The 282,518-nt window shown below is 45.0% G+C and overlaps 13 protein-coding genes, 2 long non-coding RNA genes and 1 pseudogene across 31 annotated transcripts in view; 6 read left to right on the top strand and 10 right to left on the bottom strand.

Annotated features, from left to right (window-relative positions):
• Positions 1-25, top strand: part of C20H17orf50 (chromosome 20 C17orf50 homolog) — a 3,136-nt gene extending 3,111 nt beyond the window's left edge. Inside the window, exon 3 of the mRNA XM_073797969.1 lies at positions 1-25. This exon is cut by the window's left edge and continues 582 nt beyond it. The gene's annotated coding sequence lies outside the window, so the exon portion shown is untranslated.
• Positions 1-22,369, bottom strand: part of MMP28 (matrix metallopeptidase 28) — a 26,024-nt gene extending 3,655 nt beyond the window's left edge. For 4 of the 10 annotated variants that reach the window (XM_073797966.1, XM_073797965.1, XM_073797968.1 and 1 more), the window contains exons 1-7: positions 21,988-22,369; positions 13,811-13,890; positions 13,400-13,587; positions 7,462-7,686; positions 4,665-4,910; positions 3,159-3,308; positions 2,661-2,828 (exon numbers count right to left, since the gene is read on the bottom strand). In XM_073797966.1, coding sequence (XP_073654067.1) covers positions 2,661-2,828; positions 3,159-3,308; positions 4,665-4,910; positions 7,462-7,686; positions 13,400-13,587; positions 13,811-13,890; positions 21,988-22,098 — 1,168 coding nt within the window. In that variant the 5' untranslated portion in view covers positions 22,099-22,369. Of the gene's footprint in view, positions 1-1,091; positions 1,831-2,660; positions 2,829-3,158; positions 3,309-4,664; positions 4,911-7,461; positions 7,687-13,399; positions 13,588-13,810; positions 13,891-14,231; positions 14,379-21,987 lie in introns of those variants that run through there. The other 6 variants (XM_019945504.3, XM_019945505.3, XM_019945502.3 and 3 more) reach the window with 6 other exon arrangements.
• A 9,462-nt stretch (positions 22,370-31,831) lies between these two features.
• Positions 31,832-60,991, top strand: TAF15 (TATA-box binding protein associated factor 15). Of its 3 annotated transcripts, none has more exons than XM_019945473.3 (16): positions 31,832-31,941; positions 38,439-38,478; positions 39,976-40,027; positions 40,110-40,194; positions 40,277-40,379; positions 42,054-42,247; positions 43,658-43,778; positions 51,126-51,160; positions 51,774-51,806; positions 53,698-53,807; positions 54,860-54,989; positions 57,746-57,838; positions 58,534-58,615; positions 58,732-58,820; positions 58,928-59,306; positions 60,661-60,991. In XM_019945473.3, the coding sequence occupies exons 1-16, from the start codon at positions 31,935-31,937 to the stop codon at positions 60,698-60,700; spliced, it is 1,593 nt and encodes a 530-aa protein (XP_019801032.1). In that variant the 5' UTR covers positions 31,832-31,934; the 3' UTR covers positions 60,701-60,991. The 3 variants fall into 3 exon arrangements, with proteins under 3 accessions (XP_019801032.1, XP_073653829.1, XP_033702803.1); XM_073797728.1 differs by lacking the exon at positions 31,832-31,941 and adding an exon at positions 32,340-32,440; XM_033846912.2 differs by lacking the exon at positions 31,832-31,941 and adding an exon at positions 32,486-32,628.
• Positions 60,992-68,298: 7,307 nt separating this feature from the next.
• On the bottom strand, positions 68,299-81,028 carry HEATR9 (HEAT repeat containing 9). Its single transcript, XM_019945515.3, has 15 exons — positions 80,941-81,028; positions 79,757-79,806; positions 77,984-78,165; positions 77,594-77,720; positions 77,311-77,367; positions 77,060-77,116; positions 76,315-76,372; positions 75,796-75,926; positions 71,950-72,132; positions 71,464-71,556; positions 71,256-71,375; positions 70,119-70,192; positions 69,592-69,643; positions 69,064-69,150; positions 68,299-68,838 (listed from the first exon to the last, which is right to left on the bottom strand). The coding sequence occupies exons 1-15, from the start codon at positions 81,026-81,028 to the stop codon at positions 68,464-68,466; spliced, it is 1,734 nt and encodes a 577-aa protein (XP_019801074.1). The 3' UTR covers positions 68,299-68,463.
• A 2,550-nt stretch (positions 81,029-83,578) lies between these two features.
• LOC101338606 (C-C motif chemokine 5) lies at positions 83,579-89,680 on the bottom strand. Its single transcript, XM_004322856.4, has 3 exons — positions 89,482-89,680; positions 87,997-88,108; positions 83,579-84,049 (listed from the first exon to the last, which is right to left on the bottom strand). The coding sequence occupies exons 1-3, from the start codon at positions 89,555-89,557 to the stop codon at positions 83,962-83,964; spliced, it is 276 nt and encodes a 91-aa protein (XP_004322904.1). The 5' UTR covers positions 89,558-89,680; the 3' UTR covers positions 83,579-83,961.
• A 21,884-nt stretch (positions 89,681-111,564) lies between these two features.
• Positions 111,565-116,179, bottom strand: CCL16 (C-C motif chemokine ligand 16). The gene is given in 3 exon segments (XM_019945523.3): positions 111,565-112,399; positions 112,817-113,069; positions 115,226-116,179. Coding segments are annotated over 2 exon segments (441 nt in total). The 5' UTR covers positions 113,005-113,069; positions 115,226-116,179; the 3' UTR covers positions 111,565-112,146.
• Positions 116,180-117,532: 1,353 nt separating this feature from the next.
• On the bottom strand, positions 117,533-121,023 carry LOC101338296 (C-C motif chemokine 14). Its single transcript, XM_004322855.4, has 3 exons — positions 120,893-121,023; positions 118,216-118,330; positions 117,533-117,757 (listed from the first exon to the last, which is right to left on the bottom strand). Exons 1-3 carry the CDS (start codon positions 120,978-120,980, stop codon positions 117,613-117,615), a joined length of 348 nt encoding a protein of 115 aa, XP_004322903.3. The 5' UTR covers positions 120,981-121,023; the 3' UTR covers positions 117,533-117,612.
• Positions 121,024-127,102: 6,079 nt separating this feature from the next.
• On the bottom strand, positions 127,103-130,513 carry CCL15 (C-C motif chemokine ligand 15). Of its 2 annotated transcripts, none has more exons than XM_019945528.3 (4): positions 130,376-130,513; positions 128,300-128,347; positions 127,706-127,817; positions 127,103-127,308 (listed from the first exon to the last, which is right to left on the bottom strand). In XM_019945528.3, exons 1-4 carry the CDS (start codon positions 130,431-130,433, stop codon positions 127,170-127,172), a joined length of 357 nt encoding a protein of 118 aa, XP_019801087.1. In that variant the 5' UTR covers positions 130,434-130,513; the 3' UTR covers positions 127,103-127,169. The 2 variants fall into 2 exon arrangements, with proteins under 2 accessions (XP_019801087.1, XP_019801086.1); XM_019945527.3 differs by having other exon boundaries at positions 127,706-127,820; positions 130,376-130,511.
• An 8,128-nt stretch (positions 130,514-138,641) lies between these two features.
• Positions 138,642-139,801, bottom strand: LOC101338007 (RNA-binding protein 7). The gene has a single exon (XM_004322854.4). It carries the CDS (start codon positions 139,768-139,770, stop codon positions 138,970-138,972), a length of 801 nt encoding a protein of 266 aa, XP_004322902.2. The 5' UTR covers positions 139,771-139,801; the 3' UTR covers positions 138,642-138,969.
• Positions 139,802-160,912: 21,111 nt separating this feature from the next.
• On the top strand, positions 160,913-235,669 carry LOC101330472 (C-C motif chemokine 4). Its single transcript, XM_019945521.3, has 4 exons — positions 160,913-161,043; positions 233,901-234,096; positions 234,603-234,717; positions 235,293-235,669. The coding sequence occupies exons 2-4, from the start codon at positions 234,021-234,023 to the stop codon at positions 235,378-235,380; spliced, it is 279 nt and encodes a 92-aa protein (XP_019801080.2). The 5' UTR covers positions 160,913-161,043; positions 233,901-234,020; the 3' UTR covers positions 235,381-235,669.
• LOC101330755 (C-C motif chemokine 3-like) lies at positions 192,359-199,078 on the bottom strand. The gene is made up of 4 exons (XM_019945520.2): positions 198,926-199,078; positions 194,013-194,200; positions 193,250-193,364; positions 192,359-192,854 (listed from the first exon to the last, which is right to left on the bottom strand). The coding sequence occupies exons 1-4, from the start codon at positions 199,045-199,047 to the stop codon at positions 192,764-192,766; spliced, it is 516 nt and encodes a 171-aa protein (XP_019801079.1). The 5' UTR covers positions 199,048-199,078; the 3' UTR covers positions 192,359-192,763.
• Positions 199,215-201,076, top strand: LOC109551711 (C-C motif chemokine 3-like; annotated as a pseudogene).
• Positions 221,288-223,237, bottom strand: LOC101330180 (C-C motif chemokine 3-like). Its single transcript, XM_004328993.4, has 3 exons — positions 223,070-223,237; positions 222,302-222,416; positions 221,288-221,895 (listed from the first exon to the last, which is right to left on the bottom strand). The coding sequence occupies exons 1-3, from the start codon at positions 223,143-223,145 to the stop codon at positions 221,805-221,807; spliced, it is 282 nt and encodes a 93-aa protein (XP_004329041.3). The 5' UTR covers positions 223,146-223,237; the 3' UTR covers positions 221,288-221,804.
• Positions 235,670-246,679: 11,010 nt separating the features above from the next.
• Positions 246,680-266,703, top strand: LOC101339245 (WAP four-disulfide core domain protein 2-like). Of its 4 annotated transcripts, XR_002178417.3 has the most exons (7): positions 246,680-246,837; positions 248,802-248,903; positions 257,181-257,282; positions 262,661-262,856; positions 263,965-264,100; positions 266,139-266,287; positions 266,467-266,703. XR_002178417.3 is itself a non-coding variant. In XM_019945313.3 (6 exons), exons 1-6 carry the CDS (start codon positions 246,753-246,755, stop codon positions 266,500-266,502), a joined length of 573 nt encoding a protein of 190 aa, XP_019800872.1. In that variant the 5' UTR covers positions 246,681-246,752; the 3' UTR covers positions 266,503-266,703. The 4 variants fall into 4 exon arrangements, 3 of the variants coding, with proteins under 3 accessions (XP_019800872.1, XP_019800874.1, XP_019800873.1); XM_019945313.3 differs by lacking the exon at positions 262,661-262,856 and having other exon boundaries at positions 246,681-246,837; positions 264,002-264,100; XM_019945315.3 differs by lacking the exons at positions 257,181-257,282; positions 262,661-262,856 and having other exon boundaries at positions 246,681-246,837; positions 264,002-264,100.
• A 2,475-nt stretch (positions 266,704-269,178) lies between these two features.
• Positions 269,179-276,805, bottom strand: LOC141277289 (uncharacterized). Of its 2 annotated transcripts, none has more exons than XR_012328384.1 (3): positions 276,693-276,805; positions 272,499-272,575; positions 269,179-269,327 (listed from the first exon to the last, which is right to left on the bottom strand). It is a non-coding gene; the product is annotated as an uncharacterized lncRNA (long non-coding RNA). The 2 variants fall into 2 exon arrangements; XR_012328385.1 differs by lacking the exon at positions 276,693-276,805 and adding an exon at positions 275,511-275,713.
• Positions 276,722-281,468, top strand: LOC109551733 (uncharacterized). The gene is made up of 2 exons (XR_004523850.2): positions 276,722-277,072; positions 281,273-281,468. It is a non-coding gene; the product is annotated as an uncharacterized lncRNA (long non-coding RNA).
• Positions 281,469-282,518: the final 1,050 nt, after the last annotated feature.

The raw sequence follows: 282,518 nt of genomic DNA, 5'->3' as shown, positions 1-282,518 counted from the left end.
AATAACCCCTCTGGGAAACTTGCCCCTTCCCTCAAATCATTCAATAAAGCCCCTAATCAAAGTGTCAGTGCCTTGAGGTGGGGCGTGGGATAAAGATCGACCCTCCTCCTCTTCCCCTGGGTTCAAGCCAGAGGGAAAAGGGCAGGCGGAGAACCTCCTCCCTGCAACTCCCCCCGGAGAGGGCGGAACAAAGCACTTGCAGCCAAGGGCAGTCAAAGGCCATTCTCCCCACCGCGCAGAGAAGAAAATGAAGCTGCCGGGCCAGGAATGCCCACGGGCAGCTGAGGGCTGAAGCTGGCCGGACCTTCCTCCCCTCCCGCGGGAAGCCCGGTCTGGCTGAGGTCAGTGTGTGTGCAGAGGAGGCACTGGCAGGTGTGCAGGGGGCAGGACTAGAGAACCGGCCCCAGAAGCCGCTGAGACAGAAGACTGGGAGGCCGGAGAGCTGGGTCCTTCTCCAGGAATCCCAGCTATTCTCGGCCGGCCAGCGGGAGCTCCTGGAATGCTTCGTGTGTGGCCAGGAGAATGGGGCCATTGTGAGCACGAAGCTCTCCCGGCCTGCAGAGGCCCCAGCGACTGCAGCTGCGCAGACCTCCAGGGAGGCCCCTGTCCTCCTCCTGCCACACAGGGTCCTTCATCTGGCCTGGGGGATGAGGTGGACGAAGGATATTTTGATCTTTGAGGAGAGAGGCAGGGCCCCTCTCCCTATCACAACTACACACACGCACAACTCACTGGTCCCGGCTTTGACCGGAAGAACATGGTTGCAGCCTCCGTAGCATCCGCACCCACCTGCTCTCACTGGAAACGTGTCCAAGGAAGGCTGCTTCCCCCCTCCAGGCCCCCCAGCTGGGAGCACCTCTTTATTCCAGCCTTCCCCCCAACCCCTGAAAGAAACAGGGCCCGGCAGGCCTGCATCGGCCTCCTTCTTGTTCTGGGTCCTGAGACCCCTGAGGTTGGAGACCCTTGTACTCAATCCATTCAGTCTTCCTGGGGGTGGGGCCTCTGATTAAATAAGACACAATCCTCCAAGGACAGAGCCGGGAGGCCCTGAGGGGAAGGGACAGTCTTGCAAAGTGGTCCCAACTTCTCCATTGAGTTTTGCATCCTTCCTGGTTGCCCAGTGCTGTGGCCTCATGGACAGGAACTGCACCTTTAGGGGAAGAAACAAAATCCCCAAGGCCTGGGGAGGAATGAGTCTTTGGGGAAAGGGCCGTGGGGTCTGGGATCCTTTTCGGCTTCTCGTTGAATTGATCCCACAAAGATCAATGTCTTGACAGCACAAAGACATTCTCCAGGGAACAAATGCAGATGAACTTTCCTGCCTGGACTTCTGCAGGGAGGCTCAGAGGCTTCCAGACAGGGTCTGCCCTTGGGGCTGGGGATACACGTTGGCCACGAGAGCGCGCCAGCAATTCACTAAGAGGTGGGGGCATCTTCAGAACAGGGTGCCCCCCGAGTTGGCATGCCAGCAGCCCATCCAGGCCAGCTCTGTGGCCCAGCGGCCCGAGGGCGTTGCTCGAAGTTTGGCCTGGTCGAGGCGCCAGTAGCGGTCGTCTCTGAAGAAGATGATGGAGCCGTCGGGCCTGGGCAGAGCGCCGCTGACCTCCTCAGGGACACCGCCCCAGTCCTGCAGGCCTCGGGGGTAGTAGGGCTCCACCTGCAGCCCCCCTCGGGCCAGCACGTAGTAGCGGGCGCCCTTGAAGAGGATGAGGCGACTCAGAGGAGGGAAGTAGAGGGCAGCATCCGGGTGGGGGGGCAGGCCCCCTGCCCGGCACAGCTGTGGGGAGCCCCACACCGGCTTGGGGCCCTGGAACCTCCAGCATCGACTCCCTGTGGGACATCAGCAGAGCCAGCGTGAGTTGGTGCACTCGCCCTTTGGTCCTCTACCCCACCTCTGTCCCCCCATATTCCTACTCCCCTTCATGTTGGAGTCCAAGGTGGTCAGTATTTGTGATAATCAAAATAGATCAGTTGTAAACAGTAGAGGAGGGACTCTTGTGGCCTCCACTTCCAGCAGGTGTCCGCAGAGGGCAGGTTGCTCTGAAGGAACCTCCCCAACCAAGGCAGGAAGCATGCGCCCTCCCAGGGGAGTGGTAGACTTCAGGGAAGTCCAGGGGCTTTCTCCACGGCCATTACTACCAACAGTTCCGTGAGGGCAGGGAATTTTGTTTTGATCACTACTGTATCCCAACACCTCCAGCCGAGTTTGTAGAAGGCACTCAATATTTGTTGAATCAATGAATGAACACAATTTTCTCATACTGCACATTCCTCAGACATTATGTTCTTTTAATCCTCCTTCCCCAACAAGCCTGAGGGATTATTTTCCCCGTTCAACAAATTCAAGCTCCAAGAGTTAAGTGACAGGCCCAGACTCACACAGCCAGGAGTCCAAGGAAGGTTTTTCCTTCTGCTGCATTGCAGAGCTCAGAGCCACCCTCTGCTTCCCTCTAGACTCTTCTCTGAAACTCTCCCACCCGCGCTCTCTCTGGGACAACCGTGACACCTGTGCCTCCCAATCCATCACTAAAGGAATCTCCTGGGAGAGTTGCTGGGGCCACAGGTTCAGAATGGAATTGAGACTCCTCCCCTCTTTTGACCTTGGGCAGACTCCTCCCCTCTCTAGGCTTCAATTTTCTCATCTGCCCCAGGGCTGGTACCTTTGAAGAAGTAGAAGTCTCCATCCTCCAATGACACCGCGGCAGCCTCAATATGGGGGGGCAGCCCTGCCCACCTTTTCTGTAGTGGGTGGGGCTCTGAGACGTTGCCATCAGCTGTCACCTCCCAGAACTGGTTCCCTTGAAATATGTACAGTCGATGTTGCCCATCTGCCCAGAGACAAGAGAAAGTTGAGGAGTGACCATCGGCCTCCTGCCTTCTTTCCAGGGAAGGTGCTTCCCTAGAACCCAGCTTCCCAAACTGACGAGAGAGGATGCGGCAGGGAGGATACAGCAGGCACAGCTGGGGCAGAGGGGAAAGTGCAGCAGGAAGCAGCGTTTTGCTTGGCGTGGGCTTGCTGCCCTGCAGAATGCTTGTGACTTGGGATTTCTGGATTTTATAATTCATCCCCCAACCTTGTACTCCAGCTCCGGAGACCCCTGGAGATGTGGAGGAGGAGGAGGGAAGAAGGAAGCAAGGAACCAGCGGGACCATCTTACCTACAGTGATTGCATCGAAGGAAGAGTGGCAATATTTAGGACCTCGGGTTTCGGGGCGCCTTCCTTGGAGTCTGTGGGGGTCCCAGGCCTCAAAGTCCGTGAATAGCTTTCCAGGGAGCTGGATGGCCCCTGAGCCGCCCTGGGGCTTCCCTTCACAGGGAAGGAGGGAAGCGGGAGAGAACGCACACTGGTTGGGGGTGTGTTGAGTGCTCGAGACCTCCCCCTTGGTTCGTTTCATTATCTGACATGAGGGGCAGGGAAGGAGGGCAGGGGTGGGGGGTTAAGAGTTGTCCTTGGTTGTTGGTGTTATAACCATAGCACCAAACTCAGAAGTCCTCTTTCCTGCCGAACAGTCTGGAAAAGGGTAAAATCGGAGTGGGGGAACCAAACAAGGGTTTGGAACTAAAAAGGGCAGAGGGTCCTCTTCCCTGAGTCCTGGACAATGCAGATGGCGTGAGGGCAGAGTTCAGGGGCCTGGGCTGTGATAATTACAGCAGTTATAATAATGACGTCACTATACTTCACTTATGAGAATGAGGCAGAGTCCACCAAGCTTAGAATTCGGCACCAGCTCCTGAATCCTGGTCTGCACCTTCCTAGCTGGGTGACCTTGGACAAGTTATCTAATGTCTCTGAGCCCCATCCTCCTCATTTGTGGATAAAAAGATACCTCATGGGTGTGTTAAGTGTCTGGCCCATGGTAGACACTCGTGAAATAGCAGCTATTATTATTACCTTTGTGTAGGTCTCTTAGACTACAAAGCATGTTCATATCCACCAGAACAACAGCCCTGGGAGGTAAGCAGGGCCTCAATTATTATCCCCCCCACCTTTTATTTCCCCCAGAAGATAAAACCGACGACTCTAAAAGGGGAAGTGCTTTGCCCAAGAGCAACTGCTGACCCCGATGGAATGGTACTTGTTCCTAGGGATCCTGGCCCTGCCCACCACACCAGGTACTCAGGGTCACAGCCCCGGGCTGGGGTCCAGATAAATCTCTGGGAAGCACCAGTCGTTCATTCTGCGGGAGAAGACCTTGTCTAAGTCCACCGCCAGGCAGAGGCCCAGGCTTGGGGGAAAAGTGGGCATCAGCTCACGGAGAGGGAAATGTTGGGGGAGAGCCACTGGAGCTGGGAGCAGGAATGAGGGCTCTGGGGTCTGGGTGGGACCGAGGACTGGGTCTGGATGATGGGGCAGGGATATGCGAGGAATTGCGCAGCCCTGGTCGGGCAGGAATCAGCAACTGGAACGCAGAGGAGGGCTGTGCCCAGGAATTGGTTGGGATGATAGAGGCCAGGCATGCGGGTGAAGCACAGCAGGAGATGAGGTTTCTCAAGATTTGAGGGGAGCCCGAAGCTTCAGTATCGGGAAGGACCTGTGATGGGGAGGCCAGCTTCCTGCGCTTAGGATGGGGGATCCTATTTGAAAAGCCGGTGTCCGAGCCCTGGGGATCCCGGGGCGCAGGGGACAAGGGAGAGCGCAGTGGCGAGCGCGCCGGGGGCTCACCATACAGGCTCTGCACGGCCAGCACGTCGTCCCAGCTGAGCAGCGCGTCGCGGCCCAGCCTCTTGTAGTAGGGCGCCATGAGCGCGCGCGGCGCGGCCGAGTGGGTCAGGCCGAGCGTGTGGCCGATCTCATGCGCCAGCACCACGAACAGGTTGCGCCCGCGGCGGCGGCTCAGGGACCAGCGCTCGTCGCGGTCGAAGTGCGCTTCGCCGCGGCGGGGGAGGAAGGCGTGCGCCAGGGCGCCGCCTACAGGCGGCGAGGAGGTCAGGCGGAGCCGCAGCCCGCGACACCCCCCAACTTCCCACCGCCCGGCGCAAATGCCATTGGCGTGTGTATGGCTGCGTTTTTGATGAGTAATTTCCCTCCTAATTAAGTCTGGCAGAAGCTGAAGTGTGGAGCAATGAACAGATGACTAGGCTATGGGGCCTGGAAGCCTAAGAGGGAGCGTGGTGTACAAAGAGCACGGGGCCAAACTGCCTAGCTTCCAATCCCGGTTTTATCCCCTTACTAGCTGTGTGACCTTGGACAGATAGCTTAACCTCTCTGTGTCTTAGCTTTTAGATTTTAGATCTGAAAAATGGGCATGTTGATAAGGAAGTTGCTCCTCACGGGGTTGTTCTGAGTATTAAAAACGGATGTGTGTACTTGTGTATGTTACATGTAATACTTAGTGTCTACCGCAGGTACTAACCATTACTTACTTTCGAAGAGATCTAGGAGTAGGGACAGTGGTTACCCCCGAAGGGGGCTTAATGAGACTTCTGGGGTGTTGGTAATGTTGTTTCTTGATCTGGGTGCTGAGTGTATTTATGGGTAGGTATAGCTTATTTATTAGTAAGTACATATAGGGGGGACGTCCCTGGTGGCACAGTGGTTAAGAATCCGCCTGCCAATGCAGGGGACACGGGTTCGAGCCCTGGTCCAGGAAGATCCCACATGCCGCGGAGCAACTAAGCCCGTGCGCCACAACTACTGAGCCTGAGCTCTAGAGCCAGCGAGCCACAGCTACTGAGCCCGCACACCACAACTACTGAAGCCTGCGTGCCTAGAACCCATGCTCTGCAACAAGAGAAGCCACTGCGATAAGAAGCCCGCGCACGGCAACGAAGAGTAGCCCCCGCTCGCCGCAACTAGAGAAAACCTGCGTGCAGCAACGAAGACCCAACGCAGTCAAAAATAAATAAATTTATAAAAAAAAAAAAAAAAAAAGGAGAGAGAAGCGTATGTAGGGGACTTCCCTGGCGGTCCTGTGGTTAGGACTCTGCACTTCTACTGCAGGGGGCATGGGTTGGATTCCTGGTCAGGAAACTAAGATCCCGCATGCCACGCAGCGGGGCAAAAAAAAAAAAAAAAAAAAAAAGTCTATATATTCTTGCGTTCTTTTACTCTTGCTTTCCCTCTGCCAGGGTCCTGTGTGGGTCTCTACTTCCCTGCTTCCCTGCTTGTAATAGGAGTGAGCAGAGGGAGATGGGCTGGATCAGCGATTCTCAAGCTGGTAGTGGGCCCCAGATGCAATTCTGCAGTTTCTAGGGTCCTACCCCCTCACAATTCACTTTCTGCAGGAGTCGGGAGACAGCACTGCAATGATGCTGGCCTAGAAGCCCTGAAGTTCCTTCTGGCGTTGCCTTCTTGGAGCCCAGGCCAGAGGGGACTGACAAAAGTTGGGAGGCTGCCTTTAAAGGGAGCCTTCTGGGGCGTGGAGAGCTGGTCACTTGTAGGAGGAATACATGCTTCTAATTTTGAATATGCCCCAAGCTGTTTCGAGCCATGTAAGCCCTTTCTGTTTAACCCTCACAATAATCCTGGGAGACAGATGGGCAGGTTTCGAAGGGAGAAGACATGAACTCAGACAAAACACCTCTCTCAAATCAGAGAGCTGACTCCCAGTCCAGTGCCGTCTTAGTGACCAGACTCCACCTGGGGACCTGGGTATGGATATCAATGTCTCATGGAGATATTGTGGGTGAAGTGAGTTACAGGCAAGCACGTGTGGGTGCTACATGTGGATTCTTGAAGAGCCTAAATCTCTCCCAGTCCTACCCTGGGTCTCAGCAGCAGGGCTTGGAAGCGGGCTTTGCTCTGAGTGGGCTTGATGGAAAGCAGGAGACTGCAGGGGAGGTGGGCCCCAAGTACCCAGGGGACACAAGGGCTTAAGTCCCCACCCTGAAGGGGCCTGATCAGGTCTCCTCACCTCACTAGTGGGGAGGAGATGCACAGATGGCCTGCATTCAGGTTGTGAAGGCTAGTGTTGGGCAGAAGGGGAGGAGAGCGGTTTACATTGCAGCCGTAAGCCTTTAGGTCAGGGGCAGACAGTCTGGGCTGTGGGTGTGTGAAGCAGGTGGCAGGGAGAGGGTAGAAGGCCTCTTGCCCTGTGGCAGTGACTGTGCAGTGGGTGGTGGGAGGGCGGGAGTGGGGTTGTGGTGGCCTCTGGATATTTTTAGAGCCTTGGTCTGGAGAACATTCACTCCTGGAGAACAAGAGAGGCACAGGCCTGACTAGAGGCAGGGGATGGGTGACAAGACCCCAGAAGGTTCTCCCAAAAGAGATAATACTCTTTAGAGTTTGCAAAGCACTTTTCATGGAGAACCTCATGTGACCGTCCCTTCAGCCATGAGGCACCTAATAGGGCAGGGACCACTGTTCCCATTCTACAGATGGGAAGACTGAAGGTTCTTCAGAGGGGGCTGCAGCTTGGCCAAGGCCAAAGAGGGAGTGAAGGCTCTACTGCCCTCCCCAGACTGCCTCTCCTAGTTGGGTTTCCCTCCTGCCGTGTGGGAGAGAGGCTCTGTGTCAGCACCTGGGCCATCGAAGGCGTTGCTCAGCCCGTCGTTGTGGTCCCCTTGGAAGAAGGTGAGGCGGATGTCAGCGGGGCCTGTGGCCGGGGCCTCCCAGAACTCCAGCGCCGAGACGTTGCTCCACAGCTGGAAGGCGGCGCGCACGGCCCCCCGAACTGCCGGCTCAGGCAGGTGCTGGGGCCAGTTCACCAGGCGGTAGGAGAGATGCCGCTTGTACCATTTGTTGCCTGCCACCCAGAGAGGCCGCATCAGTCACACCTGCTGCAGAGCCTGGGGCTGCTCCCTGCGGACTCTTTTGATGGGGAGATAGGTCCTCCTCCAGGAAGTCCCTGATGTGACGGAGGAACCACAGCCCAAATGGGAAGTCCCCTGTTTGGCTGTGGAGACACTGCTCTCAGACTGACAAGACTACGCTTGTCCTGCACGGTCCCTACTCCAGTGGCTCGACCTGGCGAGGTCCCAGTATGACAGGGGATAAGCAGCCTCTACCCAGGAAGAATCCCCAGCCTGAAGGAGTCTCGGGTCTGGGGCCGTCCTCCCTACAATCTGGGCTGAGCTGGAAAACCGTGCTGCGTCTCTTGCTGGCAGCGAATCCCAGCCCCTGTCTACCGTGTCGGAGTGGAGCCACGGGGGCCACAGCCATGCCTGCCCTCTCCCCCTTCCTCCTCTCCACCCCTCACACGCTCCTGCCAGCTCCCTTTCCCGTGCCCTGGGCCTGCTGCTGACCAAAGACCACAAGGCCCATTTATTTGAGGTCCTTCTCTGACCTCTGGCCCTCCCCCTCACTTCCTCAGGGACTCTGCAGAGCTCTGAGGTGAAAACAAATAAGAACAAAGGGTGTGTCTGTCACTGACCGAGAGAGATTTTTCCATCTCCACTTAGTTAAGAGTTCCTATTCCTTTGCCTCAAACTGCAGTTCCTCCCTGAGGCCTGAGACTCTGGCCTCTTGCCCGAGCCCCAGGTCAGCCGTGTCCCTCTGCAGCTCGCCTTGCACCCAGGACCAGGGTGCTCAGAAGGTCCAGATCCCAGAGTTTTTCGTGGGCTATTTCTGAGCCCTGCAAGCTCAGGGGCTGAAACTGTGGAAGACTTACAGCTCTGGAGGCAGGACTCCCGTGAGCAGCCGAGAATCATGCTGCCTTTGGGTCTCAGTTTCCCAAATGGACCAGAGTCCCTGGAGCGTGGGTGATGAGTGGGCAGGGCAGGCCTGGCTGTGCTAGGAGGCCAGGCCAGAGGACAGGGCCCCCTCTCCCCTTGGGGGGCAGGTGAAGGTTCAGATCTCCTGCCTTTTTGTCCTGGGGGTACCCTTGCCTGAACCAGGCAGGAGGAGTGTCGTCACGGACGTTTGGCCACCGCCTTATCCGTCTCTCTGCTCTAGTTTGCTGAAATTGAGGCCAGGAGGAAGGGCCTCAGAACGAGTGAGTGGCGGGGCTAGGCCCTGAGCCCGGGCCCTGACACCAAATCCAGTGCGCCGGCCACTGTACCACACAGATAAGCAGGCCCGTTTGCTAAGACTCAAGCCTTATAAATTTGCCTAAACGTCCCTCCTCTGGGTCAAAGCAGGGGCTCTGCGCAAGCTGAAATTCTCCTGAATTCTCCAGCTGGCAGAAGAGCTCAGCACACTTTCCCTCCCCCTCCATCCTCCATGGAAGTGGGGTTGGGGGTGTCCCTTCTCTCACCCCTTTGGGCCTGGCAGCCACCCAACCCCTCCCAGCCAGTGACCAACCCTCAGGGAGGGAAAAGGGAAGGATTCTAAGGAAGGCAGAGGAGGAAAGCCTGGAGGAAGGCCAGAGGCGCCGCCTGAGGGTTCCCGAGGTACCAATAACACTTCTCATTGAATCGTAAGTTTCACCAGGCACAGGGCAGGCTGGCGCTGGGCTCTTTCACACCCTGCTATGGGTGACCAACTCTCAGACTCTCCCCCACCCCCCACAAAACCTTCAAGCTTCTAGAAAAGTGTGAGGCAGCTCCTTCTGCCTCTTTGCAGCTAGGGAGGCCCCTCACTCCATGGGCAAGAAGTGGGGAGGCTAGGGAGGACAGATAGGACTGGTATTGAGAGACTAATTTTCTTTGAGAGTAGAGCTGGATGGGGGGGGTCCTTGGTGGGGCTGCTGGTGAGAAAGGAACCGCCTGGCCAGCAGCCTGAGCCCTCATCCCTGTCTTCTTGTAGGTCTGTGTCCTTGGAGCAGGCTGGTCACTTCAGGCCCCCGTCCCAAACTCCCGACCAGGCAGGGCTGGTTTCCATGGCAACCCTCAGGCCACAGCAGCACCTGGCACTGCAGCCACCACACCCTTGCTCCAAAATTCAAAAGGGAAGAGGGAAGGAAAAGGAGATGGGGAAGGGTAGAGAGCTAGACTCTTGCCTGGGGTCGGGGGGCGTGACCCTGGGATCCTGACTCCCAAAAGGCAACTGATACTGTGGAGAGAACGTGGGTTGAAATCCCAGCCCCTTTGCTTACAACCTCGCGTATCAAATTACAGACTCTCTCCAAGCCTCAGTTTCCTTACTTGCAAAGTGGGGTTGGTAAGACTCACCTCCTGGTAAAAGTGAAACAGCAAATGAAAAGGCAGCACAAAGCTGCTTGGCATGTGGTGGGTGCTCAATAAATATCCCTGCTCCTTCGTTTTCCATCCAGATACACCCCCCCTCCCCGCCCCGGGGCTCCCGACCTCCACCAGCTGTGTGAGGGAGCAGGGACCTTGAAGATCAGCCCTGCAGGCAGAGTCCCGAGCTGGTGCTTGGAATGAGGCTGCCAGCTTTAGCAAATGAAAACGTAGACCGCCTAGCTCAATGTGAGTTTCAGATAAACAACAAATACTTTTTGTAGTATAAGTGTGTGAAAACAAAACAGTTACGTTGTTCATCTGAAATTCAAATTTAACTGGGCATCCTGTATTTTATCTGGCAAACCTGGAACCCAATTTCATCGGTATAGCATTGACCCACATAATGGAAAGTCACTGGCCTAGAAATCCACATCCCGTTTTAAGCCCCTACCCACGTTCTGGGTTTTTTCACATCCGGCAATCACACAGTCCTCCCAGTGAAAAGAAGGCTTGGCCACGCTCTGGCTATGTGGCCCTGGGAAAGTTGCTCGAGCCGTTTGTCCCTCATTTTCCCCATCTGTAAATGAGGATACTAATGGTACCCATCTCATTGGGTTGTTATTGGATTAAATGAGTTAATCCATTCAGAACCGTGCTTGGCACGATCATAAAGGCTCAGTATGTATTAAATGTTATTATTACATTTTCTTTCCTAAGGCATAGGAAGTGCTTGGTGCCTGCCAGGCTCGCAGCTCTTTTCTAGGGAATGTCTTCCCACCCAGGAGGGAAAGAATTCAAGCTGCTGTGGTTCATGTTGTGAATGAGAGAGAAATTCTCTGTCTAGTCTGGCCACTGCTGTCTGGACCAGGGGTCAGTGTCAGATAATGAGATGGAGAGGGAGGTGCCTTAGCATGAATTTCCGTCCAAAAGGGATGTTCCAAATTGGACAGTGACAAACGGACTCCATCAGTTCCTCCCTTAGGGCATGAGAAGAAGAGATGCTGCCTGGAGGAAACATCTCTCATGCTCAGGTCATGTCCTGAGTGCCCAGGAAGCATCGTCTCAATTCTCTGGGACACCGACTCTAGGCTGGAAGTGTCGCTATTGAGACTATCCGGGGCTGCCCCAGTTTCCACCATATTCTCACAACAAGCCCTTCCCCTTAGTAATCAGCGCCTCTCCTTTGCAACCTGAACGAGCTGTTTCCGATGAGGAAACAGAGCGAAGTGACATGGCCCGGGTCACACAGCTAAACTCAGAGCTCTGGATCCAGGGACACTGCTCCAGTTCACACCGCTCCCCCATTCTACCTTGTCCTTCCCCTCTGCCATCCAGAAACACTGGGGGATGCAGAACATGTTGACACCAAGGACATCTTGAGCCCAGAGTCTGGACCCCATCGCTCCTCCTTGTTTTATCAGAATGCGGTCATACAGTACTGGGGACCCAGAGTGGCTGGATGTGTAGACACAGTGGAACTGGATTGGCAAGTACCTGGAAACAGACATCCCCCAACAGCTGAGGGGAACAGGTCACAATTTCCTTACGATTTAGCTAAGAAATAAAAACAGTGTGCCACTTATTCTGTCCATAATGGGTATTGTCAGCCAGAGTAGTTAATGCAAATTAAAAGAGGCAATGGCCCTAAGCGCTCACAGTAAAATGAATGAGATGAGAACCTGACTGAGCAACCCTAACAATTCCTTGTTAGGAATCTTGAAAACTGTGAAAACTGAGCAGAGAAAACTAGACTTAGTACAAACAAGATGTTAAAATTACACACAGTTAGGGCTTCCCTGGTGGTGCAGTGGTTAAGAATCCACCTGCCAATGCAGGGGACACAGGTTCGATCCCTGGTCTGGAAAGATCCCACATGCCGCGGAGCAACTAAGCCCGTGGGCCACAACTACTGAGCCTGCGCTCTAGAGCCCGTGAGCCACAACTACTGAGCCCACGTGCTGCAACTACTGAAGCCCGCGTGCCTAGAGCCCATGCTCCACAGCAAGAGAAGCCACTGTAATGAGAAGCCCGTGCACCGCAACGAAGAGTAGCCCCTGCTGGCCGCAACTAGAGAAAGCCCGCGTGCAGCAACAAAGACCCAATGCAGCCAAAAATAAATAAAAATAAAATAAATAAATTAAAAAAAATCACACACAGTTAAACTTGTCATTGATGAAGAATTGACAGAAGAATCAAATCTCCTTCATAAATCGTAGATCTGTAACATCTGATCCTGGAAGATTGGATTTGGACAAAGAAGGAGGAAGTGGAGGAGGGGAAGGGAAGGAAAAACCCAAAACTACACAAGGAAAATCACAATGGCAGAAACTGTAGTGTGAAGATGTCTAGAATAAGCAAATCTGCAGAGTCAGAGAGGAGACTGATTAGCGGTTGCCTGGGACTGGGAAGAGGGAGAGTGGGAGTGACCGTTTCATTCGGGGCATGGGGTTTCTTCTTGAGGTGATGAAACCGTTCTGGAATTAGATTGTGCTGATGGTTGCCCAATGCCGTGAATATACTAAAAATCACTGAGTCGTACACTTTGAGTAAATTTTACGGTATGTGAATTGTATTTCCATAACGCTGTTAAAAAATGTGCTGTGGTCAAAATAAAACTGATCGATGAATCCCATCTTTGTTGAATAATGCTTTTGAAAAAAACATCGATTCTGATGAAAATGACTTCAGTCAAATATAAAGGAAAATGTTGGCAATGGTTTAACTGCCCTACATAGCAAATTGATCAAGGCATTAAGTGGGTTTGATGGGGTTTGCTCTGGAAAATACTTGCACCATGAAAATTTATCAATTTAGGGACTTCCCTGGTGGTGCAGTGGTTAGAAGTCCGCCTGCCAGTGCAGGGGATATGGGTTCGAGCCCTGGTCCGGGAAGATCCCACATGCCATGGCACAACTAAGCCCGTGCACCACAACTACTGAGCCTACGCTCTAGAGCCCACGAGACACAACTACTGAGCCCCCGTGCTGTAACTACTGAAGCCCGCAGGCCTAGAGCCCATGCTCCACAACAAGAGAAGCCACCACAATGAGAAGCCCGCGCACCACAACAAAGAGAGCTCCTGCTCGCCACAACTAGAGAAAGCCCATGCGCAGCAACGAAGACCCAACGCAGCCAAAAACTAAATAAATAAATATTTTTTTAAATGAAAAAATAAAGAAAAATTAAAAAAAAAGAAAATTCATCAATTCAGGCATAATTCTGACTTAAATATCTGTGTTCACAAAGATGGTCCTTGGGTTGAGAGGTCCTATTCACCCACCCTAGGGGAGCGAGGTTATTCACAGAGCCCAGTCCGAGGATGAGACGTATTTTTCTGGCCATGGGGCTTCAGGACGCTGGGGAATCCCAGACCAGCTAGATTTTAACAGTGCTCACCTTGCCTGGCAAAGCGTTTCTTTCGCCTCATTTTGGCCCGACGTCCAGTAAATAGGGCACTGACTCTCTTGGTCCAGGCCACCTGGCTGTCGGTATCTGCCACCCCACAGCGGGGCTGCCTCATCTGGCGCAGCGTGGCGGCATCCAGCATCCCGCTCATGGGCAGCTGGGACACCCACTGGAACTCCCTGTTAGGAGGTATTGAGATAAAGGACCACAGTGCAAGGCTGGCTGGTGGGGATGAATGCAGGGAGCTTCCCTGGAGACAGCAGGATGCTGGGGGCAAGGGAGGGAGCAATGGAGTGTGACCCCCTGGGCACACGTGGGAGACCAGCCTTCTAATAGGAGGGAGGAGGTGACCGGAGCTTTGCACTCCAGCACCACCAAGTCCTCCACATCCCTCTGTCTTACCTGATGGCATTGCTGAATCGCGTGGAGGCGGGACTACTGGGGACGGGTTCACTGAGATACCCGTACTTCTCCAGGAATGCCTGGGGGAGAGAGAAAGGTCAGCTTTCCCACGGTGTGGCACCCTTTCCCCTCCCTGGGTCTCCGAGGGCCCATGTCACATACATCACGCCCAGGCTCATCCCTTTTCCCAACAAGGTCTATGAGCTATAGCAGAAAGAGTCCTGGCATCAAAGTCAGAACCTGGACTCAGTTCCAGGCCAACAACAGATCAGCTGGATATAGTTCTTGGAAGCCAGTGGAAGGAAGTGTGTGACTCACTGCCCATCCCTATCAGCAGTCCTGCCCTTCAGGGGAATGATGCACTCAGCTCCCTGCTTGCACTTCTCACCCATAAACCCCACCAATGGATTAAAAAAATCACCTCGGCTGCTGAATTCTTATAGCGACACACATCGACTCTTCATTTTTACCCCTCCTTGCTGTGTTACCTATCCAGAAATAATTTTCTGTCTTCCTTGTTCTCTTCTTTGCTGTATTTCTTAACTCAGATCAACTCCAATCATAGCTGCTGCGTCAAGGAAAAGGCACAAGTTGGGAATGAAGCCAGACACTAAGAGCCAGGACCGGCAAGCCTCTAAACCTTTGCAAGTATCCCGCCTCCTTTTTGTGGATTTCGTTATATCTGTCTCCAGAGACCTCCACATCCTCTTCTCAATAAAGTCACTTTCCATAAGGAACGCTTATTCTAGACAAACTCTTTCCAAGTCCATTTTATTGTTTTCCTGCGCTGACTTATTAGTATTTCAGCACTATTGTTTTCTTCTTTCCCTTTGCATAGGTATACCATTTGGGGATGCAAAATGGATTAAAGGAGTTCTAGGGACTTAATCTGGAAGACTCTTTACTGCTCAACATAGTGTGGCATCATAGAATAGCCACAGGTCTTGGAATCAAGAATCTGTTCCCAACCATGACCCTGCTGGATGGCCAGAGACAAACTACTTAACCTCTCTGAGCCTCCATTTCTTCACTCACAATGTGAGAACAGAAATAACCCCACAGGATTCTCAGAAGGATTAAATATAGCAATGTACATCTAGCATAGTTGTCTGGTATATAGTAAATGCTCAATAAACAGTTGATCAGGTTGATTTACCTTAGTGGGGAAATTAACAAGAGGCTTTTGGAATGCACCCCATCTATAAGACGGGAAGTGCTTTGAACAAGGCAGTTACACCTCTGTTATTCTAGGTGCTTTATCTCAGACTTGCCTCACCCCAGCCAGGTGCCTGGTTCTCTTCCATGCCTCCTCCCTCTCCCTTGGTGACGATGGACAGAGTGGCTTTCTAAAGGAAGTCAGCGAATTGTTTCCTTAGAAGCAGTTTTGCTGAGTGAGTGACTTGGGAGAGACTGGGTCACAGGCTAACAGGCTGGCCCTCCCTGTGCCTCTCCCCCCAAACCCACCCAGCCCTTATCAGGGACTTGGCTCCCGTTCAGGAACTTGGAAGCCTTGGACAGAGGGGGGAGGACGGGGGAAACTGACTAGCGGCGTCTCCTGTTTCCTGGCTGGGCTGCCGTGCCTGGGACTTTGGCAGGCAAGGTAGGTGGAGGGCAGGATGGGGGTGGAGGCTTTTTTCAGGGGTCCATCAGAGGGGAAGTCCTGGGCTGACCTGTGGGTTTCAAGGCAGAGCTGAATTTCCAGAAGGCAGAGTAAGCAAGTATCCAGGACACCAGCCAAAAGACACCAAAAGAATGAGTAAAAGAAATGTTAAGAATTTGACACTTAATATTTCCATAAAAGAAACGAAGTGCTATAATGGGGGTTATCAGGACTTAAGAACTCCCTTATACTTATTCTATGTTTACTATGCACATATCTTAAAACATTTTTAATTACAGGAAGGGGGCCCTTAATACTGAGTGTCCTGAAGTTCTGTTGAGTGGAGGGAGACCCACATCCCGGGGTGACGAGGAGGCAGGGTTGAGATGCCCTCTGCTCCTGCAGGCCTCCCTAACCCTCTTCTGCTTGCCCATTTGCCGTGCCTGTTTTCCCCTGCGAAGGTTAGAGAAATGCTCGTCTGCCTGGGAGAAAGAGCAGGGGTGTAGGGCAGGTGACAGTGTGGCAGAGGGACCCCAGGAGAAGATGCAGGATCGGGAGGGTGTCCTGTGCTCTCTCGGGGGCTCTCCGAGCTCCACCTGGGATCGCCGCTGTCCCCCTTCATGGAAGCCGTGCCCAGGCTGCTCCTCTTTGCCTCACAGTTCAAACATCAGGTTTTCTCTCTGCCCTGTCCTCCACCCATCCTCTCTCCCACGGAGCCCAGGGCTGGAGCTGCATGGAGAGGAAGCTGGAGGGCTGTGCCCCCCAGTGATTCACCTCGCTCAGGTCTGAAAGCTTGCGCCAACCTGCCTCACCCACTCGGTCAGGGCTGGGGCTACTTCCCTGGGGAGTCGCCTCTGCAAAGCCCTGGGGGTGGCTGTGGTGTTTGGGGAAAATGAAGCCGGTTCTCCCCAGACCCAGAAAGCTGAGAGGCATCAGAATTCCAGGGGCTCTAGTCCTTCATCTGTCCTGACTTGTCCTGGGAGTGTGTGTAGAGCCCAGCCCGTTCAGTGCCTGAAGGAAGGGGAAATTCTGGCCATTACTGAGCAGGGCTAGACTAGCAGTGAGGTGTAGCAAAATGAACCCCGGAGCTCTGAGTCACTAACCCGGCAGGGCAAGAGCCCTGGACTGAGTGTCTTGAGTTTTATTCTTGGTGCTGCTGTGAACTGTGTGTCCTTAAGCAAGTCCTGTGCCTCTCTGGGCCTCAGTTTCCTCTTTTATAAAATGGGGGGGGGGTTGGATTAGAGCTAAGATCTACTCCAGCTCCTTCTCTTATTGTAGCCTTGTTTCTGCAACTGATTAGCTATGTGAACTATGGCAAAGCTATAATTATATATATATATAAAATTTTATATATATATAAAGCTGTGCCTCAAATATAAAATGGGGGCGGGACTACTGCTTTATGTTTCTCACAGGAGTGTCGTGACAATCCAGCAAGAAGCAGCTCTGGGAAAGCTTTATGATAGTTGCTCCATTAAAAACGTTATTTTTCCATTTACAGTCACGGAGCCTCATTGCTGGAAGGGACCTTTGGTAGATTAGTCTAGGAGGGGTCAGCTTCCAGTCTCCTGTCCACAGAGTGGCCGTGACATCCTCCATATCAAAGAATTGCAGCAGCAAAAAATGAAACCAAGAATGAAAGAATTGCAAGCTCATGCAGAAACCGTGTTGCTTCACCTACGATCTATTACTTCTCATGTTATGTTTCATTATGAGTCTACTCTCTCTGTAGTGACTCTGTGTGATCGTGTTTATCATCTGATACACCTGTGGCATTATTAGCCAAGTCAAGACGCAGGGGATAGCAGCTGATGTTCCACCTTGCCATGTCCCATAAATAAAAACGTTTTCCGGTAGTCAGGAGCACAGTGAGCTCTTGCCTATTGTAAAGCTTTTCGGGGTATCTCACCTTCTTTGAGCCTCACAATTACCTTGCAAGAACATAGGCAGGACACGTGTTGTTCTTCCCATTTTAAAGATGAGGAAGGTAAATCTCAAGGGAGTGTAGTGCTTCATACTTGAATCTAAATCCTCTGACACCTAATAAGCAAGTGACTCAGAGGCTTTCAAACCGAAGGAGCAGGGTCCAAGCTGCTCTCACCACTGGGAGATGGCCCTCAAATATAAAAAAGGTAAAACTGGGGGTGTTTCTAGCTGGATCCCTTCTGTCTCCTCCACGAGCAGGCCCAGGGGTAGAGCAGAGGGAAGAACCTGCTCAGGCAGGGGACTCCAAAGAGACTAGGATCACATCTCCCATGACAAGCCACAGGTATTCAACAGCACCCAAGTGTGTTCTTCACAAAGACAAACGTCTGCTTCCAGAAAGCATTGCTTTTGCTCTCTGACTTCTGAAACCTACTGAAGTTCTCAGGGCAGTGGGACAAGCTCCGCCCCTTTCCTTTATTTTGGGCAAAGACCTCCCCTTCCCTTCTGTCTGACTCCCTTCCTCTTCTCCTCCTTTCCCTTGTCCCTGGTCCCATATTCACAAAGTTCTGTCTAGGTATAACTTAGATACCTCTTACTGTAATCCCCGTGCCTTCTTTCATTTTCCATCCTTAAGGAAGTTGGAAAACATTAGCTGGCTAGTCTCCATCCAGATCCCATCTTGTATTTTTTTCTAATGCCAAATAACCAGACTGTATGGACCCATAGTCCTCACTGGGTGTGGGGCGAAGTTTAAGGCACAAAATAATGCCCTAACCAAGATTGTGTTTAGGAGGAGTTGTCCAACAATCTCTCCCTTCTATGTCCCTGCTTCCACCATCCAGCTTTTCCTATTAATAGATGTCTTGGTTTTCAGACTGGCTTGGCAATTGCTTTTCCATCAACTTGTGGTCCTCTGGGACACTTCAGAGCCTCGTCTGCCCCCTATGAATCACTGAGCTGAGCTCTTGGGAAAGGCTTCCATGCCCGGGCTTCTGGGTTTCTGACTCACACAAAATAAAATGAATGGATCTGTGGTATGAGAAACAGACACTGCACCTGGTGGTGGATACTCCACAGAAGCTCCAGTGTCTCCCTGGAGAAACAAACTACCCAGTTTCCTGTTGCACTGGCACACTGGGAATAGCCGTGCAGTTATGCATGATTACTGAGTGGAGGGCAGGTCCTGGACACATTGCCGGGTTGTGCTAAAGAAGGTCCAGGCAATGCATGGTAGATAGATCTCTCGGGACAGTCTGTGTTGCCCAAGAACAGGATAGGGCCTGGCTGGGAATGGGAGGGGGGCCAGGGTGATGATGTCATTCATTAACTCTCAATCTTGCAACTCAGTATTCACTAATGTTGTGAGCAGCTCTAGTCTTCCTAAGTGGGCAACAATGAACTTGTTCACAATGCAGCTTTGTAAGCAGTCAGTCCCCTGCAAGGCAAAGCCCACTCTGGAAAGCCCTCGATTTTATTTCTTTGTGTGCACACAGGGGACACATAGAGCCATGCATGCAGGGCACAGGAATACACACAGAGACATCCAGATAGATAGACACGGACATAGGTAGATGAAATGTGTACACATATACACACAGAGGCAAAGGCGTACAAACGTACCAAAGTTAAAGAATGTTAGTGCTGGAGAGAATCTTAAAAATCATTTAAGAAATTTAACTCCCTTATTTTACAGAAGAGGAATCTGCTGACTGGAGAAGGGAAAAGACAGGCTTAAGATCACACAGCTGTTTTACTATTTCTTTCTTTCCATCTCCTGAACTTTGACCTTTGTCTATGAGCTCAGCAGGACTGCTGTGCTTTGTTGGGGGTCTGGCTCCCTGCACTGCGGTCAGGGAAATGAACCGGAGCAAAGAGCCAGGGTGATCAGGGGGCTCACTTTGTGCAGGTTCCTTTCTGTGGATGGTTGTATTTCCCTAAATGATCCCAACATCTCTCATCCTCATGCTCTCCTTACGATGTGACGTCAGCACTCCTCCCACCAACTGTGGGGTCTGTGTTCCCACCCCTTGACCTGGAGTTTGTGACTCCAGACAGTGGAGTACAGCAGAAGTGAGGCTATGCAACTTCCTAGTCTAAGTCACAAAGAGATACAACTTCTGCATCTCTCACTCTCTTTTCTCTCTTTCTCAGCTCTCAGCTTGGAGACACAACCACCATGTTTGGAGGCAGGCCAAACTAGCCCACATGCAGACACCATGTGGATAGGCCCACATGGAGAAGAACTGAGGCCCCCAGCTGACAGCCAGTGTCAACTGCCAGAGAGGTGAGTAAACAGCCTTCAGATGGTTCCATCCCCAGACACTGCAGAGCAGAGACAAGCTGCCTTGCTGTGCCCTGTTTGAAATTCTAACCCACAATATCTATGGACATAATACGTGGTTCTTTTACTTCACTGCATTTTGAAGTAATTTTAATGTAGCCATAGTAACTGCAACACCATCTCTTAAGAATTATAGCCCTGTTGTCAAATGCTGAAAATTGTTGTCTTACATATTTTGTCCTGTATTATTGTTCTAGGAGAGCTAGTCACCAAGCCAGGACTTTAATTTGAAGGTCTGTTTTCTAAAATAACAAGAACAACATTGAGAGCAACTTCCTTTGTTAGACTGCTTTCTACATACTAGGTACCATGCTAAGCCTAGAATGTATTTCACATACGTTATCTCATGAAACCACACCCAAATCTTGTAAAATAGCATTACTAACCCCCATAGCACAGAGAAGAAAACTGAGGCTCAGAGAGGTTAAATAATTTACTGATGGTTTGCACACAGGTCTGCCTGACACTGAAGCCCATGCAATTGACCATCTACAGAAACACACATAGACATACCGACACAGACACAATTTGCATATATATATATGCATATAGGGACACACCCCCATTACACATTTCCAGAGTTCTTTATGCTTTTAAAATATTCCCTGCTCTCAGAGGTAAAAAAATCCCCTTCCCCCAGTTATGTTAAATAGATGGAAAGAGACTTAACCGGCTAGATATTACATTTCCCAAGCACACCCCAAGATGAAATTCTCTCCATCTGGGGCCACCGCAGGCATGGGCGGCAGAGATAGGGTCTCTGTTCTCTCGCCAAGGATTGCCTGGGACCCAGACCTGGGGGGAGGTGGGATGGAACTCTTAACAAGACTTGGCTTGGTACACAGAAGCCTTCTCCTGGGGCCAGGAGGACTCTGCACTTGATGTTGTAAGACTCTAAACTCAGAGAAACAAAGGGATTCCCGAATGTGCAAAAGCAGAGAGCACAGAGCAAGAGACTAGTGCTTGGATGGGAGGGAGTGAAGGAGTTGGAGAGAGGACCCCCTTGTGGAAGCAGGGTCATTTCCAAATATTCCAGGGCAGTAATGGGAAAGGGCTGGTGGAAGGAAGAGTGGTTCAGAGGCAGTCCTCCTCACTTTGCAGGGTTCTTAAATTCAGCATGTCTCCCTCTTCTAGGGGAGGGGAGTGGGGATACTGAGAAGCTCACAACTGGCAGTTTTACAGCAGGAAAGATGCTCTGTTAAGAGTCTCAGGGCAAAGTGCTGGGCTCAGTCATTTAAAACTTATTTGCCTCCCTTCTCCTTAAAATAGTGGTGACCCCAGTTTCTAATCCAGAGAAGAGATAAGAACACAGACAGTGATGTTCCTTTGGGGAAGAAAGAAATGAAACTGGTATATTATTACAATCACCTATATCTAGAAAGTAGACGTTCCAAGTTCACCTCTAACCCCACCTCACAAAAATTCCCCTTGTGCAACCTACACCAAGCAGTTGAGTCCAAAGGAGGAAAATGAAATGGGAAATCTTTAAGGTTCACCTCCACTTCCCCACCCCCTTTTCTCCAGTTCAGTCCTGAAGCACTCTTTAAAGCTCCTTAGAAGCAACTCTTAAGAGTATGCTACTCTTGGGAATTCCCTGGCGGTCCAGTGGTTAGGGCTTTGCGCTCTCACTGCAAGGGGGCATGGCTTCAAACCCTGGTCGGGGAAGTAAAACCCCACAAGCCGCACAGCACAGCCAAAAAAAAAAAAAAAAGGGAGAGAGAGAGTGTGTGTGCTACTCTCACCCATTTTACAGATGCAGAAAGTTCTGAGCTTGGGCGCTCACTAGCCCCAGCTGGTCAGGGGCAGCACCGCCCCAGGAAGCCAGAGCTGTTCCCTGTGTCCCCGGCCAGGGCCAGACAGCAGTACGCTCTCGCCAGCAATCTGGGAGTCTCCGCAGCGTCCGACACTTGGGGAGGGCGCGTGATGAATGAACTGCTAAGTCTCCCAGACTAGGCGTTGAGGGACAGAGGCTCCCCGCTAAACTGGGGTGTAGGGGTTCCCTCTCCCTCAGTTCTTGCATGTCTATCCTATCTTTTCGCTGCCCCTTCCCCTTGTCCTGGGAAATCAGTGCAGATCCGCCTGCCCGTGTGGTTCCAGCCCTGGCTTGGTGTTCGGGGGTGGGGTAGGGTGATGGGGTGGGAGGGGAGAGAATGCTGCCCCAGGCTCTTTGTGTGCAAGTGCGAAGGGTGAGGAGGACAAGGGAGGGTCACGCCGATGGTCAGCTCAGATGCGGCGGCTGGGTGGCCTGACTGCAAAGTTCGGGCGGGTCTCCAGCACGCGGACCCTCTCCGCCCCCCACACACCGCATACCTCCGCCTCCCTGCGCAGCTCCTGGCCTACGCGCTGGGCGAGCTGGGCGTCCAGGCCGCCCCACAGCAGCAGCGGCAGGGCGCGCAGCAGGAGGCCGACACGCGCGTACATGTCGCCGCCGCCCCTGCAGCTGGGCGCGGGGCACAGGGCGCGGGGCAGCCGGCCGTCGGTCCTCCGTGCCCGGGCCCCCGCGGATGCTCCAGCTCTGCGCCGGCCCAGCGCCGAGGGGAAGGCTGCAGGGGCTCGCCCGTACCCGGGCTCCGCGCCGGGCAGCTCCTCCGCGGCGCTTCGCCGGGAGCCGGGTCGAGGTCGTCCAGCCCGGTAGTGCCTGCCCGCGGGTCCGCCGGCCCAGGACCTAGAGGCGAGGGAGGGAGGGGAAAGAGAGAGGAGGAGGCGGGACCCCGGCACTCCGGCCCCACCCACACGCCTCGGCTCCTGGAACAAGCGGCGGTGCCAGAGCCTCTTCCGCAGGCTGTGTGGCCTCGCCCCGCGCCAGTCGTCTTGCGAACCCGTCCTCTAGTCCGCCACCTCCCGTCGATCCGGATCTCTGTGGGGAGGACAGGGGAGGAAACGTCTTCTCCTGGCGGTTGTGGCTACCTAAGGCTTCGATGAAGAGGGATTCTGGCCTACCCGAGGGTCATTGATGGTTTCAGCCGGGCTGGCAGGGACCGAGGCCCTGAGGTGTGAGAGAAGGAGCCCTGGGCTGGGGTCAGAAGAATTGAATTTGAGCTCCTGATCTGCTTCTTTGCTAGCCGTGTGAATCCTGTCTCAGCCACCTGCTGGCTGTGTGGTCTTGGGCAAGTCACTCACCCTCTCTGAACCTATTTTTCTCAGCAGTGAATGGGGATAATAGAATACCGACATCAAGTGATAATAGGGAATATTTAATGAGAGAATGCCTGTAAATAACTGAGCACCGTACCTGGCATCATGCACTCCGCATTTTATATCAGTAAAAGGTAGACAGCAGCTGTGTGACCTTTGGCAAAGAATTTACTTCGAGCGTCAATTTTCTCATCAATGAAATGATAGTGAATAATATTTAGTTTCCAGAGTTGCATGAAGATTGAGAAAATGAGTGTAAAGTGCCTGGCTTTATATATCCCACACAGTCCTAGTAAGGGTGGACAGATGATTTACGTGAAAAGCTTAGTCAAACTCGTACTGAGCAAAAGTAAACTGTTTTCATTATCCGCCTTAGTGACTGCAGACGGCTTGCTGTCTCTCTTCCAGGCTCAGTTTGCTAACCTGTAAAAGGCAAATGGCACAATGATACCCACCTGTGGGGGTCGATGTGGGGTTTCGATGAGTTAATGTGTGTAAAGGTAATCTGGAATCTATAAAGCGCTAAGCAAATGTAACGCAGTGTTCTTATCCGAAGTCTTAGGGCCTTAGTAGTGCACAAGATGTTTTTGTGTTGCTAGAGAAAGGCGCTACTTGGACAGAGGAATTTTAAAAAGGCGCCTCTTTGATTGGACTTCTCAGAAATAGGCGTTCCTGGGGCGGACTGTTTGGAAATAGGCCACGCTCACCTCACAACTAGCCAATGAAAAGGGGACACTCATTCTGGGCGAACCAATTAGAAACAGGCGCTCGTTTGGGCAGATCAATGAGAAAAAGGCGCCCTTCAAGGGCTCAGACACAATCCGGCAAGGGCTCCGCTGCGGGCAGAGTTGAGGGAGGGTTTCTTTGTAAATTCGTGCCCCCTCTCTGCCGGTGCCCTTGTGCACATCTATAGGGAGCATCTCTGCCTGGAATGGAGACGGTGGACAAGGCCTGGGTCTTACCCTCAGAGAGCTTTCAGTGTAGCGGCAGACTGTGACCAAGGTTCTCAGCTAAGGACAGAACAGATGGACACAGCTACAGATTCAGGCGAAGTCCTGCAGTGAGCCTGGGGGAGGGAGATGCTGAAGGGCTGAGCATCGAGAAGGGTTGCTAAATCTAGTACGGTAGCTTGAATATCAGATTGACAACAAATAATTTTTAAGTATAAGTATGTGTCAATGCAATCTTTGGGACATACTTATACTAAAAAGTTATTCATCGTTTATCTGAAATTCAGGTTTAACTGGTCATCCTCTGTTTTATCTGGCAATCCTAGAGAGTGCATGTATGTGTGTGGGGGACAGTGTCAGAAGGTTGCAGTTACGACATGGCACATGGTGCCCTTGACTAATAGATGGATTTTGATAGGTCAGATGTGGCTCTGCTTTGGGGCAGGAAGCTCTGAGGAGCACCAGTTGGTAAGGACACCGTGGGCCAAGTTGGAGTCAAACCCAGGTGTGCCAATTTGTTCTCCAGGGAGAATCTTGCCATCCCTTCCTCCAGCACATCCCTGGGGTTTCTCCATTTCAGCTGCACTGGGAGGACAGGGGAAGGCAGGAAGCAGGGGTCCTCTGGAGGGCTGAGTGTCTGGAAGGAGACAGGCTCAGCCACCCAGAGAACTGACCCTGCCTTTCTCTGCATCCGAGGTTAGCCCTGGTCCAGGAACCTGAAAACTAGCACCACTTTTGTGCTCGAAAGTTGACTTCCTCTGCTTTCCCTTTGTGTCCTTGGTTGGATTATTTCATCTCATCCTCACCTCTCCCCACTCCATTTCTGCTTGCGAGTGCCTGCAAGAGTTTATGCAGAACAGAGCTTTCTTTGCCCACACACCCACCCTGGGCTTCAACCATACCTCTGTACAGGATATGTCTATTTCCCAAAAAGACAGTGTGTATCCATGGTTAGAATGAGGGGAGCAGGGGGATTCAGTTCCCTGACCGCCTATGAAGCTTACTCATAAGTCCCAGAGCACCAAATTCTGTGATCTTCAGGAATCCTGGGGCCTACCTGCAGCTCCACAACTGACGTGCTGTATGTTTTTACTTTCCAGGACACATCCCGAGCCAAATCACTTTGGATGATGTGAAGGAGGGCTGTTTGCCATTGGCGGGGAGACTGAGCAGGAAAGAGAGATGAGAAAGGCAGGGTAGTTTGTTGGAAAGACATTATCCACAGCAAGGGTATCAGAAGAGTGATGGGAGGAGAACGGCTTTGGAGCAGGAATCCTCAAAGCAAGGTCCAAAGACTGCCCACAACCAAAACAATACTGTGGTGACAAGTCCCTATATTAATCCAATAGGGACTTGTATCTTCCTCTGGTGGGAGTGGGGGTGGAGGTGGGAAGGAGGAATTGGAACAAATAATAATGGTTAATACTTGCTGAGGAATTAACATGCACCATGTATGTGCTATGTGCTTCACATAAATCATGTTATTGTATCTTTGCAGTTTCCTTATGAGAAAGCTACTATTATAAGCATCCTTATTTTACAGATGAGGAAATTGAGGGGCATGGATTTGATCCCTAGTCAGAGAACTGAGATCCCGCATGACTCACGGCCAAAAAAAAGAAAAGAAAAGAAAAAGAAAAAGTTCTTACTTAGGGACGTACATTAAAGTCAATTGTAGATTTCATTTTTAAAAAATGTGATTCTTGGACACCTGCACTGAATCACCTGGAGACACTTGTTAAAAATTCAGATTCCGGAGTCCCACTCCAGACCTGCTGGATCACTAAATACTAGATACCAATGTTGAAGAGGAGGGACTTCCCTGGTGGTGCAGTGATTAAGAATCCGCCTGCCAATGCAGGGGACATGGGTTCGAGCCTTGGCCCGGGAAGATCCCACATACCGCGGAGCAACTAAGCCCGCAAGCCACAACTACTGAAGCCCGTGGGCCTAGAGCCGGTGCTCCGCAGCAAAGACAGGCAAGCCACCGCAATGAGAAGCCCGCAACAAAGAGTAGCTCCTGTTCGCTGCAACTAGAGAAAGCCCGCGGGCAGCAACGAAGACCCAAGCCAGCCAAAAATAAATAAATAAGAAGTAAATACATTTATGAAAAAAAGTTTAAGAGGAAAATAGGTCTAGGTTTTCCTTTAGGAAACTCTGGCTCTCTCCTTCTCTCCCTCCACATATTGGCTTAGCAGGTTCCTGACCCAACTAGCCCGCAGTCCTCTCCATAGCTCCTCTTCAAAGAGAGCTGCTTCCCCTCCCTCCCTCCTCCTGGACTGGGGCTCGGTTTAGATCCACAGTGCCTCCCAGCCCTCCCAGAGTGGACAGAACTTCTGAGGAACTCGTGCCAGGGGCTGGGCAAGTTGCCTGCCCAGGGGAATAGTTGGCAGCTGCCCAGTCATCCGTTCCTGCCTGATAGAAGGCAACAGCTGGCCGTTGAGTCCTCTTCCTGACCAGGACCCCTTGAATCAGTCAGGATGTGTGGACCTGGACAAGGCCCCTCTGGGCCTCAGTTTCTCTCTTCATAATATGAGAAACAATCAGCTTTGTTTCTGCCCCTTCCTTCACCCCAGGAAATGTGCAGAACACAAAGTAGATGTTATCAGAAGGAATTCTGAGCTCTGGAGAAAAGCACTAATGGAATGATCAACCTCTGAAAACCACAATGATAGGAATAATCAGAGGAATAATGAGGATGTGAGATTAGTTTGGGAGGGCTGACGAGGAGGCTTTCTCCAGAGATGCGAGGACTTTAGCTGTGATAATCTGGATTATTATTGACCATAACCTCTGTGCATTTTAAGCTGTGATTCAATTTTGGAAGCCCTAACTTTCTAGCAAACACCTCCACTTCTGGAAGAGAGATCTCCTCTCTCCAGAACAGGTGGATGTGGTCTCATCAGCCTGGGTCACACTCACAAGTATACCTCCCTTTCTACCACCCTGTACATACACACCTGCCACGTTCCTAGGGGACCGGAAGAAGCAAGAAATTTGGAGCAACACAGACCTGCGTTTGAATCTTGCCTTTTTCACACTCTGTTGACCCTTACAAGTCAACTAACCTCTCTGTGTCTGCCATCTAAAATGGGACAATAATAATTCCTGCCTTTTCTACGACCCCGATTTGCTATGGGGAGCAAGCTGGACAATTACTGTTCAGTCTTATCAAGTGCTGGGGATTGTGTGCACAGACATAAGCGACTTGCATGTATTCTTCACATGGGTTTCACACTCAAATGCACTCAGATCCACACGACATACACAAGCCTGTCCTGCCCCAGGACAATTGCATGAACACCTACCTCATCCCAAACAATGCTTTCTGGCTCAGAGCTGCCCCATCAACCCTAACCCTCATCACAGCTTGCAGGGCGTCAGCCTCTTCTGGTTTGTTTTTTACTCACACCAGGACCCAGGGGACTTGCCAGGAACACAATAAAAGGCTGGCCAATCTGGCCCTGTGCCCCACTTCCCTTCTACATAAAGGCCGTCTAACCTCCAGGCATCTGGCCTGAAAGGCCGGGCCAGGACCTGTTCAGCATCTGTGGCTTTGCTTAAAAGACCTGCTAACAGGAAAGTGTCTGGTTCCTTTCCACCCCAAACAGGAAGTGCCTGAGCAGGTCACTCACAAGGAGCCTCCTCCCGCCCTGCCGCAGCGGAGCGTCAGTCTCACCCCCGTGGGAGGCTTGCTCTCTACGAAGGCTGGAGGTGTGGGGCTCCAGGGACCCCTCTGTGGGGTGCGGGTGGGTGATGAGGGCACCTGGCACAGAGCAGGCCTACAGTGTTCAACAAATACTCACCAAACACTTACTCTGTGCCCCATGGGAGACATAGGGAAGTCCTGGACGAGGTTTTTGAGCTTGAGGAGTTTCTAGACAAGTCATGCCATTTTTTTCATCATTTATTTATTCATTCATTTAAGTCCCCCCCACCCCCTTTTTTCAGTGCCTACTGTATTTCAGGTGCTGTATGAGGCACTGGGGGGTTCAGAGATGAATGATGCAACCCAACTACAGAACAAATTGGTCTCTAAGCAGGTAGGCAAGCCCTGAATTATGTGGTCCAATTGTGAGTTCCACAGGATTTTGAAAGAGGCAAAAGATCACTGGGGGCTGGTTTCTACTGTGGTGGGAGTAATAACCTCTCCCTGCCCCCTACAATCTGTTCTCAAGCTAGCAGCCAGAGTAATCCTGGTAAAATAGCCCAGATCCTATTGGCGCTCTGCTAAATGGCTCCCTCTACTGGTTTCCCTTCTCATTCTGAGTAAATTCACAGTCCTTGCGGTGTCCTACAAGGCCCTACACCAGTGGTGGAAGAGTTGGGAAGCCAAACAGGGTGGAGGCAACTCAGAAATGATCAACAGCGAGAAGACTCTACCAACCATAGGCTGGAGGGATGAAGGGAGGGGTAGGGTTCTGGAGCCCAAGAACCAGGGTCACCAAGTGAAACTGGGTCTCTGGAGAAGACAGGTGCTGCCTGAGACACCTCCTGTGGCAGACAGAGGGCGGGGGTGGTGGGGGAGGAGAAATAACCCTTGATCCTCCCTTTCTTCTACCACCTAATTTCCCACTGAGATGCTCCCTGGCCATTCTAGCTGGAAGCTACCGCCTAAGGGAATCGATGAAATTGAAACCAGCTTGCAGGGGTCAGCTCCCCAAGTGAGGACCCGAGGAATGGATCAGGGGCAAACAGACCCACTACTAAGACCTTCCCAGATGCATTCTGCTAAAGCTGATGTATGAAAAGTACCTGCTGTCTTCCCTAAATACATAGAGTGAGGGTTAAAGTTTGTGGCAGATAATCATCCTCGCAAAAGCCTGGAAGGCAGGAGGGCACAGGAGTCAATCTGGAGTCAGTTTGTGGTAGAGAAGGACCCTTGGAAAGAAGCCCCAGAACAACGCAGACCTGGGAGTTCTCTGTTTCAAGTTTGGGAGACCACAGACACTGCAAAAAGAACACGGGGCTTGGCCCAAAGGCCTGGTTGTGAGCTCTGTTTCTGTCCCTAGTTGGCTGTGTGAACATGGTAAAGAATTTCACCTCCCCATGCTTCAGTGTTCAATCTACAAAATGTGGATAACAGCAATATCTATTTCACAGGGCTGTCCAGATTAAAAGAGATAATGGATATAAAAAACTAAATGTCACTCCTTTGATTAGATTCCTCAGAAGTTCTCTATTGTTTTAAATTTAACATCCAAACTCCTCCACAAGGCACACAAGGATTTTCAAAATGTGGCTTCTGCCTACTTCTTTCACTTCTCACCATTCCCCACCCCTGCAACTCCACAGACCAGCCAGACTGAATCACTAAAAACTCCCAGAACCCTCTTCTCTCCCGGTCTCTGCAAATACAGCCCTTGCTGCTTGGAGCATGCTGTTCCCGATATACACTCCCCCGGCTAACTCCTGTTCTTTCTTCAAAGCTCGGTTTAGGAGGCATCTCCTGCAGGAAGACTTCCTTAATAACCCTTCTACCCTTCATGTAGGCTACGTGCTCTTCCTCTGTGTTTTCAGACCACCCTCTGCACCCTCCAATTCTAGCATGTTCAGTAGTTTATTGGAATCATAGGTTTGTATTGTCCCTGTTATGAGAAGGCCCTTCCTGGAGGGCAGGAGCCATCCTGCTTTCTGTTTCTCTATTTCTAGGTCTTCCAGGGCCTGACACCTAGTAGACCTCAGGAGATGGCAGCTGAGTGAAGAATGCATGAATGAACGGTGGTACAAACTTAAGGGGTTGATGATGAGCAACACTTTTTGTATATCCATCTTTTAAAATAGTCTAATTTTAAAAAAATTCAAAAAGAGGAAAAGGGACTTCCCTGGTGGCACAGTGGTTGGGAGTCCGCCTGCTAATGCAGGGGACGTGGGTTCAATCCCTGGTCCAGGAAGATCCCACATGCTGAGGAGCAACTAAGCCCGCATGCCACAACTTCTGAGCCCACGCGCTCAGAGCCTGTGCTCTGCAACAAGAGAAGCCACCACAATGAGAAGCCGGCGATCGGCAACAAAGAGTAGCCCCCGCTGGCCTCAACTAGAGAAAGCCCGCGCGTGGCAACGAAGACCCAGCCCCACCAAAAATAATAGAATAAATAAACTAAAAAAAAAAAAATTTAAAAAAAAAAGAGGAAGAAAAACCTAGAAATCGTGTTCCCTGCTCCCCCCACTGGCAATAACCGAATTCTCTCCTGCCCATCTCCTCCTCTGGGGTTGCCTTCCTCAATATATACAGTGAATGGCTAAATTGTTTTTAGTCATGAAAGAATTTCTATTTCTTTAGCCTTGCTTATTTGGACCTGCCTAGAGAGCTCTGTGACCCTCTACCTCTAGAGCTGAGCTCTCATTTACTGCTAGTATAATGAAGAGAGATGACCTCATGCCTCTTTTTCTGACCTGAAGGCAGTAATTCTGAACTTACCACTCCACCTCCAGCCCAGCCTGCCCCTCCTCCTTTTCCCAGTCACAGTGAATGACACCACCACCTGCCCACTTGTCCAGGTGTGAAACTCAGAATTTACCCAGGACTTCTCGCTTCTTTTTTTTTGGACTTCTCACTTCTTTTCCCACCCAAATTGGTCACCAGATCTTGCTCAGTCTACTACCTAAGTATGTCAGGGATCTTCTCACTTACCTCCATCCCCGCAGCCACAACCTAAGTCCAGGCTACTATGATCCCTCACCAGAATTATTGCATTGGTCACCTAATCGGTCTCCCTGCTTTTAGGCACCTCTTATCTCCATACATTTTTCATATTGCAACCTGAAAATGCAAATCTGATCTTTCTTTAAAATCATCTGGCAGGAGTTACCCACTGCCTTCAATAAAGCACAAACTCTAATGTACTTTACAAGGTCTCAGCTCTTTAGCCCCCTAATTTTCTGGCTTCATCTCCTACCACACTCCCCTCCTGGGTAAACTCCAAACATACTGAATCACTTTTTTAAAAAAGTATTTGTTTATTTGGTTGGGCCCGGTCTTAGTTGCCTGCACAGCATCTTCTTTGTCACGTGTTTAGTTGCGGCATGCAGGATCTAATTTCCTGACCAGGAATCGAACCCAGGTCCCCTGCATTGGGAGCGTGGTGTCTTAATCGCTGGACCACCGTGGAAGTCACAAGTCATTGAAAACACTTTTCCCCACTTAAGAAGTGGTCAGCTTCTGCACATCACCTATGGTTTGTCTCATCAGATGTCACGTCACCCTTGGGGAAAATGTCCTTGTGTGCTCTCTCTGAGCTTTCATAGCCTCACCTCAGACTCGAGAGCTTGAGTCCCCTGTAGGCAGGGCAACAGAATAGTTAGACCCACAGGCAGTGGTGCCTGGTTACCAGGATTCCAATTCCACATTGGCCATTTACCAGTAGTGCGACCCAGGGCAAGTGAATTCTGCCTTCTCGTCTGTAACGTGGGAATAGTATTTCATCAGTCTGTTGTGAGAATTAAACAAGATGATGCAAGGTGCCTGACAATTAGAATTAGCTATTATCCTAGCACCGAAAACTAAAGCTCGACCCCCTACCCTGACACATCCTCAGGGTCCGGTTTGTGTGTGATTTCGTTTTAAGGCACACGTTTGTTCCAGTATCACCCTGTAGTCTATCTGTTACTCGGCAAGTTAGTTACAACAAACCGGGAGGCGACTTGGTCCCGCAGTTAGTCACGACTTTACGGCCCGGAGCTCAGCAACACCCCCAGGTGGCTCAAGCCTTCTGCAGCCCAAGCGGAGCGAACTAGGACATACCATTCGAAATTTCCTTTTCTAACCATATAATCTGCGTTTATAAGGCTCTCCTGTTTCGCTTCCTAACCTCGAATTCTATTAGATCCAATAAAGTGAAAAATAGGACTGTAATCAGGACGTACCGGGTAGGTTCAGTCCCCTCCCCCATCCCGATCGCGGCAGTGGTACGGCCTCTCCACAATTCCCTCTCAATAATGGTACCGTCCGAGGAGGGGGGAACGGGGATTCTGAAGTCCTCTGGGTTCTGGTCTAGCACAGAGCCACCCCTCGAGCCGTGGCGTTGTGGTACCGCCCGCTGCCCTCTGATTGGCTGCCGAAGTCCCGCATTCGGGGCCAGATCGCCGCGCCGCCTTCAGTACGGCCCCGCTTGGCTCTGGTATTCCTTGTTCTCTGCGGGTTGTGGGGGCTCTGCGCCGCGGCCGTTAGTCATGTCGGGTAGGTGACACTTTCAGCGAGCAGCGGCAGCGGCGAAAAGGGGCCTGGCGGGGTTGGGCCGTCTTCCCGCCCACCGGAGGGCCCCGCGGGAAAGTCTCCGGCCCTGAGGGAGGCTGGGGTGGAGGTGTTGGGGGGGGGGGGGGGCGGACGCTGCCGCCGCCATGTTGGACTGGAGGGACGCACGCTCCCAACGCTCTCCGTCTGCAAATCCCGGCGGGAGCGCCTCGAGCCCGGTCTCTTGGCCCTGTCCTTGGAACCCGAGGCGACGTGCTGCTCCCGGGGGAGGGTGTGTGAATCGGGGGGCGGAGGCCGCTACGCCATCGCAGGGGCGGGGGGAGCCCGTGATTAGAGCATCGGCCGGAGAGAATCGGTGCTTCTGGTTCTCCGCTCCGCCTCAGATCTTTCAGCGAGGCCTCCGGCCAGTCATCTCGCCGCCTCGTCCCTCAGTTTCCCCATCCGTGACGTGGAGCTGGGCCTTCCTGACTCACCCATTCATCAGGTGGGGGCCTTGACGCTCTGGGAGCCCTTTTAAACGACGTTGCCTGACACGAAATCCTACATACATGTCGTCATTCCCTCCGCACCAGCCTCCCGGATTCGAGATGGGGGTGCTTGCGTATGATTCCTCTTCACCCTTCTCTGTCATCTTCACCTCTTCAGTTGTTTATCTCCTGCACGCGCTTGAAAGTGAGCCCTGTTTATTATTGATGGGCTCTTTTAGGTCCCTGTGGCGTTTACGTTGAAACATACAGACCAAAGGAAAGGCAGTCTTCCATCAAGCACTTTAAATTGACAGAGGCACCCCCGTTGTGTGAAAGAGAAAAAGAGGCCTTGGTCTTATCAGGACAGCCCGTTTAGGTCTTGCGAAAGTAGAATATAAAGTCCGGGACGTGGGTCTGCTCTTGACTTAGCAGTCCAAGCTGCCGCACAAGGCCCTCTGTTGTTGGGCACATCGCAGGCTGCAAAGAAAGACCCGGCTCCCCACTTGCTAGGAACCATCCTGAGAATTACATGTTACTTTTCAGGTGGAAAAGCAGAACACGTCCCTGAAAGCCATATGGTTGGGATGAAAATGACTGCTGGCAGAGTATTTTACATTTTTTTAAGGGAGAACTTGTTGATATTAAAAAAAACAAAAACACCCCCCCCCACCCCAGGTAATCCAGTTTTGCAGAATAGTGGAAATATGTGACAAAAAGGAAGGAGCAGGCTGAGAGGAGACCAAATTAGCAAGAATGGTTGGACAGGGAAATGATAAACATTCTTTAGATTAACATTGATGTTAAGGCAGAAGTTTGATCTTTAAGGGGAAGGGGCATCTACCTGATGTAAGAGGCTGTTAATTGCACAGAATTTGTATCTTTAATTCTTGCTCAAGCAAGAAATAATTTCTTACCCCAAAGGTGACATTGGTACATATTTTACCAGCTGCATAATTTGGAATGAAGTCTGGTAAAGCTCCACAGAAGTACATAGAAGTACACTCAGGAGGGTGTGTAACCCATCCGTGATGTAAAAAAAAAATTTTTTAAGATTCTCCCACCTTCATGCAGAAATTTACCATTTCAGTGTATACAGTGCTCATTAAAAACCATTGACCTGTCTCGATTTTTGACATAATTATTGGTTTAAAGCAGTGGCTTATTTTTGTAGGACTGGGTAGCTTTTATGGAAAATTAAGTTTTAGAACTGTACCGTTTGTAAGATCCAGGATTTTCAGTGTGTCATAATAGTGTGTGAGCTGGGTAATCCATTATCCCTGGTCTTTAGAATTACCAAGACAGCACTTACTTGTCATTTTGTAATTTGAGTTTTTTTAACATCAAAATTGACTTTCATGTCAAAAAGAACTAATAATTGCTTGTTTCTACATTAAGTCAATTAGAGTTAGAATCTTTTAAGTTCTACTTAGTGTTGTTATATACTCTGTACATTTTGTAATTTGTGTATAAAAATAATACTTTCGACTTTGTATAAAAATAGGAATAATGCTTTTGACTCCCCCCTAAACAACTAATGGCATTAAGTTTAGTTAAGTCCTTTAAACATTCCAAACTATATTGTAAATTTAACTTATCAAATTGACTCAGCCACTACAGGTGCCTGACAGGACAGACTTATAAGCGTAATAAAATAAATGTTTACATAATAAATAAATCAGAGTTGTAAATATTGTGAGTCAGACTCTCAGACAAATGTGAATTATCTGACACCTTTGAAGTTAAAATCAAATCTAATATCAGTTATACATATAAAAATTACGAAGTCAAGAAACTTCTTTTGGCACTACGGCAGACTAAGATAACTTGTAAATCCTCTGTCTACGAATAGCTAAAAATGCAAGAACTTACATAAAACAAAGGGCGAGCCCCTGCTGCCAGAAATGAAGTAGAAGCCAGCATGGTAGGCATAGAGAAGGGTGTAGGTCTCATTCAGAGACTTGGAGTTTATTGCCGAAATAAGTAAGGACAGGAGATGCAGCCTTGAGACCATTAGAGCCGTGTAATGGGAACCCTTACATAAAACCTGGATGTTTAAAGGACTGTATCTTCATTGAAAGAATGAACTAGAAAAACCTTTGTACCAGGATAGGAGATAACAAGGAAGCCTGGGCCTTGAGTGAGGGAAAAAAGTTTTTTCCTGAGAATTTGTAACTTGGGACCTGTGCTTCATACAGTTTCGGTGTACATTTAGATTAGTTATGAGGTCCAGGGAACCTCAGGCCAAGAAATTTAACATAAAAATTGGTTCTCGACTGACAGTAACCTTGGGGTTTCTAGTAAAAACAAACGAAAAACCTTTTCTGAGGAAATTTCAGAGCCTAGGTCACGAGGAATCTTACAGAAAAAACAAGCCTTGCAGAACATAAGTTCACAGTAAAACATTGCAGAATTCTGGAAGACAATTCGCCAAAATGAGAGTGACAAATGGCATTTGAATCCCTAATAGATAGTCTGAAAGCGAGTATTAATGTGTTTAAAATTATTGGAAACCTAAAAGAAGTAATCAACCCTAAGACCAAGACGTGGAAAATGGTTACGTAGATTTGAAAAAGAATCAAGTGTCACTTCTAGAAATGGAAAAAGTGGCCAAGTTGAATTGCAGATAGACCTAGCAGAAGAAATAATTAGTGAGGTAGAAAATAGATATAATTACCCAGGATTCAGTTCAGAAGGATAAAGATGAAAATTGAAATTTTAAGAAGTATAGGAAATAGATTGTGAAGTCCTGTCATATATCTAATATGAGTTCGAGAAGGAGTAAATGGTGAAGAATTAATAGGTAGTTGAGTTTTCCAAAATTGATGGATCAAGAAGCAGTAGTCTCAAACATGAGACATAATCAATTCGTACCTAGATACATAAATGTGAAACTGCAGGTTATGAAATACCAGTGACAGACCTATCAGAGGAAATAGAGAAAAGGTAAGATTGGTAGACTTCTTAGAAGTTTTAAGAAGCCACTAAATGATCTTTGGAATTTAGAGGAAAAATAACATTTGACCTTGACTTTTTTAGCAAATAAAAGACTAAGAATGCCACTTTCAGGCCTTTGCTGAAAGAACTAATAAAAGAAATCCGAAAGGGAGGAGTGGGATGCAAAAAGATACAGAGGAAGCAAATGCAGTAGATAAAAAGTATTGACTGTGTGGAATCTAGAGTTTTAAAGTGGAAGCAAAAGATAACGGAAAGAAAAAGTGGAAGCAAAATAATAGGTGAAGGCTGTGATTGGCATTATAGCATTAAAGTTCTTGTATGCTAGTGGAGGTCGAAGATCATTTTGAACTTGATATATCAAGAATGCATGTTAAGAATTGAACATACTCTTTAAATTATGAATAGTGACTTACTAAAAGAACAGAATTTGAACGTCTAACTTCCAAAGCAGTAGAGGGGGAAAGGGAGTAAGGAAAATCCAATAGAAGGAAGTTAAGGAGTTGAAAAAAAAAAGACCCTGGTAAGTAGAGAGTCTAGTATAGGCTGGTAGGAATAAATAAAAAGTAACAATAATAAAAATATGAAAACATCAGTTGAAAGACAAAGATTTTCACATTGGGAAAAATTGATCTAGATGTATGCTTTCAAAAATGACATACCTAAAACCTCAGAATAAGAAGTGTTAAAAGTATAGAGATAGAAAAATATTAATCAGGCAAACATCAACCAAAAGGAAGATTGTTTAGTTACATTACCAGTCAAAATAAAGTTTGGACATTTTTAATGATAGTCTTCATGTAATGTTAAAAGGAAATTCAAAAAAGAAAAAAAAGGGGAAATTCACCAGGAAGCTGTAAATCTGTACTTTTATGTGCTTTAACAATATGGCCTCAAAGTGTAGAAAGCAAAAAAACACTCAGTGAAAGAAATTGACAAATACAGAGTCAAACAGGGAATTAAAAAAAATTTAAACATACTACTCTGTGTAATAGATCCGGTAGACCAAACATGAGTAAGAATATGAATAATAGAACTAACAAGCATCATCTTACGGATTTACAGAATTCTTTCAACATTTAGATAATACAGTTCTTTTCAAGCACATAGGAGACATTTATGTAAGTAAAAGTGTTTACCAAGGGGAAAAGCGAAAAACAGCAAATCCTAACAAACACCTGGAATAGTACAGAAAATACCTTTTCTGGCTGCAATGGAATAAGAAGACAAAACCACAAAGAGTGTCAAAACCCTATACACTTGGAAATAAAAGCACCTCTAAATAATTCATGGGCCCAGATACAAGGCTCAAGTGTCAAGTACTCATAATGAGCAGTTGTTTAAAATGCCATAAATAACATTTATAAACTGATTTTCTCTGGTGAATGTAAAACATCTACTTTCACTAAGAGCTCGACTTGTTGGTCAATACTCTTATTTCTATATTCTAGAGTTTTAAAGTCAGCCAGCTAAAGAAGTCAGATTTACAGTTTCAGAGAGCTGAAGTTGACTGAGTTAAGAGCTCTGATACTTATAAGATTTAAGCCAGGGTCATATGACATATGTGCTGTGTACTTCTATAATTTTTGCCTGAGCCAAAGTACAATAAGGTCTTGGACTCCACTCTGTCACTGGGAGAACCCACGTCATTGCCTTGGGATATAATTTAACTTAAAGCTTCACGCATCCCCAGTGTATGTATATTTGTTTTATTCATACACCCCCTCCTCCCACAGTAATCCTTTTTAGTTTCTGAACTGGTTGAAACTAACTTCCTTTGCCATTTGATAGATGCATCTAATCTCTTTATGATCCAGTTAGGTTCTGTATTCTTTTCATATTTTTCTTATTTGGTTAGTTACAAATCTAGTCATATTATTATTATGGGCAGTGATGCACAATTTTTTTTTTCATCTCAGGTAGCCTTATGTCCACATTCATAAAAGAAGTAGTTTGTGTCAGGATTTCATTCAATATTTTAGTAGTTAAGGATTAAAAAAATTCTTGTTCAGTCTGATTGGAGATCTCTACTGTAGAAAAGTGGCAAATTTGATGTCACCCACTTATACAGCCAGTGACAGTGTTTTCATATTGTAGCTTTATATGAATTGAATGAAAAAGTCATTGATGTGATTTGATATTTGGCGGGTTTTCAGAGCTGTTCAACATCAAATAGTTTTATTCAGATTAGATGAGGTTGGGCCTAATAGCAGTTGAAGACTATCAGTCATTTTTTTGCAGTTGAAAGAGTATTTCATATGATATTCTTCTCTTACTCAATCACTAATAAAATTAGGTCATTCATTTGACTCTGAGGAGAAGCCTAGAGGGTAGAGCCTCTTCAAAAATTTTTGGAATAACCGACACTTTAAAGTATTGAGAAAAGTTCACAGTTCAAATTATTATTATTATTTTGACGTATATTACTCAACTCATGCCTTCCTTGGTAGTTTTTTTTTTTTTTTTTTTTTTTTTTTTTTCCCTTGGTAGTTTTTATTGCCAACAGGGAAGCTAGAGGTAAGTATTGCTGAGTCGGTATATACCAAGTGGCTTAGCTGCTTTTACCAAGTCTTTGGAGATCTTTTTGTTGCTGCTGACAGCCAAAGCAATCCAATCCAATCCAAGGGAATGGTGTATATGTTAGGCTGGCAAGGATATGAAGTGAATGTAATCCTGGGGATTTATCTTAGAGTGTGCATTTTCCCCTTTTTGATCCTGATTAGTTTTTTTTAACAGATATCTTTTTATATATAAAGATAATATAACTTGAGCTTTGAGTTTTTGTTGAAAGGATGGGTTTTTCACTGACTGTTTCTCATTTGTTCACTTGGTTTTTGTGACCATCAGGACATGTTTGTAGAGTAGTTGTTTTCAAAGCTGTAGTTACTGTAAATAGCTAATACTATTGGCACAGATTTTTCCTTGCACTGTATTTTTAACTTCTAGTTTTTCTTTCTGTAGTTTATGATATTTTCTTATCACATTTCATCTGTAAGAGCTAAAGTCAGCCTTTGAGGGAAGCCTAATTTTAAATAAGACAAAAATTCTTTTTATGTGTTTTAGATTCCGGAAGTTACGGTCAGTCTGGGGGTGAGCAGCAAAGGTAAAGTATACGTACATTTCAATAATACCATGAACGAGTAGAGCTGAGAAAAAAGATAAATTTAGTCAGGCTTTCCTCTTAAGCTTTGGTATCTTGACGTCTTAAAAGAGTTAAATCTTAGCTTGTGAAGGGGAAAGAGTCAGCCTATGTACATAGGTGCTGTAAGATATTTTTCTTTTTTTAAAAGGCTGTTTGAATCAGTAAATATAGGTGCCCCCTAGAGATTAAAATGAATCTCATAGGTATTATAAAGATTGTTTTCTTTAAGAAATTATTTAGAAGAAACAATTACTAAAAGGATTTAAGTAGTTGAACTATAACAGCTTAGAAAAAGCATTTAATGTTTTTGATTGTATATAATATGCTAAATGTGTTTTTTCTGGAGTGGATTTTCTTGAAGCACTATGATAGAAGTGTTTAGCATTTTTAAAATCATCCTCACCATGCTCACAATAAAAAGAAAAGTCTGTTTTTATGTGAATGTATACATGCAGTAGGATTCTCTTGCTTACCAGAAATACAGCCTTCACTTGTAGTATAAGTGTTTTGCAGCTCAGTGTGAGATATTCAGAAGAGCATCTCAGATACCTTCTGTCATCAAGTTTTAAGCTTCATGAAAACAAAACTGATTTGACTTTTTTATTCTCATGGGATAGACCCTCATAGTAGGCAACTAGCAAATGTTTTATTCAATGAAATTATGTTTTATAAAGTTAAGAAATTCTGTTAGCACTTGATAGCTCTAAAATAGTAAGATTTTTTTTTGGCATATGTTTTATTTTTCTTTGGTATATATTCAGAAAGTTTGTTTCTGACTTGTTAAAGCTTATATGCACTAAAATTAAAGAAAGTTCAACTCCGAGAAAGCTGCATGTATTCATTCAGTCAACAAACTATGCCATCCTATGCTATGACACTGGAGATACAATATACTTTCGTTCTATGATAGTATTCTGAAGATATACATGCCTCTCGTTACTGAGGCACTAACAATTGGATGTTTAGTGCCACACTGTGCATTTTCTAGGATGTTAGAGGCAAATTTAAGGCAAATGGTAGGAAGAAATTAATCTGTCACAGCACAGCTAAATTGATTAAAGCTCTAACTTAAAGAGTCATTATTTTTCTGCTTCAGATATTTATTATGGGTCTTGCTACCATGTAGTCACTCCCCTCCACCCCCAGCCTCCCACCCATCCAAGCATAATTCTGTTGGAATTTTCTAGCTCTGGTGAAGTTTTGTTTATTTGTGGGAGATTGTCAAAGCAAAACTTCTGGTGTGTGTTTGGCATTTAAGAGGTCTGGGCATGATTTTATTTATGTCTTTGACAGTCTTTGGTTATCACCTTTCAATTTAGACTGGAAGAGGTAGTTAGATCAACAGTTTCTCAGGAAAGAAGCTTGTATTTGAGTTGAAAGTTGAAAAGGAGGATAGGGTTAATTTAAGCTTTTAAATTCTAGCACATTTCTTTCAAGTAGTACACTTTTCTTTTACAGTTATTCTTCCTATGGAAATCAAGGCAGCCAAGGTTATGGACAAGCACCACAAGTAGGTTAAATATAAATTGAGTTCTTTATAAATAGTTTTAATCTTAAATATGCAGTGAAACTTGTATTTACCTAAATTTCAGAGCTATTCTGGCTATGGGCAAACTACTGATTCTTCATATGGGCAGAACTATGGCGGCTACTCCTGTTACGGACAAAGCCAATCAGGTTGGACTGATTTGTTAAATTTGCTGTTTTAGAAATTTAAAATCAGAACCTTTCCTAAATGGTATATCTATTTAATCTTTAGGTTATTCGCAGTCCTATGGTGGTTATGAGAATCAAAAGCAGAGCTCATATGGCCAGCAATCTTATAATAACCAGGCACAGCAAAACATGGAATCATCAGGAGGGTAAGGAAACAGTGAAAGTACTGAGGTGTTGGGAAGTGGAAATAACACTTTGGGTATTAAACAGCTTTCACTAACAAAGTCCCAGCTTTAAACTTTTTTTTTTTTCCCAGAAAAGTGTTGATGGTGTATGAATTTCACAGTTTTGTATTATAAAGAATGTGGAGATTATCAATATTGATATTTGATTCTTATGATGTATTATTTGTACAATTAGTTTAGCTGTAAATGAATGCACATGATTTAAATGTTAAAATGTAAAATTTGAACCTCTGCTTTATACCTGAGATGAAATAAAAACCTGCCTATAAAAGGAGACTTATCAACGCTTACTTTTCATTTCCATTTTATTTTTTAACCATTTTAATGTATTTAATGTCCTTTTCAGGGGCAAAAATATTAAAGAAAAAAGTGCTAAAACCTATGCACTTATTTCAAATACCCTAAAAAATGTTTTAATTGTTAATATAGGTAGGTGAATATTAGCAATTTTACAGGTCTTATATATTTTTTTAAAATTTTCTGATTTGAGGAGCCTGTACTTGTTATTAATTTTAGTAATAGCAACTTACTTTTTACTGTGCTTTACAAAGTACAAATGTAGGGAATACTATCCAGAAAGCGTGTTACATTAGAAGGCTCTTCAAGCCTGGTTAGTTTTAAATTTAAGGAGAACCTTTTCATAAGGATGCATTTTTGGTAATGTGACGTATAAATGTGGACCAAAGAGAAATGTTAGATTTGGTTTGACAGTCATTCTAAAGTGAAGGTCTAGGGTTCTGACCTTTGTGATGTGCTTTGGGTAGGGAGTTGGGGAATCGATCTTTATTAGATTGTTTTGATCATTTGATGCAGAGTAAGATGTGACTATTAAGTTGTGAGGCCATTTTTGTCCCCCCCCCCACCTTTTTTTTTTTGAGTAAACATTAGAACTCAAATCCAATTAAGTGTTTCTTTCAACATTCCCATCCTGAGAGTAGGTAATTAATAGTCATATTGCTCAGAACATACTTAGAATTTTCTTTTTGAATTGCAAGAGAAAATAAAGCAGTCTCATTTGGTAGTTAGACTTTGTTTCAGTTAAAAAAATGGCAACACAAAGCAAGTTCTTTCCTCTTACTCAGCAGATTAAAACTTTGAATGATTTATTGCTATTTTCTAAAATTTACTATTATTGAAGATGCTTAGAAGAATGTACTAAAGGTAAGGTTCTAAAGATAAGAAAATAGTCCCCAAAATATTATTAAATAATATTGTTGTTAAAACTGAGATAGAGCCTTTTACTGTAACTATTAAAAGGAGTCAGCACTTGCTGTGTCATGTTTGTTAAAGAGTCAGACATATTACTGTACTTTATGTCATCTTTAATTTTTTTTTTAATTCAAGGAGATGATAAAAACCATAGTGATTTTCTTGCTTCTCTACAGTTTTCAAAGGTGTGTGTGTTTTTTCTCATAATGTGACACCTCTTCAGTGATAGTAGAACTGTTGTTTGAAAGTCATTCCATTGGTGATAAGATTCTGTAGATAAAAGAGCTAAATGATTCCTACCAGAAAAGGGTAGTAAATGTGGATGAGGTCTAGCTGGGCAGGCCTCTTATAGCAATCAGTCTCAGTCAGCCTGCTGCAGTAAACAGTCCTTCTGTAAAATCGCTCAAGTTCTTGATTTCTGTTTAGCCAAGGTGGAAGAGCGCCTTCATATGACCAGTCAGACTATGGTCAACAAGATTCATATGACCAGCAGTCAGGCTATGATCAACATCACGGCTCTTATGCCGAGCAGTCAAATTATGATCAGCAGCATGATTCCTATAATCAAAACCAGCAATCCTACCATTCACAAAGGGAAAATTACAGCCACCACACACAAGGTAAGATATGCTGATCTCTATTATTTTTCCCTTCATAGAATTGTGTATTGAATTCTGTATTAAAAGACCCACAGAGGATTTCAACTGTTAGTAAGAATTTAGAGTCACCCTGAACATATGTTCTGTCTCATGTCCATCAAAATTAGTTTATTAGATTGATATTTCTGAACTTCTTGGAGACTCCAGATGGTCACGTAATTTTTTGCTGGCTGAGTTTTTGAATTTCCTTTGTTGTCTCAGTCAACTGATCATTTGACAATGAATGCTGCTGCTACCAGTTCTTTTTTATAATTTAATTTAATTTTTAAACATTTTTTATTTTTTGGCCGCACCGTGTGGCATGTGGGATCTTAGTTCTCTGACCAGGGATCGAACCTGTGCCCCCTGCAGTGGAAGCACGGAGTCTTAACCACTGGACCTCCAGGGAAGTCCATGCTACCAGTTATCTTGGTACTGGTGCTGTATGTGATTTGAGGAAATTATGATCCTATATTAGCCTTCTCTAACCTCAACTAAGAAGGACCAGTCATTCTTTCTTTTATATATATCATTTTATATATATCATGATATTTAGGAATCTGATCAGCCATAAAAATGAATGCTTCAAGGGCAAAGGTCCTGCCTTACTCATTTTTGTACCTGCTCGATAAATATTTTTTGAATAGTTGAATGAATGAACAAGTGAATGAGTAAGAGTGGAAGCTCATTCACTGAATATCTTCTTCATTGAATATATTCACTGAATATCTCTCAGTTTGAAAATCTAGTTATTCCTTGTCTGTGTTTGATTTACACTGAAATATTTTCGACATGAAAAATAACTTTTAAGATTAGCGTATTCTTTTAAAGTATTTATTGATTGATTGATTGATTTGGTTGTACCAGGTCTTAGTTGCAGCTTGTGGGCTCCTTAGTTGTGGTAGGTGGGCTCCCCAGTTGTGGCTTGCCAGCTCCCTAGTTGTGGCATGTGAACTCCTGGTTGCGACATGCATGTGGGATCTAGTTCCCCGACCAGGGATCGAACCCGGGCCCCCTGCATTGGGAGCGTGAGCCTTAACCACTGCGCCACCAGGGAAGTCCCTAAGATCAGGGTATTCTTTTAATTTATTAGAGTTCTGTACCTAATGTACTTTACTCAAACTACTCCATATTATCATCACATCAAATGGTGATATCCACATCACCATTTTGCTGTCTGACTTTGGTAGAATGGAATTTGACACACATATAAGTCTCATACATTTAATTCCAGATGGTGTTATGTTGACTTGCATTTGAGTTTTGTGTACATGTGCCATTTTCTGAAGGTCACAGGTGACCTAAAGAGCTATTTAATATTATGTTGTGGAAAGCCTTTGTCAGAAATTTCAAGTTGTTTATATATGTATGTATTAATTTTCTTTTTTGTAGATGACCGTCGTGATGTGAGTAGGTATGGAGAAGATAATAGAGGATATGGCGGGTCACAGGGAGGAGGTAGAGGGCGTGGGGGATATGACAAGGATGGAAGAGGTCCTATGACAGGATCAAGGTAAGTTTTTAGGTACAGATGTCTACATTTCTTCTCTCTTTTTTTTTTTTTTTTGTTGTTACTTAGCCGGTTCGATTCCATCATCTGATTTAGTTAAGAGGCCTATAAAAGATTATGTTGTAGAGAAAAGGACAGAAATTCAAAATTTATTTTCAGTCTTAAGATGTCACATAAATTACCTCAAAATAGGCTTTGTTAGCCGTTAGTTTATGTGGTATATATTAAATACCAATGGAGAAAAGTCCCCTACTATGGTGTGGTTAAACCACTTAACTATGTTTTTCCTGCCAGAGCTATTGACTCTAAACTCCTTTAAAAGATGACTCTGGGAAATCCAAGTGTTTTATATGTAGAAAATACAAGGTAAGTTAATTCTAGATTGGAAGGTGGAGAGGCTGTTCTTTAATCTTGAATCCCCTTGGGAAGGGAAAAATATTAGGAGGCAATAGCAGATTATAAATTTGGGGTTGGCAAATGAGAGAAAGATTTTATGTAACTGAACTGTTTTGTCCCCATTCTTAAGTAAACAATTATTGAGATAATTAGTGCAATGTCACATACCGTTGCATATTTTGTCTAGACTAAGCTGTGGAAAAGGAATGACTTTTTAATTCAGCTTTCCTTTTCTCCATTGTTAGTGTTATCAGGTTTTGGTATTTATGGCATATGTTATGAAAGGTGGCTTTAAAATTACTTTCAAATATATGTGTAAGTCTAGCGCTTTTGCTCTAAAAATAGGAATGAAAAAGTAATTGACATTTATTGTCCTCAGATGAGGTTTGTAGGTTGCACATTTCGTGTGTAAAATATACAGGCTTAAAAGATAATTTGTGTTCCTTGGGAACTGAAATTGTCAGCCTGTTAACTGACAATATTATATCAATACCAGGTCACTCTTTTGCTTATTAGGGACTGTTGTCTGTTCCCTGAGGTGACCTGAGAAGATCAGTTACATACAGCACTGTTAATTTTTCAAGTGAGCCAGGAATTTGATCTCATTGACTTTCTCTCTGTTTAGTGTATAGTGCTTTGGTCTGGCAAATCTAAAGTCTAAACATATTTGATAAATTTTTATAAGACTTGAACATTAAATGTCTTTTGATTGATAGCCGAAGTCAATTTATTAAGGTAAAACAAGTATATTGTATGCCTCTTCATTATCATGTGGATGTAAGTGAACAACGTAGAGTGGTATGGTGCTTACTCTCTACCTAATAGCCTCGCTCCCTCAAACAGAATCCCAAACAAGATAACTAACAGGTATATGTGATTTTCTGGTTAATATGTTTTAGATAATTGGCTGCCTTGGGATGCTATACGTTTTACAGCATATCATAGGTTTAATTTTCTTCATAAGGAAGTTATAATTATATCTATAGATTATCTCTGAAACTATGACAGTGTCTGACGGAGAATGGTAGAACCCCACTTTTCAGGAGGAGGAGGGTAGGGAAGTCTTTAAAAGTATGTTTTCATTTTTGAGAGATGACTTATCTTAGAATCAGAGTTGAAAGGACCTTGAGTGATCCTCCTGCTAAAAGAGGGAAGATCTGTATCTTAACCAACCCTGGGCATACCAGTTTTAAGCACTTCGATAAACCTCTTTGGCAACATTTCAGTATAATTTTTGGCCCAGGTACTGAATCATGAACTAAGTTTTTGAGTTTCAAATCTTTTTATTTAACTTTAGAACCTCTTCAAACAAAATCTTGTGTAGAAGCCCAGGATGTATTAGGTCAAAATGATGGTGATCTGGTTCAAGTCAGGGTAGGGTTTTTGGGGGAGAGGTCTTACCCAGTTGCTGTCTGTATACTCCCTCCCTCCCCCCACCCCACCCCCTTAGCCAGTAAATGGAATGTGCATGAAAGGCCTTTTTAAGAAATTTATGTGGATGATTATACTTACTCTTTATATTGGATGGGCAAACTTTTTATGTGAAAGGCCACATAGTAAATAATTGAGGCTTTGCAGGCCATGCGGTTTCTTTTGCAACTGCTCAGCTCTGCTCCTGTATAAATGAATAAACATGGTTGTGTTCAATAAAACTTCATTTATGGATACTGAAATACGAAGTTCATATAATTTTCATGTGCCACAATATCTTGTTCAGGATGTGATTTTTAGCTTATTTACAGGGGTGAAGTGTTTCAAATTAAAAAAAAAAAAAAAAAGCCCAGTTTCAGGGCTTTTTTTCCCCTTACACTTGGTTTTACATTTAAGTACCAGAAATACCCAAACATTTTTTGTTAGTCTTCATCAACACTCCCATTTGTGTTTGTAATCATCTTACTTAAAAATAGCAAGGTTGAAAATATGATCCTTTCAGGGCTGTTTGAAGAATATCTGGCATTAGTTGGGTTTATAATTAAAGAAGGGGCACAGTTTGCAGGTGAAGGTTTGATGTGTGGTAAAGGATGTGACATTCTTAGACTCAAGTTGTATGATTGCTTGACTGCAGGAAGAATTCAGACCAAAGGAAGCTGTCGGCTTTCCAATTTTGGAAGAGAAACATGAAGACTATAGGGACTATAGGAAACAGTGTTTTTCTTTGAAAAAGCAGTTGCAGCAAAAGAGATTGAATTTCTAACTGTTATCTAAAGTAGATCAGTGGCCTCCTACTGGACTAGAAGCTTAAGGCCATACATTTTCTCAGTGTTTTTAACTTTAGCATTGTGCTGAATGCATTGCAAAATTACTAGAACTTTATAGATAACCATTTTCCATTATTAGCATGTCATCAAGTTAAGTAGATTTTTTAGGCTTTAATATCTCAGGTCTCAAAAAAGTTATCTTAAATTTTGAATGTCTTCTTATAAGAGTTTTTTTGTTTTTGCGGTACGCGGGCCTCTCACCGCTGCGGCCTCTCCCATTGCGGAGCACAGGCTCCGGACGCGCAGGCTCAGCGGCTGTGGCTCACGGGCCCAGCCGCTCCGCGGCATGTGGGATCTTCCCAGACCGGGGCTCAAATTCGTGTCCCCTGCATGGGCAGGCGGACTCTCAACCACTGCGCCACCAGGGAAGCCCTTATAAGAGTTTTTGAATAGCTCTCTTAAAAATGTGCATGTGTGCTGGTGATAGTCCCGCCAGTGCTGCCCAATATAAATATAATGTGGGTCAACTGTGAGCCATATGTGTAATGTAAAATTTTCTAATAGCCACATTAAGAAAAATAAACAGCTGAAGTTAATTTTGATAATACATTTTATTTAATCTAACATCACAAATATTTTATGTAATCAGTATAAAAATTATTGAGATAATGCACATTCTTTTTTTTATACTAAGACTTTGAAATCCATTTTGTATTTTACATTTAGAGTACATCTCAATTTAGACTCTCCATATTTCAAAAGGTCAGCAGTCACATATGGCTAGTAAATGTTGTATTGGATAGTGCAGCTCTAGAATGGTAGATTCTTGGTCTTCTGAAATGTTGGTAAATTACTAGTATGAAAAATCAAACACAGAACAGTTTTTAAAAAACTAATCTTTTTCAATATTTAGCTAAGTTCCTTTTTCTCTCTGTGTATTGAATTTTCTGGGAATAAAGATTCCTATATTGTCCTTTTACTTCTTGGCAGTTTTAGTCCTTGAATACAGATATATTTGGATTTTTAAAATTTAATTTTGGGAATAGAGACTCTGTCAAAGTATATTTTCTTTCTTGACAAGCACCTGAAATTAAATCTGACTGTCGTCTCTAAATATGTAATGCTGTAACAGTGAAAGAACCCTCAGAGTCTACCCTAGAGTAGGCTGCTCATTATGGTTTTGAACTTGGGACGATTTCTGTAGTTGAGTCAAGAATATACAATTGATTTTCTTATGCGGGGGGCACTCAGCCGTAAATTTTGAGTATTCTTATGTCTCTAGTAAATACCTTTACTTCTTTACATTAAAGTGTCCTTACTTCAGAAATTCTTTATGTGTACAAGTTTGTTTCTTTTTCTGGGAGGAAAACAAATTTGTTGTGGCAACATCTTGACTCAGATGTTCACATGCCTTTGTGTTTTAATTTGCTAGTGGGGCCTTAACTTAGTTTATGGAAAAGGGACATGTAACTTGACTGCAGATTTGAAGAAAGATTCTTAACCACAGGCCCATCTTCTGTTAACTGATTTAATAGTGGTACTATTTGAGGTTTATTTACTGTGTTTAATATAATAAATTTCCTAGTAAGGAACTATAATTAATTAATATGAAATTTCTTAATAAGGAAACAGAAAAGCGACTGAAACATTGGAACTTGAAAGAAAGCCTCACATAAAATTATAGGTCATCCAGACCAGTGCTTCTCTAACTGTAATGTACATATGAACTCCTTGGGGATCTTACTAAAATGCAGATTCTGATTTAGTAGGTGTGGGATGAGCTTGCTTTTCTGAGATACTCCCAGGCTCTGCCTTTGCTGCTATTCCATAGACCACCTTTCAGGTAGTAAGGGTGTAGACCATTATTTTGCGAAGGAGGAAACTGAAGCCTAGGGAGAATTACTGACTTGTCCAAATTTTCAAGATTGATTAGTGATAGTTAAGACTATACCCTGAGACTCCTACTTTGAAGACTAGTACTTTTTCGAATGTATTTATGGGTGTTTCCATATTTACGGCCATTGTGTTTGAAGTGTTCAGCTGCTGAATTTTCAAAGGAAATGCTCAGTAATGATGACTTAAGTTAAAATGCCATTGTATGGAGGAATAGAAAATTATAAACATATTCAAGTGTCATTTGTTTTATATCCTTTATATTTTACCAGGGGTATGTCCTTTTTTAAAAAATTGTTCAAAGTTATATTGCTGGCCAGAATAGAAATTTTAGGAACTACTTGATATATGAAATTGCATATTTTCCCTCCATTGTGGTCAGATAAACAATTTGGTACTTGGTTAAGTTGGCAGCAGAATAATTAAGTGGTGCCTCTTCCAGCACTTAATTGTGCAAATATCCTATTTAAAAAAAAATACTTTCTCCTGGGTACTTTAACGTCCTGACATAGGAATGTGGGTTTAATATATTCTTTTTTAAAAAAAATTTTATTTATTTTTGGCTGCATCGGGTCTTTGTTGCTGCACGCGGGCTTTCTCTAGTTGCAGCGAGCGGGGGTTACTCTTCCTTGAGGTGCGCGGGCTTCTCACTGCGGTGGCTTCTCTTGTTGCGGAGCACGGGCTCTAGGTGTGTGGGCTTCAGTAGTTGTGGCTCGCAGGCTCTAGAGCGCAGGCTCAGTAGTTGTAGCACACAGGCTTAGTTGCTCCGCAGCATGGAGGATCTTCCTGGACCAGGGCTCGAACCCCCTGTCCCCTGCATTGGCAGGCGGATTCTTAACCACTGCACCATCAGGGAAGCCCGATTTAATATTTTCACTAGCTCTTTTTTCATCATTTTTAGAATTCTCATGATCATCTTTGAAGAAACCTGAGATATCTTGTTTCTAATAAGATTTTCAGCAATTTAATCTCAGAACTCTGTTTGGCTTCCTTTCCTTAAAGAGTTAAGCTATGATATATAGGCCATTTAGAAGTATGGGTTGGTGGGAGGGCGTGGGTGATGTTCTGAAAGAGAGGTCTTAGACACTCAATAGGAAACTATATATATGAAAGACCTGAGCTTCGCTTTGTCTGCATAGCCTTGAAATATTGTTATTCTCCTTTTTAGATTTCTTGGGCATCAAATAAAAATTCATGGCGAGTTAAGTTGCGTGTGTCCATACCTATGCTAGTTGCAAGGGAATTTTTTTTTACGTCAAGGTAGTAGAATAGACTTCTAAAGAAAAAATTCTTTCTCATTTAGTCAGAGTGGTTTTTCTCAGGATGGCTCAAGAAAGGCCATCTAGAGGGCAGGGTTATTACTAAAGCAGAGGCTTTTAAGCAGTGAAGAGACATTAGTATATTGGATTAGTTTCTTGGGTTATAGTAGAAGATTAGTAGTATTAGAAAATTAGATATCACCATCTGAAACCTTCGGGTGTTTTTGTATCCATGTCAGCACATGAATCTTAGAGGATTACATAATTCAGTTAAGAGAAACAAGCTTTCAATGTATGAGCATTTAAAGAGTTTCTTGATAAGAGAGATCTTAGATTTCTTACATAAAGCTATGCACACAAGGGCCATTGACTTACCTGGCAGTGGAAATTGCCAAATAAAGTCATTTTCTTGTGGAGTATGTAGCATTCTGTCTCTGATATGGTCTACTGATTGGTGTTCAAGAGCATTCGGCAGCATGAATGTTAGTAGCTCTGCTGTGAAGAGAGCTAGCATGTTGCAGTGGGCATGGAATAGGAGGGCAGTTTAAAGTTATGCTTTCTTTTAGTGCTCATTTTACCAGATATCTGAATGATTTGAATTTTTAAGACCGCTTTCATTCAGTCTCACTTTTGTGTATATTTGTACCTCACTTTTTTCTTCATCTCATAAAACCCACCGTTTGGTGTCACAGTAGAACGTAGTGCTCAAGTTTTTACCTCTCCCATTCTGCTATCAAAATTTTAATCTTGCTTTATATTTTTCTCCTAGTCTTTTTCTCATATTTAACAAAAATATCCCCTTTAACAAAAATATTTCCCTTTAAGGGAATATTGATATTCATCTTGAATTCTTAAACTTTTAATAAAACTTAATTTATATATTTACTTTGTGAATCTGTGATGGTTGCAAGGATTTTGGAAAATTTTTTTTTAACATCTTTATTGGAGTATAATTACTTTACAATGGTATGTTAGTTTCTGCTTTATAACAAAGTGAATCAGCTATACATATATCCCCATATCTCTTCCCTCTTGCATCTCCCTCCCTCCCAGCCTCCCTATCCCACCCCTCTAGGTGGTCACAAAGCACCGAGCTGATCTCCCTGTGCTATGCAGCTGCTTCCCACTAGCTATCGGTTTTACATTTTTTTTTTTTTCCGGTTTTACATTTGGTAGTGTATATATGTACACACCACTCTCTCACTTTGTACCATTGACTTTTCATGCCTTGGTTATTATTACTGTTTTAAAATGATTTCTTTCCCCTTGGAAAGAATGTTTAGCATTCTTCCTCTTGTGCCTCCAGTTTAAGTGGATTTGAATATTATCCCTTTGGCTTGGGGTTGGGAAAATTTTAAAATAAGAGTATATTAGGTATGTTCTGTAATAAGCTTGAAAAGGCACCCTTGTGGAAATAGATCCTTGGGGAAACATTTAGGTGAAAACAACATTTTGAAGTCTATGAAATGAAATTTACTGGAAAGTTAGAGGTGCTACTGTTTTCCTGGGTGCTCTACTTGTGACAGTTAAGTATAGATTGAGCCCAGGGCTCAGCACATTAGAGACCTAAGGAAGAAATCATTTCTTCAATTTTTCCTCTGCAGTGGTGGTGACCGCGGTGGCTTCAAAAATTTTGGTGGTAAGTGCTGAGTATCCCAAAATGTTTCAGTGGAAATGCTATATAAACCTAAAAGCCACCAATATCCCGCAGACGTAGTCTAAGCCCTTTCTTACTCTGTTGAGGCTGGTGTGTGTTGTGTGCTTAAAAAAAAATTATATATATGCATATATATATCTCAAAATATTGAAAAGACGAAGTTGATCTCAAACAGTCCAATGGGTTTCTACACAGTGAATTTGCATGAAAGAGTCTGGTGACCAATGAATGAGACCTTCACTGGATTTTGTCAATATGTTTTTTAATAAAGGTAGCTGACATGGTGTTTTTAAATTATTACGGTTTTCCAATCAGCCTTCACAACCAGAACTTAACAAAAGTGATACTAGCGTAATGCCAAAGTGGCTGGTGCCGTCTGGGACAAGTTTAAGGGAATATTGACATTCATGTTGATTTCTTAAACTTTTAATAAAACTTAATTTATATACTTACTTTGTAAATCTGTGATGGTTACTTACAAGGATTTTGGAAGTATTGACTTTTCATGCCTTGGTTATTATTACTGTTTTTAAATGATTTCTTATGAGTTGCCTTAAATAGCTTTCTTTTTCTTTTTCTTTTTCTTTTCCCTTAGGTCACAGGGATTATGGACCCAGACCAGATGCTGGTAAGGTTTATGGTAGTTTGTGACTCTGCCATTAAGAGAATGTTAGTTTTCCATTTTTTCAAAGGAGAAGTGTGTGTGTTTGGAGGAGTTAGTACAGGAGGAAGATTTGATTTGATAATGCTGCCAGAACCAGGGAGCTTCACTTCTAAAGATGTACCAGCAAGAAAAGTTCAGGGGGATTGATTGGAAAGTTTGCTAGGAAAAATTACTATGTTTGTGCTTTCCCATGCTCTCTACTTTTTCTTTTGTGAAGAAATACTTGATTTTGTACTGCTAATTAGCATTATTTGTTTAATTACTGCAAATCAAGTATGAGAGAATTGGTATGATTGGGGAATTAGAAGTAGAATAGCTGTGTTTAAGAAAATATTACAATGGATTGATAGTCTGGTCAGTGGGCCTAAGAAACCTGAATTCATATATGAGAGAATTGTCTTACTCTGGGCAGAGGTCACTAATTTCTTTTCTTTTCTTTTCTTTTTTTTTTTCTTTTTTACAAAACATCTTTCTTTCTACATGTGCCTTTCTTTTTGTTTTTTTTTTTTTGGCTGTGTTGGGTCTTGGTTGCTGCGCGTGGGCTTTCTCTAGCTGTGGCGAGCGGGGGCTACTCATTGTTGCAGTGCACGGGCTTCTCATTGCAGTGCCTTCTCTTGTTGCGGAGCAGGGGCTCTAGGTGCGCGGGCTTCAGTAGTTGTGGCACATGGGCTCAGTAGTTGTGGCTCGGGCTCTAGAGCGCAGGCTCAGTAGTTGTGGCGCATAGGCTTAGTTGCTCCACGGCATGTGGGATCTTCCTGGACCAGGGATTGAACCCGTGTTCCCTGCATTGGCAGGCAGATTCTTAACCAATGTGCCACCAGGGAAGTCCTCAGAGGTCACTAATTTCATGTACCTTTATATTTTCAAATGAAATTCAAGGCTGCCTGGAGCCTTTTGAAAGTTATGTAGAGATTAAAAATCTATTTGAGCCAAAATTTTTTTTTAAATTAATTAATTTTAATTAATTATTTATTTTTGGTTGCATTGGGTCTTCGTTGCTGTGCGCTGGCTTTCTCTAGTTGCGGCGAGCAGGGGCTACTCTTCGTTGCGGTGCGCGGGCTTCTCATTGCAGTGGCTTCTCTTGCTGTGGAGCACAGGCGCTAGGTGTGTGGGCTTCAGTAGTTGTGGCACACGGGCTCAGTAGTTGTGACTCGCGGGCTCTAGAGCGCAGGCTCAGTAGCTGTATATATTGAAATCAGAACTTTTGTTTTTATTAAGATGCTAAAGTATTCTATATGGATGGCAATTTCTGAATTATCCCTTGATGGACTGAATTTATGTGCATCTTTCTTGTTTTGTTATACTAATCCAAAAGTGTGCATGTAAGGTAAGGTGTGTGTCAAGGTGCCCCTACTCTCTGGTATATATAAAGCTTATTGCAATGAATGGGAAACCAGCAATTCTGCTTGGCTTGCTTGGAAGTTCAAGGTGTCAGATTTGGGCAGTTTTCTACTAGAAAGCTTTAAAAGTATTGATTAGCCAGAAAGAATTAAAACTCTCCAAAGAAAGGAATGCTACTTTATACTAACTTTCTTCATCTCTTACTGAGCTTGAGTCCTGTATCTGAATCTGAAGAGTGAGATTTGTAAGATTTCCCTTAATTGGTCTATGTATTTGACATAGTGTGGACTTGATCCACTTTACGTGAAGTTTAGTTGTGAGAATTGACCTACCAAATAACTGTTATGACCACTTTGCATGTTTATCTAAGAGGTTTCATGTATTGGTCCTTTTTCCTTTTGGTCACAGAAATAGTTGAATATTGAATAATAAATTATTATTCTTGATTACTAAATAGGATGTAGTAAACCTAAGGAATATGTAAAATTAATCATGGTTTTTTTTTCCCCCATAGATTCAGAATCTGATAATTCAGATAACAACACAATCTTTGTACAAGGACTTGGGGAGGGTGTGTCTACAGATCAAGTGGGGGAGTTCTTTAAACAAATAGGAATTATCAAGGTGAGTAAAAAATTGGCTTATGTTGAAAATCTCATAATTATCGACATATTCTGGTTAAGATACATAGGTTACATAATAAGCCCATACTCCAGTAAGGCTTGTCTCTTAAAGTTCCCTGATGCACATGCTCACCCACATCTGTAGGCATTTGCTAAGTTTGCTAAAATACATGAAGATTTTTATTCCTCGCTTGTGTGTACCTTTCCACAGCCTTCCACAGCTTTGGCTTTCAATCTTAGGACTCTAAACGTAGTCTCTGCCTAGCTCCTAAAATTGTGAGACCCAAATGAAATTGTGAAAACATTTTCATATTCTGAAATGCCAACATATGAAAACCCAAGTTATTACTAACAACTTTTTATGTTGGTATTTAATGTCTGCTATATATTTGCCCAATATAATAATGCTTTATTTCATAACTTTATTGTACTTAAGTGTCTCATGCACTGTTTGTTTCATGCATATATTTTCATCTCCCAACTAGAAAGCATTTAGATTAGTGTTAGTAGATTGAAGCATTTGCCTGATATCAGTTTGTAGTTGCTCTTGTTTTGGTGTCCGTGGAATTACTTTTTTTTCTTCCTTCTTGGAGAGTAAAAATTTCTTAAGAAATTATTAATTACACATGAAATATGTAAAAAATTCACACAGTTCTTGTCTTCCGCTCCCTTCTCAACAAAATCCAGTGTGTACGCCTTAATGGTAATTTATTTATTTGCTTGGTGAACATTCTTCCTGGTCTTTTTTTTTTTTTAAGTTTTACAAGGTATATATTTATATGAAGTATTATCTGTTTTCTTTTTTGTGGGTTTAAAGAAATTATACATGGATAAAACTATATACTGTGTATCCTTTTTTTAGTTTGTTTTTCACTTAATGTATTTTAGAGAGTTTTCTTTTTCAGAACCTACAGATAACTTCATTTTTATGTTAAGTTGATAGTATTTATTGTATGGATATGTAAATTCCTTTAAAAAATAAAATTTTAATTATCTATGTGGTTCATGATCACTTTTTCTTAAAATACTGACACCCACTTGTTTGTTCCTCAGACAAATAAGAAGACTGGAAAACCAATGATAAATCTGTACACAGACAAGGACACAGGAAAGCCAAAAGGGGAGGCAACAGTATCATTTGATGACCCTCCTTCAGCTAAGGCAGCCATTGACTGGTTTGATGGTATACCTCATTCATATAGTTTCTTTTTTTTTTAATTTATTTATTTGGTTGTGCTGGCTCTTGGTTGTGGCAGGCGGGCTCCTTAGTCGAACTTGCCGGCTCCTTAGTTGAAGCAGGCAGGCTCCTTAGTTGCGGCTCCAGGGCTCCTTAGTTGCGGCATGCATGTGGGATCTAGTTCCCTGACCAGGGATCGAACCCGGGCCCACTGCATTGGGAGTGCAGAGTCTTATCCATTGCGCCACCAGGGAAGTCCCTCATTCATATCGTTTCAACGTGTGGTTTGGATAAATGTTTTCTAGTATTGAAGTCAAAATATGTTCTCGTAGACGGTGATTATCTTCATGTTTACTTTTTTAGATATTCTATTGAGAATACAGGCCAGAGTTTTTACATACCTTTAGAATTGAGATGAACTCTGTCTAAAATATTTCCTTATGTCCTGCTTTGTGCTTAAGGCCACCCTGATAGAGATGTAGAGGGTTGGCCTGGTTGACTATATTCTTTTTAAATTTGGTTAATTTCCCTTAAAATATAATCTTAATACATACTTAGAAGAAACAGTAAGACTTTTTTTCCCCCTGAAAATAAGAAAATACGGGAGAGTAGAAGAAAGGAGTAAAGCATCCATAGTTCTCTACATAGAGACAACTACTGGTATTAACTTTTCCTTCCAGTTAGTTTTTTTAAAATAAATAAATTAATTAATTTTTGGCTGTGTTGGGTCTTTGTTGCTGTGCGCGGGCTTTTTTTCTCTAGTTGCAGCGAGCGGGGGCTACTCTTCGTTGTGGTGTGCGGGCTTCTCATTGTGGTGGCTTCTCTTGTTGTGGAGCACGGGCTCCAGGCACGTTGGCTTCAGTAGTTGTGGCAGGTGAGCTCAGTAGTTGTGGCTCGCGGGCTCTAGAGCACAGGCTCAGTAGTTGTGGTGCACGGGCTTAGTTGCTCTGCGGCATGTGGGATCTTCCTGGACCAGGGCTTGAACCCGTGTCCCCTGCATTGGCAGGAGGATTCTCAACCACAGTGCCACCAGGGAAGCCCCTTCCTTCCAGTCTTTTAAAATAGTTTATCATTATACTCCAAATGTAGTTTTGTCTCATGCTTTTTTTCACTTAACGTCTTAACGTAGTCATTTCCCCATGTTATTATAAATTCACTGTTTTTTTTGTACCCTAATTTAATAATAACTAACACTTACTGCATGTTTACTGTGGTTTATGAGCTAGGCATGGTTCTAAGAACTTCATGTGCGTTAACTCAGTTTGATCTTCACAGTAACCCTATAAGATGTACCCTTTTATTACCATTTTACGGATGATGAAACTCAGGCACAGAGAAGATAAATAATTTCCAAGACCACAGAATAAGTTGCAGGGTCAGGACTTAAACTCAGGCAGTCTAGCACCATTGTCTGTGAAGTGCTAAACTATGCTGGATTGACAGGCACTTGTGGTCCCTTCCAGTTCCAAGATTATTGCACCTGTGTCTTGCAAGACGTAATTGCATTTCTTTACTTCTTCACAGATGAGGTTATGATAACCCTGTCTTCACCTCCATTTTCTTTACTTTTTTGCCCTAATCAGGCCCCATCACCTTGCTCTTGAAGGCTAGGTCCATTCTCCCTCACTTTTCTGCTTGTGTCATAGTTTCTGTGAATCATAAAACTATCATAGCTTATGATATGTTAAAAAAATTATTGTGCCTTTCCCCCATAGGGCAAATGAGCCTCTTAACAGTAACTCCATAGTTCAGCTCTCACCAGGTCTTTTTACAGCTTTTAAAATACTGATCCATGGGTTTCCTATTTAAAAGTGCTTGTCATACCATCTGACATTGTGGAAGGTTGCCAGTCACAACAATTAGGACTTCGGTGAGAGTGCTAAGACTCCTGGATTTATAACGTATTTTATGACTCCTTGGGCACCTTTTCCTTATATGTCAGTTCTCTTATTTAATATAAAGTGAAAATTTCTGTCTCTAAGGCCCTGGGACAGCAGAATATGTGTATGTATGCATGTATATAAGTAATCACATATGCACACATTTTTTTTTTTTTTTTTTTTGGTACGCGGGCCTCTCACTGTTGTGGCCTCTCCCGTTGTGGAGCACAGGCTCTGGACGCACAGGCTCAGCGGCCATGGCTCACGGGCCCAGCCGCTCCGCGGCATGTGGGATCTTCCCGGACCGGGGCACGAACCCGTGTCCCCTGCATCGGCAGGTGGACTCTCAACCACTGCGCCACCCGGGAAGCCCTGCACACATTATTTTTAAAGATACTACTTGTCTAAGGTAAAAAACATTTCAAACGGTACCAAGAGTATATAGTAAAAAATGAGTTTCCTTTCCACCTTTTCACCTACTGGAGTTAAGCACAATAGGCAGTGTATAGACAGGCATATGTGTGCACATGCATGCACATACACACTCATTCCCTTTAAGAAAAAGAAATGGTAGCATACTACATACATTGTTCTGTACTTGGCTTTTTTCATGTAAAATTTTAGATGGTTGTTTTTTTTGTTTTTTGTTTTTTTTGCTTAGTAAGAAATGACTGTCTCCTTGTGACAGATCTGCTGTATTTAGTAGATTGTGTCATGTTCTAGTACAGTTACCTTGACTCTTTGGAACACTAGTGTGTTTGAATTTCTGTGAGGACATGTCAGTTATTCCTCTGAAACTAAAAATTTGTAAGTTTTATATTTTTGAGAGGTGGAGATGTAGAATAGCATTTCTGCAAAACCATTTCTTTTTTTTTTTTTTAGGAAAAGAATTCCATGGCAACATCATTAAAGTGTCTTTTGCCACCAGAAGACCTGAATTCATGAGAGGAGGTGGAAGTGGAGGTGGGCGACGAGGTAAAATACTTATTGCTCACAGGCCTGGGTATTACACAGAAGGTTTGGATTTGAGTCCATGTTCTGTCCCTGTTGTGTGAACTTGCTACTACTTCTCTCTCCCTATCGGTCTTTTTCCTTCTATCTTAAAAGTGAGGTACAGAATAGGAGATTAGGTAAATAAGGTGTCGTAATAGCGAAGAAATTGGTGGAAGAAGGTTCCAGAAATCTCTTTGGAAAGCTATATAAAGCAGTTTGTTATTCACCTGGACATTAGGAGGTAGTTGTTTAAATGGTACCTAATTAGGTAGTTAATCTGACCAGTTTGGGAGTTCCCTGATATGTTGATAGTTACTTGTAACTCTTTCATTTCCATTGTGTCTAATTCCTTAAATTTGGAATATGTCTTCTCACTTAACCTTTATCCCTGAGATTCTGAAACTAAGGAGGGCATTATAGAAAGTGGACTTCGAAGTTTTTTAGTGCATTATTTGCACTTAAATGTGTGCCTTGGGGTCTTCTTCCACATCTCCTGCATTGACTAAATAAGTAAAGCCCCAAATCAAAGAATCATGGAGTCCTGCCATAAGGGGTTAATTTGAGGGGGTGTTGCCCAGTTATTGATGAACACTTGCTCTCAGTTCTTTCGTCTGATGGTTTTCCTCTGCTTTGTTAATGTCTGCTACTGATTCCTCCCCACTCCTTACTTCCCCCAGGCCGTGGAGGATATAGAGGCCGTGGAGGCTTTCAGGGGAGAGGTGGAGACCCCAAAAGTGGGGACTGGGTTTGCCCTAATCCGTAAGTATACCATTTATTTTGGTAGATGTAAGAGTTGGGATTGGGGTTGGAAGGTACAAGAGGGGGTTCTGAATCCATTGGAAACTATTGAGCATTTTATTTTCCTCCTTTCTCAGGTCATGTGGAAATATGAACTTTGCTCGAAGGAATTCTTGCAATCAGTGCAATGAGCCCAGACCAGAGGACTCTCGTCCCTTAGGAGGAGGTGGGTCAGCCTTTAACAGCATCTGCATGCTATTAATCTTCTGACTGGCATTAAGGAGACTTTCCATTATTCTGCTGGCCTTACTAGTTTGCATTTCTGCCTTGCAGATTTCCGGGGAAGAGGCTACGGTGGAGAGAGGGGCTACAGAGGTCGTGGGGGCAGAGGTGGAGACCGAGGCGGCTATGGTGGAGACCGAAGTGGGGGGGGCTATGGTGGAGACAGAAGTGGCAGTGGTGGCTACGGAGGGGACAGAAGTGGGGGTGGTTATGGGGGGGACCGAGGAGGTGGCTATGGGGGGGACCGTGGTGGTGGCTATGGAGGAGACCGAGGCGGCGGCTACGGAGGAGAGCGAAGTGGGGGGGGCTACGGAGGAGACCGTGGTGGTGGTGGCTACAGTGGGGACCGAAGTGGAGGCTACGGAGGAGACAGGAGTGGCGGCGGCTATGGAGGAGACCGAGGTGGTTATGGAGGCAAAATGGGAGGAAGGTGAGTATTAGAATGTACATACTAACCTTTGTACCTCACTGCTCTTAGATTTTAGAGTCTGAGCCCTTTTCATCACATTTTCTTCCTGTCCAGTTTTTTAGAACTTGAATTTCCCATTGTCAACTCTTTCAGTTAGGTTGGAGAAGATCCGTTTAGTTTCCTGTTTAGCAATTCCTAAAATTTGTTTTGGAAATTCTTATTCATGATCTTTATATTTGGATGAATGTAGGTAAATGTGTGTGTATTCTTTCTCATAGCTAAAGATAATTGAGATTGAGAGATGATTTGAAACTGTATGTAAATCAGGCATTCTTAATCTAAGTGAGGGGAGAGCACACCTTTTATAGGAGTGTGCTTTTATAGGAGTGTGCTTTTTTTTTTAGCAAATCACATGTGCTACCTTGCAGTTGTTTCTCTGGAGATTCTGTTACACCTTTTCCAGATGAAAATCACTGGTGGTACTGATGGGAGTGTGCTATGCACGTGAAAGCTGTAGAGGCAAAAAAAGTTGAATAACCAGTGATGTAAAATAACTTCAGTTACTGTGCCAGAGACAATATAGGGTAGCAAGAATTAGTAAAGCATGTAGTTAAGAGCACAGAGTTTGGAGACAGACTGTCTTCTTTCAAATCCTGGCTCCACCACTTATTAGCTGCTTGATAAGCAAGTTACTTAACCCTTTGGAGCGTCAGTATTCTCATCTGTAAAATGGGGCTAATGATATCTCCTTCGTGGAGTTGCATTAGATTATGTTACAACGGTTGCCATGGTAACCATGCCATGCCGTGGGGCCGTGGTAATCACTGTATAATTGTTAGCTATTAGTAATTATCATCTATTAAACACTTCTTACTGTGTGGCAAATCCTGTGAAAGTGTCTTTGTATACTTTAGTTCTAGTCCTTCTGTCAACCCCAGAGGTAGATGTACTTGCCATTTTACAGAGTTAGAAATGTTGAGTAACTTTTCCAAGATCGCATAGTAAGTGGCAGGTCCAGAATTCTTACATGAAAGTGTTTGCTTGCTTATTCCACTATACTACTCTTCTTTTTAGAGTTCTGGAATGGCAGTCTCTGACCTGAAATACCACAGTGGTTTAGAGTCCTTATTCTAGATGGAAAAATTTTTAAGAGAGTTAGTGATAGCAGGGCTTCTAGGAACTTTGTATGTCTTAAAGCTGATAAATTAGACATTTCGTAAGCACCTTCTAGGAGCAGAGAAATATATTAGGCATGGTGTCATTCTTATAGAAATTGTCAAGCTGATGCCAGTCACCAGCACCCTGAAGAAGTGTCTGATGCTTTCCCCTGGTAGAAAATTAGAATTTAGTCTGGCTCTTTATTTTTCATTCCTAGAAACGACTACAGAAATGAGCAGCGCAACCGACCATACTGATGACTGTTTTGAATGTTCCTTTGTCTCTGACATGATCCATAGTGAAATTGCCAGAGTTTTGCCTGCTGCTTTCCTCGTGGCCTCTTCTTGCGTAGTGAAATTAAGTGACATTTGGATTTTTATTTGGGTGGGAGGGCTGGGACAGTTTTCCTTTTAGAAATGTCCATCGAAATATCCCCCTTTAGTTTCCAGCCTTATCCTTCCCAACCCTTGAAGCTAAGTGCATTGTAAAATATTGCCAAAATGGAAAGTGTTTTGTAATACTGCAATAAAGGATGTTTGTTTTGTGGACTTTTGTACATTAGTGCATTGTTCTGTCACACTCAGGATGCAGTCACAGCAGATTCGAACTCTAAAGAATTAGGAAATGAATTCTACTTCATGAAATTAAAATGTTACTTCCAACCATATTTATTGAGTTCCTACTCCATTTAGAAGAGTAGTTTCCAAGCATGACTGCATGTCAGAACCACCAGAGGAGGTTGTCAAAATTCCAGATTCCTAGGCCTCACCCCAGGTCTACTGGATCAGAAATTGGTGGGATGTGGGGAGGTAGAGCTGGGAATCTTAATTTATCTTTAGATCACCAGGTGGTTTTGATAAAAACCAGGTTTACAGCTGAGAACCATTTATTTAGGGCAGTGTTCTAGACGCTGGGAATATGGGGGTCCAAGGGCTAGGAAGGAAGAGTAAGGGTTTGACAAACCAGGGTTAAGATACCAATATACATAATATGTTATTTGATATTCTTTAAAAAACTATTTTTCCTACCCTTACCAAGGGTAAGGCACTGCATCAGATGCTGGATATATTACTCATCAAGCAAACAGAGAGTATATAGTCTGATAAGTGCTCTGGTAAGAATAGTACAAGGTGCTTTGAGGGCTGGTTGGAAGGATACTTAATCCAGTCATGTGGGATTGGGAAAGCTTGGTGAGCCTTGAGGGAAGAGTAGGAATTGGCTAAGTAAAGAGGCTGGGGTGAGGAATTGGTGTTCCCAGCAGAAAACTGACATGAACAAATATTAATAAATCAGGAGTTAAAAGAGTGAGAAACAGGCTGTGCCCTTGAGAATTGTATGTAGTGCACTGTGATTGGAGGAAGAAGTTTAAGAATGGGCATGGCAAAAGATAAGACTGGAGAGGTAAGCCAGCTCTACGATAAGGTCCTTGCATTTCATTTTCCCCCTGCCTCCATATGGGGAGTCATTAAAAGATTTTAAGCAGGGGAATGGCCTGACCTGAGTGGCATCAACTGAAAGATAATTATGGCTGCCTAGTAGAGAGGCTGGACTGGAGACAGAATGGTATACCAGGTGAGAGATGATACAGGTCTGAGCTCAGATAGTGACTGGATGAGGAGGAGATAATAGATTTGAGAAGTGAAGGGGTATATTTGATGGGATTTGGCTGGATGTCAGAAGTAGTGGGGAGAAAAGAGTCAGGTTTCTGGCCTGGGCAGTTGGGTAGATGTGCTGTTCATTGAAATAGGAAACACTGGAAAAGGAAACAGGTTTGGGAGTAAGATGAGGGAAATTAATTCAGTTGTGGGTAAGTAGAATTTGGGGCACTTGTGAATGTCCCTTCCAAGTAGGGACATTCAGTCAGCAGCTGGGTGTGCAAATCTGCAGCCCAGAGAACAGCAGCACTGAACATTACGTGCCACTGATGTTCCTTACTGACTTCTGTCTCCTTTGCTAGCTTTACTTGCCCTTTACGTGTTAGAAGTTTCTCAGTTTGTTCTGATCCCCTTTCTTCTGTTTATACGCACTTGTTAAAAAAAAAATTTATTTATTTATTTTTGGCTGCGTTGGGTCTTCGTTGCTGCGTGCGGGCTTTCTCTAGTGGCGGTGAGTGGGGGCTAAGCTTCGTTGTGGTGCATGGGCTTCTCATTGCGGTGGCTTCTCTTGTTGCAGAGCACAGGCTCACGCAGGCTTCAGTAGTTGTGCTGCATGGGCTTCAGTAGTTGTGGCGCACGGGCTTCGTTGCTCCGCGGCATGTGGGATCTTTCTGGACCAGGGCTCGAACCTGTGTCCCCTGTATCGGCAGGCGGATTCTTCTTAACCACTGCGCCACCAGGAAAGCCCCTATACTCACTTTTATCCTGGGTTTTATATGGTGATGACTACACCAAATTTATGTCTCCAGTCTGTCTTCTTCCCTTAACTCTGCATTATATCCAGCTGCCTACTTGACTTTTCCACTAGGATGTATTTAACATAACTTTTTTTTTTTTGGTGACTCCGCTGGGACTGAACAGAACTTCTGATCTCCAAATCAGTTTCTTTCTTCCTGGTCTTCCTCATCTCAGTCTTAATCTACCCAAATCAGATCAGATAAAAAACTTAGAACTTACATTTGATTTCTCTTTCACTCATCCCATACTTGCAGGTCCTTTTAATTCTACCTCCAAAATATATCCTGAAACCATCTTTATATTCTTAGTTCTAATCCTGGTACAAGCTACAGTCATCACTTTTCTGGATAACTGCAATAGCCCATTAATAGGTCCCCCACAATCTTGCCCCTCTAAATCTATTCTTCACACAGCAGCTAAACAATATGGTAATGATGTAAATCAACCTATATGTCATGCCTCTTTAAAACCCTTTCAGTGACCTCCCATTGTATGTTGGCTATAAATTCCTTACCTTGGTTTACCAAGCCCTGTATGATCTGGCCTTTGTCTCCACAACCTCATAGGAGAATATTTTTCCATACTAGCCTTACCTTAACCACATTGGTCCTAATCTTGATGGTACAAAACGTGCTTCTGTTTTAGTATCTTTGCGTGTGCTTTGTGCAGGATTCTCTTTCCTCATATTCACATGGTTGACTCCTTTTCATAACAATGTTGGGTCAAATCCCAGCCTCCCTCCCAGGTGTTTGCTGACCTTCGTATCTAAAATACTTCTTCCAGTCACACACACATCATCTCTTAATGATGTCCTCACAGTACTTATCACTATATGAAACGATCTTTTTGTGGTTAATTTCTCTCCTCCATTAGAATGTAAGTTCCAGGAGAGTAGGGAACCTCTTCTGATGTTCACTGTTCTACCCCAGTACCTAGGTAGGTACTCAATGAATATTGACTAAATGAAAGACTCTATTATTATAGATTTGAGCCATTAGTATATAAATGGTAATTAAAGTGATGAGAGTGGATATGATTAAAATAAGACTAGTGTAGTGGTTTTCCATCTTAGCTGGATACTAGAATTAGCTAGCAACTTTTTTAAAATGCAGAAGATGTCTGGGCTCCACTCCAGAACAATGGAATCTGTGAGGCCTGGGACATTTAAAAAACAAAAGCCCCAATTGATTCTAATGGTTTTGGAGTCTAGAGAGAAAAGAGCCTAGGACAAAACCCTGAGAAGTACCAATATTTAAGAGATAATAGGAAATTCCCTGGTGGTCCAGTGGTTAGGACTCCTTGCTTTCACAGCTGAGGGCCTGGGTTCCTCCCTGGTTGGGGAACTAAGATCCCACAAACCACGTGGTGCAGCCAAAAATAAAAAAAATAATAATAGAAGAGGATACTGAAACAGACTGGGAATACCAGTGAGGTGTCAGTGGAACCCAAGGGAAGAGTGGACTACAAGGAGGGAGAAACTAATGGGGTCAAGTGCCCGAGTTGGCCAAGTCACATAAAGGATAGAAAGCATTCATTGTATGTAGCAATACGGAGGTTATAAATTATCTTTGCATGAGATTTCTCAACCTTGGTGCTACTCACATTTTGGGTTGGATAATTATTTGTTGTGGAGGGCTGCCCTGTGCTATGTATAGGATATTTAGCCACATCCCTGCCCTCTACCGCAAGACACCAGTAGCAGCCCCCAATTGTGACAACCAAAAATGTCTCCCGACATTGCCAAGTGTCCCTTGGAGGGGGCAGAATTGTCCCTTTTGAGAACTACTGCCTTAGCAAAAGCAGTTTTGGTAGAGAATTGAATTCTGAACCCAAACTGAAGTAGGGTAATAAATAATAGAAATTAGAGAAATGGAGACAGGTAGTGTGGACAACTATTTAAGAATCTTGATTATGAAGGATGATTAGAGGTGAGGTGAGCTAAGGAGAGGAGGCATCTAGAAAGGGTTATGGGTTTGTGGGAGGTTATTTTTAAGATGGTTGGGAATTGATCATGTTTATACACTATTTGAAAGGAAATGGGGAAAATTGATATTCAAATTCCTTGAAGGAATGGCACCCAAGACGCTGGTGGAGGATTTTGCCTCGGAAGAGGAGAGTGCCTCTTGCACTGTAATGGAGCTAAGGTTAGTGCAGATGCTGATAATCGTAGTAACAGATGACTGACATTTATTGGGAGCTTACTGTATGCCAGGCAATTATAAGCAATCCGTATGTGTTAACTCATTTAATTCTCATAACAATGCTGTGAGGCAAGGAGGTATAGGGAAAAATATTCCTTTTGAATGTAAAATCAGAGAAGAGGTGAATAGTGTAAATGATTTTGATTGCTACTGGAAAGGGGCTTTTAGAAGGGACACTGAGGAACAGAGACCCTGAAAGGTTAAGCAACTTACCCAAGATCACATCTCTAGTAAGTTACAGAGCTAGGATACTAACCAGAGTATCTGGCCTTAGAGCCTGTGCTATCAACTACTGTATGCAAGGATTCTTATAACAGGTGGCAAGAAGTTGAGGTAATTTCATCTGATGTTTTTAATTTTTTTCCCCCGAAGAGAAATAATGGCCTACTGAGGGTTGGGGAGTAATAAGATAGAAAGTTTGAAGAGCCTGTAGGAAATGTGAAGAGAGCAGAGAAGGCTTGAAATTGTAACTAGGAACCCATAAAATTGCCAGACAGCAATAAGAACTCAGTTAAGATAGGAAGCAAGTATTTTGAGGGAACCAGTCTATGGATGTGTGAGTTTTCTCCACTATAATCAGCAACCTGGTTATAGGATCAGAGGCAATTTGATTCAGGGTTGGGGATTTTACTAGTCAGAGAGAGAGATGATAGTGGAAGTATAAGAATAGTGAGAATAGTGGTTGATGGATGGAGTCCCAGCTGAGTAGAAATTTAAAAAGTAAGAGGGGGCTAACAGGGAGAATGTAGGGAAGTCAAGACCTTAGTGTTATTGATGAGATTCAGAGGCCTGGTAGTGGGGATAAAAAGAGCTGGAGAGATAGAAGGTTTGGGTCAGAAAGTAGATGTTCACGATTTTGTAGATGGAGAAATTCCTGGGGATGACTAGGGCTAAGTGTGGCCATGGAAGTAGGTAGCTGAAGTGAAAGAGAGGGAAAAGCCTTTGTAGTTGAGCTGAGGGACTGAGGAACTGAGGTGTTGGATGGTTGTCCATAGGGATGGTGATAGCAAGACTAAGATTCAGGCAATGAATGAGAGAAAATAGGGAAGTGGGCCAGAGGGTGGGATAGCTCGTTTGAGAGCCAAGACCCTTGGAGAAACAATGACAGGACATTGTGACATTGGAAGGAATGTAGGAGGATGAGCAACACCTGACATTTCAGGAAGAAGCCAGTTCAAGAGCAAGGTTTCAGTTATAGCACAGAGATGGGGGAGAATGTTTGAGGAAGAGGTGTAGAGGTAGAGGGTATAAATCCTTTTTTTTTTTTTTTTTCGCCATCAGTGGGAGTATCCAGAGATCCCATTAGAAAGGGAGGAGAGGTAAGAGGGGGACTTACATTTTGGATGGTGTCCAAAAATCCATCCCAACATATCCTGATGGCTGAGAAGAGTGGGCATTTCAGGCCTCTGAGAGAAGTTGGCCACAGCTTGGATTAAGTGTGTTTCTAAGAATATTGGATATAGGTAGCTCTGGTACTGGGAAGGCTCTGGTACCTTGGTGGCATACCAGACGGTCGGTGCTCTATGCAGACCTTTATGCTCCGTGCTGTCTTTTTTTTTTTAATATTTATTGTATTTATTTTCTTTATCTTTTTTTTTTTTTTTTTTTGGCTGCATCGGGTCTTAGTTGTGGCACGTGGGATCTTCGTTGAGGCATGTGGGATCTTTTGTTGCTGCATGCATGCTTCCCTAGTTGTGTGCGGGCTTCTCTCTAGTTGTGGCGTGCGGGTTTTCTCTTCTCTAGTTGTGGTGCGCGGGCTCCAGAGCGTGTGGGCTCTGCAGTTTGCGGCACGTGGGCTCTCTTGTTGAGGCGTGTGAGCTCAGTAGTTGTGGCACTCAGGCTTATTTGCCCTGCGGCATGTGGGATCTTAGTTCCCCGACTAGGGATTGAACCCACGTCCACTGGACCACCAGGGAAGTCCCCTTGGTGCTGCCTTAAATCTTCTGGTGAGGACTGGTGAAATTATTATTGAGGTCCTACTGAGCAGAGACTGGTATCTGGCTGAGTAATGAGACATCCCCTGGAGAGACCCATAAGTATGGAAGAGAAGGGGTTGGAAATCTGTGGGCAGGACTTTGCGGGAGTTGAGAGCCTGAATTATGTAGTTAATAAGGCCTTGTTTGTATCCACAGGCTATCAAGGCCCAGGGAAATTTGGGTTAGGTTGCTCACCGGTGCAAACCTACAGAGTGGGCAAAAGAAAATAATCATTTTTCCATCTTTGGTCTTTGTGCCACACTATTAGAGGCAGTGTTGCTTATACCCCAGAATAGTGAAACTACTCTTTTGGTTTTTACTTACAACTCTGTGAAGCAAAACATGAATTTGGAAGTGGTAGGGCAGGTGGGCAGATAAATCTCATTGACATACCATGCTGGATTCAGAATAACTGGACTACTCTAGGACCTGGGATGTGGGGAAGTAGAAGAGAACATTTATGTCACTTTGGGCTTTCCTACTCGATGGGAAGAACGTGACCTCTCATTAGACCACTCAGTAAGACTGAGGAAGTAAAAGGACTTTTTAAATCTCTGGTGGTCACGGGCTCACATGGCAACACTGAAGAGAGGAAAGGAGAGAAAAGAAGTCCACATTTGAGTGCCTACTATGGAATGCCAGGCACCATTAGGCTTTATATTATTGTTTAATCTTCATAGGAGCCCTCAGAAGTAGTATGCATTGATCTGTTCATATCGTAGGTGAGGAAACAGAAAGGTTCAATAACTTGTCCAAAGTCAAAGATAAAGTGAGTAATGGACCCTAGGATTTGATTTCAGATTTGTCTGACTCTGAAGTCTGGGCTTTTCCTTTCTGATGGAGGATGTAGCTTTTTGGGATTGGTGTGATTGGTCCTATTGGCAAAGGGAAACTGAAGCCTTCAGTAAAAATAAGGGAGAATCTAAGGCAGTCTTAGAGAGTAAATAGTCTGTCAAAGGGAATGACCCTGAGGTAGGTAGAAAGCAGGTGTAAGATAAGAGACAGAAGAGAGGATGGTTCGTCTTGATTAAGCCTAATTTATCTCTTGACCACTGATAGGAAAGGGGGGGGCAAGTTAGTAAGAGGAAATGATCCAATAGCCAAGCTTTCCAGGTTATTCTCCCATTTTCCCCTCAGCAGCCACCTCTGGGCAGAGGCTCAGCTTTAGCTTTGTCATCAAATTCTGGGCATAGACAAGGACTTGATTTAGGAAGGCAGGCTGGCTGTCCAGAGCAGCCTTGTCTCGTGGAAAGGACATGTGGCTGAGTAGGGGAGTGACCAGCCAGGAGTGAGGTGACCTATGTTTCAGTGCAGCCCATGAGGAAGGGAACAGTAGTGGTAGGTGGAGTGATGCTCATTTATTCTTGGAAGATAAGTATAGATTATTTTCTCAGGGGAGCCTGAGAAGCATCCTTAAAGAGAGAGTGGGAACTCAGCCAAAAGAACTGACCTAATTGGAGGTCTCAGCAAGGATCCGGAGCTGTTTCCTGATCCCTCGTGTCCAGGACCCTGTGGCCTGTGACTTGTGTTTTTGTGGTTTAGAGAAACAGGATGGAAAGGCAGAGGTACCAGACCCTTTCTGGGCATTTAACTTCTTCTGTTGGTCTGACGTGGCACTGGACTTTGTAAGAAACAAGGGGTTCAGCTGTGCAAGTTGAACGTCTTGGATATTTAACTCTTCTGGTTTCTCAGGCTCTTTCCGGAACCTCGTGAACTCTACGTTCATGCTGGTCTTAGGCACTTCATGTACAAAGAGAACCTTGTTCTTCAGCTTGTTTTGGATCCAGGGATCAGTCGAGGCCAAAAGAATTAATGTTTCTTGTAGCTGCATTGAAACAAAGGCCCTGTGGCTGGCTCACTTCAGGCCAATGCTGGGAGGGGAGGGGGAGCTCTGTCTACAGGCCCTTCTGGTCCCAGGGAATGAGGTCAAGGGGACAGTGTCTACGGGCGTATTCCCCTCTCCTCCCCTCTGACAAAGAGCACGTGGCGTGAGGATAGGTGGGAGAGGCTTGGAGGAAGGGTTGAGAAGAGGTGGGCGGGGATGCCTTACGCTCTTTTTCACAGACGGGCTCTTTTCCACATCCAGCATGTCTAGGACCAGGTGGAACACTTGTGGGCTGCGGATCCCCAGGACACCCTGGCAGAGGCAGGATGAGGGCGCCTAAATAGCCGGCCCCAGGAAGATGCCCTGTCTACACTCTTCCATTCTAGTGCCCTTGTAATGACCCTGTGCCTGGAGAGGAGATATGGCTTCGCAGCAGAGGTAGCACTTTCCTTGCCTTTTGGGGCCACTTCATTGGGTTCCAGTACAATTTTTTCACCAGAAGAGTCAAGATAGTTTCTACATGTAATATCTAAGCAATGCCCCTCACACCCTTCTCCTGTCCCTTATCCCACCCACCTCCAATCCTGAAGAAAATCTTTTCCTGAACTCCTGATAGGGCTGGAATTCTAAAATAAAAAAGCAAGCAAACAACCTCCCCAAACTTAACAGCCCTTTCTTCCCTTCAGTAACTGCTGGACTGCCTGCTCCCCCTGCCATCAAAACATCTGGTCAGAGTAGCAGAGCTGGCCTTACCAAAGAGATGACTGCTTCCTGGCGTGCAGTGGCATTTGAGCTCATCAGTTGCCTGGAGAAGGGAGTGAGTGTGTTGTGGTCCAGTTAAGGGGAGGGCAGGAAGGCTGGCTGCTTCTTACAGTCCAGAGTGAGTCAGGCATAAAGCTGATGTATGATGTTAATTTTATTAACTTCCCCTTCTTATTTCTTGGGTGAGGAAAGGGGCTGGGAGGGGAAAGGTAGGTACTACAATTTTCCAGGGGGCACTAAATGATGATCAGGACTCACATCTGTCCAGAACATTACCTTTTACAAGTCCCTTTCATGTCCTCATCTTAATCGGAGCTTTATAGCAACCCTGAGTGGTAGGTATTATCAGCCCCTTTTTACAGATGAAGAAAAGCCCAGAGGTCAAAGAGTGACTTGGCCAGGGGCACAGGCAAGTGCGAGCTGAGAATGGGCCGTAGGTTCTCAGCTCTCTCTGACCCTCTGTCCCCTTCTCACAGCCTAGGATTTGGCCCTGGCAGTTCCCAGCCCAAGCCACTCACGCCTCCACCAAGTTCATCATTGTGGGCTTCATCTTGAGCTCTTCCACAGTTTCAGCAACAGCCTGCCTCATAGCCTGAAGAGGGATTAAGGTGAGACAAGGATTCAGGGGTGTACCCTTAAGTGCTTCTCAAACCTTATTGAATGTTTACTTTGTGCTACATATATGATCCTTGCCTCGAGGAGCTCATGCTCTGGTGGGGAAAGCAGACAAGTGGAACAGTCAGTCACACTCCTGAACTAAGTGTAGGGGCAATAGGAGGGTCTCCTAGCTCAGACTGGGTACCAGGAAGACTTCCTGGAGGAAGTGATGCCTCAGCTGAAACCTGAACATGGAACATGAGTTAACCAGGTAGAGGGCTGGGGGCAGATTTCCCGGGCAACAGAGAGAGCATGTACAGAAGTCTGGAGGCAAGAGAGAGCACAGAGAGGTTAGGGAGCAGAAAACAGTTCAGTTTAGCTAGGTGACCAAATGGACTCTTCAGAGTGGGGCACTCTGAGTAATTACACTGGGACCATAGGTATAAATCAGGACGGGGTGTTCCTAAGCACAGCTGGTGTGTGGCTCTGAGCGGGAGTGTAGTGGGGCTAGAGAGGTAGGCAGGACTTGGGTGGTGAAGGGCAGTGTAAGCCCTTCTGAGGGCTTGGGGGGCGTTTGAGAAGTTCTATGCAGAGGTGAGCCGCAGTCTGATTCACAGTTTAGAAAAATGTCTTCAGCAGTTCTGTGGCTGGTTTTGTAGCAAGATATAACAAAGATAAAAGCAAGGGAGCACAGAGGAAGGCAGGGTGCTTCTGTTGTTGGTGGTCTGGGAAAGCTTCCCATAGGAGGTGTTGTTTGGACTGGCTTGAAAGGGACAATCGTATTTTAATAGGCAGAAGGAGAAATGAGTTACTTACCAGTGGGACTGAAAGCATGCGGCAGTTTTCCACCTTGCAGAGGAGGGAGAGGTGACTCAGGGCATTTTAAGCTGAGAGAACGGCCCGCATGAAGGCAAGGTGGCTTGAAAACAGGGGCTACATTAGGGTGAATGTGATGCTTTGGGGGGCAGCGTGGTGAGAACCAAGCCAGGGGGGTCTTTAGAGAAAGGTAGAGAGACAGGTATGAGCTGCCTGGACTTGGGAGTTTTGGTCTCACTTACGAAGAAGGGTTCATTATACGTCTTCCTCCTGAGCAGGTCAAACGTGAGTCCTTCCAGGCCCTGTGCCTGGATCTGTTCCAGCCCAATGGTCTTGAGCATCTGGCTGGCTTCAAAACGGTGCTGAGGGCAGGGGTGGGGAAGGCATGAAGGATAGACTCCCTGTCCTAGTCCTGGAAAAGGCAGGGTACTAGGCAGCCCTAGAGCTTACCTCAAGGACACTGGAATAGCACAGCTGGTCTAGGATGGTCCTGATGACCGTGGCTGAGTGCACACCCATTATCTTGACCAGCATACTGAGTGCCTGTGGAGGTGGGCAGGGCGGGCTGGGGTATACCAGGCCAAGAGGCATCTGGATGGCCAAACAGGCTCGAGGGCTAGAACTTGTAGGGAATAGGTGGGGTCCTTTCTCCTCCCTCTTGGCCTCGTGAGTGAGAGCGTAAGTTCATGTGCACACACATGTACATACGTGCATGAACACCCATACACATCGAATGTACACGGACATGTGTACATTTAGCGTCCATGCAACCCTGTACTCATATGTATATACATACTGACAAAACACACAGAGGCCCTGTGGTGCTCCTTGCGGGAGCTTCTTTTCTCTGGGATGAGGATGACAGGGTCCAGACCCCACCAGTCAGCAGCGGTTCCCCAGTGCTCCCCAGGGAGCTCGTCCTCCTGCCCCTCACACCTGCATCTGCTGGGTCTTCGGCCCTTGGTGCAGGCACTGCAGCAGGTACTCTCGGGCTGTGCTGCTACAGGGCCTCAGGAACCCCAAGCACAGGGCCGCCTCCACTGCTGCCTTGTTCCCTGACTTCTTTATCAGCATCTGCAGCACAGGCACCAGCTTCTCTCCATCCTCGATCTGAGTCCTCTGAGAGGGAGATGAGGGACACGGGTGGTGGGACTATGTCTTCGGCCAGGCTTTGTCAGGAAGGCAATTCATTACTGCTTCCAGACCATCCTCCCTCCTCCTTAAGGTGAATCTCACGTCATGAGATTATTTTACCCACTTCCCTTATTTTTGCTGTCATCTACTTGCCCCTATGCCGCATCCTTTCATTTCTCTATGACTTTTCTTGTGGATGGATCAATGTTACTCTCTAACACTTCTGCCGTCTTAATTCCTAATTCCACAGAGAGACTTTATCATTACCCATTACTGCAACTTCTCTATGACCCCTCCCCCCCATCTTTCTGGTTCTCCTCTGATGTCAACAACTGTTGGACTCCACAAAGACTAACGATTCACTGATCACCTTGTCACTGCTCCTCACTTTCTTTCCTCTTTACCCAGCTTCAGTTCCACGGTCCTGCTCACTCAACTCCTTTACCCCCTCTTGCTTCATTGTACTCAGCTCTCCACCAACGCTGCGCCTGCACTTCCTGGCGGGAAACAAAGTTATGATGACTAATTTCACTTGAAATGTATGAACACAGACCTTGTGTAGATCCTTAATGCTGCCTAGTGATTAGACTGCTTTTCCCTGGGCAATTCTCTTTCCCACCGTTCTAATTCATTCTCTTCCCTCTGGAATCTCTAATACTTCTTCCTCTATTCTCTTAAGTTGATGACCTTGCTTCCTACTTTACTGAGCAAATAAAAGCAACTAGAAAAGAAGTTCCAGAGACACTTACCACCACTTCTATCCAACTTTCAACACCTGCACCCATATGTTCTTCCTTTCCACGTGTTACAATGGACCATGACCATCTATCTAAAGTCAGTCTCTCTACTCATGTGTTCAAGCTCATCCCTTCTCATCTGCTCAAGAACATTGCTGCACAATTCTTCCCACCCTCTTCAAAATGATCATTTTCCTAATGACTGGGTCATTACTCCTCAGCATTGAAGCATGCTGTTATTTTTCCTTTTTCTGGTATTTACCCCTGCTGCTGACTACAACTCTTTTCAGCAAAACTTGGAAAGTTGTCCATGCTTGCCAACTCTAACTTCTTTCCTCCCATCCTCTCTTAAACCCACCCTATTCAGGCCTTCACTCCCACCTTCCCACCAGAATGGTTCTTTTTAAAAAATATTTATTTATTTATTTGGCTGCACCGGGTCTTAGTTGTGGCATGCGGGATCTTCACTGTGGCATGTGGAATCTTTTTAGTTGCGGTGTGTGGGATCTTAGTTGCGGCATGTGGGATCTTTAGTTGTGGCATGTGGAATCTTCAGTTGCAGCATGCAGGATCTTCAGTTGCAGCACGCGGGATCTTGAGTTACAGCATGTGGGATCTAGTTCCCTGACGAGGGATTGAACCCGGGCCCCCTGCATTGGGAGTGTGGAGTCTTAGCCACTGGACCACCAGAGAAGTCCCCACAATGGTTCTTGTTAAGAAAATCAATGATTCCCACATTGTTAAATCCATTGGATCGATTCTCAGTCCTTGTATTATTTGATATGGTTGATTTATCTCCTTTCCTTGATATATGTTCTTCACTTGATTTTCAGAATGCTGCACTCTTGTCTGTCTTCCTACCTATTGGCCACTTCTCAGTATTTACTGATTCTTCCTCTTGTCTCTGACCGCTTAACATTGGGGTGCCCCAAAGCTTGACTCTTGGTTCTTAGTGATCTCATCTAGGTGAATGACATTAAATGCTACTTATATGCTGACAACTCATAGATTTCTTCCTCTAGCTGTATATCTAACTGTTTACTTGCTGTCTCCCTTGGAGGTCCGGTAGACATCTGAAACATAACTTGTCCAAAATTGGGCTTTTGATATTATAGTACCTCCAAGCCTGTTCCACCTGCAGCTTTCTCCATGTTAGTTGGTAACAACTCCATCCTTTCAGTTTCGAGGCCAAAAACCTTGACCTCATCCTTGTTTCCTCACTGTCTTTTTTTAATTTTAATTTTTAAAATTTTTGGCTGTGTTGGGTCATTGTTGCTGCGCGCGGACTTTCTCTAGTTGAGGTGAGCAGGGGCTACTCTTCGTTGTGGTGTGCAGGCTTCTTATTGTCGTGGCTTCTCTTGTTGTGGAGCATGGGCTCTAGGTGCATGGGCTTCAGTAGCTGTGGCACGCAGCCTTCAGTAGTTGTGGCTCGCAGGCTGTAGAGTGCAGGCTCAGTAGTTGTGGTGCACGGACTTAGTTGCTCCACGGCACGTGGGATCTTCCCGGACCAGGGCTTGAACCCGTGTCCCCTGCATTGGCAGGCGGATTCTCAACCACTGCACCACCAGGGAAGTGCCCCTCACTGTCTTTTATAACTCACATTTAACCTGTCAGAGTTTTGCTTTAAAAGTGTATCCAGAATTGAATAACTTCTTACCAACCACACTGCAACCACCGTGGTCCAAGCCACCATCGTGTCTTACCAGGATTGCTTCAGCAGCCCCTAACGGGTCTCTCTGCTCCCACTTTTGCCTCCCATCCCTGCCCATCTTTTTTCAGCATAGCAGTAAGAGTGAACCTTTTGAAACATAAGTTAGATTATGTTACTGCTTTGCTCAAATACCTATTCCACTCAGAGTAAAAGCTCAAGTACTTAAAAGTCATCCAGAAGCCCACGTATGGTCTAGTCTCCTTTAACATCTTTGACCCAGCTTCATTTCCTCCTGGTTTCTCTGTTCCCACTCCACTTCCTTCACATGGCCTCCTTGCTGTTCCTTGACCATGCCAAGTGTGCTCCTGCCTCGGGGCCTTTGCCTGGATTTGTCCTTCTGCCGGGATGCCTTCTCTCAGATATCTGCAAGGCTTACCCCTCGCCTTCTTGTCTGTGCTCGGATGACAACTTCCAAATGAGGCCTTCCTTGTCCTCCCTGTTTAAAAGTGCAACTCATCCCATCTCCACTCAGCATTCCTGATCACTCTCACCTTGCTACGTAATTTTTCCATTGCACTTGTCACCTCTAACATACTATATAGTTAAATTTCTTGGTTATTGCATGTCCCCCCCCACTAGAATGTAAGCTCCACGAAAGCCGGGATCTCTGCCTGTTTGGTTTGCTGACATATCCCAAGGGCTTAGGATGGTGTCTCACACACAACAGCTGTTTAATATATGTTTGTTGAGTAAATGGATGAGTGATGAATTCTGTTTCACGTGGAGCAGCAATGGGGTCAAAGTAAGAGGACCCTAAGGGGGAAAAGTCTTGAGTAGTGTCAGCAGACTCTCTTGGTCCCTGTACCCTTTTGGCAGAGGTTTTCCTTTAATAGGTTATTTTAAGGATGATAATAATGATGATGAATCATCACTTAAAGAGTACAGGCATTGAACTAGGTGCTTTACATATATTATCTCATTTAATCTTCTCAACAATGCTATAAGATAACTACTCTATCCATTTTAGAGACGGACAAATGACACCTCTGAAAGCTGGCTTTTCAGAGGTTGTATGACCAGTTAAGTGGCTATGCCAATGCTCTGTCCAGGGAACCTATTCCACAGGGGACTCCACAAGGACAACGTCCTCCACCATCAAAGCTAGGAGCTACGTTACCTTCTCCCTGGCTTAACCCCCTGCCAACACTATCAATTACCTTGTCTTACCTCGCCCCAGTGACTGACTCTCCTCCCAATCACCTGGTCTTTGGGGACAGCAGCCCAGGAGTTCAGAGCCACCCGTAGCGCTGTCAGAGTATCCATCCTTTGCCCCTCATTTTGCCCCTTCAGCTGCTTGATGAGAGCTTGGATCACATGCTTATTCAGGCAACCTGGACGGGGAGGACCTCAGGTCAGGGCAGAGCCTCAGGGCTGCTCCTCTCTGCCAGAATCCATTTGACCCCTGTGCCTTCAAGACAGAAGCTCCAAGTACTAGGTCACAGGGTTGCCCGTCCCCTCAAGACACTAGAGCAGCTGGCTGAGCATGACGGCCGTACCCAGAGCCCATCCTCTCCCTCCCTCCAATCTCTTCTTGCTTTTCACCCCACCTTCCTCTCTCTGCCCAACAGTACATCAGACAATTCCCAGACCCTGCCAATGGCTAGGTTGCAGTGAGTGTACAGTCCACTCCCTTCTGTCCTTCCCCAAAGGGCAGTGTGGCTGCACTGCTTCCTTCCTCACCTCCCCCCTTCTCCCCACCCAGGGAGAGGACATACTCACCCAGGATGGCCAGGGTTTGACAGGCCTCATACTTCACTTTCTCTGGGCCAGTTTGGGCCTGATTTAAGAGGCGGTGGGTGGGAACATGCCATAAGGTGGTGGAATGTCAGAGCTTTCAGGATCATCTCAGCTTAACTTTTCATTTTACAAATGAGGAAACCGAGGCCTAGAGAGTGACCTGTTTATGCTCAAACACAGGGTACAGGCAGGATGGTACGATGGAAGGAACACAACTTGGGAGTAAGACTTTAGTTCACATCCCTTTCTGGTATCTGGTAGCCACATGGCCTTGGGCCAGTCACTTGGCCTCTCAGAGCTTTCATTTTCTCGTTAGAAAAATGCAGCTACTACTACCTATTCCTAATATTGGAAGATTTAAATGAGATTCTGTGTAAGAACACAGAACCCCCCATTATAAATTGGCATATAGGCACAGGCATTGACTCAGTTAAGGTAGAGAATGAATTCAGTCCCAGTTTTCTCCTAGCTTTTTAGTTGCTCATCTTGCCTGTTAGACAAAGGGGATCTTCAGATTCCTCCTTCCCCATCCTTTTAGATCAGGCTGCCCTTTAAAGAAGCCAAGGGCATGAGATGGGGACATGCCACACAAGGCAGCTCTCTCCTCCCTGCATCTGACCCATAGTCCTTGAGCCTGGCGAGCCTTGTCAGTGCCCATGTGCCAATGCTCTACACACCTCAGGCTCTGTTTCCTCCTCTCCTGATCTCTGTGCAGCCCCAGACTCACCACCTGCCATAGTGCTTCCGTGATAAACTTGTCTCTGACGCCCAGGCACCCCAGAGCCTGCAGGAACAGGGTTAGAGGAAAGGGAAGAGACCTTGGACACCACCACCGGGAATTTCCATCCTCTGGACACAGCTGGAGTTTATTCTTGGAACATCACTCTACCCTTGCCCTCCACCTCAAGCATCTTTCTACTCCTCAGCTCAGCCAACTCCTACCTGTAACCGTGCCCCTCCACCCTTGCCACTTCTCACCTGTGCTGCATAGAGCTGCTCATCCTCTCTGGGAGATTTCAGGCTTTCTGTGAGTTCCTGCCCATCAAAGGGAGCCAGTGGAAGGGAAGAAAGGGATAAATAGAGTGCTACAACTATACTTTCAAACTGGAAGGAGCTCATCCAATCCAATCCCCTTTCCTCCTCTCCCTCCATCTTGCAGGCAGCAGGCAGGGACAGAGGGCAGAAGGATGGTGTGAGCCCCAGGTAAGGGCACCCACAGAAAGAGAGTCTCCCCATTCTCCCCCGAGCCGTGGTCCCTGACCTTTAATCTTTGCCACTTCAGCGGGTCCCCAGTAGGGTCTGAGGGCTTGGATTCCATCTGAGGTTTTATAATCAGCTTGCTCATTGGGAGATGGAGTTTTGGGATGAGGGTACCCTCTGTGAGGTACCTGTGTGAGAAATTGCACAGGCAGCCCTGGTCCTCTTGTTCCCTCCCTCCTTACTTCACAAACTCTTCTCTGCCTCTGGTCCTCAGCCCAGCTCAGAGGTGAGACCAGAGGAAGAAATATGAGCCTCCTTCTACCCCAGGGTCTCCTCTGGGATCTGGAGGCTGACTTGCACCACGCCCAGCCCCACTCCAACCCTTTCTTCTCTTTCCTTCCTTTCCTAGAAGATGTGGAGGGCGTGGAGAACAGGAAGGGGCCCAACACACCTAGGGTGATCTCTCATTTTCCACAGTATCTTCTGGGCCTCCCGTTCCTTTTGCTGATTATACAGGGTGTGCCAGTGCGTGTAGATCTCAGGCTGCTTGGAGTAGCAGTAAGGTACGGAGTTTGGCTTGCTTGGGTGCTGCCTCCAGCACTCCGGACTTGGGGGAAACTCTTCCTTTGGCATCTGGGGGGTGTGAGTGGCAGAGCAGTCACAGGGGGCATTCCTCAGCCAGGAAAAGGGCCAGGGTGAGAAGGGACTAGACGAGGGAAACAGCCCTTCAGCCTTGTCATCTGAGCTGAAGTCACAGCCACCTCCTAACCCACTGTGTGACTCGGGCAAGTTACTTCACCCCACCAAGATCTCAGTCTTCTCCTCTGCAAATTGGAGCTAATAATCCTTGTTCTGTACCCCTCCCAGGGTAGTTGTGAAGAACAAATGACATAAAGATGGTGAAGCCATTGCTGATCTGCAAATTGATCTGAGTACAGTTGGCCCTCTGTATCCGCAGGTTCCACATCCACCGATTCAACCAACCACAGATCAAAAGTATTTGGAAAATAAAAATTCCAGGAAGTTCCAAAAAACAAAACTTGAATTTGCCACGTACCCAGCAACTCTTTACATACCATTTACATTGTAATAGGTATTATAAGTAATCTAGGGAGGCTGTGTGTAGGTTACATGCCGATACCACACCACGTTATACAAGAGACTTGAATATCCATGGATTTTGGTATCCGCAGGAGTCCTGGAACCAATCCCCTGCTGATACTGAGGGACAGCTGTACACAGTTTGGTTAGTTGAGCATCTCAGAGTACTTTGAAAAAGCTTTGGGCAAGGAGATGAAAAGGCAGGGGGCGAGGGAGATGTGAAGTAAAGGGGGGGGTGGAAATTCAGGCTACAGCTCCTTCATTCAGGCATTCAACAGATACTTAGTGAGCACTTACCATGTGCCAAGCACTAGGTGCTGGGGATACAGTTATCAGCCCTGCCCTCACGGAACTTAATAGTTTGGTTGGAAAAGCAGGGTTTCTTCAAATAATCTATCTCTTACACAATTGTGAAACTGTAGCTCTGGTTGCAGTGGGGGGTTTTGGGTGGGTCAGGGGCTTTCTCGGAAGGTTTGGCTAGGATTCATTCCTGTCTCTTCTCAAGCCTTCCTGTCTCTACAACAGATCTCTGAGCAACAAGGAAGAGGGGCTTCAGCCAGTGGTTCCCAGTGTGGTGACTGAGAAGATCATCGTAAGAGTTCTCGGGTGATTGTCGTGACTTCAGAAAATGGGGCATTGACTCAGTCTGAGTAGGGTTGTCAGATTTAGTAAAAGCCAAGCAAATAAAAAACGGGATGTCCTGTTGAATTTTGATTCCAGGTAATGAAGGCAATATTTAGGACATATTCATACTAAAAAATATTCATTGTTTAGCTGAAATTTAGATTTAATCAGGCATCCCATTTTATCTGGCAACTCTAATGAGGAAGATCCCTGTGTTAATAAAAATGACTCATTATTAAGCCCTGCCTGCATAGCCTAAGCCTTACAGATATTGTCTCATAGCAACTTGATAAAGGGAGATGGGAAGGGGTTGGCTTGTGACAGAGGATACTCCTGAGGCTCAGGGAGGGAAAGTGACTTGTCCAAGGTCACACATAGTTAGTAGCAGCCCCAGGGGTGAGTGTCAGGGTTCTATGAACTAGCCTTAATGGGAAAGGATAGCCTCCTGCCCCTCCTACTTCAACAAAGCTCCCAGGGTGGCAGAAGTTAGGGGTCTTACCTGGTGGCAGGACAAGGGCAGGAGAACAGGAGCTGTGGCTCTTCTGAGTTCTATGGTACAAATGGGATGACAATGACAAGGGTGGATTGAAGAGTCATCCTTCCAGTCTTTCATTTATTTAGCATTAGCATTTAATGAACGCTGTATCAGGCACTGGGAGGTAAATAAGGCATAATTCCTGTTGTTCAGGGACTCATAGTTTCCTGGTATCTTGGTCTGTGGAACAGTAAGATTGCCATAGCCTGGGAGCTTCTCAGAAATGCAGAGCCCCAGGCTCCACCCCAGACCTACTGAGTCAGGATCTTCATTTGAGCAGGATTCCTATGCACGTTGAAATTGGAGAAACACTGGTCTAGCAGAGTGGTTCTCAACCCTGGCTGGGTATTAGAATTATTTGAGGGAATTTTTAACATGCCTGAGTCCTACATCAGACTAACTGAATCAGATTCTCTGAGGAAGGGGCCCAGGCATTTTAGAAAGCTCCCCTGAGGATTCTAATGTGCAGCTAATGGTGAAAACCACTGGTCTCATTCAGTGGTTCTCAAACTTGATTGTGCATTAGAAAGAACTGGAGAGCTTGTTAAAACACAGATTTCCCTATCCCCAGATGAAGATTCATCCCCAGAGTGTTGATTCAGTAAATCTGGGGTGTGGTCTGAGAATTTGCTTTTCTAACAAGATACTGATGCTGCTGGTCCTGGGAACATACTTTGGGAACCACTGGTCTAGCTGGTGAGACAGAACTGTTTACTGGTGATTAACAGAGGGAAACAAATGTGAAGATGGATAAAGGCACATGTGGTCCAGATGAGGGGTCCCTAACCTGGCTGGGAGGAGCAGGGAGGGTTTCCCAGAGGAGATTATACACAAGTCAAGTCTTCAGAGCAAGTAGGAGGTAGCCAGACAGATGAGGGGGAAGAGCAGTGGGCACGAGGAATACCTGCAAACCTTGGAGTCGTAAGCATGGGGTGCAGATGAGGGGGCAGAAGCTGGGGAGACACAAAGACATCCCATCTTAGAGGGCGCTGGAGACTTACCTTGAGGGCTGTGGGGAGCCTTGAAAGTATCCAAGGGTCTGCCGTGCCTCTTCCCACGGATCTGCTGACATCACCCAGACCCCTGCCTGGGAGCTTTCCTTTTCAGGTCCCTATCCCTGACTCCACTCCTGTCCATTTCAGCCTCACCTTTGGTCCTTTCTGGATATTCCAGCCATGGGCACTTGAACATTGACCTGTTGATGTCAGAGATGTTGACTGATTTTTCGTAGTCCATCCTCTTCTCCTGGGGGAACCAGAGAGCACCTGGGTTGGGGAGGGGACTACAGGGACTACTCCCTTGTGGGAGCAGGGTCACAGCTCAGGGAGACCTGTCCTCTGTGGCACAAGGGGGACTAGTGAGGTGTCTGGGCTTCTGGAGGTGGAAGCCTCCAAGTGCTGGGCAACCAGATCGCCTAGGTAAATAGAACACTCCGGTTCCATTCTGGAGTCCCAGACTTGGCATCTACTTGCCTGTGGATTGAGCTAGTCCCTCTCTCTCTGGGAGCTTCACTTACCTTATCTGAAAAGTGGGAAAGCCATGCTTGTCTGGCTAGGTAGAGGGGCAGTGGTGAGGCATAAATTCAAAAGGAAAGTCGAAGCGTTTAGTGAACTTCAAGCTCACGTAGCCCATGTTAGGAGCAGGGATTGTCCTTAGGATTAGTCATCAGGAAAATGGCAAAAAAAATGGGAAAGCCCTGTTCATATACACGCCTCCCTCCTTGGCAGCAAGAGGTGGAACTCTTTTTTTTCCTTTTGATCACTGAGCACATTTATTTTATTTCATTCTGAGTTTTAAAAAATATGTGGGGATTTCCTTGGCGATCCAGTGGTTAAGACTCAGCACTTCCACTGAAGGGGGCCTGGGTTCAATCCCTGGTTGGGGAGCTAAGATCCCACATGCCGCCCACATGCTGTGAGGCACTGCCAAAACTAAAAAAAATAAAAATAAAAGAAACTCTGGAATTACTAAAATATATAAGAACAGCAATAATAAAAAATGCAAATGTGGATAGTCACATATATTGACACTGAAAAGTAGAAATGCCATCCCTTTACAGATTTTATCTCAGAGTCTATCAGCTGTACATCAGCTTCCATTGCCACCAACAGCTGACTGTCGTAGAGTCCTCGTGCTCGCTGAGCCACTGCTTCTGTCGAAGGTTTCATGTCATTTGTACTACACAGAATTCCTTTCATTGCTTGCAGTGATTGCTACACTGCAACCTCGACACCTAGCATAGTGCCTGGCACGCAGCAGGCAGCTCGCTGTAGTGAGAAAACACAGGCCACCAAGTCCTCTGACTGGACCATCGCTTGCAATAAACTGATGTGCTGCACTGAGAAAGACAGCGTCACCATGTGGTTTTCCTGCCGAGAATGTTCATCCTGAATCTAAGTATGAGGAAACAATAGGCAAACCCACCTTAGGAAATATTCTACAAAAATCCCATCTGAACTCCTGAAGAAAATATCAATATATCTTAAGGACAAAGAAAGTCTGTTAAAGGACACTAAAAAGACCCAACAGCTAAATTCAATATGTGCCTGTCATTGGAGCCTGGATTTTAAAAAATAGCTCTAGAGGACATAATTGGGACAATTGTGGGGATTTGATCATGGACTCTATGTTAGAAAATAATATCGTGTCAGTGTTAAATGCTACTCATTCTGTGGCTACGCAGAATGTCCTTGTTATTAGGAGATACACACTAAAACTGTTGGGGGGAAGTGATATCACATCTGCAACTTTCATTTCAGAAAAAAATGTACATACCAACCATCTGTATAATATACGTGTGTGTGTATATACACACACACATACATGCACGTAGATAAAGCAAATGTGGTTAAATGTTAATATTTGAATCTAGATGAAGGGTATATGGGTGTATTCTTGCAAATTTCACTAGGTTTGAAATTTTGCAGATTAAAGATGGAAAAAAAAAGCAGCAGCTTTGGCATTGGACTTTGGACCTGGTGCGTCTAAATGTTAATTGTACCACCTTCCACCCCACCTCCCCTGTTTTTTTGGTTTGTTTGTTTGTTTTTGTTTTGCTTTGGGGCTTTGGGCAAGTTATTTCCATCTCTTGCCAAGGGTTTTCCCCCACTGTAAACAGGGTTAATAATACTCCCTGCCCCAAAGGGTTATGAAGATGAAGGATGGTGGATGTAGGGAGCTGACAATGCCGGGCACAGAGTGATAGCGCAGTTAACGCCAGCTCCAATTATGTGGATATATTTGCCAAGACAGGTTCACGGGAAGGAACACATCGATGGGAAAGTTGGAACACTCCCACCTGAAAAATGCTGGTGCCGTGGTAGAAAACAACAAAATCCCTCCTTCTCTTTATTTGAAACAACTGAGGTGTTTTGGGAGTGCCATGAAATCCCATTCCAGGGGCACGAGTGGTGTGTCAAAGAAACCCACTGCCGGTAAGGGGTAGGGTGGGCTAGGGTGGAAGCCAGCAGAGTAGGCAGAAGGGCCGACCATGGTCTGAGGAAGCAGGGAGGTGTGTGGCGGGAAGTGAGAGAAACTCTCGGGGCCTCGGGGCTGGGAGGTAGTGACTGTTGTCTCCCTTCAGAGTGGATGAGCTTCTGGTCCCTTTACCTGCTCTGTCCTGCCCAGGCCCCTTTTCAGAGAGCCTGTGCCCCCGGGGCCTGCTCACTGCATAGGGCCACAACCCCCAAATCCAGGATGGACACCAGATGTGACCAGCCCTGGATCCAGTGCTTAACGCTCACGAGGAAGGGGGGTTCCCGACAGGAAGTCAAACCAGGAGCCTGCTTTGTAATTGCGTTGAGAATTTTAATGAAACTCTGATTTCTTACATTTGCCAGTCACCCCTTCCCAGTGAGGGGCTGAGATGGGCGCTTTGGTCATGGGGCATGACAGTAGGAGCCCAGTCTCCCTCCCTCCTTCTCCTCCAGAGGTGCTGCAGAGCGGTGGCCGGGCGAGGGCTCTGAAGCTCGGAGCCTAGAGACCTCCTGTGCACAAGGCAGAGCCCCAGGAGCCCTGGGAGGCTTTTACAGCAGCTGCTGCGGGTGGTGGAATCTGTGCCCTCCAAGGAGCGGGTGGGAGGAGGGCACTGGGGGGAAACCTCCCAAGCTGGTTAGGACAAGAGCAAGAAGCAAAGTTTGCACAAGTTCAGGTTCAAGGCGTCCTTTATCCTAGCTCAACTCTAAAGTGTTGATGTACTCCTTCACCCATTTCTTCTCTGGGTTGGCGCACACCTGGCGATTCTTTCTGGTGATAAAACTGTGGAAGAGAAGAGGGTGAGACCTGGTCAGTGCTGGGAGCGCCAGTTTTGGAGATGAGGTGGATTGAGGCAGGGGGGAAATGATACTGGGTGGGTTAGTTTTGGAGCTCCATATGATTGTATTGGTGACGTTCAAGGAAAGAACATTTTCTCTTCTGTTGGGTCAAAGGGCTCCAAGCCAGAAGCAGTCCTGTGTGCATTTTAACCCCCCGCCCCCCAAGCCGCAAAAACACATGCAGCCTGGAGATCTAAGGGGATACGGGGCCCTAGGAGCCCAGGCTTGAGCTGGTCAACCACTTCTCAGCACTTCCTGTTTCAGACCCTGTGCTGGGTGCTGAAGATGCAGAGAAAAAGAGGTGTCTTCCAGGAACTGAGTCATGGCTGAGTAAGTGGGAGATGAGGTGGTGAAACAAATGTGTGATCTGGCCTTAGATAACACAGTGCCTGGCACACATAGACACTCGACAGAGGAACCCATCTGTGTGTGCCTGGGTGAACAGAAGAAGGACATGAACTTGAGTCTTGATTTCACCACTTACTAGTTAGATCACCTTGGGCAAATCACTTAGCGCCTCTGAGTCTATACGTTTACCTCTAAAATGTGGACAGAAATAATTCCTAGTTAGCACAATTGTTGTGAAGCTCAGATGAGATAGTATATATAAATTAGTTTTGAAAAATACCATGCGTGTGTTGTTATTGGGGTGCTGCGGGACCTCTGCCTTAGGGTGGATCACAGCAACATGAGCCCAAAGGTCCCGGTACTGGACACCGTGGCTCGGAGAGGTTGAGGACCCTGCGATACTGGCAGATGTCAAAGCACTTCTACCAGTTAACCGGCCAGAATGTGGAGGCCGGTGAGGGCGGGAGGCCTTATCTCTACAGGTGTTGATGGTGTAAGTTGGAAGGCTCACAGGCCGGGGATCATGGGCTACGTCCAGCTGCCTGCCTTACCTGTTTGCTGGGAGACTGGTTCTCTCTGAGGGACACCCTGGGCCTGGCCAGCAGTGCTACCCATTAACGTGTTACTGTGGAGCTAGCCCTGCCTATGTGGACCATTCTCGTTTTGGCTTCTCCTTCAGGATGCTTTCCTGCACCTTTTTGAGATGTTTCCAGACAAAGTGAAGGCTTAGGTTATCTGATGAGAATGAGGATTTCTTGGCCCCTTTTCGTGCTCTATCACGGAGAGCGTTTTTTCTCAGGGAAGCTGCTTCCCCTTCTCTGAGCCTCACTCAGAGCCACCTGACCACCTCTCTTTCTCCCCTGCCTGGCGTGCAGAGAAGAGAAAGGGAGCAGAAGGGGTGTACTGGGCTCTGGTGCCTCCTAGTATTTGTCTTCTTGTTTGGGGTGGTGAGGGAGCTTCCGATGCAGACCCTGCCCTCCGCAAGCCCGGTGTCATACAGGAGATCCTGCAGACTCACTGTCCTCTTTCCTCAGCCCCCTTGGCCTGAGGCCAGGAAGTCGAAAGGCCAGGAAACCGACATCTGGGGGGAGGGTTGCCCAGGCTTCCTGCTGCTGCTCCCTGCTGAATGTGATACTGGCTAGCAGCCGGCATTGCCAAGCCTTCTCTCCCTGCCCGCTCTGTGGGGAGCCTCTCCTGGCCTGACTTCCCTCCGCCTTCACCTGCCCCTTGAGAGCAGGTGTGCTCAACATGGCTGCCCTTCTCTCCTGTGCGCTTCCTCACTCAAGTCTCTGGCCCTGGGTCTGGCACACCGTAGGTGCTTAATGGATATTTATTGAATGAGTTAGTGACTGAATGTTTTGCATTCACTCCTCAAGTTTCACTTGTCACTTCTATGTATATAATAATACATTTAGAGGGGGAGAAGGATGATGATATAAGTTAACAACTTATCAGGCACCTAACTGTGTGCCAGGAAATATTCTAATTTTATCTTTCTTTTTATTATCCTCACTTTGACCCAGTGAGGGAAATACCTCTATTTTACTGCACTTTGCCGATGAAGAAATTGAGGCTCAGAGAGGTTAAGTGACGGGCCCAAGCTCATGCAGCTACTAGCTGGCAGAGCTGGGATTTTAATGAAGACAGACTAGCCGGAACAGCCAAGACTGCTGTATTCCTGCCACTGTGACATCGGGAGACCCCTTCCTCCTATAAAAAAATGTCACATCTCCGGCCCCAGCACCCTTTCCTCGGCTACAAACCCTTCATCGTACATTCCCTGCTGGACTTTCCATAGAGTTGTTGTGCTGGCACCTTGGTCCTTTCCTTTTTAAACAGCTCTTCCTCAGGACTTCAGGGGGCTCCACCTTCACCCTTCTCCAGGTCTGGGTTGAAACCTCAGCATCACACTCAACCCCTCTCTCTTCCTTGCTACCGACCTCACAGCTCCTGCCAGGGCTTGCTGATTCCGCCTCAGAAGCTTCCTCACCCCGTCTCTCCTTCGCTTCAGGTCCTGTTCAGCCTCAGTACCACTCATGTGGACAACAGCAGCCTCTCCACTGGACCTCTCTTGTCTAGACTTTCCCCGTTCCAGCTCATTTCACACTTTTGCTTCATTGTGCTGACACTCAAGGCCCTCAGTGCTTTCCTATACGGAGACTCTACAAAAACCAGAGGAGAGTCTTGGCGACATCCCCTCTGCCTCATACACCCTGTCCCTCAGTACAATCCCAAGTCAAACAGCACTTTTTGCAGCAGACTTCGCCTAAATCCCTTCTCTTAGCTAAGCCCTGAATCGCGGTGTGTTCCCTCTTTCCCTTTGTAACGTCTTATGCAGGGTGCCCTGGTCATTGCTACATCTGTCTTAGACTGTGAGCCCCAGAAGGGCCGGGATGGTGGTTTACTCCACGCTGCCTGCCCATAATAGGTGCTCAAAGAAGGATTTTTTTTCCTTTTGAAAAATACTTGTTTTCAGAGATAAAATTAGCAGTGCTACATTTCTTTTGGCTGTGCCACGTGACATGTAGGATCTTAGTTCCCTGACCAGGGATGGAACCCGCACTCAGAGTCTTAACCACTGGACCGCCAGGGAAGTCCCAGCAGTGCTAAATATTATTGCTATACTTCGAAAGATTCATCAGGACCAAAGGCCAAATCTGAATACCTGTAACTTTGCCAGTGTCACAGAAATTTTTGGATTAAAAAACTTCATCGTTATATGGAAAACTTCGTGATTGCCCCATTTTCATTCTTTAAGCCTCTGTCATCTTAAACTTCTTAAGCCACTATCACTAATGACCTTGCTAGAGTAGAAAGAGGAGGAGGCTCCAGAAACAGTCTCCATCCCTCCCTCACTTACTGTACAACCTTGGGCAAGTCACCAAACCTCTCTGGGTCTCACTTTCATTATCTGAAACGTGGAGAAAATTATGCATACCTGTCAGGGATGTTATGATAAAATGTAGAGATAATGCATGTAAGACATTTGACACACAGTAGGCACTTCCTAGGTAGCAAGGATTATTATTTTTCTAAATATGGTAGCTTACGTATTTAAAGGAGAATCTCATTTCATTATTTCTTCATCAATAACTTTTTTTTTAACACTCTTGACTGTAACTAGGGTCTTGACCTCTGACCTCTCCTCTTTAGCTCCTTTTGAAGTTGCAGGTGGATTTGATTGGGTGTCAGATATGAGGGACTGCGGGGTTCTTAACTGGAAAGAGATGACTGAGTCGATCTTCTCCACCCAGGGGCATGGCAGACCAGGTTCAAGAAACAGTCACATCCGTAAAGATCAGAGACCTAACCTAGCCCATCAGAGTGGGGAGGATCCTTCAGGAACACCTTGTCTAGCCTTTTTCCACAATAGCTGGGGGACCTGAAGCTAGAGAGGGAGGAACCATGGCTGTTTGAGCAGCCGGAGGATGGGTGGGAGTGGATGGGGCACCATCTCTGAGGGCTCATGGCCGGGGGACTGGCTCTGGGGCAAAAGGTGTCCCTCCCTCACCCCCTGGAGGGTTCCACAGGGCTGAGACTCACACAACTGCTGCCATGGAGCACTTGCTGCTGGTGTAGAAATATTCCCGGAGGTGGGCGCGGGGCAGCGGGCGGGAGAGGTAGGCAAAGCAGCAGGGTGTGGTGTCCGAGGCATCTGGGGGAGGGAAGAAAGAAGACTCCTGGATTCATTGCCAGTGCACACTGGGTATTGTGCTGGGTGCTTTATATGAATTATCTTTTTAAAAGCTTTTTGTTTTTAAAATATTTATCTATTTATTTGGCTGCGCCGGGTCTTAGTTGCAGCACGTGGGATCTTCATTGCCTCATGCGAAATCTTAGTTGCGACCAGGGATCAAACCCGGGCCCCCGGCATTGGGAGCGTGGAGTCTTAGCCACCGGACCATCGGGGAAGTCCCTATATGATTTATCTTGAACAGACTATTATCCTCCTTTGGCTGAAACTGAGGCTCAGAGAGGTAAAGTCACTTGGCCATGGACACACAGTGCCAGAGTGGGGATTCCCTCACCTAATCCTTGAGCCTTCCCTCTATACCACGACCCCATAACTTTGGCTCTGATGGCATCCTGTGTTTCGTCCGGGCTTATCTTAGGTCTTCTGCCCTTATTCTTGCTCTCCTAGGATCCTCAGTGGGTTCAGAACTTGGTTTCTTTGAGACCTAGGGTGGGTTGCGGGGAGGCTTCCAAAACTCAGACTTCATGACTGAGCCAGGACCCCTAAGAGAGGCCTGAAGATGCATATTTTATCCTGGGACCCTCTGGCTGAGGCATACTGAGAAGGGCTCTGAACAGAGAAGGAGGACTTTTTGTTGGTCAGTTAATTCAGGATGGCCCCGGCAAGTGTCAGTTGCCATTTTCCAGCAGAGTAGTAGTGTTTCAGAGCCAAACAGAGCTGGGTTTGAACACTGCTTTCCTTACTTCCTAGTTGCATGAACTTGGACAAGTTACTTAACCTCTCCGGGGTTCTATAAGTCGAGGACAGCTACTCAAAGAGTAGATGTGAGCATTAAATAAGATGATATTTGCAAAGCAATCAGCACAATGCTTGATCCAGAGTGGGCATTTAATTAGATTTTGTTATCCTTTATCAAGTCCCATTTTTTTCCATCTGTGAAATGGAGGGAATATGACTGTCCCAGGAGAGTTTTACTTAAGTGCTTAGAAGCTTCTTAGAAACCCTGCTGCTGCTAGACATGAGTTAGTCATGTTTGGAGGTCAGCTCGAGCTGCCCCTGCCTGCTAGTATCCCCAGCATCAGTCCACACTCAGCGAGCACCTGTAGGGCTTGGGGTGTAGACCTTGATGACACATACAAGTTGTTCAGAGGGTCCCTGCCATGAAGTGGCTTTGAGATCTATCAGGGACAACTGGACATCTGGGTAAAGCAGTACAGGGGAATGTAAGTCATAGGGTTCAGATGGTATAAATGCTACAGTTGAAAAGAGGGCGAGATCTGGGCCAGTCTAAGGGTTGGACCCCGGGGGGTGTGGTGGTCAGGACCTGGACTTACATGGGGAGGCAGATGCAGGAGCGCAGAGGACAGCCATGGCGAGGATGACAGCGAGGGCGGCGGCGGAGACCTTCATGGTAGCTGTGAGCAGAGGCTGTGGGAGATCCACCTGCTGTCTCAGGATCCTCTGCAGGGATTCTCTGCAGCTCAGGCTGGCCCTTTATAGGGAGCCCGGCCAGCAGAGGGGGCGCCCTCACTAGGGGAGTTTCCAAAAGAGCAGCCACACACTGGCTGATACCATAAGTGAAATTGCACAAAACAGAAAAGAAAACTGAAATAGCCTCCGGAAATTTGAGTCTCTCTCTCTCCCTCGCTCCTCTCTTCACTGCCCTCCAGTCCAGAGTGAGCTCATCACTTCCCTCTTTGCCCTTGAGAAGAACCAGCACAAGCAGCGGTGGTGGAAAAATCTCTTCCTCTGCTGGCATCTTCAGCTTCGTGTGCCAGGGCGGGGGTCCTCCCAGAGGTCAGGAAGCTGCTTCCCTGGGGACAGGAGGAAGGGCAGTACGACGAGATCAGAGCCCAGGTGCCCTGGCTCTCGCTGCAGTGCTCGATCCACTAAGTACTGCTCACCATGAAAAGGTTCATGGTTGGGACATCCTTGAAACTGAATGAAGTGGTGGTCTGGATTAGAGCCAAGGTCCTTCCTCCATTCCAAAGAATTGGATACAGTCAATCTTCATCAATTCCTATTTGGATAATTCAGAATTAGTGATAGTTTGGCCTGGGTTGGGCTGAAGTTGACTTCTGAATTATCTAAAAGTGTCTGTTGACAGTAACAAAGGCAAACGCATTTAAAAAAGCGTAATTAAAAAAAAAACGTAATCTTACACCAAGGATGTTTTTTGCTAGCTATCGCCACATATGTAACTTGGTGGCTGAGGGTGACTGAATCACCCAGAATGGGGAGAACTTGTCTCATTTCTTCCACCCGAAGACTTTGACGCAGGATGGTTATTATTCTCCCTTTATAGAAGTGGAAACCGTGCCTCAGAAGAGGTCACTAAGGTCCTCGAGGTCACACAGCAATAAGTGGGATTTGAACCCAAGTATTTTTTTTTTCAGATTGACTTAAAAAAAGAAATTGAACCATAGTTGACTTACAAATTGTGTTAGTTTTAGGTATACAGAAAAGTGATTCAGATATATGTATATGTATAGATACATATATATCTATATAGATACATATTCTTTTTCAGATTCTTTTCCATTGTAGGTTATTACAAGCTACTGAATATAGTTCCCTGTGCTATACAGTAGTTCCTTGTTGTTTATCTATTTCATATATAGTAGTGTGTATCTGTTAATCCCAAACTCCTAATTTATCCCTCCCTCTGCCCTTTCCCTTTGGTAACCATAAATTTGTTTTCTATGTCTGTCAGTCTGTTTCTGTTTTGTCAATAAGTTCATTTGTATCATTTTTTAGATTCCACGTATAATTGATACCATATAGTATTTATCTTTCTCTGACTTAGTGTGACAATCTATGATGTCTGACTTACTTCACTTAGTATGATAATCTTTAGGTCCATCCATATTGCTGCAAAATGACAATATTTCATTCTTTCTTATGTCTGAGTAATATTCCATTGCATATATACCACATCTTTATCCATTCATCTGTTGATGGACACTTAGGTTACTTCCATGTCTTGGCTATTGTAAATAGTGCTGTTATGAACAACAGAGTGCGTGTATCTTTTCAAATTAGAGTTTTTGTCTTTTCTGGATACATGCCCAGGAGTGAGATTGCTGGATCGTATGGTAACTCTATTTTCAGTTTTTTAAGGAACTTCCATACTGTTCTCCCTAGTGACTGTACCAATTTATGAACCCAAGTGATTCTGATGACCAGGCTCAAGCTCTTTCCACTGACCCACATCATTCAGGCAGTTAAGCTGTTCTTCATCCTCTCTAGGTGCCAGGTGCTGTTCTCAACTTGTCATAAGAATCCTCTCATTCCCTCCTGACTCGTTAAACAATTACCAATAGAAGCACAGTTTTGGAAACCATGGCCCATCTCATTTAAAGAAATAAATTGTAAGCACTTAAGAAACATCCAGCCATCTACACAAAAATGATCTGCCTGTTTGAATTGTTCCCTTCATGTAATCCTCTTAGTCAGCAAACATGTGGGAGGCTGTGCTGCCTAGTGGTTAAGAGCAGGGGCTTTGGTGTTTCATTTACAAGCCAGGTGGCCTCCTACAAGTTACTTCATCTCTCTGGTCTCAGTTTCCTCATCTATAAATCAGCGATAATAACAGTGGCCCCTCCCACAGCTGTTGAGACAATTAAGTTGCCATAAATGTGCTCACGCTTGGAAAGCTCTTAAGTACAATGCCTGACACTGTTAAGTACTTAATAACATTAGCTATTATTATTGTGTTATTATTGAGTAAGAAAATGGCAGTCCCTTTAAGGATATTCTATACTGTAGGTTCTTCGGCAATCTAGACAGCCCCACCCACCCACCCCGGACCCCAGTTGATGTGGATTCGTGAACCCTATTACGAAGACTATTTTTAAGCAGGTGGGTCAGTTGAGGCTTAGAGAGGTTAAATGACTTGCTTAAGGTCACATTTCCTAAAGTGATAAGAATTCAACATGGAACCCAAGTCTGTCTTGGTTCCTAGCTTCCTACCACACTGCATTGTATCTAGAGAAATCCTGAAACGTTTGCTAAGGCTGTTTTTCCCTGTGAGCTCTATTTCTGTTGCCTTTCCTTGATCTCAGTTTCCTTCTTTAAGGAAGAAAGGAAAGTACTTTTCTGGATACCAAATACGCTGAGTTGGGACACGAGCTGAGGACAGAGCTGAGGGAACCACAGACGACCAACCTCATCCCCATCTTTAAATCCCAGTGAACGATTCTGCTGTGTGTAAGTGTGTGTGCATGTCTGTGTATAAATGGTAGTGGGAATAGGGAGTGGGTAGGATGACAGGGTTGCTAAGCAGGAATAGGCAGTGGGTACATCAGGAGTATTTTTCTTCCCTTTTGGTGGTTCCAGGGGATTATGGGTGTGCAGAGGAGAGAGAAGAACCTGACTGTAATTCCATTTCTGCCACTCACTTTCTCCTGTGCAAAATCAGAGTTCAGACTCACGGAATCAGTATATTCTCTGGCTCTAAAGTACTGATTCCATGAGGAAATCAGAGCCCCTGTGTAAACAGTACAGTACCTGGTACAGGGTGGGTGTCCAATGAATGGCAACTGTCATTATGATTTACCTGGCATTCTGTGTTCCCGAAAACCAGGAACGCCTGCCCATCTGACTCACCACACTGGCAGTCGAGAGGATCAAGGGAAGTGATGACAGTGGACGTGCTTAGGAGACCGTCAGGTGAGGTGCAAACGTCATGAAGCTGTCTCTGTCCTCCCTATCCCGCCAGTGTGGTTGGCCTACACCGCTCCATCATTCCTTGCTGCCTCCGCAAATTGTCACTGAGAATTGCTGTGACCCAGGCAGCCCTCTAGGTGCTGAGGACACCATGTGAGCCAAAGACCTGCCCTCTGGAGTGTCTGTGTGTGGGGGGAGGGGAGAGCTCACCCAGAACAAGGGAAAACATACTCCTTTACTGTGAGTCAACTTTTCACTGGTCTTGTCTTAACTCCCTGAACACAGTAACAATGTCCTATGCTTTTTTTTCTATTTGTTTTTTGTATTCTCCTCCTGCATTCCAACAGATGTCTTGGACATGATAGATGCTAAATTAATGCTGCTTTAGTCTTGATAACTTCTTACAGCATCTTGATTAAGTTCATGGGCTCTCTAGCGTCTGACTCCTGGGTTCAATATCCAGCTGTATTATTAATTCTGGCTTGGAGCAAGTTGCTTACTTTCTCTAGGACTAAGTTTCTTCATCTGTCGAGTGAGAGATTGATTCTAACCTGTTCTGGGGAATGGAGCCCTTTAAGAACCTGATGAAAGCTGTGAACACTTTCCACAAACATGTGGAGACCTACCTAAACCCTCACACATGTAATTTTTGCATAGAAGAGGTTCATAGACCCAGCAGGCTCACTGATGGGCCTCTGGAGTTCAGAGGGCTGGTTCTCATCACCCTTCCTCCGTCCTGCACCCCTTTTCCTAGCACATCCCGCACTGAAGCCAGACGCACACTCCGCCCCAGCCTACTGCAGCTCCTCCCCTGCCCTCCTGGCCCAGTCTTCCTTTTTCCTCTTTCATTTCATTTCGTAAGCAAAGCTGGCTGCTTGCTCAGCCTCCCACTGTGATGTTAGGAAAACCAAAAGCAGACAGAGAAAGCGAAACCTCATCGTATCTGGATTCTGAAGCTTTGCTCTGACCTGGAGTTCCCCCCACGACTGTGTGGGGAGCCGCTCTGGCTTTTTTGGCTGCTTTAAAAAAAAAAAATGTCCAAAGCAGGGAAATTCCCTCCATCCTCTAGGAATCCCAGTCTGGGCCCCAGGAGAAGCCTGAGGCAAAGTTATTTCCTCCTGATGAGCCTTAATTTTCTCCATTCACAAATTGGAGATATGCTCTCTGGTTGTGTCCCTCCTCTGCCCTTGTTAACACGTGTCCCACCTGAGCCAGTGAGCGGCCGTCTCCTGCTTCCTTGTGCCTACAGGGCCCTGCTTGGGGTAGGTGCTCCGTTAGTGCTGGCGGAGGTCTGTAGGGGGCGGCAGGGTGAAGGTGCAAGGGGAGGCCTCCCAGCAGGCTCAGGGGATCTGCCCAGGTGGGAACAGGATTTGAACCCCTCTTCAAGACTTTTCCTGCTACAGCCTGCCCTTGCCTTTTGGTCCAGCTCTGGTTGGTTCATCCTGTGTCATTCTATTCTGTGCCTCCCTTCCCTTCCCCATCCCCTGCTACATTTCACTGTGTCAGGGTACCAACTGTGACGACCGTTCTCCTGTTCAAACACAGTCAGGCTGGAGGGCTGCAGCTTGGCCCCCCCCCCCCCGGCCTTTCCACACCTTCACCACACAGTTCAGGGGCTGTGTACGCCCCACTTGTTTTCTGCAGCTGGAGACCACAGGCGGTGTGTTTGCTGTTGTGCTCATTTGCTTCGGGGGACTGGAGGAGCCCACTGCAACACACCCTGGCGGGGGTGGGGGGGGCAGCTGTGGGAGCGAGGCCCAGGCAGAAGCATCAATTCTTCCAAAACTGCTGGGGGCGGGGGGTGGTGGGTAAGGTGGGCAGACGATTTCAGGGCCTCTTCCTCACACTTCGGAGTCTGTTTTTTGTTTTTGTTTTCCTCTGCGTGTTTGTCGGTGGCTTCCCCTTTCTCTGTGCATACATTCAGAGGACGGCAGCCCCTCCCTTCTGCTGTCCCCAGCCCCCAGGAGAAAGGCCGGTTAAGGGGGACAAACTTGGGGCTGAGATCAGACACATCACTTACTCTCTGTGTGTCTTTGGTCATGTTATTAGCTAGTCTACACTTTGGCTTCCTTTCTAGAAATAGGGCAGAGAATCCTAGCTCCTGGGACACCGCAGAGTATGAAATGAGGCAACCAGTGGACTGCTCGGCACCATTCCTGGCACAAGTACATACTCAGAAGTTGATGCCTTCTCTTTCTCTCCCCAAATGTCCAGGCTCTAGCATTTCTTCCCTCAATGTTCCCCCCTCCGCCCAGGAGAGGTGTTCATCTCAGCTCAGTGTCAGGAGGCATGAGGGCAGGCAAGGGGTGTTGACGGTGACTTTCCACTAGCTATTAGGCGCTGTGCTAGATATTTTAGGCATTATTTCACTGATTAGGAAGAAAACACATAGAAAACAATGATGACTCAGGCCTGCCTTGAGCTCTTCTGCCCTCTGTGCGGCAGGCTTCAGAGACTCAGGCCCTGTGCTCTGCCCCTTCTCTGGATTTCTCTCTCTCTGAGCCTGGTCATGGGGTGAGACATGGTCCCCTCTTCCCCATTCCGGGCTGTCCCTGCAGGTCAGCACACAGACCCTTTTTCAAAGAGTTTCACAGACAGGCTTACAAAGGAAGTGACACATGTTTCAGGATCTTACAGGATTCTTGTGGCTGTGATCTGGATCCTGCCCCTGTTTTGAGCTGGTCCCGAGAAGCCCCCTGGATTCTTGGCTGTTGCGTCCATTCCCGGGGCTGGGGGTCTGCAGTCTCTCGCCTTGCCTCCCCTGTGCATCCCCCCACCGCAGATCATTCAGGCCACAACAGGATGGACCTTAGCACCTCCTGAGCCATATGCGTTTTTTAGGACCTTCAGCCTAGGAGAGGAAGTCCCCTTGGGGAATTTCCTCAAAATGGGATTTGGAAATTCTGCACCTTAGTCATTCCTAACAGAGGAAGCTTTGGGCAGTGAAAAGAGCAAGGGACAGGGAATTAGGAGACCTGAGCTCTAGTCCCAGTTCAGCGCCAAACCTAGTTGTGAGATTTTGGCAAACCTCTTGCCTTTTGTGGCCCTCAGTTTCCTCATCTAGGAAATGGAGGTTTGACAGTATTATTTCTGAGGCCATTCTCCGTTAAAAGATACAAAACTAGAGGATCTGTAGTGTCCTGGAGGAGAGCTGGGGATAGGTGTCTTATTGCTCCTAAAATTGGTTAATATCACTCCTCCTGCAGGTAAGGCTGAGGGGTTATCATTATTACCCCTTCTTAACCTCCCGTCTTTCCAAGGCTTGGGACTCACCTTACCACTTGGCTCATGAAGTCCTTCCATGGGCAGTACTGCATTCGTCCACATGCTCGCTGCTCGGCCCTTTCACTTCACTCACTCCTTCACTCCTTCCATTCCTCCACCCATCCACCCGTACCTTCATCTCTACATCTGTGTCATTTAAGATTTTGCTTATAAGTGCAGAAAACAACTCTGGCTAACTTAAGCAGGAGGGTAATGTACTGGGGGTAATGCTGAGTAGCTATTAGAATGGATAGAGCATTGGAGAACCTGACTTGGAAAAAGGACAGGTGAGAAACTATCTGGGTGTTTGGGCAGCAGCTACTGCTTGACAGTCTCATCAGGCCACCACTATTGAAATAAATGTACTCCAGCCATTTTTCCTATCCACATCTCAATCTATTAAGGATTCAGAGTCCTAGGGAGGGAGGATAACCAGGCAAGCTGGTGTCATCTGCTTGCTTCTTGGCTGGGAGAGGATAGCGCACCTGATTTGCAGTACCACCGAGACTATATACCCTGGGGGAGAAGTAATTCCACAAAAGGATGTCAAGCCTCTCGGCCAACCAGGAAACACATGTTTATTGAGCACCCATCATGTTGCAGAGGCCACACCAGACACTTAGACACAGTACAAATCCACCCATCCCAAGGGTCTCCTCACAAAGGATGTATCTACAGAGCTGAAACAAAGATGAGGACCCAGAGAAAGGAATTCCTGTATAGCCATGCATTGGAGGGTCCCAAACAACATTTCTAGGGACAGGGTGACTCATCCTGGATGTGGGCAGATAAGGGGGGTTTTTGTGGACACATATCACGGGAGATTGCTTACATAGATGCACAACAGGATGTGGCCAGGATTAGGCACCAGAAACCCTAGGTCTGCCTCTGGTCTCTGTTCCTCTCTAGCAATGGGCAAGTCATACTTCACTTTTTTCTTTTTTTTTGCGAACCGCGGGCCTCTCACTGCTGTGGCCTCTCCCGTTGCGGAGCGCAGGCTCAGCGGCCATGGCTCACGGGCCCAGCCGCTCCACGGCATGTGGGATCTTCCTGGACCGGGGCACGAACCCGTGTCCCCTGCATCGGCAGACGGACTCTCAACCACTGTGCCACCAGGGAAGCCCCGTACTTCATTTTTAAAATCTATAAAACAGGGAAAATGAATATAAGAATCCCTGCCCTGTGTAACTCAGAGAACTGCTGTGGAGGTGGAATGAGTTAGTGGATGTGAAGGTACTTTACAAGTACAAGGATGGAGAACTGTTTTCCCCATGCTTACTTCTGTTTCCAGAGTGGCTGATGAGAACACCCATGGCTCATGTGTTACTCTCACTTCTTTCCTGCCCTCAATGCCCACTGCCCAGCAGTAACCATGGAGAGGGTCTGTTGAGATTTTTTGTTCTTCAGGCTGGTGGATAAATGTCCAGGGTAATCACTGCTACCCACCTCAGAGCTGTGGATGGTCAGGAATCTGTGGGCTCCAAGTAGGCTGGAAACAGCAGCTGGGTGAGTGTGTATGTGTGGGATCAGGTCCTGGTTTCTGGGTGAGGCATGGCAACTCTCAGGGCCTGTTTTCTCATCTGTGAAATGGGTGGTTTGCTTGCAGGGAGCAGCCTGTTGGTGGTGCTGGCTCATCTTTGTCACTTGTCCTAGGACGAATGTCTGGCTAGGCACAGACCTGCCTGTCTGCCCCCATCTTGTCTCTGCCAGCTAAAGGTCTTTCCTCATATAGAAAGCACTCCCTGTGCGGCCTTTCATTGTTGGTGGGCTACACGTTGCTGCAACCTCTATGGAGGGCAGTTTGGCAAAATCCATTTGAATTTTTAAAGCATATATTGTATTTAATAAGCACTAGCAATTCTACCTCTAGGAATTTATCTTACATACATATGCACACAGGCACGACCTAATATATCCAAGATATTCATGGTTTGTAATAATGAAGGCTGGAGACTGTCTCTCAGTAAGGGACTGATTAACTAATTTGGCACTTCCATGCAATGGAATATCAGGCAGCTACTAAAAAGAATGATGTAGCTCCCTACGTGCAGATATGGAATGATCTCTAAGATACAAGAAGAAACAGAATAGGGACTTCCCTTGTGGTCCAGTGGCTAAGACTCTGTGCTCCCAATGCAGGGGGCCCGGGTTCAATCCCTGGTCAGGGAACTAGATTCCACATGCTGCAACTAAGACTTCGCATGCCGCAACTAAAAGATCCTGCACGCCACAATGAAGGTCTCACGTGCTGCAACTAAGACCCGGCGCAGCCAAGTAAACAAATATTTAAAAAAAAAAAAAAATGAGAGAAACAGAATAGTCTATGTAGTGTGCTACATGTGTGAAAAAAAGAAAAAAAGGACTCACATGTATAGATTCTCTTTTGGAGGCTTGTAAGAAACTGGTAACAATTACCTTCCCTTCCTATTAGGAAGGGGAACAGGAGGGAGGCCTGGGAACAGGGAGGGATAGGAGGGATACTATTTCTTTAAAGCTTTTAGACATTTAAAATGTCAGTTTACTTAGGACAAAAAATATATTTTGAAAAATTGATATATATCATTCTAACCAATATAACTATTCAAAATTAGTATATATTTTCAGTTTCTGGTTAAAATATATATATATATATATATATATATATATATATATTTTACACGAATCCTTCACCCAGATCCCATTTAGCTTGCTTGATTTTTTTCTTTTTTGAAAATTTTTATTTTATATTGGAATATAGCTGTTTAACAATATTGTGTTAGTTTCGGGTGTACAGCAAAGTGATTCAGTTATACATACACATGTATCTATTCTTTTTCAAATTCTTTTCCTATTTAGGTTATTACAGAATATTGAGCTGAGTTCCCTGTGCTATCAGTAGGTCCTTGTTGATTTTCTATTTTAAATATAGTAGTGTGTATATGTCTGTCCCAAAGTCCCAATTTATCCCTCCTCCCCCAGAGGGATACTATTTTGCATCTTCAGAATTTGTATCATGTGCGTGTTTGGTTTATTTATAAAGAGTCACCTGCAGGATGTGCCCAGGTGTCCAGGAGGAATTCCCTTGGCGTTTCTTAGTCTCAGAACCTCTTTTATCCCTGAGTCCAGTGAGAGACCCAGGTCTTCTCAGTGGGGTTCTCTTAGGCGGGACGACTCACCGAGTGGCTCATCCTTGCTGCCGCCTCTCACCCCACCCCTCATCCCATCAGGTGACTGGCCTTTTAGAATCACACTTTGACACCAAAAACACGGCCTTATGTGCCTTCCCCTAAAAGACTGATGGTTGGACCCAGGGAAGGAGGGGCAGATCACTATCTATCTCCTCCGACAGAGGGTGTTGAAGTGGAAACATCACAGGCTTCAGAGTTGCACAAGCTTTGGTTCAAATTTCGGCTTCTGCTGCTGAAGCTGCAAAAACTCAAGAAACTGCCATGATCTTGCTAGATGGTTTGCTTATCTGTAAAATGGGCCAACTACTGGGTTGGCCAAAATGTTCGTTCGGGTTTTTCCGTAAGATGTTATGGAAAAATTCGAACAAACTTTTTGGCCAACCCAATACTACTGAGCCCTGGGACTGGAAAGACGAGAGGAGGTCATTGTGTACAATGCCTGGCACACAGCAGGCACTCAGTGAATGGTCACAGCTGTGCACATTGTCGGGAAGTCAGGGCCTCCTGCTGGGGCCCTTTTTCATGAGGCGGGGAAGAAACAGTCTTGGTTGGAAATGAGGGCCTCCTGGGCTTGGTCCCTTTCCCAGTAGAGGTGAAAGAGGCATGGTGCCTGCCCACCAGGGGTACACGCTGATTAGATGGTCTGGGAGAGCCTCGAGTTTGCAGCTTCCTCTCTGTAGCTCTGAGGTCTAGAGATGGTATGGTCGGCCCCAAGGTGACTGTTTGCAGGATGGGACTTGCCCTGGTGTTCACAGTGGTGACTCTCTGGCCAGGGGAGAGGCTGACTCAGGAAGTTCTGGAAGGTGCTCCGTGAAGATGGGTGGTCGGGACTGTAGGGGAGCAGCCTCCCCCAGCGTCAGGGGTTCTTATCTCCTGGCTCCACAGATGACCCTGCAGCATACTGGCCTTTCCTGCCGCGTGGGAATTGTTCTGAAAATGGGGTTCTCCTCCCAGCTGCAGAAACATAGCTCCTCCCAGGATGGGCAGTGGTGGAGAGCACGGCGTTTAGAGTAAGGCAGACCTGGGTTTGAGTTCTTGCCTGGCTGTTGGTTCACTCAGTGGCTGTATTCTTTAACTTTGCTGAGCCTCGGTTTCCTTGTCTGTGAAATGGGGATAATAACATTGCCTACTTTTCACTGTGAGGATTCAAAGAAATGTATGAGGCAGTACAAAAATGTTGTTTTAGTAGAGCTGGTTAAAGTTGAGCTGACTGATCTAAAGTGAGGGCAAAAATCTTAGGGGTGAGTTACACTTGGGCTTAGGGGAAAAAGTACATAATGGACATGTTCGATAATAAAGGGGGAGACCCCCTACCTTATCCCACCCCTACCTATATTGCCTAGAGAGGGCTAATTGTTCTGCAAAAGAAAGAACTAGGATTGGGAGTCTTTAATGGTCAGTGTGAGAGTTGGTGTGGGGTTGTGAGGGAGAAGAGGGCAGATGGGCAGGGGTCCCAGGTGTTGGTAAGAAAGTCAGGCCAGGGAGAGGTTAATTCCTTCTGGCAGGGAATGGCCAGTGGATTTCTAAGGCAGGGATTTTTATGGTTAATATCCAATTTCAAGTTCTCACCCGAATCATTCTGTGCTACATTCAGAACCTATCTTATGCCCAAATTTCCAGTAAACATCTGTTAACACCCAGTAACTCACACCAGGGTTGTTTTGGGGGAATGGGGGCCCTGACCCATGGTGGGTGAAGCAGCATGTGAAGAAAGAGAGAATTCAGTAGAAGCTGGGAATTGGAGGAGACGTGCCAGGATCCAGCACCAGCCTTTAGTTCTCCTGGGGGATGTGGATGGGCTGAGACTCCTGACTGCCCGCAGTCTCTGAGATGCAGGATGGAACGAGTTTGGGGATATTTTGGTGAGGCTCCGGATGACCCCAGAGCAGAGGCTGCCAAGTGGGTGGCTTAAAAAGGAGGGAGGATGTGCTGAGACTCAGGTCAATGAGAACATGGTGGGGCAGAGGCAGCAAGTGAGGGACCAGGGGCCCTGGCCACACCCAGTGAGCAGACCATGAGTCCCCCGGCTGCAGCAGTGTGGCAGCTGGGAGGGTTCAGAGCAAGGTGAGAGGAGCCACACCTCAAAGTGGCATTAACGAGAGCCAGCAGGATGAGAGCCATGCCCCTCACCCCCAGCCAGGGCCTCGAGGCTGCTTAAGTGCCCCGTGCATCCTGAGGCCATCTGGGAGAGGGTTTCCCATCTTCTTCCATCATTGGTGGGAATGGATCTTCCAGTGTGAGACCAGTTACTGAAAATAAAGAGAACAACCCTTTTGGGGGTATATCTAAGTGGTGTACATTTTTGACACTGCCACATGATGCATGGTTAAGAATCGCCCCCGCTGTCACAGTTGCACACAACCCTTCAGCCACAAAACCACCCTCCCGTGTTGCAGACACATAGGCTGCTCTCCTTCCTCAGCGCTGCACGTGCTTAGACCACCGGCATTTCTCTCTCCAAAGCCCTGCTGTTCCTGCTGAAAGCACGAGGGTTTTATGTCATGTGGCTGTCCTTTGACATGTAGCTTCAGTCCTCTTTCAGAGGCTTAATTCCCTAAACTCCCCGCTCCTGCCACCCCCGGGACCAGGCAGGAAATGCTCAGAAAGTAGGATGTGGAACTGTTTTGTTAAAAAATAGAAAGAAAGAAAAGAAATGGAAAACAGCAGCTGAGTCATAGGGAGGTGGGGCTGGACCCAGGCCACCGGGATGTCAGGTGGGCTGGATCATCTCTTCACTGTTGTGTTGAGCTTGTCCTTCCCCCACCCCCACCCCACTTCTGTTAAATGGGGGATAATTTTAGACAATTCTTTCCTCAAGGCTTTTGGCAAGATGAGATGACGTAAAGAATTGAACAGGGCTTAGCACACGTGTTGTAAGCACTCACTGCAAAATAGCTGTCATTATCTTGTCTGTTCTCTCCCACCCTCCGTACTTTTGGTCTCTCTCTCTCTCTCTTTTCTTTCTCTCTTGCCTCCACTTTCTCCATCAGTGAAAAGGTGAATGGTAGCACCATTAAAAATCTCTACTGTGAGGAAAGGAGAACTTTCCTGTTGGGAGTGAGGGGCTGGCTAGTGGAAACAGGGGTCGTCTTGATCCCATGTTCTGAGCAGCCAAGCCAAAGCAGGGTGGACTTACTCCCTCTCTCACCTCCGGATCCTTGAAAGCCAGTTCCACCACTTACTAGCTGTCTGACTCTGGGCAAAGGCTTGAACTTTCCTGAGTCTGTTTCCTTACTGGTAATATGGGGATGACCCTGTACACTGCACACTGCGGCTGGGATAGTTAATCGGCAAACTCTACGTCACAGGCCCAGCCAGATGCACATGGCAAATGCTCAGGATATGTAGCTACTTACGCTAAGATGACGAAGCTCTACTGGTCAGGCCAACAACCTAGGAGTCATCCTTGACTTTTCTTTCTCTCACACCTTTGAGGTTGGGCTCCCCTGGAAGCAGACCACGAGATAAGAATTTGAGTGCAAGTACTTCACTGGGAGGTGATCCCGAGAATTTCCAGTAGAGAAACAGAGAAATGAAGCATAAAAAAGAAGGATGCCCCTGCAGGGTTCTTTACTGAGCAGATTACCATTGTAATGGGGCATCTTGGACTCAGTTCCTCTGGGGACCTCTGGGCACTCTGAGATGGGCAGGGGTCCCAGGTGTCCCCTGCATTGGCAGGCGGATTCTTAACCACTACACCACCAGGGAAGCCCAAACCCCAGGGGCGAGAAGCTGAGTGATTTGCTCACCACTGCATGTCTATCATTGATCAAGGGCTACTTCAGGGTGAATTCCCCAGCATTCCCATCTTGCTGGGGGTGGGCTCTGGGGCAGAGTTGCAGGTGCTTGTGGTAGAGGGACTGCCCGCTGTTGTGTGGCCTGGATTAAAAGGATGAGCCGGACCGAAAAGATTCCTCTGTTGGGGCCTTGGAAATGGAGAAACAGACTGGTCAGTGGAGGCATAAGAACTTCCTCAGCTAGTACCCCTGGACGCTGAGCTGGGAGGGTAGATTCTATGACGATGGCCCGTAGAGACCACGGGGGCGGCGGGTCAGGCACTGACTGGTCCCATCTGGGAACCTTGGAGTCAGACAGACATAGATGTGAATTTTGGCTTGGTCACTGACTAGCTGTGTGAGTCGGAGCAAGTTGCTTAACTCTCTGAATTCTCCACAGTTTTCTCACATGTCCTACAGCTAATCCCCGCCCTGAAGGGTAGATATTAGGATTAAGTGACATGTGTAAAGTGCCTGAGATAAAAAGATGGCCACTGAGTGTCATTTTCCTCTTCATTTCCTACTGCCCCGCCTCTTGCTTCTTGAAGCTGGGCTGTGAGAGGGTAGCAGGGTCAGAAGTGGGTTTGGAAACAGATGCTTCTTAGGAAGTGACGGGGAGAACTCCAGCTAGCAAAGCGGAAGAGGAGGCACTTTCATGATGCAGAATTTCCATTTCAGGCTCCCAGGCAGGATTGGGAGGACGGTCCCCTGCCGTTGTGAGAGGTAAGCACAAGACTAAGCAAGGCCAGGGCTGCTTAGGCAGAGGGGGATCCCCCTCTCCCCCGGGGCCGGGGGGGGGGGACGGTGGGGCGGTGGTGCTGACAGGGACTCTCTTCTGTAGGAAAGCAGGTGGGAAGGCACCCTGCCAGTCCTGCGGCCAGGAGCCACAGGCTGCTCTTTGAGCCCAGGGGGGAGGCAGCCAGAGGTCCCACTGTGGTTCAGCCTCAGGATGAAGGGTCAAGGGAGTCTGTGGTCACACCAAAGTGGCAGGGAGGCCACAGTGGGAACACCCTCAGCGGACTCCTTCCTTGTGGGTCTCCATGCCAGAGACATAGGGTAACAAAAGTTAATGAAAATTATGCAAGTAAAACACAAACATAGAAGAGATTCAGATCATCAAAACAGATTCAAATAATGCAGAAGTACCTAGAGTTGTAGCTGGACTCTAAGTCCACGGACTCGGGTTTATAGGAAACAAAACTTTACCACTATAACCTAGTCTGATTTTTAGCCTGCCTTTCTGCTGGCCTGGTGGGACATTCTAACCTCAGCCTTTCTGGGGTGTTCCAGGCATTGGGGGGCCCATATGATGATCTGTCCCCACCAGTTACTGCTGAGTCATCCTCCCTGGGGTTAGTGGGGGTCTGGTGGTGTTCCGATAGTTTGGGGTCACACTTGAGGACACGGAGACCTGCCCCAGGGCTGCTGTGGCCCATCTGCCTGGATGTTCTCCACAGCCCTTCTTCTTTGGGTCTCCCTGTGTCGACTTCAAGATAAACACACAGTATCAAGTGTTGTGAGTTTGGGCTTCCCTGGTGGTGCAGTGGTTAAGAATCCGCCTGCCAATGCAGGGGACACGGGTTCGAGCCCTGGTCCAGGAGGATCCCACATGCCACGGAGCAACTAAGCCCGTGCGCCACAACTACTGAGCCTGTGCTCTAGTGCCCGCGAGCCACAACTACTGAGCCCGTGTGCCACAGCTACTGAAGCCTGTGTGCCTACAGCCCATGCTCTGCAACAAGAGAAGCCACCACAATGAGAAGCCCAAGGATGGCAATGAAGAGCAGCCCCCGCTCGCTGCAACTAGAGAAAGCCCGCACACAGCAACGAAGACCCAATGCAGCCAAAAATAAAAATAAATAAATCTTAAAAAAAAATTAAAAAAATAATAAAATAAAATAACTTAAAAAAAAGACCCAATGCAGCCAAAAATACATAAAATAAATTAAAAAAAAGAGTTGTGGGTTCAAGTTTCATTCCGGGACTTACTGAGGACTATAGCCTGGGAGACAACCTCTCAGCCGCTCTGAGAAAACTGCTCTGAAGAGGTGGGGGAGAAACTGGTACATGTATGATTTCTGGCTAGAGAATACATACGGTCAAGGAGACATCTTTGTAAAAGATTACTGCTAGTCACAAAGAAAAGCTATCTCAAGTTAATGATTCTAGTGCTTTTCTGTGTATGGGAAGATGTGAGAATCTGGGTTCATTAAAATTCTTCCTGAGATAAATATCTAGCTAACAAAGGGGCCTGCTTGTCCGAAGCACAGAATGCGTCATCCTGTTGTCTTAATTTCCTCTCAGAGTGTGCTGTCAGCCAGCGACTGCTGTGGGTTATGACCTAATCCTTGTAGAACTGGGTGGTGAGCAGTGCTCTTTGTTTATCTTTGTTTACACCTGCTTCCTGGCAGTGACGCTGGAATGCCCAGGCTGCACCTGCCTCCCTCCAGCCCAAACCAAGACTCTCTTTTTTTTCGGCCACTCTGCGTGTCTTGCAGCATCTTAGTTCCCTGACCAGGGATTGAACCCGGGTCGCTGGCAGTGAAAGCCTGGAATCCTAACCACTGGACCGGTAGGGAAGTCCCTGTTTTTTTTTTAAAGAGCGTTTCATTATCTTTTTCTTTAACTTGAAATATCGTTGATTTACAACGTTGTGTTAATTTCTGCTGTACAGCAAAGTGACTCAGTTATACACATATACACATTCTTTTTAATATTCTTTTCCATTATGGTTTATCCCAGGAGATTGGATATAGTTCCCTGTGCTATACAGTCGGACCTTGTTGTTTATCCATTCTATTATTTTTGACTGCTCTGCGCGGCATGTGGGATCTTAGTTCCCTGACCAGGGACCAAATCTGCGTGCCCCTGCAGTGGAAGCGTGGAGTCCTAACCACTGCACAACCAGGGAAATCCCTGTTTATCCATTCTAAATGTAATAGTTTGCATCTACTAACCCCAAACTCCCAGCAGGACTCTCTTTTCATCCTGGAAGAAATCCATACTCTAATAATTCCGGTGAAGACATTAAGGAAATATGCTTTGAATCTTGTTATTTATTATTATTTTTTTTTGCGGTACGCGGGCCTCTCACTGTTGTGGCCTCTCCCGTTGCGGAGCACAGGCTCCAGACGCGCAGGCTCAGCGACCATGGCTCACGGGCCCAGCCGCTCCGCGGCATGTGGGATCTTCCCGGACCGGGACACGAACCCGTGTCCCCTGCATCGGCAGGTGGACTCTCAACCACTGCGCCACCAGGGAAGCCCTGAATCTTGTTTTATTCTTTGTGCAGGGGGCTTAAGCTTTTAGAACACACAAGCCAAAGAGACCTTCAGTTTTGCTCTCTGCCCTGCCTTCTCTCTCCCCTGAGAGGGATGCAGGAGCTGCATGGTGCAGACTATCTGCTTGAATGAGGGAAGGGAAGAGGGGATAACAATAGGAAAATACCCCCAAATATCCTATCAGGATAAATAAAATGTGGAAGCCTCCCTTCCAATAGGGCTTCCTTCTCCACTGTTAACTCCTATGAGCGGTGTGTCCTGCATTTGCATGTGTGTAGATCTGGTAACCTGGGTTAGTCCCTAATGGTCATGCCCCTCTATAGCCAGGGGCATTTCTCCATCCCCTTTCCCATTTAAAAATGCCATATAAAGTACAGTGTAGAATATACTACAGGGAGTAGTAGAATATGGCCAGACAGTCACGTGTGGTTACATCATGCCCTCTGCACAATCCCAGCTGTTTTTATCTTGATAGATGTGCAGCTCCCAAGGGAGCAGAGTACAAAACTGCTGTCTCTGCTTTACCACTCCCCCAACTCCTTATTAAAAAGATTATTGAGGTGTAACTTGCATAGAGCAAAGTGCATAAATCTTACAGCTTGATGAATTTTGGCACATGGATATATCAATACTTGTGTAGCCATCACTCAGCCTCATTTTCAGCATCCCAGAAGTTTCTCTCATGTTCTCTCTCTCTCTCTCTCTTTTTTTTTTGGCCACGCCACAGGGCTTGTGGGATCTTAGTTCCCTGAACTGGGCCCCAGGCAGTAGAAGTGCAGAGTCCTAACCACTGGACCACCAGGGAATTCCCTCCCTCACGTTCTCTTGTAGGGAATATCCATCCCACAAAGGTAACCACTCTTTGATGTCTATGACTGTTTTGACTGTCCTTGAATTTCATGTAAATGGACACCTAGTATTTACTCTTATGGGTCTGACTCTTTTACTCCAAATCACATCTGTGAAATCCATTCGTATTGCATTTATCAGTGGTTTGCTGTGTAGTATCCCGTTATATGCATGCACCACAATTACTAGGACTGGACACAAGGTTCTCTGAATTCAGGTTTCCCTCCAACCTCTGGTCTGAAGGGAGGATTTCATGACACACTGCTCTCTGGTTGTTTGTCTTGAGCTCTCACTCTCTACTCCTCTGCCACTCCTCTTGGGGTGGAAGGGGCAGGGTTTCCAGGTTCTCCGCCTGTCTCTACATCATGCCTTCCTCCTTCTGAGGAGGCACTGGCCCTGCCTTCTTTCTTGGGCAGGGAGAGAAACTGGTTTACCAAGGAGGAGATCCAGCAAGGTGATACCTGCTGCTGAGCTGGTGTGGGACTCCTGATTGGGGAGGGAGATTGGGGAAGGAGAAAACAGGCCAAAGGAACGGAAGGAAATCTTGGCAGTGGAGTGGGGGGTCCTGGACTTCCACAAGGCTGTGGCATTGGGGTTGCACCAAGTTTAATCAGCTCTCCCAGCGACTGGGGACCTCGAGCTGGAGTCTTTTTGCGTACAAGGATGCCCAAGGACAGGGGTCACCTTGGTTCCTAGCCTGTCAAAGCAGGGCAAGGAGGATGACTCAGAAAGGACTTGGAAAAGGCTGGCAGGACTGAGCTGGGGAAGCGGGCTACGGCTGCTGGATGGGAGAACAGGTCTTCACTTGGGAGATCCCTGTCCCCAGGAGGCCCTAGCCAAAGGCTAGGATGGCCTTCTGGGGGCATTAGAGAGCTTCTGAGCAGATGACCATTTCTGGACCCCAGTGAGCTGGTTACATTTTAATTTATTACGATGTGTCAAAGCTCCAGCAGCTCCAGAGGGGAGCTGGCTGAGTGTCAACACTGGGTGTATCCACTGCGCATGCTGGTCTCCTTCTCACCTCTGTGCTCCAGCCACACTGTCCCCTGGGCCAAGCTGGCTCCTGCCTAGGGCTGTTGCACTGGTTATGCCTTCTGCCTGGAAAGTTTTCTTCCCATCAGTCCTCACATGGCTGATTTGCTCTGGTCATTTAGCTCTCAAGGAGCATGTCACCCCCAAAGTAAGGCCTTTCCTCACCACCCCACCTAAAGTAGCCATCCAGTCATGTCCCTGGATCTTGAGAGCTGCTTGGGGGTCTTTCCACTTCTCCAGTTCTTACAGTCTAGGGGAATCCAAAGCTTTCACAAGACTTCCGTGAATCCCCAGTGACTTACTTCACATTTTCCAATCTCTGGTCTAGAGTTGCTGGCCCTGTCTCACACCTCTGGCTTTCAAAGGCAAAACAGTTACTTTTCTTGGTTCAGGCAGAGCAATTTCACCCCTTCCCCTGAAATCTTGGTCCCAGTCTATGTCCTGGGAGAGGTTCCTGCCTTCACTGGGATTACAGACACATTTTCTAAACAATGGTTGTTTCCTCCACGAGAGGGATTCTTGTTCTATCTGCTAAAAGACTAACAGCATTTTACTGTCAGGGTAAGAGGCAGAGTTGGGATCTGAACCTGGATTTGTCTGCTGAGTGTGGAGCCAGTGCTTTTAAACCGTTGCATCAACTGTGTCCCCCATATCCTCATTGAGGCTGCTGGTGACTTTCAGTAGTTACTCACATACAGGTGCAGGCACACGTGTATTTTCTACAGGGGAAATGCTTGCTCGTCTGGCCCGTCTCAGGAGGCTGCTCCGAAGGCCGAATAGCATTTCTTACAGGCCAGCCAGAGCTAGCCGCGGGACATCTGGTTGTCCCATGCAAATCCTCACTTGCACTAGATGGATGCCCGAGAGGGGGCGTGCGGCCAGACCTCTCGGTGCCAGGTAAGATGCTCTTTGTACTGCCCAGAGCTGCTTCCTCACTTTCCTCCCTTCCTGTCCCACGCACTGGTTCCTCATGTTGCTGTGTGTGGCCTTCACCACTTACTACCCCTTTCTCTGACACAGGAGTGGAAACCCCACTATTCCAGGCCTTATTGTTCACGCCCTTCCAGTCGATCACCTTCATCTACAAGGCTGACAGTCATGTAAGCTGTCTGGGCATAGGTTAATGTGGGTGAGGTCTTCAATGTAGGATGATCAGGGCTGGGAGACCCCTATGTGTCAGGATGAGGAGGTCCTTCCTGTGTGTGTGTCTGTGTTCATGCACGCGAATGTTTAAAGCCAGGCATTTATCTACCTTGAAAAGCCTAGGAATAGCCCTCTTTAAAAACAATTGAGGGGCTTCCCTGGTGGTCCGGTGGTTGAGACTGTGTGCTTCCACTGCAGGGGGCACAGGTTCGATCCCTGGTGGGAACTAAGATCCCACATTCAGAGCGGAGCGGCCAAAAAATAAAAACAAACAAAAAAACCCAACAAAAGACAATTGAATGCACCTTTGGTCCTGAACTATTAGGAGTTTCTGGCAAGCTTTATATTATGTGCTAGGGTAAGAATTTGACTTTGTATATAGATTTTCAATTAGGTTTTTGGACTGACATCTCAACCCTGAACTCCTCTGATAGACCAAAAGAAAAAAAAAAAAGAAAAAGAAAAAAGACAAATAATGACATTTCCGTTCCAGCTTTTGCCAGAATCCTGATCCTGGCCTTTGCTTCTTGTTTGCAGCCTCAGTTTGTCCCTAAGGCCTTTGAACTCGGGTTCCCTGATTTGACCCTCACGCTGGCTAAGGACTCTGAAACCTCCTGCTTGGGTGTACACACTGAACTTAGTCTGGCTCCTGTGTCAGTCCAAGCCCTGCCACCCCTCTATGTTCACTCTGGCCCCTGTGAGCAAAGGTCCAGCCTGGCTATGTTGTATTTGTTGGTGATTCTGTCATCCCTGGGCTGTGAGCTCCTGGAGGAGGATGTTTGGTCACAGTCAGCTGTAAGCTCTCAGCTTTGATCGCAGGGAGGGTGGAGAGAAATCCCTGGATACAGGAGCAGCTCACAGCCTGGGGGGGGATTAGAGCAGGTAGCAGTGACCCCTGTGGGGGAACAAGGGGAAGCCAGAGCCTTGGTCCCTTACCTGCCCCGAGCCCCTGCCCAGCCAGCGTGGTGATTGACAGGTAACTGCACAAGTTAAAGTGATTTTGGCACAAGTAACAGAACCCAAGATCTGCTAACTCTGGCTCATGTAAAGAAAAGCGGGTACTCAGATACCTGTGGACAGATTAATGAATGATGAAATACATATGAAATACAATGAAATATTATTCAGACCTAGAAAGGAATGAAATCCTGACAACATGGATACATTTGGAAAACATTACGCTCAGTGAAATGAGCCAGTCACAAAACGTCAAATACTGTATGATTCCACTTATATGAGGTACCTAGAGGAGTCAAGTTCATAGAGACGGAAAGTAGAATAGTGGTTCCTGAGGGCTGTGGGGAGGGAGGAGTGGGAAGCTGTTGTTTACCGGTACAGAGTTTCAGCTTGGGGTGATGAAAACCTTCTGGAGATGGGTAGTGGTGATGGTTGCACAGCAATTTGAAAGTACTTAGTGCCACTGAATTGTACACTTAAACATGGTAAAAATGTTGCGAATGTTTTAACACATTCCCGGCTGCACAAACCAGAACTGACCTAAACCAACGAAAAGTTATTCTGGAGGTGCTAAATGCCACCATGGTCCTTTAGGAGTTAAAACAAAACAGGAATAGTGGGAGGAATGCTGGGGCATCTCATGGAATTGAGATTCACCAAACCTCCAAGCCTGGAGTGGGGACAGGAAGTAGTACGGCAGCTCCAGGGGCTTCAGTGGATGAGTTCATAGGGACAATGAACTTCCTTCGGGACGATGCTCGAACAGCAACCAGTACTCGTTTCTCTGGTCCAAATTTCATCTTTCTAAGAGAGAGTCTCATTGGCCATCTGGAGTCAGGTGGCCATCTGGATCGATTAGCTTCAGTTGTGGTGGGGTGGCAGGGAGGCAGGATGATGCAGTACCACTGGGGGCCACTGGGGGCAGGCATGGGTCAGTTTATCAGAATCCAAGTCTTTGGATGGCCAGTCTTCAGAATGATCACTTCAGCAAATTTATTTGTTTCTCTAATTAAGTAGCTTTAGTTGCCTGATTTTGCTTTGCCTGCATAACACCATTTTGCAGGAATGTTGGATTTTGTCTGAGTACACTCCCTGTTGTTGAGCTGGGGACAGAGGGGTAGGGAGAAGGGGAGATTGGGTATATATGTCTGGGCTTGGTACCATGTAAACTTTCCAGTCCCCCAAATTGACAAATTTCTCAGGCGAATGTGGAGAAGCCCCTGCAAAAACTTTGATTAAGTTTCTGCCACCCTAGCAGAAAGCAGGCAGGAAATTAGAAATCAAGTTGGCAATAAAGCAAATTTTATTTATTGAATGGTTGCATTTTAGATCAAGATTTTTATCCCCAACCTGGTCTAATGCCCTTCCCTTGCCATGCAAAGCTTAGAGTGGGAGCTAGGGATTCACATCTCCTTTTCTGTTTTGGCACTGTCTATACACACGTCACCCTGGGGAAGACCCGATATCAGGGGATCCAGCAAAACCTCTGCAACAGGGACAAAAATCACTAGTATTTGAATATTCCCACCCTGGCCTGCTAAGAAAAAAGTTATTTTTTAAAAGAAAAGATAATAGAAGAAAAAAGAGACCTAGAAAAGGGATAAGGGTGGACAGGAAAAGTCTTGAGTCCTCTGGGTCTCAGTGAGTGAGAGGCCAGAGGTGGTCTGATCATTTAGAACAGCTGGAGTGATGTGAGGATCTGAAAGCAGAACAAGGAGGAGGATGTGAAAGATGCTTTTCTGTGCATTAAGAATGTATCCCTGCTCTCCTCCCTTAACTTTGGCATGTCCTCCAGAGATTGAGAATATATTTGAAACTTTACTTTGTGGGATCACTGGCCTGCTTCTCTGAATGTAACTCTGTCATTCAGACCACAAGGCTGCCTGCATTTTCACAGGGTTGCACCATTTTTCCCCCAAACTTGGGCTCCCATTGAGGCCTGACCACCATGCGCAGTTGAGGAACTGGGGCTGACCTTTCTCAGATCGAATAATGTTAATAACCTAGACCAACTTCCTGGAAGGATGCAAAGGTAGTCTGGGATCCTTGATGTATTCTTGGACCCGTTCGTTATTGGGGTTGGTACAGATCTCTCGTGTCCTTCTGGTGATGAAGCTGTGGAGGCAGAGTTAGACTGTCATGGGTCATAGAGTATGTTGGGGGTCCAGTCGACACTTCTAGCTCACAGCCGGCTTGCCTCATGCCCTGTACCACCTCCCTAGGCCTCCCCCACCTGGGTCCCCTCAGAAGGCCTCCCTCTCTGGCCTCTAGACCTCATCTCTTCATTCAGCCCCTTCCCCACTCAGCCTAGACCCTCAGGCTTGGGTTTCATTATGGCCACCATTTCTTGGGCCACACAACTATAAGTGGCAAAAATCAAGAACGAAACCCAGGCCTGTCCTGTGAGAGTCAAAGCCCAGGCCCTTAACCACTGTTCCCCTGTTCTAGCATGGAGACTTGGTTCTGTGCACCCCACTCCAGCCTTGGGCTCCCCTTCCCTCTCCATAGAAATATCTGCAGAGCGGTGCTTACATGATTGCTGGCAGGTAGCAGTTGAGGGCCTTTCTGTATCTCACCACCACTTTTCTTGGCAATACTTTCTCATGATACTTCAGGCAGCAGGCGGGTGGAGGGTTCACCGACTCAGGAATTTCTGAGGGAATGACGTTGAATGCTGAGCCAAGGAGGTAGAGAGGGAGCCCATGGCTGCCCACTTCCATGTCCCATCTCTTGCATTCTGCTTTTCTGATGGCAAAGCCATTTATCAGCAGGGACTGATGGTAGCCTGATGGATAATGGAGAAAGTGAAAAAGCTGAACCTTCTGTAGAACCTTCAGCCTCTGGACTGAGTGTCACCAAGTACAGAGGACTGGGGTAATCATATTTGCTGATGAACTTGACTTGGCAAACACATATTGAGCTCCTATTACACGCCAGGCTCTATGGGGTTCAGAACATGAGGAAGACACAGACACTGCTCTTGTGTACCTTACAGAGCAGTCTGGGTAAAAAGGGAAAGTGAAAAGATAAATGCTACAATAGAACGTGGTCTGGGATAGAGTAGAATTTGACACAAGATGCTATGGGAACAGAATGAGGGGTACCTAACCCAGCCTGGGTGGTTGAGGAAGAAGTCCTACAGCAGGTGGTGCCTGAGTTGATTCCTGAAGGATGATTAGGATTTAGGCAGACAGAGGAGTTGTGGGATCTGGAAAAAAGAAATGTATGGAGGCCTGAGGTGGGGGAAGCCCAGTGTGTCTGGGGGGACGGAACAGTTCCAGGAGGCTGCAATGCAAGGTGGGAAGGAAGATGTAGGAAGGGAGGATATTGACGAGGGAGGGGAGGGCCACACCTCTTCTCAGCTGTGATAGGGAGCCTGGATTCTGTGCTAGAGGCACCAGAGAGGCTGAGGTCAGGGAGGAGGCTGAGATGGGGAGATGGGCAGAAGTCAGGGCAGGAGGAAAAGGCTTATATTTAGGCTTCAGAGTCAGACAGCTTGGGCTGGAGTCTCGACTTAATGACTTGAATCATGGGCAAATTTCTTAATCTCTGGGTGTCTTTACCCATTAAACGAGGGTAAAAAATTACGTCCTAGGATCGTGGTGAGGATTAGTTGAGAGAATGCTTGTAAAGCCCTTAACTCAGAGTCTGGCACAGGAAGACTCAGCGCTTGCTGTAATGAAGAGCCAATGGTTGTAATGGCCACTCTTCTGGCCTGGAAATGGCTCTTTCCCCCTCTCTGACGCTCGCAGGATACGAGACTCGGCTGGGTTATCACTGTGTCTCCCTTGGGCTCCCCTGACTGCTCATCAGTTGGGGATATCACCTCACCCGGCCCCCAAACCTGCAGAGTGCAAATCCCTGACCCTCGCTTCCAGCTGGTGGCAAAGCCTGAGACTTCTCGAGAGAATCATTTGCCTGACCCGTGCTTTGGGTGGGCCATTTTCTCTTCCTGCTTGACCTTCCCGAAGGGCACTGTTGCCCCATCCCACCCACCAGAGGCACCTCTACCCACAGTGGCCCTGGTTCTCAAGGCAACGTTTACAAAGACCAGGGGCACCCTGAGAGCGTGTGGGCAGATTACATGGTGTGTGTGACCCTCTCTCCCCTGAGTGTTTACACAGGCAGAATCTGGCCAGACTATATGCCAAGGGCAGCCTTAGGGACAAAGGAAGGGCTGGGGCAGTTGGAGGCGGGTATGTAGAAGGCCTGAGTGCCTTGGTCCCGTCCCTGTCACCAGCCCTCATAAATGATGGTAGAGGCAGGGTTAGGGGGTGGGCAAAACAAGCCCCATTCTCCATAGGTCCCAAGCATCCCATAGTTCCAAAACCTCTCAACTTCCTTCAACCCCTTTTCTCTTTTCTCCAGACTTTATTTAGTCCTAGGCTGGAGGATGGAGATAGGGGCCCAGAAACCCACAAATGGTACACGTGGGCATCCCACCAGGACTTCTTTTGGCTGCCGTGGTAGTCCCAGCAAACTACAACAGACACTGCGAGCAAGGGGTGTCTAGGTTCAGACTCCCCGTTCCTGGGCTTAGCCTCAAACATCACTCATCCCTGACCCTTCATCCTGCCCTCCCAGAGGATCTATGGCTTTTTTCATCCACTTGCCTTGCCTCCCTCCTCATTGCGTACATTTATTATCTCTTCTGCTTCTTCCTTGGCTTTTCCTCCTAAATGATCATTCCTGCTGTCTGTCTTTGGGATTCCTGATGTAACCTTGACCCAGCTTCCTGAAACTGCCCAACCCCAGAAGGATCTGGACCACAGCTCAGCTCTACTTACAAAGCGAAGAGTTTGAAGGCAGCAGCTCTGTGTGCAGGAGGGGAGAGGCCCCGGGGTTGGTGACAGAGACCTGACAGCACTCTTAGCAACACCTCGCTGCCCGCTGCCCCGTTCCCTTTTCTCAGTGCCGCCCTTCAGGGACAGGTGGACTCACTTGGCTGGCTGTGAATGGCAGAAGTAATGGTGAGCTGAGGAGAGAGAAGGCAGCCACGGAGACCATCATCCTCTCAGTGGGGCAGTTGGGCTTTGGAGGCTGAACGGAGACAGTCTCCTTCCTGGCCATCCACGCTGGGCCCTCAGCTCTCTGGACTCTGACCACTTTAGCGGGCGGAGGAGGAGAGACAACGGCCCCTCCCTCGGTGTTTGCTGAAGCGGAGGGCGGTGGAGGGCGGGGTCTGGAGCAGAGTTGAATTCGGTAAGGTTTGAATCCGTGTGAAGGAAACAAGAGAGAAAGGGAAAGTGTGGAGAACGTGCCATGTGTCAGCACCTGGCAAGCCCCACTTCACTTAATCCTCCCAGCGGGGAGTAGAGATTTTCACTCCCATTTTGCAAATGAGGCCACTGAGGCTTAGAGAGGTTAAATAAATTCTCCAAGGTCACATGGGTAGGAGACAGATAGGCAGTCCTGAAAACCAGATCCGTGCGGTTTCACCATGTTCCCTGCCCCCATCTCTATGTTGGGGAAGGAGGAGGGAGGAGGGTTGAACTGACTATTTCCCCAGGTGATCGGTCTTTGGGAGGGCAAACAGAAAGCCGGATTAGAGAGAACACAGACCGAGGCAAGGGTAGGGTTAGTGCCCTCGGAAAAGGATGTGTGTCCACCCCCGCCAAGGACACATGATTGAGCTCACACTCTTTCTTGTCACAGATTATGCTACAAATACCACCCCCCAGCCCCCACAGTGCCTGATCCTTGGGCCCCTGTTTGTTGCTGAAATGTTTGGCTTATTTATCAATGTTCTCATTTATCTCTTTGGACCTTGGACTCGGAACCAGTTTTACGTCTAATTAGCTGATCCCTTCTGGGTGCCCTCAGTGTGGGTTAATTCAATCTGCCACCATGGCCAATCATGGCCAGCAGAGGGCCACCCCAACCTCATGAACCTGACAACCTGCTTCTGGGTCCGGAGTTCCAGCTGCGGCCCACCCCCACCTTTGTCTAAGCCTGGACCTGCCCCTCAGCATCTTAGCTCTTCAGACTGCCTCAGAGCCCTGTTCCAGGCTGAAGGCAGCGTGCAGAGAAGAAATGAAAGATACAGGGGATTTTGCCTTTGATGCACTGTGAGTTTTAGAGATGTGAGGGAGTGTTTCAGGAGATGGGAGTAGAGGGAGGCAGGGGAAAAACAGGGACTATGAAGATACCTGTGGGGCTTGCTGTTTGGCATGACTGCTTATAAACAGGAAAAAAACATACAATGCAGTTAGTCCTGGTGTGTTCAAGACAGTCAGTGGTGGTGAAGCTGTGGCTTTTTATGAAGCTAGGGAGGGTACGTGTGTGAGATACCCCATTGACCTCTGTTTATGGAGGAGAGAAGGTCTGAGGAAGTCTGCTATACCTTCAGTGTGCAGGCACCCTCCTGGCCCTTGTCTGTGGAGGGCTGGAGGCCAGGAAGGGTGGTCATAGTGCCTACACTGGATGTGCTCTTCCTCTTTGTATGCAGAGCTCCTTCTTGAACCTGGAAGATGGGGGCATCCCCCCCTTTGGGGGCAGTTGAGTGTTATTCCTGGAGCATAAGCTTCCTCTGGACTCCTGAATCGTTCCATCTATCCACGCATCCATCCACCATCCATTCATCCATCCATCTACCCATCCATCCACCCATCCATCCACCATCCATCCATCCATCCATCTACCCATCTGACTATCCATCCACCATCCATCCATCTATCCATTTCCTGAGCACCTGGTGTGGGTCAGGCTTTTTGCTATGCCTTGTGCAGGACACAAAACTGAGTAAAACAATAGAGTGCAACCTGATGTATGTAAGTGGATGGGCAAGAATTGGATAAAATATTTCCATGAGTCATTCCTATCCCAGTCAGCAGGGAACAGAGGCCTTGAGACCAGCCCAGAAAAAGACTATGGAGTTTGCTATAGAGAGGCCTTTATGAAGATTTACCTGCAAAATCAGGTGATAATTCTTAGCTTTACACTTGTGAAGCTTAAATAAGATAATGCACACAAACTGCTTAGCAGAGTGCTTAGAATATAGACGGCGCTACAAAAATGGAATCTGTTATGATTGTGGTTGTTATTGTGTAAAGGTAGCTTTTACACTGTCTTCCTCATTTTCTGCTCAGTTTTCCTCTACCTCCATCGGAGACCTGACCCATTTTTTGGCACCAGGCTCTGGCCAAACTTTTGCAGAGTGATGCTTGAGGCTGAGAGTGCCACCCTGAGCTGGACTCACCAGTGTCCTCAAGTCTACTGCCAATGGGCAATTTAGTAGAAATGAACGAGTGCAGGGAAGGGCATGATGGTCTTTAATTCAAGGCAGGGCAGCTCCCAGGAGGTGTCTGGGGCTAAATTGGGAGTGGAGTTCAGCCCCATCTCTTTAAATTCTGAGCTGTGTCCTTCTCCGCTACTTCTGGGTCACTCAGATCTCCTCCAGCTCCTTTGATATAGTCCTGGACCCAGTCATCGCTGGGGTTGGCACACAATTTACGGCCATTTTTGGTGATGAAGCTGTGGAACAAGAGGGGAGAAGGATGACAAACCAAGGGTCCAGCAGCCAGGAAGCAAGAGCCCATCCTCCCTTCCTCACAAATTCCTCATCCAACCCAGACTGGTTCTCCTTCCTTAGTGAGAGGTAGCCCAGGGCCAGCGTCCTTTCTGAGGCATGCCCTTCAGCCCCTCAGGGCCCCTGGGCCCATCTAGTCTCGGTGTCCCCACCCAGGAAGTGCCCCTTGCCTCCCTTCCCCTCCCCCACACCTCCCCATCCATGGCACCAGCTTCCTCCTGGCCCCAGCGGGCCCCAGACAGCCCAGAAGCCCCCAGGTTCCCTCCCGACTGCCTCTCCCTGCGTGGACATTCCTGAGAAGCACCCTGGGGAGCACCCATTCTGTGTTCTCCCTGCCCTCCTCTCCCCTACCCGGACCCTGCTGGCTCCCCCTCCCCCAGTGTGGTGTATGGGTGCCACCTACACAATTCCAGGCTTGGAGCACAGGCCGCCGGTCTCATAATAGCGTGAAATCCAGTGCTTCCTGATTGGCCGGGTCAGGTAGCTGTAGCAGCACTCGGTGGGGGGGTAAGGTCCTCCTGAGGAGAAAGCATGGAGGGAAGCTGAGATCAGGGCACTTGTTTGTTTGGTTTTTTTAAATAAACTTATTTATTTTATTTGTTTATTTTTTGCTGCGTTGGGTCTTCGCAACGCGAAGAAAGAGAGACTAGAGAAAGCTGCGCGCGGGCTTTCTCTAGTTGCGGCGAGCGGGGGCTACTCTTGGCTGCGGTGCGCGGGCTTCTCATTGCGGTGGCTTCTCTTGTTGCGGAGCACAGGCTCTAGGCGCACGGGCTTCAGTAGTTGTGGCTCACGGGCTTTTTTCTCCACGTCATGTGGGATCCTCCCGGGCCAGGGCTCGAATCCGTGTCCCCTGCATTGGCAGACGGATTCTTAACCACTTCGCCACCAGGGAAGTCCCAGATCGGGACATTTGTTAAAGGTGACAGCTGCTGGCTGCCTCTGCCCCCGAGCAGGTGGAAGAGGGAAGGAAGGAGGGGACAGCCCCCAGAATTCCAAGAGAGGGCTGTAGAAAAAACTCAGTCCTCTGGTCTCCCCTTCAGACTCTTCCCGGGGCTCCCCTTTCCCTCTTCCTTCATTAGTGATCACTCTGCTTTCCATTCTCCACCCCCACATCCCCACCCCAGAAGGACTGGCTGATGACTTTGAACTCCAGATGGAAGAGCAGCAAAGCTCAGATCTCAGCGAGCCCACGCCATCCCTGGGGGCAGCTGGCAGAGATGCTCCAAAAAGGAAGGATGTGGGAAGAAATCCCAACAGGGATTGGGATACATGCCATTTGGGAATGCAGACCCTGCCCCTCCCAGTGTCCCCATCCTGCCCGTTCCCTGCAAAGAGGGCAGGATGCCCATACCAAGCCCCGAAGACAATGGCCCGGGGGCCAGGACACCCAGATCTGCAGGACACCCCACCTCACCTCTGCTGGCTTTGCGCCCCTCACCCCTCATTCCCTCCTCAGTCTCCCCATCTGTGAAGAGGCGGTTAACTGGATTGATGGTCTTTACATGAAGTTTCCTGGAGGCACTGATGCACTTGGGAGTTCAGTCTTGGGTATAAGACCCCATCAGCCTTTTTGTCTGTTTTACATTTTGGGCCTCCTGTGTGAGATTTTGCTTGAAGAGAAGGTTTCCTGATCTAAAACACTTTCTAAAAAATCACTATTTTTCAGTTATTTTTTGATTCTGAAATTTCATGACTCTTACAGGAGGTGCAAGGGGGTGACAGCAAAGTCACACCGAGATTGAATTATGGGGGTAGCAGGAAGGGCGTTTCAGATCAAGGACCCTGCAGTTAGCAGGTGCAGTGATTGGGGCTGTGCATGTTATGTGACCAACCTGGACAGAAATGTGGGTGTGCACAGCGATGACCTCGGGGTCACCGACAGTGACCGGGTGCTTGGGTGGAAAGGGAAGGGCTGGTCCTCTTATCCAGCACCATTGCCAGCAGCATCCTCACTCCCCAAAGAGTGAAATAAGGGACCCGCTGGTCCCCGGGAACCACTGCCACTGCATTCCTCTGAGCTGTCTGAGTGAATTCTCAGAGAGGCAAATCAAACTGTCCAGATTCCGTCAACTTTAGTCTAGTTTTATTTCAACAGCCTTCTATGTTTCCCTTCAGTTTCTGAAAAGGAAATAAAGTAAAATTGCAGAGTGAGGAATAGTTTTGGCTGCTGTAAAGGCAGCTCATCTTAAGAAATAAGCTGAAAAAAGGTGGCCTGGGGACACCCCCAACTGTTGCATTTCCCCCTACCACATAACTAAAAGATGCTGCACTCGTGGGGTAGGGAGGACCCTGGAAGCAGCCTGGGTGCAAATCCCAGGAGGTAAATGGACATAGTGGCCTCGACAGGCTCCAAATACTGTTCCTCAGTCTCCCTGGGGATAATGGCCCCAAATGGGATGAGCCAGTCTTTTGCTTAATGGCAAAGAGAGGTGAATTGAGGGAGTGAAGAGATAGCCTGGCCTCACTGCCAGGCACATGGCATTGACAGGAAGGGGACTCATCCCGCACAGGGTGAGGAAGACACAAGACCTTATATACATACAACGGAATACTACTCAGCCATAAAAAAGAATGAAAATTTGACATTTGCAGCAACATGGATGGACTTGGAGGGCATTACGCTAAGTGAAATAAGTCAGACAGAGAAAGACAAATAACTGTAGGATATCCCTTATATGTGGAATCTAAAAAATATAACAAACTAGTAAATATAACAAAAAAGAAGCAGACTCACAGATATAGAGAGAAAACTAGTGGTTACCAGTGGGGAGGGGAAAAGTAGAGGTAGGGGGTTAAGAGGTACAAACTATTAGGTATAAGACAAGCTACAAGGATATATTGCACAACATGGGGAATACAGTCAATATTTTATAACTATAAATGAAGTATAACCTTTAAAAATTGTGAATCACTCTATTGTACACCTGTAAGTTATATAACATTGTACAGCAACTATACTTCAATAACACAAAAAAGAAGACACCAGACCTCCTTCTAGAGCCCCTTTCTCCTTGTATCCCCGGCAACCCTACTCGTGCTTGTTTACCCACAAGAACCAGGTTGGAAGGTATTGCACTCACTTGAATCGGATTCAGTCTTGGACCCCAGGGCGACGGAGATGAGGACAAGGAGGAGGGGGAGGGATGTGGCTGCCATGCAGACCCTCATCCTCCTGTGAAGGGAGTGGCTGCGGGAGGAGAGCTGGCCTGGTAGGGGCTTCGGAGGCTCCTGGGCTGAGGAAGTTTTGAGAAATGTTCATTGAGGCAACATATATTTTTTTAAATAGGGGAACTAAGATTTCAAAATAGACTTCTCAGCAATTTCATATCCTGCGCGTTTGTTGAGGGTGGAGTGAAGGAAGCACAGAGAGCTAAGTTTCAGGGAGGAAATTGACCTCCATCCCCAGTGGGAGTACGTTTAACCCTTTGATATAAGCTCTTCCTTAGTCGTAGGGCGACCATGAGCACAGTGGTAGAGGAGACTGTCTCAGATTCAGTGAAAGATCTCAAAGGCTGGGATGTGTCCTGTGCCCAATTCTGGTTCCTGGCCTCAGAACAAGGCTGTTTGGGGGCTGGAGATTGGAGGGGATTTGGGGCAACAGGATGAGGTCTGGAGCCCCCACATCAGGTCTAAGAAATCCTCACTTAAGCTCTTCAGCAGAACCTTTGTCTCTCTACCTCCTCCCCAGCCTTTCACTGTCCCCTGGGGTGAAGAAGTGTCACGGTGCTCAGCAGATCATTTATTTAACAAGCATTATACTTTAAGGGTTGCTATACGCAATAGCTGCTGTCCCAAACGCTTCATGACTATTAGCCCTTTTAAGCCTTTTATCAGTAGTTGAGGAAACTGAGGCACAAAAAGCATCCATTCCTCCCCCGAGATTTGACAGTTGATAAGTGGAATCGGGCTTCAAACTCAGGCAGTCTGGCCCCCAAGTCTGTGTCCTTAATCACTCTGCCGTGGAGAAGAAACGCAGGAGCCCCCAACGAGCTGTCTCTAAAACTGTCCTGCCTGGCTTGGCTTCTCTAGAAAACCTTTATTCTGAGACCTTTCTGAGTTCAGAGAGTGGATCCCTTTGGGACCTTCTCCCAGTTTCTGACTTTCATTACAGAAAAGGTTGATGGGAACCTAGAAAATGCTTCATTCAGGGATGGCTAGCAGGTTTCACTGATTAGTGGTGGACTGGCGCTTAGTGTTGGAAATGGTTCTGAGGCCGTGTCCGTGCATCATGTGACTGAGGTGCTTTCTGTGAAGGTGCAGCTTGTGTCATCCTTAGATTTGTCTAAACAGGCTATTTACTGAGGAGGAACTGGAGCTCAGGAAGGGCCAGAGACTTGCTCATGTTCACGAAATGATTTGGATGCAGGACAGACCCACCTCTTCACGCTCTCCGTCCAGTGGCCTTGACCGTGCTCTTCCTGGGGGAACTTGCCCTATTCTTCTTGCTGTTGTGGTTAGAAGGCTGTTTCCATCTTCTCTCCTCCACTCGTCAGGGCAGGGCAGGCCTAGCAGATAGCAAGTGATCTGTAAGTATATGTTTTAGAAGAAGGATGAATTGAGCTGGTCTAAGTATGTATATCTCACAGGAAACAGCTGAATTCTCATGTTTAGGTGCCAAGACAGTAATTTATTCAAAATGTTCTGTATTTGTTATCAATAATAACACTATTTAAACTCCTCAAGTCAAGTGATAACAATTGTCGTTAGGAACAATCTAAGGAAACAAGATGTTTCTGGGAAGAATATGAGTTGGGAAGAAATAATGATTACTTTGTTTTTGTGGAGACTAGCCTACTTGCCAAGTTGTTGCTAGGATCTCTACAGGAAAGTCCTTTATTTTTCAAGCAGTTATTGAATTCCTACCCACATTAGTCTGGTTACGCTCATTGCTATAATGAACAACCCCTAAATCTCAGGGGATTCATTACATGAAGGTTTATTTCTGGCTCATGTCACAGTCCAGTGTGGGCCAGCAGTGGGATGAGTGTGAATGTGTTGGAGAAGGCTGTTTCATGCACCCATTCAGGGACCAAGTCTTCTTCTATCTTGTAATGCCGCCATTTTCCACAAGAGGCCTCCAAGTTTACTACAAAAGGGGAGAAGCAGAGAGGGATGGGCAGATTTTTATGGCCCAGTTCTGGAAATAGTATAAAGTACTTTCGCTTACACTCCATGGACAAAATGAAGTCACCTGGCTCCAACTTAATGACAAAGGTAAGGAAAATATAGATCATCTGTGTGCCCAGGGACAAGAGAGAATGGGTTTAGTGACCACATCACTTCTTTGCCATAATATCATGGGCTAGGCTTGGAGGTGACCCTGACTTCAGAGGACTCATAGCGTGAAGAGGGACTCAAAAAGTAAATGAAAATTGCAAAACAGTGGGATGAATGGACTTCAGTGGCAACATAATCAGAGACCTTAAAGGTTCTCCTGCTGCTCACTGGTGAGTATGCAGTGCCTGTTTAAAAAATGTTAAAAATATCGGACTTCTCTGGTGGCACAGTGGTTAAGATTCTGCCTGCCAATGCAGGGGACACGGGTTCAAGCCCTGGTCCGTGAAGATCCCACATGCCGCAGAGCAACTAAGCCCATGCGCCGCAGCTACTGAGCCTGTGCTGTAGAGCCCGCGAGCCACAACTACTGAGCCCACATGCCACAACTACTGAAGCCCGTGTGTCCAGAACCCGTGCTCCACAACAAGCGAAGCCACTGCAATGAGAAGCCCGCGCACTGCAATGAAGAGTAGCCCGCGCAGAGCAACCCAGACCCAATGCAGCCAAAAATAAATAAATAAAATTATTTTAAAAAATGTTAAAAATGTTTTTCAAAGCAACACATATGCACTGATTAAAAAAAAATTGAATAATATAGAAAGGGTGGGTGGGACCCTTAATATGTTTACTTCTTTGCTTCATTGCCTGTGTGTGAGAAGTCTTCCAGCTCCACCGGCCTCAACCAAGTGGGTCATGCCCTCTGTCCAAGCACTGGCTCACACCAAGAGAAAAGGGAATGAGCTATATTACTTTTAAAATCTTTTTTTTCCTTTACTTTAAAAGTCTTGTCTGTGGTTCTAAAAGTGAAATAGTAAAAATATGGATTTTTCTCTTTACAGCTTTAAAGCACATATTTTTCTAGTTATTTTGCCCTTCTAAGATTTTTACTTTTAAAAATTCAAAATTGGTTGTCAGACTTATTTAGCCATATTTAAACTTTTCCCAATTGTATATTTCTTTTATAATTAAGTAGCTTTGATAAGCTTCATCATGAAAACAATCAAGAATTAACACAAGTCAAAAGCCGGCCCATTTTGTTGTTTGTCCTTGAAAAGACAATGAAGATTCTTTTTTTTTTCAATTCTTTGAAATTAGTTTTTGGTTACTAAAGAAATATGTGCTTTATATAAAAGTTGCAAACAATGCTGAAGTTACAGTGTTGAGAGTGAGAGTTGCTCTTCAAATTTCCACTCCACCCTGCAGCATCAGCATTACCTGGGAACTTGGTGGAAATGCTCATTCTTTGCCCCACCTAGTCCTACTGAATCAGAATTTCTGTGGTTTTTTGTTTGTTTGTTTTTTTGTTTTTTTGCGGTACGCGGGCCTCTCACTGTTGTGGCCTCTCCCATTACGGAGCACAGGCTCCGGACGCGTAGGCTCAGCAGCCATGGCTCACGGGCCTAGCTGCTCCGTGGCATGTGGGATCTTCCCGGACCGGGGCACGAACCCGTGTCCCCTGCATCGGCAGGCAGACTCTCAACCACTGTGCCACCAGGGAAGCCCGACTTCTCACTTCTTGCTCTGTGCATCCATTTTTCTCCCAAGTTCTTTGGTCACCTTTACAGTTGCTACCCTGAACTCTTTCTTGGGTAGATTGCCTATCTCCACTTCACTTAGTTCTTCTTCTGAGATTTATTTAATCTTGTTGCTTTGTCTGGTGCATCTTCCTCAGTCACCTCATTTTGCCTAAGTTGCTGTTTGTATTTTTAGGTATCTGGTACATGAATTATATTTCTTAACCTTGGAGAAGTGGCCTTCCGCAGGAGACGTCCTGTGCATCCCAGCCGTACATGCCCCTCTCATCATCCAAGCTGTGTGCTCTAGGGGTTCCCCCTGTGGGGGCTGTGTGGTTCCTTCTGTTGTGGCGGGCTATGTGGGTGTCTGATAGGCTTAGTTGGCCCTGGTCTCTTTGTTTGCCAGGTTCTGCCTTGTATGGAGCTGTTGGCTGCTGGTTAGTAGGGCCTGGTCACAAGGCTGCTGACTGCAGAACTCCAGGGAGCCCCAGGGCTAGTGCTGGCTCACTGGTGGGCAGAGTCAGGATCTAGAAGACTCCAGGGTGTTATCTGCCTACTGGTGGGCGAAGCCAGGTCTTGGGGTTAGTGCCAGACTACTGGCAGGCAGAGCCGGATCCTGGAGTCTGGTTTCAGGGCTCAGGGGTCCCAGAGCTGGTGTCAGATCACTGGTGGTGGGGGTGAGCAGGTCCTGATAAATTGGCTGTGATGATGTCCGGGTTGTCCCAAAGCTTGTGTTGGCCTGCTAGTGGGCAAGATTGAGGCCCAGCTGGTCCCAAGGTAGGATCTGGCCTGCTGGTGGGCAGGCTGGTTTTGTAGGCTGTGGGATTGTGGTTTTCTTGCATGTGGTGTCTGCCCCCTGGTGGGTGAGGCTTGTCCAGAGGCTAAAGCAGGCTTCCTGTAGGGCAGAGCTGGGGCCCTGAGGATTCTGGGGCTGGTGCCTGCCCCCCGGTAAGTGGAGCTGGGTTCTGGAACTCTGGTGGGTGAGGCCATGTCCAGAGGCGGCTGTAGGCTCAGGGGGTCTTAAGGCAGCCTGTCTGCTGATGGTGAGGCTGTGTTCCCACCCAGTGACTTGCTTGGCCTGAGGTGTCCCAGCAGTGGTGCCTACAAGCTGTTGGGCCAGAGCAGGGCTGGATCCTGGAGCAATAAGCTAGAGGGAAGATTCCACAGAGGTGCCCCCCAGCGCCAGTGTCCACGTGGTAGGAGGAGCTCCCAAGGATCGCGGTTGCCTCCTGCCTCTCTGGGAGACTCCCCAAGATCAGCAGGTAGGTCTGACCGAGGCTTCTATCAAATGTTTGCTTTTGCTCTGGGTCCCAAGGCCTGTGAGATTTTGTGTGTGCCCTTAAAGAGTAAGGTCTCTATTTCCCCCAGTTCTCTGGGACTGCCAAAATTAAGCCCTGCTGGCCTTCAAAGCCAAATGCTCTGGGGGCTTGTCTTCCTGGTTCAGGACCCCTGGGCTGGGGAGCCTGATGTGGGGCTCAGACCTCTCACTCTTGTGGGAGAACCTCTGCAATGGAGTTATTCTCCAATCTGTGGGTCACCTACCAGGGAGTATAGGACTTGACTACATCATAAGTCTGCCCCCTACACGTCTTATTGTGGTTCCTTCTCTATGTAGCTTTGTAGCTTTTTACCAAGCACAGATGCAAGGGATTTTTGTCTAGTAGAAAAGATAATCCCCAAAGTTACAGATTTATTGCCCTATAGCAGCGGTCCCCAACCTTTTTGGCACCAGGGACCGGTTTTGTGGAAGACAGTTTTTCCACAGATGGGGTGCAGGGGAGATGGTTCAGGTGGCAATGCGAGCACTGGGGAGCGGCAGAAGCTTCGCTCTCTCGCTCACCCGCCGCTTGCCTCCTGCTGTGCAGCCAGGCTCCTAACAGGCTGCGGACTGGTACCGGTCCACGGCCCAGGAGTTAGGGACCCCTGCCCTATAGGATATTAATTTGTTTTTCTCTAACAACATTTCAGAATGCCATCCCCAATAACTATAATAAATAATAAACCTCTGTTCCTCAGATGATCTTTGAATCAGTTTAATTGTTCCTTCATTAATGGGTTAAATACATCTTCGACACATATTCAATCTATACTTGAATGTCATGTTTTTAGCTTTTAAAAAACTCTACTATGATGTCTTATTTTGATAAAAACGCAAATCCAAAGTTCAGCAATTCCGACAGATTCTTTTTCCTCTTAAAGTTAAAGTTAAATTGGATACTCTTTATTAATGCACTGCTTTTGTAACCAGAACAGAACAGTAATTGTTGCTTTTTAAAAAATAATTCAGGGCTTCCCTGGTGGCACAGTGGTTGAGAGTCCGCCTGCCGATGCAGGGGACACGGGTTCGTGCCCCGGTCCGGGAAGATCCCACATGCTGCGGAGCAGCTGGGCCCGTGAGCCATGGCCGCTGAGCCTGCGCGTCCGGAGCCTGTGCTCCGTAACGGGCGAGGCCACAACAGTGAGAGGCCCGCGTACCACAAAAAAAAAAAAAAAAAAAAAAAAAAAAAATTCAGGCCAGGGCCCACCTAGGAGGTAGTCTGGGCTAGAGAGATGGAGGTGAGGGGGCCTACTTCAAGTATCTCTTCTCAAGAGATAGTGTTCTCAGGTCCTTGGTCACTGATCTTAGCTTCAGGTCCAACATGCATTTCTGAACATTCTCATCTTTGGGGTTAGCACAGACACGCTTCTCCTTTTTGGTGATGAAGCTGGGGAGCAAAGGGGGGAAAGATTACAAACAGAGGAGGGTTCAGCAAATGGGAATGGGGAGGCCCATCCTCCCTGCCCCTCAGATTCCCACTCGGCCCAGCCTGTTCTTTCCTTTCTCTGCTGCAGGAGCTCAGTGGCCCCTCTCTGAGACCCTCCCTCAGGCTCCGAGACTCCCTTAGTGACTCGTGGAGTTTCCTTGGGCAGCGTCCCTCCTGCTCTCTCCTTCCTTCCCTAGCTTCCCTCTTCCCTGGGAACATCTCATACCTGATGGATCCTAATGAGGACATAAGCCTCAGCTGACCTGGCAGGATCCAGAGGGTGGGACTTTTCTGGACATCCATCCATCAGGTGCCTCCCCCCACACCCCCAGACATGGCCAGTGAGCTTGGCACTTACATGACAGCAGGCCGGGAACATGCACTGGTCGTTTCTTCATAATCTTTCATGAATACACATGGGATTTTTACTTGGGCGTAAGAGGTGCAGCAGTCAGTGGGACGGTGAAAGCCTACTGCAAGAGAAAGGGTCACTTAAGGACTGAGTCTGAGGAAAACTAGATCCTTTCCCCCTTTCCTCCTGAGTACTGGGAAGGGTAAGAAGGTGCAAGACTCGAAAGTGATGTTTTCCTTCTCTGCCAGCACTTGCTGGTGTCTCCTTGCTTCACTCTCCCCAGGGTTGAGCTGTGTGTCGGAGGGCATCCAGGCGGGGCCACAACAGAGCAGGACCATTCCTCCCAGAAGAGGAAGGGTCTGAGGCCTGCAGGGGGCATCAGAGAACACCCCTCCCCCCTCCCCCAGATGAGCCAGCTCTTGGGACAGCCAGGTGGAATAGAAGTCATCTACGGAAGAGGCCACCTGTAGACCCATGGCCCATCCTGAAATTCCTTGGAGATGTTCACCACCCATAGGACCCTCCTCTCCCCCCAGGCCCTGTAAACGAGGTAGACCGAAGCCATTGAGCAGATATATATATACCGTAACAAAACTTTACCTCCGTGAGACGCGAAGTGTTCGTTCTTCAGGTTCGGCATCAGGTGTTCTATTTGAGAGAAACAGTAGAGAAGGGAAGAAAAATTACTGGGAAGCAGTTGTTTCAACATCTCCATCTATCTCATTCCTCAACCCCATCCCCTGGTAGGGAGGCAAGGATGCTGGACCACTGGACCAGACCTGCCTCCAGACCCATTTTCTCTACCAAGGCCCTGAGACTTTTCAGGGAACGTTTGAAGAAGTTTGAGACATGAAAACATTCTATTGACTTGAATACAAAAAGCAAATTGCAAATCCAACACAAATAAATCAGTTGATTAGCTACATAATGTGATACGGTCCACAGTGCTTTCCACACATTTTTGGAATTCACAGGACTCTGGAAGCAGACAAATGTTTCATTAAATGATTTGGTGGTACAATGTCACCCAAAGTGAAGTGAGGCTATCTACAGGCTTTATTTACTCCTTTAACATAGGAGTAAATGTGTTTGCTGCAGAAATATTACTGTGTTTGGTTAATGTGTCTCTCAGACTCTGTCAGGGATGTTAAGTAACGTCCAGGTATGTGTTACCTTTTAAAATATATATATTTTTAGAATGTGATAAAATGTACATAATATAAAGTATACAATGTTAATCATCTCTAAGTGTACAGTTCAGTAACATTAAGTACAGTCACATATTGTGTAACTCATCACAATCCATCCATGGAACTTCTTTCTTGCAAAACTGAAACTCTGTACCCGTTAAACAATAACTCCCCATTTCCCCCTACCGCATCCCCTGGGCCACCGCCATTCTACTGTCTGTCTCTGAATTTAACTACTTGAAGTACCACATATGAGTGGAATTATACTATTTGTCCTTTTGTGACTGGCTTGTCTCACTTATCATTATGTCTTCAATATTCATCCATGTTGTAGCATGTATCAGAATTTCCTTATTTTTTCAGGCGGAATAATATTCCATTGTATGTGTATACCCTGTTTTTCAATCCATTTGTTTGTCAGTGGACACTTGGGTTGCCTCCCCCTTTTGGAGATTAAAATTCATGCTGCTGTTAGCACGGTTGTACAGGTATCTCTTCATGTATCTGCTTTCAATTTTTTTGGGTATCTCAAGAAAAGGAATTGCTGGGTCATATTTTATTATCTTTTTAAAACCTGAAAAATTCTGCATTCCAAAATACATCTAGCCCCAGAGATTTTGATAAGGGGTTGTAGACCTGTACTATGCTAATTAGGCAAAAACACAACTAAACTTCTAGTTCATTTCTTATATAGTTACATATGAATTATATTAAATGAGGCATGTGCACACACTTCAACACGCTTGGTATGATGTGTGTGGGGCTTGCAAAATAAAGTCTTAAATGACATGTCTTTCCATAACAGCTTGCTAACTAGCTTGTATCCTAATGCCACCACTTATGGCTGTGTGATCTCGAGCAAATTACCTACGGTTTCTATGCCTCAGCTTTCTCATTTGTAAAATGAGAATAATAATAAGCAAAACCATATAATTTGCTGATAGTCTACCCCACAGCATTGTTAGGAGGATCCAATGTATTAATATCTGTAAGACACTTAGAACGGTGCCTGCTTTCACACAGAAAGGACTAGATATTTATTTGTTAAGTAAATAAATAAATGTGGTTAAGTAGACTTGGGTGAGTCACTCTCCCGGCTTGTCCAATTTCCTCCCTGAAATGATAGTTTTACACCAGAGGGTATATAACAACTCTAACATCATAGAATTCTATACCTCTTTCTACAGATTTACAATTTTACTACAGTTCTCTTGATGTAGCTGATAATAGTCCTATATCAGCTAAGAGAAAGTGTCATATAATTCTGGCCATGAAAGGGAGAGAATTGTTTCCCCAGGTGGGACCAGTCACCTGTATACAGTTTTCCCCAGGGACCGAAGGCTGCAGGGAGAGGTCTATACCTACTGCTGCTGCTTTTAACCAAGTATCACATCCCTATTGGGACAAAGGTGTCCCTCTGCGTCTCCTCCCTGGACTGAGGGTCACCATCCACCTGCCCACCTGTGAGAAGGCTCACTGAACTCACCAGCTGCAGCCTGGGCAGCAAGGATGAGGCAGGAGAGGGCAGCTATTGAGGTCTTCATCTTCCCCGTGCACAGCCAGTACCAGCCTGAGGACTCCTGGGCTCTCTGCTCTCTGACTCCCCCAGACCCCAGCTCTGCCCTTGTATTTATAAGAACAGGGGGACCAGGAAGTCACAAGGCGGAGGTCAGAATGCTGTTCTTTGGCTGAATAACAGACAGCACACTATTTCTAAAAAAGGGAACAAGGCTGGGAAGGTAACAGGAAGTAGAGGGCAAGGATGACTTGAGGTTTTCCCAACTGCCCAATGGATACAGGCAAAGGGAGGGACTAGTTTATGAAGGATACTTCCTCTAGGAGGTTCACTGAATACTTTAACCAGAATTTTTTCCTCAGGAGTTAACCCCATTCAAGGGCATGAGCAGCCTGTCATCAGGGGTGACCAGAGAGGATGCTCTAACGTGTGAACCTGGTCATGTTATCCCTCTCTTTGTTTCACCCCCACATCCAATCCATTAATAAATACTTTTGGGTCTACTTTCAAAAATGTGTCCAGAGTCTTATTATTTTTCACCACATCTACCCTCTCCATCTTGTCCAAGCCAACCTTATCTCTCACCAGGATTCTTGCAAAAACCTCCTAATTTGTCTCCTTCCTCTGCCCTTGCCCTGTTTCACTTCATTCTCAACATTGCAGCCAGAGCGATCCTGTTAAAATATAAATCAGATCAAGTCAATCCTGTTTAAACCCCACCCATGGCTTTTTAATCTCCCCAGTGTAAAGCCCAATCCTTCTAAGAGCCTACAAGCCCCTATGTGCTCTGGTCCCTGTTTTCTCTCTGTTTTCAGACCCTATTACTTCCCCTCACTCATTCTACTTCAGTTATACAGGCTGGTTCAGAGACCTTTGTTCCCTCTGCCTTCGTTACTCTTCCCTTAAATTACTGTATTACTTTCTCCCTAACTTCCTTCAGCTCCTTACTCAAATGTTATTTTTCTGGTTAGTCTTTCTGGGACACTCTATCTAAAATTATACTCTCCCTCTGCCCAAATTTCTTGTCTTAATTTTTTCTCCTGTGCACTTAACACTATCTAATATACTATATACTTTACTTGTAAATCTTTTAATATCTGTTTCTTTTTCTAGAACATAAACTCCATGAAAGCAGGGATTTTTGTATCTTTGTTCCTAGTTTAGATTCCCCTGAAAGCAGAGCATGAGAACTATGGGGTGAAGCTCGATAATTTGGGAAGTATTCCTAGGAGCAGGAATGAGAGCCTGGACCAGTTGGTGGGGATTAGTGTTTGATTCTGCTGGGACTTTTTGAAGTGCCTTATGAATGCATTGCAGAATATTTTGCCTGGAGGAAGAAAGGAGAAACATTTAGCTCCTGGCTTTCATCCCTGTGGCATTTTAAAATATGGCCACAAATTCGTTGACGTGCTTTTCTCATCAAACGGTGGGGTCTCTGTTTTCTCGTCTTGAAGCAGAGAGGGCTTGTGACTGGTTCCATCAATGGAGCATGCCATGTGACCTCTGAAGCTAGGGTGTGAAGAACCATGGGGCTTGAACCTTGATCACTGGGGACACTTGCTCTTGGAGCCCTGAGCCACCATTTAAGAAGAGTGACTAGCTTGAGGCTGCCATGCTGTGAGGAAGCCCAAACTACGTGCAGGTGTTCTGGTTGACAGTCCCAAATGAGCATAGCCTTCAAGTCGTCCCAGCCTAAGTGCCAGACATGGGAGTGAGGAAGCCTGTAGATCTGCACTGCCCAATATAGCAACTACTAGCCACATGTGGCTACTGAGCACTTTAAATGGGGCTAATCTAAATTGAGATATTCTGAAAGTATAAACTATACACTGGGTTGCAAAGACTTAGTACCCCCCCCAAAGGTAAAAGCATCTCAATAATTTTTTATATCGATTACATGTGGAAATGATAAGGTTTGGGATATATTGGATTAAAGAAAATACATTATGAAAATTATTTCATCTGTTTTATTTATTTATTTATTTTTTTTAAGCCATGCCACGTAGCTTGTGGGATCTTAATACCCAAACCAGGGATTGAACCTGGGCCAAGGCAGTGAAAGTGCCGAGTCCTAACTACTGGACCGCCAGGGAACTCCCCTGTTTTACTTTTTTAATACGGCTATTAAAAAATTTAAAATTCCATATGTGACTTGCATTGTATTTTTATTGGACAACACTGCTCTAGATGGTCGCCCATCCCTTTGAGTCATTTCTTGCTAATTGTGTCTTCCCAAGCATGCCCCAGGCATCATCAGCAGAGACGAGCCATCTGGGCTGTGCCCCGTATGAATTTCTGACCCATAGAATTTGTGAGTAGAATACAATCGTGGTCATTTTATACCACTAAGCTTTGGGTGGTTTGTTACACAGCAATAGATGGTGGGGACAACCCTTCACTGGCCAGTGGTGGATCACAAATATTAAATTCCTCACATTTCTGGTTTGCTAATGCATGTGTGTTATATTCTATCATGATTTCCACAGCTCAGGATCAGAGAAAGCCCCAGGGCAGGAAGCTATAGAGTTATGTGGCAAGAGACCTGCATGAAGCTTGTGTAAATCTAAGAAAGTGATGGCTGAGCAGTGGCTGAGTTAAAGGGTGAGTTTGCAAGGATGTGAAGTAATACACGATACGGTCCACCCTTTGCTTCCCTCCAATGTGTTTGTGCCTTTATTACGTCTAATCCGTCACAAAGCCTCCTTCAAGATGGTTGTATTAGTTCTTCCAGGTTCAAAAGAACCCATACTGTGTACTCATACTAGTACATCTCTACTACCCACCCCTGCCTTCTCCCCAGGAATCCAGCAGAGCCTAATGTTGCAGGGATGGGAACCACAAATAGATGACTGGGAATTATGGAGAGGGGCCAACCCCTTGGTTCCTGAGTGTTTTAGCCACTGGCGACATAGCATCATCTGACAACCTTTGATTCAGTGCATATACTGAACTCTGGGAAGGTCCCAACCCTGAAGTTTGTTGTTGCCTCAGCTAAATTATTAACAGCCCACCATTCTCTTGATCTGGGTGATTAAGTATATGCTAATACCAGTGGATCCCATATACCCACTGACTCACACCATTTGCTATAAAATGGATCCCCTGACTTGAGCCATCTTGTACAAACACCATACTGAGTGATCAGACATTCTGTAAGTCCTTGGACCATTGGCAGAGGTACTGCTGGTAGGGGAAAAAACCCCACATCTGGAGTACGTGTCCGTCTTGCAAAGGTTGGATTGTTCTCCCTTGCAGGGTGGCAGAGGTCCAAGATAATCAACAGGTCACCATATGGCTGTTTCTTCTCCTTGGAGCTGGGCGCCATATTGAGACTTGACGTCTACTTCTGCTGCTGGAAGGTTAGGCATTCAGCAGTGGCAATAGTTAAAGGGGCCTTGATGAGAGAGAGTCCACACTGTTGGGCCCACGCATAGCCGCCGTCCTTGCCACCATAGCCAAGGGCTTGCTGCACTAGCGCTGTCGTGACTGAGGGAAGAGGCTGGCTGGCTTCCATGGGGCAAGTCATTCTATCCACTCGCTGACTTTCTCCTTTGTTGTGGATGTTACCCAGTGACTTCCAAGTCCCTGTAGTCATGAGTCCTTGTCCAGTACCTCCAAGTTGCACGTGCCTGAGTACCGAACAGATTCCTTCAGGTCCTTTATGTCAGTATCAGAGAGTCCCTGATACAGGAAAAGAGGGGTATGCATGATGGCAAGGTGAGGTGCTGTCAGATTATACCTATGTGGAGCTGGACAAGGCCTGTGCAGGACTGGTTGCTGTAGTGGTGGCCAGAGTAAGAGATGGCACTGACAGACTAGAAGTGGTGTGTACAGAGGTGTCTGACACAGTACTGAACGAATGTTGGTTCAGCAAAAGAAACAGTGAAGGCGCAAATGTCCAATTTCACAATATACTGCCGTTTCTTGACCTCTCTGGTATAGAAAACATTTTGTGAGTAGTTTTTGTGTACTTCCTGAGTCTTTTATTGATTTTCCTCTCCTCCACCACCAAGCAGCATTGGTGACATTTAAGAATCACATCAGCTCTGTTTGCTACTTAGCTTGGCATAACCGAGGGAGCAGGCTGTGCATCTCCACATCAGCTTCTCCAGCCTCAGCGGTCTTCCAGAGCTGATGATAACAACAGCCAATGCTTCTTGAACACTTACTACGCTCCAGGAACTGTGCTTTGGGCAGTTCCTTTGAGACGAGGTGTTTGCTACGTGAAGCACTCACTATAATAATTTCACAATACTGCTTAGGACACCTGCTAGCTTCTTCCCTTAGAGATACCAGATATCTTGTCATCTCTGCCTGTAAACACTGCTCTTGCCACACTCCAGTATCTGGGCTTGCACAACACGTTTATCTAGCATAAGCTGAGCTGCCCTATCCTATTACAAAGTTAGCATATTTGAGCTAAGATGTCCCCTCGCTGGGGTAGCTCATCTTTTTTCTCAGACCTGCACTTAGTCTACGGGAATTTTCTGCTGTTACTTTCAACTTTGCCCTCCCTCCTTTCTCATCACTCCATGTGTTATGTGTCTGCATGCTGGGCAGGTCTTGAAATCTGGATGGTGTTCCATGCACAGGTCCCTTTTCAGGAGAGAGGCCTGAAGTTGTGGTTCTTCCCTGCATTGGTTGCTGTTCCTTGAGTTTCCACGTGAAACCATCCCAGGTGTCTGGCCTCATCTGATGGATGTGTGGTGAGCAAGAAAGGTCCTTTGAGTTCAGGTGGTTGTCCCAAGCAAAGGTGAGGTAGTGATCTAGTTCTCTCTCAGGCCAGGTGCGCATCCCACTGGGAAAGGCATTTTGGGGTATGTGATCTTTCAACCCCTTCAGGGCCACAGAAGAGAGGCCTTGGGGCTGGAACACTTCCTTCCCAAGAGATAAAGCGCTGCACAGCTGTGCTGGGTTTATTGCCTCATGTGGGATTATCTTTCTGTGTTCTGGACTCAACGCGTGCACCTTTGTTTTGCCTAAGCTTGTACGACATAGGGCACCAGGCCAACCCTCCCACCACCTGTTCCCAGTGGGGAGGGAATGGGACCCTTCACTTGTAGCCCAAGAGGGGTTGCAGATCATTCTCCTAAGTTGGCTGCAAGATGGTACCCACTGCTTGTGGGGAGGAACGACACTCACTGTTGAAGCTCATCTTGCTCTGTCTCTTCTCTACGTGAGTAAAGTATTCCATCCAGCGCCTGTGTAAGTTGTGTCCTTTGTGGCAACTCTGGCACAAACCATGCCGTAGGTTGACATCCTGGGATAGCTGCTCCTCGTGGCAGACAAGAGTTATCACCTGCCTAACACGTCCCAACTTTCAAAGTGCCAGGACTGGTACTCCTTTAAGACTCAGACAGGAGGGGACTACGCCTGGACCCCATGCTTTGGAGCACTCTTCATATCGCAAACACACACTAAATAAATTCATCGGAGAACACAAAGGAACCTCTGTCTCTTGGGATGTGGTACTCAGGGCTGGCCTGGCATGACCTTCAATACTAAACATCCACTCTTGTGACAAACACAGTTCATGACTCAAGGGAAAATGCTTTCCCACCTCTCCTGCCCTGTGTCTTTGAAAGGCTGTGCGTCCAAAGGCTGTGAAGGCTGATGGGTTGCCACTGCCAGCACTGGAGGCCGACACCCCTTTGGACCGCGGGGAAGATTTGAACCACAGAAGCCTTTAGGTGAGAGAAAAGGTAAGCCAGCTAGCTTGTCAAAATCTTTCCTCGCAGATGGTATGAACGCCATACGTTCTTGAAAAACAAGCAGTTCTTCCCCGGCGGTGCTCCATGTTCATTTTCTTGCTTGTTTTTGTGCTCCGGTCTGTGGCGATGCACTCCCAAACTGGGGCTGTATATGCAGTAGCTTCACAGGGCTGCAATTCGTTGTACTTTTAAATCTGTTTGTTCGCTCTTTTATAAAGTTCAAATATTGGCACACCTGACATAGAGGCCTCCTTATGGATTCTTACCCTGGGTCCTGTAAATGTTAGGGCAGGCCTGACCAGGACCCACAGAGACAGGTAGCTGGTGAGGTGACTCCTGGTCTACACCACTTCCTCCGTGTCCTTACTGTAAATATCTGTGTTTGGAAATAATCCGTGTGTACCTCTTCCACCCTTGTGTATGATCTTAAACAGCCTCACTATTGTACATGGGAAAGCCTTTCTTTTTAAGTACTAAGGGGAATAAAAGATCCAACCCACACGTCTTCTTGTTTCTCCTGATGTCTACAAGACTGGGCCCACGCCCTCCTTAGAGAAACACAACAAATCCGAAGAATAGCATTCCATTCAAGAGTCCACAGCTTGGGCTTCCCTGGTGGCACAGTGATTGGGAATCCGCCTGCCAATGCACGGGACACGGGTTCAATCCCTGATCCGGGAAGATCCCACATGCCGCGGAGCAACTAAGCCCGTGTGCCACAACAACTGAGCCTGTGCTCTAGAGCCCGTGAGCCACAACTAATGAGCCCGCGTGCCACAACTACAGAAGCCCGTGTGCCTAGAGCCCATGCTCTGCAACAAGAGAAGCCACCGCAATGAGAAGCCTGCGCACCGCAATGAAGAGTAGCCCCTGCTTGCTGCAACTAGAGAAAGCCCATGCACAGCAATGAAGACCCAATGCAGCCAAAAATAAATTTAAAAAAAATGAGAAAAAAAAAAAAAGAGTCCACAGCTGAAGTCTGTTTTATAATGTAGAACTGAAACTGCTCTGTGGTCACACATGGATGGGGGTCCTCAGATATCTTCTGACCGTTTCCTGTATGCCTTGGTGATATCAAGTCAAATAAAGAGATTTCTGTTTTGTACAAAGCACTTCTCCTAACTGTAGCTTGGCTATTAGAGATTAGGTCTTGGTTTAAATATTTGACTTCTTCCTTCCTTTGGTAGCTTATGTACAAAAATGACTGCAATAAATGCCCCCACCCCGTATGCATACCCTTGGGAAGTTGTTTCCCATACTGACTCTGGTCTTGGCTATGTGACTTACTTTGGCAAATGAGACAGTAGAATGTGTGATGCAAACAGAGACTTGAAAAGTGCTGGCCCATTGAGACTTGTGCTAGTTTTCTACTGGGAACCTTTATGCAATTATGTGTACCAGCCCATAGTGGCCTCTTGAAGGTTAAGCAACCACATGGAGAGCTGTCCCAGCTGAGAGGTCATCCTAGACCATTTTTTTTTTTTTCTTTTTGTTTTCAATATATTAAAAAGCAACATAGTACAAATGTTGTAGTTAATATTAAAAAGAATCCAAATTTTTCAAGGAATTAATTTTTATAAACAAGTTCTACAATGAAAGGGAAACGGCATATTGATACATAAAAGTTTTGTTAAACAAGATTTTAAAAATTTTAAATCAAAGTGTTTTAGACTAAATTCTTTCAAATGTTCAAACAAAAAAGAACCCTGTACAATCTCCATAATAAAATGTGTCCTTGCACTTTGAAAATGTTAAAAGTTTAGAAATTTGAGTGATAGAGGCAGCACTTAAAGGTTTCATGAACCTTTTTTCCCAAAAAAGAATACTTTCAGTAAAACATTTTACTACTTTATCTGACTATGCATTTACATTTTTGTTCTTCCAGAAAAAGATTTACATTAACACTGTATTTTTACTGTAAAAAAAATACATTTAGAGATATTTAACTTCCTGAGTGACTTCAGTCATACATCGAACATTTTTTTTTTTTTTTTTTTTTGTTGTTGTTGTACGCGGGCCTCTCACTGTTGCGGCCTCTCCTGTTGCGGAGCACAGGCTCTGGACGCGCAGGCGCAGCGGCCATGGCTCACGGGCCCAGCCGCTCCGTGGCATGTGGGATCTTCCCAGACCGGGGCACGAACCCGTGTCCCCTGCATCGGCAGGCGGACTCTCAACCACTGCGCCACCAGGGAAGCCCATGGAACATGTTTTAATGAGCAAATTCGAAAATTTTACAATGAAATAGCATGTGTAGATGTATACTTGTATGCTCACTTACAGTAAAACTCAAGGTCATGTCACAGAACTTACACTTAAGTTCTCTAAGTTAAATAATATGATTTATCCCCAAACTTGACCAAAAGGTTTTCTCAAATATTAGTAAAATGAATCACTGAATTTACATTTTCTCGTTTAGTAACAAAATACTGAGTCATTTCAGACTATCAACTTGAATGTTTTCCATTATATACACCAAAAATCGGATTCCCTAACAAGAAATTTATTGTAATACAAAAAGATAACAGATAATTAAAATATTTGCTTCATAATACAACTAATCCAAATAATACATCCCTTCCTCAATTGTCTAAAATGATTAGGAATTGTGCACTTTCTTTAGCATAAAACCCTTTCCTCTTCTTAAAACCCTGAGGTGAAAGGTTATTAATGTAATAAAACTAGAACCACAATTCTCATTTCTGTATTGGACTGCAATTAGGTTTTAAAAATTTTATAAAGAAATGTGCCAACTTGTAAAGCTGCTCTATAGACTTTTTTAAAGAAAACATTCCCAGAAACAACTTAACAAAAAGGGCCTAGAATGACACTATGAAAACATCCTTTTAACACTTGTTAGTGTCGAGATGAGCGCCATTTTCCATCTCTACCACTGTCTCTTCTGTTATCATAGTCATGGCTCCAGCCATCGGGATTTCTCTCTTCATAGAAGAAATCATCTCTGCTTCCTCTATAATGATGGTCGGACCCATGATCAGTGTAACGCTGTTCACGGCTATAATGTCTATCCACTGCGTAGGTATGAGAATTCTGTCTGACTTTTCGCTGTGATAATGGTGTATCTTGGCACCACTGGGAGGTTGAAGACCGGTTAAAAGTGTGATTATGTGACTGAACTGATGGGGAAAATCCTGATTGATCCAGATGTGGAGAACTAAATTTCCCTCCATATGACATCTGTCTCAAGACACTGTTCATCACTGCTTGTCTCTGAAAATTTTCTGAAGAAGAAAAAGATCTTTGAATTATTGGTGTTGGTGGAGTCATGTTATCCACTGTCCTTTCGTACCTGCTAGGAGATGTGGAAGTAGGTCTTGAACTTCCAACATGATGCTGGGGATATGACGAACTGACCTCCTGTGAGGCATGGCTACTTCCTGATCTAAACTGAATTTTGATGGGCCTTCCAAAAAGTTTGATTCCGTTAAGCAGATTCATGGCATAAGGAACAGATACTTCATGTTTGAAATTCACAAACGCAAACTGCTTTGGTTTACCATCCTTATCTTTTGGAATTTTCACTTTTATTACTGGCCCAGCCTGGTGGAAAAGCTCGAAAAGGAGCTCCTCTGTCACTTTCGTTTCAAGGTTGCCCACAAAGAGAGTACGATCCGCTTCCGCTGCCGCCGCCCCCATCTCAGCATCGCCCCCTCCCGAAAAAGGCCGAAGGGTCGCCGCCGACGCACCCCATCCTAGACCATTGAACCCCAGCTGAGTTGCCTCAGACCAGGAGAACCATCCGTCCAACCCACAGAATTGTGAGAAATAATAAATGCTGGCACTTAAAAGCAGTTTTAGATTCATAGCAAAACTGAGGGGAGGTATAGGGGTTTCCCTCATACCCCATACCCCCAAAAGGCACAGCCTCCGCCATTATCAATAGTCCCCACCAGAGTGGTACATTTGATACAATTGGTGAACCTAACAGTGACACATCATAATCACCCAAAGACCATAGTTTACATTACAGTTCACTCTTGGTGTTGTACATTCTATGGGTTTGGACAAATGTATAGTTATGTGTATCCATCATTATGGTATCATAGACTATTTTCACTGTCCTAAAAATCCTCTGTGCTCTGCCTACTCATCTCCCCTACCACCCACCTACCCCCAACCCGGCAATCACTGAGTTTTTACTGTCTCCATAGTTTTGCCTTTTCCAGAATGTCATATAGTTGGAATCATGCAGTATGCAACATTTTCAGATTGGCTTCTTTCACGTACTAATATGCTTGTAAGATTCCTCCCTGTCTTTTCACCGCTTGATACCTCATTTGCTTTAGGGCTGTCTGGAGGTACCACAGTTTATTTACCTGTTCACCTACTAAGGGACATCTTGGTTGCTTCTAAGTTTTGGCAATTATGAATAAAGCTACTATAAACATCTGTGCGCTGGTTTCTGTGTGGACATAAGTTTTCATCCCCTTTGGGTAAATACCAAGGAGCATGATTGCTGGATTATTTGGTAAGAGTATGTTTAGTTTCGTAAGAAACCTCCAAGTTGTCTTCCAAAGTGGCTGTACCATTTTGCATCCCCACCAGCAATGAATGGGAGTTTCTGCTGTTCCACATCCTTGCCAGCCTTTGATGTTATTTTTCCAGATTTTGGCCATTCTAGTAGGTGTGCAGAGGTATCTTGTTGTTAATGCTTGTTTTTTTTTTTCTGTAAAGATTTTTTTGATGTGGACCATTTTTTAAAAAGTCTTTATTGAATTTGTTACAATATTGCTGCTGTTTTATGATTTGGTGGGGTTTTTTTTCTTTTGGCTGTGAGGCATGTGGGATCTTAGCTCCCTCACCAGAGATCGAACCCACACCCCCTGTACTGGAAGGTGAAGTCTCAACCACTGGACCGCCAGGGATGTCCCAATGCTTGTTTTAATCTACTAAATTTGAGGGTGATTTGTTATGAGTAAAAGCTAACTGATAATTTCCTCTTTGGGCAATGGAGATTGACTAATCTGTATAAGTTTCCTGAAAGTAAAAGTAATACTTCCTCATTCAAGAGGAGGCTTATTGCTTTTTGTTGTTACAGAGGTAAAACAAATAATATTAACTGTTAATCCTTTTTAAAGTGTGCAATTTAGTGGCATTTAATACATCCACAGTTTGTGTAAGCATCACCTCTGTCTACTTCCAGAAGATTTTGACCACCCCAAAAGGTATTTCCTACACCCAGTAAATAGTCACTTTCTTTCTCTCCTCCCCCAGGCCCTGGCAACCACTAGTCTGCATTCTGTCTCTATGGATTTGCCTATTCCGGATGCTTTGTATATAAATGGAATAATATTATATGCTGCCTTTTGTGTTTGGATCCTTTCATTTAATGTTTAATTTCATGTTTTTAAGGTTCATCCAGGTTGTAACAGGGATCAGTACTTAATTTTTTTATGACTGAATAATATTCCATTGTATGGCTGTATCTCATATATTTATTTATTTATTTATGTATTTAATTTAATTTTATTTATTTATTTTTGGCTGCATTGGGTCTTTGCTGCTGCACTCGGGCTTTCTCTAGTTGCAGTGAGTGGGGGCTACTCTTCATTGTGGTGCGTGGGCTTCTCATTGTGGTGGCTTCTCTTGTTGCGGAGCACAGGCTCTAGGCATGGAGGCTTCAGTAGTTGCAGCACACGGGCTCATTAGTTGTGGCTCGCGGGCTCTAGAGCGCAGGCTCAGTAGTTGTGGCACACGGGCTTAGTTGCTCTGAGGCATGTGGGATCTTCCGGGCCAGGGATCCAACCCGTGTCCCCTGCATTGGCAGGAGGATTCTTAACCACTGCGCCACCAGAGAAGTCTCTCGTGTTGTTTATCCATTCATCATTTGATGGACATTTGGGTTGTTTCATAATTTGTGGATATTATGAATAGTGCTGCTATAAACATTATGTACACATATTTATATGAAAATATGTTCATAGATCAGGGTAATGCTGACTTCATGGAGTGAGTTAGGAAGTATTCCTTCCTCTTCTATTTTTTGGAAGAGTTTGACATGTTAATTCTTCTTTCAGTGTTTGGTGGATTTCACCAGTGAAGCTATGTGGTCCAGAGTTTTTCTTTGTTGGGAGATTTAGGCTTATTTCTTTTAATTAAGCTAGTACTTGTTAAGAAGGCCTACTGTAAGTATGAGTAAAGATGGTTTTATTCTAGTTGGGGTGGAGATGAAGAGGACTGAGAAAGTCCCTGCCATCTAGAGCTGTGAGGCCTTAGGGCCCAGTGAGGATTTCAGAGGAAGGCAAGAGAGATCCCTTGATTAGAAGGAGGAGAAAAATGCATGAAAGGGATGGCATTTGAACTGGGTCTCAAAAATTGGACTGAGACTGTATCCAATTTTAAAAGGCAAAGAAAGAAGGAAGAACGTTCTAGTCAGAGGTAACTGCAAATAGTGGTAATAACAAAGAGTTGTAATGGGACACAAACCACTTACTGTTTTGAAAATATTTTATCATTATATCCTCATTACTACCTTGTATAATAGGTACAATCATCATCCCCTTTTAGGGATGAGGATACGCAGGCACAGAGTAGTGAAGTAATTTGCTCACACGGCTAGAAAGGGGCAAAGCTGGGCTTCAAAACAAGGTCTCCTGATACGAGAGCTCACTCTTTCAGAAAAAGGCATGGAAATGATAAAATGTGACGCACGTTTTGGGTGTGTGCACACCACGTACATAATGTAGAAATGAGCACAAACATTTAACGTGGTAATACTTTCAGACAATGCCTTAAAGTAGATCAATACTTTAAGACCAAGAGGTGTTTTTTGTTTGTTTGTTTTTTAGAAAAAATAAAGTAGGGAGATTTACATCTGTTTATTTCTTTCCAGCACCCTTCTTTCTTCTGGAAGCTCTGCCCTCCTTCTCTGAGGGAACTTCTCTGCCCATGCAGCTGTTAGTCCCACGGGGCTCTTGTCAGTCCTTTGTCTCAGGTGGGGACCCACCTCCCAAGTCCAGCAGCTGTGGTCCTTCCTCAGTAGTTCTCAGCTTATAAGGAAGCGGGGAGGCAGCTCCGTTGGCGGGGAGGGGGTCCTGTGGTGGTCTTGGGGCATCTGCAGAAGAGCAAGTGGAGTCAACCCCACAGTGCTGAGGAGTCCTTTGCCCTGGGACTCGTTTTCCCTGAGCCACCCTGGCATTTGCTCTTTTTGAGTATTTGGGGACATAAGCCAATAAGCTATTTTTGTTTTTCTCTAGGACATTTAATGTGGGCTTTCTGTCACACGGGACTAAAAGTAAAGGAGCTTCCATCCCCCACTCCTGGACTCCTTCTTGTGTCCTGCTCAGGGTTCTGACCTGCCCGCCTTCACTTCTAAGCTCCTGACCTGTCAGAGGCCCAAATGAAACCACACAAATTCTTGACGTGTCCAGCACAGTTTTGATGGAATGGCCCTTTGCGCTTCCTGCAAGGCTCCGCTACCAAATAGACCCTAAGGCCTGGAGCCCCCTGGCTTCTTGGGGCCCTGGAGGGCTGGGAGTCAGGGCAAAGTTTTGGAAGAGAACAGAATCCAGCACAGTGAGTGAGAGCTGAAAGAAAGTGATATTGGGGTTAAATCCAGAGCAGGACAATTCCCAAGCTCTGGCTGAGGTGAGGGGGGTGAGGTAGTATAATAGGGAAGAACAAATCTGACTCCATATTTGTACTGTTTCTTTTACTTTGACCTTTGTATTCTATTGTTTTTGCTACAAGTTAAGAATGTTGCCTATAGCCTGAAATATACAGGATAGCCCATTCTCAAGGCTCTGACCTTTAAGGGTGTAACACTTTTCCATTCATATAGAGATAAAAATTTGCAGAACAAAGAATAACGTTTGTCCTGTTGACGGTTTACCTGACCTATGTGGACAGCCGCAAGAACAAAGGATTTCAACCCCCGGAAGTTGGCAACAACCAACCACACCCCCTCCCCTTTTACTAAAAAAAAAGCCTGAATTCTTCTCAAAGAACTAAGATGGTTCTTTGAGACATTAGTCCACCATCTTCTTGGTCTGCTGGATTTCCAAATAAAGTCACTATTCCTTGCCCCAACACCTCATCTCTAGATTTATTGGTCTGTCGTGTGGCGAGCAGTACAAGCTTGGACTCGGTAACAGTAGGAGGGGCCTCGGGCATCTGCTTTTCCTGCACCCTGAGCTGGGATGCCCCAATTGCTTTGGGGCAGAGGATAGAAGTCTTAAAAGAGTTTGGCACAAACTGTGTGGGATTTTTTGAGAGATGGAAGAGAGAGAGTATGGTCAGGTCAGCCACTGGTTCTGCCCTGAGAAGGGTGGTATGAGGCTGAGCTGTGTCCACTAGGACACTGAGACCTGCTTCTCTGTCCCTGGGAATGTTGGGGAAAGGAAGGAGGAGGAGGTGGCAAGACCCTGGAGGGGGTATGGCCTGGCCCCTTTTCTGGATGCCTCTTCCTCCTCCTCTTTTAATTTATTCTTTTCCTCCTCTGCTAACTCCTCTTTCTTTCAGACCCTCCCCAAGGCTGGACTATGCCCAGGATGGGCCACAACAGGGCAAGACTGTCCTCCCTGCAAAAGGGATGGGTCACCACCATTTCCCAGTCCTCGAGATCTCAGGAAGATGCTGGGACAGGAAGGGGAGATCTGTCTGTATGCAGCAGAGCCTTGATCATGAAGCAGGAAAACTAGATTTGCCCTTGTTTCTGCTTCTGAAGGCTGTGTGACCCCAGACAGGACACTTACCTTTTCTGGGCCTCTTCCTTGAAACTGCAAATAATACCAGATGGGGCATTGTATTGGGATATGGGTTCATGTCTATTGACATAGCTGATTGCTAAAATTCCCAACCTTTGGGCAATACAGGCAGATGATATTATTGTTATTGTTGTTGTTATTGTTATTATTCTGTTACAGATTAAGAACCTGAGACTCAGGAAGCCTAATGACTCACAGAAGGTCACAAGCTGGTCAGCAGCAGAGCTTCTAGACTGGAAGCTCCCTGAGGGCAGAGGCTGTGTTTCTGTCACACTGTATCCCAGCATGTTGAGAGATAGGTGGCACAGAGCGGGGTCTCAAAAAATCATTGAGCACGTTTAAGTAAATGGATGATTGATGAATGAATGTGCCAGGTTGAAACCTAAGTTTGTCTGATTCTAAAGCCTATGATTGTTCTATTATGTCTTATCTATATGATAATAATTATTTTAGCAATAGTTATTATTAATTCCTTACTATGGGCAGGGCTGGAACTTGGGAATGGTTAGTGAGGTACTGACCTTGAGCACAAAATTTAAGGGGGCACCAAAAAAAAAAAACCTCAGTAATCAACATAAATAACATTTTAATAAAATGTCAAAATTTTAAATAAAGACAGGATCAGTAACAGTACTATGCCAAGCCATATTGGAGCCTGAGGCAAAAGGAAAAATCAGCGTGAGCTTTCGGTAAGAACATCTACTTGTTTGTCTGTCCATCTATCCATCTATATAATACATATTTACCAAGTGCCTACCATTTGCCAGGCCTTCTGCTTGGCACCAAGAATACCACAAAGAATCAAAAGATTGTGGTCCCTGTTCTCCTGGAGACAAACATTAAATAAATAATCACAAAAGTAGCTAGATACTTATACATTGGAATAAACAACACAATGGAAAGGAATATATTGGGAGCTCAGAGAATGCCTCTCTGATAAGAGAACATCTGAGCAGTGTTAGGTAGGTTGAAAAGCAAGGAAGACAGGAATACAGGTAAGGGAAATAGCTTGTGCAGAGGTCCTGAGGCAGGAAGTCCTAGCACATATCAGGAACTGAGTGTGGCTGGAACCCTGAGAGCAGGGGAAGGGAGTTCCTGATGGGGCTAGAGAGGGGGCAGGAGTCAGATTGCACAGGCAACACCAGGCCTTGTTATGGAGATGGGGTTTATCCTGAGGACAACACAAAGCCTTTGGTGTGTTTTAAACAGGGAAAGCGTGATCAGTTTTACATTTTGGGGAGCTCACTCTGAGTGGTTTGTGAAGAATGGATTCAGGGAGGCCAACGGTGGAGACACCAGTTAGGAGGCTGCTGCAGTCCTCCAGGTGAAAATGATCAGGCTGGACTCAGCCATGGCCATGGGAAGGAGGATCTTGATGATGGCAGTGATTGGCTGGGACGCCCAGCTCATCTGCCTAAGTTGGGTGGGGTCGGGTCTCGGGACCAAGGGCTGCTTACTGTGGTGAGGAAGCCTGGAGGAGCAGCAGGTCTGCGTTGCCAGGTAGGCAAGACCCATGACTCAGTTCCCTCAGAATGGGTCACTCAGATACCAGATGGGCATAGCCACCCACAGCAGTGGCTTTGTGTTAACTGGGCAGGCCCATCCTCTTAGAGTTTGTCCAATAAGACACATTACTTCAAAGACCTAGCCTTGGGTTCGTGCCCCGGTCCAGGAAGAGCCCACATGCCGCGGAGCGGCTAGGCCCGTGAGCCATGGCCGCTGAGCCTGCGCGTCCAGAGCCTGTGCTCCGCAACGGGAGAGACCACAACAGTGAGAGGCCCGCATACCGCAAAAAAAAAAAAAAAAAAAAAAAAGACCTAGCCTCACTGGGTCTCAGTACCCTCATCCAGAAATGGGAACCTATGTCAAGGGTTGGGGCGGGGGTGTCAACTGAGGTGTCATCCATAGAGCACCTCACACAATACCTGGCACAGAGTAGGTGCTCTGCAAATCTAAGCCCTTTTTCTCCCTCCTGTGACCAGGTGTCTCCCCTTCCTGGTGGGCCAGGTGGCAATGGGCTGTCTGTAGGATTACAAGTCTTGGGTTTTGTTAGCACCCCTGGATGCCTTCTTCCCTTGCTAAGCCCAATCTACCTGTTGGCCCTGCAACATCAGACCTTTCCCTGTGCCCAAGAGTTCCCACCCCATTCTCCCCTGCCCTCCCTTCCGTCCTTCCTGGAAGACTCAGGTGGCCCCAAAGCCTGGAAGCTACCAGATGTTCTCACTTCATGGATGATTCCTGACTTTTGGTTTTGGCCTTTCAACCCCTGTTAAAATGCTCTGGTTAGTTACTCCCACTTTAGTATGAAAAGAGGCTCAGAGACCTGATTTCAGGATGGCCTCTGAGTGAGAAAAAAATTAAAGGCACTGGGCAACTAAGGATTAGGGCTGTGGAGATGCCCTAAAAGGGCCTAAAGGAGAAAGCTGAGGACAATAGAGGCAGACTTTGCTCATTTCCTGATTTTTCCCTTTTTCAGATTGGGCAACCTCCTTCCTCTCCCCAAAGACATGTCAAAAGAGTAAATACTACTCATACCGGCATGATACCACCTTGATACAGATTCACAAAGAAGGTACTTTATAATTTTTAAATCCCTGAATTCACATTGAAGGTATTCAAGGTGGGGATTCGTTACTAAATTGTTTTGTTTTCATCATTTGGCAGATGGTTAAAATAACGTTATGTGTTTCTGCTGGGTTGCAAACTTCTCTGGAGCCTCCAGGGTGTAATCTGAAACTGGCCCCTATACTTGGAGGGCAGGGAGAGAATGAAGAGAGAGGCGGCTGCTCCAGATTGGTTGATGGCAGGTTTAAAAAGCCAGGGAGGGACTTCCCTGGCGGTCCAGTGGTTAGGACTCCGGGCTTCCACTGCAGGGGGCGCGGGTTCATCCCTTGTCAGGGAACTAGGATCCCGCATACCATGAGGGGTGACCAATAAAATAAAATAAAACTCAATAAAAAGCAAGAGAATTTATGCATGAGGCTCGTCTTGGACGCTGCAAGATAGTAGATCTCTGCACCTGCCCGGCCAGAATCTTAGAAGTTTATATAGAGGCCGTAACTGGGCTCAGGCACAGACACCATGCAGATGGTCTTAACACCACCTTAGTCTCTCAAGGCTGCATCCTTGGGGAGCTTCTGGGAGCAAGGAAGTGAAGCTGAATGCACATTCCAAGGACAGAGGAAGGGGGTGAGCAGCCTCTGATCACCCAGGTCCAGCTTGCAGGTCAAACTCAAGGTCACGTCCTCTCAATGACCTCCCCCTACACTCCACCCCTAGTGACCATGACCAGCTCTGACAATCTCACATGCCCCCCTTCTTCCTCAAGGGTCCTGAGAACCAAACCAAGGGGTTTCACTAGCACGGAAGTGGATCCTTCTTGGCTGCTATCAGGCTACATTGGAGGCAGATGCCTCAGCAACAATACAGGCACATGCAAGAGAAGCACAGGTTAAGACAATAATTCCCCAAATCAGTGGCAGCTTTTCCCACCAAGAGCCCACTGTTCAGAACCACTGATTTATAAGTCCCCTAGGCTGGGGGTAGGATCACTCAGGGCATTCCTGTGTCCTCATGTGATTTAATAAAGACAACACAGTAGCAGACAGAAGACTCACCAGGTATGAACACACAACATTCTGCTTGGCTAATGGCACAGGTGCCTCCTGGCGAGGCAGTGATGATGTCCAAGGCCATCCTATGTTGGAAGACAGCTTTTCTCATTGGAGACATGTCAGTGTTCAGTAAGGACAGGCTTTGTTGGCCTTCATTCAGGGCTTGCTGGGGGATTTAATAAGGGCCTCCGTGTGTGCTACAGTGTCCTCCAGGCTGATGGAGGGGACAAAGATGGTGGCCAAATGATGGTACTGGTGGGAAACAGAATGTGTGTCCCCGGCCTCGAGGAGAGGGAGGTGGCAGCTTTAGGAACTTGACCTGGTTGTGCGCACCATTCATCTTGGCCAGGGGAGGCAGCACTGTCAGGTGTGAGGAGATGGACTGGGGGCAGGACAGGCCAGACCAGGACCCCAGGCTAGGGCATCAGCTTCCTGATTGCCAGGGGGTGTCAGTGCCTTCTGAGTTGGAACATGGAAACAGTGAGGACTGCCGCAGGTCTTGCAGGTGAACCCAAATGTCTTTCCACCTATCCTGACCCCACAAGGGCTTGTTCATGATCATCTACCCCTTGGATTCCCTTTGTCCAAGCCTTAGGGTTAATCCCTTTAGAACAGCCGGTCAGTGCAAAGGGTTAACAGCCAGGGCTCATGAGTGCTCACCAGCCAAACTGCTCTGAGTGCAGCCCACTGGCTGCTGTGGTTCATTTCTCCCTGAGAGGCTCTCTGTGGACGAGGGCTGTGTACAGCACTAAGAGCTGTTGCTCTGTGGGGTTATTGGCTTTTTTTTCCTCTTAGCGTAAAGCCTTTGAGCTCCATCCAAGTTGTTGCGTGTATTAATTATTTGTTTCTTTTATGGCTGTGGCTGGTAGTATTCCACGGTATGGATGTACTAGTCTGTTTAAGCATTCACCCATTGAAGGACATTTGGACTGTTTCCAGTTTTGGGTTATTACAAGTAAAGCTGCTCTGAATAATTGTGTAGTTTTTAAGACTGATTTTAGCCTCATCAGTAGGCTTGTCTCTCCCTATATACATAACTTGGCCTAAAATGTCCCACAGAGAAAAAGAGCCAACCCCCCCCAAAAAAAACCCAAAAAAACAAAGCCCTAGGAAAATCAACCTTCTGTCCTCTGCTAATAATAAAGTTAAATATATCAAATCAAAATCTTCAAGAAAAGTATATAAGCTCTTGATCTTTTCTTATGAGTCAGATATTCAACTTTCCATTAGGCAAAATTTAGGGTGAAACCCAAACTGAAAACCTATTTTTTTCTCTCAAAATTGTGATTTACAAATGAGGTTGACAACCAGGTGCTGGGGTAGCATTTACCATCAGTTGATTTATTTGTGGATTGATTGACCAGCTGACTAACAAGTGGTTACTGAGAGCCTACGAAAGCCCAGGGCAAGACAATTAGAAATAGTGGTAAGCAAAATGGAGCTGTGTTCTCATGGCAGCTAGATAGTGAAGAAATAACCACACAAATAATCTCAAATTATAAAATGTGATAAGTGATCTGAAGAAAAAGCCCAGGATGGTCTATAAGAGAATAGGAAATCCTAAATTGGGTTTGGGGGCAAGGGAGTTCCCTCCTAGGTATTGCCATTTTGGCTACGATCTGCAATAGTGAGAGTGAGCTAGGGACAGAATAGGAGAAAAGCACTCCAAGAAGAATGTTGAGAAAAACTGAAGGAATTTGAAATGAACTGCCTTCTTCCAAAAAAAATAAAAGGTTGCTGGGTGTCTTCTCTAGGGTCCTCTTCTGGATGATCTGATTTTGAAAGGGCTTGTACCTTTCATTGTCTTTGCATTGTTTTAGGACCTAGTAACTTGTAGAAAACTTATAGCCACGCATATAATCCTTATCTACAGAACTGCAAATGAATTTTGTCTGGTGGAATACCATTGATTATTGCCCTGTGTATATTGACCAAATTTGCATCTATTTGTAAATTTATTTCAGCTTTCCTCATTACTAATAAATGTGTACGTTGTTTGCATTCTCCATTAAATTACTTTTCATGTGTGGTATAAGGAAAGGTCCAGCCTCATTCTTTTGCATATGGGTATACGGTTGTTCCAACACTATTTGTTGACAAGACTATCCTTTCCCCATCGAGTTGATCTGGCACTGTAAATGAATTAAAGAAGGAGGCCATTAGACTGAGGTAGTTCTAATATCTTAGCTGCCTATATAAGCAAACCAAATCTAAGCCTATAAGTGCTTCAAGGTTAAGAAATTGAAACTTAAGGAAAACCAATCACAAACAGCCAACTAGGTTTCCCAAATAAGGCAATGGCTTAAGCTATAGCCAATCAAATAACTTCCTTGTTTTGCTTTTCCCTTTTCTCTATAAAAGGCTTTCCCCCAGTTCCTGTTGGTGGAGCGCTGCTAACCACTTGTGGTTTGGTGCTGCCCACTTCTAGTTGATTTTTGCTCAAATAACTCCTAAAATGTTTAATATGACTCAGTTTATCTTTTAACAGCACCCTTGTCAATAATCGTTTGGCCATAAATGTAAGGGTTTATTTCTAGACTCTCAATTCCATTTTATTTATCTATATGTTTATCCTAATACCAGTACCATACTGTTTTGATTAGCTTTGTAGTTTGTTTTGAAGTCAAGAATTGTGAGTGCTCCAACTTTGTTTTTCTTTTTCAAGATTTTTTTTTCTTTTGCTATTCTTGGTCTCTTGTATTTCCATACAAATTTTATGATCAACTTGTTATTTTCTGCAATATAACTACCTCAGATTTCGATAGCAATTACACTGAATCTATAGATGAATTGGGGGAGTATTACTAACTTAACAATATTAAATCTTCCAATCCGTGAACATGGGATATCTTTCCATTTATTCAGCTTATTTCTAATTTCTTTCAATGATGTTTCGTAGTTTTCAGTGTACAAGTCTTGCATTTGTTTTGTTAAATTTATTCCTAAGTATTTTATTCTTTTTGAGGCTATTGTAAGTGCAGTTGTTTTCTTTCTTTCTTTTTTTAACATCTTTATTGGAGTATAATTGCTTTACAATGGTGTGTTAGTTTCTGCTTTATAACAAAGTGAATCAGCTATACGTATACATATATCCCCATATCTCCTCCCTCTTGCGTCTTCCTCCCACCCTCCCTATCCCACCCCTCTAGGTGGACACAAAGCACTGAGCTGATCTCCCTGTGCCATGTGGCTGCTTCCCACTAGCTGTTTGGTAGTGTATATATGTCCATGCCACTTTCTCACTTTGTCCCAGCTTACCCTTCCCCCTCCCCATGTCCTCAAGTCCATTCTCTACATCTGCGTCTTTATTCCTGTCCTGCCCCTAGGTTCTTCAGAACCATTTTTTTTTTTTTAGATTCCATATATATGTGTTAGCATACGGTATTTGTTTTTCTCTTTCTGACTTACTTCACTCTGTATGACAGTCTCTAAGTCCATCCACCTCGCTACAAATAACTCAATTTCATTTCTTTTTATTGTTGAGTAATAGTCCATTGTATATATATGTCACATCTTCTTTATCCATTCATCTGTCGATGGACACTTAAGTTGCTTCCATGTACTGGCTATTGCATATAGAGCTGCAGTGAACATTGTGGTACATTACTCTTTTTGAATTATGGTTTTCTCAGGGTATATGCCCAGTAGTGGGATTGCTAGGTCATATGGTAGTTCTATTTGTAGTTTTTTAAGGGACCTCCTTACTGTTCTCCATAGTAGCTGTATCAATTTACATTCTCACCAACAGCGCAAGAGGGTTCCCTTTTCTCAACACCCTCTCCAGCATTTATTGTTTGTAGATGTTTTGATGATGGCCATTCTGACTGGTGTGAGGTGAGTCCTCACTGTAGTTTTAATTTGCATTACTCTAATAATTAGTGATGTTGAGCATCTTTTCATGTGTTTGTTAGCCATCTGTATGTCTTTGGAGAAATTTCTATTTAGGTCTTCTACCCATTTTTTGATTGGGCTGTTTGTTTGTTTGTTTTTTGGCTGTGTTGGGTTTCATTGCTGTACGTGGGCTTTCTCTAGTTGTGGTGAGCAGGGGCTACTCTTTGTTGTGGTGTGCAGGCTTCTTATTTGCGGTGGCTTCTCTTGTTGCAGAGCAGGGGCCCTAGAGTGCTCAGGCTTCAGTAGTTGAAGTGCATGGGCTCTAGGACGTGTGGGCTTCAGTAGTTGTGGCTCAAAGGCTCTAGAGCGCAGGCTCAGTAGTTGCGGCGCATGGGCTTAGTTACTCCACAGCATGTGGGATTTTCCCGGACCGGGGATCAAACCTGTGTCTTCTGCATTGGCAGGCGGATTCTTAACCACTGTGCCACCAGGGAATTCCGGGTTGTTTGTTTTTTTAATATTGAGCTGCATAAGCTGTTTGTACATTTTGGAGATTAATCCCTATCAGTTGCTTCATTTGCAAATATTTTCTTCCATTCTGAGGGTTGTCTTTTCGTCTTTTTGTTTTAAAATCTATTTATTTATTTATTTGGCTGCATTGGGTCTCAGTTGTGGCAGGATCTTCGTTGCAGCACGTGGGATCTTCTTTGTAGCCTGTGGGCTCAGTTGCGGTGTGTGGGCTGTCTAGTTGTGGCACATGGGCTCTAGAGCGCATGGGCTCAGTAGTTGCAGTGCTCGGGCTTAGTTACCCTGCGGCATGTGGTATCTTAGTCCCCAACTATGGATCGAACCTGTGTCCCCTGCATTGGAAGGCAGATTCTTAACCACTGGACCACCAGGGACGTCCCTGTCTTTCTGTCTCGTTTATGGTTTCCTTTGCTGTGCAAAAGGTTTTCAGTTTAATTAGGTCCCATTTGTTTATTTTTGTTTTTATTCTCATTACTCTAGGAGGTGAGACAAAAAAGATCTTGCTGCGATTTATGTCAAAGAGGGTTCTGCCTATGTTTTCCTCTAAGAGTTTTATAGTGTCTGGCCTTACATTTAGGTCTTTAATCCATTTTGAGTTTATTTTTGTGTATGGTGTTAGGGAGTATTCTAATTTTATTCTTTTACATGTAGATGTCCAGTTTTCCCAGCACCACTTATTGAAGAGGCTGTATATTCTGGCCTATTTTATCATAGATTAAGTGACCATAGGTGTGTGGGTTTACCTCTGGGCTTTCTATCTTGTTCTATTGATCTTTATTTCTGTTTTTGTGCCAGTACCATACTGTCCTGATTACTGTAGCCCTGTAGTATAGTTTGAAGTCAGAGAGCCTGATTCCTCCAGCTCCGTTTTTTTCCCTCAAGATTGCTTTTGTTATTCGAGGTCTTTTGTGTTTCCATACAAATTGTAAAATTTTTGTTCTAGTTCTGTGAAAAATGCCATTGATAATTTGATAGGGATTGCATTGACTCTGTAGATTGCTTTGGGTAGTATAGTCATTTTCACAATCTTGATTCTTCCAATCCCAGAACATGGTATATCTCTCCATCTGTTTGTGTTATCTTTGATTTCTTTCATCAGTATCTTATAGTTTTCTGTGTACAGGTCTTTTGCCTTCTTAGATAGGTTTATTCCTAGGTATTTTATTCGTTTTGTTGCAGTGGTGAAGGAATGGCATCGTTTCCTTAATTTTTCTGATCTTTCGTTGTTAGTGCATAGGAATGCAAGAGATTTCTGTGCATTAATTTTGTATCCTGCAACTTTACCAAATTCATTGATTAGCTCTAGTAGTTTTCTGGTGGCATCTTTAGCATTTTCTGTGTATAGTATCATGTCATCTCCAAACAGTGACAGTTTTACTTCTTCTTTTCCAATTTAGATTCCTTTTATTTCTTTTTCTTCTCTGAGTGCTGTGGCTAGGACTTCCAAAACTATTGCAAATAAGAGTGGCAAGAGTGGACATCCTTGTTTTGTTCCTGATTTTAGAGGAAATGTTTTCAGTTTTTCACCATTGAGAATAATGTTTGCTGTGGGTTTGTCATATACAGCCTTTATTATGTTGAAGTAGGTTCCCTCTATGTCCCTTTCTGGAGAGTTTTTGTCATAAATTCGTGTTGAATTTTGTTGAAAGCTTTTTCTGCATCTACTGAGATGATCATATGGTTTTTATTCTTCAATTTGCTATATTGAAGAATCCTTGCATCCCTGGGCTAAATCCCACTTGATCATGTGTATGATCCTTTTAGTGTGTTGTTGGATTTGGTTTGCTAGTATTTTGTTGAGGATTTTGAGGTCTATGTTCATCAGTGATATTGGCCTGTAATTTTCTTGTTTTGTGATATCTTTGTCTGGTTTGGTATCAGGGTGATAGTGGCCTTGAAGAATGAGTTTGGGAGTGTTCCTCCCTCTGCAGTTTTTTGGAAGAGTTTGAGAAGGGTAAGTGTTAGCTCTTCTCTAAATGTTTGATAGAATTCACCTGTGAAGCCATCTGGTCCTGGATTTTTGTTTGTTGAAAGATTTTTAATGACAGTTTCAATTTCATTACTTGAGTTTGGTCTCTTCACATTTTCTATTTCTTCCTGGCTCAGTCTTGGAAGGTTGTACCTTTCTAGGAATTTGTCCATTTCTTCCAGGTTGTCATTTTATTGGCATGGAGTTGCTTGTAGTAGTCTCTTAGGATGTTTTGTATTTCTGTGATGTCAGTTGTAACTTCTCCTTTTTCATTTCTAATTTTATTGATTTGAGTCCTCTCCCTTTTTTCTTGATGAGTCTGGCTAAAGGTTTCTTAATTTTGTTTATCTTCCCAAAGAACCAGCTTTTAGTTTTATTGATCTTTGCTATTGTTTTTGTTTGTTTGTTTCTATTTCATTTATTTCTGCTCTGATCTTTATGATTTCTTTCCTTCTATTAACTTTGGGTTTTGTTTGTATTTCTTTCTCTAGTTGCTTTAGGTGTAAGGTTCGGCTGTTTTTTGAGATTTTTTATTTGTTTGTTTCTTGAGGTAGAATTATATTGCTATAAATTTCCCTCTTAGTACTGCTTTTGCTGCATCCCATAAGTTTTGTGTTTTTGTGTTTTCATTGTCATTTTTTTCTAGGTCTTTTTTGATTTCCTCTGATTTCTTCAGTGATCTCTTGGTTATTTAGTAGCATATTGTTTAGCCTCCATGTGTTTGCGATTTTTACAGGTTTTTTTTTTCCTGGTAATTAATTTCTAATCTCTTAGCATTGTCATCACAAAAGATGCTTGATACGATTTCAATTTTCTTAAATTTTCTGAGGCCTGATTTGTGACCCAAGATGTGATCTATCCTGGAGAATGCTCTGTGTGCACTTGAGAAGAAAGTGTATTCTGCTGCTTTCAGATGGAATGTCCTATAAATATCAGTTAGGTCTATCTGGTCTAGTGTGTCATTTAAGGATTGTGTTTCCCTTATTAATTTTCTGTCTGGATGCTCTATCCATTGGTGTAAGTGGAGTGTTAAAGTCCCGCCCTATTACTGTGTTACTGTTGATTTCCCCTTTTATGGATGTTTGCATTTGCCTTACGTATTGAGGTGCTCCTATGTTGGGTGCATAAATATTTACAATTATTTTACCTTCTTCTTGGATTGATCCCTTGATCATTATGTAGTGTCCTTCCTTGTCTCTTGTAACAGTCTATTTTAAAGTCTGTTTTGTCTGATATGAGTATTGCTACTCCAGGTTTCTTTTGATTTCCATTTGCATGGAGTATCTTTTTCCATCCTCTCACTTTCAGTCTGTATGTGTCCCTAGGTCTGAAGTGGATCTCTTGTAGACAACATGTATATGGGTCTTATTTTTGTATCCATTCAGTCAGTCTGTGTCTTTTGGTTGACGCATTTAATCCATTTTCATTTAAGGTAATTATTGATATGTATTTTCCTATTACCATTTTCTTAATTGTTTTGGGTTTATTTTTGTAGGTCTTTTTCTTCTCTTGTTTTTCCTGCCTAGAGAAGTTCCTTTAGCATTTGTTGCAAAGCTGGCTTTGTGGTGCTGATTTCTCTTAGCTTTCCTTGTCTGTAAAGTTTTTGATTTCTCCATCAAATCTGAATGAGAGCCATGCTGGGTAGAGTAATCTTGATTGTAGGTTTTTCCCTTTCATCACTTTAAATATATCCTACCACTCCCTTCTGGCCTGTGGAGTTTCTGCTGAAAAATCAGCTGATAACTTTATGTGGATTCCCTTGTATGTTATTTTTTGCTTTTCTCTTGCTGTTTTTAATAGTTTTTCTTTGTATTTAATTTTGATTAGTTTGATTAATGTGTGTCTTGATATGTTTCTCCTAGGTTTATACCATATGGGACTCTCTTCCTGGAGTTGATTGACTATTTCCTTTACCATGTTAGGGAAGTTTTCAACTATAATCTCTTCAAATATTTTCTCAGACCCTTTCTATTTCTCTTCTTCTTCTGAGACCCCTATAATTTGAATGTACGTTTAATGTTGTCCCAGAGGTCTCTGAGATTGTCCTCAATTCTTTTCATTCTTTTTTTCTTTATTCTGCTCTGCGGCAGTTATTTCCACCATTTGTTCTTCCAGCTCACTTATCCGTTCTTCTGCCTCAGTTATTCTGCTACTGATTCCTTCTAGTACATTTTTAATTTCAGTTATTGTGCTGTTCAACAGTTTGTTTGTTCTTTAGTTCTTCTAGGTCCTTGTTAAATGTTTCTTGTGTTTTCTCCATTCTATTTCCAAGATTTTGCATCATCTTTACTATAATTACTCTGAATTCTTTTTCAGGTAGATTGCCTATTTCCTCTTCATTTATTTGGTCTTGTTGGTTTTTACCTTGCTCCTTCATCTGCAACATATTTCTCTGTCTTCTCATTTTGTCTAACTTACTGTGTTTGAGGTCTCCTTTCTGCAGGCTGTAGGGTCATAGTTCCTCTTGCTTCTGTGTCTACCCCCAGTGGGTGAGGTTGGTTTAGTGGCTTGCCTGGGCTTACTGGTGGGAGGGACTGGTATCTGCATTCTGGTGGGTGAAGCTGGATCTTTTCCCTTTGCTGGGCAGGGCTGCATCAGGTGGTGAGTATTGGGGTGTCTGTGGGCTTAGTCTGACTTTAGGCAGACTGTCTGATGAGTGTGGGTTTGTGTTGCTGTCTTGCTTGTTGTTTGGCATGTGCCATTCAGCACTGGATCCTGCAGGCAGTCGGGTGGAACTGAGTCTTGGAGTTGAGATGGAGACCTCCGGGAGAGCTCTCGCCAGCTAACATTCCCTGGGGCTGGGAATTCTCTGGCATTCCAGCATCTTGGACTCGGTGCTCCCACCCCAGAGGCTCAGGCCCGACCTCTGGCCTGGGAACCAAGACCCTGCAAGTCACATGGCTCAGCAAAAAAGGGGGAAAAAAATAAAAGAAAAAGAAGGGCAGGAAGAAAACAAATGAAAACAAACAGACAAACGAAACACAAGACAAACAGCAAAGACAAAAACAAGCATACAACAACAGCAATAATTAAAAACAAACAAACAGACAAACAAAACCTCACAAAAATGGTAAAAGCAAAACCATACAAATAAAAACAAACAAAACACACACATACAACATAAGGAACAGAAACAAAAACAGAGAAAACAAAAAACAAGAGAACAACCAGACAAACAAAAGAATCACAAAATGAAATTGAACAATTAAAAACAAAACTAAGAAACACAAGAAATAAAATGGAAAACGAAAGCAGAATGCAAACTGAAGGAAAAAACAAAACAAACACAAAAACGATAAAAAGTGATAAGAAAAGAGCAAAGAAAAAAAGCAAACTAAAAAAAAGGAAAAAGAAAAACAAGGAAAAAACACAGAACAACAAAAAAGTAACATAGAAATAGAAATATAAAAAACTAAACAAAAATAAAAACAAATAATAATAAAAACAGCAACAGAACAAAACAAAATATGAAAAAATAGTAATAATTATATTTTCCTGGGGTCTCAGCTCTCAGTGTCCTTGCCTCTACCGTGAGTCACAGCCAACTTCTTCTCCCCCAGGAGGCCATCCAAAACCTGTAGGTAGGTCTCTGGTCCCTCTGTGGGCACTGTGGGGGCAGCTCAGACTCTGACCTGTCATAACTCCTGAATGTACTAGTCCTGAAAGTTCACAGCTGCTGGAGCTAGATGGGTTTCATTTGTGGGAACACTCATACATTCAGATATTCCATAGATACAGGGTTTACCAAGCCAATCGCGGTGATTTAATCTGTGTTTTGTGCAGCTGCATGGAAAGATTTTTGTTCCTCTTCCTTAATTACCCCATTGTTACCGAAACAGGAGTTTGCTCCTGAGGCTGCCCTGGAGCAATTGGGTCTGCCCTGGTGAGTACAGGACACGGAGGTGGCACGACTGCCTGGGTTATGGGGGCCCCAGCGGTGATAGGTGCGCAGGAAAGCTGGCAGCCACGGGCACGAGAGATCCGGCCCTAGTGGGAGCCTTTCTTAGCACCTGGCAGCTGGCATGAGAAGGTCAGCCCTGGTGGGGGCTTTTCCTAGTGCCTGGTGGGGCAGAGGGCTGGCATGTGGGGAGAGAGAGGCTGCAATGGTGGCTCCACCCCCTGCACGTCACTCAACAGTGGTGCCTCGCTTCTATGGCAGTCTGGGTCTCCTCCACAAGCATTCCTGCTTGCGGATTTCCTCCCTCCCATCCCCTCAGGCTGTCTCCTCACATCCAACAGCAGTCTTCCACCCAGGTTTGTGCTCAAAGCCCCACATTCCAGCTCTCAGCCACTGTGTGCACTGGCAGACACATGTCCCAGTCTGGGGCACACAGGGCTGTGGCACAGACCACTTGCATACGTCTCACTCTGTCCTGTCTGCCACAAACCGGCCATTTCACCCTCCTCCAACAGCCTCAGATGCTCCCCTTCTGTCCCAACTGATTTCCCCATCGGTGAGGGAGATTCCCAGGATGCAGGAACCTCTTCTCTGCTTCCTCTCCCTACCAGGGACTCAGATCCCATCCCGCTTCCTCCCTTCTTCTTTTTCCCTTCTTTCTTTCATCCTACCCAGTTATGTGGGCATCTTTCTTGTCCTTTCTGGTGTTCAAGGTCTTCTGCTAGTGTTCAGCCAGTATTCTGTGAGAATTGTTCCACGTGTAGATGTATTCTTGATGCATTTGTGAAGAGAGATGAACTCCACATCCTCCTACTCCTCCGCCATCTTGGTTTCTTCTCATAAATGATGTTTCTATGTGTAGTGACAAGATTATAGACTCAACAACACATTGAATGTTCTCTAGCACATACAGACGGTTGATAATAGAACACATGAAAAGAAGGGAACATTAACACAAAGTAAAGGGCCAATGAAAATCATTTAAAAATGGAAAAAAATGCTACAACTATTTAATATTTAAAAGTTATCATTCAAAACTAGAAATCTGGGGCTTCCCTGGTGGCACAGTGGTTGAGAGTCCGCCTGCCGATGCAGGGAACACGGGTTCGTGCCCCGGTCCGGGAAGGTCCCACATGCCGCGGAGCAGCTGGGCCCGTGAGCCATGGCTGCTGAGCCTGTGCATCCGGAGCCTGTGCTCCACAACGGGAGAGGCCACAAGAGTGAGCGGCCCGCGTACCGCAAAAAAAAAAAAAAAAGTTAGCCAATGTTTCTGGTTTCATGTCCTAGTATTCCATGACATTTATGCATTTTCTCTTTGTATTTCTTCTATTAAAGCATTTATAAAGAGCTATAGCCTTTAGCAATTATTCAAACACTGGGCAATGTCAGCAGACATTATTATTCAATAACATAACATCCACATCTCCTAGCAAGAAACATAGTTGAAGTTGCCCATTTAAGGATATATTTTGTTTCCCGAGCTTGTTATTTCTTGAAATACTACTTATATGAGTTGTGAAAATTTATTAGTTTTACAAACTCATTAGCATTTCTTAGCAGCAGAGCTATGAACTTGTACCATGGCAACAGTCTCAAGCTGTTGGATGAAGACCACCTCTCCCATACATGCTCCTGCCCTGATCTCCACACATGCTGATCTTAACCTTGAACTCCAGGTGCCAAGTGTTTCCTGCCGTTGCTCCTGATGTCAGCAAATTCCTTTAAGTCAGTAACTTCTCTCTGTTGAGTGTTAAACTTTATACTTTCAGGAGAATTATAATACTTTTTTCCATTTTCCCAATTGCTCAACTGAGTTTTCTCGGGACTTGGAATTTAGAAAAACATATAATTTCCTGAGAAATGCTGAGAAGGAATTCCCACATGAAAATGCTAGTAGATGCCCAAGGTGGGCCACAGCAGGGTGGGACTGTTGCCCTGCATCTGAGAGGACCCTCCCTCACAGGTCTCAGGGAGGAGGGGGGGATGCTAGAAGAGGGGAGTTTGCTTGGCCCAGAGGAGCAGGGCCTTGGCTAGGAGGCAGGAAAGTTTGACTTGTCCTTGTTTCTGCTCCTGAGAGCTGTGTGACTCCAGGCAGGACACTCACCCTTTCTGAAACTTTGTCCTTAAAATGGCAAATAGTAGTAATGGGGCAAGTACTGTGCAAGTTGATTTTTATACTGATGATTGTTTCGTGCAATAAAGGCCTTACTACCGCTGTGGAACAGACGCGGAAGCTGAGGGTCAGCAAGGCTAAACGAGGCACAGAAGGTCACAAGCTGACCAATGCGGAGCTTCCAGACTGAGGCTTCCTACGAACAGATGTGTCTGCTTCTGCCCACTGCTGCATTCCAGGATGTTGCCTGAGTGAGTGGCACAGAGTAGGCGTTTAATGTATATATATATACTTATTGAATGAATGAATGAATTCAATTTGAATCTATGTTTTCCTGACTGTAAAGCCAGTTACTTTCTCCATTCTGTTTTGCTGTTCTCTGAAGACAAAAAAGCTTGTACTTACAGACGGTCCCTGATTTAGGATATTTTGACTTTACGATGGTGTGAAAGTGATACACATTCAGTAGAAACTGTACTTTGAATTTTGAATTGTGATCTTGTCCTGAGCTGGTGATAGGTGATAGATCCTCTCTTGTGATGCTGGGCAAAACAGCTGCAGCTCTGGGTTGGACATGGGATCACCAGACTCAACACTGACACACTTATAACCACTCTGTACCCAGACAACCATTCTGGTGTTCATTTCAGTGCAGTGTTAAAAAAATTACATGAGCTAGTCAACATTCTATCATAAAATATGCTTTGTATTGGATGATTTTGCCCAACTGTAGCCTAAGGTAAGTGTCCTGAGTACATTTAAGGTGGGCAAAGCTAAGCCATGGTGTTTGGTAGGTTAGGTGTATTAAATGCATTTTTGACTTCTGGTATTTTCAATTTCCAATGGATTTATTGGGAGGTAACTCCATCATAAATTGAGGAAAGCCTGTACTAAGCCTCTACTACAGGCCAGGTGCCTTGCTTAGTTCCTGATGTGACTTATCTCCCTTCCTCACACAACCGTTTGAGAAATTACTACTTATCCCATTTCCAGATGAGAAGTCATACAATGAGAACTGAAATTATGGGAGAGCAGTAAAAAGCCCTTTTGCAGTCAAAGTTCCTGGAAAATAGCCATCATCCCTTGAACTGGCAGGATGTCACACAGTAGTCCTAGCATGGAGTGTTTTCTGTCTCTGATTTTGGTTGCAACTCAGCTTGGGAGAGTGGTTTCCTGGGAAACCTCCTCCCAGGGCCCCGGCTCTGCCACCTTCTCCCCTAGCTCCAACCCACAGCAGAGAGGCAACCGGGCCTGTTTAGGGCAGTAAGCTGGGAGTCAGGACACCTGGGGTCCAGCCCTGCCTCTTTCAGAGTCACCTGCTGCTTCCTCTTCCTGTATTCTACTGATATTTATTGAGAGACTACTACATGCCAGGAGCGACTGTGCTGTATACACAATGAGACAAGTCTTATAGGGAGAGGAGGGAAGTTGACACGGGTGTCTCAGGCTCAAATGCCCCCGCAGGCCTGTCAGAGAGAGCAGCTGGGTATGGCCTGGAAGTGGGGACCCCTGAGGCCTGGGCAGCACCCCTAAGGGGACAGCATCACCACCTCAGTTCCAGTTGGAGGTTAGCTCATGGAAACTTGGGCTCAGGTCTGCTTGGTCTTCCATATTTGCGAAAGAAACGGACAATATAGATTTTTTTTTCTATTTTTATTTTTTTTTAACATCTTTATTGGAGTATAATTGCTTTACAATGGTGTGTTAGTTTCTGCTTTACAACAAAATGAATCAGTCATATATATATACATATGTTCCCATATCTCCTCCCTCCTGTGTCTCCCTCCCTCCCACCCTCCCCACCCCACCCCACCCCTCCAGGTGATCACAAAGCACCAAGCTGATCTCCCTGTGCTTTGCGGCTGCTTCCCACTAGCTATCTACCTTACGTATGGTAGTGTATATATGTCCATGCCTCTCTCTCGCTTTGTCACAGCTTACCCTTCCCCCTCCTCATATCCTCAAGTCCATTCTCTAGTAGGTCTGTGTCTTTATTCCTGTCTTACCCCTAGGTTCTTCATGACATTTTTTTCCCTTAAATTCCATATATATGTGTTAGCATATGGTAATTGTCTCTCTCTTTCTGACTTACTTCACTCTGTATGACAGACTCTAGGTCTATCCACATCATTACAAATAGCTCAATTTCGTTTCTTTTTATGGCTGAGTAATATTACGTTGTATATATGTGCCACATCTTCTTTATCCATTCATCCGCCGATGGACACTTAGGTTGTTTCCATCTCCGGGCTATTGTAAATAGAGCTGCAATGAACATTTTGGTACATGACTCTTTTGAATTATGGTTTTCTCAGGGTATATGCCCAGTAGTGGGATTGCTGGGTCATATGGTAGTTCTATTTGTAGTTTTTTAAGGAACCTCCATACTGTTCTCCACAGTGGCTGTATCAATTTACATTCCCACCAACAGTGCAAGAGGGTTCCCTTTTCTCCACACCCTCTCCAGCATTTATTGTTTCTAGATTTTTTGATGATGCCCATTCTGACTGGTGTGAGATGATATCTCATTATAGTTTTTATTTGCATTTCTCTAATGATTAGTGATGTTGAGCATTCTTTCATGTGTTTGTTGGCAGTCTGTATATCTTCTTTGGAGAAATGTCTATTTAGGTCTTCTGCCCATTTTTGGATTGGGTTGTTTGTTTTTTTGTTATTAAGCTGCATGAGCTGCTTATAAATTTTGGAGATTAATCCTTTGTCAGTTGCTTCATTTGCAAATATTTTCTCCCATTCTGAGGGTTGTCTTTTGGTCTTGTTTATGGTTTCCTTTGCTGTGCAAAAGCTTTTAAGTTTCATTAGGCCCCATTTGTTTATTTTTGTTTTTATTTCCATTTCTCTAGGAGGTGGGTAAAAAGGATCTTGCTGTGATTTCTGTCATAGAGTGTTCTGCCTATGTTTTCCTCTAAGAGTTTGATATTTTCTGGCCTTACATTTAGGTCTTTAATCCATTTTGAGCTTATTTTTGTGTATGGTGTCAGGGAATGATCTAATCTCATACTTCTATATGTACCTGTCCAGTTTTCCCAGCACCACTTATTGAAGAGGCTGTCCTTTCTCCACTGTACATTCCTGCCTCCTTTATCAAAGATAAGGTGACCGTATGTGCGTGGGTTTATCTCTGTGCTTTCTGTCCTGTTCCATTGACCTATCTTTCTGTTTTTGTGCCAGTACCATACTGTCTTGATTACTGTAGCTTTGTAGTATAGTCTGAAGTCAGGGAGCCTGATTCCTCCAGCTCCGCTTTTCGTTCTCAAGATTGCTTTGGCTATTTGGGGTCTTTTGTGTTTCCATACAAACTGTGAAATTTTTTATTCTAGTTCTGTGAAAAATGCCAGTGGTAGCTTAATAGGGATTGCATTGAATCTGTAGATTGCTTTGGGTAGTAGAGTCATTTTCACAATGTTGATTCTTCCAATCCAAGAACATGGTATATCTCTCCATCTATTTGTATCATCTTTAATTTCTTTCATCAGTGTCTTATAATTTTCTGCATACAGGTCTTTTGTCTCCTTAGGTAGGTTTATTCCTAGATATTTTATTCTTTGTGTTGCAGTGGTAAATGGGAGTGTTTTCTTGATTTCACTTTCAGATATTTCATCATTAGTGTATAAGAATGCCAGAGATTTCTGTGCATTAATTTTGTATCCTGTTACTTTACCAAATTCATTGATTAGCTCTAGTAGTTTTCTGGTAGCATCTTTAGGATTCTGTATGTATAGTATCATGTCATCTACAAACAGTGACAGCTTTACTTCTTCTTTTCCAATTTGGATTTCTTTTATTTCCTTTTCTTCTCTGATTGCTGTGGCTAAAACTTCCAAAACTATGTTGAATAAGAGTGGTGAGAGTGGGCAACCTTGTCTTGTTCTTGATCTTAGTGGAAATGCTTTCAGTTTTTCAGCATTGAGGATGATGTTGGCTGTGGGTTTGTCATATATGGTCTTTATTATGTTGAGGAAAGTTCCCTCTATGCCTACTTTCTGCAGGGTTTTTATCATAAATGGGTGGCGAATTTTGTCGAAAGCTTTCTCTGCATCTATTGAGATGATCATATGGTTTTTCTCCTTCAGTTTGTTAATTTGGTGTATCATGTTGATTGATTTGCATATATTGAAGAATCCTTGCATTCCTGGAATAAACCCCACTTGATCATGGTGTATGATCCGTTTAATGTTCTGTTGGATTCTGTTTGCTAGTATTTTGTTGAGGATTTTTGCATCTATGTTCATCAGTGATATTGGCCTGTAGTTTTCTTTCTTTGTGACATCTTTGTCTGGTTTTGGTATCAGGGTGATGGTGGCCTCATAGAATGAGTTTGGGAGTGTTCCCCCCTCTGCTATATTTTGGAAGAGTTTGAGAAGGATAGGTGTTAGCTCTTCTCTAAATGTTTGATAGAATTCGCCTGTGAAGCCATCTGGTCCTGGGCTTTTGTTTCTTGGAAGATTTTTAATCACAGTTTCAATTTCAGTGCCTGTGATTGGTCTGTTCCTATTTTCTATTTCTTCCTGATTCAGTCTTGGCAGGTTGTGCATTTCTAAGAATTTGTCCATTTCTTCCAGGTTGTCCATTTTATTGGCATAGAATTGCTTGTAGTAATCTCTTATGATCTTTTGTATTTCTGGAGTGTCAGTTGTTACTTCTCCTTTTTCATTTCTAATTCTATTGATTTGAGTCTTCTCCCTTTTTTTCTTGATGAGTCTGGCTAATGGTTTATCAATTTTGTTTATCTTCTCAAAGAACCAGCTTTTAGTTTTATTGATCTTGGCTATCGTTTCCTTCATTTCTTTTTCATTTATTTCTGATCTGATTTTTATGATTTCTTTCCTTCTGCTAACTTTGGGGTTTTTTTGTTCTTCTTTCTCTAATTACTTTAGGTGCAAGGTTAGGTTGTTTATTCGAGATGTTTCCTGTTTCTTAAGGTAGGATTTTATTGCTATAAACTTCCCTCTTAGAACTGCTTTTGCTGCATCCCATAGATTTTGCGTCGTCGTGTCTCCATTGTCATTTGTTTCTAGGTATTTTTAAATTTCCTCTTTGATTTCTTCAGTGATCACTTCGTTATTAAGTAGTGTATTGTTTAGCCTCCATATGTTTGTATTTTTTACAGATCTTTTCCGGTAGTTGATATCTAGTCTCATAGCATTATGGTCGGAAAAGATACTTGATACAATTTCAATTTTCTTAAATTTACCAAGGCTTGATTTGTGACCCAAGATATGATCTATCCTGGAGAATGTTCCATGAGCACTAGAGAAAAATGTGTATTCTGTTGATTTTGGATGGAATGTCCTATAAATATCAATTAAGTCCATCTTATTTAATGTATCATTTAAAGATTGTGTTTCCTTATTTATTTTCATTTTGGATGATCTGTCCATTGGTGAAAGTGGGGTGTTAAAGTCCCCTACTATGAATGTGTTACTGTCGATTTCCCCTTTTATGGCTGTTAGTATTTGCCTTATGTATTGAGGTGCTCCTATGTTGCATGCGTAAATATTTACAATTGTTATATCTTCTTCTTGGATCGATCCCTTGATCATTATGTAGTGTCCTTTCTTTGTCCTCTTCTAATAGTCTTTATTTTAAAGTCTATTTTGTCTGATATGAGAACTGCTACTCCAGCTTTCTTTTGGTTTCCATTTGAATGAAATATCTTTTTCCATCCCCTTACTTTCAGTCTGTATGTGTCTCTAGGTCTGAAGTGGGTCTCTTGTAGACAGCAAATGTATGGGTCTTGTTTTTGTATCCATCAGCCAATCTGTGTCTTTTGGTGGGAGCATTTAGTCCATTTACATTTAAGGTAGAACATATATCGATATGTATGTTCCTATTCCCATTTTATTAATTGTTTTGGGTTCATTATTGTAGGTCTTTTCCTTCTCTTGTGTTTCTTGCCTAGAGAACTTCCTTGAGCAGTTGTTGTAGAGCTGGTTTGGTGGTGCTGAACTCTCTCAGCTTTTGCTTGTCTGTAAAGGTTTTAATTTCTCCATCAAATCTGAATGAGATCCTTGCTGGGTAGAGTAATCTTGGTTGCAGGTTTTTCTCCTTCATCACTTTCAATATGTCCTGCCAGTCCCTTCTGGCTTGCAGGGTTTCTGCTGAAAGATCAGCTGTTAACCTTATGGGGATTCCATTGTGTGTTATTTGTTGTTTTTCCCTTGCTGCTTTTAATGTTTTCTTTGTATTTAATTTTTGACAGTTTGATTAATATGTGTCTTGGCGTATTTCTCCTTGGATTTATCCTGTATGGGACTCTCTGTGCTTCCTGGACTTGATTAACTATTTCCTTTCCCATATTAGGGAAGTTTTCAACTATAATCTCTTCAAATATTTTCTCAGTCCCTTTCTTTTTCTCTTCTTCTTCTGGAACCCCTATAATTCGAATGTTGGTGCGTTTAATGTTGTCCCAGAGGTCTCTGAGACTCTCCTCAGTTCTTTTCATTCTTTTTTCTTTATTCTGCTCTACAGTAGTTATTTCCACTATTTTATCTTCCAGGTCACTTATCCGTTCTTCTGCCTCAGTTATTCTGCTATTGATCCCATCTAGAGTATTTTTCATTTCATTTATTGTGTTGTTCATCATTGTTTGTTTCATCTTTAGTTCTTCTAGGTCCTTGTTAAATGTTTCTTGCATTTTGTCTATTCTACTTCCAAGATTTTGGATCATCTTTACTATCATTATTCTGAATTCTTTTTCAGATAGACTGCCTATTTCCTCTTCATTTGTTAGGTCTGGTGGGTTTTTATCTTGCTCCTTCATCTGCTGTGTGTTTTTCTGTCTTCTCATTTTGCTTATCTTACTTTGTTTGGTTTCTCCTTTTTGCAGCCTGCTGGTTCGTAGTTCCTGTTGTTTTTGGTGTCTGTCCCCAGTGGCTAAAGTTGGTTCAGTGGGTTGTGTAGGTTTCCTAGTGGAGGGGACTAGTACCTGTGTTCTGGTGGATGAGGCTGGATCTTGTCTTTCTGGTGGGCAGGTCCACGTCTGGTGGTGTGTTTTGGGGTGTCTGTGGACTTATTATGATTTTAGGCAGCCTCTCTGGTAATGAGTGGGGTTGTGTTCCTGTCTTGCTAGTTGTTTGGCATAGGATGTTCAGCACTGTAGCTTGCTGGTCATTGAGTGAAGCTGGGTGCTGGTGTTGAGATGGAGATCTCTGGGAGATTTTTGCCGTTTGATATTATGTGGAGCTGGGAGGTCTCTTTTGGGCCAGTGTCCTGAAGTTGGCTCTCCCACTTCAGAGGCACAGCACTGACTCCTGGCTGCAGCGCCAAGAGCCTTTCATCCACACGGCTCAGAATAAAAGGGAGAAAAAGTAGAAAGAAAGAATTAGTAGAAGTAGAAAGAAAAGAAAAGAAAGAAAGAAAGAAAGAAAGGAGGGAGGAGGGAGGAAGGAAGGAGGGAAGGAAGGAAAAAAAGAAAGAAAAAAGATAAAGTAAAATAAAATAATGTAAGATAAAATACAATAAAGTTATTAAAATAAAAAAATAATTATTAAGAGAAAAACAAACAAAAAAAACGGACGGATAGAGCCCTAGGACAAATGGTGGAAGCAAAGCTATACAGACAAAATCTCACACAGAAGCATACACATACACACTCACAAAAAAAGGAAAAGGGGAAAAAATCATAAATCTTGCTCTCAAAGTTCACCTCCTCAATTTGGGATGATTCGTTGTCTATTCATGTATTCCACAGATGCAGGGTACATCAAGTTGATTGTGGAGCTTCAATCCGCTGCTTCTGAGGCTGCTGGGAGAGATTTCCCTTTCTCTTCTTTGTTCTCACAGCTCCCAGAGGCTCAGCTTTGGATTTGGCCCTGCCTGTGCATGTAGGTCGCCGGAGGGCGTCTGTTCTTCGCTGAGACAGGACGGGGTTAAAGGAGCAGTTGATTGGGGGCTCTGGCTCACTCAGGCCGGGGGGAGGGAGGGGCATGGAGTGCGGGGCGAGCCTGCGGCGGCAGAGGCCGGCGTGACGTTGCACCAGCCTGAGGCGCGCCGTGCGTTCTCCTGGGGGAGTTGTCCCTGGATCCTGGGACCCTGGCAGTGGCGGGCTGCACAGGCTCCCCGGAAGTGGGGTGTGGATAGTGACCTGTGCTCGCACACAGGTTTCTTGGTGGCGGCAGCAGCAGCCTCAGCATCTCATGCCCGTCTCTGGGGTCCGCGCTTTTAGCCGCGGTTCGCGCCCATCTCTGGAGCTCCTTTAAGCAGCGCTCTTAATCCCCTCTTCTCGCGCACCAGGAAACAAAGAGGTAAGAAAAAGTCTCTTGCCTTTTCGGCAGGTCCAGACTTTTCCCCGGACTCCCTCCCGGCCAGCCGTGGCGCACTAACCCCCTGCAGGCTGTGTTCACGCCGCCAACCCCAGTCCTCTCCCTGCGCTCGGACCGAAACCCGAGCCTCAGCTCCCAGCCCCGCCCGCCCCGGCGGGGAGCAGACAAGCCTCTCGGGCTGGTGAGTGCCGGCCGACCCGATCCTCTGTGCGGGAATCTCTCCGCTTTGCCCTCTGCACCCGTGTAGCTGCGCTGTCCTCCGTGGCTCCAAAGCTTTCCCCCTGTGCCACCCGCCATCTCCGCCCGCAAAGGGGCTTCCTAGTGTGTGGGAACCTTTCCTCCTTCACAGCTCCCTCCCACTGGTGCAGGTCCCGTCCGTATCCTTTTGTCTCTGTTTATTCTTTTTTCTTTTGCCCTACCCAGGTACGTGGGGGGTTTCTTGCCTTTTGGGAGGTCTGAGGTCTTCTGCCAGCGTTCAGTAGGTGTTCTGTAGGAGTTGTTCCACGTGTAGATGTATTTCTGGTGTATCTGTGGGGAGGAAGGTGATCTCTGCGTCTTACTCTTCCGCCATCTTCCCGGAAGCCACGTCAGTCCTTGATTTTGTAAACTCCCCGGGCAATACAGATTTTTAAGTGTTTCCAGTTTTTCAATGTTGGCAACCAATCCAAATATGATAAAACCCCATTAAACCATGAAGACAGTTTCATCCTTGGTGGTTTCCTCTCTCCCAGTTTATGCTCATGCCTGGCTCCTGTGTGTCCTCAGGAAGCAGCTGAGCAGATAGCCTGGAGGGCTCTGGATCAGCTTCTGTAAGTTGGGGACCAGAGGCCAGGAAGGCTGTATTGAGGCAGGTTTTCCCCGCCCCAGGGGAGGCAGAAGTGAGTCCCAACCAGAAATGGGGAGATATCCTTGGTAAAGATGCTGTCTGTTTTGCAGTAACTTCCAGGTTGCTTTTTCTAGGCCACCCTCATCTCTCCCTGCAGCCCCTCTTCCACCCCCTCCAGCCACAGTGTTCTTTTTGTTCAGAGCAGTGAGACTAACAGGTCTCACCTTTATTGGCCTCGGAGTGGAGGGCAGCAGGAGTGAGGAGGAAGGCCAGGGTAGCCAGGCTGACCCTCATCCTTCCGGTGGCCAACCAGCTACAGGAACAGGGCTTCTCTGGCTCCTTTAAATCTAGGCTCTGAGCTTCATTTATAAGAGGTTGCTGCTCAGGAAGTCACAAGATAGAAAAATCCAAGATTGCACGGGAGTTTTGATTCTTTGGAATTGTGACCAGCAAAGTATCTAAAATATGAGAACTAAGTCAATTCAGCTGAAGAAAAGCGGAAGGCAGAGAACGACCCCAGGTTTCACAGTTGCTTTATATCTTGAAGGTGGTGGTAGGAGAGGCCCAGAGACCAATGGTTTTGTTGGAAACTGCCCTCCTCTCCTGCCTGTCCCCAGGGAGCCTGGCTGAGCCCCCTGGGTGAGCCCAGCCTCAGGTGTGGACCATGAACTCAGAGGCCTGGATGACTGTCTCAGGATCAGCAACTACAGGGCCCACCAGGATGGGGATGTGAGGGTACAGTGCTGTGTCCACCCTGAGCACAAGACTCAGGCCTGATGGGGGTTGGCAGTGGGGAGCTGGGTCCAGAGAGGATCCTGGGATGGCTGGGCCTCACCAGCCAGGATTGGACTGGCACCCCTCGCTTAGGCTGAGCTTAAAGCCCTTGCCCCCTGCCCAGCACAGGGGGCTTGATCGGATCCTTGGCAACCAAGACAGGGGCACGGGGCTCCCTGCTCAGCCAGGACTGAGGGACATGTTTCTTCTGGATTGAACTGGGGGAGCCAGAGGCAGGGCAGTGTATTCCATAGAATAGAGTTGTAACTTGTCACCCTCAAGTTTGTGCTGCAGGGTCCCTGCAAAGGACACCACAATGACTTAGTAACCGAGAGGTAGGGTACCAACCATCTTGGTTTGCCTGGGGCTCAGGGGGTTCCTGGGATGTGGGACTTTTAGTGCTGACACAGGTATGTGTTGGTCACCCCCCTGGAGGTCAGGCAGAGGTGACTGTCCCCATCTCCACTCCCACCAAATTCAGATCAGGCACCTGTGTGGTTTTTAAATTTCTCTTCATTGTGGTAAAATACATATAGCATAACATTTTCCATCGTAAACATTTTTAAGGGTACAGTTCAGTGGTATTAAGTACATTCATACATTGTGCGACCATCACCACCATCCATCCACAGAACTTCTTTCATCTTGCAAAACTGAAACTCTATCCCATTAAACAATAACTCCTCATTCTCCCCTCCCCCAGCCACTGGAAATCACCAGTCTGCTTTCTGTCTCTATGAATTGGACTACTCTAGGTACCTCGTACGTAAGTGGAATCATACTAGGTACCTCGTATATAAGTGGAATCATACAGAGTTTGTCTTTTGGTGACTGGCTTATTTCTCTTAGTATAATGTCTTCAGGGTTCATCTGTTTTGTAGCATATGTCAGAATATCCTTTCTAAGGCTGAATAATGTTCCATCGTATGCATATACCACATTTTGCTTGTCCATCCGTGCATGGACACTTGGGCAGCTTCCACATTTTAGCTATTGTGAATAAATGTTGCTATGAATGTGGCCATACAAATACCTCTTTAAGAACCTGTTTTTGATTTATTTTTTTTTTTGCCTGTGTACCCAGCACTGGGATTGCTGGGTCATATGGCAAATCTATGTTTAATTTTTTCAGCAACTCCCACATTGTTCCACAGCCATTGTACCATTTTATATTCCCATCAACAGTGCACAACAGATCCAATTTCTCCACATCCTCACCAACATTTTTTATTTTCTGTATCTTTTGAGAGTAGCCATTCTAATGGTGCGGGGTGATATCTCATTGTGGTTTTAAGCACTTGTGTTTTTATCAGTTTTATATAATAGGGTTCCAGTGTGTTTGCAAAGAAAATGACCCCTACTAAAAGGAAAAATTTAATGCCCTGTTCTAATGGAAAGAGCAGGAACTTTTGGTCTAGTCAGAGGGAGGCACTGTTTTGTCCTGGAGTCCACTGCTTACAAGCTATGGGAACTTTTGAGTAATTTCATTAAGTTTTTAAAGCTTTGCATGGTTACTGAAAGGTGTATGTAACATAATCTAAGTGAGTGAAATCTTCCTTATATGTCCATATTTAGACCTTCCTTAGGGCTGAAGTTCATTCAGTAGATTTGCAACTTTTTTTTTACTTTTTAAATTTTTTATTTATTTTAAAAATTATTTTTAAAATTTAATTTTTTCTACTCATGTTTATTGAACCTCTCCTGTGTGCCAGGCACTTTCTAGGCCCTTGGGATACAGAGGCAGACAAAAAAAAGCAAGGCTTCTGCTCTTCTGCTCTTTAATTCTGCTCAAATTATAGTGGGGAATCAGACAAAAAGGGAGTAGGAGATGGAGTTAGGAAGAGAATAAACCAAGGTTGTGATAGAGCCTGAGGGTTGAGTGGAGGTTGCTTAACAAGCCAGTGAGGGGAGCCTCTTCAGAGGGGGTGTCATTTCAGTTGGGACTGGCTTGTTGAGGAGGAGCCGGACTTGCAAAGATCAGGGGAGGTTCGTCCTGGGAGGGGGAACATCAAGGGCAAAGACCTGGAGGGGGGAATGGAGTTGGGGCATTTGAGGAATAGACAGAAGAACAGGTGACTGGAGAGAAGGGAGGTGAGGTCCATCGTCCAGGTCCTTTGGACCTGGTCACTCAACAGTTTGCATCCCATTTCATCCATGTGGGCCCTGAAGGTAGCTGTATCCTGCAGAACAGGTGGGTGGATGTAACAGGAACACTTGTCATTTGCTTTAAGGGAAAACAAGGAAGAGAAGACCACAGAATCATCCCCCTTAGACTTCAGTCTCCCTCCTGTAGGTAGATGGAGAGGGTCTGAGCTGCCTGATTTCTCCCAACAAACAAAAACCTAAGTGGGGATCAGTGCCTTTCCCCATTCTCTATAAGTTGAGAGAGATGGAGAGGCGTGTAGTGGATGCCTCTGATGGCTGCCTTTCTCCTCCCTGCTGACTGTGGGCGACTGGGTATGCAAAGGACAGGGCGGGTGGCAGACAGTGGCCTTTGTCCCTTGGTTAGCAGAACATCAGATGTGGGGGAGGTGTGGGACACGCAGGGGCAGAAGGATGAAAGAAGCTGACTCATACCAGAACTTGGGTCCGTATGCCAACTCCTGGGTTCTCGAATCTAAGTTCCTGGTGACACTGAGTTATCTGCCTTCCATGCTTTTGTAAGCGACATGCACCCTCCACCCTCTTGCCTAACTGACTCTACTTCTCTATTCAAAAAAGGGGGGCTGGAGTGGGGGAGGGGGCTTGGGGTAGATTAAGCCTCCAAGAGATTTTTTTGGGGTAAAGGTGCTGTTTTTGTTTTTGTACTGGCAATACGATAATGTGTCAGCCTGCAATAGATTGTATATTAGCTTCCTGAATTTTATTGTTTTCCCAGCTGGTTCCAGGTACTTTTATTAAATGCTGGAGATCAGAGCCTTTGTTTACAGCTCTTTCCAGCCCACTGTTCCTCAGATAACTGCTGCTGCCAGAGAAGGAAGTGGAGTTGCTCCTGCCACACTTGCTCTAGCTGCACCCATGCTGACTTGCAGTGAACACTTCCTTTTTAAGTTGCCAACAAAGGATTTCTTACCAAGAATTGCTTAGATATGGAGTCTTGTCCATAACAGAGGTGGCTGACCACTCTCAAGTTCATGGAATCCATCTTCTTTCCTATTCCTTCTTTGGAAAGTCAATTGCTGTATGCTCATCCTATATTCTACAACCTCTTTGCCTCCCCCAAATCCACAAAGATGATCAGTATCTACTGTAAGTTGTCTGGGCTGCTAGAAGGGACTTCATCCAAGCCAAGAAATGAAATGTCATACAATCTACCTACCCATCTTGGGCTTCAATTTCTTCTTGTCCATGGGAATTATGCCCGTTTAGACTGTAATGGACAGAAAAGGGTCAAATAAAAATTGGAGACCAAGTGTCCTGCTTTATCTCTTCCACCTGTTTAGTTAACACTCACTGTTCATTCATTAATTCACTCATTTACCCTTTCATTTATTCTATAAAGAATTACTGAATGCATACAATGAGCTGAGCATTGTCCAGGCACCAGAGATTCAGCCATGAGCAAGATGCTTGGGGTCTTCTGCAAGTTTAAGTAAGCAGTAGGCCTTTGGCACGTTCTTCTTAAAATGAGGCAAAAGAAAAACATTCATCATGATTCATTATTAAAAAAGCAACAGTATGGAGAAGTTTAGAAAACACTTAAGCATAAAGAAGTAAGCAGAAATATGCTGTGGTCCCACAGTGACACTTTTAGATGTATCTTTTCCCTCTGCATGCTTTCTCCTCAGCTGGGATCATACACAAAAAAATCAGTTTCATAGCCCATGCTTTGACAAATTGTGAATAATACAATTTATTTATTATTCTAATTTATAATATAATATAAATATTATATTTATTATATTATAATAAATATATTATAATGAATATATTATAATAAATATATTATAAATATGATATAATATAAATATATTATGATATAATATAAATATATTATAATATATTATAAATATTATATTTAATATTATAATATATAGTATATTTAATATTATATTATTATAAATATATTATAATATATATAATATATTATAAATATACTATATTAATATAATTACAATAAATATTATAACAAATATTATATTATTTATTATAATACAATTTATTTCATTATAAAATTCTATATGTGACTTAAAATAATTTTTTAACAAAAATGGTGCATACTTCTTATAGAATTTTTAAGAAAATCAGAGAAGAGGAAAAAACTCACTGTTTACCACTATTCACATTTTGATGTGTAATTTTCTAGTCATTTTCCTATATATAATCATTATGCATATTAAATACATATACCATTAAACAAAAAATAGGGCCATACTAAATCTTCTTTTCTATAATTTGATTGTTATAGTTTTATAATTTTTCTTTTAGTATTGAGTAGGCATAAAATATAGATTGAAAATAAAGAGAAACAACACAACAAACATCCCTGCACCCATCACCTCATGTGGGCTTCTGCAATTCTGTCCCTTTTCCATTTTTCCTCTGAGCAATCTCTCTTCCAAATATTGTTTATGCTATACTTTTTCTTTTCTTGTAGTTTTATTACCGACTCCAAGCTTGTACTGCTCACTGCAAAACAGGCCAATAAATCGAGAGAGAAGTTTTTGGGGCAAGGAATAGTGACCCTATTCAGAAAACCAGCAGCCAGAGAAGATGGTGGACCTGAGTTAGAATTCAGGTTTTTTTTTTTTTTTTTTAACATCTTTATTGGAGTATAATTGCTTTACAATGGTGTGTTGTTAGTTTCTGCTTTATAACAAAGTGAATCAGTTATACATATACATGTGTTCCCATATCTCTTCCCTCTTGCATCTCCCTCCCTCCCACCCTCCCTATCCCACCCCTCTAGGTGGTCACAAACCACCGAGCTGATCTCCCTGTGCTATGCGGCTACTTCCCACTAGCTATCTATTTTACTTTTGGTAGTATATATATGTCAGTGCTACTCTCTCACTTCATCCCAGCTTACCCTTCCCTCTCCCTGTGTCCTCAAGTCCATTCTCTATGTCTGCATCTTTATTCCTGTCCTAACCCTAGGTTCATCAGAACCAGTTTTTTCTTTTTAGATTCCACATATATGTGTTAGCATACGGTATTTGTTTTTCTCTTTCTGACTTACTTCACTCTGTATGACAGTCTCTAGGTCCATCCACCTCACTACAAATAACTCAATTTCATTTCTTTTTATTGCTGAGTAATATTCCATTGTATATGTGTGCCACATCTTCTTTGTCTATTCATCCGTCGATGGACACTTAGGTTGCTTCCATGTCCTGGCTATTGTAAATAGTGCTGCAATGACCATTGTGGTACATGTCTCTTTTTGAATTATGGTTTTCTCTGGGTATATGCCCAGTAGTGGGCTTACTGGGTCATATGGTAATTCTATTTTTAGGTTTTGAAGGAATCTCCATACTGTTCTCCACAGTGGCTGTATCAATTTACATTCCCACCAACAGTGCAAGAAGGTTCCCTTTTCTCCACACCCTCTCCAGCATTTACTGTTTTGTAGATTTTTTGCTGATGGCCATTCTGACTGGTGTGAGATGATACCTCACTGTAGTTTTTATTTGCATTTCTCTAATGATTAGTGATGCTGAGCATCCTTTCATGTGTTTGTTGGCAATCTGTATTTCTTCTTTGGAGAAATGTTTATTTAGGTCTTCTGTCCATTTTTGGTTTGGGTTCTTTGATTTTTTGATATTGAGCTGCATGAGCTGCTTGTATATTTTGGAGATTAATCCTTTGTCAGTTGCTTCATTGGCAAATATTTTCTCCCATTCTGAGGGTTGTCTTTTCATCTTGTTTATGGTTTCCTTTGCTGTGCAAAAGCTTTTAAGTTTCATTAGGTCCCATTTGTTTATTTTTGTTTCTATTTCCATTTCTCTAGGAGGTGGGTCAAAAAGGATCTTGCTGTGATTTATGTCATAGAGTGTTCTGCCTATGTTTTCCTCTAACAGTTTTATAGTGTCTGGCCTTACATTTAGGTCTTTAATCCATTTTGAGTTTATTTTTGTGTGTGGTATTAGGGAGTGTTTTAATTTCATTCTTTTACATGTAGCTGTCCAGTTTTCCCAGCACCACTTATTGAAGAGACTGTCTTTTCTCCATTGTATATCCTTGCCTCCTTTGTCATAGATTAGTTGACCTTATGTACGTGGGTTTATCTCTGTGCTTTCTGTCCTGTTCCATTGATCTATATTTCTGTTTTTGTGCCAGTACCATACTGTCTTGATTACTGTAGATTTGTAGTATAGTCTGAAGTTAGGGAGCCTGATTCCTCCAGCTCCATTTTTCTTTCTCGATATTGCTTTGGCTATTTGGGGTCTTTTGTGTTTCCATACAAAGTGTGAAATTTTTTATTCTAGTTCTGTGAAAAATGCCATTGGTAGTTTGATAGGGGTTACATTTAATCTGTAGATTGCTTTGGGTAGTATAGTCATTTTCACAATCTTGTTTCTCCAATCCAAGAACATGGTATATCTCTCCCTCTCTTTGTATTGTCTTTAATTTCTTTCATCAGTATCTTATAGTTTTCTGCATACAGGTCTTTTGTCTCTTTAGGTAGGTTTAATCCCAGGTATTTTATTCTTTTTGTTGCAGTGGTATATGGGAGCGTTTCCTTAATTTCTCTTTCAGATTTTTCATAATTAGTGTATAGGAATGCAAGAGATTTCTGTGCATTAATTTTGTATCCTGCAACTTTACCAAATTCATTGATTAGCTCTAGTAGTTTACTGATAGCTTCTTTAGGATTTTCTATGTATAGTATTGTGTCATCTGCAAACAGTGACAGTTTTACTTCTCTTCCAATTGTATTCCTTTTATTTCTTTTTCTTCTCTGATTGCTGTGGCTAAAACTCCCAAAACTATGTTGAATAATAGCGGTGAGAGTGGACATCCATGTCTTATTCCTGATCTTAGAGGAAATGCTTTCAGTTTTTCACCATTGAGAATGATGTTTGCTGTGGGTTTGTCATATATGACCTTTATTATGTTGAGGTAGGTACCCTCTGTGCCCACTTTCTGGAGAGTTTTTATCAAAAATGGGTGTTGAATTTTGTCAAAATCTTTTTCTGCATCTACTGAGATGATCATGTGGTTTTTATTCTTCAGTTTGTTAATATGGCGTATCACATTGGTTGAATTGCGTGTATTGAAGAATCCTTGCATTCCTTGGATAAACCCCACTTGATCATGGTTTATGATCCTTTTCATGTGCCATTGGATTCTGTTTGCTAGCATTTGGTTGAGGATTTTTGCATCATGTTCATCAGTGATATTGGCCTGTAGTTTTTCTTTCTTTGTGACATCTTTGTCTGGTTTGGTATCAGGGTGATGGTGGCATCGTAGAATGAGTTTGGGAGTGTTTCTCCCTCTGCTATATATATATATATATATGTATATATATATATATTTTTTTTGTGGTATGCGGGCCTCTCACTGTTGTGGCCTCTCCCGTTGCGGAGCACAGGCTCCGGAAGCACAGGCTCAGTGGCCATGGCTCACAGGCCCAGCCGCTCCGCGGCATGTGGGATCTTCCCGGACTGGGGCACGAACCCATGTCCCCTGCATCGGCAGGCGGACTCTCAACCACTGCGCCACCAGGGAAGCCCTCCCTCTGCTATATTTTGGAAGAGTTTGAGAAGGATAGGTGTTAGCTCTTCTCTAAATGTTTGATAGAATTCGCCTGTGATGCTATCTGGTCCTGGGCTTTTGTTTGTTGGAAGATTTTTAATCACAGTCTCAATTTCAGTGCTTGTGATTGGTCTGTTTATATTTTGTATTTCTTCCTGGTTTAGTCTCAGAAGGTTGTGCTTTTCTAAGAATTTGTCCATTTCTTCCAGGTTGTCCATTTTATTGGCATATAGTTGCTTCTAGTAATCTCTCATGATCTTTTGTATTTCTGCAGTGTCAGTTGTTACTTCTTTTTCATTTCTAGTTCTGTTGATTTGAGTCCTCTCCCTTTTTTTCTTGATGAGTCTAGCTAATGGTTTATCAGTTTTGTTCATCTTCTTAAAGAACCAGCTTTTAGTTTTATTGATCTTTGCCCTCGTTTCCTTCATTTCTTTTTCATTTATTTCTAATCTGATCTTTATGATTTCTTTCCTTCTGCTAACTTTGGGGTATTTTTGTTCTTCTTTCTCTAATTGCTTTAGGTGTAGGGTTAGGTTGTTCATTTGAGATGTTTCTTGTTTCTTGAGGTAGGATTGTATTGCTATAAACTTCCCTCTTAGTAATGCTTTTGCTGCCTCCCATAGAATTTGGGTCATCGTGTTTTCATTGTCATTTGTTTCTAGGTATTTTTTGATTTCCTCTTTGATTTCTTCAGTAATCTCTTAGTTATTTAGTAGTGTATTGTTTAGCCTCCATGTGTTTGTATATTTTATAGTTTTTTTTTTCCTGTAGGTGATATCTAGTCTCATAGTGTTGTGGTTGGAAAAGATACTTGATATTATTTCAATTTTCTTAAATTTACCATGGCTTGATTTGTGACCCAAGATATAATCTATCCTGGAGAATGTTACATGAGTACTTGGAAGAGAGTGTATTCTGTTGTTTTTGGATGAAATATCCTCTAAATATCAATTAAGTCCATCTTGTTCAATGTGTCATTTAAAGCTGTGTTTCCTTATTTATTTTCATTTTGGATGATCTGTCCATTGGTGAAAGTGGGGTGTTAAAGTCTCCTACTATTATTTTGTTACTGTCGATTTCCCCTTTTACGGCTGTTAGCATTTGCATTATGTATTGAGGTGCTCCTATGTTGGGTGCGTAAGTATTTACAATTGTTATATCTTCTTCTTGGATCGACCCCTTGATCATTATGTAGTGTCCTTCTTTGTCTCTTGTAATAGTCTTTATTTTAAAGTCTATTTTGTCTGATATGAGAATTGCTACTTCAGCTTTCTTTTGATTTCCATTTTCATGGAATATCTTCTTCCATCCTCTCATTTTCAGTCTGTATGTGTCCCTAGGTCTGAAGTGGGTCTCTTGTAGACAGCATATATACGGGTCTTGATTTTGTATCCATTCAGCCAGTCTATATCTTTTGGTTAGAGTATTTAATCCATTTACATTTAAGGTAATTATCGATATGTATGTTCTTATTACCATTTTCTTAGTTGTTTTGGGTTTGTTATTGTAGGTCTTTTCCTTCTCTTGTGTTTCCTGCCTAGAGAAGTTACTTTAGTATTTGCTGTAAAGCAGGCTTGGTGGTGCTGAACTCTCTTAACTTTTGCTTGTCTGTAAAGGTTTTAATTTCTCCAGCAAATCTGAATGAGATGCTTGCTGGGTAGAGTATTCTTGGTTGTAGGTTTTTCCCTTTCATCACTTTAAATATGTCCTGCCACTCCCTTCTGGCTTGCAGGGTTTCTGCTGAAAGATCAGCTGTTAACCTTATGGGGGTGCCCTTGTATGCTATTTGTTGCTTTTCCCTTGCTGCTTTTAATATTTTTCTTTGTATTTAATTTTTGATAGTTTGATTAATATGTGTCTTGGTGTGTTTCTCCTTGGATTTATCCTGTATGGGACTCTCTGCACTTCCTGGAGTTGATTGACTATTTCCTTTCCCATGTAAGGGAAGTTTTCAACTATAATCTCTTCAAATATTTTCTCAGACCCTTTCTTTTTCTCTTCTTCTGGGACCCATATAATTTGAATGTTGGTGTGTTTAATGTCCCAGAGGTCTCTGAGACTGTCCTCAATTCTTTTCATTGTTTTTTCTTTACTCTGCTCTGTGGTAGTTATTTCCACTATTTTATCTTCCAGGCCACTTATCCGTTCTTCTGCCTCAGTTATTCTGCTATTGTTTCCTTCTAGAGAATTTTCAATTTCATTTATTGTGTTGCTTATAATTTTTGTTTGCTCTTTAGTTCTTCTAGGTCTTTGTTAAACGTTTCTTGTATTTTCTCCATTCTATTTCCAAGATTTTTCATCATCTTCAGTATCATAACTCTGAATTCTTTTTCAGGTAGACTGCCTATTTCCTCATCATTTGTTTGGTCTGGTGGGTTTTTACCTTGCTCCTTCATCTGCTGCATATTTCTCTGTCTTCTCATTTTGTTTAACTTACTGTGTTTGGGGTCTCCTCTTCACAAGCTGCAGGTTTGTAGTTCCCATTCTTTTTGATATCTGCCCTCAGTGGGTGAGGTTGGTCCAGTGGCTTGTGTAGGCTTCCTGGTGGAGGGGACTGGTGCCTGTGTTCTGGTGGGTGGGGCTGGATTGTCCTTCTGGTGTGCAGGGCTGCATCCAGTGGTGTGTTTTGGGGTGTCTGTCAACTTAGTATGATTTTAGGCAGCCTCTCTGCTAATGGGTGGGGTTTTGTTCCTGTCTTGCTAGTTGATTGGCATGGGACATCCAGCACTGGAGCTTCCTGGCTGTTGGGTGGAGCTGGGTCTTAGCATTGAGATGGAGATCTCTGCGAATGCTCTCACCGATTGATATGGGGCTGGGAGGTCTCTGGTGGTCCAGTATCCTGAACTCGGCTCTCCCACCTCAGAGGCTCAGACCTGACACCAGACCAGAGCGCCAAGACCCTGTTGGCCACACGGCTCCAAACTCCAGAACTCCACACTTCAGTGATCCCCCCTCTAGACCTGTCTCATAATTTTTTATTGTGTTTTGGGCATTTTGTATACAAGAACAATAGGGACTGAAGCAAATAATTTACCCAGAACGTGCATGCCTCTTCTTCTTTCAGGCTGCTAAATATGGGGCTGATTCTATCTGATCTGTAGTTGAATTGGCTATGGGCTTTGTTGCAGCTTTAGTTTGACTCAGCTTGTACTGGCTTTAAATATTCTGAGGGGAGGATCAGGACTTTTCTTTCAGCAGGGTTTGAGATCTGAGCACTGGCACAATTCTCAACATCTCTTTGTGCTGTTAACTTTCTGAACCATATGAGGTCTTTTTAATTTATAGCCCATTTGCCCATCTAGGTCACTGGTTATTTCTCTTTATAGTACTGCTCTCAGCTTTTGGTACCTCAGGAGAGTTTTTCTTTGCTTCTTTGCTCTAATCATAGATTTTGGAAGGCAGCTGCCTTATCATTTGTGAAGGAGTAGGATGCCCCAGAGTTGTTCCTCTATGCTCTGCTGCCCCTGACTTCAGTAGTTGAAAGCCCATAGCATTCCAGAATGATTTCTTCTCAGCTTTTCTACCCCCTACCTTCAATAGCTGAAGCCTATAGTGCCTTGAGTGGACTTATCTCAGATTTCCTGCCATGTTCTCAGCCTTTGGTAGCTGAAAAGTTGGAGAACTTTGGATGAATTTCTGTCATCTGTTCTCCCCCACCCCTCCTGCCTTGGCATGTAGTTGCTTCGAACTTGCTGGGAGTCCAACACATTTCAGGAGGTTCTCTTTCCGGTCTGCTGCCCCTAGCTTTTAGTATGCTAATCATGGTCTTGAAGAAGTCTTGTAGGAAAGAGATGGCAGACGCGTGCAGGCTTGCTCTGTGTCTGGAGCTCCTTGGAATTCTAATATATTATGCTAACCCACACATGGCTATTAGAAGTTAAAGTTCAGAAGTTTGCTTTTTGGGGCTTACTTCACTTTGCTTTCTTTTTTCCATTTGTAGTCTTCTTATGAGTATGTGTGTATTATCATATTTATTGAGATATAGTTTAAATATATATAAAATTGATCATTTTTAAATGTACAGTTTGATGAGTTTTGACAACTGCATAAAGTCATGTAACTATCACCACAATCCAGATTTAAGGCATTTCCATCACTCCAAAAAGTTCCTTTCTGCCCCCTTTTTCACTCAGTCGCCTTCCCTCATCCCCAGTCCTTGGCAACCACTGATCAGATTTCTGTCCCTATAATTTCATCTTTTCCATAATACTATGTAAGTAAAATAATTTGATACATAGACTTTTCAGTCTGGATTCTTAATATTATGCTTGTGACGTTTATCCATGTTGTTGCATGTATCAGTAGTTGGCTCCTTCTTATTGCTGAATAATATCCCATTGTATGGATGTATAGTCAGTTCTGCTATAATGCTTGTTTAGAAAATGTGAATTTATTCCGATACGATTAAAATATTAGGAAACAAGTTGAGCATAACACAAATTATTCCATTTGCTTACATGTGATTTTATCCGTGAAAAACATCAGGTGAACAAGCCTCACAGGAATACACAACACACACACGCGCGCACACACCCCCCTCAAATACCTACTAGCTACCTCTGTTCACTGCATGCGTTATGAGCCATACTCATCCACAACTGGAGTTACAACTTTCTGGCTTCAGACAACCCTCTTTCTACCACTTTACAATAACTCACAAGCTGTAACCCTCTGACTCTCACTGCTACAAGCAAACTTCAGGTCTTTTTCAAAGTTAAGTGGCATAGTTGTTGTAGTATTTATGTTAACTATTTAACATGTGTAAAACTGTGCTATCATTTTTATTAGATTCCTATTTTTCCAGTGTGTCACCGATGAACTGTTGGAGTGTTGTGGCCTCAACCCTATTTTCCTGTAACCCTGTAGTTTTTATTGCATGATTTCTTATAGTGCAGTGATTTTTAGGGATGTACGTTTCATGTTATAGCAGAATAACTGTACCACAATTTGCTTATCCATCCACCACTTGAATATTTGAGTTCTATTTTGAATGAAGTTTGGGGAGGTTTTGAATAAAACTCTCACAAACATTTGTGTACAAGTCTTTGGACATAAGAGATAAAAGTAGTGGGAAGTCTGAGGGAGCAAATGTAAGGGTCCTGATGTGGATGGAATCTTGACCGTGTCTGCAGATAGGAGAACTTGGCATGGAGCTCATTCTTCATTTGCACCCCAACCTCCCTGGCGACTTGCTTTATTCAGTGCCACCAAGACCTCCTCTGGATGAACATTTAGTTTCAGTTCTAATAGCAGGAAGGAAATATAATGGGAAAAGGGAAAACTTTAATGTCTTTTAGAAGCAAAATTATGTATTCAATACACTTAAGTATGTAATATATTTGTTATTTTTCTTATTTTTTCTTGATATGTGAAGAATATTAACCATTATACAAGTTGTGTATATCTTTTCTGAAGTTGGGGCCATACTTGTGATTTCTTATCTAAGTTGCAGAGTTCTGGTGTAATCTTTTTTTAAAATTAATTAATTAATTTATGGCTGTGCTGGGTCTTTGTTGCTGCTCATGGGCTTTCTCTAGTTGTGGTTGTGGCCACCAGGGAAGTCCCTCTGGTGTAGTCTTATGAGTACTTATTCTCCTTTATTTTCCAGCCCTAGGCAGTGTCACTCCCCTCCATCTTCCTGAAATTTTCTGTGTAATTTAATAAGATGTTGGTTGGGATTTATCCTACTTCAAAACGCTCTTGTCTCATGCAAAAAAGACCTTTCCGTATACCCCCTCCACAGACGATATCCCTGGAGTTGGCAGGACTAGCCCTATACTTCATTACATCCCTCCAGTCTACTGAAGCAGGAGATTGAAGAGAAGGGGGAGGAGAGAATCATTGCCCAGGGTAGGGAATGTTATTGCTTCACTACTCCCATAAAAGCAAATGAGAGGGGCTTCCCTGGTGGTGCAGTGGTTAAGAATCTGCCTGCCAATGCAGGGAACACGGGTTTGAGCCCTGGTCCGGGAAGATCCCACATGCCATGGAGCAACTAAGCCCGTGCACCACAACTACTGAGCCTGCGCTCTAGAGCCCATGAGCCACAACTACTGAAGCCCATGCACCTAGAGCCCGTGCTCTGCAACAAGAGAAGACACCGCAATGAGAAGCCCACCCACCACAACTAAGAGTAGCCCCCGCTCACCACAACTACAGAAAGCCCCCGTGCAGCAACAAAGACCCAATGCAGTCAAAAATAAAATAAATAATATAAATAAATTTAAAAAAAAAAAAGCAAATGAGAGAACTCCAAGGGAAATACTTGCAGAGATTGGACGTGCCATCAAAGAAGGAGGGAGTCTTCTCAATACCTAGGTGGAGCCAACATAAACAGTATATTTGCTGATGTGCCCTGAGTGTACCTGAGTAGGGGTAAGGGGAGGGGAGAGAGATGGCAAGCAGAGAGACTTTGCCTACACTCTGACTTTTGCTTGATAAGCATGAGCAAAGTGAAGATGCCATAAGAGGTGGAGGGACTTGAACCGTCTTGCCTTTGCCCACCCAAGTAGATGATCTCTTGGTTAGCTGGAAGCAGAGTAGCAACATCAGGGAACAGGGAATGTCAGGTTAAATCTGTGCCAGGTGGAACAACACCTTGAGAGACAGGGATCTGATGGTTAAGACCATGTGACATGGATGGACCCAGGTTTATCCAGCACTGCTAACTACATAGCCATAAGGAAGTTAATCTAAACCCTCTGAACTTCTGTCTCCTCATCTGTCAACTGGAGAAGCAACAGCATTTGCATCATAGTAACATTCTGAGGATGAAATGAGCCAATACATGAGAATTATTATTTTTATATACCACATTTCCTTTATTCATGTTTTAGTTGAAGTATAGTTGATTTACAGTGCTGTGTTAGTTTCAGGTGTACAGCACAGTGATTCAGTTATATATATATATATATAGTTATATATATATATATATATATATTCTTTTTCAGATTATTTCCCTTATAGCTTATTAAGAAATACTGAGTATAGTTCCCTGTGCTATACAATAGGTCTTTGTTGGTTATCTATTTTATATATAGGAGTGTGTATCTGTTAATCCCAAACTCCTAATTTATTCACCCCCTTCCCCCCGTTGGTAACCATAAGTTTGTTTTCTATGTCTGTGTGTCTATGAAAATTCTTAATTCATATTAGACTCTGAATAAATATGTCATTATTTTCAAGAAAGATTGATTTATTTTTTTTCAAAAAGCAAAGGTGCACATGAAGGAATGTCTTGCTTTTTTGTTCATGTAAAGTGCTGATTTTATTTTAGGAAATAGAAATTACAGTTTAATTTATAACATAATATTTTGGCTTTAGCTTTCTAGGTTGCTGTCTCCATTGTAAGGCATAATGTCATTAAGGTGGCATGTCTTCTCTTTTTTTGTCTTTTCTCACTCTTCCAGTTTTCCTAAACTTCCCCTTTCATTCTTCTCAATCAGAATTATTGATGATCAAGGAAACAACATAATGGCCAGAAGTCCAAGGCTTACTTTCATTTCATTTTATTTTATTTATTTCTTTATTTTATAAATCCATCTATTTATTCATTCATTCTTGGCTGTGTTGTGTCCTTCCTGCTGAGCGCGGGTTTTCTCTAGCTGTGGCAAGCCGGGGCCACTCCTCGTTGCGGTGCACGGGCCTCTCATTGAGACGGCCTCTCGGGTGGTGGAGGCGCCCGGGCTTCAGCAGTTGTGGCATATGAGCTCAGCAGTTGTGGCTCACAGGCTCTAGAGCGCGGGCTCAGCAGCCGTGGCGCAGGGGCTTAGTTGCCTCGCGGAATGTGGGATCCTCCTGGACCAGGGCCCCAACCGTGTCCCCTGCATTGGCAGGCGACTCTTAACCGCTGCGCCACCAGGGAAGTCCTCCCAAGGCTTACCTTTAAATAAATAAAAGTATCTTCATTATTCAAAGGGTTATAACATAGTGCAAAGTCCAAATATTTGTTGAAAAATGAATATTTATAAAGTCTTGTTTGTTGATGGATTTGGCCCAATATCTAGAGAGAAGATTTAGCACAAGCACCCAACATCACCTTGAACAAGTATGTACTATGTGATTTCTTGGAGAAAACATTCAGTAGAAAACATGTTTCCAATTTTGAATTACATTAATAAAGATGAAATAATTTAAATAAATTAAAATTTAAACATGGAAGACTCCAGAGTTTGGTTAGTAGGAGGTGGGGTTTAGACCCATAAAAGAGAGTTGCTGGGTCCCATTCTTCTGGCTCAGGTTTCTGCTTCCTAATCTACTGATGGATTTGGCTCTTTCTTTCCGGACCCCTCAGATTCAACTCCAGGCTCTTGATGTAATCCTGGACCCAGACATCACTGGGGTTGGCACAGACCAGCTGATCTCTTTTAGTATGGAAGCTATGAGGAAGAGCAGAATGATTAAGGACACAACCAGCAGGGAGATTTCTTGGCCATGATGACCCCTTCGTGCTTTCTGACTTGACATCTCAGGATCTGTCACTTTCTCAGCAATCAGCTCTCATACCTCAGGAACCCCAATTTCCTTGACAGTCTCATGGGGATCTCCTCAAATAGCTTCCCTCCTGCTCTCTCTTCTTCTTGGCATTTAGTTATTTTTTATTGAAGCATAGTTGATGTACAGTATTATACAAGTTACAGGTATACAGTACAGTGATTCACAATTTTGAGGTTATACTTCATTTATAGTTATTATAAAATATTGGCTATATTCCCTGCATTGTACAATATACCCTTGTAGCTTTTTTTTTTTGAGACAGTGGTACAAGATCTTTTATTATTATTATTTTTTACCACCCCCCCAACCCCGCTTTCCCCCCTCGGTGTCCATATGTTTCTCCTCTCCTTGTATCTTATTTTATACATAATAGTTTGTACCTCTTAAACCCCTACTCCTATATTGCCCCTCCACCCTCCTGCTGCTCTCTTCTTTTTGCACCTGGCCAACTCTTCCTGGTTCCGTGCTGGGTCTGGACAGGCTCAGAAAACACCTCAGAGTCTCTTCTGTATCTGTGATGGACTCAGAGACAGTATTTCTACCATGGTGCCCAATCTACTTCTCTATACTCACGCAGGCAGCTCCCCTCTATGGGGCTTCCCAGTTTCTCATCCCAAGAATAAGCAGGACGAGTGGCCCTTACGGGACATTGGCTTAGAGCCCTGGCGGCTGCTACAAAATCAGCAGGAGGCTGAGGAGAAGGCACAGCAAGACACTGAATCATTCGAAAGCCAAACAACCTCAACTTCTCCTTGCCTTCCACCCACAAAAGGTCAGAAGGAACTAGAAAGACATAACATTTCTTAAAATTGGGGAACTTAAATGAACTGGGGCGTGTGGTTTTTCCTAATAAATTTCCCCTCACTCTCTATCTCTCCATTTTGGCTTTTATTCTTACTCTTTAGGGGACTTAGCTCACTAAAATGCCTACCATCTTTTGGAGGAGGGAATTTCATCTAGCCCATGATGTCACAAAACAACAGAGATCAAACCTGAGATATCTCTTATGTCTCCACAACAACAGGGCTTTTGGGAATAGCTGACATGAATCTAAACTTACCTGCACCAATGGGAAATAACTAGACCTGGAGTATGCCTCTTGCCAATTATTCAGTGAATATGGCCTCAATTATCTTATTTATAAAGTGGAATTAACCTGCCTTGTTCTTTCTCCCTGAACCACTTGGTAGAATATGATAACCTGGGCACTTTTGAAAGAGAGACCGCCTTGGGTTCAAGCCCTGGCCTTTTTTCTTGGAAGACGGAAACCGGGGGTGACTGGAGGGGAATATTTAGTAATAGCGTTGGTGTCAAGCTGTGAGTTGCACAACTCAGGGCTGTCAACACCCTTTGGTTAACAGAGGGGTTCAGAGCATCTGCACGAATAGCTCAATTTCTCCATTGGTTGGGGACACTTCTGATGAAATTATTTGTTTTCTGAGGTCTTTCTGAAGAATCCTTAGTTAGTGGGTGGCCGGGAGCTTGTATTGCGACAGGCCTCCTTTCAAGGACAGATGTATCTGTGAACTGTGTGCTGACTGTTGCTCCCCCACAGCGCAGAAGGTGCTGATGTTCTTTCACAACTGACTTGACTGCATAGGTGTGATATATATGACGATGCCACAAGCAGTCCAGTTTAAAGATAACCCTCACCATCTGGGCTGGAAGATCCACTTCTAACATAGCTTCCTTGGTCATGTCTGGTGCCTGGGCTAGGACAGTTGCAGGACAGGCTCACCTGGGACTGTCAACTGGAGCTGTGTATATGTGGCCCTTCCAGATGGCAGTCTTAGGGGTCAAAGATGACTGTTCCTGGTGAATAAGGTGGAACCCGAATAGCTTTTTATGACCTAGCCACAGAAATCCCATTGTACCTCTTCCAACATAATCTATTGGTCAAAGTTGTCACAAGCCTGTCCAGATTCAAGGAGAGGGGAACTAGACTCCTACCTCTCCATGAGAGGAGTGTCAAAGAAATCTTGGCCATGTTTTAAAAGCACCATAGTATCATTTTATCTGTAAGTATTTGTATTAGCTTCTTATTTTTTATGTTTATATATTGTAAAAAATTTTAATTGAAGTTGATTAAATCAATGTAGTTGATTTATAATATCGCCTAAGATTCAGGTGTACAGCACAGTGATTCAGTTGTATTAGATCCTTGTTACTGCTGTAACAAATGACCCCAAACTCAGTGGCTTAAAACAACACAAATTTATTTCAAAAGTCTGAAATGGGTCTCACTGGGTTAAAATCAAGGTGTCTGCAGGGCTGCCTTCCTTTTTGGAGGCTCCAAGAGAGGATCCATTTCCTTGTCTTTTTTGGCTTCTAGAAATTGCCCACATTCCTTATCTGTAGCCAGCAATTTCTGGTCAAGTCTTTCTCACATTGCATCACTCCGACTCTGACACTCCTGCCACCCTTATAAGGATCCTTGTGATTACATTGGGCCCACACAGATAATGCAGGGTAATCTCCCCATCTCAAAGTCAGTTGATAGCAATCTTGATTCCTCCTTGCTGTGTAATGTAACATAGGTTACAGGTTCTCTAGAGCACAGGTTCTAGAGATTAGGACGTGGACCTCTTTGGGAGGGGGGTCATTATTCTGCCTACTGCACTATTTCAACCTTTATCTTTAAAAAATAAGGATTAAAAAAAATCACAAAACCATTGCTTATTTGCCATCTGCATATCCTCTTCAGTGAAATGTCTGTTCATGACCTTTGTCCATTTTCTAATTGGATTGTTTGTTTACTGTTGAGATTTGAGAATTCTTTATATATTCCAAATACAAGTCCTTTGTCAAATACGTTGTTTGTAGACATTTCCTCCCATTCTATAGCTTGTCTTTTCATCTTCTTGACTGGGTCTTTTGAAGAGCAAAAGTTTAAAATTGATGAGGTCCAATTTATCAATTTTTCATTTTATGGGTTGTGCTTTTGGCATCAAAGCTGAAAACTTTTTGCCTTGTCTTAGGTCCCGAAGATTTTTTCTTATGTTTTTTCCTAAAAGTTTTGTAGTTTTATGTGTTACATTTTAGTCCATGATCCATTTTGAGTAAATTTTTGTGTAAGATGGGAAGTTAAGGTCAAGGTTTTTTGGTTTTGTTTGTTTGATTTTGTTCTATGGATGTCCAGTTTCTCTGGCACCATTTGTTAAAAAGTTACTCTTTCGCCATTATCTCTTCCATTATTATTTGGTAGAACTTGCTTTTGAAGCCAAATAGGTAAGAAGATTTTTTTTTTTTTGCAAAGGATTTAAATTACTGATGTTAATTCCTTAATAGAAATAACACCATTCATATTTTCCATATATTTTTGTTACATAGACTTCTCATGTCAGTAAATTATATTTCTGATAAGGGAGAAAAGGGACTATACTCCAAAGGAACAGCAAAATTTAGCAAGCATGTACCAGCCTGAGCTGGGAGATTACCTTGGGTTTGGATTTTGAGGATGCTTGATCAAGGAAGCTGGAACACAAGAATGGATTGAGGGAGCTTATTGACCAGGGGGTTCTCTTTCTGGATATAGGCTATAACTTCCTGGCAAGGATCCCAGAGGTTGGTGCAAATTTGCAGCCAGGAAAGCTCCAGAAGCCTGGAGAAAACAATAGTTCATGCTGAGTGAAGTTAAAATACTTGAATTGCCATGACAGATGGAGAAGGAAGGGATGAAAATGACCATGGAAGTGGGCATGCTGGAGTAGATATACCATGTGAGGCTGAAAGACCCATCAGATTATGTTCCATGGGAAGTCCCAGAGAACACACTATTCATCAAAGCCATAAGGATTCACTGGTGACACAGGCACCAGCATCAGTTGTATTTCTCCTCTGTAGGCTAGGACTGATGGTAGGAGTGGCTGTCACAAAACTTGGCCCACTGATAGCAATGGGGATGATGCCTTCCCTCCTTCCCTCCTTGAATCTTCAGAATTATATCTTTCATCAGTTTTGTAAAACTTTTAGCCATTATCCCTTCAGATCCATTTGCTGTCTTATTCTCTCTCTCCTCTCATTTTGAGATTCCAATTAACCAGATGACAGATGCCCTACTCTATCCTCTATGTTCTCTTATCTTCTTTTTTTGTAATTTTTTATTCTTCTGTTTCTCCTTGCTTCACTTTGATATGTTTTAAATTTACCGATATTTCTTCAGTTGGGTTTAATCTGCTCTGAGTTTTTATTTCAGTTTTTGCATTTTTCGGTTCCAGAATTTATTTCCGACTTTTACAAATCTGCAATGATACTCATTATAGTTTCCAGTTCCTTGCCAAAAAGCTCAAGCTTCTTTGTAAGGCATTAGCATTAACATCTGGGATCATGTTTAAAAACATTTTAGAGTTTGAGATTTTCTAAACCACCCAGGTGACTGGAGCTGGCCTCCTGTCTGTTCAAGGGATGGTTCTCTTCTAATTTACTTTTACTCCTAAGCCATCAGCCCAAACAGAGGAAGGTTTCTTACAGTCCCTTCACTTGGGCAAACCTGGACTTTGTTTTCCTGCAGCCTGGCAAGGCTGAGAAATGTTCAGCTCACCTTCTTAGCCACCTCTTCTGAATTGCAAACATCCTCAGTCTAGAAGAGGTCTCAGTGCCAGGCTCACATCTCTGGATTTCTATCCTCTATGGGGTCTTAAATCAATAATTCGTTACTTCTCATTTGCTGAGGTAGGCTGTCTCTTATTAGAGAATTGTGCATTCCTGGTAACTCTGCTTCAGGTGGAACACTGAGAGACAACTTCCTAGTGTTTAATTAAGAGTGTGGGACTTGCTCTCCTCTGCAGGTTTGACCACAAAGTTACTAGCTGTGTGACCTTGGGAAAGCTCACTGAAACTCTGTTTTCTCATATGTCAAAGGAAGATAATCAGTATACACAACACAGTGATTTTGAAGAAGAGACAATGCATGTAAATCCCTTAGTACAGTCTGCGGTTCGTAGTAAGTCCTCAAAAACTGTTAGTCTTTATTCTTAAGAAAGCTGAATTTATGAAAATACATAAATATGCATGATCGAATACTTTGCTTTGGTGCAATGTAAGTGATGGATTTCCCTGGTGCATATAAATTTGCATTTGTTTTTAATACTTTTCTTTTCTTTTCTTTTTTTTGTGGTACGCTGGCCTCTCACCGCTGTGGCCTCTCCCACCGCGGAGCACAGGCCCCGGACGCGCAGGCCCAGGGGCCACAGCTCATGGGCCCACCCGCTCGGCGGCATGTGGGATCCTCCTGGACCGGGGCACGAACCCGTGTCCCCCGCATCGGCAGGTGGACTCCCAACCACTGCGCCACCAGGGAAGCCCTTTTCTTCTTTTTTAGTCTATGGGAAATGTTTCCCTGGTATAAAGCCTGGTATTGTTGGGATAACATATCCTCATTCTCTTGCCTTCCCTTTCTACTCAGATGCCTCTAATCATTCTTTCTTATTCTTTCCAACCAATGAAACTGATTTGTCAGGGGATAAAAAGAATAACCAGTAGTCCAAGATATATTTAGGAAACAAAAAGAATCTTTATTATTCTGACATTTTGAACAGAGTAAAAGGCTCATAAAAACTCAGTAAGCATCTGTTGATGGGTTTGATCCAATGTCTACCCAGATACAGGAGTACCGTCATTCACCATCATCCCAAACATGAGTCAACCACTATGTGATTGACTGGGAAGGGGCTTGGGAATGAGAGGGTGTCATATGATTTCTCAGAGAAAGCATCAAATGAATAAAATGATATACACTATTTAACTAGCTTAACTAAATTAAAGAAAGTTTTCAGAATGTGGTTAGTGGAGGGGAGAGGGACTCATAGGAGAGGGAACTTCTGGGGTTGCAGTCCCCTGGTTCAGGTCCCTGCTGCCCAATCTACCCACACCTCTAACAGGCTCCTTCTGGACCACTCAGGGGCTCTTCTCCAGGTCCCTGAAGTATTCCTGGACCCAGTCATCGGTGGGATTGGCACAGATATATAAGCCCTTTCTGGTGACGAAGCTGTGGAGAGGGCAGAAGTATTATATAGAGAATGAGTAAGGATGTTCTTGACCACCTGTGGCCCTTTCATCTTCATCCCTATGGGATTAATGGAGATAACCTCAGGTCATCTCCTTTCTGCTGTCTCTTTCTCTCCTCTCTTCCCTCTACTTCTGGCCACATCCTCCCTGGCTCTCGGCAGGCCCCATCCCATGTCAGGAAACAGCCCAGTGGCCTCTCTCTGTGTGTCCTGCATACACAGAAAGCCCCCAGAGGGCTGGGCGCCTTCCCAGGATGGCTCCTTATCTACAAGCCGGTTCGCTTGAGATCTGCTCCCTGCTCTGACTCCTGTGGATACTCCCCCCACCTCCACATCCTGTGTCTCCCCAGGGCTGAGCAGGAGGACTGACACTTACATGATACCAGGTCTGGAGCACTGGCTGCTGGTCTTAAAAAAGTTAACCACTTTTCTGTGGGGGATTTTCCGGGAGGTGTAGGTGAAGCAGCAGGTGGGTGCGGTGTAAACCCTACCTGTGGGGAAGCAAGAACAACAGTTACTCAGGAGTACAGGCAAGCCCCAGAGGATCAGGAAGAAGTGGAGAGAGACAGCGTAGCTCAGAGCTGAGGTTTGGGGGTAAAGGAAACCGGAAAGCATTTGATTCTTTCGTTTGTTTGTTTCTCATTAATTTCCCTCGTCTTGTTTTTGGTCTTGTCACTCCATTTTGGTCTCTATCTTTTTCTACAGGGAACTAAGCCCTGCGGAGGCTACTCCCTCCTCCTAACTCTCTTTGTGGAATTTTTTTCTGATCAATTGAAGGATAAGATGGCTGAGTTAAAGTACGAATGATTTTCACAACTCTTGGGAATCCCTGAATTGGGATTCTGAAACTTACCGCCAGGATCTAAATAGACCTGGATTCTACCTCATGGTAATAAGCAAATGTATTAGACTTCAATATTCTCATCTAAAAAGTAGGATAAAACCTCTCTAACTCCATCCTGAAGCCCAAATCAATAGAAGCTTTCGAACCTTCTTGAAGAAAACAACCATGTCATTTTTGAAACCCCGTTTGAGGTTCTTTAATTTCACATGGGGGTTCTTAGGCCACAGCACTTGGGCTAGACTTCAGACCAGAGTGTGGGAAGCAACGACTAAAGGAGGGCAGGTAACAGACTTACTTTTTGCATAGCAGCAGAGGGCCATGGTGCAGAGAAGGACAAAGATGGTAGCCACGATGACCTTCATGATGCGGGACAGGCAGGCAGAAGAGTGTGGACAGAGCTGAGATGGGGCTTGGGAACTCCCTACTGCTGGCCTCCTTCTGGAATGTGAGCTGTCTTCGCTCCTTTTAATAGGTGGTCCTGGGCTGCAGGAACATAAAAATCGGAGGTGCCTAAACAAGGAATTTTAAGTGTAGTGGTGTCGTTTGAGTTGTATAACCCAGCGTTGCCTGTGGTTACTAGAGAGGTTTTGGGTGCACCTAGCAATGGTTCAATTGCCAATTTGCTTGTGTGCTTATGAGGAAGTGGTTTCTCCAGATGGGGCACCAGGAGTTGGCATCGCCCAGGGATCAGGCTTAGCTGTTTCCTTTCCACGTGACAGATATCTCTCTGTAGTGAGTGATCACAGCCTTCTTCCATGGAGCAGGATGCTCTGATGGACTCCCACAATTGTCCTAAGTGTAAAAATGCCACTGAGTCTCAAGAAGGATAAGCCAAACTTAAGCGCACCCTAGATGGAAAGAACAGAATTGGAAAGGCTGGAGGTACAAGAACGGTGGAAATAAGGATTAGCTTTCCAGTACTGGTCTATTTGTCAAATACTCACCACATACCTACAATGAAGTCTGGATTTAACGCTGGCTAAGGGTCCAGCCTTAAAAACGTCCATATTATTTGAGCCAGAAATTCTGTTTTTTCAGAACCTATCCTATGGAAATGAACTCACAGAACATGGAAAATTTTAAGGACACTGTTATTTGGTGCAGCTTATCTTTGATCAAATAATTGACACCAAACTACATATTCTACAGAGCTGGAATGATAAAGTAAACCCACTGATAGACATAATGGTTAATGTTTAAGAGCCTAGTGCCAGCCTCTTAAACAAATAGAATGACGTGAAAAGACTTAATTTTTAATATTAAATATTAACAAGCAAAATGCAAAAAAAATCCTGAGAAGAGGAAGAAAAAACCAGAAAGAAATATGCCTGTCTGCCCCTCACCCCATGGCCCATGGGTTGGCTCTCCTCCACAAGCCCTGCCTGTCTCTAGGAAGGAGGAGTGATACCGATATTATACCAGGGTAGGAAAACTGGCTGTGTGTGTGTCACCATGACCATGAACAAATTTGTGACAGATCTGGAGAGAAATAAGAGAAGCAGCAGGCACTGAGGTGTCTGCCCTAACCATGAAGAAGTGGCAACCAAGAGCCCGAGAAAAGCCAACTCAATTTTTTCTACCCTGGGCGGGGGCCGCCTAAAAGTTGGTGGAGATGTCAGAGCTCAGGGCTGCAGAGTAGGGCACAAACGAAGTGAGGAAACTAAGCATTTCTTCTTTTCCTTGAATTTTAAAAAATTAATTAATTTATTTATTTTTGGCTGTGTTGGGTCTTTGTTGCTGCGCCCGGGCTTTCTCTAGTTGCGGTGAGAGGGGGCTGCTCTTCGTTGCAGTATGCAGGGGCTTCTCACTGCGGTGGCTTCTCTTGTTGCAGAGCGCGGGCTGTAGGCGCACGGGCTTCGGTAGTTGTGGCTCGCAGGCTCCAGAGCACAGGCTCAGTAGTTGTGGCACACAGGCTTAGTTGCTCCGCGGCATGTGGGATCTTCCCGGACCAGGGATCGAACCCCTGTCCCCTGCATTGGCAGGTGGATTCTTAAGCGCTGCGCCACCAGGGAAGTCCCTACCTTGAATTTTTGTTTTGAATCTCTGCCTGTCTTGTTCTCAGTCTCTAGCTCCCTCTTCAGGGAATATAGCTATAGGAACAGTGAGCCCTTGTTCCGTCTCATTCGGGGGAACTTCATCTGGTGCACAGAGGCATTTCCCAGCAAGATACCACCTTCTGTACATCACCCAAAGTGTGGAGCTCCTTGGGAGAGCTGAGGGAATATATCATTTGGCTCATCCTAGGAACCAGCTGGACCTGGCATTTGCATCTTGTTAATGCCTGCATTAGACCTCAGTTTTCCCCACTAAAAATGGGTCCTAGTCCTCTTCTGCCTTTTAGATACAGAGGCTAGGAGAACTAAAACTTCTTGGGAAATAGTTCAGAATATTTTGAAAACTTTTGTGAATTCTTTGCTTTCACGTAAGGAATCTCAACCATAGGGCTTAAGTAATATGGTTTAGACATCCATCCAGAGCATTGGGAAACAATTCTAAAAGGGAGAAAGGATGAGGGTGCAGAGAGTCTTGCGATACAGACAAGACCTGTGAGCTGAGGGCCGTGGTGAGGAGATGGTGAACAAGGGCAGCCATGGGGAACTCATCAGTGATGGGCAGGCAGAGGGCAAAGCCAAGATAGGACTGGGTACTTGCTGCTGCCTCCATCCTTCTGGAGTCCATCCTGTATCCTTGTCCCTTTATAGGCAACTCTGAAGCATGAGAAGCTGGAGGCTGGGGATGACCAGATCGGAAGTTGTCGGATGGTGTCGTGTTATGAGTTGCACATGTCGGGGTCTGTGGGGTCACACGGAGGTTCAGGGCATCGGAGATAGAGCTCAGTTGCTCACTTGTTGGGGCTGATTGGCTGGAAATGTTTTGGACAGTGATAGGAGGTGACATGATGTTAGGGTTAGAGCTATAAGTACATGGAAAGATCTAGAGATTAATGGTTTCACCCACAGAGCAGATCTGATGCTTTGCTACAGCTCTTCTGATCATACAAGGTGACATTTATGGGTAATGCCCCAGCACCGTGAGCACACAAATCGCAATGAAAACCACACCCTGGGTGGAAAGGGCCATGACATCGTGTTGCTCAGAGTGCTTCTAAGGAAGTGATTCACCAAAAACGGGGGAAGACAGGAGTTGTTGTCTCTGGGGGACCAAGCTTAGCTGGTTCTTTCTACCAAGAACAGTTCTTTATGGCCCATACCGTTCCCTTTTTCCTTCCTCAGAGCAGACATGTCTAATGTTCTTCACAGGTGTTTTGACCATGACATACCTAATGATGCCACAGAGTCTAAAGTAGCCTGAGCCATGTTTGATCCAGTTCCAGATGGACAGAATGGAATTGGAGAAGCCTGGGCTACAGGCATGACAAGATAGATGAGATCCACTTTTTAATGACTGTTTCAATCATCAAACATTCACAAGTCCCTACAATGTGTCGTCACTGGGTTTAACAATAGCGTATAGAAATGGACATGCATTAGATAAAGGTGCCTCTATAGATCAGGAGCCTCAGTTGTTCTTATTTTTTGACTCAGAAAGTCTACAGCTAGGAAAATATCCTGTGGAAAAAAACTTCATTTGTGGAGAAAGTTTTATGCATATAGATGTTTGGTGCAGTTTATTTATAGCAATTAAACATTGGAACCAGTCCAAATGTGCTACAATAGTACATGATAATATAAATGCAGTAGGCTGATGGTTGAGTAAATCAGGCAGCTCTTAAAAATACTGGAATGGGGCTTCCCTGGTGGCGCAGTGGTTGAGAGTCTGCCTGCCGATGCAGGGGACACGGGTTCGTGCCCCGGTCTGGGAAGATCCCACATGCCGCGGAGCGGCTGGGCCCGTGAGCCATGGCCGCTGAGCCTGCGCGTCCGCAGCCTGTGCTCTGCAACGGGAGAGGCCACAACAGTGAGAGGCCTGCGTACCGCAAAAAAAAAAAAAAAATACTGGAATGATTTGGAAAAGTCTTGTAATGTTAGGTATAAATAAGAAAAATACAAAATTGCATCCACATCATGACTACAGTAATGTCCCTTCCCCTCGCAGACACATAGTAAAAAGAGGTAAAAAAAGCAAGTAAGTAAATGGAACTATCATAAGCCTAGGGGGAAATGCACTTGAAAGAAATAAACCAAATTAATAGTGGTTAGGTTTGGGTAATAGAATTTTTCCTACCTTTAAGCAATGTAATTTTACTCAGATTATGCCTCGGAATACATTTATGCCACAATAAGACAGGAAGAATGTGGACAAAAGCCTCCTACATCCTTACTTGCACTTGTCATGCTTACCCAGCTTTCAGAAATGAAACAAGTTTTTTTTTTCTTTTCTGTATTTTATATATAGTTAAAATTAGCTTTTACCACTTTTGAGGGTCATCTACAGTTAACATTACAAATTATGCAAAAAAAACCCAATTTGAATTAAAAACACTAGCAACACTGCTTTTTCTCTACTCCTGTGAGACTCCCTCCTATGCCTGTGGTTGAGACTTTTTGTGAAGATGTGATACCTGAGCAGCAGCCACCATTTCATCACCATGAGGTAACAAGCCCAAAGAAGAAAAGCCAATGAAATGATGGGGGCAGGGGATATGTTTAAGAAGGGAGTCCTTGATGACATTATTGAGCTGCTAGGCAAACCCTGGAAATGCCAGCTTGACTTTACAATAAGGAAACAGGAAATGTTCTAGGATTTTTAAGTAACGAGGACTTCCTTTTAAAATTTCTTTACTTTCACAGTTTCTAAGGGCGAATTATTATTGCAAGAGGTGAATACACCATCACGTATTTAACTGTAGCTCATCTTTTAATTGTTATAAATAAGCTGTGACAAACACCATGATGCCTACGATGTCATCTCTGTGTTTATTTCCATAGGATAGATCCCTGACAGAGAGCTCTGCTGTTCAAAGGGTAACAACATGTTAAGGCTCCTCATATTAGCTCCCAGTAAGCCCAGTTAAGCCAGGGACCAGCTGTTCTGTGTCCGTCTCAGCCTGTTGATGGTGATGCTACAGTTCAGAACGCCCTGCAGGATCTCACCTGGGCTGTACTCCTTGTGGGAGCCCCACAGACATTTCCCTGACCAGAGCCAATGTTGAGGCTGGACCAGCCACTGTGGTTCTTATTATGACTGCAAGACACACCTCAGCAACAAACATCAGGGGACTTTGAAAAGACAAGAATTGTTACTCACCGGTCCTGGAAGGTACACGGCACTGCTGGGGCCACACGGCGAGGTTGCCAGTAGAGAAAAAGCAAGCTCAGACCTGGGGTTCTGCCTTTATTGGGGCGAGGGTGGGGTGCCCAGGGTTTCATGTGTTCACTCTTTATTGGTGAATTTAAAACATAAAAGAGGAAATTAAACAGGGAAGGGAAAAGTGGGGTCACTCAAGGGGTCAGTTATCTAGGTCACCCAGAACTTTCTAAAAGGGGAACTTCATGGGTAGGGCAGCCTGGCCCTTTATCTAGTTGTGTATTGGGCAATGTGCTTATTCGAGATAGATTTCTTTGATGTGGATGCCTCAGCAGTCAGGTAGAATGTTTGAGGAATGAGCCAGAGTCTGAAAGGCCAGCCTCAATCTGGCCCCTTCTGTAGCTGAGGCTTCTCCAGTTCTGCTGTCTCCATCCAGGCTATGGTTTCCCCTTGGGGTGTGCTTCTTAAGACTCCGTGGCATTATCATCTACATCACAGCTGTGCCGTCAGCTGGGGTGAGTACCAGAAGGTTCAGCCCTGTGGGAGAGATGCTTGGTCTACAGATCTGCTCTCGTGAGAAGGCACCACCTACCCTGGTCACAGGGCCACACCAACCTCTCACCTCCTCTCACTGTGAAAACCATTTCCCCATCAAGTAAGCAACACAAGCATTCTTGCAAACAGCCTGAGCCTTTGTGGCAACCCAAAGCTTTCCTGGCTTGTGCAATTCGCTGCCTGATCCCAACACAGTGATAAAAAATTTCCTCCTTGGTCTACCCAAGTTTCCATCTTTGAATGCCCCAAGGCTGCCTATAACGAGGGGACATGGCTTAGACCCCAGAAGGAGGCTGCAGCTTCGAGTCGCCAAGTCCCAACTCTTCTTGGCCACCACTTGGGCTCTCACTCGGCTGTCAAGCATCATGGAGGTCCCCGGGGCCACCCTGGCTGTCCCGCTCCTCTCCGCAGCCCCCCGTGAGTCTGTCCTCCCTTTCTTTTGCCCTGTCCCCTGCCGCCCCCTCTCCCCACTCTCTGGCCACGGCTTGGGCCACAGTGCCAAAATCTTGTGCCCGAGCCCTGTAAGTAGACGACTTCAGAGAGATTTCAGACACTGTTTCCTGAGCAGAATTCCCCTTCTCAAGGGGTTTTAGCAATTCTAATCTCCGGCTCTGGGAGAGAGTGGGAGGGATTCCTGGGAAAATGAGACCCAGATGGGATTCTGACAAGAGGTGGAACCTGTGTCGAGCTGGCTCCCAGTGGTGTGGCCTTCACTCTCCTTAAGAATCCAGTTGAGACTCCCCAGTGAGAGAGAGAAAAAGAACTAGTTTGTTCAGAAAACTAAATCCTCCATAGAGAGGCACAGAGACTCCAAACCAAGACAGACAACCCCGAAAGAGAGACACAGAAATAAAAATGTCGAAGGAAAGAGGAAATGCCAACTTCCTCCTGGATCCCCCCCGCCCATCCTCCTCCCCTCCGGCAGCACTGTCTCCTTCAGGTCCGCCTGACCCTCCAGCTGCAGCTGGTTCACCTTTTCCTCTGAACAAGGACTTAGGATCAATCTGTCCTGTTTCTCACGGTTGGTGCCAACACCCCGACCGCCTGCTGCTTCTCCTACATCTCCTGGCAGATCCCGTGTAAATTCATGGATGACTATTATGAGACCAGCCGCCAGTGCTGAAAGCCCAGTGTCATGTAAGGGCCAGTTTCCTTGCCCACCCTGGGGAGGCAGACTGGGGGTCTGGCCTGAGGCACCTCCTCAGAGCTCAGGACACCAGGAGAGGCCACTGCCGTGTTTTCTGACCTGCTCTGGGGCCTGCAGAGAGTCCTGGAGGGTCTGCCCACCGGGCAGAGGGAAGAGTGACAGCAGGAAGTTGGCTTTCCCAAGGGACCCCCATATGAGACACAGGGATGGTCTGTAAACCCCAAGAATAAGGACATGATATCAAGCATGTGGATAGGCTCTGAGAGGTCTGGGGCAGAGAAGGAGGGAGGGGTCACAGTGGGCCCAGGATTCCCCTGTGGGATTCCTCAGTGTGTAATCCTTCCACTCCTCTCCACAGCTTCCAAACCAAAAGAGGCCAGGAGGTCTGTGCCGACCCCAATGGGGACTGAGTCCAGGAATACATCACTGACCTGGAGCTGAGTGCCTGAGTGGCCTGGGAGCTGCAGGGAAGGTGTTACATCTATGGTAGATGGGGGAGCAGGACAGTAACCCTGGGACTCCAAAAGGCACCTCTTCTGTGGGTCACATCCCCGCCCCCAGCCACACTCTGGGGCCCTCCTTAACTTTGATGTATCTTATTTAACTTTTGTCATTTATTTCCACTGTCGAAGTGGGTGATGTAATGAATATTTGCTCTGACACCGCATGTCATCCTCTTCACCATCCATCCCTCCTCCTTCCTCTTCAGTTCTCCTCACTCTCAATACGTGGACCAATCAGTGTGATTAGCGCTCTCTTGGCAGAAATGGCACCACACACAACAAACAACACATGCTGATTGAGTGCTTTTGCCCGGCACCATGATTCAAAATATCGAAGGCTCTTATATAAAAGGTAACCCAGCATTTTCCTTGTGCTGACTCTCTTGATTTTGTTTTCCCAACTAACCTGAATCACAGGTTGAGAGGAGTACTGGGGGAAGAAGTAGGGAAATATGAAAACGGGCAGAAAGCAATGAGAAAGAGATAAAAGCACTAGTAGAGGGACACCAGACATCTCCCTGGAGATACTTTCCTGGAAAGTTGAAACTGACATATTACTTTGTAAGCAAATCACAATGGATATGGTCTAGGAAAATTTCCTAGTTAAATGAATACCATGGTGATGCGAATGTGTGCACACAAGTTCCTTTTCATAAATGATTTCCTCAGAATGATGGCTAACACTTGTTGAGGGCTTACCAAGTGTTGGGTTCTTCGCTAAATGCATACATTAGTGCTGTGCTAAGTGTTTACATTAGTGCTGTGCTGAGTGCTCACATTAGTGACAGTCTAGCCACTCCTGCCTGCAGTCTGTCAAGGATACCCTACCCGCCAGTTGACTGAGAGGCTTGGTCACCTTCTCTGTTGTTCTGCACTTTGCTTTCTCCGGGAATGTTCTCCATAGCCACACCTGAGCTGAGGCTTGGGGGCCAGAGTGGCCAGAGTTAAATATAAATACAGGATGAAGAATTCTTCACTATAAGGACGTCCCATGCAATAGATGGGACATACTTATACAAAAAGTATTTGTCGTGTATCTGAAATTCAATTTTAACTGGGAATCCTGTATTTCATCTGGTAACCCTACTTGGGGTGCATACCTGTCATAATGGCTGCCTAGTTCCTGCTGGAGATGGGTGCTATAGGATTGGCTTGAGGGAAGAGCAGTGCTTTTCAACCTTGAATTCACATAGAATTACTTGCAGGAGCTTTTTAAAAAACTCTATTGCCTGGAGAGCACCTCCAAAGTTATGGGTTTAATGAGATTTAGGTGGGAACGGGGCAGCAGTAATTTTAAAATGTTAATGCACAGGTAGTTTGAGAACCAATGTTGGGGTGTAGTCCTTGTCTGTTTTTGGCTGGTCTTGGGGTTTCAGAGGCAATACAGCTCCTTTCCCATTTTTCAAAGTTCTGATATGTTTTTGGTCAATTCCACTGGATGGTTAATTAGCAGAAAATCCGTCAGTTACTGTTACTTTTAGAACGGGGTTTTGGAACTCCTCTCTCATAGCACAGTACTGGGAGCTCTGGGTGTCCCCTTTACCGTCACACCCCTCTCCCCCATGTCACTGGCTGCTATCTCCCCATGGCCCTCTGCTGATGAAACGATGCCACAGGCATGGAGGTTTCCTTAATTAGCTCCAAGTATGTTGCTGCAGTTGTTGCCTCCAACTGCATCCCAGTTGCCTGCGTCTTCACAGAGAACATGATGGTTCATTTTGTCCACAAGATAAATATTTAAAGGAGGGGTCTGAGAACGGGATGACTCAGGCTGTATATGGACCCCACTTTTTTGTCCTCTCTATTCTCTCATCTTCCCATTTCTTCTTATACTAACATTAGCTTGGAGGAAAGAATTCTGCTTTTCCAGATGACTGATTCTCAATCGGCTTGATTTGCAGGCAGCAAGCAGAAAGGGTTTCTCTTAAGCAAACTATACTTTTTTCCTTCTCTGCTATTGGAGAAGCCAGTTTCAAAGTGAGCTAATCTCTTTCTTAGTGGGCTTTGCTCATGTATGCAAGAAGTAATCAGTCTTCAACATCCTGAATTTTGCTTTTGGATGCAACCTTGGTAGGCAGATGACCTTGGTGAGAATACGTGAGGCCATGGGGGTGACCCGCTGTTGTGCTGACCAGAGGTATCCTTACTGATTTTGCATTCAGCTCCTGCCCTCAGCCAATTCCACTTTTGGGGTCTGCTGCCTGCAACACTGCAGTCTGTGTCACTTAGGGATGTTTTGAGTTACTGTATCAGAAAAGCTGGCTCAATCTGACTAACCCGATAAAGGAAACTTGTTAGTTCACTTAACTGAAGCTTCAGGAAGTATTGATTGACTACCTTCAGGCAAAGCTTGATCCAGTGGTCCTTAAAGTATCACCATAAACCATATTTCTTTCTGAATTTCTTTTTTTAAAATAGATTTTATTTATTTATTTATTTACTGGCTGTGATGGGGCTTTATTGCTGCACGCGGGTTTTCTCTAGTTGCGGTGAGCGGGGGCTACTCTTCTTTGCGGTGCGTGGGCTTCTGATTGCGGTGGCTTCTCTTGTCGTGGAGCACAGGCTCTAGGTGTGCAGGCTTCAGTAGTTGTGGCACACGGGCTCAGTAGTTGTGGCTCACGGGCTCTAGAGCGCAGGCTCAGTAGTTATGGCGCAGGGGCTTAGTTGCTCCGTGGCACGTGAGATCTTCCCGGACCAGGGCTGGAACCCATGTCCCCTGCATCGGCAGGCGGATTCTTAACCACTGCACCACCAGGGAAGCCCTCTTTCTGAATTTCTGATCTCCCTTTCATTTGAGAGCTTCATCCTAGGACCTCAACTGTAAAGTGAGTCATTTTGCTTGCAGGCACTTCCAGATGTTATGAGTTTCCCCCACCCCTCAAGATCCCTTCACTGCGTTTCAAGAGGAGAATGACCTCTCTTCACACAGGTGGAACCCGCTAGGCGGTCCGCTCTCTTTCTTCTTCCTATAGATATAGAATGTGCTTGTTGACTTCCTGAGCCAGACTGAGTAGGAGAGAAGAAAATGAGCTAAGGGGCAGAGCAGAGAAAGGAGTGAGTTTCCTCTTGGTCAAGCGACCCTGTGGAAGGTTCTGGAGCTTGAGCCTTCTTCTCAACGACACAGCACAGATTGGGGAATCATATATCCCACCTTTTCTGGGGAAGACCCCGTTTATGCTGGTTGTGCCAGCATAATTACTAATAGTATCCTCTTTGACTCTCTATTGGGAAACATTTCAATGCTCATAGGCCAATAGTGTAAGTCGTCAGATGTTGAGAGTCCACAGAAGCAAGGAGGAGACTCCATGGCTTCAACAAGAGCAGAGGTTCCTCCTGTGATCACTCCTAATAATGCCCACACACTTGTCATGGGTGGTTTGCTATGTTGTTGGGCAGAAGGGAGAATATCTCAGAATGGGAAAGGATTATAAAATGTTGCATGGGAGGAGCTGTGTGTGCAGGTACGTGTGCGTGTGCGTGTGTGTGGAGAGAGAGAGAGAGACAGAGAGAGAATCCTGAGTCAAAATGTACCCCTTGGAGCTAGACAGGATATGTTTGTTACCTTGATCTCTTGATACAATGGACAGCATGACATTAACCAACATTCCAAAGTTTTCTGAGCCGCACTGAAGTCTGAAAGGCTCATCCCTTCAATGGTGGATCTAGATCTTGAGCAGGGGATTCAAATATCTGGGATACCACATATAGCTGGGGGTGGGCTGTGGGAGGATGAGATGAGGACAAAGAGAGCTAAGAAGGGGCAAGTTTTTGGAGTAAGACCCCAACTTAAAAAGTCTTGTCTCTTAAATGAAAAAATTCACACACTCATATGTATGAAAATCAAAGGACAAAGAGTGGAAAATGAAAAGGGGAGCTCTCCATTTCTTAAAAATTGTGTTTCCCAGAGGAAATCACATTTAACAGGTTGAGAGGTATCACATCACATGTCCTTCTTATGTTTATGTAAATATATAGAGTTTTTACCAAAGCAAGCATTATTACATGTAGTTCTGAAACAATTATGTTATAACAAAGATATTTGTATATTTACAGATACACATATGAAGGGTATATTTTATATACATAGCTTTAAATTAATGTCATGGATACGTTTTCATCTCAGTACATTTATATCTACTTCATCATTTTCAGTGGTTTCATATTTATTATGTGGCTGTACTATGATGCTTTAAGCTATTCCATTTTTGATGAATTTGTTTCTCTTTCATTGCTTTCACAAACAGGGCTGCAAAGAACATCTGTATGCCTATACCTTTATGTCTTTAGATAGTGTTTCTCAAAATAGATTCCTCAAAATAAGATAGATTGAAGAATGCGTACATTTAAAAATTTGCTAGAAACTGTGTGATTACTCTTCAAAAACCCTGACTGTCAAAATTCCACTTTGTGATACTAAAAAATAAAGAGTTTAAAGCAAAACAAAGTAAGTAGGGCTTAACAAAAAATTAATATGCATTTGCATTTCTTATAAGCATGTGGAATTTCTCCCTCCTGAATTTTACAACAGAGACTCTGACTTAATCTAACTTTCTTACGCTTAAAAACATAATCTAGGCCAGGACTCAGAAAACTTTTCCATAAAGGCTCAGGTAGTAAATGTTTGGGGCTTTGCAGGCATACAGACTCAGTGGCAATTATTCAACTCTGCCACCATAGTGGGAGCAGCCACAGACCGTATATCATGGAATGGGCGTGGCTGTGTTCCCCTAAGACTTCGTTTACAAAAACAGTCTGGAATTTTTTTTTTTTTCCGGCCGTGTGGGGCGGCATGCGGGATCTTAGTTCCCTGACCAGGGATCAAACCCATGCCCCCTGCATTGGAAGTGCAGAGTCTTTAACCACTGGACCACCAAACAAGTCCCAAAATCACCTTTCGTTTTTAACTTTCAGGAATATGTGGCCTCTAGATGTGTGACGAACCTGAAGCCTGGCCCTCAAGCTGAGGCACAAGAACAAGCAAACAGGCTTCTTTTACAGAGAGCTGGGGTGTGTTTCAACCTGTTATTTGTGCTGTGCCCTGAGGCTGGTAGCCTGTTTTCCATGATTGTTACAGTCTTGAGAGACCCAAGAATGCAAACCCCTGTGGCCACTAGAGTCAGAGGTTCACAGGGCATCCCCTGGCAGCAGCCACAAAGCCTGGACACCAGATGGAAAAACATGGTCACCAGGAATGTGTAAAAGCCCGTCTCCGGGAGATACCAGTGCTGTGGAGTGTGGCAGAGGGTGAGCACAAAGATGGTGTCCACTGGTGGGAGGGTAAAGATGCCTTATGCTGAGAAGAAAGAAAAAGAAAAAACAATAACTGCTGGCTTTAGTAGAGCACAGAGAGAGAGAGCAAAAATGGTTCTACCGTACCTCCATCCTGGAGATGATCCCAATGGCCGGCCCCTCAGGCCAGTGCTTTAAGTTGAGCAAATGCGTCTTTTTGGCCTCAAGTCTGATGCTTTTCCAATGGCTGCTTCTGCGCTGGGCCCTGGGGCGAGTGAATCTGCAGCGTGAGACCCTTAAGAGGGGTTTCTCAGTTTGCCACGGCTCTTTGGATCTCGTGGACACGAGTCCCATTGGTTTTCAAAGCCTGATCTTTGGGGGGGATCACCTCTCAGTTGCAGGTCTTAAAAGTTGGGGTGCCTGAAAAGTTGATGGGTTACAGACCTTTTGCTCCTCAGGGAGAAGCTCCCGGTTTGTGAGTTCCCTCCTGACTGTGGGTGGTCACCCTGGGGGTGGGGTTAATGGCCAGACCACAGCTCAGACTCTTCTACCCTCCTCCCATGTGGTACATTTTTTTTAAAACTGAGGTATATTTACAATATTAGTTTCAGGTGTACAACATAGTGATACAAAATTTTTATAGATTTCACTCCATTTGTAGTTAGTATAAATATTGGTTATATTTCCTGTGCTGTATATACCTTGTAGCTTATTTACTTTACATATAGTAGTTTGTACCTCTTAATCCTCTACTCCATCTTGCCCCTCTTCTGTTCCCTCTCTCCACTGGTAACCACTAGTTAGTTCTCTGTATCTGTGAGTCTGTTTCCTTTCTGTAATATTCACTAGTTTGTTTTATTTTTTAGATTCCACATATAAGTGATAACATACAGTATTTGTCTTTCTCTCTCTGACTTCTTTCACTAAGTGTAATGCCCTCCAAGTTCATCCATGTTGTTGCAAGTGGCAAAATTTCATTCTTTTTTAATGGCTGAGTAATATTCCATTGTATATATAAAACCACATCTTCTTATCCATTCATCTATTGATGGACACTTAGGTTGCTTCCATACCTTGGCAATTGTAAATAATGCTGCTATGAACATTGGGGTGCATGTATCTTTTCGAATTAGTATTTTCTCTTTTTCCTGATATACACTCAAGAGTGGAATTGTTGGATCATATGGTAGTTCTAATTTTGTTTTCTGAGGAAACTCCATACTATTTTCTACAGTGACTGCATCAATTTACATTCCCACCAACAGTGTACAAGGGTTTCCTTTTCTCCACGTCCTTGCCAACATCTGTTATTTGCAGTGTTTTTGAAGATAGCCATTCTGACCAGTGTGAACTGATAACTCATTGTGGTTTTGACTTGCATTCCTGTTGATTAAAAAATGTTGAGCATTGGGCTTCCCTGGTGGCCCAGTGGTTGAGAGTCTGCTTGCCGATGCAGGGGACATGGGTTCGTGCCCCAGTCTGGGAAGATCCCACATGCCATGGAGCGGCTGGGCCCGTAAGCCATGGCCGCTGGGCCTGCGCGTCTGGAGCCTGTGCTCTGCAATGGGAGAGGCCACAACAGTGAGAGGCCCGCGTACCGCAAAAAAACCACAAATAAATAAAAATTTTTTTAAAAATGTTGAGTATCTTTTTACGTTCCTTTTGGCCATCTGATGCCTTCTTTGGAAAAAGTTATCTTCAGGCTTTCTGCCCACTTTTAAATTGGGTTTTTTGTTTTTTCATTGTTGTTGTTGAATTGTATGGGCTATTTATATATTTTGGATATTAACTCTTTATGAGTCATATCATTTGCAAATATTTTCTCCCATTCAGTGGGTTGTCTTTTCATTCTGTTGATGGTTTCCTTTGCTGTGCAAAATCTTTTAAGTTTAATCAGGTCCCATTTGTTTATTTTTGCTTTTGTTTCTTTCGCCTTAGGAGACAGATCCAAAAAAAATATTGCTATGATTTATGTAAAGGAATGTTCTGCCTTTGTTCTCTTCTAGTAGTTTTATGTTCTCTTCTAGTAGTTTTATGGTTTCCAGTCTTACATTTAGGTCTTTAATCCATTTTGAATTTATTTTTGTACATGGTGTGAGAAAATGTTCTAATTTCATTCTTTTACATGTAGCTGTCCAGTTTCCCTAGCACCACTTATTGAAGAGACAGTCTTTCTCCATTGTATACTCTTGCCTCCTTTGTTGCAGATTAATTGACTATAATTGTATCGGTTTATTTCTGAGCTCTCTATTCTGTTCCATTGATCTTTGTGTCTGTTTTTGGCCAGTATCATATTGTTTTGATTATTGTAAGATTGTAGTATAGTCTGAAGTCAGGGAGCGTGATTCCTCCAGCTCTGTTCTTTCTCAAGATTCCTTTGGCTACTCGGGGACTTTATGGTTTCCATATAAATTTTAAAATTATTTGTTCTATTTCTGTTAAAATTGCCATTGGTATTTTCATAGGGATTGCGTTAAATCTGTATATTGCCTTGGGTAGTATGGTCATTTTAACAATATTAATTCTTCCAATCCATGAACATGGTATCTTTCCATCTGTTTGTATCTTCTTCAGTTTCTTTCATTAGTGTCTTATAGTTTTCTGAATACAGGTCTTTTACCTCCTTAGGTAGGTTTATTCCTAGGTATTTTATTCTTTTTGATGCAATTGTAAATGGAATTGTTTCTCTAATTTCTCTTTCTGACAGTTTATTATTACTGTATAGAAATGCAACAGATTTCTGTACATTAATTTTGTATCCTGCAACTTTACCAAATTCCCTGATGAACTCTAGTAGTTTTTTCATGGTGTCTGAGATTTTTAATGTATAATATCATGTCATCTGCAGATAGTGATAGTTTTACTTCTTCCTTTCCAATTTGGATTCCTTTTATTTATTTTTCTTGTCTGATTGCTGTGGCTAGGACTCCCAATACTATGTTGAATAAAAGTGGGGAGAGTGGGCATCCTAGTCTCGTTCCTGACCTTAGAAGAAATGCTTTCAGCTTTTCACCATTGAGTATGATGTTAGCTGTGGGTTTGTCATATATGGCCTTTATTATGTTGAGGTATGTTCCCTCTATCCCCACTTTTTGGAGAGGTTTTATCACAAATGGATGTTTAATTTTGTCATCTGTTATTCTTCAGTTTATTAATGTGGTGTTGATTCACTTTGATTAATTTGCAAATATTGAACCACTCTTGCATCCCTGGGATAAATCCATCTTGATCATAGTGTATCGCCCTTTTAATGTATTGTTGGATTTGGTTTGCTAATATTTTGTTGAGGATTCTTACATCTGTGTTCATCAGTGATACTGGCCTGTAATTTTCTTTCTCTGTGATATCTTTGTCTGCTTTTAGTATCAGGGTGATGCTGGTCTCATAGAATGAGTTCAGAAGCATCTCTTCCTCTGCAATTTTTGGAATAGTTTGAGAAGGATAGATGTTAACTCTTCTCTAAATGTTTGGTAGAATTCACCTGTGAAGCCATCTGGTCCTGGACTTTTGTTTATTGGGAATTTATTTTGTTACCAATTCAATTTCATTACCAGTAATTGGTCTGTTCATAGTTTCTATTTCTTCCTGGTTTAGTCTTGGGAAATTGTAGATTTCTAGGAATTTGTTCATTTCTTCCAGGTTGTCCATTTTATTTGGCATCTAATTGTTTGTAGTAATCTCTTATGATCCTTTCTAATTCTGTGATGTCAGTTATAATTCTCTTTTTTCATTTCTGATTTTATTAATTTGAGCCCTTTTTTTTGATGAGTCTGTCTAAAAAATTGTCAATTTTGTTTATCTTTTCAAAGAATCAGGTCTTAGTTTCATTGATCATTTTTATTGTTTTCTTAGTCTCTATTCCATTTATTTCTGTTCTGATCTTTATGATTTCTTTCCTTCTACTAACTTTAGGTTTTGTTTGTTCTTCTTTTTCTAGTTCCTTTAGGTATAAGGTTAGGTTGTTTATTTGAGATATTTTTTGTCTCCTGAGGTAAACTTGTATTGCTATAAACTTTCCTCTTAGAACTACTTTTGCTGCATCCCATAGATTTTTGATCATTGGCTTTTGGTTTTCATTTGTTTTCAGGTATTTTTTGATTACTTCATTGATTTCTTCAGTGAGCCATTAGTTGTTTATTAACATGTTCTTTAGCCTCCACTTGTTTGTGTTTTTTGCAGTTTTTTTCTTGTAGTTGATTTCTAGTCTCATAGCACTGTGGTTGGAAAAGATGCTTGATACGATTTCAGTTTTCTTAAATTTACTGAGGCTTGTTTTGTGGTATAGCATATGATCTATCCTGGAGAATGTTCCATGTGCACTTGAAAAGAATGTGTACTCTGATGCCTTTGGATGGAATGTACTATATATATCTATTAGGTTTAATGTGTCATTTATGGCCAGTGTTTCTTTGTTGATATTATGTCTGGATGATCTGTCCATTGATGTAAGTGGGAGTTAAAGTCCCTTACTATTATTGTGTTACTGTCAGTTTCTCTCTTTATGTTTGTTAATATTTGCTTTATGTATATAGGTACTCCTATGTGGGTGTATATATATTTACAATTTTTATATATTCTTTGATTGATTTCTTGATCATTATGTAATGTCCTTCTTGGTCTCTGGTAACAGTCTTTGTTTTAAAGTCTATTTTGTCTGCTATAAGTATTGCTATCCCAGCTTTCTCTCTTTTTAAAAAATACTTATTTATTTATTTATTTATGGCTGTGTTGGGTCTTTGTTGCTGCCCGTGGGCTTTCTCTAGTTGCGGCGAGCAGGGGTTACTCTTCATTGCGGTGCATGGGCTTCTCATTGCGGTGGCTTCTCTTGTTGCAGAGCATGGGCTGTAGGCATGGGCTTCAGTAGTTGTGGTGCATGAGCTCAGTAGATGTGGCTCATGGGCTTAGTTGCTCCGTAACATGTGGGATCTTCGTGGACCAGGGCTTGAACCTGTGTCCCCTGCATTGGCAGGCGGGTTCTTAACCACTGCGCCACCAGGGGAGTCCCCCCAGCTTTCTCTTGATTTCTATTTGCATGGAATAACATTTTCCATCCCCTCTCTTTCATTCTGTGTGTCTTTATATGTGAAGTGGTGTCCTGTGAGTCTCAGCAGTGCACTCCCCTCTGGTTACTAGAGCTATATCCTCTAGGGGTGTGCCCTATGTGGGCTGCTTGGATCCTTCTGTTGTGGTGGGCTGACTACTGTGGGTGGTCTGGTAGGCTTGGCTGGCTCCTGGTCTGTTTGGTTGCCAGGCCCTCCCTTGTGTGGAGGCCACCAGCCACTCCTTGGGGGGGCCGGGTCAGAGGGTAGGGTCAAGGGTCAGGCTGGCTGCAGAACGCTGGGGGGACCCTGGTGCTAATGCTGGCTCACTAGTGGGTGGAGTTGGGGCACAGGAGATCCCTGGACTGGTGCCCACCCACCAGTGGTTGAATCTAGGTCCTGAGGCTCGTGCTGGCCCACAGTTGGGCAGAGTTGGATCCTGGGGTCTGGCTGCAGGGCCCAGGGATCCCAGAGCTGGTGTCAGACTGCTGGTGGGTGGGAATGATTTCTGACACAGCTGGCTGTGGGGTCTAGGGTATCCCAAAGCTTGTGTTGGCATGCTGTTGGGCAGAGCCTGTGTCTGGTCAGTCCCAGGCTGGTGCTGGCCTGCTGGTGGGTGGGCTGGGTCTGCAGTCTATGGAGCTGCAGTTTTCCTAGGCCTGGTACCTGCCCGCTGGTGGGTGAGGCTGGTTCTGAGTTTAGAGTAGGCTCACTGGTGGGTGGAGCCAGGGCCCAGCTGGTCTGAGGGCTGGTGCTGGCCTGCTGGTGAGTAGGCTGGGTCCACAGGTATTGGGCAAGGTTTCCCTGGGGCTCATGTTAACACACTGGTGGGTGAGACTGATTTTGAATCTAGAGCAGGCTTGCTGGTGGGAGGAGCTGGACATTCTGAGGCTGGTGTCTGCCCTCTGGTGGGTGGACCTTCGTCCCGGGGTCTCTGGCTATAGGGCTCTGGGGGTCCCAGATCTAGTGCCTGCTCACTGGTGTGTGGGGCTTGGTCCTGGGCCCTCTGGTGTATAAGGCTGTGTTCAGGGGAGGCCGTGGGCTCAGCGGGTCTTAAGGCAGCCTATCTGGTGGTGGGTGGGGCTGTGTCCCTGCCCAGTTAGTAGCTTGGCCTGAGGTGTCCCAGGACTGGTGTCTATGGGCTGGTGGGCATGGATGGGGCTGGATCTGAGGCTAATAAGCTAGAGGGAGGATTCCAGCATGGCACCTGCCAGCACCAGTGTTCACATGGTAGAATGAGCTCCCCAAAATGGCTGCTGCTGGTGTCTGTGTCCCCGGGGTGACCTGCAGTTGCCTCCCGCCTCTCTGGGAGGCTCTCCAAGATCAGCAGGTACGTCTGACCCAGGCTCCTTCTATCCTGGGTCCTGGAGCATGTGAGATTTTTGTGTGCACCCTTTAAGAGTGGAATCTTTATTTCCCACGGCCCTCTGGGACTCCCAAAAGCTGGCCTTCAAAGACAAATGTTCTAGGAGCTCGTCTTCCTGGCCCAGGACTCCTGGCCTGGGGAGCTCAATGTGGGGCTCAGACCCCTCACTCCTTGGGGAGAACCTCTGTAATTGTAATTATTCTCCTGTTTGTGGGTTGCCCACCTGGGTGTATGGGTCTTGACTGTACGGTGAATCCTCTGCTCCTGTCTTGTTGTGGTTCTTTCTCTATATCTTTAGTAATAGAACATCTAGTTTGGTAGGTTCTTGTCTTTTTCATTGATAGGTGCTCTGTAAGTAGTTGTAATTTTGGTGTGCCTGTGAGAGAAGGTGAGCTCAGGGTCTTTCCATTCCGCCATCTTGCCCTGCTATCCACTGTCGCTCTTTTCTGTTTGCTGATGTGAAGTAGCTGCTCAGGTAGTTTTCAGGTCTTCTGCAGAGGAAATTGTTCGGTACGTAGCTACAGATACAGCATGTCTGTGGGAGGAGGTGAGTTTGGGATCTCCCTAAATCACCATCTTGGACCACTTCCTCTATCGCTTATTTGCTCTAATCTTAGGTTTAGTCTCCATCTCCTTCTGCAGAGAATGCAGCTAATTGAACAGTCTGTCTCTTGTTCCAATTCCATTTGGGAACCTTAATCTGTTCTAAGAAGAGATTTTTCCTGGTCTAAGAAGAGATTTTTTCCAGCAAGAGACTATCTCTGTAAATCACCTATAAGGTGGCACTGAGGTTACTTAGCTGATCACTGGGAACCACCTGAAGCTGGATTCTGCCTCCTATTGAAAACCCACCCAATTTTCCCACTCCCACTATAGATAGGACAAGCCCCCACCCTTCCTTCTGGGTACATAGAATAGAAAGCTAGAACTCCTTTGGAAAGAGAAGCCCCCCTGAACAGATAGCCCAGGGCATTTTTGAAAACCCCTTGGGAAGTCCTGTATTTCACTTGGTACCTCCGTACATGTGGTCTGATCTGAGCCAGAAAGTGGGGGGACAACAGCAAATGTCAGCAGGAGGACACTTGTGAGAGGAGGGCTGGGAGCAGAGAGCCCTGGTGAGGAGGGCAGTAAGGGCTCGAGAGTGTGGGCCAGAACAACTCGCTGTTGCCAGCCTCCTTCTGGGGTCTAAGCAACATCCCCTACTCTTTTTTTTTTTTAACATCTTTATTGGAGTATAATTGCTTTACAATGGTGTGTTAATGTCCCCTACTCTTAAGACCTAAGTGGTGGACTATTGGGAGATAGAAACTCGGGGTGATGAGAGAGGAAGTTTTTAAGCCCATTTGTGCCTTGTTGACTTGTATATGCAAGAGGGGTCTTGGGTAACCACAAGGCTCAGGGTATTTGCAAGAATAGTTCAAGTGCTCACTTAACTGGGGCTGTTTATGGGGAAGTGGTTTCCACGGCGAGAGGAGATGAGATGTGTCATTGTGGGACCACACTTAGTTGGTTCTTTCTCTGTAGAGCCCTATAGTCATAATTTCCCCCAGCAGAAACTTGTTATTCCACAGCTGTTCTAACTGCATAGATGTGGCATTTGCAATGATGCCATGAGTCCTGAGCAGCACAACCCAATTTAAACCACACCCAAGTAGACAGAGTTGTATTAGCAAAGCCTGGGCTTCAGGAGTGATGAGAGGGCAGGCTGCTTTTCAGACACTCACTCATTCAAGAGAGGTTCATCAGGGCTCTCAATAAACACAAAGCAAAGAGGATAAAGACATGTTAGGTGGACTTCCCTGGTGGCACAGTGGTTAAGAACCCACCTGCCAATGCAGAGGACACAGGTTCGAGCCCTGGTCTGGGAAGATCCCACATGCCACAGAGCAACTAAGTCCGTGCGCCACAACTACTGAAGCCCATGCACCTAGAGTCCGTGCTCCACAACGAAGAGAAGCTACCTCGGTGAGAAGTGTGCGCACTGCAACAAAGAGTAGCCCCCACTCGATGCAACTAGAGAAAGCCCGCGCGCAGCAACAAAGACCGAATGCAGCCAAAAAAAAAAAAAAAAAAGACATGTTAGGAACCTTACATGTAAGGAACCTTAAAATGATCTTAGCCTTTGACCAAGATAATCCGTGTCTAGGAATCTATTTCCTATATAAATATATTCAAATATGGAAGAAAGTTTATGCATAAGAGTATTTGGTCCCCGGCATATTCATAACAATTTAAAATTGGACCCAATTTAAATCGTCTACAATATGGAAATGGCAAAGAAAATTAGGGTATCTTCACTTGGTTGGCTCTTAGGGAGCCTTTACAAACAATACAATGACATGGGAAATGCTTAAGTTCTAATGATAAGTTAAAAAAAAAAAAACCCAAGATGCAAATAGGCTTATTTTAATCAGGACCTACCCCATGTCTGGGGATGTGGTCAATTCTATATAATATTTTTTTGTGGATGCTGTTCCCAGGAAAGAGGGGGAACAGAAGCAGCAGGTATGATGTGTCCCCTGCCATCTACCCCTTAGTCTGTCTAATAGTAAAGGATTCTCCTCTCTTCCTCAATATGGGCAATTTCAGTAATGATGATTCATTATTCTGAGAGTTCTCTCATTTTCCTCTTTCCCCCGTCTTCTGCTTTTATGAAGCAGGGTGGGTGGTGTTTGTGGCAGGACCAGTTCTACCCCACTTAGTGTGTCCTGGGATGAACATGTAGCCCTATTTTCTGGTGGTGACTTTTGCCACTATGAAGAGCTTAATGTCTCTTTTGCCTCAGATTTGGGCAATAGTCATTTATAGGGCAACAGGAAATATACAAATCAGCATTTTCTTAAAAGTAAAGTCATTCAGGAACGGAGAAGACTAAAAGTTTCTAATCTAGAGAGCAAAGGAGAAGACATATTTATCACACCCAAAGTGTTAGTGTTGTTAACTCAAGGAAAAAATCTATAGGAAAAACAAACACATAGTGAGAACATGTTTTTCCTGACCAGCACCTACTCTACATCCTTCTTGATACCAGAAACCCACGGTTCCTTTGGGAAGCGATTCTTGCTCATAATTCTCAGATTTATGTGAAATTCATCCAACCATGATGCAGGTATGTGCCTTGATTAGCTTAAGCAAATGAATGAAACCCATCCCCTTAGCCACAGTGATTGGTTAGGAATTGGATTTCTGACCTGTCAGTCAGATCTGAAAGAACCTAGTGATTTTTTTTTCCAAGGGAGACACGGCGTCTCTCTTCCCTGAAGAAAATGAACAAGAATTCATGTGACACTGGAAGGTACCGGCAGCTATCCTGGGACTCGTACATGGAAGGGAGGTCAGAAAGAGAAAACGGGACCTGCAGGGCATCACGGGGCTGCTGCGTCCAGCCTTTCCTGGAGCCAGAGCCTCCCTGTACCCTTTGATCTTGGAACCACAGGGTTCATTTATTCCAGTCTCTTTGAGGTAGGTTTGCTTGTTTGTTTTCCTTCTTGCAACTACTAATACCCTGAGAAATACAGAGTTCTGTATCTGTGCAGAGATACAGAGTCTGTTAAAAGTAACAGCTCGTGACTGAAGCATGGGATTAGCTGAACTGAAAAAGCAGGGCGTTTGGTGAGGACTTTGTTAAGTGGAAGTGGTTTGGTGTGTCTGGGAATCACCTGGAGTCTTGTTAGACACAGATTGCTGGGCACCACCCCCTAAAGGGGGAAGCCCGGGGCGGGGGTGTGGGGGGGGTGTTTGCTTAGAACTTGCATTTCTAATGGTTCCCAGATGCTCCTGCTGTGGTCTGGGCAGGACCTTCTGAGAACCGCTCTCACATGGTACTGCTGGTGCTGGTTGACCTGTGGTCTACTGCATCTCAGTAAAACTCTTTTTTTTTTTTTTTTCCTTTAAGTAAAATTCTTTAAGAAAGAGCTCAGGCTGCTTTGAAATGGGCTTATCTGACATCGAAAAAGGGAAACAATTCAGCTTTGCTAAGAAAGGCCTTTCCAGTCTGTCAACTGTTGTCGGTAATCTGGAGTCTCGAAGGGCTGTAAGTGCAGATATTTCGACTTCAGTCTAAAGTTAATGTGAATAGAGGCAGGGAGGTGAGAGACTTAACAGGAGAGAATCCTGAGCTCTGACTATGGGTCCTAAGTCCCTCTCTCCACCCTCTCCTGTGAAATATTTGTCTTCCTTATTTGAAGTGGACAGTCAGCTCCTTGTAAAGGCGCAGGGAAGGCGTGGCTTTGGGCATCAAATATTCATCACTTTTGCATGTTGCTCCATCTCTGCGGGGGCCGGAATGGAGGCAGCGCTCTCCCGCCACGTGGCTAGAGGTGGGGGTGTAGGGGTGACTGTAGTATTGAGGCCCATGCTAGGAAACACATTCCCAACACCAGGTAAAATGCAAGGTATATGACCAGGCAAGCTCTCCCTTTTGGGTTACTGACCTCATGGAATAGATCAGAAGCCTGCTGTCATTAGATGGGCATTGTTTGCGGGACTTCCCTGGCGGTCCAGTGGTTAGGACTCTGCTCTCCCCATGCAAGGGGCACGGGTTCGATCCCTGATGGGGGAACTAAGATCCCGCATGCAGCGCAGCACAGCCGAAGTTAGCTACCCAACACCTAAGGCAAACTCCAGGCTCCTAACTCACGTGGGTAAGAAGTTGGCAGCTCCCGAAAAGGGCTCCTCGCTGGCACACATGTGTGTCCACAGAGGACAGTCCCCAGGGAGGTCAACCCCCAGGGAGGTCAACCCCCAGGGAGGTCAACCCGAGAGGCTGACTAAGCACTTCAGTCAAGTCTCGGACTCAAATGCCCTCTACATTGGTTAATAGTGCAATTCCCACGCTCCCCGCTCCCTCACAGGGGTCTTTATTCTATTTACACTTTTTGTTCGCAACACTTGTGTTGAGTGATCGGGCACGGGTTAGCTTTCATTAGCCTTTGGGCTGCTGGACCTTGAGAAGCAGTGCAGCATAAACGAGCAGATTTCGTTTGTCCCTTAGATGCTGGAAGCCAATAGAGAAGAAGTGATGACAGCCTCACTGCTTCTTTGGGGACAAAGTTTGTTCCTCTCATTCTCCTGATAGAATCTTCGCACTTGTCATGGTGTGGGTGGTAATGGTGTTAGGGGAATGGGGCTCCCGTAAAGGAAGGGGATTATAAAATGTTTTCTAGGAGGAGCTCTGTGTGTGTGTGTGTGTGCGTGTGTGCGCGTGTGCGGGTGATATGAAAGCCTTGGGCGAAAGGACTTGCTCCTTGTATTGTCCTCGTTATATAACGAGGACAATATATATATTGTCCTCCTTTTATATATATATAAAAGCCATTATGGCATCAAGACTGTGAGCTAAGCTGAGCTCTCTTTTCTTTGTGTCAACTCAGAATCTCAACCAGAAAGTAGTTTTGATGGATGGAATATCACCTGTCGAAGGGTGGGTAAGATGAGACTGGAGAGGTGAGCAATACATGCTCATTGAAAACTAAATCAAATAAAAAGTACAGAAAATAAAAAGGAAGAGTCCCCATTCCTTTAAAGAAAAAAGAATAAAAATCCCATTTCCTCTAAGAAACCATAGTTAGCTATTTGATATGTATCTTTCCAAATATGTGCCTTTGTAAATATATATGTATATATGGTTTTTTAAAATAAAAGCAAAAATAATGTCATTTGATACATATAGTTCTGTAGCATATTTGTAGAGTATATATGCATATACTAGATGTAAACAGATATACCTTTAGCACCTAATATTATGGACACTTTCCATAGGTATAGATGTGTGTTATCCTTTTTACTAACCACAGAATAGTCCATTGGTGGGCATCTCAATTCTCTTCTGATGTAATCTGCTACTGGTTTAAATGGTTGTTCCCATTTGCTTGCTGTTTACAAACCGTGCTGCAAAGAATATCTTTGTGTCTGATGAACCTATGGGCAGGACAGGAATAAAGACAAAGACATAGAGAATGCACTTGAAGACACGGGGAGGGGGAAGGGGAAGCTGGGACAAAGTGAGAGAGTAGCACTGACATATATACACTACCAAACTTAAAATAGATAGCTAGTGGGAAGCAGCTGCATAGCACAGGGAGATCAGCTCAGTGCTTTGTGACCACCTAGAGGGGTGGGATAGGGAGGGTAGGAGGGAGTGGCAAGAGGGAGGGGATATGGGATATATGTATACATATAGCTGATTCACTTTGTTATACAGCAGAAACTAACACAACATTGTAAAGCAATTATACTCCAATAAAGATGAAAAAAAAAAAAGGAGGGCTTCCCTGGTGGCGCAGTGGTTGAGAGTCCGCCTGCCGATGCAGGGGACACGGGTTCATGCCCCGGTCCGGGAAGATCCCACATGCCGCGGAGCGGCTGGGCCCGTGAGCCATGGCCGCTGAGCCTGCGCGTCCAGAGCCTGTGCTCCGCAACGGGAGAGGCCACAACAGTGAGAGGCCGGCGTACCGCAAAAAAAAAAAAAAAAAAAGAATATCTTTGTGTCTATATATAGTCCTGTCCTCTGGCAGTGTTGCTACAAAACAGATGCCTAGAAATGGAATCAGGGCAAACGGTATCTTGGTCCAATAATGTGTGCATTTTAATGTTTGCTTAGCAGTAGTGTTGAATTGTAGTCTAAAAGTTTCATCACTACAATTCTAAACTAATTTGGGGTACAAAAATTAGATTATTTTAAACAACATGAAACAATTGTGGGTCATAAAAATTAATACATGTTTGGTTTTCACACAAGTCTTTAGCATTTCTCCTCCTTCTGCCGGAAGGACCCGAGCTCAGTGTACATTTCTTATAGTTATAACTCAGGCAACCTATCTATTAAATAACTGAGTTGTCACAGTAACCCTATAAACAGAATCCTGCTCCACATGTAGGCTGGTTATCTTTTCCTTCTCTAACATTAGCCATGTATTTTGTGGAGCATGGATTCTAGCAAAATAATGTACAATATACCTGTTACCATATGCAGATGTGCACTGCATTTGGAAAAGAGCAGTGAATTCTATTGACTATTTCAGTGGTTCTCAGCTGTTAACATGCATGTGGAACCCCTGAAGCTTGGTAGAAATATCAATTCCCAGGTCCACACCTAAAAATTCTGACGTGAGTGGATTAAACAATCATTGCTTGTAATTTGAGTACAGGTGGATTACATTTTGGGAAATAACTTGGTTACTGGTTAAGAGCAAAGTCTGTAGTTACATCAAAATCTAGTTTTGGAACTCAGTTGTGCCGCTTACTTGCTGTGTGATCTTGGCCAATTTGCTTAACCTCTCTGAGCCCCAGCCCCAGTTTACTCTTCTGTCAAATGAAAATATTAATAGTACTTAAACTATACTAGGTCATTGTGAGGAGCAAATGAACACGGCAGAAAAAGCACTCAGCCTGGAGTAAGTCTCTAATATGTTAGTAACTGTTATTCAGAAAGTTTGATTTATCGTAAATATGTATTGCGAATACTCTTCTTAATGGTATCCATTCATGTACATTATGATTTGATTCATAAAATAGTCGTAATTTAAATGTTCTGGAAATGTGGCTCCCGAGTGTTGACTGAAAAAAATGCACAACCTAAAAGTTAAGAGTTAAGTTTTATTGATAGACAAAACTGAGCACTTAAGCCCAGGACACAGCACCTCAGATAACTCTGAGGGACTGCTCTGAAGAGGCAAGAGGGGAGCCGGGATATATAGGAGTTTTTGCAACAAAGACCAGGTAGTCGGAACATCAAAAGATTACTGTTAATTAAAGAAAACCAGCTGTCTCAGGTTAAGGAATTTAGTGCTTTTGTATGTATGGGAAGATGCAGGAGACTGGGCTCACTGAAATCATTCTTTTGATATGAACCTCAGCTATCTGGGGCCAGTATCTTGTGTTTTCTCATCCTGAGTTTCCTCAGGATGCACCATTGAGGGTGGCAGCAGCAGCTGACTGCTAGATGGTGGGCAACTTGTTTCTATCCTGAATTCCCTCAGGGCGTACCTCCGGAGGGGGGCGGCTGTAAGGTGATGGCTTGATGGCTGCAACATTCTTTGTTTACTGACACAGCAGGCAACATTTTTCATTCACAAGCAGAGTAGCTCTGTGGTAGCCCCCTTCCGTCTCTCCCAATTTTCCTCCATTTCCCATCTTCCTATTCTTTAAGCTACTATTCCTTTCAACCTGTGATTCTTTTTGTTAATTAATTTTTTTATTGGAGTATAGTTGATTTATAATGTTGTGTTAGTTTCTGCTGTACGGCAAAGTGAATCAGCCATACGTATACACATATCCACTCTCTTCTAGACTCCATTCCCATATAGGACATTACAGAGCACCAGATAGAGTTCCCTGTGCTATACAGTAGGTTCTTATTGGTTATCTTTTATATATAGTAGTGTGTATATGTCAATCTCAATCTCCCAATTTATCCCCCTCTTCCCCGTTGGTAACCATAAGTTTGTTTTCTATATCTGTGACTCAATTTCTGTTTTGTAAATAGGTTCACTTGTACCATTTTTCTAGATTCCACATATAAGCAATATCATGATATTTGTCTTTCGGAGAAAGTCAACCAGTGATTCTGATTTGCCAGATAAACGAAACCAAACTCAATGCCAGTTTACTTTTCAAAAGAGCATCTGTATTATTTCGCTTTGCTGAACACAGCACTGAACGGAAACATCCAATACACGATTGTCAGTCTGGTGGCATTGGCACCATCTCTGCGTAGAACAAGCTGCCGACAGTCAATTGTCAGCAGAGTGCAAGTGAATGGGGAGGGGAAGGTCTGTGAAAGGCGTCTTGGGACCTCTTGGAGCATACAGTCCCAGACACAGTGGGACACTGCAATTAAATTACAAAAATTAAATATTAATATTGTATATAAATAAGTTGCAATCTAAGTTAGGAGCGAGTCCCGGAGTGTTGCTGTTTGGAAACAAGCAGCACACAGGAGAGGTAGCTGTGGAGGTGACAGGGGTGTTTCCAAGGCTCAGACCCCTGCTGCCCAGTCGGGCCACTGAGGTCACTGGGTTCCTCAAAACTTCCAGGCCACTCAGGCACTCAGCTCCAGGTCAGTGATGTATTCCTGGACCCAGTCCTCACTGGGGTTGGCACAGAGCTGCCGGCCTCTTTTGGTTTGGAAGCTTTGGAGAAGGACAAAAGAATTACACACTGAGGAATCCAGCAGGGGGATCCTGGGCTCCCTGTGGCCCCTCCACCCCTCTCTCCTGGGAGGCCCAGGCCCTGCCACTCCCTCGGGGACCCTCTGCCTACCTCAGTCCAGAGAGACGCTCTCCCTGACTCAGGGGGCCCCTCAGAGGATGCAGCCTCCTTCTTCCCCTCCCTCCCTCTGGGCTGGCCTAGCACCCCCTGACTCTGCAAGCCTGGCCGGGTCAGGTCACAGCTCAGAGACCTGGGTCCTGTATACTTGATAGGCCCCGGAGGGCTGGGCTTGCCAGGATGGCGCCCCTGGCCTGTCTGTGCCCTTGGGTGCTGACTCCCATCCAACATCCCATCTCCCCAGAGGTGGGCGGGAAGACTGGCACTCACATGACACCGGGCTTGGAGCACTGGCTGCTGGTCTCAAAACAGTCAGCTACGAATTCGCGAGGAAGCTGCCAGGCAGTATAGGAGAAGCAGCAGGCCGTTAGGGTTTCAACCTCAACTGTGGAGGAAGGGACAGAATGAGGCTGAGTCATAGTTCAGAACAGGATGAGGAAGACTCGGAAGGAGAGAGACAGCCTGGCTTAGGGCACAGACTGGGAGACAGGTCACTGGAAGGCGCTGGGCATTTTTCCCTAGAAATATCCCTGTCTCTGTCCTTGTTTCTGTCTGCATCCTTCTTTATTTTTGACTCTTCACTGTGGGCTCTCTCTTTCTCTGTGTGCTCCAGACATCCAAACAGACTGTTCTTATCACATCTCCCTTCAGGAAATTGTTTCTGGTTCAAGAAATCACACCCCAGCAAAAGAAAAACCTTGGACAGCTCTCATGAGACATCCAAGGGACAAACTCTTGGGGGGACTTAGCGTGAGTTACTGGAAGACTGACACCATGGGGCGGTAACCAGATTTGGATTCTGCCTCTTGCCAACTCTTTTGTTTAGGTCCCCGTTTTACCATCTGTAAAATGGGACTGTAACTCCCCAACCCTTGCTCCAGATCTGAGGACCCCTTTATAAAGATAAAAATTAAAATCTTGAAGAGAAAGGCCAAAATGTTTCATAACCCTTTAAGAAGATCTTTATTTTCTCTTGGGGGCTCTCAAGGCCAAGTAAAGTTTGGTGTGGGGAGCCCTGCAACTACTGCACAGACTCACATGGTGCCGAGAAGACCTGGCCGCAGAGGGCCATGGGGCAGAGGAGGACGGCGAGGGCAGCAGCGGGCACCTCCATGATGCTGAGCAGACAGAGTGTGGCCTTGAGTGTGGGACTGGGTGCTCGCTGCTGCCTGCGTCCTTCTTTAGTGAGAGGCCATCTCCCCAGCTCTTTATAGGCAGCCCTGATGGATGGGGAAGTGGAATCTGGGAGTGAGGAAGGAAATTTTTAAGCGTCGTGATGCTTTCACGTGGTTTCATAACTCAGGGTCCGTGGCAACCACAGGGGCTCAGGATATCCAAGAATAGCAGCTGCCAGCTACGAGTCTCAGCCCGCAACACATGACTTGTTCTGGTTTCATGTGAGGAAATGGTTTCCCCTGTGAGCGGCGGCAGAGGGGTGTGTGTCCACCCAGGGCTATTCTCAGCCGGTCCCTTCCCCTCATGACTTCTCCAGCTCTGACCTTTCCACAGAGCTGAAACTGCTGCGTTTCCCCAGCTGCTCTAACCACAAGGATAGGGCAGGTGTGATACTGCCCTGGAGGGTGGCACAAGCTTCCCTTGGATGCAAGGGACTGAATCAAGGAATCCACGCTAGGGGACTAGGAAGCATGAGGTCATGTTTCCGTCATGTGTCCAGTCATCAGTCACCGAGTGACCAGGGGCACTGGGTTAAACACTAGTTGAAAATCATAAAGAGACATTAGATGCGGGTGTTAATATGTCAGAAGCCTAAACATATTTATACCCACTAACCTAGAGATCGCATTTCTAGGAAAGAGTTCTAAAGAAACAGGCCCAAATGTGGAGGCATCTTCAGGCAGGAAGGTGCTGACCCAGCCACATTTATAACTCTAAATAAGGAAACCTAAATTTTCCTCTATCAGGGAATGATAAACTCAGTTATGATATATCCACTGGAATGTTTGTTATTAAGCCCTTAAACTAAATGAAGCAGCATAAATATAATCGTAACATCAGTTGTCAAAAAGTAAGATAAAAATTATACCAACTGAATAAGATGAAGAATTATACAAATATATACGTGTATATGTGTATATACACATATACGATAAATATTGTAACCATAAATTGTGTGTGTGTATACACACACAGAGATATATGGTCTAGGCATGGAAAAAATAAAAAACATTGGCAATAAATGCCCAAAGCATCATTAGTACTTAACGCTGTGTGACGGATGAATGGGCGATTTTGTTTTCCTTTTTTTCTGGAATTTTCTCTTTTTTTTTTTTTGGAGTAAGAATGTATTACCTTCCTGGTCAGCCCACAGATTTATGAACACATTCTGTCTTAAAACATTTCCAACACCACCAGTTGGAAGGTAGGTTGTTGGCAGATGTTTAATTTGAAAGAATTTTTGGATAAATATACTAAGGTTTCTTTCGAATGGTCTTTGCTAAAATGAAGTCTTGATTTCCATTTCTCTGAACTATTTTGAGGAACCTGTAAGATATTTACATAAGTAATGCCAAATTCGGAGCAGTGTTCCTTTCCTATTCTTTTCAACTCATAATTTCAGTGGTGTGAAAGAGTTTACTTTCTTAGCCAGATGTATATATTTTCTTTTCCATCCTTTATTGTTACAGAATTAGTGGGCATAAATCACATTTTACATTGAGAAATAGATTTAGTTCTTTCTAGTGATCTTTTAAAAAATGTTATTGAAGTATAGTTGATTTACAATATTGTGTTGATTTCTGCTGTACAGCAAAGTGATTCAGTTATACACATATATATATATATTCTTTTGAATTATGGTTTATCTTTTCTAATGATCTTTATCCTCTAGGTGCCCCCAGTCTAGTAGGAGCAGGTAGAGTATAAACAGATAACCACAGCACTTAACAGAAACTGCTAAGATTCTCAGGAGAAAAATAAATGAAAGCTCAGAATGTGAGGAAGAGGGAGTCATGGTCTCCCTTGGGAGGATAGGGAAAGGCGTCATGGAAGGGATGGAATTTTGATTGGGTCTTGAAAGAGACACAGGATTTGAACATATATAGATGGGGTGGCAGTAGATGGCCTGGCCTGCTAATGCAGAGTCACAGGTGTGAAATTGCTGGGTCAGAGGGAGGAGTGAGTCCTTCAGAGTAGCTGCACGGTGGAGGGGCAAATATGGATGAAGAAGCTGCATTAGGACCAAACCAAGAGGGCTTTGAATTCCCCCAAAAGGAGTTAGAACAATGGAGGAGATAAGACATAAGCAGAGTGAGACCACACCTGAGGAATTCTGTCCTTCCTGTGTCCGTAGAGTTACTTCTCTTAAAACACATGGGCTGTGTTTCCATCCCATCCCTATGATTGCTAATGCTGGTCCGAGGGAGGTGCAGCAAAGGCAAGATTTGGGGCAATGGCAGGTTTCACTGGGGCTGTAGCATCCAGCTGTCTTCCTTTGTTACTGTCAATTCCAGAATATGGAGTCTATCATTTGCTTCACTGGAAACTCCAGGTCACAGACAATGCCTCCTCCTCAACGTCCACCCCCTCTGCCCCAGCCCTCAGTCGATACCCTGAATTGAATTCCCTCATTTACTTCTTGGGGGAACCCCGTTCACACTCGTGATTTAGTTTCTGAGAGCAGGCGTCTCTGAATTGAGGAGGTTGAGAAGAAGGAAATGGAAACTGCTGAGTCAATCACGTTTCTGATAACAGACTTTATTATTTAGCTCTGCCATTGCAGCACTTTCCACATTGTGTGATAGTTATCTTTGTAATTGTCTCTTCAAAAATCTAGACCTGTTGATTTTATTTATTTTTAGATTATTATTGGAGTATAGTGGATTTACAATGTTGTGTTAGTTTCTGGTGTACAGCAAAGTGATTCAGTTATATATATTCTTTCATATTCTTTTCTGTTAAGGTTTATTCCAAGATATTGGAATATAGTTCCCTGTGCTATAAGTAGGTCCTTGTTATTTTATATATAGTAGTTTGTATCTACTAATCCCAAACTCCTTAATTTATCCCTTCCACAACCCTGCCCCTGCCTTTCCCCTTTGGTAACCATAAGTTTGTTTCCTATGTCTGTGAGTCTGTTTCTGTTTTATAAATAAGTTCATTTGTATCATAGTTTAGATTCCACGTATAAGTGATATCATACGATATTTGTCTTTCTCTGACTTACTCACTTAGTATGGTAATCTCTAGGTCCATCCATGTTGCAGCAAATGGCATTATTTCATTCTTTATGGCTGAGTAGTATTCCATTGTGCATGCATATGTGTGTGTGTGTGTGTTTGTGTGTCTGTATACCACATCTTCTTTATTCATTCATCTGTCAATAGACATTTAGGTTGCTTCCACGTCTTAGCTATTGAAAATAGTTCTGCTGTGAACATTGGGGTGCTTATTTCTTTTCCAGTTAGAGTTTTCATCTTTTCCGGATACATGCCCAGGAGTGGGATTTCTGGATCATATGGTAACTCTATTTTTTGTTATTTAAGGAACCTCCATACTGTTTTCCATAGTGGTTGTACAAATTTATATTCCCACCAACAGTGTAAGAGGGTTCTTTTTCTCCACACCCTCTCAGCATTTATTATTTGTAGACATTTTAATGATGGCTATTTTGACCGGTGTGAGGTGATACCTCATTGTACTTTTGATTTGCATTTCTCTAATAATTAGTGATGTTGAGCATCTTTTCATGTGCCTATTGAATGTCCTGTTGATTTTAAACCAAATTCATACCATGTCTTGGTGGACTTAAACCAAATTCTAACACATGTTGATTATAACATGGTTAATTTTCTGACATAGTCTCTATGTCTTATAATTTTATTCTTTTTGATAAATATAAAATTCTATCTTAGTGATTATATATTTGTAAGATTTTTCATATCAATCCTAAAACCAGGAAATAGCTCTTTGTCATATATGTTTTTATTTGGATCAGGAAAATAACATACTTGTATGCAGAGTATGTGCTCCGTATGCACATATTTAATGAATAATGTAAGGAAACCTTAGGATGGATGAGTTGGAAGGGTCTCAGAAATATCCTAGGAGGTAAATTAATGTTCCCAGGTAAAATGACTTGCCCAGGATCAGAGAGATGGAATTAGTCAGTTTTACATTTCAGTGTCTACATTATTTAACAATGTATCTCCAACAGTAATCGCAATGCATTAATAAGTATTTGGTGAATGAATGGTTCATTGATTTGACGAACAGTGTGTATTATGGCCAACGTCTCACTAGGGAGTTGAAATACTAATATTATATAAAGGATCAGAAAGGCCGTGGTGTCAAGGTCTTGATCTTTGGGGACCACCAAGATCTCTTACGTGGTGATCACAGAAACTGGCCAACGGTCAACATGGTGGATCCTTCAGCATGGAGGGCCTTGATTTGTGTCCTAGCTTTCTGGTTCGTTCCAGCCTCTTTGAGGCCCCACCTCAGTCCAGCAGAACATCCCAGCCACGAGAACAGGGAATTCTGGCTGAATAATCAGGTTCTGCAACACCTCTGCCTAGTCCGGCTCTGCTCACCTCCTCATTGTTTCCTGTGCCCTGGCCCTGATGGATTGGTTTCGTTCCAGTTTCCGGTCCCATAGCTCTACATCCCCAGGCGTCAATCTCAGCTCTCTCCCTTTGGCAGCAGTGGTTCCATGGATGGGCTCATTGATAATGACACCCTTTTTTGGCCCGGCCTTGGCCTCCTTTTTTCCAGCTGTGGTCCACAGAGTCAGGCTGCAGCAGGCTTGGCCCTGCCTTTCATGTGGGCAGAGAAAATATCCTGGGGGCCCATTTCTAGCATCCTAGAGAGACAGTGTCTCACTGACGCAGCCCCTTCTTTCTGCAGCCAGGCCCTTTCCTATCTTGAGTTCTTCTTGTCATTCTCCTCTGGCCATTTTGTGTGTGTGTGTGTGTGTGTGCGTGCATGTGCACGTGCACGCAGATCAGGGCGTACATCTTGGTACTGGTACCAAGATGTACTGGTCCCCTTGGTACTTGGTACCTTCCACCTGTCCCCCTGCTCCTCCTTCTGTGACTCAGTAAAAAGCATTCCCTCTTACCAGGTTTCCAAGCCAGAAAGCTGGGAGTCACCCTGACTCCTCCCTCCCCCTCATCTCCTCCATCTATTCAACTACTGACTCTGTTGTATACTTGAAATTAAGTGTATCTACTTCTCATCTTTCCCATTGCCACTGTCTTAGGTGGGTCCTTGTCACTTCTTGTCATGACAAGAGTGTCCTGTCAATTGCTTTTTCCTCCAGTTGCCTCTCTTCAATTTGTCCAGCACAAGGCATTTGAAGTGATTTTGATCAAATCAGTCTCTGTCTCTCTCTGTTGAAAACCTTCAAACAGTCTACCTTGTTTCCAGCATGAAATGGAAGCTTCCCCTCTGTGACCTGACCTCTGTCTCCCCCTTTGGCCTTGTTTCTTGCCACCTTCAGACTTCCTGGAAACAAAGACTCAGCTCTCTAAACTACATGTGATTCCTTAAAAATGCAGGTCTCTGCTCTGCTTTTTATGAACCAGGTGTCACTTGGCAAAGCACAATTTCCCTTTCGTGTAGATCACAGGGCAGAGTGAAATTCTATAAGCATGGGTATATCCCGTGAAAGCTGCAGAGATTAGTATTTAGACCAAATAAAGGAAACCACTGTTTAATTACCTTAATTTTCTAAGGAAAAGAGAGAAATCCATGGATTGCAGTATTCAAAGACATGCAAAATGCAAAACCGAAAGATACTTTACATCATAATAACACAAATTTGGCCATTAAGCTTTAACATAAATTTATAAGAAACACATTTCCCTTTTCTGATTTATTTACGCTCTGGAGCCATACCTTCTTGGTATCATTTCAAAATCTGTCATGTACGAGCTGTGTGTTACTTACCTTCAGTAGGTTACTTACCTCTCTGTGCTTCAGTGTCCTCATGTGTGAAAGGGGATAATAACAGTACCTACCTCAGAGCACTGCTGTGAGGATGAAATGCATTAATATCTATAAAGGCTTAGAACATGACTGGCTCATAGTAAGTGTTATGTGTTAGTTACTATTATCATTATAACTGCAATATTTCAAGTAATCTATTTTATATATTTTAAAAAGCACGGGTCTCTTGTTCTTTGCCTGAATGACCCCACCCTCACACTCTTCCTGGTTAATCATCCTTCAAGTCTCAGCTCAATTTAGAATAGAGGAAGGTTAGAACAACCTGAATGGGCTAAGTAACAGATTGGTTAAATATAAATTTTGGTATAAAAGTTTGGAATATCCCCACACTGAAACATCATGCATGCTAATTTTGTTTCTTATGAAGTTTTTCTTTTTTATTAAATTTATTTATTTTTGGCTGCGTTGGGTCTTCGTTGCTGTGCGCAGGCTTTCTCTAGTTGCGGTGAGCGGGGGCTGCTCTTTGTTGTGGTGCGTGGACTTCTCATTGTCATGGCTTCTCTTGTTGCAGAGCACGGGCTCTAGGTGTGCAGGCTTCAGTAGTTGTGGCACGCGGGCTCAGTAGTTGTGGCCCACGGGCTCAGTAGTTGTGGTGCACGGGCTTAGTTGCTCCGCGGCATGTGGGATCTTCCCGGACCAGGGCTCAAACCCGTGTCCCCTGCACTGGCAGGCGGATTCTTAACCACTGCGCCACCAGGGTAGCCCTGCCCTTCACCTTTGACAGCTAAAGAGCAGGTCTGTGGCCGGTGACAAAGGCACATTTCCACTTTAAGAAGATTGGGACCATCACTGATGAATGGCTTCAACCAGCTCACTGTCCTATGGACTCCATCCTGAACCCTGCACTTCGAATAATTGTGTACTTATTTCTTCAATCTGCAATCCAGTTTCTGCTCCCATTCTCTCCAAGGGATTTGGCTACCATATCGGCAAGACTAAAGGATTTACCTTTTCTTAGTTTATTGTCTTGGCAGAACAACCATATATTCCAGATCCCCTTGGCTTTGCAGTTGCAACATTCACTCACAAGGAATTCTCTAGTTCCGGGCACTCCACTTCCTAGTGGCTAAGTCTCTTGGTCCCGACACCCAATGGTCTCTCCTACACTTGCATCTCAGCACTCTCCTTCCACAAAAGCACAGCATGTCGGGATTGCCCACCTCTGCTTCCCGCCCCTCAGCAGGATTGTAATCTCTTCTGAGAGTCTGGTACCTTCAGAGACTTCCCACGTGTGATCTCAAAGGGTCACACCTGTCAAAGAAGTTTGGTCATCTCTGGACCAGGAGTTGGAAGAAATTGGGTCTTGACGCATATCCTATGTAAGCTTAATCAAGTTTTTTAACTTTTCTAGGTCTTGCTTCCTAATCTGAGCCATGGCAAAACAGATTGGGATCAGATAAAACCATAGACATGGATATGCTGAGGGAAATCCAAAGACCTTTGGAAGGTCTTGTTACTGCTGTGGCCACTGGTCCTGCTTTCAGGACCACTGGGGAGGCTGGGAGGACAAAATGACAAAACAGATGTGAAAATTCCCAGGATGGAGTTTCGAGCACAGTGGCCGTCAAGGGCGTGGGAGGGGAAACCTCTTATCAGCACGAGTGAGGGGAAGTGGAGGACTTCCCTGCTCAGGAGTGAGGGGGTGGCCCACAGTATGCCCGTGGGGCTCTCTGGAACCATGGTTAACTCTCGCTGTCACTTCTCACATCCCTGAGCTGGAAAGAGCTGAGTCCTAGAATAGTATCCTTTACCATGAAACCACTGGGCATGTGGGTTGAGGAAGAAGGAGGAGGAGTGACTCCCATCAAGGCTGGGGAATCATATTCTGGATAGAGTGTCAGATGCCTAGTTAATTCATACTTCATTTGACCAAATGGACTTCATGTCCAGAGTCCATATTACCTATCACACCCCCTCCCATTAAAACTGGTAGTTTGAGCTGCCTCTGGACACTTATTAATACCTACTGTGTAGGGCTTCCCTGGTGGTGCAGTGGTTAACAATCCGCCTGCCAATGCAGGGGACATGGGTTCAAGCCCTGGTCCGGGAAGATCCCACATGCCACGGAGCAGCTAAGCCTGTCCGCCACTACTACTGAGCCTGCACTCTACAGCCTGCGAACCACAACTACTGAGCCCAAGTGCCACAACTACTGAAGCCCGCGCACCTAGAGCCTATGCTCTGCAACAAGAGAAGCCACCCAATGAGAAGCCCAAGCACTGCAACAAAGTGTAGCCCCCGCTCACCACAACCAGAGAAAAGCTCACGCACGGCAACAAAGACCCAAGGCAGCCAAAAATAAAAATAAATAAATAAATTTTAAAAATACCTACTGTGTACACAGAGATAAGCATAACCCAGTTTCTGCATTAAGGAACTCCCTTTCTAGGAGCGGAGACAACCAAGTAGGCAGATATTTTATAGGTGATGTGATGGAGGTAGCACAAAGGGAGGTACAGAGTTCAGTTGGAAGAGAGGTCAGGGAAGGTTCTCTAGAGGAGATGAGCACTTTTTTGGTTGTGTATTTGAGAGGCATTTGTTATCATTCTCTATCGACTATTACTTAGAAATGGCCTCAATGTATAAACCTTGGAGGCCATTGATTTAGCTAAACATTTTGACACAAGCCTTTGTACTCCCTGTGTGAACGTTCACTGGTGTGAACACAGCATTATTGTTAAGACCTTCATGAATAAAAAAATTTTGCCTGCATGAGCCAAAGATCAAATCTAAGGCTAGGAGGCAAAAATCAACAAACGCACTGCGTGGCTAGTCACCCACTCTTATCTATCATCATTCTTCTTACATATTTTCATAAGAGTTATGTCCTTCCATGGCTTGAAGATCAGCGCTCCCCACTTATGTAGACGGAGGTCTCCACGTCAAGGGCTCTTCCTTAGTGCACAGTGGATTTAGTCTTGACCTGGAACTATTCATGTACAGCCAAGAGATGGCTTTCTCCATCCTTTGGCTCTCTGACATTTTGTTTCTACCTCTGACATGACACATACCTTATTCCATCTCACAAGACAGTGATTTCTGTCACTGTCAGCACCATCACTAGACTAAGGACTCTGAGGGCAGCGATGGGTCGTCATTCAGCTCTGTCTGTCCTGACAAAGAACAGGTGACTACTCAATTGGGTTGAATGGAAATGCCAGGATAACGAAGTCTGTGTAGATTCCGGGTACCACGAGACACATCCTTCTTCCCTTGAAGCAAGGTTCTTGATGCATGAAGATGAAACTCCATCAACCAGGAGAGACCACGAGAGATACTTGCATAAGTGATATCAGAGATTGTAGAGTGTTAGAGTTGGGGATGGGGGTCTTGGTGAAGATCAGAACACTTGAAGCAAGACTCACAGGAAGAAAGGAGTGAGGACAGAAAGGATAAAGAAAAGAAGTACAGTCTGTGTGCATGTGTAGGTGATGGGAGCAGGGAGAGAGGAGAGTGATGAAGTAGGAAGACATTGTACTTTATTTAGTGACACTGAAATGCTCCGAGATGCTGCTCTGACTCCTTCTATCGCACATCTCTACAGCACCCAGGAGGCCTGGCTCCCTCTTTTCACTCTTCATTCTTCCTTTTCAAAGCAGAGGCAGGTAGCAATGTGGGACTGTGGGTGAGCAGGTGGATCAGAGTGGTTGAGCTGAAGGTGGATAGAGGTCTTGATCCCATCATCCTAATGGCCCTCATTTGCCCTGATTCATGCACTGCTGTATTCCTGGCCTTTGGAAGCTTCGTGTAGTCACCTTCAGGCCCACGGCAGCTGCTGAACCAGGCAGGGCTTTAGAGGAACACAAGGAATTCCCTGTGGATGTCTGGGAAACACCCACAGGCTTAGATTATATACTTTATCTGTAACATAGATGAATTCACTGTCAGCTTTATCCAATTCCATGTTTATACTGGAAGAACATTCTTTATCTGGGTCTTCTAAACTTGATTCTTCCTGATTTCTTTCTCCTTTTCTGTTATTGGCCCAAGGGAGCACACTGAAATCTTGATTTCTTTTGCATTCTTTGGGACAGATGGACCACACCCCTTTCCTGTATTCAGCCCTGATAAGATGGGTCTTTGTGTGTGGCGTGGCCCCTAGGTGGCCAGCAGTTCCTCTCTCTGTGGTCACATTCTATATTTGTTCTGGAGATGACAGGGTAGAAAGAAAATGGATTTTAGAGTCAGATGAACCTCAGTCCAAATCTTGGCACTGCCACTTAACAGCTGTGTGGCCTTGAGATGATCACGGAACCCTGTTCTGTCCTCTGAATCTCATTGCTTCAGGGGAATAATCACACCCTGCTCAGGGTTATGGTAGGGTTAGATGTATGTGTATAACGCAGCTTGCCTAGTGCCTGACACATAGTAAATGTTCGCTGTGTAGAAGCTACACTTCTGCTGGGGCCTTCTGCACACTGGACAGAAGCTGGACACTTTCGTTATGCCCAAGGAAATATACAGGGCACTAAAGTTCACTCTGCCTAGCAGAAGGAGGCCTGCAGTGGGACATGGAATCCTGGCTTCCTCCCCTTCTTGGGGCCAAGCCTGTGGTGACCCTAGAAAGACTGACATGAAGTCTCTAGCTTCTGGAGGTGCTAACCACCAAGAGCGTGATGGTTCTCATCTACAAGCCCCTTCTAGCAGGTGTGAAGGTTCTATCTTTCTGGTTGGGTTTGCAATTCTCCCCCAAGCCTCAGTCACTGCCTTTGGTATACCACTTCCCTCTAGGGTTCAGCCCACTTCTTCTCTCCTACACCTCCCTCCGCTTTCCTCCGTGATGACACTGCTGGGGAAAAGAAAGCTGTGCAGAGGTCCTCAGCCAGCTAGCTTCAGTTTCCTTATTGGCACCATGACATCATCTGTACCCTGGAAATTCCACTCTCCCCCATCTCTGTCCCAGGCCTCAGAGTTCCTATAAAGAAGGGCTCCCAACTCAGTATCAGCACAGAGCACAGAAGGGTTCTGAAGCTTCTGGGTTCTGCAGTCCGAGCTCCAGGCAAGTCTCTCCTCAACCAAGACCATGAAGCTCTGCCTGACTGTCCTCTCCTTCCTCGTGCTCTCAGCTGCTTTCTGCTCTCCGGCTCTCTCAGCACCAAGTAAGTCCATTCTTCCAGCTGCCACTGAGTCAGGATGTAGGCAGCGCTGACTTTTCTAGTTGGGGCTGGTCCAACACTAACATCTGGGGATGCGACAAAAGGGAGCAGGGAAGATTCCTAAGTAGCCTGCAGGTAAACGTAGAGTCTGGTAGACACTCAGTAATATTCAAGTTCCCGTTTTCTTAAGAAATAGCAACCCATAGACTGGTTTAAGCAAGTCCCTGTCTCTCTCTGTGCCTTGGTTTCCCCATCTGTAAAATGAAGGGAGTTAGACCTGTGCTCTAAGACCCGATACAGCCTGAACCTTCTAGAATCCTTTCGTGGTCTTCTCCTAGGATTCTCTATTCAGAATAAGACTCCTACTCAGAGTGGGTGGGATTAGATACAAGGGACCATATTTGGGGATCTGGCAGATCCACAGGGATGCCCTTTGAATATCTATAACTAGAAGCCAAAATGAATAGCTCTGGGTAGAGCTTCTGTCTCACCTTGGCCTTTCTTCCCAGTGGGCTCAGACCCTCCCACTGCCTGCTGCTTCACTTACACCCTGCGGAAGCTTCCTCGCCACTTTGTGATCGATTATTACGAGACCAGCAGTCTCTGCTCCCAGCCAGCTGTCGTGTGAGTATCAACCCTGGGGCCTTTCTTGGAGGCGAGGGTAAGGGCAGGATTAGAAAAGGGGGCCTGTTTGAGGTGAGGGGAGATGAAGCAGTAGGGAGGCAGGTGTCAGGGCTGAAGGCCTCCCTGAAAGCAGTGAGGAACAGGTCATGGTGTCACCTGCTGAGACCTGGAGAGGGCTGGGTGGGAGCTAAAGGAGGGGAAGGTGCTTTCCGGGGAGGAAGTTAGCTAGAGGCCAGGAAAACAGGGAAGGTCAAAAAGATGATAGAAGATGTGGGCTGAATTCTTAAACCATACTTAGAAAACACGTGCCAAAGTCATTGCTAGGGGCAGCAGGGAATGAATGGGGAGATATGTCCACATTGATTGCAAAACTCATTGGTTCCTAATCTGGGCAACTCAGGAGGCCACAGCTAAACCCAAGGAGGAAGTTACAAGGAATCAGGTCCCAGCAGCACCCCAGGAAGGGTCTTCTCACCCAGTAGGCTGTCCAGCATGAGCCATGGTGAAGGACAGGGAGATACCCGCCACAGGCAAGGTCCCATGGGATTCTAACCTGTCCACTCTTTGCTCCACAGATTCCAAACCAAAAAGGGCAGGCAGGTGTGCGCCAACCCCAGTGATCCCTGGGTCCAGGAGTACATGGATGACCTTGAACTGAACTGAGCCGCTCTGAGGGCGGGGCAAGTGTTCTGCAGGAAAGATCACCTGAGCCCGACGCACCCTCTCCACACTCAGGACCCCTCCGGGCAGTCCCTGTTCCTTCTCTTAATTTAATCTTTATTACGTACTATGTTATTATTGTATTTGGTGTTGTTTCCCACTATTTATGTTTGTTTTGCCGAAGGACATGTGTCCCCCATGGGGATGGTCCACCATCACTGTTTCTCTGCTATTGCGGATACATGGATAATGCAATTGAGTCCAAGTGTTAATAAAATTTTTTAAAAATGTAGACAGTTTCTTCGTGTTTTAATTTGATTTGCGGTAAAGGGAATTGCCTGCTATTATGAATAGTTTCCAAACACAATAAGAATGAGCAATTACTGAGTCCTTAATATGGGCTAAAATGTCTAGAGATACAAACTTCACTTAATACTATTAGCAAGGATTTTAACACCCTTATGAAGTAGGGACTGTTATCCTCAATTTTACGGATGTAGAAACAGAGGCACAGAGGTGATGTGACTTGCTAAGGCATGTAGGTCTGCTTGGGGTGCACCGTGAAAGGCTGATCCAAAAAGATACCTGTGCTGCTGAGGGCTATCATTTCAACATCTTGTAGGGAAGCTGTAAATAGGAACAGCAGCACAACAGAGAGGGAAGATGAAGCAGCTCAGAATCAGAAAAGTGGGCCTCCATCACTCACTATCATTAAGAAAGTCATCTTGGGGGCTTCCCTGGTGGCGCAGTGGTTGAGAGTCCGCCTGCCGTTGCAGGGGACACGGGTTTGTGCCCCGGTCTGGGAAGATCCCACATGCCGCGGAGCGGCTGGGCCTGTGAGCCATGGCCGCTGAGCCTGCGCGTCCGGAGCCTGTGCTCCGCAACGGGAGAGGCCACAACAGTGAGAGGCCCGCGTACCGCAAAAAAAAAAAAAAGTCATCTTGTCTCATTGGACCTCAATTTTCACCCCTGTAAAGTGGGAGTGATATTATTCACTTTGAAGGGGTGTTATGATATGATGTGTAAAGCTCTCATCGTGGGGCCTGGTGCCTGGAAGTTTCTCTCTTTCCCTCTCTGAGCCTCAGCTTTTTCACTTAAAATGGGCTATAACGTCTATCCTCCCAGGGTCATCAGGCAGATTAGATTAGTGGATCGGCCCTCCAGAGCCAAAGCAAATGCAAAGTGTGGTCATGAGGACAAAAGAACAGATGTCAGATTTGGTTCTAGAGTGTGATGGGAGTAACCCAAGGCCACTTAACAACCCTTCGGTCATGACTTCCTATGACATGGGTCAGGCAGAACATGACTCTCTAGTAGAATTACATGCACAATTAAATCTTGATTCACAAGCTGGGAGGAACCTCTCAGACCATCTGGTCCAGCCCTATCTTAGTACAGAAACTGAGGAATAAGAACTGAGAAGTGACTTTCTAAAGGCCACCCAGAGAGCATCAAGGCCAGTGTCAAGCCCCAGGTTAGTCCCCTTTTCTGTGCTCGTTGTGCCATGCCTCCATGGTCCCCAAAAGGACAGCTCATCGTGTAAGTAGGGTAAAGAGGGAGCTACGTCAAAATTGTTTGTGTTCTTTTTTTTTTTTATTGAACTATAGTTGATCTATAATGTGTTGTTTCAGGTGTACAGCAAAGTGATTCAGTTATATATTCATATATATATTATATATATATATATATATTCTTCATATTCTTTTCCATTATAGGTTATTACAAGATATTGAATATAGTTCCCTGTGCTCTACAGTAAATCCTTGTTGTTTAGCTATTTTATATATAGTAGTGTGTATCTGTTAATTCCATACTCCTAATTGATCCCTCCCCTCTCTCCCTTTCCCATTTGGTAACCATAAGTTTGTTTTCTGTGTCTGTGAGTCTGTTTCTGTTTTGTAAATAAATTCATTTGTTTTGTTTTGTTTTTAGATTCCACATATAAGTGATAATGTACAGTATTTGTCTTTCTTTGTCTGACTTAGTACGATAATTTTCAGGTCCATCCATGTGCTGCAAATGGCAATATTTCATTCTTTTTATGGCTGAGTAATATTCCATTGTATATGTGTACCACATCTTCTTTATCCACTCATCTGTCGATGGACATTTAGGTTGCTTCCATGTCCTGGCTACTGTATTGTAAATAGTGCTGCAATGAACATTGGGGTGCATGTATCTTTTCAAATTACGGTTTTCTCAGGGTATATGCCCAGGAGTGGGATTGCTGGATCATATGGTAGCTCTATTTTTAGTTTTTTAAGGAACCTCCATACTGTTCTCCATAGTGGCTTTACCAGTTTGTATTCCCACCAACAGTATAGGAGGGTTCCCTTTTCTCCACACCCTCTCCAGCATTTATTTATTTATTTTTTTAAAAAAAATGTTGAGCCTTCTTTTAATTAATTTATTTTTATTTTTGGCTGTGTTGGGTTTTCGTTTCTGTGCGAGGGCTTTCTCTAGTTGTGGCAAGCGGGGGCCACTCTTCATCGTGGTGCGTAGACCTCTCACTGTCGTGGCCTCTCTTGTTGCGGAGCACAGGCTCCAGACGCACAGGCTCAGTAGTTGTGGCTCAGGGGCCTAGTTGATCCGCGGCATGTGGGATCTTCCCAGACCAGGGCTCGAACTTGTGTCCCCTGCATTAGCAGGCAGATTCTCAACCACTGCGCCACCAGGGAAACCCCAGCATTTATTATTTGTAGACTTTTTGGTGATGTCCATTCTGACCAGTGTGAGGTGATACCTCATTGTAGTTATGATCTACATTTCTTGTTTGAATGTTCTTAGTCTGATGCAAAAGCAGAACTGAGACTATGTACCTCTCTGGGGCCAATAGACACAATTTCCTTCCTTGCCCTGCCCTCAGCCACTCCCATCATCCCAGAGCTCCTGTAGAAACCTCCTTCAGATTCTGCAGGGACTGAGAAAAGGAGGTTGGGGAGGGGCAGAACTGATCCCAAAATGTGTGAGAAGAGGCTAGCAGCAAAGAACCTGACTGGTCTTGTCTTCTACTTCTCATCTGCCTAGATCTGAGCTGTCCAATACGTAGCCACTAGCCACAAGTAGCTATTTAAATTTCAATTAAATTTAATTTCAGTTAAATAAAATTTGAAATTCAATTCCTCAGTTGCACTAGTCACATTTCAGGTGCTCACTGGCTACATGTGGTTCGTGGCTGCCACGTTGCATGGTGCAAATGTAGAACATTCCTATCATCATAGGAAGTTCCATTGGACCAATATCCTCAGGGCCTAAAGGGAGGGAAAGGACGGGTAATTGGGGTGGCCGGGAAGGTTAGGGTATGGTCTTTGGTGAAAGATACACACCATTCTGAGGGAAGGGGTTGGGAGAGAGAATTCATGATCCCCAGGCCTGAGACAAGGTATAGATCTCTGTGGTAGGCTGAATAATGGCCCCCAAGATGTTCACATCCTAATCCCCAGAATCTGTGAATATTCCTTTATAAGGTAAAAAAGCCTTTGCAGATGTGATCAAGTTAAGAATCTTGAGATGAAGAGATTATCCTGGATTATTTTTCTGGATCCTAAATCTGATCATAAGTGTCCTTATAAGAGGGTGCAGAAGGAGATGTGACCACAGAAGAGAAGGCAATGTGAAAACAAAAGCAAGATGCCATGCTGCTGGCTTTGAAGATGGAGGAAGAGGCCACGAGCCAAGAAATGCAAGAATGCAGCTCTAGAAGCTGGAAAAGGCAAGAAAATGGTTTCTCTCCTAAAACTTCCAGAAGGAGCACAGCCACCTTGATGTCAGCTCAGTGGATGAGATTGTGGACTTCTGACCTCTAGAACTTTAAGAGCATAACTGTGTATTTTTTTAGGACACCAAGTTTGTGTAATTTGTTACAGCAGCAATAGGAAACTAATACAGTCACCAATGGAAGGGTCATTGACAATGACCCCCTCCAGCTTAGTGTGGAAGGGAATGGAACATTCTAGAAGGTGAGACAAACTTACCCACAGGAGAAACTCAGGGCAAAGTGGACACATTCCAAGGTGACAGATTATGATGAGGTGAGGCATCTCAAGAGGAGGGGCTGCTTCAGCAGCTGAGTGTGAGGGCTGAGGCTTCACCAAAGATTCAACACCCACCAGCCACATTATGAGGAAGCCTGGAGACTTCTCTGGTGCTCCAGTGGCTAAGACTCCACGCTCCCAATTCAGGGGGCCCGGGTTCAATCCCTGGTCAGGGAACTAGATCCCACATGCTGCAACTAAGCGTTCGCATGCCGCAGCTAAAGATCCCATATGCCGCAACAAAGGTCCCACGTGCCATAACTAAGACCCGATGCAGGCAAACAAAATAAATAAGTATCAAAAAAAAAAAAAGAGAGAGAGAGGAAGCCTGACTCTTATTGAGACTCCTGGGGCCCTCTGGGCATCTTGGTCTCCTATCTGGAGGAATCTACCCTCTCATTTGTCTATTGAACCCCAGAGCAAAGCCATGGCTCATGTCTGGTTTCATTATTAGAGAAAAGGCAGGGTTAGGGCCAGAATCTGGACCTCCTCCCTCACAGTGGAGCCCTTTCCCCACACCTCCCTGCCCCTGAGGTGTGGAGAAGAGAGAAACTCAGCTTCACAGAGGCCGGATCACCAAGGAAGACAGCAGTAGGCCTGAACACCCTCATGAAGAAATGCTTTACCAGGGAATTACAGATGACAGCATGGACTCCTTGTGGTGTGGCAAAGTAGGACTTCACCTGTTGTGCAACATCAGACTTTGTTTTTTCTTTTCTCCTCTTTTCATAAAACTTCCTTTTCTCACCCAGAGGCCAGGGAGCTTGTATCTGCTTTCAAGACTGTCTGGTTGAGGTTTCTCTGGGTTTCTGGGTGGGGACCAGAAGAGATGAGGCAGGATGGGGGGTGAGCACCATTGGATGCCAGCCCTGTGTTTTCTGCTTTTGTGCAGTGCCTGCCTCTTCCCATCTCCCTCTCTAGACAGGAGGAAGTCTGTTTCCTCATGTTCTGGTTTATGCAAACTTTCTGTCCTCTCACTACCTCACCCCAACCCAGAGTCTTCTGTAATGTTCCCATAATACAGGCATTTTCCTCATAGGAGGCCAGAAGCTGAGCGAGCAGAAGCCAGGGATGTGAGCTGAGCTGCAGAGGGTGAAAGAAACCACAGCTCTTCCTGCTGACCGGGCCCAGCGGCCCCAAGGCTGTCTTGAGCTGCTTTGCATACTCACCCTTCAAAGACCCAGGAGTCCTGTCATGGCTTCCTGGGTTGGGTCCATGACTCTGGCCCATTTGTCCAACCCTAAACTCCTCTGAGCTCGCCAAGTCTCTTGGAAAGGCTGGCAGCCTTCCTGGGCTGTGCCTCCTTCCAGCCCCACTACACCCTCTTCCAGGGCAGGGATGGGACCCTATTAATCATTCTCAGATGCCTAACTTTTTGGCTCACATCTTTCCTTTATCTTCCCTCTAGCGTCTATCTTATTTTTCTCTCCTGTTATGTGGAAAGCTAGCTCTTAAATCATGAATTTTAAAAACACATCTACACTTTATGGTATCAACCCTATCTCCAGTTTCGTGTGGGGTTTGGCCTTATCCCCATCCTACCATGTCCACCCAAATCCTTTTCTCCCCAAAAGCTGAGATCTTGAAATGGAAAGCCTGTGCTTTCAGAACTAGTATGTAGAGTCTGAAAGAAAACCGACTGAGGAACTCAGTTGACTTGCTTCTCTAAGCTGTGTCCACCCTCCCCCAAGGACAGTGAGTGTATTTTATAATTGACCGTTGCAACACAGAGGAATGCCAGTGAGTATAGGGAAGTAGGGGAAGGAGGGAAGACGCCTTGTAATTCCTCCAAATATTGTCTGTTACACACGTAAAGTCATGCAGAAAGGCAGCGGGCCCCCGGGTGCTAAGGAGACGTCGTTAGTCGGATATGTGCTTTCCGACTTTCTAATTTCATCATCTCTGACCTAACAAGGTCTCATGCTCTGTAACACAAGGTCTTGGTGTTCATCCGCGACTCTTTATGGAACAGGACAAAGATGACAAAGATACAACATAAACAAGATCTGGGACTGGGGAGCTGAGCGTGCAGTTGGGTGTTTAAAGGATTTGACAGGGTTGGGAAATGACTCTCTGGAATATGAAATTCCAGGAAAAATGGAATTCCAGCAAATTCAGGAGTCTGAACATGGAAGCTGTGACAGCCTCGAGGTCTCGTGCCATTTAAAAAAATAAAAGAAATACAACTTTGATGGCTGCAAGTACGATGGGTGGGTTTTACAGACTGAGTGTTACTGGCCCAAAACTTGGGTCTGCTCCCTCGCAGGCAGTAAAGCCAGTCTACTGACACCGGACTGTGGTGAAGGAAAGTGCAGTGTTTATTGTAAGGTGTCATACAAGGAGTTGGGGACAGCTAGTGCTCAGAAAGCCTGAACTCCCGGATGGGTCTCAGCAAAGCCTATTTAAAGGCAAGGTGGGAAGGGGAGTTCCAGGGTCTGTGATCAGCTAGTGCACAATTCTCCGATTGTTTGATGGTAAGGGTGTCACAGGGGTTAAAATGATCAATCCTTAGTCTCCAGTAGGCCTGGGGACTATGTGCTCATGGTCATTAAGTAGTTAATTTCTTCCATTTGGGGGTTATTTTAGCATCTGTAAAACAACTCAGGAGATGTGCATCAGAGACTATTATCTGGGTACTTCAGAACGGAGCTAAAGCAGAGGATATGGGAGAGGGGTCTGTCCCAGGAAGGCCCCATAGAGTCCTGCTCAGTTACAGGAGGACATCTAGGAATTCCCAAGGTCTTGACTCAGTCTTCTCCCTTCATTGTTCATTTGCATCTCATGGCTGCTGCAGACACCTGACCCTTTCAAATGATAATAGGTCATGAGAATTTAGCAAATCCCCAAATTTGTGATTGTCACTCGAGTACCAGAAATCCACTTTTTCTAGGGACATCATTTTGTTTTGTTTTTCACAAAGAAATAAAGGTTTTATTTGGTAGGTAAAGCACTCCGCATTATTTCCAGGTGCATGAAAAGCATCTGCAGAGCTTTTCTGGACCCCAGGACTGGAGAGTCCACATCAGTGGGTCTCTGGTGGGTTTGGGAGTATTTGCAAGGCATGACTTTCTTTGAGTCTCACTTTCTTCATCTGGGTCATGGGGGTGCCGATGGAAGCAGCCCCTCAGGCTTGTGAGCCTTCAGTGAGATGGTGGGTGTAAAGTACAAGTACAGGACCTGCCAGGCAATTGCGTGCTTCGTAAAGTTCAGGTATTGGAGAGAGTCCCTCCTTAATAACCTTGCAGCACCTGTTTTTGCAATGCCTACTTCAGCAAGACTCTTCCAGGCCATGATTATGCTTTGCTTCATACTTGGAACTGAAGTGCTAGAGTAACCAGCAGGTTATATTGGGTTACACAACTTCTGCTAATTAAATGTCTTTACTGTGGTGAGAATTTTTTGCCTTATATCCCCAACTGGGATACATCCCAAGGGGCCTATGGGACTATATACAGCTGGAAATAGTCCATTAAAAACTTCAGGGGAGAGGGATAAATTAGGAGGTTGGGATTAACAGTTACACACTACTATATAGAAAATAGGTAAACAACAAGGACCTACTGTAGAGCACAGGGAACTATATTCAGTATCTTGTATAACATAATGGAAAAAAAATCTGAAAAAGAATAGCTACGTGTATATATGTATAACTGAATCACTGTGCTGTACACCTGAAACTAACACAGCATTGTAAATCAACTCTACTTCAAGAAAGACATAAATAAATAGAATTAAAAAAAATTTAACTTGTGAATATTACCTTATATGGCAATAGTGACTTTGCAGACATGACTAAAGTAAGGTTTTTTTTGTTTGTTTGTTTGTTTTTGCGGTACGCGGGCCTCCCACTCTTGTGGCCTCTCCCGTTGTGTAGCACAGGCTCCGGACGCACAGGCTCAGCGGCCATGGCTCACGGGCCCAGCCGCTCTGTGGCATGTGGGATCCTCCCGGACCGGGGCACGATTCCGTGTCCCCTGCATCAGTAGGCAGACTCTCAACCACTGCGCCACCAGGGAAGCCCCTAAAGTAAGGATTTTGAGATGAGGAGATTATCCTGGACTTCCTGGGTAGGTCCTAAATGTAATCACAAATGTCTATGTAGGAGGGAGGCAGAGGGAGACTTGTCACAGATTGGGAGAAGGCAAAGTGAAGACAGAGCAGAGTTTTGAAGGTGTTATGCTGCTGGCCTTAAAGATAGAAGAAGGGGTCAAGAGCCGAGGAATGCAGCTCTAGCAGCTAGAACAAGCAAGGAAGGTCTTATCCCCTAGAGCTCTGGAAGGAGTTGCCCTGCCCATACTTTAGAATGTATACCTTGATTTCAATCTTCTGAGCTCCAGAACTGCAAGAGAATAAATTTATGTTGTTTAAAAAAAAAATTTAACTTGGGGACGCAAGACTACAAATGTACTGGATCAGTGTGTGAGAAATCCATGTCTCCTTCACTGTGGTTGGAAGTGTAAATTGTATAGTCTTTTTTTTCCTTTCAGTTTTGTTGAGAGATAATCGGCATACAGCACTGTGTATGTTTAAGGTGTGAAACATGATTTGACTTATATACATCGTGAAATGATTATCACCGTGAGTTGAGTGAACATGCATCATCTCATAGAGATAACAGCAGTAAGAAATTTTAAAAATTGTTTTTTCCTTGTGATGTGAACTCTTAAGATTTATTCTTTTAGCAGCTTTCATTTATAACACGTAGCAGTACTGATTATCTTTACCATGTTGTATATTATATCCCTAATACTTACGTATCTTGTAACTGGAAGATTGTACCTTCTGATTGCCTTCATCTAATTCCCCCTTCCCCCTCCTCTGCCTCTGGGAGCCACAAATCTGATCTCTTTTTTCTGTGAATTTGTTTGTTTTTGAAGTATAATTGACCTGCAACACTATGTTAACTTCTGGTACACAAGACAGTGGTTCAACATTTCTATACATTTCAAAACGATCCCCAGGATAAGACTAGTTGTCATCTGTCAGCATACGAAGATATGACACAATTAGTGACTATATTCCCCACACTGCACATTTCGTATCTGCAAAGAAACCTAGGTGCCCATCAATAGAGGACTAAAGAAAGTGTGATATGTATAGATGAATATTATATATATGCTATATATATATGATTTATATATATGAATATTATTGAGCCATAAATAGTGTAGTCTTTCTGCAGGGCAATTTGGCAATATCTTCCAACTTTACCATAGATGTCTCCTTTGTATTTCCATGTTAGGGCATCTATTCTGGGAGAAATACTGAGATAGATATAGATATAGATATAGATAAAAGGAAGCACTACAAAGTGTATGTTACATATCCACAGCAAATTGTTTGATAACCAAAAAACCCACAAACCTGCTAAATGTCCAACAATGGAAGTTTGGTTAAATAAATTATAAGCCATTCATGTAATGGAATTTTAGATAGTAGTTATTTTTTTAAAAGGAAAAGAAGATACTAACCTGGAAAGCTGTCCAAGACATCATGTTAAATGGATAAAGCAAATTAACACATATAATTTCATTTCTGCAAACAAAGTATATATTTGTATATACACACATGTGTGTATGTAAAAACATAGGAAAAGGGTTTAGAAAAATACACGGCAAACTGGTAATATTGATTACCTCCTGCAAGGTTACTCTGGATATATTTGTATTGTTTGAATTATTTAGCACATTCATGTGTTTCTTGTGTGAAAATGAACTTTGACAGGTTATATTAACTAAGTGATAATCGTCCCGTCTCATCACTTTTTGAGAGGGATTCAGGAGTCCTCTCCTTGCCAACCGTGCTGCGCCAAAGGATTCTCCTGCAAGCTCTTTGGGGCTGTCCAGCCCCGGCCCCATGAACAAAGCCACGATACGTAGCAGCCTGGGATCCAGCCAGCCACCTTGGGTTTGGATCCAGGCTGACCAACTGCTGTTCTCTGTGCTTCCTGCAGCCATTAATCTCCACCCTGGACTGAGCTCCCTCTCTGGGTATCCTGGTCCCTCCTTCAGATTGAGGAGTCCTTCCTGGGTGCTTACTACCCTTTGCATCTGCAGAGATTCTGAGATCCTGGGTGTGAGCTCCCTGCCTGAGATGGCCAGTCTGAGCCCTCCTCTTGTGGCTTGCTGAGTCTTTCTCTGTTCTCAGGGTAGCTTGTCCAGGCCTCCCCACAGGGAGTGCTAAGGCGTTTGTCCAGGCTCTGACCACCAAGGACAACGCAGACTTTCTCTTCATTCCCATGGTCATTGGGGTTTTACCTGCCTACGCCTTTCTCAAAGATTTTGAGAATCTTTGGATAGGAGAGAGGGTGGGCTCCTTCCACAGGCCCCTGTGGAATGTTTAGTTGTCCTTCTGCTGTAGTTCTGCTCATGTAGCTCACCCACACAGCCTTCTGTCCAGGAACCTCTTGGTATGGAGCAGAATAGGCTCAGAGAACACCAGTCACCAAGAGGGACCATGTCTCTCAACCCCCAAGGGCCCTGCCCAGCTTGTGATTTTTATTTTATTTTTTTATTTTTTTAAATTTATTTATTTATTTATTCATTTTTTTTGCTGCATTGGGTCTTTGTTGCTGTGCGCGGGCTTTCTCTAGTTGCGGCGACCAGGGGCTACTCTTTGTTGCACTGCGTGGGCTTCTCATGGCGGTGGCTTCTCTTGTTGTGGAGCACGGGATGTAGGCTCACGGGCTTCCATAGTTGTGGCTCACAGGCTTTAAAGCGCAGGCTCAGTAGCTGTGGCGCACGGGCTTAGTTGCTCTGTGGCATGTGGGATCTTCCCGGACCAGGGTTCGAACCCATGTCCCCTGCCTTGGCCGGCAGATTCTTAACCACTGCGCCACCAGGGAAGTCCCAGCTTGTGATCTTTATACATCACTACCATTGTGGTTCCACCCTCAGCCCTGGGAACCACTCAAAGCACACATTCACCATCCTTGTGTAACCGGTCCTGCAGGACACCCCAGATGGGCCCTGACAAACAGCACCTGGTTTCGTAATGTAAGCTCGCACTCTGAAATTCTAATTTACACAAAGAAAATTCTTTTCTTTGACCACAGTTCCCAAGGGCACTAGGGAAACCAGGGGCAAGCTGTGATGAAGCAATGAATGAAGGGCTAAAAAATGTTCCCGAGCTCTCCCATTAGGTATCTGCGTCTCCAAGAAACCATTCCCTGATCTGAGAAAGCAGAAATCAAGGAAACTAGAACATCTGAGGGCACTCCCTTGAGGGCTTATATTCTGATACTCTTCCAGATCTTCTTCCTCCCGCCCCACCCTCCTTTCTGGTGACACTGAGAGTATAAAATGGGGCTGGGCTCTGCCCTTGCATCACATAAAGTTCAACATGAAGACAGGCACCATCTTTGTTCTGGTGGCTTTCATCGTCAGGGGGCTGGAGGTGGCCTATACTGCGAGACCTACTTTCGGAGGTGAGGTTGCTGAGGGGATCCTCCCTGAGAGCAGAGAAGGCACAGAGCCCAGTGTTAGACCTGGGGATGGTTTGGCACGGAAGCTGCCGTGTCCCCACTGCAGAGTGGAGATTCAGCCTTGATCAGATGCATTTCCTTTGATCTAAATGAGCCGTCACCCTGCGATTCCCATTCCCCTTATCAGATTGGGTTGGATCTGATCTGTGTCTCTAAAAGAGATACGTGTGGTTTATCCTACCATTTTGGTTGTTATTTTATTTACTGTTGCAGATATCTTTGTTAGATACATAGTCTTTTGTTATATAATCTATTTTATTTGTGTAATCTCTCTCTCTCCTTTCCCCTCCCTCTTACTATATGTTTTGCATTTAGAAAGGGTTTCGTTTTTTGTTCTATTAGTTACCTTAAACTAAGACCTTAGAGTACCACCCTTGGTCCTCCTTTTTTTTTATTATTACCTATAGGTTTCCTGCTATGAGTGATAGTCATAATGAAATTAGCTAATTTCCTTCTTTCCTTCCTCCACACTCCCCTACCCCCAGCAGCTGATTTTAAGCAATATCCTTTCATTCCCACTTAATCATGTTAAGGTACTTATCAAGCTTACTCTGCTTTTCCTATGTTCTTTCCTTCCGCCTCCCTGATTTTTAATAGGTATATTGTCAAAACATATAGCTACTTCATAGACTCTTTCCATAGACCATTATTAAGTCTGAATTCTACTGTAAGTATATATCTAATGGCCTTACTAGTCCCCGTTTTGATGCCTCTCCAGTACTTTGGTTGGCTGGCGATCAGTCTCTAGTACATTCCTCAGGAAGTTCCCATGGGAAAATGACCCCAGTCTTCTCCATCAGTCACCTCATTGCTTCCTGCGGATTTCTGCACAGATGCAAATGTCTCACTGGTGTGGTAGGTGACAGTGGTTTGTCTCCTTCCATCCACTCATATTGTGGAGTTTGAGGGGATACCTTGTTCCGCAGTTTTGTTGTCTATGTGTTTTGAATTTTGCTATTTTGATTGCTCTGTGTGTTTTTAAGGGGAAATTATAGAAGATTCAAAAATTATGCCAACCTACACAATTAAAACCACCTTCCCAAAATCTGACGTTATTTTTTTGTAACAACTTCTAACTTTCTCCTTTGTGAAGTGTCTGTTCAATCCTCTTGCCCATTTTTCTATTAGGTTATCAATTGTTACTACTGATTTGTAAGGGATTCTGGATACAAGTTGTTTGTTGTATATATGTATTATAAACATTTTCTCCCAATGTAGCTTTTCTTTTCACTCTCTTAATGGTGTCATTCAATGAAGAAAAGTTCCTTATTTTAATGAGGTTCCATCTACCTATCTAGTTTAATGGTCAGCAATATTTTTGTAATATTTAAGAAATATTTGCCTATCCTGAGATCATGAAGCTATCTATTATAGTATCTTCTAGAAGCTTTATTGCTTTACCTTTCACTTCGGTCTATAACCCATTTGGAACAGAGTTTGTAGTGTGGTGTAAGGTAGGGGACAAGTTCCTTTTTTTCACATGGACAGTCCATGTTGCATTAATCCAACCACACTGAAATCCTGTAACTTTGTTTAAAATTGTCTTGATCCTTATTTTGATTATTGTTGGTTTGGGAAACTTACATGTAAACTTTTAGAATCAGCTTATCCATTTTTGTGAAAACTCCTTCTACGATTTCTACTGGGATTATATTAAATTTCAATTTTGGGGGAAACTTGTTTCTTTATAACACTGAATCTTTTCATCCATGAACATGACGTCTGTCTCCATTTATAAGACAGTTAAATTTTTTTCTTAGTAATATAGTGTAGTTTTCTGCACATAATTGGTTAGATTTATTTCTAGGGAACTGATGGTTTTTGAAAGATATTGTAAAGGCATTGAGAGTATTTATTTTCTAATCGTAAGACTTCAAAGCTTCTAACTGTGTCTTTCCTCTCGCCAGCGATCTGTATGAATGAGTGTTCAGGAGACTGGGACTGTGAAGAAGGAAAAGAATGCGTGGAGGTTGGCTGTGCACGTATCTGCGCCCCACAGACTAATAAAGGTGAGCCCTGACTTTCTCCACCCCAGCCTATCCTGGGAGAATTAAGAGCTTGGTGTTACCTGAACTTGCACAATTGTGTGATCACCCAGAGAAACACACCCGAATGCCTGAGGTGTCCCTCTGTTCTTGCCCTTTGAGGGAAAGGTTGGTCTCAGAACATTTATCCCAACATTTTCAAGTATGAGAATCCTAAAAAAAAAAAGAATCTCATTTAATTTTTCACAAGGAATACGTATTTATTACAGAAAAGTCAGGAACTACGGAACAAAATGATGGCAAGATGTGCCTGTAATCTTATTACTAGGAGGTAAACATGGTTACGTGTATGTTATCCTTCCACAAATATATTCAGGGGGTATGGTGCCAAATAATCATGGCATCACACTCCACGAACAAACATCTTTAAACTTTTCTTTTTACTCTCAATAATATGTAGTGAATAGCTTGCTACAAGCATGGACATATTTCTACAACTCTATTTTTTTCAAAGACATCAAAGCATTTTTACTGTGAATGTACCACATTTTGTTTACTACTTCTTGACCAATGGGCTTTTAAACTTCTCTAATATTTTACTATCAAAGGGTTCCCTTGAAACTAAATCGTTCCGTTTATAACTTGATTATTTCCTTAGGAAACATTGCTAGAAATGATATTGCTGACTCAAAGGGCATGCATGTTTTTTTAAATCCAAAGATACTTGGCCAATTTGCGTTTGTGAGGATGTATTGTTTATGTCAAAAAGTTTCATAAACTTCAAAATGCTGGGTATTGTAAGGTCGGATCTTAACAAACGGCACCGCGAAACAGAGGAAAGCTTCAAGTGAGCTTTATTAGGGAGCGCTCCCGGGCGAGGTTCACTGGTCCGAGAGAAAGGAGCCAGAGAAGTCGCACCCGGGCGAGGGTTGGGCAAGATTTTATAGGGGAAGAAGGGAAAGGGGTGTGGTGAATCTGGGAGGGCGCAGGGTATTCCTTATTTGGTGGTCTTTTCGGGTATCCTGGGGGACCGTTAGTCCCGCCCCTCGAAAGACGGGAAGGCTGGGCGGAGTGCAAAGTCCCCAGGTCAGTTCCTGGAACTGGGTGGTGTGGAATGTCTCCAGGGCAGTTTCTGGAACTGGGTGGTCCGGAGAATTTCGTTCTGATGCAACCTGTGAATCTGATTGTGTTCCCCTGCCTCGGGCCAGTTGGCCTTACAGGTATATTTTAATTTTAAATTACATGCAACTTAAAAACAACTTCAAAGATGTTTATGAAATGTTTTTAGGGAATGTTTCAAAGATCCTTTGCCATAAGTTGGCATCCCACATGATGGGAAAAAAGTGAAAAACACATATTTGGCAAATTCTCTGTGCCAGATCTTTTTCAAAATACATTATTTTGTTTAATCTTGAGCACTTTAGGTATGAAAGATATAGGTATTCATCTTACGTCCATTTTACAGATGAGGAAACTAAAGAATGAACCAAATATATATTTTTCTTTTTCTCACCTTACCGTGATTCCTGTCCACCCTCTTCCTTTTCTTTTTCTATTTTTATTTTTATTATTATTATTTTGCGGTACATGGGCCTCTCACTGTTGTGGCCTCTCCCTTTGCGGAGCACAGGCTCCAGATGCGCAGGCTTAGCGGCCATGGCTCACGGGCCCAGCCGCTCCGCGGCATGTGGGATCTTCCCGGACCGGGGCACGAACCCATGTCCCCTGCATCAGCAGGCAGACTCTCAACCACTGCGCCACCAGGGAAGCCCTCTATTTTTATTTTAATTTTTAATTTTTATTTTTTTAACATCTTGATTGGAGTATAATTGCTTTACAATGGTGTGTTAGTTTCTGCTGTATAACAAAGTGAATCAGTTATACATATACATATATCTCCTCCCTCTTGCGTCTCCCTCCCACCCTCCCTATCCCACCCATCTAGGTGGTCACAAAGCACTGAGCTGATCTCCCTGTGCCATGTGGGTGCTTCCCACTAGCTATCTATTTTATATTTGGTAGTGTATATATGTCCATGCCACTCTCTCACTTTGTCCCAGCTTACCCTTCCCCCTCCCTGTGTCCTCAAGTCCATTCCCTACGTCTGCGTCTTTTTTCCTGTCCTGCCCCTAGGTTCTTCAGAACCTTTTTTTTTTTAGATTCCGTGTATATGTGTTAGCATACGGTATTTGTTTTTCTCTTTCTGACTTACTTCACTCTGTACGACAGACTCTAGGTCCATCCACCTCACTACAAATAACTCAATTTCATTTCTTTTTATGGCTGCGTAATATTCCATTGTATATATGTGCCACATCTTCTTTATCCATTCGTCTGTCGATGGACACTTAGGTTGCTTCCATGTCCTGGCTATTGTAGATAGTGCTGCAATGAACATTGTGGTACCTGACTCTTTCTGAATTATGGTTTTCTCAGGGTATACGCCTGGTAGTGGGATTGCTGTGTCATATGGTAGTTCTATTTTTAGTATTTTAAGGAAGCTCCATACTGTTCTCCATAGTGGCTGTATCAATTTACATTCTCACCAACAGTGCAAGAGGGTTCCATTTTCTCCACACCTTCTCCAGCATTTATTGTTTGTAGATTTTTTGATGATGGCCGTTCTGACTGGTGTGAGGTAGTTTTTTTTTTTTAACATCTTTATTAGAGTATAATTGCTTTACAATGGTGCATCAGTTTCTGCCTTATAACAAAGTGAATCAGTTATACATATACATATGTCTCCATATCTCTTCCCTCTTGTATCACCCTCCCTCCCACCCCATGTGAGGTAGTTTTTTTTGTTTTTTGTTTTTAAGTGTTTGGCCACACCCCACGGCATGTGGGATCTTAGTTCCCCAGCCAGGGATTGAACCCATGCCTCCTGCATTGGAAGGCAATGGACTGCGGGGGAGGTAGTTTTGATTGTAGTTTTGATTTGCATTTCTCTAATGATTAGTGATGCTGAACATCCTTTCATGCGTTTGTTGGCAGTCTGTATATCTTCTTTGGAGAAGTGTCTATTTAGGTCTTCTGCCCATTTTTGGATTGGGTTGTTTGTTTTTTGATACTGAGCTGCATGAACTGCTTGTAAATTTTGGAGATTAATTCTTTGTCAGTTGCTTCATTTGCAAATATTTTCTCCCATTCTGAGGGTTGTCTTTTCATCTTGTTTATGTTTTCCTTTGCACCCTCTTCCTTAAGTCACTTGGATCACACTGCAAACAGTGACACCAAAAAGTGCCTTAACAGTGCCCCCAACTTTCACTAAAGATCCCTGTCCTTCTCCAGCTCCAGGGAAGGCAGAGCCTGAGCGCCTGGCTCAGGAGCTAAGTCTATGGTGTTAGCTAACCTGTCGCCATCTGCTGGCTATCACTGTCTAGTGCATGACCTACCCAATCAACACAGCAGTACTGGCTAGAACTGATGAGGTGGAAATGTCTGTAAATCTCACTTTTGCATTTAATGTTCATTACACATTTTTGAAGTAAATATTATTACCCGTATTTCAAGTGCTTGGAAACTGAGTCTCAGAGAGATTATGTGCTCATCCCATATCAGGCAGTTAATAAATGGCAGAGGTGATCTCTTCACATCCAAAGCTAGAGTACTTCCCAGCACACCACGCTGCCTCCCGAAGAAATAATAATGAGGGGACGTTATCCACATGGTTCTGTACTTTCATCCACATTCAAACTATAAGAAAAAACCCCACCCCACCTCTTTGTATGGAGTGACCACAAGTGTGTGTCAGCTAACTGGCCACACTCTGACTCGTTCTCGTGGCCATGCTCCCCACTTAGATCTCCATCCTGCTCAGACCACCTTGTCCTGTTCCCTGCAAAGCCAACTGGAGCAAGCCACCTCTGTCCCAGTGGGGTTTCCCCACCTCTGGCTGGCTGACTGGACTTCCCCTGCGACTCCCCTCCTGACTCTCACAGCCCCTCCCTGGGGAGCCACAGGAGGAGGCAGTGAGGGTTTCTGATGGGGAAGGCTATTCCTGGGGCTGACATCATTGTCCTGGTTCGTGGGAGAGCACGGCTGCTAGCTCCACAGAGCCTTGGCAGCCGTCCAGTGTAACGAGGAGATCTGAAGCCGCACAGACCCCATTTGAACCCTGGCCCCTCCTTTTCCTAGCTCTGAGTTGGGTGCACGTTACTCATCCTAAAACGGTGATAATAGTTCGTACCTCACAGGGTCATTCTAAAGAGTGAATGAGGTTGTGCTAAATACTTAGCCCGGTGCCTGGCACTTAGCAAGTGCTCAATAAACGGTGGCCAAGAAACAAGTGAAGGGTTGGTGCCAGATATACACCTTCCCCGAGGCTCCCTTGGTCAAGAGGGAGCATTAGCACCATGTGGAGGTGAAGCTTTCAGGGCCTGGAGTCAGACAGACATTCTCTTGGCTTTAGGCTCGGCCGCTTACTGGCTGTGAGATCGTTTTGTGAGCTTGGGTCTCCTCTCTGTGGACCCGTAGACAAGTCGTTAGTAAAGCTCAGAGCGCCACCTATTTCTAAGGCTTAAATACGTATTTCCAAATTGCCTCATAAGGACCCTTTGAAAACATTAAAAAGGTTAAAACGTAACATAACGGAGCTTTTAGTATGTAACATGCATAAGGACACCATGCCTAATGGACTCAGTAATGCCACTAAATGGAAGTTTATGCTATTATTTACAGCTGTCTGTGCTTATATTTGAAAAGAGTAGCACAACACTTAATCATTTTATAGACAATGTATGGGTTTCATGGGGACTTGCTAACCGTATGCATTAACCCTGCGGTCTGGTCCTGCCTGACATGTACAAGGCTTAGAACCTGGCCCCAGGAGCTTGGGCCGCTACATCACTCCCTGGCTCTAGGTCGCAGCTCTGGTTTCCTTAGGTGCTTGTGACATGGACTGGAGGTTGAGGGTCAGACTGGGGGTTGGACCTTCCAAATTCTATTAACCTTTAAAATCTCAGAGGCAGCCAGGGACTCAGGAAAGACCAAGACCCCTGGTTGCCAAAGGCCCCTTCTCTTAAAGGGATGAATGAAAGATTTTTTCCTTTCTCTCATCTCTGCCAGGGTTTATATCTCCCCTATTCCCAGAGCAAAGGGAGTCCCATTAGATTTTCCTGCCTACAATTGTCTCCCAATTTGTACTAAGGGGTGGCTTGGTTCCACACAGGAAAACCATAGCCTCAAACCTACAGAGGGTGAGAGAAATCTTTACGGCAGCAGCCTGTGTCGAAAAACAGGCAGTCATGACAGGCTGGATGGAGACCACCACTAGCTCAAATGACACTTTTGGGAGAACTAGAAAAAGGCCCCTTACACCAGACAGAGTCCAGTTTGGTAAACAAACGCCTTTATCCATTATGGAAAAGTTGCCTCTCCCTCTGGGCGGAGGACTTCAGAAATGAGGTTGAGATGTATTACAGTCCCACCCATCCTGTCAGCAGACATAATTGTGTGGCTCACAACCTGTAAAACCACACGTGGCAGCCCTGGCTAGAGTGGATGAGGGGGAAGTGTGCATGCCTTGATTTCTCATAACATCTTTTTAAGTTGTAGTGTCATGCTCATTTCATAGACATGGGAACTGGGGCTCAGAAAGGTGACATGACCTGTCGATACATGGCAAAGCCAGTCTCTTTAACTTGAAAAAACCCAGAACATTTTCATACACCCTCCCTGCAGGAAGTACCCTTCAAGAGTCACCATTTGCCCACTTCTGCCTCTTTCTTCATTCATTTCCTCAGGGCACAGAAACGCTAAGGACAAATGACCCAGCATCTTTGCATATGGTTCTGTCTTTTTCCTGTAAGTCCCAACCGGAGCAAGTGGGTCCTGTCCCAGAGGGATTTCCCCGTGTCTGGCCGGCTACCTGGCCTTCCTCCACATCTCCCCTCCCTTCCCTTAGCCAGGACCCATAGCCCCATCCTGAGAAGGGCTTCTGATGGGAGCAGCTATTCCTGGGGCTGTCATCACTGTCCTGGTTCGTGGGTGGATACAAATGCTAGCGCCACAGAGACCTGGGAGCAGTAACGAGGAAGCTTCTTTTGAAATCTTTCCTTGGAATCAGACTTAGCAGATTCTGTGTCAGCTTTTTTCTGTCTCTGTGGTCTTGTGCAATTTGCTCGAGCTCCCAGAGCCTCAGTTTCTGTACATGGGGATTACGAAGACCTACCTCCTAGAGACCTTGTGACAAATAAATGAGATCACAGATGTGACTCACTTGCCTAGAGCTGGCACAATAACAAGGGCTCACTAAATGATAGAAAAAGTCCCTGGGAGCATGAGAGCCAGAAATGCCCCATTTCTGAAGGTGCCCTTCATCGAAAGGGAGCATCACCCTCATGTGACTGTGAAAAAACAGGATGTCCAGAGTCCAAAAATCTCCAATTGAATCCCAGCCTCGCCACAGGCCCTCCGCTATTATCACCTGTGTCTCTGTTTGGAGGACAATTAACAAGTCTTCAATCAAACCCACAGCCCTGAATACCTTTAAGCGTTTTGATTCATATTTTCAAAATCACCCCATGAGGACAATGTAATTATGTAAAAAATGTCAGGCAACCCACACGATGGTTGATTATCCAGTTAACTCAGTGATTCTATTAAACTGTTTTGTAATTTATTGGGTACAATAGGTTCCACGTGTGTTTGAAAAACCAGCAGCGTGTACTATTTGACAATATGTGGTGTCTAGAAGGATTTACCAACCTTATGCACTAACTAATTCCCTGACAGATACACAGTCACTCTGGGAAGAAACATCACATTCTGAGCTCCTGCTATTTGCCAGGCAGGTCCTGAGATTATTGCTTTTAAATCTCAGAGGTACAGTAGTAACAAATATCACTGTTATACAGATGAGGAAACTGAGGCATACAGCAGTGAAATGACTTTCTTGTGGCCACATAGATAATGAGGGAGAGCCCAGGTCTGCCTGTGAAGCATATTGAAAGGGCATATTGAAAGCCCTCTGTTGTGGCCATTTGCATAAATTAGAATATATCCTATTCTCTTGTATAAAGTATCCTATTATGCATGACATACATCTTTTAAAATTTAACATAAATTGTGGACATCTTTCCATGTCCACACAAATACATCTCATTCTTTTTGGATTATGTGATGACTAATGAATAAGTTTACTATAATTCATTTAACCAATTCCCTTTTGGTCGTCATTCTATTTGCGTGACAGTTTTTGCTGTTGCCCAGGTTGCTGTAATGAACGTGATTTTATATTTTTGTCCATAGGTGGAAATGTTTCCTGTAGAATATATTTCTTAGGAGTGAAATGAAAAGGTCAAGGTTATGAACATTTGTTTTCATATTCTCTCCCTTTCCTCTCCTCTTCCTCCCTCCCTCTCTCTCTCCCTCCCCGCCCTCTCCTTCCTTCCTTCTTATACCTCCTCCCTCCCCCCATCTTCCTCATTGACCAGAAGGACTTTCCCCTTTTCTATGGAATGAGAATTCACATCATGTCCAGCATCTTCTCTCTGCTCAGAGCTCTAAGCCTTGTGTGTGTTAAAAGGCGCTTCTGAAATTTCGAAAAATTTTTCTCTTTTAGCAGAGCCTGTTGTTGTCTAATTCAACAAAGCCTAATTTGAAACTCACTGCCGAGCCCTGGCCCCTTTATTCCAGGCTGATGTGCCCTCCCCACGAAGCAGGGGCTGCCATTAACTCAATGAGTTGTGGGCGGGGGAGGGCAATGGGCAGCCAGAAACTAGGAAGAATTGGGAACAAAAGATACATTGAATCAACATCTCGGAGTAATATCATCTCATTACATCATGTACATTGTGAAAGCATTCTTTAAACTGTAAAGTTCTATTCAGATTGTGAACTTTTTTGCAATAGTAGACATTTTATAAATTACATAATTTGTTAAAGTGATAAAATGTAGATGCTACCTCGTAGGAAGGGCTCCGTTCATTCTGTGCTCCAGCCCCTTCCTAGTACCTGCTCCTGAGACTTAAGTTTGTTTTGTTTTTTTTTAAATTTATTTATTTATTTTTGCTGTGTTGCGTCTTCATTTCTGTGCCAGGGCTTTCCCTAGTTGTGGCGAGCGGGGCCCACTCTTCATTGCGGTGTGCGGGCCTCTCACTATCGTGGCCTCCCTTGTTGCGGAGCACAGGCTCCAGATGCACAGGCTCAGTAGTTGTGGCTCATGGGCCTAGTTGCTCCGCGGCATGTGGGATCATCCCAGACCAGGGCTCGGACCCGTGTTCCCTGCATTAGCAGGCAGATTCTCAACCACTGCGCCACCAGGGAAGCCCTAAGTTTTTGATGTATCTTCTCTGGCAGGCCACTGTGAGATCCGGTGCTGGAAAAACTGGAACTGCGGAGCCAGGAAATGGTGCACGCAGAAGGGCTGTAGGAAAGTCTGCCACGGCTCCTCCAGAGGAGGTAAGACCAGGAGCCCCGCCTGATTCCCCAGCCAGCTGTGCCAGGGTTAGCCCTGCCTGGCCTTTCCAAAACTGTGCTGCTGATCAGAAATGGGACAGAAACCCATCAGTGTTCCTGGGGGCTCTTCCTCCACTCTTGCCCTTACAGGGGGAAAACAGGTGAGAGAGCCATGTGCCCAGCATGTCATTAATCAATACCCCTTAAAAAGACCTTTAATCATTTCCCTTTTTTTTTCTCCAAGTGAAGCTCATTACATAAAAGTCAGAAACTACTGATGAGCCTATATATGTGTATATATGTATATACTATGATTATCGTATGATGATCATTATATATATATATATGGTATGCTTATATAATCATAATATTTTGACTGTCTAGAAAATAATGAACACTTCCACAGCATTATACTTATTATCTGTATTTATATAAATATTAATGATATTTACTATTATTATATTTTTAACCCAGAAAAGCCATTCCATAAATACTTTTTTGTCACTTAAGTTTTGTTGGGAGCATCTTTCACTGTCAACACAATATATTTCATTTTACTTGATTTCACATATTTAATTATTAAATTTAATAAATTTAATTTACTGTATCCCACCATATAGAATATACTACATCACCTCAGTAAATCACCTTCTAGTGGACATTTCAGGTGGGATTTTGTTTTGTTATCTTGTTTACTGTTGCTATTCTAAGCAATACCTCAATGCTGGTTTTTCTCACTAGATTTTCTGTACCTCCTTATTATGCCTGAATGAAGAAACTGAGGTTTCTCGGGTTAAAGTGACTGTGAATTGCTTGTGGTTATAAAACCAGTGAGTGGCTAAGTCAAGATTGATGCCGGCTCCGTGCCTGGCAGAGTGGGAGGTGCAGGGCAGGGCTCCGGAGCCTTCAAATCCCACCTCTGCAGCTCACCAAAGTGGGGTTTAGGGCAAGTTACTTAACCTCGAGTTCCTCTGCTGCAACATGGGTCAACACCTATTGCAGAGGGTATGGTGAGGACTAAATGTGCTAAAGTAGATCATGTATTTGGCCCTGACCCTAGCACATAATTTTTTAAAAAAATTAATGGTAGGGAAAAGAACGGAGTAACAGGAAATACTGTTAAGTAGGAGGCAACACCACATGGGCTTAGGACTTTATTTCAAAACGTTGCTCTGTGGACACTGGGGAAATGTATGTAATATTTTTAACCCCCAGTTTCCTCATCAGGGAAACCCAGAAAATGTTATCTCCGTTACTGCATCGTGTGAGGATTAAATGAAATATATGAATGTATATAGTAGTGTCAGCCTTTTAAAAGAAAAAGGTAAGCAATTCAGCCAGCAAAATTGAGTTTATTCGAGAATAGCAGAGGAGTTGCAATTGGAGAAAGGAAAATGTGGCAAACCACCGGCAAGTCTGGAGAACAAAGGAGAGCGTGCTTTTACAGAGGACAGGAGGAAGTTGGGAGGGGTTGTTTCGTGCAGCAGTTCATTGGAGGAAAGTGAGAGTCTGAAGTGGTGGTAGCTTCTCATTGGCTGCAGGCGAGGGCGGCTCCTGGCCGGCAGCCAACAGGAAATCTTCCTCTTTCCTGCTGGAGGACGCAAGCTGCCATGAGTGGTACCTGCATGAGAGCCCTTCCTTCGTGGTTTCCTCGCTCCTATTTTGAGTTAGGTTTCCTTAACGCGTTTTTCACAGTATAAACATCTGGAGAAGCAGATGTGCTCAGAAAACCAGTGACTCATTGCATGGGGCCGCCCTGTGGCAGAACTCATGGGAGCTGGGACAAGCAAAAAGAATCTTAGCATCCACTCCTCCTCTGCCCTCTTTTCCTCCTAAACCTGGCTAATTTAATTCAGGTCACCCAGAAGAAAAAAATGAAATAAAAATCGGAAAAGGTGGGGCTTCCCTGGTGGCGCAGTGGTTGAGAGTCCACCTGCCAATGTAGGGGACACGGGTTCGTGCCCCGGTCCGGGAGGATCCCACATGCCGTGGAGCAGCTGGGCCCGTGAGCCGTGGCCGCTGAGCCTGCGCGTCTGGAGCCTGTGCTCCGCAACGGGAGAGGCCACAACAGTGAGAGGCCCGCGTACCGCAAAAAAAAAAAAAAAAAAAAAAGAAAATCGGAAAAGAACAGATGAGACTCTTAGCTTGGGCACATAGTTTGTTGGATATGATCAGCCTCTACTTTCAAATTATTTGTGTAAGAAACTCCACATTTCAAATGAGGAATCTATCCTGGAGAAGAAATAGATGCTACAGGAAGCCGGTGTTTGTGCACTGGCTCAACTGGCAGAGTTGTTGCAGAGATTATTTGTTCTTTTCTTCCTTTGACGTGAAAGCTCTGGAAATCTTACAGGAGATGAACTCATTCACGAAACAGTCCCACCAGACCAGAGAATAAGTGCATGCAGGGGTTATACCGTCCTCAAGACAGGAGCCAGGAGCTGGAAACCTAGGGCCTGAACTCTCCTCCCATCAGGTCTGGGGACCTCTGACCAGAGCCCCAACCCAAGGACTCCCAGCCAGACTCACTGGGGGTGAGCTGGTGCCTACATTAGCTTGGTTTCCCAAAGCCACAGGGATGTCAGTCTCACTGTTGATCAATGGTGTCAGTTTCCCTGCAGGCTGCTGGGATTTGACACTTCCTTCTCTTGCTCTCTGCTTCTGGGGCACACAGCAGGGTGGCCCCAGTCCCCATCCCCTGAAAAGGCTTTGGTTGCACATTCTCTTTAATTTGCCTCACTCTTTCAGGGCACCATCCCCCCACCCCGCAATCTTCCTCGCAACGTTTCTGCTCAATTCTCTGCACAGCTGGATAAGAAGAAAATTTGAGAAGTCCTCTAACAAGTTACACCCCCAATTGTTCCCCAAATTTGCCCTCAGGCAGTGCCCCAGACCAAACCTTTGCTCCCTCAGGCTGAATTTTTTCCTGCCCAATATGGTTTCTTTATATGTAAGTTGGTGATAATTAAGGTCTTGATACTGATACGTGACTCTAAAATCACAAGTAGCAAAATCAGTCAGGTCACTTAAAGAGGAGACATTCTTTTGAACCAAAAGGCCACTGGTTACAATGAGCACCTTGCAAGCACACCCTCAGCTTCACTGCCAAGGAAAGGACCAGGCTGTGCTTCTGCTGCAGTCAGGATGACAGAGGGACTTCATCCTGGATCCGGAGACTTTAATGGTTTCTTCACGTCACTCGGTTTCACAGTTTCAGTGACACAAGGTGGCTTTTGCTCAATGAGCCTTTGATCAATTACTCCTCTACCTTTCTAAGAAGTATGTGGTACCTTCATCCCTCTAATCCCAAGGAAGGGAAGAGGAGGCAATAGAGTTAGCCACGTGGTGGGCTTGAGCCACTGGAAACCCCTGGTGTTGGCTGCTGGCAGTGCATCTGTGATGGTGTCACAAACAGCAAGAGACCTCAGGAGGCACCAGGATTTGGGAGGCTGAGAACCAGCACCATTTCCTTGGTGAGAGAGGCCTGAACTGGGAACCATGTAGGTAGAATGCCACCCTGTACACCTAGGAGAGGAAAGCCATCTTTGTAGGTGCAGTGGTGGTCAGCATGGAAAAGGTTACACTGGTCTGCAACAGATGCCTGGGAGGTCAGGGATGAGCATAGTTCCTCAAGTGTTTGTTTGTTTTAAATTACTTAATTAATTTGGCTGCGTTGTGTCTTCGTTGTGGCACACGGGATCTTTAGTTGTGGCATGCGGATCTTTAGTTGCGGCATGCAAACTCTTAGCTGTGGCATGAGGGATCTAGTTCCCTGAGCAGAGATCGAACCCAGGCCCCCTGCATTGGAAGCGCAGAGTCTTAACCACTGGACCACCAGGGAAGCCCTGTTCCTCAAGTGTTTATGGGCTGACCATTAACCTCCCCCGCCCCCCAAAAAAGTCATTGTGCCTCCCAAAAGACACATTGGACCCTCAGGCATATGAGGCCCCAGCAGAACCAATCCAAGAAGCCACGAGGGCATATGTGTCTGTTGGGGAATCACAGAGAAGGTATTGATTCAATATGGACTTTGGGGCCAGGTCCTCCCGGGTTCCAACCCCAGAACCACCGCTCACAAGCCCCAACCGTGGGCGAGTCATTTATGTTCTCTGAGCTCCTAGTTCCTCATTTCTTAAATGGGAACGATACATTATGGCTCAACAACTCTTTCTTGTGTGTGCAACTGTCACACATAGGAATTGCTCTGTGAGTATGAAAATCCTTCTGTTTTTCTGCTCATCAACAGCTTTGGCCAAAAAGCTGAAGCTCATTTCTCTGAATTTTCTTTATTTTCTTAATGTATGTTCCTTTGTTTGTTAAAGTTACACATTTCTTGCCAAAATTAAAATGTCATAGACTAAACAAAAAGGGCTAAATCTGCCTACAGTTCTATCCCCTTTGAATAATCACCATTGATTGTTGGGTAAACATTATTTCAATGTCCTCTATGAATATGCTAATATATACTTATTTTTATATGTCCTGTTTCATTCTCCATTACACTGTGTGATATATGCCATGTATAAGTGGGTCCATTGCCTAATCTCCGCCATGTGTATGGTAGCTTCCAGATACCCATACCTAAGGCTTCTTTGTGTTCACTGAGGCTTTTATTCTTTTTCTTTTTTCTTTAATTTATTTTATATTGGAGTATAGGTGATTAACAATGTTGTGTTAGTTTCAGATGTACAGCAAAGTTATTCAGTTATACATATACATGTATCTATTCTTTTTCATATTCTTTTCCCATTTAGGTTTCTACATAATATTGAGCAGAGTTCCCTGTGCTATACAGTAGGTCCCTGTTGGTTTTCCTTTTTAAATATAGCAGTGTGTACATGTCAATCCCAAATTCCCTAACTATCCCTTCCCTCCACCCTTCCCCCACTGGTAACCATAAATTCATTCTCTAAGTCTGTGAGTCCATTTCTGTTTTGTAAATACATTTATTTGTATCATTTCTTTTTAGATTCCACATAAAAGCAATATCATACGATATTTGTCTTTCTCTGTCTGACTTACTTCACTCAGTATGACAACCTCTATGTCCATCCATGTTGCTGCAAATGGCATTTCACTGTTTTTAATGGCTGAGTAATATTCCATTGTATATATGTGCCACATCTTCTTTATCCATTCCTCTGTCGATGGACGTTTAGGTTGCTTCCATGTCTTGGGTATTATAAACAGTGCTGCAATGAACATTGGGGTACATGTATCATTTCGGACCATGTTTTTCTCCCGATATATGCCCAGTAGTGGGATTGCTGGGTCGTGTGGTAGTTCTATTTTTAGTTTTTTGAGGAACCTCCACACTGTTCTCCACAGCAGCTGTACCAATTTACATTTCCACCAACTCACTGAGCCTTTTCTGATGTTAGAAATCTGTATGGAGCACTGCCGAGGAGACTGGGACTGTGGAGCTGGAGAACAATGTATCAAGAGGGGATGTAGTCGAGTCTGCTCTTCAGTCCAGGACCCAGGATATAAGAGCACACAGCCCTGCCCAGGTCCCCAAACCCTGCACAACACAGAGACTGTGTACTTAGCTCTGCCCAGACTTCCCTTCCTTAGACGGTAAATTTCCAGGGTCTCTGCTTTCAGGCTTGTCCTTCCAGAGGGAAAAGCATGTCACAGACCTGTGTGTCCTGACTTTTTGAGCACAGAAACTTCTTCTTTTATTTTGTTACACAACTAATAATGTTCATTGTAAAAAAAACTCAGAAATACTACTAATTAAAAAGATAAATTATCCAACGGATAATAATTATCCACTGGATAATTTATTATCCATAAATTATCCCATTACCCAGATAACCACGTTAACCTTTAAAATAAAAGCTTCCATGTTTCATACACACACAGATGTATTTTTTCAGCTTTAACAAGGAATAAATGTTTGTTTTGTGGTTACTGCATGTCTGGAACTGTGCTGAGTGCTGGGAGATAGTTAAGGAGAAGTCTTCGTCCTTAAAGATCTCATAGTAACAGAGATATAAACAAACAAACAAAAATCCAGGATATATGATTTTTACAGATATGGTGTTGCAGCCCATCCCTGATCAATAAACACAATTCTATCACACATTTTAAAAAGCTTCATTGTTTTCCAGTATGATATGCCTTCTTTCCATGCCTTCTTCTACTATTATAGAATTAGATAATTATCATTTTGAGTTACTTTTTAATAACAAGGACAAGATAAATGTCCTTGAGCTAAATCATATTTCTTAGCATAAATTCCTAAAAGTAGAATGGCCAAATTACATTTGAAAGCTTTTGATATAGATTGCTATATTGCCTCATGAAGACACCTTTCAACACCAAAAAAGCTATAGCCTCACTCCACATATTTGTAATTTAACAGACAAACATCTACTCGCATTGTGTATGTATATATCTGTGTTATTGATGTGTTTGTACTTACATTTGTAAAAGCCAAGAGAAGATTCCAGAAGGAGCTACAGGAAATAGTAGATATCTCCTGGGAAATGGGCTGGTTGGGTTGAGGGAAAGAGAAACTTCCTTTTTACTTAATATAGTTGAGTATTTTTTGTTTTAAAAATAAAAACATACTACTTTTCATATAGTGCAAAATAGGTAGATAGCTTGTCTATATTTTTTGAATTGGATAAAAGGTTAAACAAACAAACCTTCTCACAGCCCTCCCCTGTTATCCTGTCAGGCTTAACAGTTTTCAGCTGAATTTTTTCTACGAGTAGATTGTGTGCAGGAATGCCGAGGACCCTGGGACTGCGCTGTAGGGAGCTGGTGTGTCAACAACGGATGTAGCCGTGTCTGCATACCCTTAGGAAACTCAGGTAAGCGCTGCAAGCCCAGCTGTCCATGTCCCTGACTAACTGAATGCTTAGCCCTGCCAGGACAATGGCTCTTAGGCCAGCTGCACAGAGAGAGAGGAGGCAGCTATACTGGGGCCACTACTAACCTCTGGGAGAATTAGAAAAGAATAGAATTCTTCCAAGTCTAGAAGACCATGAAGACAGATTAATAATATCTTGCTTTAGAAGTATTTGTAAACTTGAAAAAGCTGGAAATACTCTTAAAACAGAAATGAAATAACGTTAAGGTACCAAATTATTCTTCAACAAGGTCTGGAAAGAACACGGTTATGAACAAGTTAGCTGATCTCTCACACCCAAACACACGTCCACACCGGTGTGAAACACACAGGTCCATTCATTCAGTCCACCAGCATGTACGTCTGCCCAGGCGGATTCTTGCCAGCCATGGCTGGCTGGTACTCTTTCCCCACAGAACCTTCAACTCCCTAGGATTGATCCTTCAAGCCTAGGATTGATCTTCGCTGCTGTAAGTTTGGTGGGTGCATCAAAGTGGCCTGGGAGTGACTTCCCTGGTGGTCCAGTGGTTAAGACTGCAAGCTTCCAGTGCAGGGGGCCCAGGTTCGATCCCTGGTTGGAGAACTAAGATCCCACTTGCTGCATGGCACAGCCAAAAAAACAAACAAAAACCAAAGTGGTCTGGGAACTAGGGAGGCTATAGAGTTAAGACTGGGTGTATCATCCAGGGAACAGCTCGCTAACACACCTCTACATGGTCTCAGGATCAAGGACCACACTTAGATGTTTTGGGGTGGGGGGGAGACAGAGGTGTATGTAAGGAAATCCCACAGATGAAGGAGATCTCTGCCCAACATGGAATAGAGAATTGTCAACCACCATTTCACTTGATTCACAAGAGTGATATCCAGCCTGCATTTTCCATGTTAGTCAGTCTACCCTAACTCAATAGGGTAGACTGTTTTGGGGGGTGATATACAGCAGGGGTTCTCCCATATCAACACACATAAGAATGACCTTGTGAGGGGTACTTCCTTGGTGGTCCAGTGGTTGAGAATCCATCTTGCAATGCAGGGGACACCGGTTCGATCCCTGGTCGGGGAACTAAGATCCCACATGTCACGGGGCAACTAAGCCTGCGCGCCACAACTACGGAGCCCACACACCACAGCTAGAGAGAAGCCCAGGCACCGCAACGAACGATCCCATGTGCCGCAACTAAGACCCAATGCAGCCAAAAATAAATAAATAATAAATATATATTTTCAAATGAATGACCGGGGGAAGGCTTGTTAAATCCAGATTGTTGTGCCCCAACCCTAGAGTTTCTGTTTCAGTAGGTCTGGGGTGGGGCCCAAGAATCTGAATTTCTAACAAGCTCCCAGGGGATGCTGATTCTGCTGGGTCAGGGGACCCATTTTGAGTAGCACTAGATACTGGATTGGGGATCTTAGTTCCCTGACCAGGGATGGAACCCGGGTCACAGCAGTGAAAGCACCACGTCCTAACCACTGGACCAGCAGGGAACTCCCTTTAAACAAAACAAAAACAAAAACAAAAAACTTGAAACCTGGTCTTTTGTCTTTTATCTACTATTTCTTTCCAAATGCAGTCATCAGAGCCCTATACTAGAAGTAAGGCTGGTGGTGGTGTTAGTACCCAGTCTGATTTTCACACTGTGGGACTCAGTGTTCATTGGTGCCTGAAGGCACATAGAATTGGTGAGAAGTTGTTTCTGTTTGTGATCTGGGATTTAATTATCTAGTTTCAGCTGGAACAAAAAGGAGGGGGTTACTGGCAAAGCTCTCTCCTCTTCTCCCAGGATGCTGCAGCTGCTGGTCATCAGTGTGTTTTCCCACACACAAAACAGTACTGTGTGCCTCCAAGGTTTAGAAGGGGGAAAGATTGGGGGCATCCAGAAGGGAAGAGGCTAAAGGTCCATCAGGGAGTGAGACACTTCAGCTCGCTCGCTCTCAGCACTGGGTCCCACTCCCTTCTACAGAGCCAGCCTGGGTTCTGGCAAGACTGTTTTGTTTTTCAGCTGAACAGAGACCTGGAACTTGTCCACAGCTGGCACCAGGAGTGATTGGAGCTTGTGTTGAAATGTGCTCAGGGGATGAATCCTGTCCCCTGGGACAAAAATGCTGCAGCCATGGTTGTGGACACTCTTGTCAACGCGCTGTTCGAGCCGTGAGTATAAGATAGAGAACTGCTTAAGGGGAGGATGAGTCCCTGCTGGCCTTTGCCAGCCCAGAAGGGACCCCGGCTGCCCCTCTGCTCACTGAAGTCTGGGTGACTTGTGGAGAAAGCTGGTTGGTAGCAAAGAGCAGGAATTTCTGGAAAGTGACATAATTACCTTTGTATTTTAGGAGGAGGACTTCACTATGCGTTTGGATGATAATTGAACCTTGGCCTCCTTCAGTAACTGTTCCCAAACGTCATCTTTATTCTAAGAGCTGTGCTTTCTTACCGACCCCAGGATCACAGGATGTGGATCTAAAATAACTTGGTTTAAGTGTTGAATTGTGGCAATTGAGGACTCATGGGGTGACTGCTTTCAAAATTATCTTTCTTCTTAATAAAATGATTTCTGTAGCATTATCAAACCTGAGTCATTATTTCTATGTAAGATTTCTAGTTCACTGACATTAGTACCTCTACCTCCAACAAGTATTTAACCCCAATCTATGGACCCTCTCTCTTTTTCATCATCCATCACCATTCATGTCCTCTGTTTCTTCCTCAGCCTTTTCCCTGAGACCAGCCCAGGCACTCAACACTGCCTGGAAATCTAACCACACTTCCCCCAGAAAATTCACTCTCCCAACAACCAAGATTTCCACTTATCTTTCTTCAGCTCCCCATCTCATCTACCTCTCACTCCAACTTCCACCATTCAGGTCTCACCGTCTATCTCATCTATCCTTCATTAGGAAAAGAACTGCACGTTTGCAAAAATGTCCTCCTCTTCTATCCCCATATATGTGTATCCATTTACTCTGCTTTATCCCCAGTAATAATGGGAAAAAAATGCTCGCTACTCCTATTTAAGTCCAACCCCTCCACTAACATTCTTCTTTTCTAATGAAAGACTTCTCTAGTTATTATCTCCAGTACCGTAGACGTCTCCCTTACTACTGGATCCCCCCCTTGTCACACACCTATGCCTTGACTCCATATTTCAATCCAGCTACCATCCACTCCACAGCTGAAACTCCAGCTATCATTGTCTGTCTATATTTGCTTCTCTACTTCCTCATCACTGTTTCCATCCCCTATTCTCTCCTCCAAGGGCACGTCTCCCTCTTCCCTCTGATTGGCTCCAACCCCCATCTCACCTCACTCCAGGACTCCAACCAAGCTTCCTGTGGTCTACCACACACACTCTGAAACTTGGATAATGCCACTCACGTAGTCTGAACATCACCTACTACTGGGACCCTCTGAGCAGGGCACAAGGAATGGAGAGCTAGCATGCCCCCCAAACGAATCATCTCAGGACTTAGTAAAGTAGCAGAGAGCCTATTGGGCCCCCAGTCTGGAGGATGATGCCCAAAGGAGTGACAACTAGATCGTGGTTCTTTTCTTGGTACCAAATGCTCCATAGAGGTTGTAAAGAATAGCCTCTTACTTTTAGGAGTTTCAAACCCAACCGAGAGTAAGGAAACATTTAAAGGAGAAGGAAAATATTTTATTTGATATATTTTTCAGTTTTAGATATTTCCCCTACATTATTTCCTTATCCTTAGGACAGCCCTGAGTTGAGAATGCTGAGCCTCTAACTCTTGATGAAGAAACATAGGTTAATTGTCAAGGCCATGTGGCCAGGATGTAGTGGAACCTGCATTTAAATCCAGATTGTAGTGGCTCCAAAACTCTCTCTTTTTCTTATACTATACGACCTCCAAAAATAAAAATGCAGGATGCATATTTATCTGCAAATTTAATTCCAGCCAACCACTTTGAAAGCTGTCGTACTCCCCACCCTCCCACAGTGGGAAGCCCTCATAGTGTTGGGGCCTTAGGAATTGACACTGCAGGGTTTCCTAACACTTGGTTAGTGACTTGTTACAGGATCTGTGTTAACATTTGGACGACCAAGCACTTGAAAGACCTGGATCAATTACACAGTCTCTGTGCCAAGCTAATTAGTCCCTAACAGAGAGGCTATGCGTGCTGGGTCCTCCTGAAACTTTGAGAGGTAAAGAGGGAACCTCTAAGGTTGGGTTGTGAGAATAGCACCATCTCACCTGACCATGGATTGCAATGTTCCTGGAGTCTAAAGTCTACATGAGATGCCTGGGGAAGCAGTGCTTTCTGGCTGGTACATTTGGATCTGTGCAATGGAAAGTCACTGGTGGCCCAAAACTCTGTACTTATTTCCAGCTGGTCCAACTCCAAAATATTTGTCTACATCACCCTTTTTCTCCTCTTCACTGAACTCCACTTTCTCAATATCATGCTGAAATCCCAGGGCTCACAAATATTCCCTCTCCTATGCCAATAAAATGCACAATAGGGTCACCCCAAAGTCGTTGAGCCTCACAGCCTATAAGGAAGGAATGAAATCACATCTGAATTATAGCATAGGCTGGTACTTCTTAAATGCAAGAAGAATGTAGTGTTCCATAACGCCTGCACTATCATCACTATTCAGGAAAAATAATAGTGACTTTAAGAAACTGGAATTCCGCCCCCCCCAAAATAGCCCTTCTCTTTAGCAGTGGAGTGCGTGCGTGCGTGTGTGTGTGTGTGTGTGTGTGTGTGTCGGATGGTTGGGGGGAGGTGCAGGGGGTGGTTAGGGGCAAGAGATTAAATGGATTTGTCAAGAGTTTTGTGACTAGGGAAGTTCCCTGGTGGCCTAGTGGTTAGGATTTGGTGCTTTCACTGCAGAGGCCCGGGTTTGATCCCTGGTCAGGGAACCATCCCACGTGCCACGTGGCCAAAATACGAAAAAAAAGAGAGAGAGAGAGAGAGAGAGAGAGAGAGAGAGTGATGTGACTAGAGTTCACATTGTATTAATTAGCTGCCGCAACCAATAAATCCCCAAATCTTACTGGCTTAACTCAGTTATGGTTTATTCCTCCCTGGTGTGAAATCCAAAATGGGTATTCTTGAACTGCAGGCAGATTTCCTCCAAGTGGTAATATGGTAAACGGGCTCCTTCCATATTGTGGTTTCATCAACCTCAACATTTGGCTTCCAGGATCACTTGCCTAAGTGCTTCGGGCTAACAATAGGAAGAAGAGGAAGGATGGCATGGGTTTGGGGTGGGGAGGGGAGTTAAGGGCTTTGCCCCAGAAGTGGGGCACATCACCTCCGCTCACATTGCCTGGAATTCAGTCACATGGCCATGGCCAGCTGCAAGGAAAGCTGGGAGCTGTAATCTACTGTGTTCCTAGGAAGAAGAAATGAGTTTGGTAAAGTCATTTACCCAGTAAGTCTGACGCTCATGGGTTGAGTAGGCCTATCCTAGTGGTCAGATAGAGCCATCCTTGCAAAATAAAAGTTCTTCCAAACAGTTTTACAAAAGGAAAAATGAAAACTTATACAAAAAGCTGGATCCACATTTCTGAGAACCTGTAATAAAGGGAGGTCTGAGGATTCTGTACAAGGTAGAAGGAGGGAAAAAAGCTATGATACTCAGAAATGGGGTTTTCCTTCCATCTGAACATGACAGGAGGCTTATTTACCCAAGGGAATTTCTACTTGTTAGCAGTTCAAGTAGTGTGACCCAGTGAGGAATTCTAGAGCGTTCCATGGACGCTGGGGGGAGAAGACGAGAGGTACCAGTGCCCATTCTTAGATCAAGCCTTGAGTCCTGTAATATTAATATTCGGGTCTAGAATATAGTGAGTGGGAATGTGTAACGAAAAGGCATAAACAGTGTTGGATGGACGAGAGAGCTTAGGATTTGGAGTCAGAAAGACTCGGGTAATTAAGAAGATGTGTGAACCTGGGGAAGTTATTATCTCCCCATGTATGAAATGGAGATAAACCCTGAGAGTATTTTTGATCTTTAAAAGGAGTGGAGATAATGTGTGTGTGTGTGTGTGTGTGTGTGTGTGTGTGTGTGTGTATATAGAAATAATTATATGTATATATTATAGGTAGAATTATATTATTCAATATACAATATAATTATATATATATTATTCAAAATACATGTATGTGTATTAGTGTATGTGTGTGTTTATAAAACCTGGCACATAGAAATGCCCAATAAATACCAGGTCCCTTGGTTTCTACCTCCTTTCTCTCTGTCACTCAAAGTGGCCTCCGTTCTTTAGTAGTTTTGAATATTAGGTGGAACAAGCTATTTCTTTTGGCTCAGAGAGCTTATATGAAAATACAACATTACTCAATGCTAACCTCAGGCCAATATCATCCAGAAAGGTCAGCTGCCTATCAGGGATTACGCTTGCAATTACCTGTGTCTTGATCCAGGTTCCACACGCTGCAGAGCTCACAGGGGATGATTGTAACCCGTACCCTAACACGTAAGCTAACCCTAAACCGTTGTCGTACACTAACATGTACCCTACACCGTACCCGTTCCCTAACCCTAACCCTAACCGTAACCCTTACCCGAAGCCTTACCCTAACCTGTACCCTAATCCTAACCCGTACACTAACACTAACCCGTACCCTAACACGTACGCTAACCCAAAACCATTGTCGTACAATAATATGTACCCTACACCGTACCCGTTCCCTAATCCTAACCTTAACCCTAACCCTAACCGTAACCCTTACCCGAAGCCTTACCCTAACCCGTATCCTAACCCTAACCCGTACACTAACCCTAACCCGTACCCTAACACGTACGCTAACCCTAAACCGTTGTCGTACCCTAACCTGTACCCTAAACCGTACCCGTTCCCTTACCCTAACCCTAACCCTTACCCAAAGCCTTACCCTAACCCGTACCCTAATCCTAACCCGTACACTAACCCATACCCTAACACATACCCTAACCGTAACCCACTGTCGTACCCTAACACTTTCCCTAAACCGTACCCATTCCCTAACCCTTACCCTATCCCTAACCCTAATCCTTACCCTAAGCCAACATCACTAATTATTAGAGAATTGCAAATCAAAACTACAATGAGGTATCACCTCGCACCTGTTAGAATTGGCATCATCAGGAAATCTACAAACAACAAATGCTGGAGAGGGTGTGGATAAAAGGAACCCTCTTCCACTATTGGTGGGAATGTAAATTGATACAGTCACTATGGAGAACATTATGGAGGTTCCTTAAAAAACTAAAAATAGAATTACCATATGATCCAGCAATCCCACTACTGGACATATACCCAGAGAAAACCATAAATCGAAAGGACACATTCACCACAATATTCTTTGCAGCACTATTTACAATAGCCAGGTAATGGAAGCAACCTAAATGCCCAGAGACAGACGAATGGATAAAGATGTGGTACATATATAAAATGGAATATTACTCAGCCATAAAATGCAATGAAATTGGGTCATTTGTAGAGACGTCGATGGATCTAGAGACTGTTCTACAGAGTGAAGTAAGTCAGAAAGAGGAAAACAAATATTGTATATTAATGCATATATGTGGAACCTAGAAAAATGGTACAAATGAACCAGTTTGCAGGGCAGAAATAGAGACACAGATGTAGAGAACAAACGTATGGACACCGAGAGGGTAAAGCCGTGGGGGTGGTGGTGGTGGGAGGAGTTGGGAGATTGGGATTGACATGTATACATTTATATGTATAAAATAGATAACCAATAAGAGCCTGCTGTATAGAAAAATAAATAAAATTAAATTTAAAATTTTTAAAAATAAATAAAATTAAAAAAAACAGAAAAGAGTTATTCCCTTCACATAAATGTATTTATATGAATGAATTGTTTCCATGCTTATATCTATAAATACAAAAAAGAGGAATAAAATCTACCTTGAACCAAAAAAGAAAAAAAAAAGAACCCACCAGTTATACAGAGGAAAACCCTATCAGGGTACTTGCTCCAGTGGTAAACAATTCTGAAGCTGGTCAGAGGTGGGGAATCGTCTCCCATGCAGCCAGCAGCCCCCCACCCCCCACCCCACGGCAAGGAGAGTCCTCATTGCAAAGCTAGGGGACCGTGCCGAGGCGTCTGTGAGTAAACGTGAGCTGAGCCCCAGGCCAGCTGCTGCTGAACTGTTCCCACCCTTCCCAGGTAAAACACCTGAATATGTACAAGGACTTGAAAGCCTACAGGAAGGGCCATGGAGCCACACCAGCAACAGCACGCCTGCCGACTTGGTGCCTGCAGGCCAGCCAGGATTGTCCTGGCCCCGGGCGCTCTTCTGGAATCTTTCCATTTCCCTGCCTGAGATAACCCTCTTGTCCAGGTCCCCACTGCTTTTTTCTTTCCTCACCTGTGCCCGGGGAGAAATTCCAGCGGCAGTTATGGGTGACACATCCTCTTCTTTAGCAGGTGGCAGCCTGGCAACTCCTGCAGAAAGTCCAGCAGAGCCCCACTCACACCGGGCCACCCACAAAGGCATAGCCCCTCACTCCCACCCATCAGCCCAGCCCCGACACGGCTGACGGGGCAGAGAATATGGCGTCAGGCACAGCTGCAGGGGCTCTTGCTGCCTGGAGCGGTGTTTATATTGATCTCAACCCAGGCACACCTGGGGAGGGCTGGCCCGCACGGTCAGGCTGCGCAGGTCAGCCAATCCTCACCCCTCAGGGGCTCACAGTTGCAGAAAATGGACCTTGCTGAACCGGCCAGGTCCAAGGAACAGGTGTGGGCTCCTGAGAGTCAGGATAGACAAGGGGCTGCAGCTCTGGCTTGTTTTCTAATCATTTTCTCTGGCCCATGAGTGGGAGACAACTTCAAGAAGACCCTCTCCTAATGACAGGAATCCAGGAGTCAGGGAGAGGAGGGGTGGTGGGTGGAGACAGAGGCCTGGTGCCCCAGCTGCAGTGGAAGTCTCTGGAAGGCCAGGCAGGGGGTGGCCGCACAAGGGAAGAGCGCATCTCTGCCCATCTGCATTGTCATCAAAGGAGACGCCACTCAGCAGCGTGATGTGCGTGCGGGGGTGGGGCGTGTGGGGAGGGGGGCGCGTCCTCCTCCACATGCTCAACACAGAGCTGCCGGGGCTGCCCTCAGAACTCGCAAGGTGGGCTTCCTTTGTGGCGCAGTGGTTAAGAATTCGTCTGCCAATGCAGGGGACATGGGTTCGAGCCCTGGTCTGGGAAGATCCCACATGCCGTGGAGCAACTAAGCCCGTGCACCACAACTGCTGAGCCCGCGTGCCACAACTACTGAAGCCCACGCGCCTAGAGCCTGTGCTCTGCAACAAGAGAGGGCACCGCGATGAAAAGGCTACAACGAAGAGTAGCCCCTGCTCTCCGCAACTAGAGAAAGCCCGCGCGCAGCAACAAAGACCAAAAGCAGCCAAAAAAAAAAAAAAACTCGCAAGGCGATTGGAGAGTCCTGTCAGCAACTACCTGTTACTGTCAGGAGGAGGAAGTCAGGACCCGGTACAAAGACAAGAAGGGGAAGGGAGTGGGAAAGTCGGGGGCATGAGACATCGTATACGAAGAAAAAACGCAAGCAGACATCTCAAGTGCCACCTCTGCATCTGCTCACACGCTCAGCCTCCAGCTACACTCCCCACACTTCTCACCAGCCTCCTATGCTCCTGCATACACCCGTACTCACCACGGTGTCTTGCTGGGCACATAATGAATGCCCAATAATACAGAGTTCCTTTCATTTAAAGGAGAAGCATCCTTTAAATATCACAACTGCAGAGCCTGCGTGCCACAACCACTGAGCCCACATGGCACAACTACTGAAGCCTGCATGCCTAGAGCCCGTGCTCTGCAACAAGAGAAGCCACTGCAATGAGAAGGCCACACGCCGCAGCGAAGAGTAGCCCTCGCTCTCCGCAAGTAGAGAAAGCCCGAGCACAGCAACAAAGACCTAATGCAGCCAAAAACAAATAAAATAAATTAATTAATTTTTTAAAAAAAGCTCATTCATCTGTGCCACCGAGAGGAATCAAAATTATTTTCTAAGAATTTGGACCTAACCTGATAGTAACGTGTTCTAGAGAAGAGCACTACTTTTGGAGTTTGAGCTTGGCTCTGCCTTTTAACTGTCATCTGGGGTACGTTACTAAATCTCTCTGTGACTTAGTTTTCTCATCTGTAAAATGGCAATAATCCTGTCTGTATTGGAAACAATGTTGTGTGTCTTCCTAATTACAATTGCTCCCTGAATACCACCGCAACACACACACACGCTCACACACATACACCCTTACACAAACACACACACAGAGCCCTCAACAGCTTTGTTTGTATTGTCAGTTTGGGGGGTGCGGGTGACATCTGACTCAAACCAGGCCAAGAAGATTCTCTCCTCGGGCATTTTAAATTTGTGATTGGGAAAATCTAGTACTTTCTGGACTCATCTTGAACTTGAGGGCTCAGGGGAGGTAACATTCCCCCTACCATATGGTTTGAAAAACAGAGGAAGATGGTCAGCAGAGAAAGAAAGATGAAGTAGATGTGAAAGTGAAGCAGAGGACTTCCCTGGTGGCTCAGTGATTAAGAATCCACCTGCCAATGCAGGGGACACGGGTTCGAGCCCTGGTCCGGGAACATCCCACATGCTGCAGACAACTAAGCCCGTGTGCCACAACTATTGAGCCTGCGCTCTAGAGCCCGCGAGCCACAACTACTGAAGCCCGCATGCCTAGAGCCCGTGCTCTGCAACAAGAGAAGCCACCACAATGAGAAGCCTGCGCACCGCAGCAAAGAGTAGCCCCCGCTCGCCGCAACCAGAGGAAGCCCACGCACAGCAACGAAGACCCAACGCAGCCAGAAATAAATTAATTAATTTAAATAAATAATAATTTTTTTAAAAAAGAAAGTGAAGCAGAAATGACACCCTTGCATTTTCATACTAAATTCCCTCTTTTAGCAATCAGACTCCTAACCAACAGACCACCTCACAGCCTTGTTAGGATTAAGTGTGAGGAGGTCGGTAAAGAACCTAGCCTGGAATGAAGCCAGTGCTCACTAAATGGCATTTGGGAGTTGTTACGCCCTTCACTCACATCTGGAGTGGGCTTCAATTCAGATTACCGGTCTTGGTGAGATTTTTTTTGTCACAAGACAAAATTTTCTTTAGGCTTTATAAAACTATAAGGCTTAAATGTCTACTTAGCTGACAGCACCAAATAACTGCATGCCAAGGTAAATCCAGGGAAGACGAGGGCCTCATTACCAAGACTCTGAAGGCCCCACTCAGCTTCGAGTAACCGAAAGGACAAACTAAGGGAACCAGCTTAGGGAACCAGCAAAAGAGTACCCAAAATAAAATCAGAAAAGAGGACATCTAAAAGGAAATGAATTTAATTTTGACATACCTTTGAGTTTTGTGCAATTTAAACTTTTTTGTAACATTTTAAAATATTTGGAATTACATATGGATTGATATTCTTGTCAGCGTTCAGCATCTCTAAAAGTTTCTTTCTGGCTCTTACCCTGTTACAGAAATTAGACAGCAACCAATCTCAGCGTTGGGATAGGCAGGATCGAGTTAAGGTAGTTTGCAAAATTACATAATGAATAACCCATAAATGTACTCCTTAACCCACCTAGGGGTATTAGCACTTTGTGAGGTCAGTTGTTTGCCCAAAGGACCTCTAACTGGTGCATTTCAGGAACTGTGACAAATGGAGCATAACAGGGCAGCTCTCTTCCTGTAGCCCCAGAATTAGGAACCAGGGGCCCTGGGGAAACGTCAAGTACTGTGCTTTGTAAAGAGAAGTCAACCAGCTCCCCAGGGCCTTATTAAGAGGTTACAAACTGGTCCTGCCATTACCAACCAGCCCAGTCGTCCTCATCTCACATTAAGATAGACATTGTATGAAACACAGTTTTGATGGCCAGAATTCATACATGCCTCTCCCCCATCCCTGCTGCTACTGGGGAGGGAAGAGGGCCTATCCCTCCAGAAAACCAAGGGGAGCACTTGTTTCAGAGAATCACTCCCCTAGTGTAGGAGTGTGTACAAGAAGGGGGGAAATGAAATTCACTGCCTAGCTGGTTGGTTACTGCAGTCGCACCCCACCCCCACCCCAGTGCTTCATGATGGGAGACATTCTGGAAGAGTTTAACACGTATATCAGGAAATTGGGTCTTCAGAAATGAAGGTGGATAAGAAGAGGTGGAACTCCATCCCAAGACAATTACACGTATCATACAGGCAAAGGCCACCACGTCTGCCTGGTGCCCAGGAGTAGAAAGAATCAGACCAAGCCAGAAGGAGACTAGAGTCGCCTCCTTACCACCAGCAGGTGACCTAAGAGCACCCTTGCTGCCTCTCCTACTGTCTCTCCCTGCCCTCTAGACCAGAGGTGTCAGGGCCCAGAACAAGGAGGGGTGAAGTGAAAGAGCAGGCTGTACCTCCACCAGCTAGCGCCCAGTTCCTACATTGTAAGCACTGTAAGGACATATTCCTCATGCCCAGCATGTGCCTGGCCCAGAGAAGACAACTGATACTTGTGTTGAAAAAGGAATGAGTGAATGAAAGTATCCCAATTCACCTTCTTTCTCAGTCACTCACTGCTTTCCTGGTTTAGGAGTCATATTTGTCAGTCAGAGGAGGGTGTTCCCTTGGCTCAGAGACTTGCTTAGGTAACAATGTGGCATAACCCAAAGTATACATGATGTGTGTTCTCCGGACATGTCAGCTTCTGGGCGGGGCTTAGGCTCCCACAGACTCTAGCCCCACCCTTGGCATTTCATCCCAGCTCAGGGGGCAGAAGAGGATAAATTTCAGCTGTTCTCAGCCCTGCTGCATCTTTACCAAAGACCTCCGACAGCAGCATGAATTTGGGAGGCTTCCTCCTCCTTGTGACCCTCGTTGCCCTCAGCTCAGAGGTACAGGAGCTTCAGGCTGCCATGAGACCCTTGAAACTTCTGGGTAAGTCCATGCAGAAGGTAGCCCCGTCCTTTTTTGTATGAGGGAGCCAGAAAGTAAGCCATCGGGGACCAGTGGGTGCAGGGGCAGGAGGGGAAGAAAGGAGAGACGGGAAGATATTCCTGTCAAGGAGCCATTGCAGGGACCCACCTTGACTGTAGAATCTCTCTGCTTCTGCTTTTACTTTCTCCCCTCTTTTCCCTGGGTCACCCCTCCATCTAGACTCTCCAAAAGGGGAGCCTTCTGCACCCTCATCAGCCACCCTCCATCTCCCTGGCGTCTCTCTCTCCACCAGTTTCTTTGTCTCTTGCTGCAAATAAATTGGATCGCCTAGAGAAAACATTTTCTTCAATATGTGAACCATGAATCATCCCAATCTCTTTTTTTCCTTTTACCACCAACATTCTCAAAGGGGTAACCTTCATTCTCCCCTTTCTTCCCCATAACTCACTCCTTAATCCCTTGAAGACTGACTGTAGTCTCCATTGCTGTCCCCATCGCTCTGCCAGATCTTCTTGACAAATCACTTGACTCTCTTCAGTAGCCAGAGTCTTTAACCTCTGCAGCATCTGACATTGTTTGTCACTCCATCAATCCTCCAACTTTCTTCTCTCTTACATTATCGTCACTATCTTCTTCTCCCTAAATGTCATTGGATTCAACTCTAACTTGTCTCTTCTTTGTTCTCCTTGCACTACATTAAATCGGTTCCCAAATACCATTCATTCTTTGAAATTGTTTCTTACACATGTTCCTTCCTTTCCAACCCCCATTGCCACACTGTATTTCCAGTCCTGATTACTCCATGCTTGGGCCAGTGCAATCGTTTCCTGACAGCTCTCCCTGCCCCTCTCTTCCCTCTTAAGTTTGCTTGCTTGTGGAATCCTGGTCTATTCTATGCTCTCACACCAGATAATCTTCATAAGTAAACAGCCATCACATCCCTCTCTTGACCTACCAAATGAAATCTCAACTTCTCAGATCCGCAAGATCTGCCCTCTGTAACTCTGTCCCCTGCTTACCTTTCTGCCTTAACTTCCAAATGTTCCCTAATACTTATCCAGCCTTCCATTTGCTACTCTTCCGGGTTAAGAGTGAGGAGATGAGTCATATAGGGTACAAAATTTAGGGAGGTGCTCACCCCCAGGATTGCACAAGTGCCTCCTTAAATTTTGTGCCCTGGGTGCCTCATGCACCTCTCCCTAGTCCCACCCTGTTGCATTTTCCCTTTGTGAACTTTGGCTAGTAATTCTTTTCTCTTCTCTACCATCCATCTCAATTCTGCCCTTAAAAGATTTCCATACTTCAAGACTCAGATTTCCTGATTAATTAGAAGTAATGTCCTCTCTTTTCTGAGCTCCTTTAGTCCTTTGGATAAACCTCTCTCAGGGCACATGTCACATACTCCTTTGCTTTTAGTACTTTAAACATAAATCCTATCTCCATTGTTAGACTCTACGCTGCTTGAAGGCAATAACCCGATCTTACATCTTCGTACTTCCTGAATAACTTACCGCTGTGCTTTGTACATAGTAAGAAATCAACAGATGTTAATGAGTGACCAAACTACTGTGAGTGGAGACAAGAAGTCTCCCAATTCTCTTACCATAAACCAACAACGGCTAATAAAAGCATAGAGGGATGGTGTTGATCTTCTTTGAGGTCTGCAGGTACATTGTAGACATCCCACCAGGCCCCCATCTTACATCCTCAGACATTGCTAATCAATCATAGCACTCTTTCTCTTTGAGCCTGGACAAGGTGTCCCAGCGCTTCTCAACCCAGCATCAGAATAGCCACCTCTATTGATTGGAGTTGACACCGGAGAGTGAACTTCATCCACCTCTGTTGGATCCAAGGGCTTCTTTTTACATATGAGAAAACAAAGGCCCAGAGAGGTGCAGAGACAGAATCAGGTAGAGAATCTCCTGATCACAGCTGAGTAACCAACCCAAGCACAGCACACGTTCGTCCAGAGCTCTGCACACATTTTGTTAGAAACCCTTGGGGGGGGGGTCTTAACTAGCTTCTTGGACCTATTTCATTGGCCCTCAAAGACTAACCTTGAGGCTCTGGGAACATGGGGAGCCTCCACTCAGGTCAGGAGTGACTCCTTGAAATCTGGAGATGTGCTTTTCATGTCAGGGTCAGTTTCACCCTGTGGGATGGCAGAGGGGGCATGGCCTAGGGGCCAGGCGGGTCTGGGTTGGTTCCCACTTCTGTACTGACTGGTAGGAGAGTCACCTCTGTGCACCCCAGCTGCCACTCATAAAATGGGGCCAGTCAGACTCACTGCACAAGGTGACTGCAGGGCACCCTTGCTGCCATTTGGTAAATGTGAGTCTCCCCTTCTCTGCCCCTTTCCCTGCAGAGAGGAGAAGTGAGGACATTGAAGTGGACTTCTTTGCACTTCCCCTCCACAGACACAATTATCCCCTTCTTTAAAGTAGGCCTTACTTTGTTGAGATTGTGTGAATGCATAGTTTTTCACTGAAACATATAAAATGTTAATGAGTGTTATTTTGCAAGTAATCATTTATAAATTATACTATGGATTGAACCAAAAGAAGAAAGTGGAATTGGCTCCTTAATCAAGGGCTGGCCTCTCTAGCACCTGTGGCTATAGCATGGCGGTGTTCAGCTGGTCTGTTCTAACGTAGGCACCTGCGTTGAGCTCTGCAGTGGTGACTGGGACTGTGGTCCAGAGGAGCACTGCGTCAGGAATGGTTGTGGCCACGAATGTGTCTCGGACTAAGGACAGGTAAAAACATCAGGCCCTTCCCTGCTTCCTCAAACCATGTCCAAACCAGGCAGGCGGTATGCTTGGCCCCAATAGGACCTTCCAGAAATGAGTGGGATGGAAGCCAGTCTCTCTGTGGCCTCTTCCTCATCACCCACCCTTCCCAAGAAAAAGAAGCACCTATCACAGGATGGTGGTTTCCAAATCTTTAAAATAATTTCATTATCCGGTATATCCTAGAGAAAGATCAGACTATTTGAGGAAAAAAAAAAGATAAAAATCACCCATAACCCTCCACCCCAAAATGATGTTTGCTTAACACTTTGGTACACATTATAACACATGCACACATATATAATATTTATTTAAAAAATGAGATAATCTGGGCTTCCCTGGTGGCGCAGTGGTTGAGAGTCCGCCTGCCGTTGCAGGGGACACGGGTTCGTGCCCGGGTCCGGGAAGATCCCACAAGCTGCGGAGTGGCTGGGCCCGTGAGCCATGGCCGCTGAGCCTGCATGTCCGGAGCCTGTGCTCCGCAACGGGAGAGGCCACAACAGTGAGAGGCCCAGGTATCGCCAAAAAAAAAAAAAAAAAAAAAGAGATCATCTTGTACCTATTTTGATTTCTTGATTATTTCACTTAGAAATAGCTAGTGAGGGAATTGCCTGGCGGTCCAGTCGTTAGGACTCTGAGCTTTCACTGACAAGGGCCCGGGTTCGCGGGTTCGATCCCTGTTTGGGGAGCTAAGATCTCACAAGCTGCACAGTGCGGCCCAGAAAGAAAAAAAAAAGAAATAGTTAGTGAACAACGTTTAATATCAACACTGATGTTTCTATCCCATCATCTTTAATACCCTTCACGTGTGCTCCATATGTGCATGTATGTTCATGCACATATGTTCATACACATGTATGTTCATATACTTACCAACCCCATTAATACACAGTTAATATATTTCTTATTTTTTACATCATTAATATGGCTGTAGTGAATACTGAATTGGTATATATGCCCTTATGAACCTCCTTGGAATAAGGTGTATAATTGATGACCAAGGAGTATGCTAATTTTAAGCCGTAGGTGCACATTGTCATATTATACTATAAGAACCCTTTTACTATAAAAATATTTCAGGGGCCTCACATGGTATTTCCTTTATTGTCAATAGCCATTGATTGAAAAAAATGCATAATAGAAAGCTACAAGGATTCAGTTTTGATTATAAATTAAGTTGTACTGAACACAACAGAATCAACACATAGTTTAAAAATAACTTGCTTGTGTTCAGAATGTATTATTTTTCCTATCCACCCACAATCCTTGGGGTGCTTACGGCCTTGCTGGTTCCTGGCAGGTTCTTACTGATTCCCAGAACTGGGAACTCTTGCCTCTCAATTGTATTCTGTGGATCCAGGTCCCCCAAACAGCAGGTCTCATGCCTAATTTTTTTGTCCATTTCGCAGATGAAGACATCCTAAGGGCCATCCTTCTCTAATAGTTGTTCATCCCTTCCTGGAGTTCCTGTCTTCAAAGATGTGACTATTTGAAACTCCTTGCCCAGGAAGACAGATGAAAATGGGGGCCCGTGGATGGAGATGACAAGGGATGTGGTGGGGAAGGGAAAATAATCGTTTCTTTTAATAAATCGTCATAATTGGGCTTCCCTGGTGGCGCAGTGGTTGAGAGTCCGCCTGCCGATGCAGGGGACACGGGTTCGTGCCCTGGTCCAGGAAGATTCCACATGCCGTGGAGCGGCTGGGCCCGTGAGCCATGGCCGCTGAGCCTGCACGTCCGGAGCCTGTGCTCCGCAATGGGAGAGGCCACAACAGTGAGAGGCCTTCGAACCACCCCCCCCCAAAAAAATCATCATCATTAAAAGTACCCATACTACTTAATTTATTTGGTGAGGGGTGATAGGAGGAGGAGGTGGCGGTGGGGGAGAGATGACATTTGTTGGACACTTGCTATGCAACAAGGACTGTGTTATACGTCCCACAAGTATCATCTAATTTATCCTTACAACGACCTTGTGACAATGCTTCTTCTCACTACCATTTTACCTATGAGGACACTGAAGTTCGAAGAAATTAAGTAATTTGTTCAAAGTCACATAGCAGGTAAGTGTCAGGGCCTTAACTATACTTCCATGTCACATTCTAAGGCCTATAAGTTATATCAATAGCATAGTGGTTAGGAGATCCAACTTTGAATTTCAAACCCGGGCCCACCACACAACTGTGTGGCCTTCAGCAAGTGTCCTAACCTTTCTGTGTTTCAGTTTCCTGATCTATATAACAGGATCTATTAGGTTGGCCAAAAACGAAATTTTTGGCCAACCCAATACTTCATAGAGCTGCAAAGGTAGAAACAGTTAGTTCGTGTAAAGTGCTTGGAATAGTGCCTGACACGTGGGAAACATTAAGTAAATGTTGACTAAATGATTATTATTATTGTCAAATTGATAGGCTAATGACTCTTAGTCCTAATTTTCTAAGACTCTAGAACAGAACACAAGGCCAATCCTCCTTCCTGGCCTCTCACAGTTCATCCGGATACTGAAAGCCAGCCCCTCTCTCCTGTTTTCTCCGTTATGAAATGTGGGAGGTTAAAATAGACTTGAAATTTCTTGTCTATGTGTTTCACAGTCACAGACCTAAGATTCAACTGGCCCAGGTTGTAGACTGATGTTGACTAATTTACTGCCTTCAT

This window comes from Tursiops truncatus, chromosome 20 (assembly GCF_011762595.2).
Source record: "Tursiops truncatus isolate mTurTru1 chromosome 20, mTurTru1.mat.Y, whole genome shotgun sequence".
NCBI lineage: Eukaryota > Metazoa > Chordata > Mammalia > Artiodactyla > Delphinidae > Tursiops > Tursiops truncatus.
The sequence above is the reverse complement of the archived record's forward strand: the minus strand, read 5'-3'. Positions and strand labels throughout refer to the sequence as shown.

Coding starts and splice junctions, on each gene's coding strand:
- LOC101330180 (XM_004328993.4), bottom strand. CDS start 223,145: ATGGAGGTGCCCGCTGCTGCCCTCGCCGTCCTCCTCTGCCCCATGGCC. Junction 222,417..223,069: donor CCAGGTCTTCTCGGCACCAT/GTGAGTCTGTGC, acceptor CTTCCTCCACAG/TTGAGGTTGAAACCCTAACG. Junction 221,896..222,301: donor TGCTCCAAGCCCGGTGTCAT/GTGAGTGCCAGT, acceptor CCTTCTCCAAAG/CTTCCAAACCAAAAGAGGCC.
- LOC101338007 (XM_004322854.4), bottom strand. CDS start 139,770: ATGGGGGCGGCGGCAGCGGAAGCGGATCGTACTCTCTTTGTGGGCAAC.
- LOC101330755 (XM_019945520.2), bottom strand. CDS start 199,047: ATGAAACCCTGGGCACCCCACCCTCGCCCCAATAAAGGCAGAACCCCA. Junction 193,365..194,012: donor CCTCTGCTGCTATGCAAAAA/GTAAGTCTGTTA, acceptor GCTTCCCCACAG/GTAGGGTTTACACCGCACCC. Junction 192,855..193,249: donor TGCTCCAGACCTGGTATCAT/GTAAGTGTCAGT, acceptor CCCTCTCCACAG/CTTCGTCACCAGAAAGGGCT.
- HEATR9 (XM_019945515.3), bottom strand. CDS start 81,028: ATGGACTACGAAAAATCAGTCAACATCTCTGACATCAACAGGTCAATG. Junction 77,721..77,983: donor AAAATGAGAGATCACCCTAG/GTGTGTTGGGCC, acceptor TTTCTCACACAG/GTACCTCACAGAGGGTACCC. Junction 71,376..71,463: donor GCTATTCCAGTGTCCTTGAG/GTAAGCTCTAGG, acceptor CCCTGCCCTCAG/CACCGTTTTGAAGCCAGCCA.
- LOC101339245 (XM_019945313.3), top strand. CDS start 246,753: ATGAAGACAGGCACCATCTTTGTTCTGGTGGCTTTCATCGTCAGGGGG. Junction 248,904..257,180: donor CGCCCCACAGACTAATAAAG/GTGAGCCCTGAC, acceptor CTTCTCTGGCAG/GCCACTGTGAGATCCGGTGC. Junction 266,288..266,466: donor GTCAACGCGCTGTTCGAGCC/GTGAGTATAAGA, acceptor TTTGTATTTTAG/GAGGAGGACTTCACTATGCG.
- LOC101338606 (XM_004322856.4), bottom strand. CDS start 89,557: ATGAAGGTCTCCGCCGCCGCCCTCGCTGTCATCCTCGCCATGGCTGTC. Junction 88,109..89,481: donor TCCTGCATCTGCCTCCCCAT/GTAAGTCCAGGT, acceptor TCCCTCCCCCAG/ATGCCTCGGACACCACACCC. Junction 84,050..87,996: donor TGCTCCATGGCAGCAGTTGT/GTGAGTCTCAGC, acceptor TCTCTTCCACAG/TTTTATCACCAGAAAGAATC.
- CCL15 (XM_019945527.3), bottom strand. CDS start 130,433: ATGAAGACCTCAATAGCTGCCCTCTCCTGCCTCATCCTTGCTGCCCAG. Junction 128,348..130,375: donor TGCTGCCCAGGCTGCAGCTG/GTGAGTTCAGTG, acceptor TCTCTCAAATAG/AACACCTGATGCCGAACCTG. Junction 127,309..127,705: donor TGTTCCCGGCCTGCTGTCAT/GTAAGTGCCAAG, acceptor TTTGCTCCCCAG/CTTCATCACCAAAAAGGAGA.
- LOC101338296 (XM_004322855.4), bottom strand. CDS start 120,980: ATGAGGGTCTGCATGGCAGCCACATCCCTCCCCCTCCTCCTTGTCCTC. Junction 118,331..120,892: donor CAAGACTGAATCCGATTCAA/GTGAGTGCAATA, acceptor CTTTCTCCTCAG/GAGGACCTTACCCCCCCACC. Junction 117,758..118,215: donor TGCTCCAAGCCTGGAATTGT/GTAGGTGGCACC, acceptor CTTGTTCCACAG/CTTCATCACCAAAAATGGCC.
- TAF15 (XM_033846912.2), top strand. CDS start 32,505: ATGTCGTCATTCCCTCCGCACCAGCCTCCCGGATTCGAGATGGGGGTG. Junction 40,195..40,276: donor TTACGGACAAAGCCAATCAG/GTTGGACTGATT, acceptor TTTAATCTTTAG/GTTATTCGCAGTCCTATGGT. Junction 43,779..51,125: donor GGTCCTATGACAGGATCAAG/GTAAGTTTTTAG, acceptor TTTCCTCTGCAG/TGGTGGTGACCGCGGTGGCT.
- LOC101330472 (XM_019945521.3), top strand. CDS start 234,021: ATGAAGCTCTGCCTGACTGTCCTCTCCTTCCTCGTGCTCTCAGCTGCT. Junction 234,097..234,602: donor TCCGGCTCTCTCAGCACCAA/GTAAGTCCATTC, acceptor CTTTCTTCCCAG/TGGGCTCAGACCCTCCCACT. Junction 234,718..235,292: donor TGCTCCCAGCCAGCTGTCGT/GTGAGTATCAAC, acceptor TTTGCTCCACAG/ATTCCAAACCAAAAAGGGCA.